At 41.3% G+C, this 262,019-nt stretch overlaps 5 protein-coding genes across 5 annotated transcripts; 2 read left to right on the forward strand and 3 right to left on the reverse strand.

Annotated features, from left to right (window-relative positions):
- The first annotated feature begins 5,610 nt into the window (after positions 1 to 5,610).
- On the forward strand, positions 5,611 to 72,975 carry SLC16A10 (solute carrier family 16 member 10). Its single transcript, XM_088522466.1, has 6 exons — positions 5,611 to 5,926; positions 48,957 to 49,101; positions 51,846 to 52,284; positions 68,751 to 68,894; positions 71,071 to 71,299; positions 72,189 to 72,975. Exons 1-6 carry the CDS (start codon positions 5,626 to 5,628, stop codon positions 72,404 to 72,406), a joined length of 1,476 nt encoding a protein of 491 aa, XP_088378592.1. The 5' UTR covers positions 5,611 to 5,625; the 3' UTR covers positions 72,407 to 72,975.
- A 6,090-nt stretch (positions 72,976 to 79,065) lies between these two features.
- SLC60A2 (solute carrier family 60 member 2) lies at positions 79,066 to 86,726 on the forward strand. Its single transcript, XM_088522335.1, has 4 exons — positions 79,066 to 79,284; positions 79,574 to 79,742; positions 82,379 to 82,495; positions 85,397 to 86,726. The coding sequence occupies exons 1-4, from the start codon at positions 79,066 to 79,068 to the stop codon at positions 86,623 to 86,625; spliced, it is 1,734 nt and encodes a 577-aa protein (XP_088378461.1). The 3' UTR covers positions 86,626 to 86,726.
- Positions 86,727 to 90,027: 3,301 nt separating this feature from the next.
- On the reverse strand, positions 90,028 to 199,901 carry REV3L (REV3 like, DNA directed polymerase zeta catalytic subunit). The gene is made up of 32 exons (XM_088522484.1): positions 199,709 to 199,901; positions 159,425 to 159,614; positions 155,912 to 155,986; positions 154,628 to 154,788; positions 151,505 to 151,601; positions 143,888 to 143,982; positions 143,159 to 143,263; positions 142,156 to 142,240; positions 141,923 to 142,071; positions 141,534 to 141,662; positions 139,460 to 139,697; positions 135,766 to 135,905; positions 128,697 to 132,888; positions 127,320 to 128,299; positions 126,666 to 126,748; positions 125,653 to 125,778; positions 124,319 to 124,511; positions 121,732 to 121,843; positions 112,450 to 112,565; positions 106,943 to 107,061; positions 105,899 to 106,017; positions 104,807 to 104,948; positions 102,441 to 102,685; positions 101,316 to 101,424; positions 100,266 to 100,472; positions 99,621 to 99,730; positions 97,785 to 97,899; positions 95,910 to 96,047; positions 94,851 to 95,041; positions 93,968 to 94,214; positions 92,941 to 93,150; positions 90,028 to 91,186 (listed from the first exon to the last, which is right to left on the reverse strand). The coding sequence occupies exons 1-32, from the start codon at positions 199,845 to 199,847 to the stop codon at positions 91,046 to 91,048; spliced, it is 9,498 nt and encodes a 3,165-aa protein (XP_088378610.1). The 5' UTR covers positions 199,848 to 199,901; the 3' UTR covers positions 90,028 to 91,045.
- A 27,871-nt stretch (positions 199,902 to 227,772) lies between these two features.
- TRAF3IP2 (TRAF3 interacting protein 2) lies at positions 227,773 to 237,516 on the reverse strand. The gene is made up of 6 exons (XM_088522345.1): positions 237,416 to 237,516; positions 236,257 to 236,345; positions 234,374 to 234,442; positions 232,728 to 232,841; positions 231,613 to 231,687; positions 227,773 to 227,919 (listed from the first exon to the last, which is right to left on the reverse strand). Exons 2-6 carry the CDS (start codon positions 236,299 to 236,301, stop codon positions 227,773 to 227,775), a joined length of 450 nt encoding a protein of 149 aa, XP_088378471.1. The 5' UTR covers positions 236,302 to 236,345; positions 237,416 to 237,516.
- LOC148596329 (E3 ubiquitin ligase TRAF3IP2-like) lies at positions 237,036 to 243,763 on the reverse strand. Its single transcript, XM_088522243.1, has 5 exons — positions 243,748 to 243,763; positions 242,742 to 243,506; positions 239,821 to 239,983; positions 237,416 to 237,591; positions 237,036 to 237,055 (listed from the first exon to the last, which is right to left on the reverse strand). Exons 1-5 carry the CDS (start codon positions 243,761 to 243,763, stop codon positions 237,036 to 237,038), a joined length of 1,140 nt encoding a protein of 379 aa, XP_088378369.1.
- Between the last annotated feature and the right edge of the window lie 18,256 nt (positions 243,764 to 262,019).

A 262,019-nucleotide genomic window follows, 5' to 3' on the forward strand; every position in this document is an offset into this window, starting at 1 on the left:
AATTAATTTAATTTAACATTCTTAAAAACAAGCAAATAGGATGTCACTTTTGGTGATTTCTTGTGTAGGATCAGTGGAGGTAGTAGGTCTTTGCTTGTCAGACTTTTTGCAGTTTGAAAAGTCAGTTGCAACTGAGCAGATGACCGAAATCTGTTTCTAGACAACAGTCAGATTGGGTTAATTTGATAAAACATTCTCTTGTCTGATGCTCTGAATTCTCATTCAAAACAAAATTGGGCTCTTGAGATTGCAAAGGTGGTCTGCAAGATACTCCATCTGTGTAAACAAAGGAAGCAACTTTGAGGTGCTTAGATCTTATGATAATAGATGCAATATAAAATGCTTGACCTGGATAATGGTATCAAACCAAGCCTGAAGGCAGCCTGAAACAATGGCTCAAAGCAGTTCCTGCTCATTTGAAAGATATGCTAACTTTGAAGCTCAAGTAGTTGCCAGCAGTGTTAGTTATTTCACTGCCAAGAGAGAGGTGAATGATCATGCCAGGACAATGTTTTCTCCCTATTTCCTTATTTTGCAATGGGATCAAAACAAATTCTGTGTTTTGTATCTGAATAAAAATTTGTTTAAGATGCCCTCCAACTTGATATGTAATGGTGGAATTCATTTTATCAAATTTTAAATGCCTGCAGATCTTGCATCTGCAGCTAGTTATGTAGGCTCCTTTAATATGACTTATCTAATTGTAAATGTTAATGTTTAAAGTAAATCTTACGAATTGTTCCATAACACTTCCCATTGCCTCCTGCCAAGATGTGTAGATTATCAGCTCTGATCAGATGTCCACAGTGAAGAGAGTTACACGGTAGTCTAGAGGAATCCTACCCTAAATGACTGCAATCAAAAATGTTGCTTTGGGCAACTAAAGATTTGCAAGGTTCAGAAGGCTTTTACAGCTAATGACTACCCCTTTCTTTCATTTACCTGCCTGTAATAATTGCAGTCAAATGTTAACTATTTCCCAGGGAACAGTATATTTCATCTATGCTTCACTAAAAAAAAAAAAAAAAAAAAACTATATTTAATCTGTAAAGGAGCTAGGTCTGAGCATAGCCTGTGCTCTAGGTGAAGCTGAAAGAGAAAAATGTGAAGAGAGGCATGGACTTAGTGTTTAAATAAGTGCAGAATTATGCCAGCTGCTTGCTCTCATGATCTGGTCTTTAGGCTATCCTTTTTTTCCTCTTTCTCTTTCTCTCCCTCTTTCTCCTGCTCTTTCTGCGTGGAAAGAACCTCAAAGAAAATACTCTCGCTATTTGAAAAACAGAAAGGGACCCTGTGTACATTTTTGTAAACACTAGCTTCTCAGGAAACTTTTATTGTAAGTAATTCAAAATGCTGGAACTAAGGTTAGATTTCCCCACAGTTCCCCACCAAAATCAAGCAAAATCTTTACTTTGTATCTCTGAAAATGTGACTCATTCAGTTCAGTAGTGCGATGCGATTCCTGTACTTCATGCTAGTTCTCTGCAGGAGTCCGATCCGAAACATCAGCTGAGCATCCTGTCTGGCTGAGAGATGCATAAACACTGCTTACTGAATGGGATTTAATCTGATGTTGATCTTCACACAGTCAGTGATACCATATGGGTTTGCGTTTTAATGGCTATCCTGTTTATCTCATCTCTGTGACTTAAGGCCAAATCCCTCTATTGAATGGATGCATTATTAACACTAGTTGGAAGTTAAACAATGAAAAGCTCAATCATTAAGAGCATGCACTCCTCTAAGTGGTCATATAATTTGGTGTTAGCCTCATGTTCCCTCTGTAGCGAGCTGGTCTTCCTTCATTTTGCATCTGTTGTAGCGATGGTTGCAAATCTTTGACAAAGTAAGCTTGTTTTTGACAGCAGCATGATAAGCACTTTGGAGAGGCCCCTTTTCCCCCAGCCCCTGGATGATGTAGATATGTATTTTTCATTGATTATAGCACAAATTTTAATTCAATCAACAGGAAAAGGAAGAACTGAACTCTTTGAATACACACTCTTCTGAGTTGGCATGTACTTCATATTTCCAAACGACTGCATAAATTTGAAATGCTCTACAAATAATAACAAAAACTTACAGAAAAGCTTTCCTGATGTATCACTAACACCATACTTGAGTTACACAACTTGACTTACTTTTATTTTTTAAAGCAGTTGCCCATTGAGGCTTTCCTTAAACTAGAAGAAAACGCTGCATGCAAGAGCTACTGAAATACTTTCTATTTTCAATAGCTTGTGAGAAAGTGAGTGAATATTTAATGCTGACCTGACTAGAATTTCCGATAAGGTTGTAGAAGATGCCATTTACTAGACTGCAGCCCTTGAGAGCCTGCAGAAGACAGGCCAAATTCCTATTTTGGCCCTGGCATACTATATAATGATCCTAAAATACACATCATCTAAGCGTCCACACAGCAGGTGCCTGTTGCAAACATTGTCTTTTGTATGGAGAATTTCTGTTAGTTTGTTGTATCAGCTGTAGCACATTAGTTAAACATGTAGAATAAGTAACTGACTATCAACAAGAACAAATCCTGGACAGAAACAAGGCATTTTTCACATCATAGGACCCTTGTCTCTCTATTTTGGTCTTGCTTTTCCGAAAAAATATTTTCCTACTCATAAATTATTTTTTTAGTTGTACATTTTTTGTCTTACTCGTAATTTATTCGTACTCAATTTAGTTAAAATTGATAGTTATCTGCAGACAAAACTGCTTTATTCTGTCAAAGAGACAGAATAAAGCAGTTTTAAAGTCTCTTTATTCTGCTTCTTTGGTGATTCTCTGATGTGTCTCCCTTCATTTCCTCCCTCATTGTAAACTATTTTTCTGAGACCATGCAGAGCTCAAATAACAGAACCACGATGGTGGCTGTTCCTCCAGATATCTGTTCCGAGTCAGCCTTTTTTCTCCCCTTTCAAATAGTCTTTTTAAAAGTTATTTTCTATGGGAAGTGGGGACTGAAGATCATCTAACTATGAAGAGTGACTCCTTATTGTTCTTGTTTTTGTGATCTGCTAGAGAAACAGCTCAGATCTCAAGAGACCTCTCTTGAAAAGGAAGAAAGTTTTTGATAAGAGCAGAGTACACCCAGGAGCAAAATAGTGCTGAGTTGCCCTACTTATTAAGGCAAGTTAAGACCAGAAAGCAACTGTACAGGAAGGCCCCACATACCTTGATTTTCAATAATATAAATTGGGTGTTTTTTGAGTTTAGACAAATAGCAATAGGTCAATAAGATATCTATATTTTAGATATTATAGGAATCTGCAAAACAATAATATAAAACAAATTTATAAAAGTTTTATGTGCCGGAGAATCATGTGTTGTGACACTCCCCTTCCTCCCCAAAAAATATGAGGGGCAAGAGAAAATAGTTTTTTTGTACCAGTTAGGGAAACAGCAACACTTAACAACTGGAAAATACAATCTTTTTTTAAAAAATGAGCTGAAGTACAAGTTGAGCACAGGGCATTCACAACGGTTAAAAACAACAACAACAAAGCCACACATCCCTTACTTTAAAAGGGAGGGGGGGCATTGACATTGTTTATGGGAAACAGGAAAATGAAACTGCAAGACATAAGTATCGTATTGAAAAACATATGCAAAATGAATTAGTTTTATATTTAATTGGACACTATCCAAGTAACAGAAAAATACATGGTTCTGGTTTCAAGGTAATTTGACTACATGCCATATAATTCATGCCCCCTGCTCCACCTCTCTCTGACAATAGTACTTGAAGTAATCTGAGGAGTTGAACAACAAAAAAATAGGTATATATTTAAGCGTTGGCAGAACGGGTATCTTACTCAAACTAAGACATGATCATGATTTTTGCTCTTGCTTATTTCTAAGCAAGTTTAATTAGATTAATCATTGCTGGCAAAAATAATGAAGATTCATTCCAATTCCAAAAAAGAGTTTGCTCTGTCCTAACTATTCAAAATTGTTACAATGGGGTAGGTGAGCTTATTTATTTTAAGAAAGCTGAATAAAATGTGGTCAACAGTCTTTGGACAAAGTTGATGGAGAAAGTTAACATTTAACTTTTTCATGGTTATGAACTATTCTGAGTACATTTAATCTTATGATAGGTTTTTCAGATATATTAAATATTGTTCCTTGGGGGGGAACAGATGTGGTAACAATGCTCAGCCAAAGCTCTGTTTGTTTTGGCAGTTGTAATTTATTTTACGCAGCTACATTATGTTTTGTTACGGGTTTTTAATTTTCCTGTGCTCTATTGCTGTTGTAAATACCTGTGCAATGTGTGTATTTACCTTAGATGGGCATGGTCAACAAGACAAAACGAGTATGTGGTAAGATTGGCACATCTACAAAATGCACTTCCTTATTATTCTTATTACTTTTTAAATAATTTATTTTAAAACAATTTGTTGGACTCTAAAGACACAAAATTAAAAGTCCTAAGGACAAATAATTCCAAAAGCCAAGCATTCCTGAAGGAGATCGCTATCCAATGAACATTATGTCATCATATGGTTTTCCTTCTTCAGCAGGAGCTAAAGAAAAGCCCCTTTTCATGTGGAGAGCAACCAATTAATTTATGCCTGCGAAGGCATGGTCTTATGAACCCATGCTTTATTTCGGAATAAATTCTGTTTCCTCTTGTGATCACTGGTGAGGGCAGCAGGAGGAAGAAAGAACTGCAGGGTCAGAAAAAAAAAAAAAGAAAAAAAGGAGGAAGAAGAGATTTTAAGAGGCCAGCACAAGGGTCAAATGGCGTAACAGCTGCGGCAGCAGCCAAGGTTTTGATGGAAGAGCCGAGAACGGCGTCTGAATGCAACTGCTTCAAGCTCTCGGGGTCTCAGGGGAAGGAGGAGTTACCGGGGTTTAATCTGATTTTTTCTTTCCAGAAGCGGCTCTTTCTCCCCAGGCCCAAGCTGCCGGGAAGGTGAGTGGCGGCCGCGCGGGCGAGGGGCAGGATGGCGGCTCGGGGAGCGCCTCCGGCCGCCGCTCCGCGCCACGAGACCGCGCTGCCTCCGCCAGAGGCACCGGGCGGGCAGCACCTCGCCTGGAGCCCCCAGGCGCTGCATTCCCCTTCCTTCAGGGAAGGAAAGAAGGAAAACGCGCTGGTGGTGGAGGCGGAGGTGGGAAGGCGGCTCTGGCGAGGGACATGGCGGTCACGCGGGCTCGCCGCGTCCCCCCGCCGCGGGCTCCGCGCCGGCAGCAGCAGCAGCCGCCCGCCCTGGCGCGGCGCGTTGCGCCGCGGGAGCGAAGCCAGCGCTTGTTTACGGCCCCGCGCCCGCGGCGGAGGCGGCGGCGGCCGCCAGGGGCAGCCCCCGGCCTCCCCCTCCCGCCCCGTTCCCGGCCGTTACCCGCCGGCCTCGCGCGCCGCCTCCTCTCCACCCCCCTCCGCCGAGGAGGCTGCGCCGCCCTCCCCCCCCGCCTCCCTCCGCTCAGCCAATGGGCGCGCGGGGAGCGCGCGAGCCGCTAACGCCCCCGCGGGCGCCCCCCTTTTAAATGGGAGCGGCGGCCGCGGGGCGCCCCTCGGCGCGGCGGAGCGCGGCGATGCCCGCGGCCCCCGCGTAACCCGGCGCGGGAGGAGGAGGAGGAAGGCGGCGAGAGGGGGAGGCTCCGCGGCCGCTCGGGATGGCGCCGGTGAGCGAGCAGCCGGCGCCGCAGGGCGCGGGGGGCCCCGCGGCCGCCGCCCCCCTGCCCTGCCCGGCGGAGCGGCGGCGGGAGAACGGCGAGGAGCGGTGCCCGGCCAAGGGCGGCCCGGCGGCGGCGGCCGCCGAGCCCCCCGACGGCGGCTGGGGCTGGGTGGTGATGCTGGCCGCCATGTGGTGCAACGGCTCCGTGTTCGGCATCCAGAACTCGTGCGGGGTGCTCTTCGTCTCCATGCTGCAGCTCTTCGGCAGCGCCGAGGACAAGCAGCTCGCGTTCAAAACAGGTGAGCGCGGCGCGGGGCGGCCCCGCCGCGCCTTGTGCCCGTCCCCGTCCCCGTCCCGATGCCGGCGCGAAGCCCGGGGGCGGGCAGGGGAGGAGGGAGTCGCGCCGCGCGCACGTGGCGCTGGCCGAGGGGCTCCGCGGGTGCGCTGGGCGCTCGGCATCGCCGTGCGCCGCGGGCAGCCGCCCGGCCCCCCGCGCCGGGTCCCGGCCGTGCCCCTGCCCCGTGGCGAGGGACGCGAGGAGCGCGCGGCGCGGGACCGGGGATGTGTCAGGAGCGGCCTTGACAGCTGCCCAAAGCCACGCGCCAGCGTCCTGGTGTGCGGGTTTGCTGATGGGACTGGTCTGCCGGAATGCACCGGCAAAGTTAGTGGTGCTTAGCAAAAGCTAAAGGCGTAGCAGGATTATCACAAGCAAATCTCCACCCTGCCATTAGTGGTATAAAGAATTCTAGACACGTAAATATACATTATTTCAGAGATAGGTGTATTCTCTTTTTTTTTTTTTTTTTAATGTATGTTCCCTCTGAAAAGCCTCATGGGCTTTTGACTTTGTAAGTTGAAGATAGATAGTTTCTGAGTCTCCATTAATGATGAATAATGATAGCAGCTTATTACACTGAATAGCAGTGAAGTTGACTTTTTAATAATGAAATTAAAAAAAAAATCAGAAGATGATTATAATATTTCTGGTACCTACTAAGCAAATGTTGTGGCTATGTAGCCCTACAAGGTGCAAGATTTTGGGAAGCTTTCACTATACAGAGAGTAATTATGTCTTCTTGGAAATTAGGACAAATTGAGCCCAAATTTAGGGATTAGGGAAAAATAAGCCTATTTTTCTTTCCAAAGTTAAACTTAATGGAAATGTTTTTGTCTCTAATAGGAAATCTAGGCAAGAGTAAGAATAAGAGTAATTTTTTGAGCTAAGAATAATAAGAATCGTGTGTGTCTACAAATTACATGTTGCAGTATCTGCTTCACTTAAGGGAAATGAGTAAATATAGTTAGATGCCTATGCTCCTTGTCCTGTACATGAGAAGGATGAGAGTTTTTCAGATGAAGTGTTGTAAAAATTTACATATTCATCTGGGAACCATTGACTGCACAGAAATGCTAAAAACACATATGTGGTTGCTATTCTATGCTTTCATGGTAAAGAAGTGTGCTTGCTTTTTTCTGAGTATTAGGGTCTCTAGTAACAATCTTCCAAAACTGGCTGGTTCTACTAGGAAAACATGACTTGTTTTGCCACTCGTGCCATAGTCAAAGTAATCATTTGGAAGTCGTTATCTTTCACCTTCCAGGAGAGTAATCGCGCTGTGACAGGGTTGGAGGCTGCGCTCAGCCAGATGGTAGCCGGGTTGTTTGTGCGTCCCCACTAGAAAAGCAGGGAGAATCCTGAGCTCTGGGGCCTGTGGGCAGCACCTCCTGCATAGTTCCTTTTATTTTTTTTTAAAAAAACCTCTCCTATATTAAAAAAAGTCAAAAATGGCAGGCAAGCAGTTTTTGTTGCTGAACCAAAAGTTAACTGAAGTAATTTTGATGGCAATATTCAGCTTGCTGTAAAGGAGAGTTGCGATCAGAAATGGCAAATTGCACTTAAGTTTTTACTCAATACCAATAAGCCAGCTGGCTTGTTCTATGCAATAAAAAAGATGACTAATGGCATCAAGACAGTGTGATTTTGTGTTAAGGAAATCCCTAGCTTGATCGTTCTATGGTACTGATTATAGTACTTAATCCGGTTAGATTTTGTGTTTGGCCCTGGCCCTGGAAATTGATCTTAGAGTCAGTTTTAATGAAATTGAAATCAGAATTTATAGTGAAAAGTTTCTTGCTACATTGATGTTCTTTAGGATGTCAAGCTTAATATTCTAACTCTTCTGAAACAAAATTGTTTTGTTAAAATCTGAATTGGTGATCTGTTTGAGGGGCATGTATGTACCAGACAGCCTTTCCTGGGACACTAGGTGTCTGGAGTCCTGCAGTTATCCAAATACCACAAAATTCTGACCATTGCCAGACGCATATGTTTCCCTAGACGCGTATGTTTCCCTTTTTTCCTGCTCTTTTGGGACACGTCAGCAGTTTTTTCTTGCCATTTATTGTCTTTGCAAAGAAGAATTAAGCATGTTATATACCACATGCTGCTTTTTCAATTAGATACATGTATGTATGTATGTCTGTCTCTGAGGGAAGTGGAAGGAGACAGGAGGGGACAAAGATGCAGTCGAGACAAAATTCCTCATCTGCAGGACAAGCGAAAGTGTGAGCAAGGCAGCTAGGCTGCCTCTAGACTGCAGCATCAGCACTGGGTAAATAACGAGTAGTTGCAAATACTGTTGCAGATTGGGGGGTTTTAATGGAAGAACTTGTGTGGGTTAGAGGATTCAAAAATGTATTCAAGGAGCATCTAATTAGAATTTGTATTTTTGATTAAAAATGTTGAGCATAACTAATATACGCTATTTTGGTAATCATATTAGTCAAAAACTCTTGCTGTGTACAATGCACTGTATAAGCAAATAAAGCATTTCTATAGTTTCCTTGCTTAACTATTAATTTTTTCTTTGGCCAAAAGCTAATTCATGCATGTTTACAGAAGAGAAAAAAAACACCCAACACTTTAAAATATAAAACTTAAAAGATGTGTCTGAAGTCTCAGGCAATTAATCTATTTACTGTTTTAAGCTCATATTATTTGAGAAACAAGTTGAGTAGACACAGTGGTAACAAAACATAGGTGACACCTGGTTCTTGATTACAGCATAGACCTGTACTAGACCTCTAATATGCAAAAGCAATTACAGTCAGAGTACTCGAGGGGAAAGGATTGGCAAGAAGGGCACTTAATTTCTCACCTTACTACTGTTTGCAGCAGAGGGGCAGGGAGCGCTGAACCAGCCTCACGTTATCTAGGTTAGAGAGACTTGCCCCGTTTAGCTCTGCGCTGCGCTTGTTTTGGTAGATGCTGCCAGTACGTGTGTGTTTGTGCATGCGTGTATGCACGCACACCTGTGTGCGAGAGGTCGACGCGGACCGAGAGCCCCCCGGCAGCAGAGATAGCAGTGTCCTGTGCGAGCTGCACGAGCGTGGCTGCTTCTTCGCTGCAGTTCTTGATGCCATGACACAGCTGCACCGCTTTCCATAGGTTCACGGGTGCTTGTGCAAACACCCTTCTCTGACTCTGTCCTGTTCCTAGTGCTCACCAGAGTCCTCACTGCTGGTTTGTGATAGCAAATGTAGGCAGAAGACAGCACCGTTCAGCTACCCGGAACGGGTTCTCCCTGTGCTTTTGTAACCTCTGCCTTGGTTTGACTCCTCAAGCTGCAACCTTGTCATGTATCTTGGTATGTGAATGATTGCTATTTTATTGACCTGGCTCAATGCTTAATAATGTCAATGCTGTTGAGACTATTGAAACTGGATTATTATGGGTTTGATAGGACAGGGAGGAGACCTCGAGTGCCTGGTAATCAGAAGATATCTACAGAGATCTGCAGGTGATGAGGACAGTGATGCTGAAATCCAGTGAACCACTACTACATATGATAACATAATTTACCACTACAGTATATGATAACATAATTTTATTGGTCAGCCCTGACCATTTAAATTAACAGGATGGTTTTATGAAGTTGAGAAGTTTATCCTGTATTTGAAACTTTTGGTATTTTCCTGCAGTTTGCTTCAGAGATTATTAAATGTTTTGTAGTTGTTCAAGAGCTTCTTCTACGTGACCCCTCTTTTCACTTATCATTCCATGGGATGTCCAGTGAAACAAAACATCTGGCAAGCTGTGTACAGTACATCATTTGCCTTTCTCATGTGGCCTGTAAAGGAATTGTTAGTCCCTCTCTGAGGAGATAAATCTGCTGTTGGAACGCAGAAGATACCCGAGCACAACAACCGTCACATGTGTGTAGGTCAAGAAAGTGTGCTACTGTTTAACAGCGTGGGCTCTAAGATCGAAGTGCAGCTAAAGATGAAGTTTTGTTGATGCAGTTGATGGATATTGACGTTTCTGTGTGCTTCCCTCCCATGTTTGTGTGACCGTTGGAACCCCAGCAATAAGTGGAGTTTTTGATTAAGTTAAGTTGGTATAAAATTGTAGTTAGTTGCAGTTTATTCAGCTGCAGTCTTAATTTTGTTCTCTTTTGACTAGCTGTATGAGTAAAAATATGTATGTAAGAATACAGGGATAGCTGAAGTTTATGACTGGGTCAAATAAGCAAATTTAAGGGAGCAGTTTCCTGACTGCTGATAGTTAATATCTGTGCTATTTTTGTAAACAAACACACCTCCCCCTTTCTGCCTCCAGCCCTGGAGCATTTCTCTTGCACTCCTGAAAACCAGCTAGCTTGCAGGCTGAGTAGCCTTGTTCCTACCAGTTGTGGTCTTCATGTTGTAATTTGCATTGTGTGGGCCTTCTCTTCTTGGTGCAGATTAACTTGCAGCAAGTTGCTTAATTAGGGAGAGATTCATCCTCCCTAATGTGTCTGAAAGGCAGCTGTTGAAGCTGGTTTCCTGAGGCTCCCTTTATTATTAATTGAGAGAAATCTGTAAAGGTTTCATTTTTAAGTTAAAATGCTTGGTTTAGGTAAATTGTTTTCTAAAAAAAGAAAAAAGCACTTTCTCTTTGACTATGTGGGAAGATGAGCTTAGACTTGGACTGTTAGAGACTTAGCTGCTAGATAATTTAAAGTTAGATTCTATTCTTAGTGTGTCTGAAGTCTGGAATCTCTACACTTTTCTATCTCCTTTAAGCCCCAGTTTTTGATGTGAAGCTCTAAAGACCACTGGATTTTGTTTTTACCCCCGGAGTACAAAACACTGTGTAATAAGAGCATCAACTTGAAGCTGATGAGTCAGTTCAGTCGACTCCCCCTGAACCAGCAATGTGGCCTCGTGGCTAAGATGCCAGCAGTGGTGTCCTGGGCTGCATGAGGTGGAGCACGGCATGCGCTTGCAGCAGGTTGAGGGAAGCGATCCTGCCCTCTGCCCGGCCCTGGGGCCCAGGCCTGGGCTCCACTGTGCGAGAAAGACGGAGCTACTGCAGAGTCCTGCGCAGGGCTACGGAGGTGGTGGACTGGAGCCCCTCTCCTGTGAGGAAAGGCTGAGAGTTGTGTGACTCTAGCCTGGAGAAGACTGAGCAGGAACTTTATCAATGTGTATAAGTATCCAAAGGGAGGGTGCCAAGGGGATGGGGCCAGACTCTTCTCAGTGATGACCAGCGATGGGGGAAAAAAGGCAACAGGCACAAATTGAAGCACAGGAAGGTCCTTCTGAACATAAGGACAAACTTCTTTACCGGGAGGTGACTGCACTGGGAGAGGTTGCCCAGTGATGTGGGCCTCCTTCCTTGGAGATACTCACAAGCTGTTTGAATGTGATCCTGGGCAGTGTGCTCCAGGTGACCTGTTTGAGCAGGGGGCTTGGACTAGGTGACTGATAAAGTTGCCTTCCAATCTCAACCATTCTGGGTGATTCTCTGAAATTTTATGAAAGGGAGAGTAATTCAAGGGGAAGGTGATCTATGTATAACTCCTTGGCCTCAGAGCCGTGAGAGGAAGGACAAATGAAATTTAGCTTTCCAGATGAAAAGCCGGTCAATATTTTTAGTTGAAAGGTATTTATTGTGAAGAAATAGGTGCACTCAGAATTGGTTCTCTCTTGTGCTTTCCTTTGAAAGGGATGAATTTTTTTTTATAAAATTCTAAAAATTCAATTGTTTCCTGTTAGTTTTGCATCTTGAATGTACATACGTCAAGCTGTGTGGTGTTTTCTTGCTGCCTTTCAGAACAAAATTTTATATCCTAAAATTTCCTTCAGTGAAAACTACATGAATACAAAGGTTTGGTTGTACCTTGTGAGATGAAAAGATGACCAAATCCAAAATGCTGCATAATGTTGTACAGTATAAAATTATTAGCTGTTAGTGTAACCCTCTGGATAAAAGCAAAGTTATGTTAAAAGATATTATTACCACTGCAACACTAAAAAGCTAAATTTGGCTTATGTCCTTGCTGCTAATCTAGTTACACTTACCCAGACAGTGAAAATGCTCTTAAACATTTTTGTTTTTTTGTGGGGTGGAGGGGTGGGAAGGGTGAGATTTATTGAACCAGAAGTAAAACTTTATTTTATATTCCTGGGGAAATGCATTGTTTGAGTATACTTAAAACAGAGTGAAAGGTGACCTTTTTCCAGTCTCATCCTTAAATGGCAATTTCTAAAGGGTGTATGTAAAATATGTATATTGGGCCCTCATTTCTAACTGAAGTAAGAACCAGTATCATGTGTCTAGACTGTTTAGCAGATAGAAAAATGGGATAAAGACCCAAACAAGATTTGATTTTGAAGTTACTGAAGAAAATGATCTCTCACTTTCTCTTGAATTGTAACAATAATCATACTGGATTAAAATTAAAGTCTATATAGCTGTATCTTTTTTTTAAATTCTTTTTCCCCACTCTTAGAAATGCTCTGAATGAGGCTCTTTTAATATTAAGAGGGTACAAGAACCTCACATATGGTAGATAGGGAGACAAGAATTAGCTAGAAAAAAGTCTAATGTTTAATAAAAGTTCAGAACTTAAAAAATGAAATTCATATATATATAAATGCCTGCAGGTTCATATATTTGCTTTTTTGTTAATTTGTATTCAGGCCTGGCTTTCCATTTAAGAACTTCAAAATTCTGTAAGTGAGAGAAGGGAAGAGAAAAGCTTTCCTTTTATTAGCTTTCCTTGAACGTCTGGAAACTCTTGTTCCAGAAAAAGTAAACAGAAGTGCCCATCTTTTGTGTGCTACTACCTTTATTTTTTTATTTATATATATATTTCATGATGTATTGTCTTATGCCTCATTTTTGGGTAAATCTTTTAACTTTTACCAGTCCAGTTCCACGTGGGACTCTTATCCATGTTCATTCTCAGTTATCATGTCTAATCCTTAATGGTGCAGGATTTCAGTAATGTAAGATTCTCAGCCCTGGAAGATGGAGAAAAAAGGTGCTGTGTGTTGTATTCCAAATGAGACTGTACTCTTTAATAGCATGATATGATGTGTTATGTTGGCAATATCTTTTCTATTGCTTTACAGGCATATTCTAAAGCTTTATTTGCTGCTTTTTATTATGCTGCCTTTTGTAAGTCTCTGGCAATATCTGCATTCTGTGGAGTCTAAATATGACTTTGAAGCTTTCCAATATGCATTGTTCCTTATTTTTCAACTTTATTTTGCCTGATTTTTCCCTGTAGCCTGCTTGGTTTCTTCCCATTCATCTACCTTGGCTAGCTTTCTTTGAGGTTCCTCAGAACCCTTCCTGATTTTGAGTTAGCCTAAATAACAGCTGTCTAAAGAGGAAGTCAGCAAAATGTGTTTATTAATAGTCTCTTAGGCTTAGTTGGTCTGAATTATGAATAAATAACTTATTAAAATCTCAGTCATAAAATCTCAATCACCTCAAAATCATATTTTGAAATAGGAGAAAGCTTGAGAAAAATGTGACTTGCACCAGTGTGCTTTAGTAAGGGAATATGAAGATTTTTCAATAAACACAGATCTATAATATTCAGTGAGTAATAATCTGATATAGATATAAATTATAAACTATAATAAACTATATAAATTACATGGAAGGAAGGAGATATACTGATTACTTGCATCCATGCTAATGCAGCACTGGTAATATAACTACTTTCTTTTTAATACATATTGTAGCAGGAGTCATATTAGGGTCTTTTCATATTTTTTTTTGCTACAGATTTTGTGTTCTTTCATGAACACAGTTACTGCAGCAGGATAAGAGTACTTTAACCTCCAGCAAATATGTGCAGAAAGGAAAATGCTACGAGGAAACATTCTGTCATGATCTTATATTATCCATTTTACCCCTAGAAATTTAATTTGTTATAACAACATCTCTGCTTTATATCCTGCCTCTAATTTCCATGGGAACTGGGAAGGAATGACTTTTTCCTAAGTTAGGATAACAGCCCCTTTGCAGAGATGGGACCAATTAAAAAATGATCACTGCCAGTTCCCACGCGCACAGGAAGGCACTGTTGGGATGTGGAGCCCGTCTCTTGTGTTACCAGCCATAGGTCTGTAATCCCGTGGAACGAGATTGGCCTCCCTTGGGGGGAGGGGAAGGTCTAGAAGTTGTGCAGCAACAAACTTGCCGATGCCTTTTTGGTGCCACGAGCAGAACTGGTGATCGCTTTATCTGTCCTCTGCTTCACTGCCCAGTAGAGCCCTGCCTAGGGAACTCTAAGCATGCAAAGCTACTCTAGTTTTGACTAAGCAAAGTAAGTATAAGAGTAAGTAGAGTAATAGAGTAAAATAGTGTAAAAATGGCATTAGATAGGTCCCTAAAATCACTCCCTCATGGTAAAGCTTTGTGTTAAAACAGGATGCCATATAGTGTATTTTTTTTAAGCAATCATTTTAACTGTTTATATTCTGTCAGTGCTGTAATTGTGGATAAAACACTGATTGGAGTAGGACATCTGAAATAAACTGTGATCCTTGAGTTTCCCATTTCTGCTGAAAGACATTACTACATCAAATACTATTTCAATTTACTTTAGAATATCAGAATAATTCCAGTGGATTATATACGTGAGAGTGAAGGCCCACTTGTTGTCATAGTTTGTTCTATCATTAGAAGGTACTACAGTGGATTCAGTTATTTGAATTGCTTAATGACATCATATAAATGCTGTTCATTATATATGCCGTGTACAAAATATAAATATGTTGTTCTTTCTTTCTGAAAGAGAAGTCACAGTACTGGTGCTTTCACTAGAGATTCTAGCTAGAGAACTGCCAGTGAGATGGAAATAGGAAACCTGAACTACAGTGCATAGTTTGGACGCATTACTCCAAGCCTTGGCACACGCCACTTACAACCTACTCTGAAGGTCAATGTAATGTTGCTGTAAAATATTTTCTTCAAGTCCAAAAGTAGAATTTATACAACAAGCTTTGGGTTCCTGTCCAATTCATTTGCTAAAATACTGGCTGTGGTTTCTTGCTTATTAGTGTTGAGGGGTTTCATATGTGTGTGATAAAACTAGAGATACGTAGTATAAAGAAAAGCCTTTGTTTGGCATATAAAAGCAAACATGAAATTTCTATTTATTCTTACACCTTCCTTTTCAACTTCTAAAATATTTATATAGTTTAAGTTCTCCAAACCTTTCAAATGGAAAACCCAACACTGTATTCTGGACATGAAAGAAATTAAAACTCTCAATTTACAATTTTTGACACTGCTGGGTGCAGGCAGTGATGTAGAAAATTAAATCACTAGGAAGTTTTCTAGAAGCTTAAGTAAAATGTGCAAGCTTAAGATATGTTTTTTAATCCCATCAGAGTAACCCTAATTTTTATAAATTGACATATGGTCTTTTGATGATAATGTGGCAGTTTAATGAACCTATTTAGTTTCATGCACTGAAATCTCTGACCCTTAAAAAAAAAAAAAAAATCTTGCGAGGAATAATGATTGGGTGACTTGGTGGGAAGGCTGGCGTAGAACTGCACAAAACTGGTACAAGCAGTTGGCTTCTGTACCTACAGTCATAAATGTAGTCTGTATGACTAAACTGTTGTTTTGTTGCTTCTTCTAGCATTAAGCAAAGAAAATGGCATATTGTGTGTTGTTTATGCTACCTCGAGAGCTGTAAAATTGTCTATATAAATGTTTTCCAAAAAAGTGACAAAATGCATCAGTAAGCTTTCAAAATAATGTTAATCCTACACTTACTGCTGCTCAGTGCGTTTCTTTTTCAGGCTATGGCTTCTAAACTGCCCTTCAGCAAAAATAGGATTAGAGAGAAATAAATACATTAAAGTAGGGTTGATTCTTTTAGAAAGTTTCATAACAATTTTTGCTTCTGTTTTGGGTCATTTCTCACTATTGGCTGTCTAGTGGGGAATATTTTATGAATATTCTGTTTTCTCCATTTTTATCTTAACGGACTTGGAAGTCTTTACATTTGCTTGGAGAATTGTTGGTTTTATTTTTTTTATTGCTGTCATTTTAAGAAAGAAGGAAGATGCATGTTAATATACTGTGTTCAAGTCTTCCAGCTGAATCTGTGGTAGCAATATATTGCGAGATCACCTTTCCAGTAGGTGATTGTTTGTTATTTGTTTTTCCTTTTATGTGTGATAATTGCACCAGGCATTATCTTGGGCCCTGTTGTATGCATATGTATTTACTGTAATGGATATTGTTTGGTAGAAATTCAGTTTTCACATCAAGCTTTGTGACAAAACAGCAGCAGGTTGTATTCTATTTTTAGCTGAACATGTATTACTCTAGCAAATCGTCTTTAAATATTTTGCAGTCTTCCTGTACCTTACATGGACAAAAGATAAAATATAACAAATCTTAAAAGAAAACAAATATATACTTCTGGGTAGTCCACTGAATTACTGATCTGTTACAATTGCATCAGCCACAGAGATGCACAAACTGGTCACCTTGTCAGCACCGCTGTTACCTCTGAAGCTAAATGTTAATGTGCATTGAGCTGTTGCCATTTCAGGTTTTAGGTCTTTGACATCCACAGAAGAAAGCTAGCTTGATTTTTGAGTCATCGGGACCAAATTGTAGTATCTGAATGACAGAATTTGGTGCACAGATCCTCAAGAGAATCCAAAGTTATGATTCTTCTTTATTTCCCAATAGAAGGATCATAATGGCACTAAAGCATCTGTTTTAATCTCAGCCTCCCAATGCCATTGCTACCAGAACTATTTTTTCCTCTGTGCCTCACAAACAGGTGGTCAGGAAGGGATGATCAATGTTTACACAAACATAGTGAGGGAAGGAGAATGAGACTGGTGTCAATGTAGAAGGAAAAAGGAGGAGGAGGTGCTTCTAACAATTGTCATCTTTCAAGGAGAGATCTTAAAAGGTAAAACAGTGCTAGGTGGCATATTTTGCTAAAATGCCACCTAGTGAGCTGCAGCCACATGTTTATTTGCCCAGTTTTATAATTTCAACTTCTAAACTGACTTGCATCACTTCAGATTGCTGTTACACCTTGCTGTTAGTGTTATTCATCTTTGTAGTTACTTTTGTTTTTAGCTGCCTGCTCTGTTTAATAAATAAAAAAACCCTAAAATTATCTTAAATGTAAAGCATTTTTCTTGCTGATTCATTTAGCTAGCCTGTTGATAGACTTATCTTCAAATAAGGACTGTAAGTGTTGGAGATACTGTGGTTGTGTTCCTGCCCTAAGTTACTTCTGGCTTGTGCTGAAATTGCAAACAAGTAGGTATGTAGCTATACATAGCTTCTCTTCCTCCCCTGCTTTTCACCTCTGTCTTTTTCCTGTTTTCATCTGGGTTGCTATAGGACTCCTGAAGCAAATGTCACAGTCTGAAGGCTTTTTGGTGTGTAAGAAAAGTGTGTCATGTACTGGATGAGATATAGCCTTCCTGAATTGCATAGGTGCCAGTCATTCAGTGATGACAGGTCTTTCCATGGAAGGGGTACTGTGTTTTGGTTTCATTAGGATTTTTGCTTTGCTCTGCTTGTGTGTTTGCTGAAACATTGGGTAGCACAGAGCTTTGCAGCCAGCACTGCCAAATGTGAAAGTGTGAGTCTTCTATGGGGAAAGAACTGGCAAAGGAGAGGGCTTCAACTTGTAGAGCAATCAGTAAAGGTCTAGACAGAACAGCCTGTGGAGTCTGGAGAGTTATTCTACTGGCCAGATCCTTATGTTTTCATTAGGGAGGGCTGCTTAACTTTCTAAATTACCCCACTGATTGCAGAGAACTTGGACAGCCAGCTCACGTGTAGCCAGCTCCATTGGGGTGCTTTATTATGCAAGTTGTCCTGCGTTGAGTCTGAGTGGTGCTTGATTCTTTCTCAAAGGTAATGGTAAATATATTTTTGTAGTCCAGTGCTTAAAGGAATGCTTGGATTAATTCCTACAGCTCTCAATAATTGGACTCTGTAGATGCAGCATTGTTTTCAGCCAGTTGTGGCAGAAGCCGTTGCAGGGAGTTTGTCCAAGAATGACTGTAGTTATTTTATTGATGTGTGAAGTCTAAGCTACACAGAAGAAAAAAATCATCTATGCAGGCACCTCAAGAAGGACAAAATAGTTTGTTTATCCAACAGCCCCCCTCTGGTAGAATTTTCTTGCATGCCATTGGAGGCAACATACAGGGTTCTTCCCTGTGACTTGCAGCTCTCTGAAGCAACATGTGGCTCCTGTGCAAGCTGCCATGGCAAGGCATGCTGCTCTGCCAAGGTATCTGGGAGGTGCCAGCTGGCACCTGCCACTCAGCTACCTTTTTAATTTTAACGTGTTGGCTGTGCTTCTGTGCTATTTGAGACTCCTGGTCACATGTTAATGATATCTCATGAAGATAGTCATAAATGAAATTTAGAGGCTCTTTAGAAGGAAACTGTATTTTAAATTAGCTGACTAGTTATAATGTAGACTTGTATAATTTGCAGATACTCTTGGATTATGTTAGTGTTGTAACAGATGGCAGTTGAAACACAGAATCTTCAACCAGGCATCATGTATTGATTGATGTGAAAAGTTCTGATGTTTCACATCAGTAGTCACATTTTACCTGTGCTGGATATATCTTGTGTATTACTGGATTTATTTTATCCTTTGTTTAGTTTGTATAAGTGTTCTTCTACTTTGTTTTGGAGTGCAGTTTCTATGAAAATGGGTCAATCAGTGGAACAACCTCTGGTTTTGGCTTAACTCACTGTAGGCAAACCCATGGGCAGGGTTCTGTGTGCAGCCACAAGGCCACTTGTAGCTTTTCTTAAAGCCTGGTGTTTGTAACTGGGCAAATACTGAGCAGCATCTAGAAAGATCAATTGCTGCTGGATTAAGCCCTATTAGAAAATGGTCTGAGGAGAATTTAACTTTTTCTTTCTGAATTTGTTCACTTTCCCCCTTTAGGATTGTTTAATAGTCAACCCATCTATATTTTCTCTCTCTTGTGGCTGTGTCATTCGTGCTGATCTTTAGCAGCCAAACCTAAGGCCTCTGACTTCCTGTGTGTATCGGCTCTTTTGATGCTTATTGTGAAGCACCAGTTTCCACAGTTCCTGTAGCTGAGTTTACAACTGTTTGCTTTTTGCTCTCCAGAGAAGTAGTGCAGGAAAATGAAAATGGAAGACTTTTTACCTTATTAAAAGGCATGTGAAAACAAATGTAGTAATGAACTAGTAAGATACCACAGGAGAAATTTCGGAGGGAAAGAAGGGTAAAAGTAACACTTAATCCAATTAACTTGTTTTCCTGCTTTGATTAATTGCAATGACTTTGAGCATCTGGTAGCAACTGAGCATGAACTGCTTAAGTCATAGAAACCCAATCCCCATTATTTCTGCTCATTGAGGAGAATAAATGAATTAGCAAATGCTAATCTTTGGATAATTACTCTAAGCAGGATATCTTAGCTCTTGAAGAAATTAGTTTTGTAAGTTTATAAAACTGTCAGAACTAGTGAACTATTTAAAAGGGTTAATAATAAATGAGTAGAAGCTGAGCTTTCAGGTTTTTATTCTTGGCTACTAAAATTCAGCTTTGTGGTGTAAGTAGCATGGAGATGGATGTTACCCCCTTCTCCTTACAAATTCTAGTGTAACTTATGAAGCACGCAAAGTTTAAAGATTGAAACTTTTGTGAATGCTTTCAGCAGAACAGAGCTCACATGTACAGAATACATGTGAAATAAGATACAATAGGTATTTTTTCCCCTGTATGCAAGTAGACTATTTTGGGGTTGGTCTTTCAATTCAAGTACTAAGGTAGTATAGGTTTTTTAAGCTCTAACCTGTTTCCCTTGTGACGGTTCATCATATGTTACTCTGATTCTCCATGACTTGACAGATTGATCAGGTTAGCTTTCAGAATCCTCATGCTCTTGCTGAGAATTGAGTGACTGAATTATGTCTGTAAGATGCTTCTGTTTGGCTGTGGTATTGCTGTTTGAGACATTCTCCTTACTGACTCTTGACTGTCTTGAGTCTTTTTGGGTTTTGGAGAGCAGCCTCAAAGCCGGTGTTACTGTGTGCCTGGCTTCTACTCAGGAGCCTTAGGCCTCCCTTACTGCTTTGACCTTCTGGAGTTTTTTCCTTTAGATGTCTAGGAGTAGATTTCTCCCCCTCAGAGAAGCCAATCTTACATCCTCCTAAATAGTTATTCTGTCACAATGCACTGCCATTCACTTAAGCTTTTTAAAAAATATTACTTTATAGGATTTCAGTGATTTACATGTTTTCAACCTGAAGAATATCTTCCGTCTCTGAAGATCACTGCTGTGGACAGTTCTTGCATTTTTCTGACTCTGTAAAATTGTATTTGTCAATTATTATTCTGCAACTACCTTTCTGATTCTCTTGCTTTGTGCATTAGAGTGCTTTAAATAATGTGTCTTTGATGAAAATTCCTCAGAGGTGCTGGCAAAAGGATAGCAATGCTCTCATTAATTCAGATTGTAAGTAGCTATTCCATACACTAAATTCCTGCCCATCAGTGAGAAGTGTCTACTTATGCAGATAGTCTTTTCATAGTGGGTTCTTTTCTTGAAACTTCCTCAATTTAAAGAAAGAGGCTTTACTTAATCTCTTTCCATTTATTTTAATTACTGTCAAAATGTCAGTGTAGCAGATTTGTCATATTCTGGCATTATTAATAAAGTTCTGTAAGGACAAAATGGTCTCAGTAAGTCATGATTGACTTCCATTTAAATCTGTCACAGGTTTTCATGTTAAAACCTCTATAAGCTAAGTGCTGTTACATAAATAATATTAATAAAAGGTTGAATCTTCACAGGACTCCATTCAAGGGAATTTCACTATGCATCAAGAAGTCAAATACTTTTTTCAAGTTTCTTCACCCTTAAGGACTGTAGCATCACATAACCTTAATTATATTCTAGTTACAGATATTCTAGTAGTGTTGGAGATCTAGCTATACTTAAAGCCTTACCTTGAAGAGCTTTTCCCAAGGCTTATCCATAAAATCATATTCTTTCATAGATTTTTTTCTTTTCTTTCTTTCTTTTTTTTATGGTAGCATATTAAGAAAGAGGTTGTGTGCATATGCATATTTTCCTCTGCTGAAACAGCTTATAGCAAGCAGTATATTTCCTCCTTTCCTCTGTCTCTGGAAAAGAAGAGGGGGATGGAGTGCTAAGGGCTCTGCACAACTCCCCAAGGCCACTGAGATGCTTGAGGTGGGACCTGGGGACAGCAGGGTGGGCTTGGGGAGCTCTTGAAGAACAAACCTTCAGAAGGCCCCCTAGTAGGAAACAGGCCAGATTTTTTTTTTTTTTTAAGTGCCAAATGTTGCAGATATGAGCTGTAGTTCTCATGCATTATTCTTCACACACATAAAGCTGTTCTTCTGCACACAGAAACTTCTGTTTGTGAATACGCAACACTTTCCTAGGAAAGCATAACAGTAGGATTGAACGCAGCCTCTGTGCGCAGATTCCTCTTTCTCCCATGACACTGCTTCAGTGTTCTGCTCATGAAACCTGGAAGCAGTGGGAATTGGCTCAGTAAGGCTAAAAGGACAATATTATCACTTCCAAATGCTATTAGGGATCTGAATTTTTGTATTAATATTGAGTAGAATAATTTGAAAAGATTTGGACAGACTGTGACGTACTAGTGCGTTTTGTCTTTTTTGTGATTTTGAATGTATGGGTCTCGTGCTGTCATATGTGTGTGCAGTTGTCATGTGGAAACTAGAAAACTGCTTATTCTTGGCATTTTTCAGTATTTCAAGTTGCTATAGTGTATGCAAAATAGCAGAAATGGAGGAAGTGGAATCATGTGTTTTTTCCAAAGTTGTTCTTCAGAAGTACCTAATCATCATTTTGCTTTTCTGAACTCCCTGTTAATAGAAACTTGCTTGATTTAGTATTTCTGAACATATCTTCATTACTGTTAGTAATATTTTGCTGCTGACCAAATGAACTCAGCGTTAAAATTGTTTTATACCTTTCTTGCATATTGGAAGGAGCATTTTTGGTGAGCATAAAACAAGATGACTGAACTTTTGAATTTTATCAAGAAAATGGTGCATGCATAAAAATTTATACATATGTATATGCAAGTGTCTTACATTGCTTATTTTGATAAACCAAAATGCTCGAGTGGTCAAAAAGAGCATTTCTCCTACAGCATCGTATAAATAAAGACACAGGTCCTGAAAAACATTTTTGTTATAAAACAACCACTTAAAGTTGTAAATTATCACATGATACCAAAGATTTCCAAATTAAACTATAAATGTGACATGCAGCCTAAATGACTGGTACTGTTGCTGATGCTGTTTACTTTACATTTTTTCCTTTATCTTAAAAAAAAAAAAAAAAAAAGTAAGATTTTTTTTTTTCAGCATCCATTTCAGTTTAGTTTTGTCTCCTGATTTGCCAGTGGCATTTGCTATGGTGGATGTTCTGTTGTTCCTAACATGTTCTAGATTATTTTTGGAAGGGGTGGTTAACTTTGTAGATAAGGAATCTTATTAGCATTTTAAATAAAGAATTACTTATACATAGTTGCTATCAGTTATGTAAGGGGTACTAATTTATTAATAACATTATCTAAGACAAGTAAGGTTTCTTATCAAAGAATATTGATTCACATTTCTTAGGGTTCCAAGGTTTTTCACTGCTTAAAATATTTGATTTACCTTTTGAATGCAATCAGAGAACAGAGTATAACAAGAAGCTTTGGGAACTTACGTTTTGGACACAAATATTCAAAAATATAAATATTCAAGAAAGTATGTAAAGAATATGGATTGCTGTTACTGCTAGAGTTTGCACTGCTTCAGTGTGCTAAGTGACAGGACTATGGCCCAGAAAGCTAGTCCTGGTGCCAAAGCTGGTCATAAAGTCTTTCTTATTTTTATTTTTGAATACCTGAGTTAAACTATTGTCCACTCTCTGTTAAATAGACATCTTCGGTGGAATGGTTATTTCATCCAAAAGAAGCTACTTGACAGCAATATGTAAATTGGCTGCATAATTTTCTGTCACAAATACTATGATTAAGATTGATGTTCTATCTGCAGTTATCAACTTGGGTCATTCAAGGACAGACTTTTAAGGTAATCCAGAAATGTTTCACTTAAAAGCAAGAAAACGAACTGTTTACTTTTTGTTATCTTATTTGTATTTGGTAGGTATGGAGAGGAGATCTTAACTGCATGAAACTCTTCCACTAAATCAATTTATAATGCTGGGCTTGCAGGGAGTGCCCTATTAATTGCCAGAAAGATCTATGACCCCTCCTTTCAAGTGTTCTGGCAGTAGGGTCAGATAAAGTAGCCTTTCTTGGCTTCCAGGGTGGTGTATTTGAGTGTTAACACTCTTCCAGCTGTGATGCATGTGTCCATTGAAGGGTTTGGGCTGGCTTTGTTCTCTGGAGTCCTCTAGCCCAACCCCTGCTCAAAGCAAACTCAGGCTGATCTGATTGCTTAGGTCCATACAATCTAGAATGCAGTTGGCCTTCGCTGCTGATTGAGTCAGCTTGTCCATCACGTCTCTTTGTGCAAAGCTTCTTTCCAGGCAGTTGACTCCCAGCCTATATGGTTTGTGGGATTTTTTTTTTTTTCTTCCCAATCTCAGGTGCGGGACTTTACACTTGCCTTCATGGAGCTGCAAGAGGTTCCTGTTGGTCCATTTCTCAGCCTGTTGAAGTCCCTGTGCTTGGCTTGCCCCAACCTCCAGGGTGTTGGTTGCTCTTTCCAGTGGTGTATTGTCCACAGGGCTTGAGGTGCAAAGCCCTCATCATCCATGTTACCTCTTACGAAACAAGCCATCTGCTTTAATGCCCAATGAACAAGCAAACATAATGCTGTATATTGCATGATTATGGATCATGCACAGGCAAATTACATAGAAATATTTGAAACATGCTTATTATTTTTAAGTAGTTCTATATCCAGTATTAATAAGAAATGAATGACAAAGATTAAAAGGGGTCCTTCCTTTTGCGTATCTTCTTCTGGCCTTGGTGAGCCAGAGAAGCCTGCCCTGTATGAGTTGCCTTTTGTGAAGTTGTTTCCCTCTTTTGAACTTCAGAGCACCCTATAGCAAAAGGGGCACAATTTAATTTGTTTTCTGCTTGCAACTTGTACTTCCTTGTGTCTTAAATGTGCTGTCTGATAACTTTGGGAGTATCCTACCCCTGTTTTTCTCTTGTTAAGATAAATAACAATCATTTCGTATTCAGTCTCTCATGTCATCCATGATGCAATAGCTGCTGGCCAGTTACTCGAGCTGTCTGTCCTAAGGTGAGAAATGTTGTCACTTTTGGTCCTCTTCCCTTTTCCAAATTATTTGTTAATATATCAGACAGCAGGGAACTCGGATTCTCTCTGAATGTTGCTGGTTACTGCTGCATGTATGTGAATCTGACCTCTGCCTGTTTCTTTGAGGAACTGGTTACTAGTACCTAAGAGGGCTTTTTCCCCTGGTCCTATGAAGACTTTGTTTTTTTAAGCATCTTTTGTGATGGATGAATGTTTTGTTGAAAGCTTTAACAAATTCCAGGCAATTAACATGAAATATATTTTGAATGGTATGTTTACTTTACCCTATCCAAATATACTCAGTGAGTGCTGACTCTTAATCATTGTTTTAAAATGTTTTCATTCAAAGGATGTTTAGCTGTATGATTCATGATGGTTTGATGAATGATAAGTATTTGGAAGGTTCTTTTGGTAACATAAATATCATGACCTTTTGCATATCTGGAGGAGGCCTTGCATCAGAGGAGACTATTTTATAGTGAACAAATCCTTCCATTTTGGTTTATTGCTTTCCTTAGTAAACTTCAGGAGGGAAGGATGAGAATTTTCAAAGTTTGTCTCTTAAAATAAAGAACAAGATAGTCTTTCTTCTAAATCTACTTCCTTAACAATGCATAAAATATATGTTTTAAAATATTATTTCTAAAGTCAAATATTGAAATGCCTTCACGTAGGAAGATTTGCGTTCTAAAATAATTTCTAATTGTCCCTGTCATTCAGAGATGCTACCTTTTCTACTTAAATAAGAATAAAAAGGTTTTTTCTTTTATCTTTTGTATTTTTATTATGCTCTGTTTTTTCTGCCTGTATCAAAGATATAACAAGGCAGAGGTACCTATGCAGAGGTAGTCTTTGATTGGGACAGGGAATAGCCTCGCTTTAGAAGAACCTTATTCCTTGCAGGCTTCATAGTAAGAGCAGGAATAATCCTGTTTGACAGTAACCCACCTGAGTACAAGTAACATCAGCACTGAATTTGGCCTCTGTCTTCTTTGAGGCTGCTCCTAGTTGCATTTACTAAAGGAAGTTAAATATTTGGAGAACTTTGCCTTTTTTTTCCCTTTTTTTTCTTTTTTCTTTTTTTTTTCTCCTGTTTCTTTTTATTCTTTTGCTTACTTCAAAGTTTCTGTGATTTCTTGTATGAAGTCTGTATTATCCTTGAAAGTACATTGGTGGTTGAACTACCAAAATCCTGTGTTTTCATTAGTGGATAGTGTTAGCAAGTAAAACTTTTTAGAAAGAATTTGAGTCAGCTCAGTGCTCCTGAAAGTAACAGCTTTGCCTCAAGCGAAGCATGGTGTTGGCAGGAGCTGTGCAAAAACTTCTGTGTAGTCTTTGCCAAAAAACTTCACTCTTGACCCGAAATATCCCTGTTTCCAGCTGTGAGCTTCATGAACGAAGATTATGAACTTCGACAAGCTGATCATTATTCATGGAGAATAATTTATTAGATATTTTTCCCTAATTAGTTTCCCTTTGCTTTCACGTGGTTTCTAACAAGTTTTACACTTCCAGCCAGTTTCATGGGGCTGTCGAGTAGCTCATGCTGGCAAGTCCTTCAGGATGCGAGTTCCCGGCATTGGTTTGCCTAAGTGGTTATAACCACCACGTAAGCTGCTGTCTATGAATGCGTTACAGTGCAACATTATCCTATATGCTTTGCTACGTGGAGTTGTTTGGATTTACTTTTGTGAGCCTTACATGCCAGGAATACTCAGGAAGTAAATTAAATTAGAGACTTGAAAGAATGCTGAATTTTGAGTGGTTTGATGTTTAAATTACTATACCAGTCGCTCCTCCCCTCAGATAAACTAGTATTATATATTATTTAGGAAAGCAGGGATATTTCCTGCAGCCCAGTCACCCCCAGAGTTGGAGTGAGATGTGCTGGGTCAGAACCATAACAGTCTGTGGAAGAGCAGTATATGTGGTCCCCAATGTCTGTGTTGGATATGGGCAAGGGTGTGGACCCTTTCTTTTGCTGTGGTGTCATTTCTCTTACCTGTCCCATTCTTCTCCCCTTCCCTCCCCCTCAATGGAATTAAAGGCAAGCAAAGTCTGCTGTCCAATCCTGATCATGTTTCCTTGGTCTTTCTTAGATTGGCAGCCACTTGTTGCACTTGGAAGTGACTTTTGAACCCTTTAGGAGATGCCAGTGGTTTAACTCCTGCTCTGAATCACCAAGAATTCGCTGTCTTTTGTCTCACTATCTTGACTGACCTACAGTTCCCCTCCCCTTCATCTTCTCACCTCTCCTAATGGCTTGAGTCTATTGTGTGTCATTTTGTTACCATAAATATAGGATAGTGCATGCTGCAGTCAGCTCCTTGTTTTCCTGATTTGGATGTTTTGAGGAGCTGGTCCAGTGATACATTGTGGTCTTTTGATTTGCTGATCATTAACCATTTGCTGTCATTAGCCATGAGGTGTGTTTTTTAAGGCCCTTCTGCTATTCTGTCTGGCGCTTCCACACCCATATATTCACATTCATCATCCAAACATACTAGTCTTAGTGTTTCTATCACATTTTTTTTTTTCCGCATTAGTTTAAAAAGCGGGAATGAGCAATTCTTCTACCCTCATTTGGCCCCTTAAATTGCCAAATGGTTCATCAGACCTGTTGTCTGTAGCATTATTAAATCTATTGCCTGCAATCCAGAAATTTCTAGTTGCCTGCCTTTTTCCTTGCTTTTTTACCTTGTCAGTGCCAAAGGAAACTCAGGACTTGGCTGATACCTGCTTTTAGCCACTGGAGCTTATCAGTTTAATCCTTTCCTTATTCTTGGTATCTCATGGTCCTGTCTTGTTCATGCATGCGGAATTCCCTGTTGCTAAATCCTCTTAACCTGCTCAAATTCACTGCAGTTTCCCTGTGCCTCCTAATCTGTTTTCTCCCATGGGCTCTGCCTTCTCATTCCTTGCCCAATCTTCTCTTGTTTGGCTCCAGGAACAACTTTGAAAACGGTTGCGGTCCTCTGATGATGGACTCCTACAGGATTGAATGGAGTCGTTAGTAGGTTTGAACTGCCAAGTTCCCCATTGCTTTTTACCAACTAAACCACACGCACAACCAACATGGCTTATCTGTGCTCCTGGCTACAGGGTGAACTGAAAGCAAGCAGATCTTGTCGCATTTTGTTTTTGCTTGAGCTGGCTCAGCTGCTCACTGTTAACATAGTTGTTCTTTCTGAAGCTTTTAAGCCAAAAGAGCACTGTTAATAAGCTTTAGTTTTGAATAGTTTCAGAATAATTAAAAATATTTTTGTTGCTGTCCATGCTTCCAATAGATAATTACTTGTATAGTCTATCATTCTACACTTATTTGCAAACTACCTTGAAAATCCTTCCAAACTGTGCTCATGGACTGACATGTTAATGCCTGTTTTATGGGGTTACTTTTCGATTGCACCTACTTGGACCTTTTTTGAGAGAAAGTTTCCTTTTTTTTTTTTTTTTTTTTTTTGCATAATGGCAATTTAAATATTTCTTGGTTTCTCACACCATACTATACCATTGAGGTAAAGTTCCAGCTACAAATTTTCTGTATTTCTGATTGTGTATCGCTCTAAGTCTCTTAATCTTGGAAAAAAAGACTTAATACTTTGGTCTTCATCTCTCCTATTTCTTTTTGGATGTCTTGGTTTATTAGTCAGTGTAGTTTAGAGCAGCTGCTGGTTTTCCTAATTTGTGTCTGGCTGCTGCAAGGAAGTGCACTCTGTGTCTTAACAACTATCCTTGCCCTCTGACAGTCTTTGGAAGGAAGGACAGTGCTTCCTGGTGCTTTTGTTTTTGCCAGGGCAGACAATACCAGTAACAATCATTTTATGGATATAAAAGAGCTGTTTGTGAATTTAACTGACAGGGAGGCCTCTGGTGCATCAGATTGACAGATGGAAAGTGCATTAATTTAGTGCAACTAAGAAGCCCTCTTTGCAGAAATACAGCTTAGCACTTCTGAGGCCACATAAGTTGGCTGGGTTTTAACTGGGAATTAGTGCTGCAGTAGCTCTTCAGGAGAATTGGTTTGCCTCTGAAAGAGCACTAGTAAATGAAAAGTCTATTAAGATGGTGGATTTAAAATTGAGCTTTTAAATTGAACTCCCTGTCTTTTCTAGGCAGGGAGCAGATAAGCTTTAGTGTGTTACTGGTCTTTTCCTGACTCCTGCTTCCTCAAAACAAGTGGGAAGGGCTAATTATTCTTGTATTTCAAGTGCATGTTCTTGAAAAAATAAGCTTGGTCCTCCACAGAAAGACTCATAGCTACAGTTCTATTTAAAAATACTTTCTTTTTTTTTTTTTTTTTTTTTTTTTTTTTTTTTTGCTTCAAGTTCCATGCACAAATGGGCCTTCATAGAAGACACTCTGATACCTGTTAAGCTCAATAATGATGTCCAACTTCAGCAAGTGCTAGACCAACCTTAAGAGTTTGGTGTGGGCAATAAAACTTAACGCTCCTGTTCAGGATCTTGTGTGGTGGATCTGTTTTTTTCATACATGTGACAAAGTTTTTCCTTCTTTTGTTGCCTTTTCTATATTTTCTTCCATCGATTATAATTTATTTGTCAGTGGAAAAAGCCCTGTGTGTTAAGTTTTTTGGGACTGCTCTAGAAACTCTTGTTCTGGAAGACCAAACAACCCTGCCTATGGTAGTATAGCAGTTTTCTGAGGAGTATTATATAAACAGTGTATGTGTATTCATAGAATCATAGAATGCTTAAGGTTGGAAGGGACCTCTAGAGGTCATCTAGTGCAACCCCCCTGCACATGCAGGGTCACCTAGAGCACGTGGCACAGGACTGCATCCAAGCAGGTTTGGAAGATCTCCAGAGAAGGAGACTCCACAACCTCTCTGGGCAGCCTGTTCCAGTGCTCTGTCACCCTCACTGTTAAGAAATTTTTCCTTAAGTTTCTGTGGAAGTTCTGGTGCTTCAGTTTGTGGCCATTACCTCTAGTTCTGTCGGTGGCCACCACTGAAAAGAGGCCAGCACCATCCTCCTCACTGCCTCCCTTGAGGTACTTATAGACACTGATCAGATCCCCTCTCAGCCTTCTCTTCTCCAGGCTGAACAGGCCCAGCTCCCTCAGCCTCTCCTCGTAGAGCAGATGTTCCAGGCCCCTGATCATCCTTGTGGCCCTGCGCTGGACTCTCTCCAGCAGCTCCACATCCGTCTTGTACTGTGGAGCCCAGAACTGGACACAGTACTCCAGATGCGGCCTCACCAGGGCTGAGTAGAGGGGCAGGATCACCTCCCTCAACCTGCTGGAGAGGCTCTTCTTAATGCACTCGAGGATCCCATTGGCCCTCTTGGCCACAAGAGCACACTGCTGCCTCATGGTCAGCTTGTCATCCACCATGACACCCAGGTCTCTCTCTGCAGAGCTGCTCTCCAGAAGGTCAGTCCCCAGCCTGTACTGGTGTCTGGGGTTATTCCTCCCCAGGTGCAGGACCTTGCACTTGGCCTTGTTGAATTTCTTGAGGTTTTTCACCGCCCAGTTGTCCAGTCTGTCCAGGTCCCTCTGGATTGTACCGCAGCCCTCTGGGGTATTGGCTGCTACTCCCAGTTTGGTATCATCAGCAAACTTGCTGAGGGAGCACTCTGTGCCTTCATCCAGGTCATTGATGAATAAATTGAACAGGACTGGACCAAGGACTGACCCCTGGGGGACCCCACTAGCTACAGGCCTCCAACTAGACTCTGCACCACTGATCACCACCCTCTGAGCTCTGCCATCCAGCCAGTTCCTAATCCACCTCACTGTGCACTCATCTATCCCACACTTCCAGAGCTTGCCCAGGAGGATGTTGTGAGGGACGGTGTCAAAAGCCTTGGTGAAGTCGAGATAGATGACATCCACCGCTCTCCCCTCATCTATCCAGCTGGTCATTCCATCATAGAAGGCATCAGATTAGTTAAGCAAGATTTCCCCTTGGTGAATCCATGCTGACTACTCTTGAGCACCTTCTTGTCCTCCATGTGCCTGGAGACAACGGCCAGTATGAGCCATTCCATCACTTTTCTGGGGACGGAGGTGAGGCTCGCTGGCCTGTAGTTGCCTGGGTCCTCCTTCTTGCCTTTTTTGAAGACTGGCGTGACATTGGCCTTCTTCCAGTCCTCTGGCACCTCCCTCATTCTCCAGGATCTTTCAAAGATGATGGAGAGCGGCTTAGCTATGGCATCTGCCAGCTCATGCAGCACTCTGGGGTGCATCCCATCAGGGCCCATGGATTTGTGGGTATCGAGGTTCCTTAGGTGCTCTCTGACCCAATCTTCCTCTACCCAAGGCGAGTCTTCCTCTCCACCGGCTTCTTCTCTTGTCCCTAGGGCCTGGGGCTCTAAAGGGCTGCCCTTGGCAAATACCGAAGCAAAGAAGGCATTGAGCAACTCTGCTTTTTCTGTGTTATTTGTAAGCAGGGTGCCTATCCTGTTTTCCAGTGGACCCATGTTTTTTGCCAGATCTTCCTTTTGCTGTTAATATATTTGAAGAAGTTTTTCTTATTTTTAACATCCCTTGCCAGATTGCGTTCCAACCGCGCCTTAGCTTTCCTTGTCGCATCTCTGCATTCCCTGACTATGTTCCTGTATTTCTCCCAGGGGCCTGTCCTTTTTTCCACATTCTATATAGCGTCACCTTCTGCTTGAGCATTGCCACAAGCTCCCTGCTCATCCACGCAGGTCTCCTGCCCCCTCTGCCTGACTTCTTACACACAGGGATGCACTGTTGCTGGGCGTAGAGGAAGTGCTGCTTGAAAACTAACCAGCTCTCTTGGGCCCCCCTTCCTTCTAGAGCTCTAGCCCATGGGATTCTTCCAAGGAGGTCTCTGAAGAGGCTAAAGTTGGCCCTCCTGAAGTCCATTGTTGCAAGGCTACTTACAGCCCTGCCTCCTCCTCGTTGGATCTTGAACTCCACCAACTCATGGTCACTGCAGCTGAGGCTACCCCCCACCTTAACATCTCCTACTAGGCCCTCCCTATTTGATAGCACAAGGTCCAGTAGCCTGCCTCTCCTCATCGGCTCCGCCACAACCTGCATCAAAAAGTTATTGTCGATGCTCTGCAGGAACCTCCAGGACTGTTTGTGTCTGGCTGTGTTGTCCTTCCAGTTGATGTCAGGGTAGTTGAAGTCCCCCATGAGAACCAGGGCCTGTGACCGTGAGGCAATATCCATCTGACTATAGAAGGCCTCATCAACCTCCTTGTCTTGGTCAGGTGGCCTGTAGCAGACACCCACCACAGTGTCTCCCACATTAGCCTGCTCTCTAATCCTTACCCACAAGCTCTCAACTCGCTCATCCTCCACTCCCAGGTTGAGCTCCATGCATTCCAGTTGCTCTCTCACATAGAGAGCAACTTCCCCACCTCGCCTTCCCAGCCTGTCCTTCCTAAAGAGCACATAGCCTTCCATGGCAGTGCTCCAGTCGTGTGAGCTATCCCACCATGTCTCTGTGATTCCAATGAGATCATGACACTGGGACCGCACACAGATCTCCAGTTTGTCCTGCTTATTCCCCATGCTTTGCACATTGGTGTACAGGCATTTCAGGGAAGTAACCGAGCCCGCAGGTTTCCCAGGAAGGGTGAAAGAGGACCCTCCGTGATCATTTCCTATCCTCCCACTGGACATACTCCCACTGGACACTGTCTGACCTAGGCTGCGTGGTACTGTTTGCTGTGTCTGTGTGACACTCCCCTTCCCCCTTCTTGCCTAGTTTAAAGCCCTCCTAACCAGTTTGGCCAGTCTTTTGGCAGAGACATGTGCCCCTCTTGCTGAGATGGTACCCATCATTCCGCACTAGCTGGTGGTCATAAAAAAGAGCCCCATGGTCATAGAAGCCAAAACCCTGTTGCCAAGCCCAGCGGCGCAGCCAGTTGTTAATCTGCCATATCCGCCTTCTCCTCCTTGAATCCATTCCCCTCGTTGACAGGATAGAGGAGAACACTACCCGGGCTCCTGTACCTTTGATGGCCATCCCTAAGGCTCTGAAGTCTCACTTGATATCCCTCAGTTTCCCCATGGCATTATTAGTGCCCACGTGAAACAGTACCAGGGGGTAATAGTCAGACTCCTGGACAAGCCTTGGGAGCCTTTCTGTGACGTCCTTTATTCGGGCCCCTGGCAGGCAGCAGACCTCTCTGGATGAGGGATCCGGTCTACATATTGGTGCCTCCGTGCCCTGCAGCAGGGAGTCACCCACGATGATCACCCGCCGCCTCTTCCGGGTGCTCCTTTTCACTTTAGGGAGAGCAGCCTCGCAGCATGGACCAGACTGCCTCTCTGTAGACAGCCCCCTAGATGGGCCTTGGTTCAAGGCCTCCTCTATCTGATCCCCAAGTTCCAGGGCCTCGTACCTGTTGGATGTGGTCATAGGTGGGGGTGAGGTGGGCCATGGAAGAGTTCTTCTGCCACCTCGAGTGGGGACCTGTTTCCATTGTTGATCGTCCCTCGATACTGTTAATTCTGCCCCCTCTGCCCTATGGCAAGAGGGTACTGGATTTTCAGACTGAATCAGGGTTTCTCTGAGTGTCTTTCCTATGTATTCTACACACAGTATTCACCAACATCACCTCGTGCCAATTACTATTTTATCGTCTGATACCATTTTTGTTAGGGTTCTTATTTTTATCTATTTCTTCTCTCATCTTGAAATTAAGTATGAATAATACTTTGTTAGCTTATAATTGAGTTTTATGACTGCAAAGTAGGCGAATTGGTGCATTTTGTTAATAATCTAGTGTGGATGCTGTTTTGGAGATGATATTGATATAAACATGGTAATATATACGCTGGTAGTCGAGGCACTTGGACCTTATATTGTAAAACACGATAAAAACATATTTAAAATGTGCAGACTCTTGAGGTATGAGAGTACAATGTTCATGATGATCGGTCCTTTAGTAGAAAAACCTCAGTGCTTTTCTTGATACTAACAGCTGCCATGCTGGTATAGCGTTCGGTAATGCAGTATTATGGAAGTATAGTAGGAGGGGAAAAAAAGCTCTTTCGTATACCAATTTTTGCCTTTGATACAACAAACACAGACGAGTCTCCAGAGGAAGGAATATTTCAGATTTGCTAAACTTGAGCAAGATTGCTGCAATCGGTTTGCTGTGTGGTGGGTTTAGGCTCCTTTTCAACAAGAACTGAGGTAAAGGTTGTGCACTCCCCAAGTGAGTGCTTGGGAAATAAACACGTCATTGATACTCCCTAAGTTCTTCTACCCATCCTGAGGCTGTCTAGGGAAAGGACTGACTCCAGCAGTTCAGCAGTTTTCTGGGCCAGAAAATATATATATATATATATATATATATATATTTATACTTAAAAATAATAAAAATCGTTCCAACATTTAGGAAGTAATAAACTGTCTTAATTCAGATTTTCAGAGAAAAAAAGTTTATACTAGGTAGTGTGTGCATATGTGTGTTTGCTGATGTTGGGTACAAAGAGGCTCTTTTTAATGCAGCCACCTGAGAAGCTAAAGGCATTGGTGCAAAATGGGGGAGGAAATGAAACAGCAGGATGATTGGCTCCGAGCTTTATGCTGTTGGATGGGCTTATATAATGAGCACTCTGGATGTCTGATAGTTCTCAGAATCCAGCATGATACTTAGTAAAACCATTCATTTTTTAAATATAGTGAGATCTTTATCAAGCAGTGTTGTAGTACAAGGATTCTTTCTTCAAAAGCATCTTTAAAAGTTATCTGCTAACTTGAACTTTTATTAGCTAAAGATGCATATTGTGGTTTTGGAAATGTACCAAAGTAAAAGAATATATAAGCTAGTGGAAATGCAGTTTGAAAGGAAAGATGTGTTTCCTGAGTTAAATAACAAGTTTATTCCAAATACCATTGCTTTATGTATGCATTTTATTTACATGCAACCTACTGATCTGTTTTTTTTCAACACTCAGTAAATCTTAATCTCAGTTGTAGATTATGAACTTAAAGTAATTATGTTTTCCTTAATGTTTAAAGAGGAAATGTTTGCTTTCATGTTTGTGACTGAATAGTGTTTCCTAAGAAAAAACACATTTAAAGAGTTCGGGGGAGAGAGAGGGGATCGTGATTCAGCGGATCAGCAAGATGATTTTGTTCAAAAAAAAATGCGTATTTTCTTTTGCTAAGTAAAAATAACATCTAAATAAGAGCTGTCAGCACTAGAAAGTATTTGCAGTGCCAACTAATAATTTGTGGTAAAGCAAGTGTCTGGAGCCTCTAGTCAGAATTGTGATAGCATAATTTAGGAACAAGCATATACACGATCTTTCGCTTTGATTTTTACAATCTAGATATTAGACTAGAGGGCACAGCTGTAAACTCCAAACCTGTGAACAGTCAACAAGCTGTAGTTAGTATATTGTCCTAGGTCTGTGTTAGACTTGGTTGCATCTGTGAAATACTGACTATGTGGCGAATCAAATACAACAGTAAAATGGACAAGCCCAAATGTACCTTGAGATGGAATTACTTTGTATGGGTATTGTATATGTAAAACAGAAGTTTGCCCAGGTTTTCCAGATGCCTGGGCATCTGGAGTTCCAGAAATCATGTGAATAACTGCCTAAGTAGTTGGACATTATTATTAAAAAAGCAACCATTTTATTATCTCAGTGAGTGATATTGGCAGCCTTGAAAATTTTGGAGGGAGATGAAGTAGCAAAACAACGTCAGGAGTTACAGTGGCTGCCTCGCTTGTTTGGGAGGGTTGCAGAGGGCACAAGCCGAGTCACGTGCTCATGTAACTGATATAAAGGGCATGGGCTGCCATAGTTGCCCTGTCATGGAGGCTTTTTGCTTGGATTTCCTTTCGTAAGCTTTCCATGCAAACATATTTCCTCTTCCAATTAATCCTCTGAAAATGAGCAAGCTTTGATATACTTTGTTATGCACAAACTTACTGTGTCCTTGTTACTCTGAGTTTTCTGTACTTGCAGTGAATGTCATATTGCTTTACCTTTAAAAGATTGCTTTTTTAAAGTCAAATACAACTGTCCACATAACTTTAATCACAAGGTTGTGTTTTAGTTGCAAAGTCAGGATTTTGCTGTGCAGTTAAATGTTTGTACTCTTGGTATGAAATAGTATGAATAGAAGCACATGCCTCTAAACACCTTGCTGTTCTTGGGATTGATGTGCCCTACTTCAGAATAAATATTTTGCTGCTTAGGTGAAGTGTTGTAACATCTAAAAGATTTGTCCTAAAAGCTCTTCGTTCTTCAGTTTTATTTGCTCTATAGAATGATTTTTTGGGTTTGGTTAGTATGTTTTTTTTTTCTCTTGACAGTAAATAATCTGTCCCCTGCTGCAAATAGGGACTAAATTATGTGATCTTTTGGATAACTGCATTTTGAACCTTTAGTACAGTCAAGATAAGGATTTAAGATTTGAATTAAGTTTGCTTATTCTGTAGAGACCTGCAGAAGACAGAGGAGAACATGGGTTGATGTATTTAGAGAATACATGCTGTTCTAATTGTGATTGAGGATGTTCACCAATGCGCTAAAATGTAATGGAGTCCTTTTGGGATCCTTTTTGGATTGAGAAGGATCCTTGTATGTGAAAAATTGGGGTTAGCTGGAGCTGCTTGGCTGCACACTGCTTTCCCAGTCTTCAAGTACTGAAATAAACTTGCGCATGAAATGTTTTTTTTCTTTTCTGTCTTAATCTTCATTGTGCCCTCAACAAGCACTTGTGATACTGCAGAAGTGAAAATGTGCGTTTGTGGTTTTTAAGTAGTGACCTTGATTAGCAGGTCCTATCCCAGGGCAAATACTTGGTGTTGTAGGAGGGAAGGAAGGATGTCAGGGTCTGGAAGTCCGGTTTGTGTTATGGCTTGTTATTAAAGTATGAGGCCACTGAATGATGTAACCAGCCACAGGTAGGGTTGGATGTAGGTGTGGCTGGGAGAGCAGTTAGGATTAGCCCTGCCTAGCAAATAAGGCTCTTGTCTTTGAAGTTAGCTACTTATGCAGAATGCAGTCGATTTAAAACAGAGCGTGATCCTTACTTTTCAACTATTTAGCTGCTCTGGCAGGGTGGAGAGGGAGGGGAGGAAGAAAACAAAGCCGGAAATCAGGTCTGCAATTCAATTTCTTTTTTCAAACCATTAGTTAAAAACATGATTATGTTGTGTTTTAAAAACTGCCTTGGGTTGTCAGCAGAAAACATTCTTTTATGCCTCCTAAAGGGAAAAACAAGTGATTACAGGCATTTCTTATCGATCTGTTCCTTATTTGTTCTTCCTACCGCAGCATTTTCAGGCTTTATTAAGTGTCAAAGGTCAAGCTCAGTTTGCCATGAAATCCAAATGCATGTGTGTTTCTGTTAATGATTGACTTCAGCCTTCCTTTAAAGGATCCTGGAGGTCTAGTACTTACAGTCTCTATCAAAAATGTTTTGTCTAACAGTGCATTTTTATTTTATCTCCTACTAAGTTGATCTTTAGTTTGCTTTCCTGTAGTTTTCTCAGTTTTACAGGTCTGCAGTCCACGAAGCTGCTAGCATAAAAGGAAATTTTCTTTAGCCATTTCCGATTCTTATTTTAAGTACTATAGTTTGAAGAAAATGGCATGATAAGTATCCTACGTTATTGCTTTCAGCTCACCAGTGCTGATATGTTTTGTTGATTTGTTAAAAAGGAGGCAGGAGAAGGTAGCTAGCAAAAAGCCCCTCAAACTCTGCCTAAGTTGTGACTGTTATTATAGTGAGGACAACTAGGTAACTTAAATAGTATTTAAGTAATCAGATGGTTACAGTGATATCAGATGTTGGGCATGAATTCCTATTCCTCTCTACTGCCCCTCCCCTCCCCTCCTTCTTGGGCTTATATGAACTTGAGTTGTCAGTAGAAATTCTGATCTTATATTTTTATTACTTACAAAGGTGGAGAGTAAAGCTAGTCTATGCCTGTCTGGGTAGATAACAAACTTGGGGAAAATGGTTGTATTCAGGATATCTGTGAAACACCAAACGCCAGTAGAGATTATGTATTTGTCAAGCATTGTAACGGAGAGCATAAAATTTGTGTAAAAGCCTTGCATGAAATCAGTATATTGTTTATTACTCACATGTTCTATTTTTTATAATTGTGCAATATACTGGCAGTATTCATAAAATTTTAGTTTCAACTTTTCAGCAGAAACTTTCAGACCTATGTTTCATAAAGAATTATGTTTATTAAAAACAGAGGCTACACATTCATGCCTGTGACAGCAAGGGGGTCGGACTAGATGACCTCTAGAGGTCCCTTCCAATCTTAAGCATTCTATGATTCAGTGATTATGCTAGTAGTGTGTCTGTTAGAAGATGTCTTTATTGAGATCCGGTTCTTGCTTTTCAACTAATTATATTTCCCAACATCTTTCAGTAATGAGGTTATTTAATAATAGACCTTCTTCCTTTGCTTGTCTCCTAGAAATGTCTTGTGCAGTTCCTGGGAGAAAATCGATGCCTTGTGTTCCTGTCAGATGGTTCTTGTCCCTCATTTATAAACCTTAGCAATGATTCCTTGGAGTGTGTTCTTGGAATTGGGACTAGATCCTTCCTGGATCATTCTGCTGCTTGTGGCATGTTCAGGATCGCTTTAGTGTGCAGAAGAGATGTTATTTCTTTGCTCTAAATCTTCCCTGTGTTGTTGCCCAAAATATTTTAAGTTTTTCACTTAAATGATCTGTTTTTTGGTCATATCACTTTAAGGGAGAATCTAATTTAGACTTTGCAACCCATACATTGGCATGTAAGTAAACTCAAGGTTATAGTCATATAACCCGAGTTCAGAATATGGGATATTTCAGTGGCAGCATGGCCATAAATTTATTTTTAGGCCCTACTCTTTCTTTAATGGAATCAATAGAACTTTATGACTATAGCAAGCAATGCACTTTTATGTTTATGACAATGAGAATTCTAACTTACCAAAAACAAGGAACTGCCAGGCAGTCCAGTGTTACTTCTTTTTTTTTTTTTTTTTTTCCCTGGACAATGGCTAAAGTTTATTAATGTAATGTTCAGCACTCTCTTTTTAAGAAGCAAGAGTTTAGATCAGAATTCCTCCATAACTTATGAAATCACAGAATAACTTAAATTGGAGAAGATTCTGGAGATCACCTGGTCTAACACCTATTCAGCCACACAGTAGCTCTAGCTCTGGCTATTGTAGCTCTGGCTACAATAATACTATAGATGATGTGGAAAATGATGCTATAGTTGAGTCAAATGATATCCACTGTTCTCCCTTGCACACATAGTTTGTGGACTATGGTATGCAGACAAAGCAGATGAAACATTATAGCTATGTTATCATAGAAACTTATAGTTTGTCCCCATATTGTCTGGCAAAATGTGCACTTTGTAAATCCAGTTTGGCAATTCCCTGTCACGTTCTTGTCCTTCATGTGTTTGGAAATGGCTTCCAGGAGGATTTTCTCCATCATTTTTCAAGGGAGTGAAGTCTGGCTGGTAAGCCAACTTTTTTTTTGGTTTGTTTGTTTCCAAATGCACCTTTGCTTGCTGTCAAGAAAACACTTGGAATATTCTTAAGTAGTGGCATGATAGAAAGTTAATAGTCCCTTCCCCAAACAGTTAGTGGATATGCCTTGTTGCGAGTGCTCTCAGATATGCCTGCTCTCAAGAGTGAAATGAATATCACTACATTACTTTTGAAGTACTCCTAAACGAGTAAATTTAGCGGTTAATAATATACAGTACTGAGCATGGAAGTTCTGAAAATGAAGCAAATTTGCCAATGAAAATAAAAATTTAAAGATTAAGGTTGATTGTTTTAATAGTTTTCAGATGATCATTCTTTATATAAAAGGAGTTGCATTTTGTTTAAAGGTTACAGTCCACCAGAAGTTTAAGTGAAAGGTGTGTATTTGTAATAGTTCCTCTGCTCTGCAGAGCTGCATAGTTTTACTGAGCAAGTTATTACTGGAGAGACTATTGCATACTGGAGTTGTTGCTGGGGCACAACCTATACCAGTAACCCCACTGCCCATGCAAATATTTTTTGATGAAAGATGGAAGGATTTAATAGAATGAGCTGATGATAAGTATTTGGGTTATAGAGTCCATTATAATATGGAATTAATAGATTGCAATTTGCTGCCTGCAGGGAGCTGCTAAAAGTTCTGATATTGATGAATAAGTGTGCATTGATATGACAGACTAAGTCAGTCTGCATGTATGCAAATCAATTCATATAGTGCATGGGGGAATTAATCCGAATACATGTTGAAAACCCAATAGCCTCTACATAGTTGTTAGTTTATGGCTGAGAGAAGCTGAATTTAGTCATTATGGATAGTTGTCTAAACACATTTTTACTGTAGAATAGTAGGAAAAGTTTTTCCAAAGCATAGAAATAGTTAGGAGACAGAACAAAAGAAAAGCATCCATAGCTATGTTTTCACATAATCTTACTGTTTGCCTCCCTGTTAAATACTCTGCATTTCTGACCAGACATCTCATAAATGGTATAGTACCCTTAGAAGGCTTACTAGGGAAGAAGAGCACAGCCAGTGGTGTATATAGTATCTTCTATACAAAGACAGACTAATTCAATGATGATTAATTTTAGAAAAGATAAGTGTGAACAACTCTGATGAAGTTGTATAAAATCATTGATAAGAAGAGAAAGCTGAGTAGGATGATCAGTTTGCATCTCTTAAAGCACACAAATTATTAGCGTATTAGCCGGTTCAAAACAAAGGAGAAATGTAGTTTATTTTTTACATGATGCATCTGCATGTCCTGGAAATGATTACCATAAAGGGATGTTAAGCCAGGATTCGTCATAAAACTAAATGTTTTTCAGGAACAAGTAGACGTAGCTTTCTGCTTATAAAGTTTCTAAGCTGCTTATGCTGAATCTTCGGGGGACTAAGGGAAAAAGTCGTTTGCAGTGCACTAGCCCTCTTTGTTATTTGCCTAAGCATTTTGTGGTGTCAGAAGCAGAACACCGGACTAAATTAGTCTTTGATCTACACTCTACTGCAGTTCTTTTACTGTTCAAATAAAAGTCATGTAAATGTGATTACGGAGGCAAGGAATTCTTAATATTAGCCAGAGATCAGCCAATTACCTAAGGAAATAACTTTGATCAACCACTTCTGTCTCCTACAAAACAGGACCTCTCAAATTCTCCAGCTATGCTCATAATTTCTTGAGGAAGCCATCCTTTTCCTTTGCTCCGTGAAGTCTGCTTGTGCATTAATCACCACGGTAGGGAAGGAAGCTCTTCACACAGCCTGCAGCTGAGTGACAGAATGGTGTGACCTGTGCACGTGTGCAAGTGTTCCAGAGGAGCATGGAAATTCAGGGGGGAGAAATCCCCTGGACATTAAAAATGTACTGAAATGTCCAAATTAGCTTAAAAATTGCTCAGAGTATGTACCAGCAAAACTGCTAGAATTTCACATTTTCTTTAGTGTTTTTTTTCCATCTTATAAATGAAAAAAAAAGGACTCTGAGCTGGTCTGAGTCATGCTCCTGATCCAGTGGTATCCGTTACGAGTTAACGCACTGATTTCTCATTATCTGGCGTCATTATAGTTTGTACTTTCAACACCTAGCAGTACAGTACAGCCTGAACTGCTCTACTTACCTAACAGCACAGCAGGAGAATAGATTTGGGGAAGGGATGTCTGACAGTGAGGGGAGGTACTGGTTTAGAGGATGAACATCCAGTTGTCTTTTGTGAACGTTTAAAGGTAGAGCACAAGGATAGATCTTTGTGCATGAGAATTGTATCAAATACCAAAAGTTTGCTTTCACTGGCAGTGTATGAGAGTGTGTGTGTGTATGTGTGTGTGGGGAGGGCTATAGCAGTTTGTTCTGCTGTCTGTGCGGCCAGCTGGAATTAGTGCTCCCTTTGCTCACTGCTTCACTTACAGGAAAGCATAAATCTGACTGTAATGCAGGGAAGCCAAATATTTTTCAAGTTGATTTTGAAACCTCACTGTGAATATTCTTCCTTCACTTGCTTCATATCGCTTCTGTTACAGACAATGTCTTTTTGTTTCCTGTCTCCAGCCAGGAAATTCCCAGGGGAAGAGCTTTTAAAAATCTGGTGAAGTTCATTAAAAAATAAAGGCTTTTGTTGCTGTTTTAAGCCAAACACTTGAAAGTGGTGAGGGTTCACACCACACCTCACATTTGTGAGGGTAAAACTGAGAGAAGATTCTTACTGTAATGCACAGAGAAAAAAATATATATATGGAGAAATATCATGGTTATGTAGCCCTCACTTTAGTCCTATATATAATGAAACATTCTAATGAGATATGTTATTTGTGCTCTTTTTGCTAAGTTGTCATATAGAAGTCCTACTGTGTGAATTCAGAGAATTAACTAAAATTTCATGCACTGGTTCATAGTAAAAAATGGTGTGTTACATAATCTATTTGTGACAAAAGGAGTGATTTCTAAAACTCGCAAATTGCCAAAGATTACAGGTATTATTTAAAATACGACTGAGTTTTAACAAACTTATGGTAAAATAGTAGCCAGTTTGTGGAGTATGTGGTATAGTTTTGCAGCCATAGATTTCCAAATAGAAGTAATCAAAGAAAAATAGAAGATACTCAGATGACAGCTGAATTAAATGCATTTGTGATGAATAAGTAAAGGAGAGAGCTGTGATTCTTAATTTGGTTACAATAATAAATTATTCTGTAACCTGTTACATGCTTGAATGTCATTGAAACAGATTTTTTGATACATATCCCATCAATAAATCATCTGGTTTGAAGTTTTATCATAGGTAATAACTAGTATTACATTTTCAAGGAAGGTCAAAAATAGATTATTGTGCGTTCACCTATTTTGAGGAGTTAACTTAAGTTCTTTTGCCAAAGGAAAGCTTAGTTCCTTAAAGGAGTAACTTTTCTTTTATGGCAATTAAAGTATTTTATGTGTAAATATGAATGCAGTTATATGCAGCAATTAGGTGCAATATTAGTATCTGAATTAGCAGCTCTGGAATATAGCCAGCATGTGGCCAGGAAAGTGGCCAGTAGCCTGAAGAAGTGTTTTAATTAATATGTAATAACCGCTGTGGAGTGGTTATTACCTCATTACTTTGGCAAGCTGCTAACATTTCATGTTACTTATTTGGGATGGTTATTGTAGTCTATACTTAAAAATGTGGAAGACGGTTCTGTGTACCTTTTATAGGGAATTAAAAAAAACTGTAAAGTGCATAAAAGTTTGTTTGGGGAAAGATAAATTTAAAATTACTTGAGTCTATGCCTTCGTGTGATCAAGGTATTGTAATAAGACTTACTTGCCTTAGGAATTAACAAGATCTGCAGCTGTGATGTTCTTAATTAAAATATCATAAATTTTAATGCTGAGTTACTTCACAAAGGATGAAGGCAGTAAATCTCAGAAAACATGCATTTTGTTAAGTTTAACTTAATGTTCTTTTGTTCAATAATGAAGTTGTTCATATATGATATATGCCAAAAATATCTCTCTAATTTACATTTCTTTAAGACCTAAGTTTCTCATATGAACTTAGTTGTAAGCAACTCATAAGGTGCCCAGGTAGCAGGTAAATGATACAGTATGGATGGGATAGGCAGTGTGCGTTTTTGGTTTTGGATTTTTTTAAATAGGGAAATGTGTTTTTCTGGTTCACAGTTCTGGTCTTTAATCACAGTGCTGTTCTGAAAAGCTTCAGCTGATATTGCTGTTGACCTTCCTCTTTTCTTTCTGTCCTGCTGAAAATCAGTGGCACTTTCCCTTGTTTCAGGCTTGGCCTGGCAATGGTGTAACAAGAGGAAAAGAAAATCAAGTGATAAGAAAGGCATATTTCCTTTTTTAATTCCTGGTAACATGAAAATACAACCTCAGCATGTTATTCAGTCCAAATTATATCCAATTAACGTTTTCCCCTTAGGCTTTTATGTTCTAATTATTTTATTAGCTCTATAAGACACGAAGGATTACCATAAACCACTTGATTAAACCAAGAAGATAGGTACTTGAATTGCAGCTTGTACTAATTGGAAATTAGAGCTGCTGGACTGCATTTATAGCTCTGAATTAATTTATTTTGTGTCTTTGTGCAAGTTATTTAAACTATCTTCCATCTGACCACTTTCTTTGTGCACCCGGATAGGGGTGCATGTATGTTTGGATTACTCTTAGCCCGTAACCTCTGCTGGGCTTCATTGGTGCCGCTGTCACTTTTGTGTCCTGTCGTGCTTGGGCAGAAAGGCTGCCAGGAGCTTCTCAGGACCTTCTCACCAAGGTGAAGGTGACTACAGAGCATCTGGGCAGCGTGAAGTGCCCAGGCGTGTTCAGCTTCCTTTGGATGGAAGCAGCTGAAGGCTCTGTGTTCACCATTCTGGGGAAGGTGAAGAAAGAGATGAGGGGTCCTGAGGGCTCTTAGCAGCTCTGCAGCTGGCGGGTCTCCAGTCTGGGAGAGTGCTGTAGTATCCTTGCTTTGCCCTCTGGCTGCCAGTTGCGCTTGGTACCCTGCTGTCTTGCAATGTCAGGAGCCATCTGTGCTGCAACGCAGGACAGGTCTGTCGCAGAGGAGAAAGGCCAGACTTCTTTATAAAGTCTCTTCTTGCTTTTTGGTTAATGTCCCTGCTGTTGCAGAGGTGCACACCTGCAGGACTATGTTACCTAGGTTTGCATGCCCAGGAACTGCAATAAATATCCATTTCCGCTGGCGGACGGGATTTCCGCTGGTGGACGGGATGGGCACCCTGGCTACAAATAACACAGAAAAAGCAGAGTTGCTCAATGCCTTCTTTGCTTCGGTGTTTACCAAGGGCAGCCCTTTAGAGCCCCAGGCCCTAGGGACAAGAGAAGAAGCCGGTGGAGAGGAAGACTCGCCCTGGGTAGAGGGAGATTGGGTCAGAGAGCACCTAAGGAACCTCGATACCCACAAATCCATGGGCCCTGATGGGATACACCCCAGAGTGCTGCGTGAGCTGGCAGAAGTCATAGCTAAGCCGCTCTCCATCATCTTTGAAAGATCCTGGAGAACGGGGGAGGTGCCGGAGAACTGGAAGAAGGCCAATGTCACGCCAGTCTTCAAAAAAGTCAAGAAGGAGGACCAGGCAACTACAGGCCAGTCAGCCTCACCTCTGTCCCCACAAAAGTGATGGAATGGCTCATGCTGGCCGTTGTCTCTGGGCACATGGAGGACAAGAAGGTGCTCAAGAGTAGTCAGCATGGATTCACCTGTAGGGAAATGCTGTGTTGAGAATCTGCACTGTGCTAAGAATCTGCACCACCTGCGCCTTGCTGATAATGTACTGGGGAGTGTTAGTGAGTTGTCCTTGGCCGGCTGGGAATGGGGAGCTATGTGGGAAAGAGTAGTTAGCCGTTTCGGGTAAACAACTTTGCAGAGCTGGGAAAGAGCCTATGCGGCCAGGACATAGCAACCTCCCTAGCAACCAATCGTGAGCTAAAGCTTTGCAATATGCATGAAGCTAATTAACGAATATATAAAAGGCAGCTTGGAAAGATTAATAAACGAGTCTTGTCGATGACCAACTGGTGTCGCAGTCTCCCTTTCTCCAACAAATGGTGACCCCGAACGTGATATAGCAAAGGGTTGAATCCTCCCGGACTGAAAAGAAAAAAGGAGGACGCACCACGGTGGAGAAAGTAGGAGTTGGGTTCTCGAGCAGCGGGAACGGTGCGGAATCCAACAGACAGCTGGAAACGGCTACTGTAAAGACGGCACCCCTGAAGATCACACAGGTGGTTTCAGGCCATACGTGCCACCGGAGCCTGGAGTTTGGAGAGCTGCAACGGCGCCGACGATATAATGAATAGGCAAGTGGCATATGAATTATTTACCCGTACCTTACAGCAATGTAATGTTCAGGGGATCGACTTAAAGAAAGAGTTACCAGGGTTGCTAGCCCATGGGCACGGCTGTGAAGACTTTGAAGGAATGTGCTGTATGGACCTGCAAGACCACTCTAAGGCAATCCACCAGCAAATCCAAAAGCTGATGGAACACACCCAGGAGATACAGAAAGACGTGGGCTTCTTTGGGCTGGATGGGTTAACTGATTTATTGGGTATTGGTGGGTGACTGAAATCCTCGCTTAAGACAGGACTGATGCTTTTGATTGTTATGCTTTTTGTCCTATGCTTATTCAGCTGTGCCTTCGCGTGCTTAAGGCGAATGCTATCCTTGCATACTCATAAAGCCTGGTTGTTGCAAAAGAAAAAAGGAGGACTTATAGAGGAATGGCTTGGAGATCGAGGACACCTTACAGCTCCAGGCGGTTGGTAAAACCTTGGCGTTGAAATGATCAAGAGTCCTTGAACTGCCCGTCAGCAGATCAATAGACAACGGAAGCTGCTCAGCAGGACGTCGGACTCTCGACTGGAAAGACCTTGCAGGCCAACACGGACTTGGGAATGGGTGCATGTATTAGTAAATCACGGCTAATATTACTAGTTGTTTTATTGTTTATGCCTTGTAGTTTTTGGCTGTGCTTTTGCATGTATTAGACATAAAGTATTCTCACTTACCAGCAAGGCTTGATTAGTGCAAAAGAAAAAAGGGGGAATTGTAGGGAAATGCTGTGCTGAGAATCTGCACTGTGCTAAGAATCTGCACCACCTGCGCCTTGCTGATAATGTACTGGGGAGTGTTAGTGAGTTGTCCTTGGCCGGCTGGGAATGGGGAGCTATGTGGGAAAGAGTAGTTAGCCGTTTCGGGTAAACAACTTTGCAGAGCTGGGAAAGAGCCTATGCGGCCAGGACATAGCAACCTCCCTAGCAACCAATCGTGAGCTAAAGCTTTGCAATATGCATGAAGCTAATTAACGAATATATAAAAGGCAGCTTGGAAAGATTAATAAACGAGTCTTGTCGATGACCAACTGGTGTCGCAGTCTCCCTTTCTCCAACATTCACCAAGGGGAAATCTTGCTTGACTAACCTGATAGCCTTCTATGATGAAATGACCAGCTGGATAGATGAGGGGAGAGCGGTGGATGTCGTCTATCTCGACTTCACCAAGGCTTTTGACACCGTCCCTCACAACATCCTCCTGGGCAAGCTCTGGAAGTGTGGGATAGATGAGAGGACAGTGAGGTGGATTAGAAACTGGCTGGATGGCAGAGCTCAGAGAGTGGTGATCAGCGGTGCAGAGTCTAGTTGGAGGCCTGTGGCTAGTGGGGTCCCCCAGGGGTCAGTCCTCAGCCCAGTCCTGTTCAATTTATTCATCAATGACCTGGATGAAGGCACAGACTGCTCCCTCAGCAAGTTTGCTGATGACACGAAACTGGGAGGAGTAGCCGATACCCCAGAGGGCTGCGCTGCCATCCAGAGGGACCTGGACAGACTGGACAACTGGGCGCTGAAAAACCTCATGCAATTCAACAAGGCCAAGTGCAAGGTCCTGCACCTGGGGAGGAATAACCCCAGACACCAGTACAGGCTGGGGACCAACCTTCTGGAGAGCAGCTCTGCGGAGAGAGACCTGGGTGTCATGGTGGATGATAAGTTGACCATGAGGCAGCAGTGTGCTCTTGTGGCCAAGAAGGCCAATGGGATCCTCGAGTGCATTAAGAGCAGCGTCTCCAGCAGGTTGAGGGAGGTGATCCTGCCCCTCTACTCAGCCCTGGTGAGGCCGCATCTGGAGTATTGTGTCTAGTTCTGGGATCCACAGTACAAGACAGATGTGGAGCTGGTGGAGAGAGTCCACAAGGATGATCAGGGGCCTGGAACATCTGCCCTGCGAGGAGAGGCTGAGGGAGCTGGGCCTGTTCAGCCTGGAGAAGAGAAGGCTGAGAGGGGATCTAATCAGTGTATATAAGTACCTCAAGGGAGGGAGTGCAGAGGATGGTGCTGGTCTCTTTTCAGTGGTGGCCACTGATAGGACTAGAGGAAATGGCTGGAAACTGAAGCACCAAAAGTTCCACATGAACTTAAGGAAAAATTTCTTAACAGTGAGGGTGACAGAGCACTGGAACAGGCTGCCCAGAGAGGTTGTGGAGTCTCCTTCTCTGGAGATCTTCAAAACCCGCTTGGATGCAGTCCTGTGCCACGTGCTCTAGGTGACCCTGCGTATGCAGGGGAGTTGGACTAGATGATCTCTAGAGGTCCCTTCCAACCCTAAGCATTCTATGATTCTATGATTTTATAAAAGTACCTCATTCTCCTAAGTTGCTCCTTGAAACTCTATAATGTTTATTAAGTGCACAAAAACTCCCCTAAACAATCCCCAACAAACAGTTAGGTTGTTTTTTACTGAGATAACTCTTCACCCTAACATAAAGGTTATTTCTTGTACTCTTGTTTTCTGTTTCTCTCAGCCATCTGTTCTCTTTTGGCTTACATTTATATTGTAAACTCCCTGGTGGAGGAACAATACTTTTTTGTGTGCTTGTTTTGTTCTGCTGTACAGTGCCTAGCACAATGGGTTCTCCATTATAGGCAGGGTTCTTCAGCCCCTTAATGATGCTGCTTCTATCTTGGTATATATCCTTCCAAATATTTTTTCCGTAGGTGTCTTAGTTATGTTTTTAAGATAACATTATGTGCCCTTCTCACTGAACCACAACTAAGTCTGTCTTTAGGAAATGGTTCTAAATGGAACTGTGATTACGCACATTTAAAACCTGTTAGTTTAGAGTTCTTTCATTTTCCAAGCAGTCCTGAAATTTTTTTCTAGTGCCTCTTTGCATTAAGAGCTTTTCTTACTACCCAGTTACACATGGATTATTTTTCTGAATAAAAGAATACCTAGGGGGAGATGTCTACTCACCTAAATATGCTTGTTATAAATATTGTTATAACGGTGTAACTTGCCCTGGCTGAAGAACTTTTGGATATAGTACAGCTAACCCAGTTTTGGGAGAAAAATGGTAGCTGGTAAATGATGTGGTTTTAAATAAATGCTCCTGTATAAAATGAAGTAGAAAGTGAATTTTAACTAAAAATGAATCAAACTTTTTTTTTTTTCCCAAGTAACTTGAAAATGTTTTAGCAGGTGAGTCTGTACATTTGGATTAAAAACAAACAAAAAACTTTCCATTGCTTTTGTGGCTGAAACTTCAGTGTACTCAGCTGAACTGATTCTTGGTGATCTAAAGACTTATTTATAAACAAAATATACAGCTTTTACAACATCTGTGGAGCTGAAGAGTAAGAGATACAGTGATACTTTCCAGCCATCTAAGGAAACCATTACATTAGAAGGTCTTTTGCTTTAAAATCATATTCCTTGCCTTTTTATTACAATATAAAAGATAAGTGAATTGATACTATTAGTTCACTCAATAGTGTGATCTAGTTCTGTATAATTCAGAATTTGTTTTCAGCTATCCTAGCTGCTAAAAGTCATTAAAATCTAGAAATAATCAAATGAAATGTGTGGTAATAGTTTTACAAGTGATTGTGGAGCCTCTGTGCCTAAACTAGTATTTATAGTGGGGGAGTAATTGTGTTTAAAAGGAAAAGCAGTAAGAATTTCTATCATATCAATTCCATCAATTTCTAGCATATCTGGAGTTGACAGTATCTAAATTAGTTGATCATATAAATTTGTTGGCACTTGATTTTTTTTTTTTTAACCCCATTAGTTATATATTTAAAATAATTACATTAATTTTCACTTTTGCACAGGATTTATAGGTACTATATGTTTAATTCAGCAACCTGAAATCTTTAATCACTCGTCTTCTAAAACGTTACCGTTCTCTTGTGCAGCATGGGTGAGCTCTCTGTCCATGGGGATGATCTTCTTCTGCTCTCCGATAGTCAGCGTGTTCACAGACCTCTTTGGGTGCCGAAAAGTAGCAGTTATTGGAGCAGCAGTGGGGTTTGTTGGACTCCTTTCAAGTTCCTTCGTAAGGTAAATATATATATATATATATATATATATAGGTTTTGTTTTGGTATGTATTTGGTGTATATATCCCTGTTTAAAAAGAGCCACTAAACATGTCAGGAACAAAACTAATGCTGAGATGAGCACTTAAACAAGGTTGTCCTAGATAATTTTTTTTTTGATCTTGATATATGCTGTATTTTAGTAGGTCCATAGGTATTATTATTGTTATTATTATTTACAGATTGCTTTTAAAATACTGTTTTAATATTGATTAAATATATGGCAACTTCCATGAAGCTGTTAATGTTCCAGTCAGATTAGATTGTTTTCACTATTCTCTCTTGTCAAATTGCCAAACACTGAGATGCTGAAAAATCTTGATGTAATCTTGATATACCTAGGGCCTATTGCCTTTATTAAGAGATGATTAGTTACTGAAGACTTGGTAGTTGTTTCCCCTTCTCCTCCCTTCCAGATAATGCTTCATCTTGTAACTCTTGTGGAGTAAATTCTGAGAAATGACATGTTGAACTTGGTTACTGGAAGATGAAGAAACAGGAATTTTAGTTATTTTTGTTATCAGAAATTGGCCAGGGAAGAGAGGAGAAGGTGTAGGAGAATAAACTTGCAAGTATCTCTCCTTCCTAACTCGGCCCCTTTCCACCCTTGCCAGAATAAGCAGGAGGAGAACCAGAAGCAAAATTCAGAAGGGGTTTTCTACATAGGTGAAAACATACACGCAGGCAGGTTCGCAAAAATGTGTGTTCTGTGCCTGTGCTCCACACGAGTTAGATTCACGTTGGCTGTGGTCTGGAAGATGGATATCCAGGCTGCATGGCATTGTGCCTGATCTGGTTACTTCTAGCTTGGGCATATCTGCCCTTCTGTGAAAACACATCCACAAATTTACAGAAAGAGAAGACAAATGCGAGTAGTTATCGTTTAGGTACTGAGATTACTGTGTTTGTATTCTTAGAATAACTCATGCTTCTGGGAAAAGAAAAGTTTTGCTTTCTTGTTAATTGAACAAGTTGCTGGTTTTCTTTTTGAAACTGTGGTTAATCGGCATGCAAATATTTAGCCTATATATTTTTTGAAAGAAGTTTCCTGATAAAAGTTTTCATAGGCTTGAGATAGCGAATTTACATGTGAGGTGAAGACTAAAAGAATGTGCCTTTGAAAATCCTTTCTTCCCCCACCCCACTTCTCAATACTGTGTTAACTGATACTCATTAAAAAAGCTTCTTTATTATAGATAAACCCTCTTGATAAATGAAAGCTGCTTCCTTCCCTTGAACCAAAATACTCGTTACTCGTGTGTGTTTCCTTGATATCCACTGGAACAACAAGATAGAAGAGGCATGTAAAGGGAAGTTATTTTGTAAAGCCAAAAAGCTGTTTAAAATTCTTATTTGAGTTTTGCTGAATTTGAGGAGCATTGTCTTTTGGGGAACTGAGTTTTTGTTAAATTGCATCCCAAGTTTGTTTTCTTGATGTTCTGATAGGTTACTTAAATTATAAAATGATTTATGTCAATGATATTATCAGTTAAGTGAATATAGGTCAGATGCAAAAAGGTCCATATTCTAAAAATTGAGTAAATTGGAGATAGGAGTTACTACTTTTGTTACATACTGATATCTTAATGGGAATTTTATCTCTTAGCAAGCTGAGATGTAAGAGCCTATATATAATATAGGAAAAATATTTTACTCTGTATTTCATGCTGCAAACTATTTGAATTAATCTGCAGATGGAAACTAAAGTTTTTACCTTTAGTATGTTGCTCTTATTTTGTAATGTCTGCTTTTGTTTTTCTTGAACATTTTCTAATGACAAAGGTAATCGCTCTTTCCGCTTATGTTGTTTCTGTTGGCTGCGCTTGATATGATCAATGTTATACGTTGATACGTAGTATCAGAAATTGGCACTGTTAGCTGTTAGATATTAACTGTTGTTCTTTCTCATAACACACAGAACAAGAGGTGTCAGATGTGAGTTAGCCAAATATTTATTTTCTAAAAATTTCTATGATTGCATAGGAAGCTTACAACAGAATTATGATCTAGAGAGAAGAATGCTGGCAGATAACATCCTAAGATGAAAAACTTTAGTTCTTTGGCAGAACCACCCTTTCAAACACTTTTAACTGATATATAATCAGCATAACTCAATCCAGTTTACTGTTTAAAATAATTTGTATTGTTTTGTGTATTCTCAGCAAAATTTCTGAAAGTTTCTTGTGACATTTTAATGTGAGAGGAAACTGAAACACAGAAGCTTAAGGACAGTGAAGTGTAGCAAAATTCTGAATTCCTCCAGTAGAACTTCTGATGTCAGAGTGTTCTTAAAATGTTGCTTCTGTGGAGCATTGCACCAATTGATAGCAGCCGTTTTCCTCTGCTTTCTCACAAGAAACTGCTTCAGCTTTTTTTTTTTTTTTTTTTTAAAAAAAACACAATTCAAAATTCCCAAATTGAGAGCTTAATGTATTTATTAATACAGTTTAACTTGCTTTCAAAAACTACTGTGAGAGTAGACATAACTTATTTTAATGAACCAAAGGTTCTTTTGTAGCATAACATTGAAAAAAAAAAAGTAACATATTTTTTCTGCTGAACAAAACGGCTGATCTAAGCTGATTTGAACCACAAGTGCCTACAAACTGTCAGTTAAGTTTTGTAATTTTTTCGTGCAAGAACTGGATGTGAACAGTGCTGTGCAAAATCCTAACGAGCTTTTTGGACCTTCCTCTTTCGCCATAGCACCATTGAACCTCTGTACTTCACCTACGGAGTGGTGTTTGCCTGCGGCTGCTCGTTCGCCTACCAGCCCTCCTTGGTCGTCCTCGGGTACTACTTCAAGAAGCGCCTTGGCCTGGTGAACGGCATCGTCACTGCGGGCAGCAGCCTGTTCACGGTGTCGCTGCCCTTCCTCTTGAGGGTTCTGATCGATTCCGTTGGCCTCTACAACACCTTACGGGTCCTGTGCGTCCTTATGTTCGTCCTCTTCCTGGCCGGCTTCACGTACAAGCCCGTCGTTTCCAATGCCAAAGACAAAGAAGAAGGGAAGAAGGGCAAGTTCCGGTTTCCTCCTGGGAAAAAGATTTTCAATTTCTCCGTTTTCAAAGTTACAAGTTACCGAATCTGGGCATTTGGGATCCCAGCTGCACTTTTTGGATACTTTGTGCCTTATGTTCACTTGGTAAGTGCATATCCTTTCCTCCATTCGATATGTTTTAAAAAAGCTATTTCTCTTTGTGTCCCAGGCTAAGAAAATAATGAATGATAGGATGAAATACTTGAAGTGGAGGTTGTGTTGGGAGGAATATGAAACTAATTCTGGTGTGATTTGTGATTAAAAGAGATTTCAGGGCTCTAGCTGGAGCTGTTAGAGACAGCTAAGATTATTAGTTCCTTATTCTCATCCTAAAGTTGCTTAGAAAAAAGCATTGTAAATACTTTAACTGTGCAAAGAGACATTTGAAAAATCTTCTACCAAACCAAACTTGATCACTGACAGAGATGGTAAGAAAACAAATGAATTAGAAATAAAAAATCATGCATATATTTAGAAAGGGTAAGAACCCATGTAGATGTTATCAGTGTCCAGATTTTTGTTTGCTTATGTATGTGGCCTGGTAGATAATTGTGCTCTAATCTTTCGGAAAGCTTGACATATGGGTAATTTAACAAAATAACCTCTGGCTCAACTGATCTTGAAACCAAAGAAAGTGCATGTTTAGAACGAAATCACCAGTAAAAACAATGAAATAGTCCTGTATTTCATAAAGAGCGGTATTTCAACTGTGAGAATACAAGTAACTAAGACTGTCTAGCCCTCAGTCTCTGATAAATGATAAGAAGGAAGGGTTTAATACCTGTAGATCATGTATTTGTTAAAAAAGACTTGAAAAATATTTTGTATGTATCAAGGACTTCTCTGTCCCCAGTAGCAGGAATCTTTTGGGTGGAATTCAGGAGCTGCATCACTGGGTTAGAGAAGGAGGCAGTATCGTGGGTTGTAATGCTCCGATTGCTGCTGGGATTAAATAATGAGCTGTTCTCACAGCTGGAAACACCATCTCTGAAATTTTTTCTCTACAAACCTAAGCTTTTTCCTCCGAGTTTACCTCTACTAAAACTTTGCTTTTGGAACCAAGCATACATACTTGCCTCTCTCTTAATCATTCCAAAAAGAAAGGAAAAAATTTAGTTGGTCAGTTGAAAGAGGAATTTATTTTTGAAATGAGTCTTCACTCAGATTAATATCAGTAGTTGGTAAGCAGTGATACGTGCTAGGAGAATTGCTTAAAACCTTAGATAATCGCAGTGGAACTGAATTTGAGAAAGCATGAATCTTCAGTGTTGGAGAATACCTTTATAAGAGTATAGGAAGAAGGTGGATTTGGCTCTTCTACACAGGTACTTAAACTTTAGTAGATACTTCTTGGACAGGAAGATCAAGATTTGTGTTTTTCGAGGGGGGAGTTTTTCTGTTTTAACCTATCCTTACCTGCTTTTGATTAAAAACATGTTCTATGTAGTTCCAAAAGCTCTGGATAAATAGAAGACTAAGAAATTCTAAAAAGATGCTGGTATTTCCCCTGAACTGGAGCTAACCTTTTTCTGTTTTATTGAAAATGAACATTTTTATTATTCCATTATGTACTGTGCTTTGAAAATAGTATGTGATACCAGAAAAGGGATTTGGCACTTGGGTGAACAACTGCTTTCCTTACGTAAACACTGCTGAATTTCTTCCATCATTAGGGATGGCCTGCAGTAGTTCTGAAGTCACTGTGCTAGACTGTTAGTAGCAAATGTCCTAAGGAAACAAATGTATATACAGCACTCCAGGAAAGATTTAGAGATGGAGTCTTAAATTAGTCTTTTGAAAGTAAAAATATGGGTTTCTGCTGCTGAGAATGGCTACCTTGGGCCTATGTAAATAGAAAGTTATACCCAGGCACCTTCTCTACCCGCACACCTCTCTAAGCCAGAACTTCAACTGTGTGTTCCTGTGGATCCCCAAACAACCCAGGGCCCTTTAGCTCTCCCAGAGTGCCATTAAAATGGCCAAGCCGGGGTGCTCGGCCTGGTTCTTTCTCCCCCAGTTGCCTTGTGCCCACATATTTCTCAGCCCAGTTTCTCTTACGAAACAAGTCCTGGTTCCTCTACGTAGAAAGGTGGTTCCTGCCACTGCGCTGGATGCTCCGGATGTGGTGAAACGGGCCCAGGTGGCCCAGGCTGTGCGAGGGGCAGGTTCTCCTGTGTCACTGCGATGGTGGTACCAGGTGAGGTGGTAGCAGAGCCTGAGGTCCACGCGGGACCTTGGAACGCTTCAGAGGCCAACCCCTATTTTCTTTGTCCTTTCTGAATTTTCTAAAGCATGTTGAAGGGGAGAATGCATATTGTGAAAGTTATACTAAAAAAAAAAAAGCTTATTTCAAGCTTTGGGATAATAGAAAATATACCATCCACACCCTATTTGCTAGATAGAGTAATAGCTGGTAAAACAAGAGAAAATAAACTCTCTGTGGATTAAGCCCTAACTAAAATTAAACAAATTATCTGGTCTGCAGGCTAGCTATTCATATCAGGGAGTTGATTCATGGGATTACTTATATCAAATAGTTGTTAATCCTCTCAGTTTTAAATCCAGTAATTGAGAACATTTTTTTTGATGCCTATATAGAGCCAAATAGAAACTACTTTAGCTCATTTGGTTTTAAATCTTCTGTCCACAATAGCAATCTGATTGACACACATCTTTGCAAGCAGTTCTTAATGCACACCATTTCATTAAGGAAATGATTAAGTGTATTTGAATATTAAGTAAATCTGAAAGAATTTGAGAGCACAGAGTCTCTGCATGCTTTCTTGTGCCATGCTTGTTCTGTTAATAAACAGGAGGCTTCTGTTTTCCAGGGATAAGTCCTTTCTAGTGAGCATGTCTGTGCTGTGCTTTGGTACCCTTCAAGAAAGCTGCAAGTACCTCCTTTTCCAGGATCAAAGATCCTTAGTTCGGATGAGCTTACTAGGCTGGCTTTGCTAAAACATCATTTAAGGCACAGGGTGTGCTAAATAGTTTAAAAGTGATGCTCCTTCTTGTGCTTTATTTAGCTTAATTAAAAAAAAAAAAAAAAAAAAAAAACTTAAAACGGGTGCTTACATTGCAGTCCTTTCTAAGGTAGGTTCAATGGGATTTTAGGATCAGCGTTGACATGTTCACACAAAGTATGGACCTGTACTGTGTTCTTATTAGGACTGATAATGTTTTTTATATTTTCTGTACAGTATTTTAGTACTTTAGTAATTTGCTCTGGAATTTTTACAATATCTGCATAAATTCAGATGATGCATTGTTTCAAACAAAGATGTGCAGTTCAGTTCAGATATTCAGTTCAGTACTGATATTAAATGCATCTTGTTGCTAATGGTAGGTCTTTTTCGGAGCACTTAAAATATATATAAAAATATATATTTAAATGTAGGATGAAAAGTTGGGCTGAATAATCAGGGCTTGAATTTGCAATGCTATGTAGTTAAAATTTAAGTATTTCTGTAACTATTTTCTGTATACTGCAGGCAAATATTTTGTCTTTCTCCAAAGGATGTTCAAGCATTCCAATTTCAAGTGGGCATTAGGCAAATCCCATTTATAGACTATTAAACGCAATACTTAGTGCAAATATTTATTATACATTTTACTTTTGAAAGTGGATGTTATGTAGTGCATGAAAATTGCATATTGATATGGTTTACCTTTCTATGTTAAGTTTGTCCTATACAAAGTCTAAGTACGTCATATAAAGAAAATATATGCTTGTTAAATATGGACTGAATTGCACTTGGAAAAAAAATAGGCTTATTGTTTAGATGTATTTATGGAGTTGTATACAAAGCTACTCCCCCTACCTTGTGCAGAATATAGTTGCTGTGCAATCTGAAAGTTGACTTAGCACTGACCATATAGATATTCATAGTCCATGATGGGTGCATCTTTGCATATGTAGAGATTTTTGGTTAGCAGTACGGAGTGTGTTCTGTCCTTTCATGTGTGTCATGTTTGGGAGCTTGTGTTTTTGTTGTGAATGTGAATTTTCCTAGACTGTAGTTGGTCAAAGCTATTAGCAGTGCAGAGTGGTGTTTGTTTGAATTATTGACAATTCTGAGGATTATAATCATGTTTTGGACATAACTGACTAGTACAACAGATCTCCTCTACAGAAAACGTTGAGTGGTGAAATATTTAGAGACCTGATCAAGATTCTTAAGGCTGAGTAGGATTTTAAATATCAAATCAAGCTTTTTTCCTTGAAGTTTATTGTGCCATCTTTGGTCTCCACATTTACCAGGAAGTACATCTCTTCCAGTAAGTTTCAGAGCCTGTTCAAACTTACAGGTCAAATCCATTGACATACAGCAGCACTACAGTAAAAATATAGATTGTGCCATGTGCTAGGCTGTATCTGACACGTGTATCCCATTGAAAATAGCCTTTGGCTATAGGAACGCATTATAGTGTATAATGCACATGCCTCCATCTTCCTTGAAATTCTGGAAGAGTTTAGTAAGTGTCTGTGAAGGCTTTCTTTGCGTTCAGGGCAACAGTGCTGCTGAGTTACCTTCTGGGAGATGCTCATAGGTGATTCTGGATTTTGGTGACAACGTCCACAAACTCAGAACTGTCCTGAGAACTCACCAGAGTTCTTTCTCTAGTGTGTCTCTGGGCTGAAAGAATTATGGGCAATGCTGGAATTGCTTTCTATTATTAAGAGGAGAAGATCAAGACTTTAAGGGCTTTAAAGTTCCAGATACGGAACTGAATCACTTGTATCTCATCAAAATAGCTGTCATGCACTTCCTATATACACTTTTTTTTTCCCCCAACATAGACAAATATTAAAATACATAAAGTTGATCAGTCTCAATTGGAGAAGATTGCCTAAGTGGAGTTTTAACTCTTCACTAGTCTGATGAGGACCAAGAGTTTCATTCCTGAGAGACACAGTTGGAAACTCTAAATACTTTGTTAGTCACAAGAAATCTTTTAATCCTTTTATATGAATGCTCCCATTTTCTAGAATGAGTCACAGTATTGGACAGTTCAGATATTTTTCTCTGCTCTGTGTGGCTTAGTCTGTTTCCAGATCCCTCTGGTTTTTTTTACCTTGAACTTGCAAGGCCTAGTTGGTATCCTCGGACAGAAGGAGAGCACTGCCTACTGCTCTCATTCCCCATCTTCTGGGGGAGCATCCATTTTGTTCCTCTGCTTTAGCAAGGGAAAGCTGTCATCTTCTTCATTTTAGACGCAACAGAGTGAACAGGAGGGCTTGCTCACGTGGGTAATAGGTGATGCAGGTTTCTGTTGCCAAGGAGATTAGATTTTTTTTTGTCTCTAGTGCAAGATTCTTGCCTTCCTGCAGGACTTTTGTTTTGCAACGTTGGAGTGCCTTAAACCAAACCAGCATGGATTTGTCCTTTAGCTCTGTTCTTCATCAAACATTTTGACACCTGAGCCACCTCTTTCTCACTACGGAGCACTGATGTGCTGTGTCTTTGCCAATAAGAGGTCCCATTCCGCTGTGCAGCATCAGTCTAGTCCTCCTACCTGTTTGAGTCAGTGTCCCCTAGAACATTTGTCAAAAATGTTTTCCTGTGCAATGAACTCCACTGGAGAGGAGCTAGAAGCCAAGCTCATTGAAAAGATTCTCTATAGCTGCAGTTTCCCTAGGAGCATTTTTGACGCTCTTACTATGTACTTAGACGACCATATTCACTGCAGTTTATTCAGTTTCTCAAAGTTTTATTTATTCAGGACCAAATAGTCTCTCCATTCTGTGCATTCAGAAAAAATGACCACTTATAAGCTTGCTTTTTTTCTCCCCTCTGCCCCCTCCCTTCCAATCAAAAGCTTTCAAGTCATTATAAGAAATAACAGCGATTCTGGAAAATGATGGGAACAGTGATCCCTCAAGGATCTCCAAGTAGATCTGGTCTGATGTAGGTATCTGGACAAGCTATAGTTGAGATACCCCTGCAAGAGATGGTGTTTTGCCCACTAGAGCTGAAGCATCATCCCTAACGCTGCTCACAGATGTTTTTGTAATCCTCGAGGCCAATCTGCAAATGCAACATTCCCTAATATTGTCAGGCTTGAAATCTCTAATGAGACTTTCCATTTGAGAAAACAGTGTTTCAGTTGCTGTCTGAAGAGTCGCTCCCTCTGCATGGATGGTGGCCTTTGCACTGCACCCTCTCCACTGCACCGTGTGCGTACGCTCAGGGAAGCAAAGCGCGGAGGAGTTAGGTACCCTGCAAAGACTGCAGCTCTTCAGTCTGTGCATTTGGCCTAATCTTGTCCTCCTTTCCTTTTAAATGCTGTACCCTCAGATTCCCATAGTGGAAATAAATGGAAACATATATATATATATGCACACACACACACACACATATATATATATATGCTCTGTTCTTCATGCCTGAGTGTAAAGTATGATGAAAAGTATGATGTGTACTATATGGACTCCAGTAACCAAAAATCTCTGAACATAAACATATAAAGCACATGCATATCCACAGTGGGATGCGTAAATAGCACATATTAAAGCAGTTTAGTTTTTGTAAGGTAAGTACTGTCCGTCCTTTGTGAATCACTTATTTGCTACTTTAAAGCATGGCATAAAATAATGCTTAATGTCTACTTAATAGGTATGTCTAGTTTGTTTTTTACTCTAAAACTGTATTGCCATGTTTACTTCAGCTTTTGTTCAGGAGGCTGTTCATTTCTTCATTTTTCCTCTGTCATTTCCTTTTCCTAAAGCCTACCATGTCTTTTATTTCCTAGAAGCTGCTGTTAGTCTGTTTTGTAAAGATAGGCTAAATCTTTTAAATAATGTTCAGCAGATAATCGTCAGACAGATATTTCTCCATGTGGTAGATAATCTGAAGAAGTTAAAATTACGTGCAATTGTAGCACTGTTGTCTTTCTCATTCACTCTACTGTGTTTCTGTCCCAATACAGGAGAGAGAGGAGGAAAAAACAAACAAACAAACAAACAAAACAAAAACAAAAACCAAACTTAACAAGGCCCTGGTTGTGTAAAGTTCAGATATAATTATTAAGCAGGTATTTCCTAGACCTCAGATCTTTGGTGGTTCCCCATGCTTTACTTGCCTTTCTAATCTTTGCATTTATCTCCCTTCAGATCTCAACATCTGCTGCAGTTTGACTGCCCAGGTTAGTGGAATTTTCCCCCTTTATCCACTCTGTAGTTTTCCACCCATTTTTTCCCCAGTATTCCTCAGCGTTGATATGGCAGTATCTATTCTTTACTAGATTGTCCATTTTTGGATAAGGGGTGGGGCAAAAAAGGAAAGAAAATTATTTTTGTACTTTATATTTGTAATTGTTATGAAAGTATATTTAAGCTATATCTTCCAAAGAAGTACTGGAGAAGCATTAAAAAATGTACAGAAAGAAGAGAAACTAAAAGGAAATCAAAGTATTTTACAGAAGCAGAAGAAAATAAAAGTTTACTAGAAAAAAAGTACTACTTTAGGTAGTAGGTGTACTCAGGTGTATGTAATAAGCAGCTGTTGAAGGGTAAGAGCAGAGCAGGCTCTTTTAGGTCTGTGCAATACTAGCGGACTGAAAAAAAAGTGTGAGTCATTTCATGATTTCCTTTGCAGACGTGTTAACATAATTTTAACACTTGTCCATATACTTTTGGTAATAATAAAATATTGTAGTAGGAAGCAAACTCCAGCAGTGAGTTCTCCTATGTTCTTAGAAAATGCTGTCTTAGTGGTAGAACTGAGCCTTACATTTTTAATGTTGAAATTCAGTCTTGTGTCTTTGGGTGCTTGAACTAAAATCTTCAAGCTCCACAGGTCTTCAGAAACCTGGAATCACAATTAACTTCCTCCTATTACCTTCATACAGAATTAAGTGAAGAACTTTCACTCATTTAGATTGGTTTTCACATGTTCAGTATCTCTTCCAAGAGCATTTTTCTTTGAGGAAATCCCAGGACCTAGCTCTTCTCTTCGCACTTGGTTGTTTTTGATCATCAAGCCATTGGTTATTGCTCGGATTCCTTTCTGCCTGTTGAGTCAATACTTCAGTCATTCCAACTGAACTATCCTGGGAATAGAGACATGTGCTTTGGGATCCATGCAGGTAGAAAAGGGAACTGAGCATAAATCTCTATCTTGAGTAAGGATTAGATCTCTGTACAAGAGGAGGAGGGGGCACTATCATTATCATATTTTGTTGTGTTTTAGAGGAAAATGCCATATGTCTATCAGACCAGGGCTTGGATAAAATGAAGCAGCAGTAGCATGTTTCCCCTGCTAGAAATGTTGTCTTATACTGAGATAATTGAGAGAAGGTTTTTTTGTGCGTCCTCAGTGGAATTGCACAGTCCTACCAAAGCAGAGGTGACTCTGAGCTTGTCCACAAGTAGATCTCTAAAGTTAGTGTTTTGGATGCCCCCGGAGCTGCTTGGCAGCTGAATAAATCTGTATCTTGAATTTACCTGTGGTCTACAGTCCTAAGACCTAATAAAGGTAGTACAAGCTCTGTTGTGGAGTAATGAAGTCATCCTGGCTCAGAAGATTTGACAGTAGTATTGCAACATTTTATGACTGAAATTATATAAGTAAATGAATAAATCCGTAATTTATTCACTAGTCAGTTCCCTCCATCAAGCCTTTTCCATACCATGTTGTTCCTGCAGATACATTAAAAACAAAACGTAAGTTTATTCATAGATTTTTAGGTTTAAAAACAAAAATTTATTGCTAATTGCTGCATCTGCTTTTTTTTCTGACGTAAGTGAATCATACAATTTAAGTGCACTGTTCTTTTGCTAATTCTACAGTTGATTTGAGAAATTGTTTTGAGGTACAGTATTTTTATCTAAAATGGGAACTAAATGTAAAATGGGAACTAAAAACTAAAAAAGCACTTATTTTCATTCTGATTTTTGTCCAGCTTTCAGTGTTTCTTTGTTGTCTTCCTGTCTGAGTATCTGCAGAACATGAACACTCTCTTGAAATAAAAATGACAAACATATTTAGTTTTTTGATAGGGCAGATGTTAGAGACCTTATCTTTTAGCTGCCCTTCAGAACATCATTCAGGCTGAAGGGCACTTGTGTTGCTTGACTTGAAGACCTTCCTTTGACTGACATAGCTTCTATGGTCTGAAGAGTGAGAAGCTCTTCCAGAGAGCACATCTTACGATAGGATCGAGATCACTCTAGAACTGACCTTGATATTGCTAGAATTCAAGTTTGTGATTGTTTCAGACTTTAATTTGTTCTTACTTTCTTGAGATCATAGACAAAAATACTGCATAGTATTGTGCCAAAAGTGTTTTTCTGTCTGTCTACTCTATATTGTGAAGATTGCTTAATGTGTGGATGTTTTTGATAAAAATGATCACCTGTGGTGGATGATAATGTGTAGATGGTTCTTCATCCTCATTTGTAATTAATGATGATTAAATTGGCATCAAGTTGATCTATGAAAAACTTTTAAAATTAAACTGAACTTTGAAGCTTACAAAAATACGCACAACAAAAGGCTTTATCTCCAGTCTTTGTAGGTGCTCTGAGTGATAAGACAGCACTCCAAGAAGCAGGTGATAAGTGATGCTATGTAAGCAAAAATGGTAGATTTGTGTTGATTTAACAGAAGTAAGCAAAAATGACGATGTGTTTCATTTAAAATAGATTCTTCTAGGTTGCCATGTATTTTGGCAGGGGAAGTCGTCTTTCCAGTCAGTTTCCTTTTTCACTTGAAGAGTGTGTGGGATTACTAGCAATCTTTTTGTGAACTATGACTACTACTGAAAAATAATCTTTTAAAACATAAGGAGGAAGAAGACAAGATGTTTTTGAGGATTATTGAATAAATAGGTAAAAAATCAACGCACAAACAAAAAAACTTATTAGCAGAGTAGCATCTGCAGGAATATATATTTCTGCAGCCTATCCATGCCTGAAAGTGTTTTGGTGTTATCACATTTGTGTTAAATAACTGACTTTATGTGAACTGGGAACAAAATATTCTGCTAATAAGCTACCTATGTTAGAAATGGAACCAAAGACCAGAAAAAGAATTTAGCTCCCAGTAAAGTTTGTATAATACACACATTTATTCTTTTTATTCTTGTGTAGAAAAAAAAATCAGAAGAGGAAATAAATTATTGTGTCTTAAAGGTTCACTTTATTTTTATGAATAAATTTAAAATTCAAATGAATCAGAGGTGTTCCCCTGCACATACTGATCCAACAATTCTGTGAAATTTTCTTCCTCTTTATATTCCTCTTTGTCAGGATTTTTTTGCTCTATTATTGTAGCAAGGCTGACAAGTTTGACCTTATATTTGTTTAGAAGTCAAGGCCAAAACATTATCATCAGGATACAGAAGAGCACCATGTGTGTGTGTTAGAGAAAGACTAAACTGGACATGTAGCAACAGATTCATGCTGCAACTTAAGTATGTTGAAAAAAAAATTGTTTAGGCTTTTAATTCAACATTGTAAAAAAAAATACTGTCTTTCAGTAGCTGTATTTTAGTGAGTAGCTTCCTGTTACTTTGCATATTTGTGCAAATATGCCCCCCCCAATTTACAGCAATCAGTTAAGATTGTGATTGTACCGTAGATGTGGATCAAATCACAGAATGATAGGAGGACAGCCTGTAGGTATCCCACTACCTCATTCATTTTAACTGTAGCTTAACTAGTATTAATAATCTCCACAACTAGCAGATAGTCACTGCTAGTCTGCAGTTGTCTTGCAATTCAGAAAACGCTTCCTAATGTCCAACTTAAAATTTCCTTTGTTTCAGCTTAAGCTGATTCTTTCTTGTTCTGACATTGCAAGAACAATTTACTACACATTCTCTGAATGCCTCAGTGCCTCTGAGACTTATTTTGGTGAAGGGCATCTTTTTGAATCTTTTATCAGAAATGATGCTTATCAAAATTCTGCTTATTGCCAAATATTTCTTTTGAATTCTGTGCAGCTGGTCTAGCCTGTAATGATTAATGTCCAAGATGAGGCATCATAATCTGTCGCAGGCCTTGCTGGTGCTGAGTGGATGGGAGTATCAGATCAAGTGTCTCATGAACTGATGTGTCCTGTTTCGGTTTTGCAAGGGGGTGGCACTGCTGGAATGTGTTCAACTTTGATCTGCTAAACTTGCTAAAACGTTGCTTCCTGAACCCTTTGGAAAGAGCTGTTGTCCATCATTCCCCAATTTTGTAATTTATGCATCCATTTTTATCTTTTTTTAATATTATTTACCTCATTTTTATGGAAAGGAATTTTATGTCTTGCTGCTCTTTGTATGTCTGTCTAGCCTTTTACCTCAAAAGGCTTGTAATATCCCCCTCATATGATGTCATTTTCAAATATAGGAAGTGTATTCTCTGTATCCTTAATGAAAATGGTACACAGTGATAGATCAGAGGCGTAATTTTACAGAGAATCACTAGTAGCTACTTTTGAAAAAGAGCTTTTCTTGCGAATCTTTATAGTTGTTTTATCTAGAGCATATATTAAACCCACTCATGAGATTTCAAAATGCTAGTTAAGGACAAGGTAAGTTACGTGTATCCTTCTCTCTGTTCCCAGGGTTTGCTACCCAACCCACAATAAAGAAAAGTTGTTTTGCGTGGTTTGACGTGTGTGTAACTCTGGAACTCACCAGTAGTTGTTAATTTTGAATACAGCGGCTAGTTTAGTTTTGAGAATAAGAGAAAAAAAAAGCGACACTATTTGCAGGCCACAAGGAACTGATTGAAACTGATTGAAATAATCTAATATGTGGACTGTTATCACAGATGATAATTAAATAGAAAGAATGGTTAAAAGCCAAGTTATGATGTAACTGTCTCCATTTGTGTGTATATGACACTTAAGCATCCCTGGCTTTAGTCCTCAACCTTCTTCCTGGTCCCTGTGATCTTCCCCTGGGAGATGTGCCCCCTTTCCTATATGTCCTGGTTCTGGTCAGTCCACCAGTATCCGTGTGCCCGTTTCTTTCCACTGTCTCTTTTGGCTCAATGAAATCTCTGTTGGCATCTTCAGGAGCTCCTAACTGTTATCCCAAGAGATAAAGTACAGTCGAGGAGGGAAGGAGAATAAGTCATGGACTGTCTCGTGCGTCTTTGTGGCCGTGCTGCCTGTTGCTGCCTCCTTTCAATCTCCAGCATGGTCCTTGCACCATTCCCTTATTATCTCTTGGGCTTCTCTCTTAGCAGGTGTCCTCTCCACACCTGAGAACTGGTTTAATTCTTTCAAAATGGATTGCCACTTCTGATTCTAATAGGTGGAAAAACTAGTTATTGGTTAACAGTCCTTGTCTGTTTTGTTCCCGTTTTTAGGTTTTGTGCTATTGCCTATTTTGATCTCTGGGATCATACTTGTTCTCCCCAAATTCTTAGTTTGTTCATGAATGACTATGTGAGGGCAAAAGGAGAAAAATCTACCTAGTTGTAAACCAGATTTTTCCCTAATCTAGCCTGAATTATTCTGTTTTATTATTTATTTATGTTAAAGGAACTTAACAGTTAACCTGGTAACTGTTATTTTCAGTTTTACTGAAGAATTTCAGATTATGTTTGTTCAGAATCTTAATGATGTAGCAATTGTGGTATTTTAAGCTGTTCCGGTTGGCGAAATAGAAAATTCCCTGATTCATAGAATCCTTAAGGTTGGATGGGACCTCCAGGGATCAGCTAGTCCAACCCCTGCACACGCAGGGTCACCCAGAGCACGTGGCACAGGGCTGCTGATTCTCATACAATAATCTTGTTTTTTTCAGTCTGTCCTTGTTCACTACCCTATTGGTCCTGGCAAGAAATCTTCCTATGTTTCATTCTCCTGAATAAACTTTTTCCCATAAATATGTCAACCAAAGAGATTTTATTGTGATAAATGTAAGAAAGTGTAAGATGAATGTAAGATTAAGACTGGCCAGAGATCGAAAGGGGAAGCGTCATTGTTATTTTGTGTCAGGTAGGTAAACAGGAATTATCTGGAAGATATATATATATGCATGTTTTTCCTTGTCATGCGGACAGCCTTAATTTTTTAAAAAATGCTACTTTATTTATATCAAAATGCTGGCAGGTTTCCCTTAAAATGGATCTATATTAGGTACAGGCAGTGTAATTTCATATAAAGATCAGATTGCTCCTGATGTTCAGGAGTCAAGATCATTAAAGGAGTTGCTGGTTCATTGCTAGTTTTGGGATCATCAGTAAAAGTTTCTCCAATGGAGTCTGGATTAGAAATATCTTTCCTTTAAATTTACATCACCCTTGTTCCAAATATTTATGTGATTCTCTGGCAACAAAGTTTTTTTCCACTGTTATTTTTTTCTTCATATTCTTATGTCCTTTTTTTCTACAGAGTAAGCAGTGATTTACCTGGAATTATTTTGTGCTCTGTTTTTCAGGATGTTCTGAAACTGTCAACCTTTCAGGACAGTTCTCTTCAAAGTTCGTGCTATGTCTTTATCAAGGCAAGAGATAGGATTTTTCTTCAGGCCTTTGAAGGAATCAGTTTGTTCAGGGATTTTAGATGACTTGTTTGTTGGAGCAAGGGTACTACTGTCTGATTAAAACCATGATGCTAACAAAGTAGAAGCACATGCACATCATTGGGAAGGCTGATGTTTCCTCAGGATGTGTGTGTGAAATAAACCCAGGCTTTTAGTTTTCTGAAATTATTGAAGATCTAATTTTCATCTTGTAGGTGATCACCTGTATGATTTTTCTACACGTAACCGTGCAGTTGTGTTCTGTCTGTTGTTAATATCTTTTTTGTAATGTGCTTAGTTTGTCCTTGGCTTTTCCCTTTCTTGCACTGTTTGCTTGAAAAGAAAACCATGTGTTTTAATCTGTGAGTGATGGATTTAGAGGATTGTTGTGTTTTGTGATAACGCTCTATGGTTTTGTGAAGGTCATAGTAGAAATAGACTGTAAATCAATAGATTGTCAGTACTGTCATACCTAGTTCAGCTAAATCTTATGCATAATTCAAGTGTAGAACTGTTTTGCATGTCTGGATTCAAAATTGCAGATTAAGATGATCAGTTAGGCATATAGAGAGTTGTATATTTATGGCTTGTGTAGTTCGATAATGAAAAAAAGAATGCTGATAAGAGACATTGGCTGAGGAAGTTCACAAGTCTTTACAGAACAGCTCTTTTAGAGTTAAAAATCTAGGGAAATCTGAATTCTGGAAACATTTCATTTAAGATACCTAATCCTAACTAAACTAACTTAAAACCTGTGGTTACAAGACATTTCTTCAAAGCTGTAATGAATTAGCACTGACAATTCTAAATTCTGAATTGATGTATTTTCAGATATTCAGTTAATGATGCTGTTACTACTTAGAGGTTGCTAGTGACTATATCCCTGAGGCTGCATATCACAGCATAGGATCAGGAGATAACTGAGGTTGGAGGGGAGCTCAGGAGATCTCTAGTCTAAGTTCTGCTCAAGCAAGGTCAGCCATGAGATCAGAGCAGGTTGTTCAGGACTTTGTCCAACTGTTCTTGGAAACTTTCAACTTCTCCAGTCAACCTGTTCCACGGCCTTCATGCTGGAAAAGCTTTTCCTTGAATCCAGCTGGAAGCTGTCTTGCAAGCTAAATAGTAATTTAGATATTTGCTCAAAATGAGTAATGGTTATTTTCATATTTGGAGTGAATTGAAACCAGGGTTTACCCCAGTGGTCTGAAAAAGGACAGCATTTCACCCTCCGAGTTTGCCTTGAGAAATCCAGTTACTCAGTTGTAAGTACAGCATTGAGAGTTACCTAGATGAGCTGTATCTTCCCCCTCAAAAAGCACGTGGGGAGTGGATGGACCATATCTACTACTTGACCAAAGATACTTATCTTGCTACTTGGGCAGCAGATATTGATAGAAACACAAGCATGGACATGGGAAAACCATGAGCTTTCCTTCTCCCATTTGCCAGAATGGGAAAAAAACAATCTGTCCTTTATGTCCAAATAAAGGGAAATCTAATCAAATTCTTTTCCCAAAGAAAAGAATTATTTCCCTTTTCCAAATGGAAATGATTTTTTTAAGTTTCAAATGATATCACATAATCAGAATTGTTATCAAAAATCAGTGTGCAGCCTTTGCTATACAAGTTGGTAAGCCTGTGCAGTTTTACAGCTGGAAGATAGAGATTGCAGAACAATGCAGATAATTTCTACTTCTCCTCGTGCTCACTTTGGCTTATTTGATATTGCCAGCAGTGTTTCAAAAAGTGCTTGCGTGAGAATCTTATGTATGTTCTTCATGGCTGAAAAGGAGAGGAGAAAAAAAAATGCAATGCTGCCACAACTCTGGAACCAGAACAAATTAAAAAATGCATCCAGCACTTTTTTCCTCTCTTCCCTTGAAGGTCATCTAGTCCAGCCTCCCATCTGAAGGACATTGCCCAGGATCACTTTCAAACAGCTTTTGAATATCTCCAAGGAAGGAGGCCCCACATTTCTGGGCAACCTCTTCCAGTGTGCAATCACCGCCCAGTAAAGAAGTTGGCCTTATGTTCAGAAGGGCCTTCCTGTGATTCAGTTTGTGCCCTTTGCCTCTTATCCTATTGCTGGGTACCACTGAGAAGAGTCTGGCCCTATCCCCTTGACACCCTCCCTTCAGATCTTGCACACACTGATAAGATCTCTCCTCAGGCTTCTCTTCTCTAGGCCGAACAGTCACAGCGCTCTCAGCCTCTGCTCATGAGAGATGCTCCACTCCTTTCTTCTTCAGAGCCTTCTTCTCATTTTGCTGCAGTAGCTCCGTGTCTCAGTGCTGGACACAGCACTGCCAGGGCTGAGGAGAGGAGGAGGAGGATCCATTGCCCTGCTGACAATGCTCTGCCTAAGGCAGTCCAGGATACCATTGGCCTCTTGGCCACGAGGGCGCTTTGCTAGCTCATGGTCAGCTTGTTCTCCAGGACCTCCAGGCTCATCTCTGCGGAGCTGCTCTCCAGCAGGTCGACCCCCAACCTGTGCTGGTGCCTGGGGCTTTTCCTCCCCAAATGCAGGACCCTGTACTTGCCTTTCTTGAACTTCACGAGGTTCTTCTCTCCCCAGATCTCCAGTCTGTCCATGTCTCTCCAAATGGCACCCAGTCCCTTCATCCAGGTCGTTGATGAATGGTAATAAACACTGATAATAATTTGGTAATCAACACTGATAATCATTAATCACTTTAGATGATTAGACCTCAGATTATGCCCTGGCCAGTGAAGCCAGCAGTTCTTCTGTGGATTCCACACTATCGACGCTAATCGTAATAGGTTGATGGTAAAAAAAAAATGTACTTGGGCAATCATTTCCATATTAGATGTAGCAATGTTGTTTTCTTGAACTAACCTCCTTAACAGCTCAGTAACTTAGAGTAACATATTTTCAGCTTCTTGTTGATACGACACTTGACACCGACACGCCAGTGCAAAAATACTCTAACATCCATAAATGCGGAATAAGCAAGTTTATTCTTTTCAGCCAAATTTTAAGTCTCAGAGATTTGTGGATTATTTGTGTTTTAATATTAAGTTTTCCAGGGTTTCTCCTATTTTTTCATTCTAAAGCAAATTTTTATTTTCTTTTTAAACAGATGAAACATGTAAAAGACAGATTTGGTGACAGCGTGCCAGAAGAGGTGCTTCTGCTGTGTCTGGGCATTACCTCAGGAATTGGACGATTGATCTTTGGCAGAGTTGCAGATTATATTCCTGGAGCAAAAAAGGTCTATTTACAGGTATGTCTTCATGCAATTGTGAAGGAATAGATAAATGATACTCTAAAAGTTTTGGTTGCAGATGCTGTGAGTAAACATAATTAACTTGCATGCTCAAATGTGAGGAATTTCAAACCTTTAGCAGCTGACTGTATAGCTTTTGGTACAAGGGGGCTTCTAACAAATTGTAGGTACTGACTGGCTGTTTACAGTTGCAAATGAAAGACCAATGTTTAACACAGCGTGACAAAACCTCTGAGGATTCTCTAGATTCTGCTTTGCCTTTTATCCTGTGATTTCATGTTTTTTTACAGAAAGATTTCTTCTTGTGCCTCTACTAAGGATTCTAGATCTCTTTTTTCCCTTGGTCTTTATTAGATGATAACTAATTAGGTGGCAAATACTCCCATGCCTATCACATGATAATTCAGCCATGGGAATATTAGAGATACTTGAGCAGGTTTTGCTGAATGGAATGGGTTACTTGGCATCTTCAATGAGTAGTAGGAAATCACATGGAGGAGATAAATCAGCATTCTTCCAGAAGTGCTGATGTTTGGGGATGGAAGGAGGCTATACATTTTGTCTTCCACAGCATTATTTTTTGAGAAAGTGCAGGTTATTGAAAAGATCTAGTTGTAATACCCTAGCATTTATTAACCACTATTGTGGTTCATTTGTTTAAAAAAAAAAAAAAAAAAAAAAACAAGGGAGACATCCAGCGGCTATTATTTGTACTGCATGATTGAAAACAAACCTGAAAAAGAAAACCTTTTTGAATGTGCAGCATTTGTTGCCATAGTTACATAAATCTAGACTCTCTAGTAAAAGGGACTGGAACCATCTCATTCGTTGGGATTCATTTCACTGCCTCTTGTTACATTTTTAGGATATTTCATTATTAGGACAAATGGTGGAGAGGCAGCATCTCACGTATCTTAAAAGGCACAAATGCCTTTGCTTCTGTGTGATGTATGTCACGCAACAACATTTTAAAGCTTTTTTGTTTTGTTTTGGCTAAAACTAAAAAGCAATGACTTTCCTTCTTAGGACATAAATTCTGACCCTTCTGTTGAGTATTGTTGGTAGGAAAACAATATATTCCTTGTAGATTAGCCCTGTAACACATCTACATCCTTAGCTCTTTTGTTTCAAATCAGCATTTTTATGTGAAAAAAGGACTCTTCACTGCATCTCATGAGTGTTCTTCATGTTTATCCAACAGTTCATACCATCAGTCTTCATTTGTATCTCTAAGCTGAGTGGTACTGGTGTTTGTAGACATGATGGTCATAGATGCAACCAAGACAGAATTTGTAGGGGACCTAGAGAAAGTGTATATGCCCCAAAACTTTTAGTTTCAGTGCTTTTTGGTTTTGAGAGATATATCGATCTTTAAATTGTAAATCTTTGTATAACTAAGAGTAATAAGAATACTTATATAGTCAGTTTTTGATCTCCAATCAGTCTTTCACAGCACTGTAGCGAGTATCATATTTCCTTGCAAATATTGATTCAGATTTGAATTTGACAAATGCAAATGAAACTATTTCCACCTGCAACTTGAGTCTTACAAGTGTGTTGTGCAAATTTAACCTTTATCCTTCCTTTTCTGAATTCTTTCTTAAGGAGCTCTTTTGTTGAATTCTGCTTGGTAAGTGATGGTTAGTAAGCAAATGATACTTTCTATCTTTTTGATCCAAAGCGTTTAGTGATTCCTATTTTAGTGCTGCTTCTGTCATGACAACAATGTCTTGTCTACAATTTGTCTGCAGATAACCACATTATTTCTTAGATATAGACTCACCTTAAATAGCTTTGTATATTTTATGTAATATAATTCCTAGAAGAACTAAAAAAAAAAAAAATCCTTCACCTGTATCCTTACATTTCTATGCAACCCAGTTCCTTGATCGTCTCTATTTCTGCATACCATACTGCAACTACTTCGCATCAGCTTTCTTTAGTGTTCTCAGTAGTATATATTATCTGAAAGAATTTTTTATGCTCTGTTGAAAATTAAGTCTTGTCCAGGTGTCTGCTTGCAGGCTTTTCCTAATGAGCTCATGATAATATTTATTTTAAAGGAAACCGGGGCGGGCAACTTAATTCCTTACAAATGCAGGAAGACCTATCCACTCCCTTATCTTTGCTGATTTAATGCATGACTTTTGTGTTTTTCCTTGATAATATTTAGGTAACCTCATTCTTCTTCATTGGCCTTATGTCTATGATGATTCCACTGTGCAACGTCTTTGGAGCCCTCATTGCTGTCTGTCTCTTCATGGGCCTCTTTGATGGCTGCTTCATTTGCATTATGGCTCCTATTGCCTTTGAGCTTGTTGGTGCTCAGGACGTCTCCCAGGCCATAGGATTTCTGCTGGGACTCATGTCAGTACCTATGACTGTTGGTCCACCGATTGCAGGTAAGTGTAGACCAAGTCTGTAGCTGTAAATATGTTTGGAGTTGTTACTGCCAGTTTTTCTGCTCCTACACATTATGCAGTTCATTCAAATTGGATGTCTTCCCGTTCCTTGCTCCATCATATACAATGAGTTTACCTGCTGCTCTTGGGTTGCTGATAAACTCTTACTGTTTACAGTTTGCTTCAGTCTTTTAATTTAAGTAATACAGAGGTAAACCATTTCTCTCAAAAGAAATATGGGCTTCCAGATTGGATGGAGGACCTGACATTTTCCCTACTGTTGAGTGAATAGCCTACATGCTGATTTTTACAGGACTCCCAAGATAGAATTTGAAGTTTAATGGGATTCCAAAACTCGCTCATGTGAAAACAATCTTGAGGATAAAAGCTCTAGTCACTTTAATCACTTTAATTGCTTCTTATAAACAAAAGGCACTGGCTTTTGTTTCATTTCTTAAGGGAAGACTGTTGGACAAAATACAGATTTTTAAAGGTAATAATTTAGGTTTCTTGGTAGGTGAAGGTTGCCTGAGCTAAAATCTTTTTTGACCGCAGTTTATCCTAATGTCTTGTGAGTGCTACTGACAGTTGAAATAAGCACCATTCAAATAGGAAATGTAATACATGTTTTCAACAACGGGTGGTAATTAAGCATTAAGTGGTAACATTCCCTCAATTCTCCTTGAATTCTACTACTAAAGGCTACTACTACTTGGAGACTTTAAATGAACTCTGCTAAAAGGATATGCTTATATTTGGCCTTCAATGGTCAGATTAGTGATTACAGTAATCTGTGTCAGTCTGCAATTTTCTGAGTTCAGAAGTTTAACACTCTTGATAGCTTCTCAAGGCCCCAGTGTGCATCAGTGATCGTCTTGTCCCTTTGCAGGTTTGCTGCGTGACCACCTGGGTACCTATGACGTTGCGTTCTACCTGGCTGGAGTTCCTCCCCTTATTGGCGGCGCTATATTGTGTTTTATCCCATGGGTCCATGAACGGCAGAAGTTAAAAGAAAGAGCAAAAACTGTCGATGGAGAAACTACTGAGAAAATGCTGGAAAATGAAAGCACTTTTGTGTCAGACACTGCAGAAAAGCCAGTCAAATAAGTGGAATCTGGTTTATGACACTGTCTCTCCTCTACTAGCTTACCCTTCTCCAAAAGCTAGATCAGATTTCTAGGTTTGGCTGAAAATATCATGATACTAAAGAAGTTTTGAACTATTGCTCAGATTACAAGAATCTTTTATACCATTGAACGCTTTTTTTGACAAGTCCTTGAGTTTGAGTTCAAGCCACGTTTTTAAGGTATTTGAAATTTTATAGCATTAGTGTGTACTTGCATAGTGAGATTCTGTGTGTGAAGAGAATATTTTTATAATTCCTCAGAACATATCTCTGGAAGCGTGAAAGTTTCTTCTGATTCAGTGACCCGGGACTCCTCAATAATTTTATGACCTATCCAAAGCAGGCAACACCACTGGGTGTTTATAGTCAAACATTTATATGACTGATTTAGTTTTTAAAGTTTCTTGTGCTGTTTTAAAATCTCTAAAAATTCTGTATCATGAATGTGAATATGCTACTTCTTGATTCCCTTAACTTTAACTTTTGCTGAAATCATTTTGTATTAGAAAGCTAAATTATTAAACAAAGCATATGTTTTATTTTCTCTTAATACTCTAGCATGCTCAGTTTGCTTAAACACTGACCCCTTCTTACATTGTTTCATATTTCTCACAATATCATGGACAAAGGACATTAAGGATAAAATTTGTGCTGGGTGCAAGTTTTGAGTAGTCACAAGTTAAAATCGGAAAGCAAATATGTCTGGAAGTAAAGCTGCTGAATGATAGATTGTTGTAATGTCTTTTTCTACCAAGGCAGTACTATTAACATTGGTGTTTTTTTCAGCCAAACTTCAAAATAGTTTTGAAATCATACTGACAGCAGTACTTTGAAGCAGTATTGTGAATCTGACTAAACTTAAAATTCTTTTGTTCTATCTTTAAGTTCTTATTGTTTTTAATTGTTACACATGACAGCTTTAAAGAATACATTTAAGTGCAATAATACTGAGTTCAACACAAATACACAGATGAGCTATTAAAATGACATTCAACAATTGAAAAGATTTTTGCACTAAGTGAACATGCAACTTTATAATGGGTCTTTACAGTTATGTTCAATTGCATGTAGGATACAGTGCCATGTTTTACTGAAACACAAAGAAATGCATTTCGATTACCCCATGACTTGCTTAGTATACTAAAATATTCGTGTTACTTAGTCCTAAGAATCACATAATGTTTGGCAAGCACATATTTTTGAAACACCTTTCTCTGAAAAAATATTTGAAAAAATACCTTGCTTGGGATGAGAAGGACACTGTGCTTTTCAGTTTATCATAAAACATTTCCAAATGCATTGTTTAATTGTGGATATTGAATCAGCAGTTAGTGGAATATTTAAACATGCTTTACTTCAGATCCATTCAACCCCAACAATTTTTGTTTTCATGTTAGCAAAGGACAAACTAAACATGATTTTAAGACTAAACGCACATTTTAGTGTGTTTTCTTAATTAGCAACAATACCTATTCCCTACATAAGTTAGAGGGTGTATTGTTTTAAAATTAGAACCTTTCATGTCTCTATTTTTGTAATTTTTCCTTCCTCCAGAATTGTATAAAATTTATCAAAAAGCCCATGTGCATCTGTAATATAAAACACTGTTAGCAATACTATTTCTTCAAAAGTTTACGTACATTAATTTTCAAAAATCCTTTCAACATAATGCAGACATCTATGACCTCATACCTTGCTTAAATTGCAGAATTTCAGTCACTGTCCCATGTGAGTGAGGCTTAAAAGAACTGAAATGATAATGAGGTGCATGAGAGTTTGGGGGCTTTGGGGGTGGCATTTGGAAAAAACCTTAAGCACAGAAATCTCTTTGTTTTACCAGGACTTGTTCTTTTAAATGTCATAAGTATTTCTGAAAAAAAAAATCCTTAAAATAGTAGTATTGTTAATTAAAATGACTACAAAATGCTGACTTCATTGCTGAAATGACACAGCCTACACTGTTCTTGTTTGGCGAATTTCTGTAGAATGTGTTATTCAGTATTCTATCTGGGCGATGCAAAAGATGTTGTGTTTGATGAAAGCATTTTTTATTTCATATTGCTTTGTTATACAAAAAAAAAGATATTTATCACAGTTATTTTCATGTGTTTTAGCTCTGAGTTTTGAGCCAAAAAAAAAGCTGCATTTTAGCAGTAATGCAATTTGAAATTGTTATCAACCACCTTGACCTTGTGGCGTCTTCTTGACCTGGTGCTCTATAATATCTGTGTGAATGATCTGGGATAGAATATATAAAATAATTGCTGTTAAGTTTTGATGAATAATACAGAAGTAGTGTAACAGTAGTAAGAACTAGTTCTTGCTGAACCTTTTTAAAATGTTTAGAAAATGCAGATTCTTACATTGGAGTGGCTAATGTAAGTTAATGTTTACTAGATAAGACACCTTATCATAAGTATGGAAGGGACAATGGAGTCATGTTGTCAAGAACAGCTAGTTGAGCCTGGGATGTTACAAGGAGAGTGATGCAGAGTGTTAGGAGTAAGGAACTCTGATAATGTTATTGGAATAACAAATCTCTTTCACATGTCACTGCTTGTTTTACAACAGTAAAATTGGTAAAACTGCAGAAAAAAACCCTCACAATTTCAGAACAGCTAGAAAACAAGTTATTTAAGAGATGAATCTGTTAGCATCAGTTCTGTTGGCTTCCAATAGGAAAATCTCTTCATTGGTCATAATAAGACTGTGCCCTAAAGTTAGATGAATTTAAAATGTTCAAATTGTTGGTATTAGTGGAACTGATCAGCTACTGAGGAGACTTTTACTGGCTTTTATATGCCCTGAAGTTTCTTTTCAGAAACAAAAAAGCCAATATAATAATATTTAGTCAACTTATACAAAAATAGAATTTTCTCTTATGCAGTGCTTATTCTGAAAACTGAACCGGAAGAGCACCAGACATCCAATTTTATTTTGGTTGAGTAAATGTAAATAAATGTCATAATTTTAGATGGGGAAACCCATTTGTATCAAGTGTACTAAACTCATATTTTGATTATCTAATTTATGCCAATTTTAGTCTTGTTGGAAATCGATTCTAAAATCAAAAACTAGTTCAAAAAGTAAAACCCTTAAAATAGAGATCCAAGGAAATTCTCTTTTGAACTGTTCATTAAGTGCTTTTCATATGCATTGCTCCTCCATCCTGTAAACAGAATAATTGTCCCCCTCCTTTTTTTTCCCCCCTATTACATATCTTTAGGGTAAGCTTCAGAAGAAAATGAGTAGAAAATGGTTAATTTAAAATGTCCTTTTGATGAAATTTATGGTCCTACTCTTTGTGCTGTAATTTAAGCAAAGGCATCTTTCTCCTTTGGCTCCTCATATGTGTAATGCCTGGGCATACACGTCCCCAAGCTCCCTTCAGAGACACTGGATTTTTTAAAAGCTGATTAAATAGCCTACCATGCCATGTTGAATAGAGATTGTACTTTTTCAGCCTTGCTTTCTCAAACCTCCTCCCTGCATTTACCCTTTGAATGCCCCTAGCCCAGGAGGGTGCTTTTTCATGAGGTGCGAGGCTGAAGTTGAACCCCGTTTTCATGCGTGCTGGGTGAATACTCGGGTCCCACCGGAGCAGGACACGACCACCCCGAAGCCAAGCGCCTTGTTCAGTTACTTGCACGAGGCAAGATGTGCCAAAGGGACAGGAGCCGCTTCCCAGCAGCCCCAAACGATGTGTCTTGGGATGCCGCCATCGCTGGGGTTATCCTTAGGGATCCGTCCCTGGGAGCCTGCGTGGAGCGGCCCAGCCGTCCTTGGGAGCGGAGAGCGGATCCCGCGCTGGAGAGCTGCGGTCCAGAGTGGCGTGTTCCTGGAGCTGGCTGCAAGGCACCTTCATTCTCCGATTGCAACTGACCCCCCGGTGTGACCAGGCTGTGCATGTGCGTGTGTGTGTGGGACCTGCAGTGCATCTTCACAAGGGCATCCAGGCGCTGCGCATTTACTAGAGAAGCTGCAGCACTGGCATGTGGGGGAGAGATTAATAGTTGAGGAAAAAAGTAACAATTTCCATCCATACGTTTAATTTTTGACAAATGGCGTCATTAAAATACCAGACAGCAAGTGGGGTTCCTATTAATGTAACCTTTGGCATATTTTTAATATGCCTTTTAGTCTTACATATTGTCAAGATTTTTAATATTTCAGAACTGTGTATGTTAATTAGACTGATATTTTATACTAAAATGTGTGCCAGTATTGATGACACTGACACATTTAAAGTATCTTTATGGACATCACACTTTGTATGTTGTTTTTGATATTAAAGGGATATACATTTTGCTAGCCTTAACTGCATTCTTTAAAATTCTGCTTTCTTACAATAAATGAATGTGTACAACTATTCATGGTGCTAAAGCAACTGTGATCCCTCAAATTATGCAGAATAAAGATGTAGTGCCCTATTTGGTATCACATGTATCATTTTTAGGTCTTGTTCTCTTGTTAAACTTGTGGTTTTTTGGAATTGTGTTATGATGTAGTATCCAAGAGTCACATAAAAGCCCTTACACTGTTTATTACAACTGTATTTGAACTAGAACATCTCTATTACATTAACCCCAAAGCTGATGCCTGGTGTAATGTTTTTTGTTCCAATTGTACTGAGTGTTCATTTTATACAATAGTTTTTATAAGCCAAACAACTGATTTCCAGAGTTAAATTTGGCAGAAGCTTGTAAATATCTACTATATTTTCCCTTCTGTGGTTTATTAAGATTGCTTTAAAATATATCTGCCTCCTGTAGAACAGCTGCATTCACAAAAGGCAGAAATAAAAAGGAGGGAGAAAGGGAACCAATGGTAGAATAAACCTCACTGCTCTTTTAAAAGAAATGAGCGTGTTGTGCTGAACAAACCGCCAGTGTAATTTGGCAGAACTTTGATCAGGGCCTGTCCTCTACTTCACTTTGAACTGTGAAACGTTTCCTCATTGACAACTTCAGTAAATCACCTTTAATTCACCTTTCCTTTTGTAGTAGGGCCAACTTAATAAACATACTTGATGGGAGTGTTCTTTCTATTAATCCTGCTGTTAACTGGACTGTTGATATTTTAAAGTAGAAATTGAAAAAAGTGCCTGAAACAGCTACACAAACCTGAGGGGTATTGCCTTTTGTACAGTCCTGGAGTAGAGAACCTCACTGCAAGAGAGAAATCCTAAAGTTGGGGGGAGGATTGCTCTCCAAATGAGGGATATACATTTTGTATACTTTTGTATACTTTTCAATGTTACTTGTATAGTAGAGTTTATCATGAAAGTTAATTAAAAATCCCAAATGCCACCCTCTGTGAATATGGTTTAAATTGCACATGATTTTCTGAAAAGAAATCCCTTAATCTGTGGTTTGTTTGTTTTTTTTTTTAGTCACTATGTCAGGGAGCAGCACCTCAGTGCTGAACAGTGACGATCATATGAAACTATTACAGGGCATTTTTTTAAAAAGCTTGTGAACTCCTTGGCAAGAAGAGTGTTTCTTGAGGCCTACCGCAAAACTTACTTTAACTCTGTTAAAGTGTTGATCAGCGTGGACTGCACATACTCTTCTTTTTTAATGGCTGTTTTAAGATGTTAGCGTGTGCGTCATTGAGGTCTTGCAACCCTTGCATTTGATCAATGGATAAATGTCAATCAGAAGTTTGAGGAACAGCTCAGTTTTACATAGCAAAATAGGAGGGTATCGCCCCTTCATCTCACTGAAGTATTCATAACTGAAGGAGCTGAACATACAAGATTTTAAACTAGGCAGGTTGATCATCCTGAGAAAGAGCTTTTATGTGTTCTGAAACACACTAAAAACAACCTCTGTGTGTGGTGGACTCCGACACAACGCAAGCGTAACCAGCGTTGAGGCAGTTGGCAACAGTCCCAGGAGCAGAAAAAGGTACTTGCATGGCTCCATAGGTACACTTAAAATTGTCTCCTAAAGATAAGGGAAATAGTACAGCATAGGGCTGTAACTGTTTGCTTTGTGCAAGCCTATGTATTAATCACCACGTAAAATAATTTCTTTAAATCAAATGTTAACTACTCGTAAAAAGAAAGCTAGGGGTTACAGATCCATCATCCATTAGAGGTTGATAGATATTGCTGTATAGTATCCTTGGAAAGGTTATATTTTTTTTCTCAGGTGCTAGTGTAGCCATTATAGGATGCAGTTACAGATGTGTTTAGAGTTAGTTGTAAGTCGAAGTTAGAAAAATTGCCACAAAGTCAGCAAAAGTGGCCCCTGGAAACCTGTTGAGAAAAAAAAAAAAGAAGTCGGGGGAGGAAGGAGGACTCAGGACATTAGCGGTCAGCTGCTGGGAGCAGGGAGGAGCTGCCGCACGGAGCAGTCAGCAGGGTAACGGCCATGCGAGGTGCTGCGTACAACGCGGTATTTGTGCGTCAACCCGCGCAGGGCCGCGGGCTGCGCCCCGGGCAGCGCGGAGCCGCCGAACCCCGCCCGAGGCTGCCGCCATCTTCCGCGCGCCGCCGCGACGGGGGTGGCCCGCGCGCATGCGCCGCAGGGCACGCCGGGAGCCGTAGTCCGCGCCGCGCCGCGGGGGCGGGGCCGGCGGTTCCGGGTTGCCCGCGGGCCAGCGCGGCCGTTGGTCGCGGCCGTTGGTCGGCGCCATGGCGGACGCGGAGCGCAAGAAGCACGTTCGGTTCGCCGGCCCGGCGGAGGCGGCCGATAGCTCCGGGACAGCGCTGCCGCCCCCGCGCCTCCTCCCCGCCTCCGTCGCTGAGGTGGCCGTGGTCGGCGGCGGGGGCTGGCGCAGAGGCGGCGGCGGGGCAGGAGCCGCGCTGCGCTGGTGCATCTCCGGGGCGCTGTGCGCCGCCTTCCTGGGGCTGGTGAGCGCGGCGGGCGGCGGGAGGGCCCCGAGGGGCGCTGCGACTTCACCCCCCCGTCCGCGCGAGGCGCCCGCGCTGGCTACTGTCCGGCGCCGCTGGCTCCCGGCCCCCTCGCCCTGCCCGTCACGCTCCCCGTGCCGGGGCTCCTCCGAGCGCGCGGCCCGGGCGTTTAACGCCCACGCCGGGCCGTTTAACTGCCATGTGAGCGCGCGTGCCTGGTGGTGAGGCTGCCTGTCAGGAGCGCCTGAGGGAACGCCCCAACTAACCCGCCTTTTAAAATATTTTGCAGGGTATGAGCATTGCTGTCCTAGGACCTACCTTTCCAAACCTGGCTGCCAATGTGCATAAAAACGTCAGTGATATTTACTATATCTTTGTGGGCCGCTCGCTGGGCTACCTTGGTGGGTCAGTGCTCGGAGGGGTGCTTGTTGACTGCATAAATGCACATCTTCTCCTGGGTAAGTGTGTGCAAACAGGTAGGAGTCCTGAACACCCTACCTCCAGCTGGGATTTTGATGCATTTTAAGGCACCGTTTTAAGTTCCGCTGCAGCAATTTGGTGGTACCACCACTGGCTGTGAAATGCTATTTAATGGGAAGCTTTTCAGGGAAACATCCCTTTGGCTTGTGTAGTACCTTGTGGAAGCTTGTTGCTTCTATACAGCAGTGTTGAGAAATGGCAATGCTGGCATGTGATTCGTTTCATAAAATATGCTTATGCATCAAGTCCTACAGAATTGTGTTTTGTTTGGTGTCTGGCTCCATGTGTGTCCAGCAATTCCTGCTGCATGGCATTATGTCCAAGGAGACAGGTTTCCTGGAAATACCAATAGTGGTGGCTGCTTGTGAGTTGACAGAAACTGGTTAGAATTGGTGCAAAAGTGCCTTTGGTTTGCACACACGAGAAAAAGAAAAAGGCTGCTTTTTTCCGCCTCTATATCAAATGATATGCTTTACATTAGATCCCGCTGGAGCAGGCAGTATCCTAAAATGTCACTCTGTGAAATGCATAAACAAAATGAGAGTGACTGTCGTTTTGTTTTGACCTGCACAGCTGAAAGCTGCTGTGGTCATGCTGAGGTGATGCTGGCCTGTGGGGAAAGCTGTACAGTAAAACTCTACTCTTTGTTGAAGCTCAGCAGAAATGTTCACCTTTGTGTACGTGGCAAAAGTATAGAGAATTTGATTGAATTGAATATTGAATCAAATTAGGACTTACTCAAAGTGAAAATTAAAAAAAAATGTGATTTTGAAAGCTTACTGCTCCACTGCTGCCTAGACATGCAAATATTTGTAGGAAGCATGGTTTATGAGCGTGTTTTTCAGGCCATGTGATTTTTTTGTTGTTGGGTTTTTTTTTAGTATAAAAGCATAGGACTGTTTCAGTGAAGTTAGACCAGTAAGCAGTTAAATTGCAGAATGACACACTTATAAACCAGAAACTAAATGCTCCTTTCACAGAGTTACATTAAGGGCCCCTTTTTTTTTTTTCAGATAGAGATTCTTAGAACTCACCTGAAATTCTGGAAGCCCATCTGTTTCCTTTCAAGGGCAGCTCTGGCAACCAGTGTCTTTTAAAATATACCTAGTATTTCTTCTAAAATACACCTAACAATAGCAGCATGTCTGTGTGTGCTGCAAGTTAGTGGTTGAAGAAGATTCCAGTGCTTTTCCTATTCCTTTTCCTGCCATACGTTTCCTTGGAGAGATTCAGACATAACTCTGCCCAGAACAGTAATCACAGGATTGATTTGGAGCATATGGAAAGGTTCATTTTTCATTGCTTGCGTTTAAACTTAAATCTCTTTTTGCCCTATATGCTTACTTTCTGTTACCATAAACCATGATATCATATAATGTCTGTCTCTTTTTTTTTTTCCCCTCTTCTTGTCTTCCTAGTTCTAAGATTTCAGTCTAATTATCTATCCATTTATTTATTTATTTGTTATTTATTGTTCTCCCACCTGTTTTTTATTCCCCTACTCCAGAACTCTTAAAAATGTTCCCTTCAGCATTTCAATGTTTTGTGCACATCTGACATGGTCAGAATGGTCTGTCTCTGACATTTTTTACCTTGAATAATAGCATTAATTTATCTGTGGAAATGAGTACTAACATGAAGTAGTTCAGTATTTTCTTGCCTTTTTTTTGGATCTATCACATAGGATAGCTGTTGATCAACAGTTCTTGGAGCTTGTATTCCATCTTTTCAGCCACGTCCAATTTGGTAGCAATTATGTCAAAAATAGTTTGAATGACTGAATCTTCTATTGCTGTCCCCTGAGGGCTACTCGCAGGGGATGCTCTTGCTCGTGCGGTTAACGTACTTTCCACCTTTCAGCCGTTGAAACTCTGTTACTGTACAGAAGCTGAAAATCCAATCTGTCTTTGTCAGGAAGTTTTTAAGTGCCGATCTTCAGGTGAAGACCAGAAGTGGACCCCTTACTGCAAAGTTGTTTTTCAGCTCTGTGAGAGAGCTTTCACCCCATCCTTAGCTTTTCTCTGTGCAGCCCAGTGTGCTAGGCTTGAAAATCGTCTCAGGGTTTGTATGAGTGCCTCCCCAGGGCTTGGCGCTGCCTTTTCTGGGCTGAGGGTGGATTAGTTAATTCTGAATTGCATCTATCCCCATTAAGGGGAGAGGAGATCATAAACACAGAAGTTAACTCTTGAACTTCTTCCCAAGTTTTCAATATTAATTTCCACCAGCTCTGAAATCTTTTTCAAATCGATATAGTCTATTTAGTAAATAAAGCAAAATTAATACAATTAATGAATTTTAGTTCATCTTATGGTCTGAAATACAGTAGTTCTATCTTTTGCTAATTTAGAAATCGTTTGGAATGCATCCTTTATGTGGGAACAAAATATCAAGGAGAACTAACTTTTATATGGAGGTTGCTTATTGACCGAGGATAATTGTCACTTTAGAGCATTTTAAGAGTTTAATAACTTGACTTTCTTTTAAGCGGAGTCACATTTAATTCATTTCATTTGCAAATTTAAGAATTACGGACATACTATGTTCTTTTTGTGATTTGCTGTATGTTTTGTATTTAAAATGGAAGCTGTAATATATTTATTTATTTATTTCATAGGAGTATCCATGCTTGGAACAACAATTGGTCTTTTTGCTATACCTTGGTGTAAGAAATCCCTGCTCTTAACTGTCTTGATGTCAGTTATTGGAGGTTCCATGGGAATTCTAGACACGGGTAAGTGACCTCTTAATCTGTCAGTTCCTTCAGTTCCAGTCCTGTTCAATTTATTCATCAATGACCTGGATGAAGGCACAGAGTGCTCCCTCAGCAAGTTTGCTGATGATACCAAACTGGGAGGAGTAGCTGGTACCCCAGAGAGCTGCACTGCCATCCGGAAGGACCTGGACAGACTGGACAACTGGGTGGTGAAAAACCTCATGCAATTCAACAAGGCCGCAAGGTCCTGCACCTGGGGAGGAATAACCCCAGACACCAGTACAGGCTGGGGACCGACCTTCTGGAGAGCAGCTCTGCGGAGAAAGACCTGGGTGTCATGGTGGATGACAAGTTGACCATGAGGCAGCAGTGTGCCCTCGTGGCCAAGAAGGCCAGTGGGATCCTGTGGTGCATTAAGAAGAGCGTCTCCAGCAGGTCGAGGGAGGTGATCCTGCCCCTCTACTCAGCCCTGGTGAGGCCACATCTGGAGTATTGTGTCCAGTTCTGGGCTCCACAGTACAAGAGGGATGTGGAGCTGCTGGAGAGAGTCCAGCGCAGGGCCACAAGGATGATCAGGGGCCTGGAACATCTGCTCTACGAGGAGAGACTGAGGGAGCTGGGCCTGTTCAGCCTGGAGAAGAGAAGGCTGAGAGGGGACCTGATCAGTGTCTATAAGTACCTCAAGGGAGGCAGTGAGGAGGATGGTGCTGGCCTCTTTTCAGTGGTGGCCACCGACAGAACTAGAGGAAGCTGCTGGAAACTGAAGCATCAAAGGTTCCACAGGAACTAAAGGAAAAATTTCTTAACAGTGAGGGTGACAGAGCACTGGAACAGGCTGCCCAGAGAGGTTGTGGAGTCTCCTTCTCTGGAGATCTTCCAAACCCGCTTGGACGCAGTCCTGTGCCACGTGCTCTTGGTGACCCTGCTTGTGCAAGGGGGTTGGACTAGATGACCTCTAGAGGTCCCTTCCAACCTTAAGCATTCTATGATTCTGTGATTCACTGAACAGAGTGAAAACTTGCCAGGAAAAATTTTGATGAGATTGAAACATTTAATTTGGCACATTGTGAATTAAAAGAGGGGAGCTGATGTATGAGGCCAGGATTCTTGGTGGTTTATCCTGCTCCTGAGACTTGCAGTTTGTGTCTCTGTAACAGACCTGCCTGGTTTTGGGGCAAGTTGTCTTGGGAATCTCTTGCTTCCTGTAGAAGACTAATATACACTTCAGGTGGCTGTTACAGGCTTAAGGGAAGTGCCATGTTCTGTTGGCTCTTTGGGAAGATCTTTTTTAGCTAACCGGGTTCTTGTTCCTTAGTGCTAGATGGAATAAAGTTTGCTTGGAGCGAGCCCCGATGGTTGCTTGGAGGAGCATGCTTCTAGCTGCTTGTGTTGGAGAGCTGGCTACCTCAAACCAGGCGAGGCAGCATTTTTGAGATTCCCACCAGATATTTGCTGCTATAATCACTGACAGCTCTTCACTGATCTCTTTGGACTAGAAGCGCAGGATGCCTTTGGCTAGCATCACATAGGTGTCTAGGAGTCCAAGTTTATTCTTTGACCCCAAAGTGCAAGTTAGTGGCATGTGCACACTGGAGACTGCCCAGAAAAAAACCGCCTTTGTTCAAAACAAATTTCTTAGTGAGGGTTTCTTATTGGAGGACCATGTATTGATGAAGCAAATGTCATAAAGGTGCAGTCAGGTGGTCAGTTAGTTATATTAGAGACACAAAAAAGCCTCACACAGGTGTTAGTTCATGGGGCAAGGCTGAGGGAAGATGCTTAGTGGTAGAGACATAAGCATGAACAGGAGATGCCTAGTAACACTGATACACTTGAGATGGGGCTCGTGATGCAACCAAAAATAGGCCACTGTCCTGCAATTGGAGCAGGAGGTGGTGGTAAAGTGGCAACAAGAGCCAATGCCTGGGCCCCCTGTGTGTGCCATGCCAGCACTGTGCCAGCTAGTGCCTCTACCTTGCTGAGGAAGCCCCCATTTGCTTCCTCCTGAGCATGATCCTTCGGCATCTGGCTCCCTGGCCTTGGGGAAGGCTGTTTTGGAGTAATGCCTGGCCAGCGTACTGGCCTTCCCATCCCAGTGCCTGTGGCTCGGCTGGGAAGCAGTATGGTGATATGATGGCCTTGTGGGTGAGCAGTCTCCTCATTCTGTGCCATCTGAGGGAGCTCTGTAACATTAAAGAGAGGGTGCCATCAGATCCAGTCACAAAAAAGATGGGGAGTTCCTGTCCTTCGGAAGCAAGTGGCTCTTGGTGTTTCCTCGAGCGCTGTTTAATGAGAGAAAATTCTCTGATTCTTGGGGTTCTGCATTGTTGACTCGAAAACTTACAGAAATGAGCAGCAGCTAGATTTGCTGTTTTGAAGGAAAAAAAAAAGGCTGAGCAGTGCTACAAATTACAGGTGAGTGTAGCTGATGATCTGGGAAGAAAGTATCAGTGATCCTAGAGACTGCTTGATGTGCCTCCAGTTTAAACACCTGGGAAGAGGAAGATGGAGAGAGATGGGGAACGGCTGGCCAGGCCAGACACAGCTGCAGTGGTAAATAAATAGAAGAATTGCCAGATGGGATAATTATGTGCAGCCCTTGTTGCTTGATTGTGCTACTTTCTGGCTCTTTTGACTGCTGCGAATCCCCTCCTAAAACAACTCAGCTATGCACACAGATTTAAGGTGCTTATATGCAGAATTTTAGTTCCCTGCAGTTTTTGTACCTTATATTTGTTAAAGGTGAGACTACTGCTAGCTGAATGCGTATAAACTCGGTCACAAAGGGTTGTGCTGGCAGGCTAATCAGCAACATAGTCAAATGGTGTTGTGGTGGTGGTGGTGCTTTTGGTTACGCTTTTTAAAGCAATGTGTGTTTTGGGACCCAAATGACCAGCTCCTCCTGTCTCCCATCCACAGGTGGCAACATCCTTGTACTGAGCACGTGGGGAGTGGAGGCTGGGCCACACATGCAGGCTCTGCACTTCAGCTTCGCAGTAGGAGCCTTTGTGGCTCCCATTCTGGCTAAAATGGCCTTAGGAGGCTCTGTCCCTAAGGACGTGGCAGGAGATGAGAAGACAAACCAGTCTGTCTTGAAGCTTGTGCCAACAGCATTGACCCCGTTGTCACTGAAACCTCATCTCGATGTGGATTTTTTGTGGTCCTACGTTGTTATAGGGACGTATCTTCTGTTTATTTCTTTCTTCTTTTTTATTTTGTATTCAAGGAGCAGTTCAGCTCGAGACAAATCCAAGGCTGCTTCGCAGAAACACGTAACTGCCAAGTACCACTATGCCCTCATTTTTCTCCTTTTCACATTCTTCTTCTGCTACGTGGGAGCGGAGGTCACTTACGGCTCGTACATATTCACCTACGCAAAGGTTTTTGCAGAGATGAAAGAAAACGAGGCGGCCGCGTTGAATTCCGTGTTCTGGGGCGCGTTTGCAGCTTGCAGAGGGGTGGCAATATGCTTTGCTGCGTGCCTGTACCCCGGCACACTCATCGTGCTGAGCATCGCGGGCTCTGTGCTCTCCTCCGCGTGCCTTGTGCTCTTCGCCACCCACCCGCTGTCGCTGTGGGCCGGAACTGCTGTCTACGGCGCTTCCATGGCCACCATCTTCCCCAGTGGCATTTCCTGGATAGAGCAGTACACGGTTATCCAAGGCAAATCCGCCTCCTTGTTTGTGGTGGGCGCTGCACTGGGCGAGATGTTCATCCCCGCGGCAGTCGGCTATCTGCAGGGCAGGTTCCACCACGTTCCCGTTGTCATGTACGCGGCGCTGGGCACCTCGGCCATGACGCTCGTGCTCTTCCCCATCATGTACAAACTGGCCAGGGCGCCCAGCCACAGGGACTTCAGAGAAGTGGGTGAGAGCGAGGACCGCAAAGCCCTGTTGTCAAACGCGGGCCTTAATGACGATGAGGAGGACGAGGAGGACGCGGGCGAGTGGAACGAAGCAGACTTTGAGGTAATAGAAATGAATGACACACTGAGAAACTCTGTGGTAGAGACCACCCGGAAGATACCCAGAGACTCTCCGGCCAAAGTCATGCACCAGCCACACTCTGATAATGGGCTGGGTGGTTCTCCAGCTCGTAGCTCCTCGGGGATTAAAAATGCGAGTGCTGACCGGGAGAAGAATGACTGAAGCTTTAAAAAAATCAAAAAAAGACTTTTTCTAAAAAGGGAAATGCAATTGAATTGTAGCTGTTCTTGTGAAGTGATTCAAGACTCTTTTTACAGTGGCACAGAAATGTTTGCACTCCTGTTTTGTCCAGTCCTTTCTCCTCTTTCATTTCCAGTCTGCAGGTGTGTAGCTTGGAGTGGGAAAGTCCATGATGATCTGGTTCAGGTAATGTGAGGAACTTTGTTGATGATACTGAAAATGTTGAAGCATACGAGATGTTTTCTGAATGTGAGGCCTGCAGTGAGGTAGGTGATGCTCTCGTGTTTGTTAACTAACTTGGAGAAAGGGCCCTGGTCAGAGCACCTGCTGCGGTGGCTGTGCGGAAGGGAGCAGGTCGGAGGTGCCACCCACAGGCTCGTCCTTCCCAGAGGAGGGGCAGCAGTTGGATCTGTGGAGAGACCTAGGCTGGAGGAGTGTGAAAGCCCCATGTGTCAGGGACCCCTCTCCAGCAAGAGTAAAAGGGGGTGCAGCTAATAGCAAAAGCTGAATAGGACACACGTCTTGCAAGTCCTCTACTCCAAAGGCAAAACTGTTAGGTTAGTGTTCTTAAAGATCAGATCATGCTAACATTTTGTTTTCTTTGCACTTTTTTTTTGGTTAAAAGAGCTTTAATTTACTAAAATAGTTTAAATGTAACAGCACTCCAGAATCTTAGCCATTTAATGTGTTTTCAGCTGTGTGTTTTTTTTTCTCTCTCTCCTCCTCTGTGTGTTCAATTTGTAACAACTTTTTGCTCTCTTCTAAGAACTTAATAGGCAGGAATCAATTTGTAATGAAAAATTTTGCACCTTCTTCTTTGCCTCTTGTAATGGTGCAGAGTGGTCCCCTTGCTTCCTGCTGTTGGTGTTTAAACACCCTGGGAGGACTCGCTTTTCTTAGCGGCCGTGTGCCTGTTTTTGCACCTGTTTGTGGCAGCTCTTAAGTGCCCCTGCACTTAAAAATAGTTTGTGTCACTTGCTCCATCAGGGTTCTTTAGCTTGAAGTAAGGCTTTTAAATATCAAACCAAATCTTTATTTGTGGGGCTGCATTTACCAACAGGAGTCAATGCACAGACTTAAATGTTGCTCTTGGATGGCAGTAAAGGAAAGGGCATGGCTGAGGTGCTGATGTAAATGAGTGCAGGTTAAGACTGCCTTGCTTGAAGTATTTCTTTTCTCCCTTCCCCACTCTGCACTATGCTTTACATTTAGATGAGAGGGGTGTTTGTTTGTGGTTATGTGGCCAAAACCTGCTGGGAAGGGGCCGGGGGCCGGGACAGGCACCTTCTTCTCTGCTTTGGGGGAATTCCGTCGACCCTGGGCACCTCCTAGCACTGACAGAAACGCACAGAGAGGCATTCTGAGGCAGCCCGTAACTGACCAGAGAGAGGCCTAAGGAGCATGTTCGAGAAGTTAGCACAAGACACCAAGGATGGTCTAGCTGGCATAATTACCAAAAATACTTCTAAAAGCTTCCTTCTGTAAAGCAGAAGGAAGTGGAGGTAGCAGTTTCAAAGAGCTGCAGTGACTTCTGCTGGAGAGGCTCTCAAGTAGTCCCCCTCCCCGCCTCCAGTTCCCTTACCATGTTGGTGATCATGTTGCCAAAGAAAATTATCCACCTGACAACAGGAGGATTTTTAAAAATCCCCCAGTTCCCCCTCTGCTTTTTTTTGACTTAAATGCTCTATGGGAGCATAGTGCAAGCAAGTAAGGATGCTCGGGGAGTGCTAGGAATTGGTGCATAATCCAGTGGAAAAATAGGAAACGAAACTAAAGCCCAGCAGAGAAAATGCGTTGTAACCTCCCTGAACCTGATCTACTGAATGTGCTGGTTAGTCCTTCACTAAAGTCTCCTCAGCCACTACAAAAATTCTGTGCAGAACAGATGTGGCAAATTCTGCTAAGCGCTGCATGAGGCACTGAATAGCAATTCCAGCTAGGAATTTTCCTTAAAATTACAAGGAGTAGAAATGAAGCATTTGTCTGGATTGCAAATGTGTTACAGCAACCAGAGGATCTATAACATAGTGACAGGAAGACACTGTAGAACTTAATTAGGTAGTTTTTTTATTATGATTATCTAAGTTACTTAACGATGTAGTTGTCTTGCACACTGTCATGGGGTCTCACAGCCGAACACCCCGTGGAAGCCTTTGAGTGACGAGCGCCTCTGAGGGTTCCGGCCCGTGTGCTTGAAGCAGCCCTGGCTTCAGCCTTCCTGGGATCCACTGCTGTCACTTGTTTTTCTTACCCTTAAAGAATGTTTTTAATGTCAGGGGGTTGTCCCTTCATTGAAATTATGCTCTTTAAGCAACTTAAAACAGGTCTGTATTTCCAATGAAGAGTCTACTCATAGCAGTCAGACAGTCCTGATGTTCAAAGAAAGAGTCTAAGTGCTAGAGTGACTGGCTTGGGGTGTTCCTCAAGGGCTCTTCTAGAAAATGAATGCTGGTGTTTAAATTTTAAAAGTAAATTGTTTCTTGGCATGCACAGTTACTGTGAGGATCTATTTACAGTGCCTTTTAAGTTAAAGATCTTCTAGGAAACTTGGTGTTTAATGTGCGAAGTACTCGAGGGAACATTCCTTCCCCTTGCCCTGGTTAGGCTAGAGCAAGACCAGCACCGAAAGCCACCTCTGTGTTGAGGACAAGGTTGATGATCAAGGGAGCCTGAATTGAGTAAGATGCAATTCTTGTCTTTAAGAACAGGAATGGGTTTAACATGCCCCTTTACTTGCCTACTCAAATGTTAAAGGTAACTTTTGCAGTCGTCATTTTATATTTCTATTTATTTCTTAATGCCCCAAGCACAGTCAAGCGCTCCATTGTGCTGCAAGCACTGAGGCCGTGGCATTTGCACTTTTACTCTCACCTGACCTTATGCTGCAAGATGCAGGAATTGGCAACGGTTGGTGCCTTGATGGTTTTTAATTAGTTTGCATAAAAGCTCAGAGCACTTGCTGCACATCCTGCTGCACAGTGACAGTTTTCATTCTGCTTGGTGTGGGTTTACATTGTACTGTATAATGTGAAATTCAATAGACACTTGTTTTTTTGAATGTAATAAATTCTTAATGGGAAAAGGTACTTCGGTTCCTTTTTCTAAATAAAGTTTCCTTTTATTTTTGAAGGCAATTCTGGATTTCTACATTTAATACCGGGGTTGCTTAGACTAAGGGCAGTCAAAATGGGTCCTGTCTGTGCCGGGCGGGAGGCCTCCAAGAATGGAGCACGAGGCTATAGATCATGAAGCACCAGTCGGACCCTGAACGACAAAATTCTGAAACCAAATTTGACCCCGGCTGTTTGTGCTGCTGATTTTCAGTGTGCCAAGGGAGGGAGACAAAGACCAACTGCTGCTGTGAGTCAAAAAAAAATTCATATATATTTTTACCATATCATTTTATTCAACTTTAATATGGTTTCCATTATTAACTTCTAAAACAAAATGATTTCCAGTTTAGAAAACAATGCACTGACCACATAATTCCTTTTCCATTTTATACAGTTATACAAATATTCTAAATACACATTTTGTCAAGATGGTGGCAAATAAGATTTAACTGTACAGTACATAAGGAAAGAAAATATTTTAAGCATATTTAGAAGCAATAGAAATGTCTATACAAAACAAGCAAAAATGGAATAAAATTTTATATTTAAAGTATTGCAACAGTCCCACAGGTTTGTAACAAAAAAATGTCTTTGCACAGTTCCTCACAATGCCCCATTAATAGCTAAAGCAAGACAGCAATTTTTAGAAAATGATGTTTCAAAATGCTACACATGATACTACTGTTTGCACAGTCTGATCAAAATAACAATCTACTTGGAATCAAGCAAAACTGAGGAGGAGATTTACCAACCAACTTTAAAATTATCTGTATAAAAGTCATTGCACATTATTTTACTCAGTTGTTTGAAAAGTAAAAAAGTGTATTTACAAAGTATTTCGCAGACAAAATTATAAAGTGAATGGATAATATATAAGTAACACGTCTTGATACTGACAGTCCAAAAACACACACTAATGGTTTTATCGTCTCGAGAGGTTTTCAGTGCTCCTTCCTCAGGGAAGTAAACTCGACTTCTACTTTGAAATGGATTTACAAGATGTTACACAGAGCTATTTCAACATCAGCATTATAAAACAGTATGTTAGAAACGAGAAAGAAAGAAGGAATTTGTACATCTTAAAAAGTGAGCTATTCATAGATCAACAAATGCATTTTTCTTTTTTAATTTAGTTAGGATAAATGTTCATATTCTTCAGATAATAAACCCAACAGTTAAAATGGAAATCCTGGCCTAGATGAGAATTGAGAAAGCACCATGCACAATCATCTTAGTGTGGTAAACACTGAAAAAAAAAATAGCACCTGGGATCCTGTGACACAGATCTCCTAAAACTGGTCAAGTAGCTGGCGGAGATAGGGCGCCTTGGAGAGCTCTCTGCTGACCCGGGACAGCTTGAACAGCACGGGGCAGTTCAGGGAGACGCACGGGATGTGCCGCTCAAAGCAGCCCGTGCAGTTCTTGCATATCTGCAGCACAAGGGAAAGAAAAGCAAAACGTGCTCTTTTTAACACAGAGCAGGTGAACCCTGACCAGCCGTGTGAACATCACTGAGTCCCTCCACGGTTCCCAGAGGGGCAGCCCCAGGGAGCCCCTCCATAGACAGGCGCCGGGGTTCCAGGCAGAGCTGCAGGCAGGGCTGGCGCCTCCCTCGTCACAGGCTCTGCAGTGGCCACACGCTCATTCACGAACCTGCTCACTTGGACTGCTTGCAAGGAGTTTTGATGAGAGACACCTGGGCAGGCGCAGGGTCTCCAAATGCAGCTGCACCGTCATTAACATTAGTTAAACAGAAGCCCCTGCCTTGCTCTTTTATTTTTAAAGTTTTCCAGTACCTGCTTGTCCCAACAGTCTTTCCAAAAGCTCATAACTCTACTTCCAACCACATTCCTGTTTTTTCTTTGCAACATCCAAGTTTTAACCTCTCCTGCTGCTCTCATTTGCCTGGTTTCAAGAACATCAAAATCATACCGATGTTCCCCTCATTCCTTCGGAATTAATTGTTTTCCTGGGTCAGAACTACCTGGGCACCTGCAACCCTCAGCCACTAGAAGAACCTCAGAAATCACAAGGCACCCTTGTTCTTTCTGAAGAGGTTGTAGCTGGTTTAAATGCAATGAAACCAAACTACAACTTGAGACTTTTTGTTGAAGTTCAATTTGTGTATAAAGAGGAAGCCTATGGCCTTAATACGGGGCAAACACTCTCTAAGCCAAGCTTTGAAACACTGGATGATTTAATGGCACTCAACTGGCTGATCAGTCTTGTGCTGCCTCTGGCATGTTTGAAATTTCAGAGAGCCACGAACTTAAGCTATGAAGGATCCGTAGACTGTCACACGCTCTCACAGAGGGGCTGAGTACTCATACACAGGCTAAAACTGAATCCCAGGCCTGGCCAAGCCGCTGCGTTTTTGGAGAGACAAGGGAATGCTGTGATCAAAGCCGCTAATCCTTTCGTGGCGCTGGACCAATCTGCCAGATATGGCCCAGTTCCAGAACAAAAACCACGTGCAGGGTTTTGAGCACCACAGGAAAACTGCAGAGTGTTCGTCACTTCCTCCTACTGCCAGTCACAGTGGAGGTGAGAGCAAGAAAATACAGTTCAAATCTCAGTAATAGAATATTTATGAATTGTGAATTATGGTGGTTTTCTAGCAACAGAGCCCCACGGGAGCACAGCTAATCAATGCCTGGGCGACACGAGCATTTATATTCCTGCAGCTCGGGCAAGTCTCTGAACTGTTGCAGTGCTAGTGCAAAAATCAATGCTCACAAAAAAACATTTATTAATTATAAAACACTAGAGAACCCGGACTCGGTGTGGCTGCGCATGCGCGTGGCGAGACTCTCTGCCTTGTGCAATGTCTTCACGAGCAGCTGCCTTCCCCGCTACCCTCTTAATTGACTCCTAGCTCAAGGGAGAAAAACAATTTGGAAAATTCCTATCAAGAGCAATTGGAACAAAAAACCAATTAATTTCCCGGGACAAACATGCTTTGTTGCTACTAAACTAGAACATCAGCAGTCATTTTAATACAACAAAGGTGGGGTTTTTCAGGGCATTTCTATAACTTTCCATCATCCCCATTATATAAAGGAACCTACAAAGCCAGCCAGATGCTTTCAAGGGAGGAAAAAAGAAAGAGAAAGGCTTCCTTTGTTGTGATTTTGTTCCTCCCTTTGGCTTCAACGTTTTGGCCTGGGGTGCCGGCTCTGCCTACCTTGCTGAGTTGCTCCTGCTTGCGCTCCAGCTCGCGGATCTCCTGCTGGAGGATGACGGCGACGTGCTGGGGCTGGCTGCGGCAGCGCGCGCACACGCCGAGCTGCGTCAGCTCCTCGCACACGGGGCACTGCAGCGTGGGGAAGTACTGCGAGATGGTGCCTTTGCGGCCCTCCCGCTCGCCGTGCGCAGCGCAGGCGGCTCTCTGAATCTGTGGGAAGAAGCGCAGAGGTGAGAGGAGCAGCCGGAGCGCGGCTCGCTCTATTCCTCCATCACAGGGCTGAGCTGTTCTCAGGAATGAGGAGGCCAAAGAGCCTGCAGGGCAGGGGCTTATTCAGGGATCACTGAATGAAACGCCAAACCCACCCACGAACTGCAGCCTGTTTCACAGCAAAGCTCGCAGGAGCGAGCAGCAAACGGAGACATTTTTCAATGTCTTTTTTGTCAGTGGCACTGTAAGCTAAAATCCAGTTAACGTTTCTCCTCCTGCACCTCATCACGGACTTTTCTTAACTTTTGGAAATAGCTACTTCAAAACCCCTGGTAATATTAATCAAAGTGCTCCTGTTGCTCAGGCACTGTTACCCGCTTTGTGAAGGTGAAGTATCTTTGGAACATCTTAGAAAAACAGGAATTCTGGCATCTACTACTAAAAAGAAATTTGAAAGGTGATATACTTAAAAGGTGATATAGCTAGAGGGACACACCTATGAGTACTGCTAAAAATGAAGAGTTACAACAAAATCCTCTTGGGAACTGTGGAAGGGGTCAGAAAACAGACACTGATAATGTGGCTAAGCCCAACCCCGACCAGACTGGTCAGCAGGGAAAAAAAGTATTTAGTAAACAAAGAAACCACCCAAAAGAACTAATGATTTAAGTCTGTGAGCTGAGGCAGGTGCCTTGTAAAATAAATAACCTGCGCTGCTCCCTCACATAAACCTCATTCTACTAAACAGCACGAGGCACCAGACCCCATAATACAGATGCAGGGGGTTGGCAGGTCGCTGGTCCTTAGGCTCACTCACCCTGGGCAATTCGTGGTACCAGCTGAAGACATCGATGCCGATGAGGGAGAATATCCTGGCGAGCGGTGGCAGGATCTGCTTGGTGATGTAGTAGGTGGCGTTGAGGCGCAGGTTGGGGTCCTGCAGCACCTCGACAGGCCGCCGCACCAGCTGGATGAGGGGCAGCCCGGGCAGCCCACACACGACGACGTAGGGCACGCGCTCGCCCACGCGCGGCTCGGAGCGCCGGTCGCGGGCCAGCAGCCTCCTGTGCGGAAAGAGCCGTCACGGCGCGTGCGGAGCCGCGGCACGGGAAGCGCCCGCGCGGCTCCCACTGCCACCTGTGCAGCAGGGAGGAGCGGGTCCCCCTCGCGACGCACAGGGCCGGGCTGTGCTAGCCCTGTGTCGCACCCTGGGACGAGCCCGAAAGCTGCATCCCACTGCAGGCCGCTCAGTTTTGCGGCATGGGCTGCTTTCTGGCTGCCTCTTCCTTACGGGAGCATCCTACTGTGGAGCAGCCACCCCGCTGGGGGGAACTCAGGTGCCCAGAAAGCAAAGGGCTCTGCTCAGTTAGAAGCAGAGCTCAATCTAGGACATCACTTTTCTTTTGGTGAAAATATGACAGGCACCACCAGCACTATTTCCTTCTTTGAAATGTCTAGTAGCCAGGAGCCCTTGTCCATAGCCCAAGCCGCAGAGAGCAGCAGCCAGCTCCCTGCCCTCGCTCTGCAGCATGGGTGGCTCTTGCCAGGGCCATGAAACCACCCCAGCACCATGCGATGTGCCCAGTTTATTTCCACTTGCTGCTGAGGTAGCTTGGAAGACAACCCTGCGCTGGTGCCTAATGGGGCAGCACAGAGGCCAAGGGACAAGCCCAGAGTTTTGCCCTTCCCACTGCCTGTACCTGGTGATTTCCAGGGCTGGCACGCAGGATCCCGGCTTGTACGCAGAGCTCCCTCGGTATTCCTTGGCAAAGATGAAGTCCTGCATGCTGGCTTTTCCCTCAAGTAACTTCATGCACTGATTCTGAACGTACTGCTTGATCTGACTTATGTCACGAGTTTCAAATAGCAGCTTGATTGAACACTCAAGTATCTTTAAAACCAAAGCAGGAAAGTGAGCAAAACATTTAACTCAAAATCAGTAATTCCATACAGTTCACTGAATATATTCATATGCATTTTATATAACCATATTCCATATAATTCACTGAAATATTTATATGCTGTTTACAAAAAACTATGAAATCTGAACTAGAATGTTCCTGTGACACAACTCAATTCACTTCACACGTTACTGGAACACCTTATTCTCAGTTTGACATAAACAGAGCTCTCCAGCTCACACATTTTCCTCTCATGGCAGATCTTTTTCTAAGGAAAGAGTTATGTGTTATTAAGAGTAACTTAAAAATATGAGAATTAAGAAAAATATTTCTGGGATAGTGGACAGTATCAAAGAAATCAATGTAATCCTAATTTCAATCAAGTCAGCTTTCTGATATTTCATATCTTACATTATCCACGCCCAAACTCAGAGATTGTTTCAATTTCTCTACAGAGTAAGAAAGAAAACAGCTTCTCCTGTCATTTGAAGTGTTTTGTCACGATTTTCTAGATATGTCCAAAAAAAAAAAAAAAAAAGGATTTACTTCCTTTTTAGACCCTATTTTTTCATTGAGATGGCTAGAAAAGGTTCTTGTTAGTCAGATTTATCTCAGTAACAAAAGTACCCGCTTAGGAGGATTTACTTCTTTTTTAAACCCTAAGTGGGTATTTTTGTTACTGGGATAAATCTGACTAACAAGAACCTTTTAAACAGGCCTCACCTGCTGCACATGCTACATGTAAGGTGGGCTTGATGAAGGACAGTCTTCTTGTGAAGCGACAGAGCTACAAGCACACCACGACCCAGCAGCAGCGCGCTGTATTCTTACTCAGGAAGAAACACACGAGTGTTTTACCTTGGAAACAGCAGGGCAGGAGTCTCTTCGGACTGTCTCTATGCCTTTTGCATCAAATACTGGGTCCTTTTGGTCCAGTGTTTCATACATGTAGCCCACATACCTCTTCTTAGTCTGCAGGACACACGGCAAGTAGACCTGGAATGTTTAAAAAGAAGATAACCCAAACTAACACGTGCTGGGAATATCAAGTGGCTCTGAACACAGAGGGTGTTTTTATAAATAATACTTTGTTTTCTAAAATCATTAAAGCCAATAAAATAGATCACAGTAATGTTAACGGGTAGCTGAAGAAGTGGGGATTCAGCAGTGTTCTGTTCTTAAATCACTTTATTTCACTTAGTTGTAATGGATAAGCAACTGAAAGCTCAGATTAAAAGTGACACAGAGGGTAATTCATTTTGAGCATCCTTACTCTTCTGGACTGCAACTGTCAGCATTTTCAATGTAACTGCACTCTCCCTCTCTTAAAAGAAAAGTTCATTTTAAGCATCAGAGAATAAAAAAACTTTCTCAGCAGAAATAGTGGCTTTTGAACCTCCTATTTTCAAACGACCTAATTATGGGGTGGCCTAAAATCAGCTGCCATCCTCCCCTGGAGAAAGCAGGTCCTTTGGATGGCTGTGCTTGGAGATCACCTCCCTCAGCGCCGCACGCTCTCTCTGCTGCTCTCTCCAACCTCTTCTTTCATTCATGGTCTCCCTGGCATTCCTTGACCAGCTTTCAAGGCAAGAACAGGAAACAGTCTTCCCAACACCAGTGGGATTATCCGCCTCTTCCCGCCCCCTCACAGGAAGGGGAAGCGGCAGGTTCGCACTGGAAGTGGGTGTCCCACTTCCTGAGTGGGGGCTCCGTTCTTGGAGCACAGGCAGGTGAGGGCTCTTGAAGGGAAGCGCTCGGACGTGCTGAAGCACATGTTGGTGCCTGGTGTTTTTCCCAACTAATTTTTCCTCCATCTTAACGACACAATTACCTTGGAGAAGCGGGAAGGGTCACAGAATCACAGAACGGCTGAGGCTGCAAGGGACGTCTAGAGATCACCTAGTCCAAACCCCCTTCTCCAGCAGGGACACCCAGAGCACGTGGCACAGGGTGGCATCCAGGTGGGTTTGGAAGATCTCCAGAGAAGGAGACTCCACAGCCTCTCTGGGCTGCCTGTTCCAGCGCTCTGTCACCCTCACAGCAAAGAGGTTCTTCCTCACATGGAGGTGGACCCTGTACGTCAGTCCATGAGGAAAGGCAGCTGTGTCTTCCACAAGCACCCTGCCTTCCCTTGCTGTTACTTTTCTGCTGTGTTCTCAGGGAAAACAGGCAGATTGCTCACCAACTGATTCCACACGCATGAATCGGGATGTGCTCTGCAATGCCGAGAGCACCTGAGCTGACTGCTAATCATCTTCCAGCGACAAACTTCCATCACCTGCCTCCTCTACCCAAGTCTCCATGTCATTCATATTCGTTTCAAGAACCTATCAGAGGGACGTCTTTTCATTTTATATGTATATGTATCCCCTGGACATGCAAAGCGTGCAACGCCAGGGTTGCAGGGACTTCCAGCACGCCAAAGCATGTTTGATTTGAACATATGCACAAGCCAAAACCGCGAGAGACGGATTCAGACCCCGATGAGCAGGGCAGTTCACGCTGTCTAGGGCTGCCAGCACTATGGCTCCGAGGGCATCCTGACACACATGCAAGTGACAACAGCCCCTTCTGTTCATCCCACAACGGCCCTCTGGCAAGGCTGGCCCTTACGGCGCTATGGAGGAGCCGCCTGCACGGCGGACAGGCTTCCTGACTCTTGCATCTTTCATCCTCACATTTGTTTGGGACATTTTCACTCGGCAAACTTCAAGTGAAATGTTTTCCTTTTACCTTCTCAAACTTCAGTTTTACAGGTTTAGGGTTTGTCGCTGTTACAGCTTCAGCAATTTCTTGACCAATCTTAAAAGACTGCTCCTTCGTTGCTCCTTTCAACAGTACAAACATGCTAAAAGAAATGAGACATAAGAAGTAAGAACAAATCTGTTCAGCACAGCTCCTGGAATTTTAAGGTACAGTTTCCTGATGACTAGGAAAAGATACATATCATTTTGTTTCCTTCCTATACAAAAGGCCCAAAACCTGAGAAACTACAACGTTCAACATGAGATCAGGAGTGACAAAGGCAAAGTGGACACGCTCTGGCAAGGCAGGAAACGTGACCCTTCTGGGCACTGAAAAATTTCAGGGTTTGCATCTTACTATAACAAGAACCTGCTCTTGCTCTGGTCAGTGCACTGCAACCTGGGGGCACTGCTTCATGCTTCCCCAGGGGCAGCCATTGGATTTGTCCGTGCTTTTCTTTTGATTTTTCTCTCATTGAACTGTAATGATTTTAGTATCTTTGAAACTTTATAGTGTCTCAGTGAATTTGTCTAAAATTGGCGACTGGATTCACAAGCTATTACAGAGGGACAAGCAGACGGAGAACTCGCGTTCCTTCACCGGCTTTGCTTCCCACAACCTAAAGTGAGGCAAGGCCAGGACCACAGACGGATATGCAGGATGGATATGAAGGGCTACTATTAAGATCAAGGATCGACTGGGAGATATAATGTATTTTAGGCATCCAAATCTCATCTTCAGATGGTGGCTGCTTGTGAATGGATCCACTTTTAAAGCTTAAAATAAAATTGGAAGCATTCCTTTAAGTATTAACATGCAATGTCTACTGAATTATATAAATATTCTACTTTCCAAAATAAAAATGGTATCAGAGACAGACACAAAAACTGTTGCTCAGTAAAGAAGCATTATATTACCTCACACATGAGAAGAATAAGTTTTTATCCTCTCTTCTTCCTATTTCTCATAATTTACAAAGAAAACCTCAAAAGCCTTTTTACTCTCAAAGCACTTTCTTAGCGTCCTAAAAGAAACTATGGGAGAATAAATGGGATTTACTCTGCAAGACAGTAAGCAGCACCCAAAAAGGGACATTATGCTCTGTTCTGTATCACTTGTCTGGTTTCAAAAACCCATGACTAACAATTCTGGGGTAATGAAAACCACACAACTCAATTCCTGACGATTCCTGCCTTTCCAGACAACTGACAAGCTGAAATCCATCTTACATGAGCAGCACAGAGTAGCAGAGTACCAAATGAGAAAATACATTATTAAAGAGACGGAAAGAACAGCAATCTGATTTCTTAGCAGAGGAAGTTGAAAAGCTAATGCTGCATTAGGCAAAGCAGCCTGGTGAATGTTACTGGGCTGATGCTCAGTACCCCACGAACAGGAGATTAATTGGATAAAAATGCTGAGCTGTCGAAGTTTCACATAAGGAAATTCTCCTTCCTACTTGCTCTGAATTATCACAGTGCTCCTGCCTGCTAAACTGGCCTGCAATATTCCAAGTAACACAGCAATATTCCAAGAAACACGGCAGTACTCCAAAAGGGAGCAGCATGAAGCGCAGCCGACAGCTCCGACCAGGGTCTTGGGGGGAGACTGGGACAGAGCTCAGAGCCTCCCAGCAGTGGTGGAGCTGGGAAAGGGCCCATCCCTGCACAAACCGCACAGAGGAAGTCTAGATCCAGCCTGGAAAACCAGGAGGAACTTTGTAATAGGTCCTAGCTATGCAAGAGGACGAGGACATCCCCGTCCCACCTAGAGAGACAACAGAAAAATGTACCTATGGGGACCTCCTATAGCTGTGCTGATTACCTGTCAGTGTCGCCGTACACAACGTGCGCGCCCCATTTCTTCGTGTCGTTCACCAGCTTTATGGCACGCTCCAAGGTTTCCCTGGCTTTGTGCACAATGCTGTCGCCCAGCTGCAAGAACCAACACAAACAGTGCATTTGTACTCTACTGCTAAAACCACTGCTAGCTCTTAGTAAGCATGGCTTGACCCTGCCTTCATCTATGAAAGATCACTGTTTTGAAAGTACTACCTTTTGAAGTCACCTACTTCATGGTTTAAAAGAATTACAGAAAAAAGTTTGCTTACATCACCCAAAAACTTAAGTCAAGGACTTAGGAAAGAGCAAACGAAAATCACAGAAATTAAAAAAATCAACAACTTCCTTTAGATTTCTTCAGATATATGAAAAATATAAGCAGCAAGAGAAGATTGCTTAGGAATGTTTTCACAAACTCTAAATATTTTTACAGGGGAAGAAGAAAAAAAAATATTTTTTAAGGATCACAAATCTCAAATGACTGATTTCCAGTACTACAAATAACACCCCTGTTTTTATGAGGGCATTTAGACTAAATGCATTTCACATAATCACGCGGCGTTATCTGATTATCCTTAATCACCTCCTTTCCACACGTTTCCCCTACCTGTTTAGCTGCACCTCTTACCTCAACGCATGGCATTCTCCCAGAAAAATTAGCAGCAGTGTAACCAAACGTGACGTTTGCGATGAATTTCAACCCCAGCTGGCGAGCCTCGAGCATGCGGGTTATGGCTTTGTCGTGCTTATACGCCTTCATGGACTGCTTCACCATGATCCTCGTCTTCAAGATTTCTTCTAGCATTCTTGGCAGCACACCCTTTCTTATTGAGGGCTGCCAAAGAAGAAAAAAAAGAAAGGAACAAAGGAAAAAATTATGGTAAAAAGACCAATCTAAACAGTTAAGAGAAGAAGCAAATCCAGAGCTGTTAGATAAGCACTGATAAGAACATAAATTAATCAGCAAGGTGCCTTAGGCACCAATGTTCTGGCTCGTCACAAAAATATTAAAAGCAATCAGGAATACAGACAAAGCTCTTAAGAAGAGGGTAATTTCTGTTGTTGTTGTTGTTGTTTTAATCATCCCTGCCAATGTAATATGTTTAGATAGCTGCATTAATTACAAGGGTACTTCAGCATTTAACACTTATTAATTCTTCACATGTTAAATACTAGAGGAATACTATCTTTTAAAAATTCTGCTGGCATTTTCTATCCAAAGCTTTTCCCTTGCATTAAATATGTGTGTGCTGGTGAGTGGCTAATTACTCATAAGAGCTCCAGGCCACGTTTATTATTTCACTATAAATCAGCCGCAGTTCACATAACATAAAATGAGCACAGCAGAAGGCAAGTTAGGGAGTTTCCTCTCCCAAACCATGGCCCTTTTCCTAGGAAAGCAGCCTGCTAAGCAGCTGCAGAAGAATGAAGTGTTACAGTCAGAGAATTACTGTGTGATCCCCAAACTGTGCAAGTAAAATACAGTTTAATTTTAGATGAAATGAGTCCTCAGTACAAGTAAAAGCAAAAGAAGACGTCCTACTTCCTGAACCGCCAGAATGTTCAGCATTCTGAAGAGTATCAACAAACATTGGGAAATGAGAGCTGAACCTCCCCCTTCAAGCCCTTTTGTCTGTTCTTGGCTCAGCAAAATATCACAGCACGTTAACCTCATTACCTTGACAAAGGCCACCCCGCTGGGTGACACGGTGATATCGTGCCTGATCTGGTACAGCAAGTCAGGGGGTACTCGAAGTGATGTACAGCCAAATTTGAACTCATCGTATCTAATAAAGAAAGGGATTAAACAGGCAGAGAATTCATTTGTCTACAGCCTGATCCCAGGCTTACAGCAAAAGCATCAGCTCACAATGAAACACTGGAAATGCCAACAAGAATGGTCTCAAAATTACTACCTGCAGGACAAATAAACCGACCGTCACTTATAATTTCTTTGCTCTACGCAAAATGCTCCAGTGATACATGGGTAAAATCAACAGAAAGTAAATTATCTGTTCTTCATTATTGATTACTAGCAAATGCAGAGCTAGTGATGCAGCACACGACCATTCCATAACCCAACACGGAAACCTGGCTCGTTCACTCAGTAACCTATTACAGAGAGTCTCTTGCCACATATTAAAATTTCAAGTCAAAAACTTGAAAATCTGATGGTGACACCTATCAATCTTTGCACATAGCTTCCAATTTTTCCATGTATTGTTTATAAATGTAATTATAATGAGCAGTGAGATTTTTGTTCTTTTGTTTTCAATTTTAAAAATATCATTATGCCTATTAAGATGTGCTATAAAGAATAATTCATTTCAGCTTTTCATTTTGAATAGAGAAGAGTGAACCAAAACTCTTAGAAGAAAATAATCAATTCATTGACATATAGAAGAATAATGCTAGTCCAGCTTGGAAAATGGGTAGCGGATTTATGCAACTTTTACCTCATTTTCAAACAGTATTAAAAATTAATGTCACTACAGTGATGGAAAATGCATGCACTCATCCAAGGCACACACAATGCACAGGCATACAGAGCTCAGCTTTTTAACAGAGCAGAACATGGGATTCCTAACTGTGTATTTAAAAATATACATACACTGGCATATATAAATACATATATGCGCAAGTGTGCACATGGCAAATCTTTAGCATGTATTTTCTAACAAAAAATTGGCACTATTTATCTATGTTCTTTGTTTCCACTGTCAGCTGAGAGCTGAGTATCTGCAGTTAAGACACTCAAGTCTCTACAGAATCGAAGTTTGCAAAAAAAAGAAAAATAACTTACTTTCCCAAGTTTTCAACATGTCCCAGGCAAGTTGAGAAGCAGTAGTTGTAGGCTATCACGATAGAAGGGTATAAGGACTGGAAATCTAGTACAAGAACAGCATTGCTGTAAAAACGGGATTCTGGCTCCATGATTAAGGGAACACATTGGGGACTTTTCATATGAGCTCGCTGCTGGATACTGGGTGTCACAGGAATAAAATTCATTGGCTTGGCAATACGCAGCATCATCGACTCCACACGATACTGCAAAACACAGTTGGGATACAGTCATTCTAATTAGCATTTTAAAATGCAGCATAAATGTTGGTGTATTAAAACTGAAGGAATATGCACTGTATTTTCTGAATTTAAAGCTCAGAGCACTAATCTTGCAAAACATATAGCCATTCCCTTACTTTTAATGAATACTCTCCATCACATACAACGGAAATGCTCCTCATCTTTCTGCGTCATTTAGTCCTAATTATTGAAAAATTAGTACTTCTGGTTTATATGTATGTGTAAAATAAATATGCAGGTCAGTATATAACGTGCACCAAGACGTACTACTATACTACAGCCAGTGAATAAGTATTTGCTGAACCAAGATTGTGCATTTTATAATTTTCCATATGAATTTGCAGTGTTTTTTATTTTTTTTTGTCAATATTTAAGAAAACCGAGGAACAGAGGACATAATAGTCACCTAAGTTATTGTGTCCTACAACATTTTGGTCAGGAGGGCACGGAGCTGCTCAGGGAGAAAAGCTGGGCAACATTCAGTTCTTAACCATACGACTAAGACACCAGGGGGCTACAAGTATCCCATGTTGGATTGGTTTAGGCTGCTCTGGAGGAGCATCCCAAGACAGCTTAGTCAAAACAAATAATTGAATATCACCTGGATAATTAGAAAATAGTAATAGAAAAGTTGCCTTAAAAAAATTAACAGAAAATATAAAAAAGGGAAAAAGGACAAGAAAATCAGTGAAAATATCTGAAATCTTCTCAGTACTATTCTATCTTAACATCTTTACCAGAAAAGGAGAGCAGGAACATCTTCAAAAATGCAGGAATCATTCTTCTGAGCGCAAAAATGAATTATCTGAGGCGACTGCGAATGGCTGCAGCTGCCGTGCTGGTGGTCTTTAGGAGTTTCAACGAAAGCAAAACATATGTGTGCAGGAAGGAAAAGAGCCGTCAGGCGAGAGATGCTCCGGCTGCTCCCTCCCACTCGCAGCCATCTGAGGAGGAGGCAGGAGGAGGCAGGCGGAGCTGAGCACAGCTGAGCACAGGGGCGCTGAGCACGTGGGGCCGCCCACGCTTTGGGCAGAGCGGCGCGGGGAGGACGCCAGGCCCAGCCTCATGCTGTCCCTCATGGAGAATTCCCCTCCTCCCTGCTTCCAACAGCGGGGCCTCTTCTGTAACACGTTGTGCCGGGCCAGGGAGCCAGCCTGGCCTAGAGCTACTCAGCTGCCTGTCGCACCACCCCCTGAAGGAAGGAAAGGGCTTCCATGAAGCCCCTTTATGCTATCCCCCATCAGAGATAAGAGTATATAGAGAATATATGCTGTCTACAAGAAGAGAGCATCCTCAAAGGTCTCTATTAAGAATCCACGCTGAGGGAGAAATACCACATTTTCTCACTGTCTTACCCAGCAAGGCTGCCTTACTGCTGGTGCTTTGGTTTTGGTCCGTTCTTTTGCTTCCCAAAAAGGTATTTTGGCACAGTCTTGTGGTGACATCAAGAAGTCTTTTTGTCTGTTTTTGCTGACTTTCACTCAAAAAAATACCATGCCACGCACCAACCCGAACAGCCTACAATGTGAGATGCAGAGTAGCCCCACAGACACATCTTGGCCTTAACGGCACCGTTAATGTGCACATGATGAAGCCAGCGTCCTTCCTGCTGCAGGCTAACATCTCGCCCAAATGTTTGCTTCACGGGAAATGTCAGTCAGAACAGACTCTATTCAGCTTTGCCTATCACTGAACAAAATAGTCTACTTTTTCCCCAAACACGTTTGACTATTTTTCTCAATGTCAAAATAAGTAATAAAGGTTAATTTTCAGACTCTGATTGAAGTGTGAAAAATATCAACCTGAAAGGAAAATTCAGTGCTTCTGAAGAGACTTAATGGAATGACTGAATTTAGGACACTCTTAATTATTTTTTGTCTGATATACTTCTATGACAATTTATTCAATCCATTATTACTGATTTTGGATTGTCTGACCTTATTTACATTTCAATTTCATGTTATGAAGCACTGTCCTCTGTGACCTTACAAAAATACATGTACTGGTTGAAAATATACTGAAGGACAAAAAGATTTTTTTAAGACTATTTTGCTTTTGGAAAGCGTAAGGAAAATGAAGTCTCACCTGGGAACCTCTTGTTAATACATGTAAGAACTGAATGCCAAAAAGTCTTGCCATTTCACTTGTTCTGCCAATCAAATCCAATGTTTCTAGCAACTGGAGATTCCCACGGACCCGGCTAATATAATGATCAACCATTTTCCATCTGTGAAAGCAAACACCTAGTTATAAACAGCCAGAAGAGTGTTGCTCTTTCTCCTAAGAAAAACGCATTTTTATGATAGCTTCTTACAGACCAGCAAATGTAATTTCCCATAGGACATTTTCATATGGTTCTTTCAAAAATGTGACATACATAAACATACACTTACATACGCTAAGACAGATACAAAATGTGACATACTATATGCTGTAAGTTTGCATTACTGCCCTATGGGATTAGTAAAACAGAAACTAGAGTTTTTCTTCATCTGATTAAATGTTTCTTTAACTGAGAGGATTTTTGGGGAAGCAATCGTTCACATTAAAAAAAGCAAAATGTAAATTCATGATCTCAGCACTAAATTACATTTCCATCCCTGCCAGAAGTATTTAAGTTTTAAAGAAATTACAGTTGTATGCCATGATCAGTAGTCTCATAGTGTTATGAGCTGATCATAATCACACAATACCAAAATGTTCTAAGGAAGACTAAAGCTCAGCATGATACATGCTGGGTGTGTGTATATAAGTGTAAGATTTTGCATATAGTTTTGCACTGTACTTAAAGCTTAACTTCGTTGCAAGGTAGGAAACAAAACAGAAACTAACACTTCATTAGAAGCCCTTCAGATGAATTATATACAAACTATCGACCTTACAGAACTCAATATAGTACTTCTATTCAAATACCTTGATACTGTAACTCAAAAATTGATTTGTGTTTGTGTATTTTAGATGGAAAAACAGAATTATATAATGTTGAGGGTGTAAATATGCAATAGAATACAGCAGAACAGATAAGATCATCTAAACTGCTGCATCCAGACTGTTTCAATGCCCAAGCTAAATTATTTCTATCTTGATGTTAGACTGTATCGATTCAATGTTAAGAATATTGCCTTAAAAAAAAAAAAAGAAAATCAGCCTCTTAAGAATGGATCAATAATTCATTACCTGTAGACATCTGTCTTGTTATCAAACCAATCAGACAGAACTCGAAAAGTAAACAAAGGAAAACGCTGATGAAGAACATGAAAGCCCACATTTTCAAAAGTATAGTTCATTAGGTCCACCTAGGAAAAAAAAAAAAAAAGAAAAAGGATGAGGTAAAAATCTGCATTATCTTTCACAGTCAAGGAAAGTTATGTTTCTAAAAAAATTAACATCTAATTTATGCCTTTTAAAACTTTTCTGTGTGCGTGTATGTGTGTTTGTGTACATATGCATGTATATATGCACATATATACATATATATATATATATGTGAAGTTTGTAAGCCATAACTATTTGCAAGCACGGAAAGAAACTCTGTCTTCAGTTGAAAACAATACATGGAATTAAGTAAGGAGCTGCTGCTTTACTGTGGGAGTGCTTGAACGCTGGAGCAGTTGTTCAGAGAGGTGGTGGAGCTTCCATCCTTGGAGCTCTTCAAAATCTGACTGGACATGGTCCTGGGCAACCTGCTCTAGCTGATCCTGCTTGGACCAGGGGATCTACAGAGGCTACTTTGTGATAAGTTGTCACAACCAAATCTGAATTTGGTCAAAACAAAGTTTGCAAAGGTTGAACCTTTGCTGAACCTGAAAATGTAAGATCCTTTTATTATTGGTACATTTTATTATTATGCTGTAAAGTGAACAGTAAACAATGAATAGGTCTGAGAGTTCACAACAAGTTCAAACATTTTATTAACAAAAGCACTGTACTAGCTGGCTTGCTGAACAGGTAAGCTGTTCTCAAGATCAACACAGAAGTCAGAAGGACTACTGTTAAGAAACATCACTGAAAGATAAGCATATAAGTAAGCTTTGGTATTTTACATTTTAGTGACATAGAATATTCATGCCTCACAAAGTAGCAGACAGCTCTGTTTGGGAAGTAAGAGTGCATGAATGAATAAAGAATAAAACCTACATAAGTTACATGAAAACATTGACCAAAAGTTTACAATAATTAAAGAAAAAATAGGAGGTACATTAAATTGTTTTAAAACTTTACCTCATTTCTCATCATTCGCCAAATATTTAGGACAATTCTCCCAACAATATTTATTTCACTCATTGTATCTGATCCGTATTCATCAAGCTCAGCTGCAAATCTGTTCTCTTTCTTATCATCTAAAGACATTAAAAGAGAGTATGTTTAGGAAAATTTTAGTGCAGTCAACATCAGATCAAGCAATCCATTTGAGAATTTGAGTCCTCTAAAAAAATGAGAATTTGCAAAGGCTAGTATTGATTGTACAGGATTATTTATTTACCAGTCCCCACGATATCTCTGAATAAAGCTGTCCTATGTTTTTACTTCCTTGGATATTCCCCTGCAGATAACTCTTACTCTGGCTTCACTGGTGTCCATGGCTCTACATTCTCTCACAGGGAATGTATTGGGCAAGCAATGCTGAATGTTACCAGAGAGGTAGCTGCACACATGGCAGTGTGTTAACACACAGGGGAAGGGGAAAGAAATTGGGGAAAGAAGTGATCTCCGCCCCACAGAGACTCTAAGTTTTACTTGTGATGATCTTAAACAATTAGAGCCAAATCATGGGAGAGAAAATTCAGCGCCTTTTGTACTGTGAACCCACCACACTGGGAACATGCAAAAGTATGGACAGCACAAAAGAAGAGAGAAGGAAATAGGAAGGAACAAGTGCACAGGCAGAAGTGGCAGTCTGATTCGCACTAGTGTCGCAAGACACTAGTGACTATGGTGCAGGAAAGACAGAAAACCCTCTTCAGCCTTTTTTTCTGTCTGTGTGTGTGCTTTGAAATACTACAAATACTACAACAGCAGAAGAGAAGACAGTCTTTTTGCTTCACGTTTCTTAAAACTGTCTTTTTTTTCCCCCCCTCCATGAGAATCTATAGCTTTGGACTCCTTTCCTGTGTTTGATAATTTTGAAGCACAGCACAGTTTAAAAATTAGTATCAAAAAAACCTCAGTGTGTTTCCAACTAGTTATCAAGGTGTTTTCAGGGCTACCTCCACAAGCTATCATCTCCAGTGTTGTTCCTTCTTATTAATTTAAGAGAAAACATTTTGAGACAACTTTCCCACAAATCTAAATTCATATTCATTTTTTTCAAATATTTGTTGTGTTATCTATCCAACATCCATTTACCAGATAACCCTGTATCGCATCCTGCTAACAACAAACAGATGATATTTGTGGCACAGGTTACAGAAGTGTGGATGCATAATACTGTGCAATAATGACCAGAGCTGGACAACTAGCTCCTCAGTTGGCTATGAAGCATATATACCGACCCTTGATGACAAAAGTGAAAATTCTCTGAAATTCAGCAAGGCTGCTAGTAAAAGCAGCGTAACAGAACAGCATCTTTATTTGGATCTTTCAAATGTGTGTCATACTGAAATACAGTTTAAAAAAAAAAAAAAAAAAACACTACTCCTTATTGACTGGCCTTATCAATAAATCACACAGCCATGACAAAATTTAGCAGGCCTTTCATACATTTTATCAAAATGCCTCCCATCTTTTTTAATCTTTCAGATTTTTAAGCAGAAAAAGAAAATCCTCTCTCCATGCATGAATGGAGAAGAATCCCAAAAGTGGCAACAGTCTTTCTTCTGCTCATTTGATACGCTTGATCTCCTGCAAAAATGAGGAGCTTTCATTCTGCCACCACCCCCTTTTTTTTTCTAGTGGTAGCAAAAACTGGCCTATTTCTTTCACATTCAGTTATTTTCACCAATGTCATCCTGGTTCTCCTCTTCTGACTTGTCTGGGAGATTCCTCACACTTCTTCAGTCTGCTTCATGTGTTGCTGGTAGAGAGAGATACTCAAGTGTACAGCAGTCGCGGAAGAGAACTGCTGCCCTGATGAGCACAAGACCTGGCAGAACACTGCAGGCTTTTGTAACTTCCTGAATGCAACCGGTGCAGAAGGCCCCTTCCAAGGCCTCTTTGGAAACAGAAAGTACTGAGTAACAGAACTGGAGATTCTTCCTATCTTTCTGGTGTGTGAGATGAAATTAAAAAAAAGTATCCTCTCATCCTCTATTACTCCCTCCCCTAGCACTGAGTTGTGATGCAAAGGAGAAAACAGGAGGCCACAGTGCACACACACAAAAATGCCACTACGCACAGGCACGGTACTCACTTCTCTTGTGCTGTGTCCTAAGGACTTATGAATATTTCACTTCTAAATGGCAGAGGCAGCATCAGACTCAGCCAATAAAGCAAAACCAGAGAGAAGTCCAGCTTTCCTTTGTTAAGCTGAAATCACAGGAAAGGGAAGGAAAAGTACCTTCCATCTTCATTTCAATAGGAGGAAAGAGCATGCTGCTTGAAGGAGCAGGAGTTTCTGTTCTAAAAATACAGCATGTGAAGAAGGAAGGGAAATATGAAGCGTAGGGGAAGGAAAAACGAGAGGAACATAGATGGGCCCAAAACCATGGACAAGGAAGCCACAAACCAACAGAGAACACAACACTTGTATGTTTATGGTCACACATACAAGACCACACTTAAGGCATGGCATTTTTGGAAGGGTCTCATCAGTGTGAACATCTCCTTATCTTTTCCCTGCTGTTCAGCCAAAAAAGAATACTTACCTTACAATAACACTAGTTCTTGGGAATATATTATGTATTCCACTTGTGGGTGTATATCTACCATCTGGCACAAGAACTTGGGTATTATGAATACCATGTGGAGACCATGCCTATGTTCCACAGGCCCTATTAAACTTTGTAGTCAAAGAAATTAAGGATTATAATCCTCCGTTCTTTCACTAAAACTGAATCCATCTTGCATGGAACTCTGTATTTGTATGGAAAGCAGGAACAGTGCCATAAAATTATGAAAGTACGAGAGAGAGGAGGGTTAACTTTTTGCTGGTCCTGCATCAACTGCAGTGCAGACATAGCTGTCCTGGAAGTCAAGGGCTGGGACTCAAGAGCCTTGGAAGTGAAAGCAGAAAGATATTAGTTACCTATCCTGAACTTGAGAGATTATCTGTTGAGTCAGACTTCTTCAGTAGGGCAGTACACTTTTGTGATCTTCACAGGTACAGGAAACCTGTCAGTATAATGCTTACCATTCCTCTAGCCAGTTATTGCACATCCTGAAGGGTAAGAGATCAGAAGTTTTTCTGATCCTTCTTAATCTCAAGACTATATGCAATGGTATATTGCAGCCAGTGCACCACCTCCAGATGAGCCATCAAGGGGATTATATGATAGAGTTCTCCCAATCAGCTATTTTTCCCACAGGACAAATTTGGGATCTTTGTACTGAAAAGGGAAACTTTGACCTTGACTGGACAATGCATAATTAAACTATAACATGTTCTTATTTTTATGAATTAAGCATTCAAAATTTCACTGACACCGAGCAGCTGACAACATTGAACTGAAGATTTATTTTTAATATGTTTTCTTGTCCCTGAGCATTGCTTTGGATGGTATCTGTTAGTCAGAACTTTTCAAAACAGGTTACAGGTATCAAAGGTATCAGAAGATTTTGAAAGTATCAAAAAATTGAACAAATATTAAAACCTCAAGAAAGGAGCAAGTAAATCAACACAATGTTTAAGCCATGAAGGTAAAGGTCCTGCCACAGCTCTAGATCAATCTAAAACTTTAATTTCAAACCTTGAAGCCACCAAAATTAATGAATGAGTGGAGAATTTTATGCACTTTATGAAAATACTTCTACTCTAACTTGAGAGGAATTTATCAAAATTATTAATAAGAGTTAGTAGAAGTCCAGTAATTTGTAAAATTTAATAAAAGGAAAAAAGCTGGAACAAGATGGAATCACTCACAGATCATATCCATCTTTTCTAAAACACCATGCTCTCCTAGGCAGACAGATAGGATGCAAACATAAAAGATGCTCTACTGGGTCAGCCCCCAAAGATGCATGTAGCCTCCTATCATGTTCTGTCAATACGCAAAACATGATGCCTTAAAGATATGGAAAACACTTATTTATAACCTCTTGAGACCTTTTCCCAGTACCTAACCATTTGCAGCTTCCTGGGACAGATATTATGCATCTCATACTTAGTCACTAACGACCTTTTGATTACGCTTCTCATCTTTCCCAGTTGTCTAATAAGTATTTTGAATGGGGAGAGGTGAGGAAGAGGCCACATCTGCAGAATTTAAGGTGCAAACACACTACAGACACAACCACATATATTATTTCTCTCTTCCTTTCTCCATAATTCCTAATATATCATTTGCTTTTTTAGTCATTACTGAAAAACATCATCAAGTCTTTGATAGGACAAACACAGGCAAGCACTTCTTATACCATGTACAGATTTTCACCAAAACAACTCTGCACTTTGTACCAAAGCCATGTTGACTCTGCTCAAGTGCATTGTATTTATACAGTAGATCACCAACTCCGCTCTTCAGAATTACTGCTTCTATTAATTTGCTAAGTACAGACATCAGCTTGCATTCACCTTGATAACTTTCCTCAATTTTGCAAGGAAAAACAGATCTTTTCCCGAATGCTGGGGAAAGTGTTCAACAACCTGGTATGAGCTGGGCCTGTTTAGCTTAGAGAAGAGAAGATTGAGAGGAGATCTGATCAATATATATAAGTAGGATGGGGCCAAACTCTTCTCTGTGGTGGCCAGTGACAGGACAAGGGGTAATGGGTGCAAGCTGAAACACAGAAAGTTCCATCTCCATGTGAGGAAGAACCTCTTTGCTGTGAGGGTGACAGAACCCTGGAACAGGCTGCCCAGAGAGGCTGTGGAGTCTCCTTTTCTGGAGATCTTCCAAAGCCACCTGGATGCCACCCCTGTGCCACGTGCTCTGGGTGTCCCTGCTGGAGCAGGGAGGTTGGGCTAGATGATCTCTAGAGATCCCTTCCAATCTTAACTATTCTGTGATTCTGTGTATGTTTCCCTCTAGCACTGGAACAGCTATTTAGGCAGAGTTTTATTACAGGGTTGCTGACCAAGATGAACATTGCTCAGGAACTTTTTTATGCCCTCATATCTCTGTCAAAGAAACTGTCTATCATGAGTATAGTAGGTACCTTGAATAACATATCTGCATATGACTGAAGCCAAAAAGATGGAAGAAAAGGCTATGTAGCAGGAGAACCTCCAGAAAGTCAAAACCTTCTGTTTTAGAACACCAAAAATACAAAATGCATAGGAAACAGGATAAATAGCACTGGGGAGCAGTTTCAGCAGCTCTACTCAAGCTTTCTCCTTTGTGAAGTTGGCATGCAAGATGAAGGCCTCGGAGAAAGACACACAGAGCTACTCAAAATGAATCTAGATTCATGGATACAGGACATACCCAGAAGTGGAATACATAAGGAATTCCAAATTTCAGAAAACAGTGAAAACCAGTACCACACTGGATTTTTTTGTAGTTATGCCTGTAACAATGTAACAATAAAAGCAGATTTCCATACCAAAAATTACCCTGCATTTATTTTAATTTACTTGCAGATTTCAACTCATTTCTGTTGGAAGTGAACTGAAGCCCTATGCAGTAACTTACCTGGCACACGAGAAATCATCTGGCATAAATCAACATTCAGCGCAGCAGCCCTCTGTAAGAGATAACCCCAAGAATGCATCTGGACTTCATAGCCTAGCAAAATGTCTGGGTCATATCTGGAGAGGGAAAAAAAGGAAAATGAGCTTCACATTATATAAGAGAACATTTTTCATGATCAGAGCATAAAACGGGATTTCATTCTAGTCATGGTGATTTTAACCAGAGAGAGAAAGAAAAAAAAAAAAAAAAAAAAAAAAAGCCCACAGTGGTTTTCTCTGAAAGCAGCATCTGGTCCTGGAAACAATATTTAAAGCACAGACAATCCTCCTACAAACACACAGGATTTTCTATAATGTACGACTGAAATATTCTTTAAAAAGAGTATTTTCACTGGAAAAGCAATCTTTTTTTATATATTGATATTTTTGTCTTTTGAAATAAAGAACACTACCTGGATCTAATCAGCATTTAGATATGCTACATAGATCGTAATTACAACCTCACTACTGACACAAGACAGGTTTGCATTAAAATATAGTCCAGTAACCTCAAACTTTGCTTTAGTATTTTTGCTTGTAAATAGAAAAGTTCACCTATGAGGAAAGTGTTTCCTTGCTTTTACTGTTTCTGCCTGAGCAATAGCCCCATGAGAAAAGATGCAATTTGCTACTAAGATAATTGAATGTTTTGCAAGCTCCAGTGCCATGCATACTGAAATGCAGTTTGTAACAAACACAGGACACTTCTGGTCCTAACGGTAACTCTTCATGTTGAGAAAGTTAAAATTCACAGTTGAGTAATCTGTCAAAAGTGACACAGGGAGAAAGCAACCACAATCACCAGTTCTATTTAAATCCCTCCATTTTTAAGATAAACAACTTCTTTCTGTAAGATGAACAAGAAAAACTCATTTTATGCTGTACTCTCATGCCAGGTGGAAAATTTAGTTGGCTCAAGTATCAGATACAGAAAAGGCTGAGTTTTCTGACACAATCACTAAGCTTCCAACTCGGGCCTCAGAGGACCAGACAGAAGGACAAGGTGACTTTGAAGTCAAGGCTCAAGTAGGAGCTAGCTCAGAGGAGCCTGAATCACCCATGCTTCAAGTAGGCAATATTAAAACCAGAAGCCTGGGAAGCAGGTCACTTGGAGGATAAGAGGGTAAAAATTTTCTTGGGCTGTGCAGACAGGGCTTGGCCAAAGCAACATTGTATTTCTATTATTTGTACACCGCAAAAGCAAGGTCCCTTTACTGGAAAGAGTATCTGCATCCTGCAGCGCAGCAGCAACTGTATAACCAAAGGGCAGCCCTCAGGAGGCAGAAGACAACAGCCTGAGGGTCCTGGCCACAGACCACCTCCAATCCTGCAACAAGGCTTGTAGACCTTCAGTTTTGGGAAGGCAAGACAAAGGCAAGATTGCTGTACCTTTCCCATCCTTGAACAGATCAAAACATGCCACCATTTGTTGACTGAGATATAAGAACATACCCTATCACCAACATATGATGCTTCAGCCCATTTCATTTAATGGGAAAGTGTTTTCCTTGCTTGTGTGTCCCTGACAAAAGTATATGACAACCTCCTTTGAAGTGGCAACTACTCTTAAGAATATTTTTAAAAGAGGTTCTCTGCAATTCTGCCATGGACATTATTTTTTTGTTAAAAATAAGACAAAAAGTATCATCTGACATTTTATTCATCAGGACTCTGTCTTTATTACAGTTTGGGATTTTGCACCAGGTAGAAAAAGATACAAAATCCCCATTACCACCTGTTTCCACTTGTGAAGGGTTGGATTTAAAACATTTTTTTAGCTAAAGACCATCAAGTAATTTCTAAATTTATAGCATTACAGATTTGTTACAAGACTAGACCTTTGAATTTGGGGGCTATTTTGCTATTTGCTGTTCACATCAAACGAACGGTTCTTTGCTTCTGGACACAGCAAACTGATCAGGGGTGAAGGAAACAGCATTACACATTTCTGAACTCTCCTCTACCCATAATAAGCAGTACAAAAGCAGCTACTTGGAACTTCTTAAGAGCAAATGAATAAAGCCAGCCTGCTACTCCTTCCAGCAGCAGAACCACAATGTCAAAAAGAGTTATCACCACTTGCTTCTCCGGAGAATACAAAATGACTGCCGATTAAGGCTCAAAAATTATGAACAGTCTCCATCTAAGCTTTGAAATAAAAAGGAATTATGTAATGGTTTAAATAGTCATAAAATAAACTTGAAAAATTAACACTTTTTCACATTAATTCTTGCAACTAGACTATTTTGGTACGAGCATATTGCAAAATGTTACTGATTATTCAAAAGGCATTAAAGAAGCAGTTATTTATATTCATATTTGAAAACGGGTTTCATATTGTCCAAAATGAAAAATGTTTGTAAATTTTATGCAGAGCAAGAAGACATTATGCAGACGGCTTCCATGACAGATGTGTACTTGAATGAGAAACTTGTGAATAACTGCTTACATGGTATAGAAAACTGCTCATTATGCTACGGGTGGCTTGCTCTTTTAAGTCACTACCAAATAGACCCCATCATACTGTTGGAAGCAGCAAGTTGCCAGAAGTACATTAGCAATTACCATCTGTGGTTTTGGTTGCTTCTTTTTTTCTTGCAGAAGAGGAGCATTACTGATCTCACTTCCTGCTTAACCAAATTTTAGTGGTCTACTGTATTATTCTTGCAAATATTTCTGCTTTGAAAACAAAGTTTCATCACTTCTCGAGATAATCTCAAGTTAATCTTTTTGTTTATTTTTAAGCTAATGGATAAGAATGACCTCTATATCGTCTATGCATTCTCATGTAATTTTAAGTCTTCTTCTCTGGTCTGCTTCAGACGGGAAGAAGTTCTGTAAGTCTAGACATGAAAACACTTTTAGTTTTTATGATGCTTTCAGATGCACAACTTTTTGTGAGAATTAACAGTTGAGCTTAATTACATATTTTAACTCTTATGTAAAACTACATTTGGCTTTAAAGCTTATAACTCAGAAAATGGACTGTGCTAGTTCTGAATCCTGTTTTTACAGGTCATAGGGCTGCCTATAATGGCAAGTTATTGAATCATACATCATCACGTTACAGTGCACTACTTGCTCTGCTTTTCCTTCCCAACTAGACACTGCATGCACCGTAACAGAAGGGTTTCATTTCAAGTAATTTCCATATGTTTTAGCCTCTTCTGCAGAAGGAGGTATTATTCTTTGTTTGACATAAATGGAGATCAGGGTTACTACTTGGACATAGAAAATGAAATGTAGATGCCTAAATTTCAGTCCAACAACTTTCAGAGTAGACGGTAAACACGGATAGTCAGACTGCAGTGCACTATCCATAACTTCTCTGTAAACACAGTTCCTTAGTTTCTGGGATTCAGTTTTCCATTTTGGAAATTTGGATCCAAGTGGTATCCTTCTGAAGGCACAAATCCTTATTCATCATAAAGACACCACCACCAACTGAGCTGCTCAGATATTGCAGTAAGTTACATGCATATGTGTTTTGACATGTGTATGTATTTTGTGTATCTATATGCATTCAAAATGTTTGCATGCATGTAGAATTAAAAACAAATTATATTATGTATGAGTAAAACATCTTTCTATCAAATATCTGCAATAACCAGGCCCCAAACTCAGTACTCAGGCCTGTTAATCCTGTTGCATGAGGTAGACCTATTAGGTCTCTTACACACAGTATGAGGCACAACTGTTTCCTGCTTCTCATTTCCTTGCACACCAACTTTGTCTTGATTTATGCAGCAGAAGTGTCCTCTCCCTCCAGCACGACCCCATGTACCAGGCTGCACAAGCCAGCCAGCAGGTCATCTCTTATGGTATATTTTTTGCTATTAGAGAAAATGAGATGTCTGGAGCAAAAAGACGACATAAGAACAGATAGGCCGAAGATTTAACTGGTGTAGGGAGAGTTCAGCCTAAGTCTCTTTCTCCCTTCTCTTCCATCAGGTGGTGGGAAGAACTCATTGCATATGGTACCACAAAGATGACAGGCTGTGAGCTAATGAGATGACAAGTTTTATATTCTTTATCCTCGCTTTTTCTAACTTTGTAATGAAGTATACTATCTGACTGGTCTTCATCATCAAGCTATTTACTAAAATAAATAGTGATGAGACCAGCTTTTTTATCTGCAAGAAACTAGTACAGCGTAACGCGGATATTCAGAAGCTCCTGGCGAGGAGTAAGAGGACAGGATAAGAGGTGTGCCTGCCAGCACAGGCTGCTCTTTTGTTGAAAGGATGGGCACTGATACTGCTTTGCATGCTGTTGCCTGTCTCTCTGCAAAGATCAAGAGCAGCATTTATACTGGCAGGATTTAAAGACGATAGCATTAAAAGACGACAGCATTAACATTCAACTCATACATGCTGCAGAGAGAAGAAATCCGATTATTTTCCTTTCTAGCTAAGTTGTATGTGCTGTTACACCATCTCCTCCTCTTTCTTGTTTGATTAGAAAGATTTCACTTTGTGAATGGACACTAAAGCTCACAACAAAGCCTTCCCTTCTATTATGTGTCTGCTCTTCCTGATTGTTATTTCTCTTCCAGCTAAAATTAAGAGAAATGGAGGGGAAAAAATAGGCTAAACCTATGATACAGATAAAAGCAGTAACTGTGTATGGTAGCAGAACACTTGGTGACTCAAGTGCATATCTGAAATCTCTGAAAACATTTTTGCCAGTTTTCTCTGAACCAAAGAAATACATGAAGTTGATACAAGACATTAAGTAGAGATTTCTACAGAAAAACTCCTCAGTAGATGATTCTAGCCTGAGAAAAGAAGGTTAGATTAAGACATTTCTATTTTAGATTGGAAATGTTTCTAGAGCATTTACAGAGGAACAAATACAACACACTGTATCTAATATAACAATTCAGTTAGCATCATGCTTTAAAAGAAAACCTTTACACAACATATTTAAATGTTAAGTATTTAAAAAGTTTATTTACAAATGATTTATCTCCAAAACTTTTAAGAAAAATCTTATTATAATATCTTTATATTGTGGTGTTATACTACTACCAGAAACTTTTTCCATGGGGACAAAGAACAGTGGGTGGCTGGTGAGTCTTCCGCAGTGGTGAATCTACTAGCCTTTTGCAAGTCTATTCTGTTTCCTAAACCTCTGCAGGTCACAGAGATGGGGAACTGTGAATCCCACATGAATTTCCCAAATCTCCTCTGATGCTTACAGGATCAGCTTTTTGCTGATGTCTGGTGGTATTTGCACTTACTGAAGAGGGGGAGAATTTGCCCTAAAACTGATGAAGAGGCCCAGACATTTAATTTCTCTTTCATGGGAATTCACTGCTCCATCAAGCTTGGGTAACTCTAGTTTTCCTGCTGCTTTTGAATCTCCAAGGCAAATGCTCTTCTGTAGCTGCTTTCCCTTCCCTCCTTCCCCAGAAGCCAGCTTTTCTGTGTTCAGTACTGACTGGCTGGTGGAGCTATGTGAATGTGTTTTTCCGTTATTCTGCCTTTATGTTCAGACAGAAAGGTAGTTCTGTTTTATTTTGTTTTCAGGTAGAGAGATTCTTCCAGCTTTTCTCCAGCTGACTGACTTCTCCTGGTAAAGAAAAGGTCTGTTCAGGGACCTAAACAGACTTCTGGCAGCAGAAAATAATCCTTCAGGGCAGCTCCATATCAAGAAAAACTGACTCTCCTCTGTGGCAACTCTGAAGAGTTTACGGTTTCTGTACTTGGCTCTCTGCTTGCAGTTCATCCTCACTGGCTGATGGTAAGGACGTTTTTTTTTCCAGCTGATTTACATGAGTTTTGAACTCAAGTCCTATTTCCCATTTATGGCCAAGTGGACAGCTCAGCAAAGAAGGGAAAATTGGACTTGTGTAGTGAAGCATCATCTCAAACTCCAAGACAGCTGTTCATATAGTACAGAAAACCTGAATAATTGTGTTTTTCTTTGTTCCAAGTCCAGGCTTCGGTTCCTCAGAATTCAGCTCTTTCCTATATCCTCCAAACTCACCTCAGGAGGGAATTCCAAAATGCCTTTAAACTGCAGTGCTTTCTTTTAGCTGCTTCTACACATTTTGGTACCCACGTTTATGAATGCTCCCATTTCACAGGTGAAATCACTCTAACAATCTCCTAGAAACAGAGGTGCTTATGGCCCTTACTATTTGCTCAAAACTAATAATTTTCAACATAAAGGAAATCATAGATCATGAACTAAAACATCAAGGTTTTCTGTTGTTCTACAGACCTCAAGATGACTTATTTTCATTTGCCACTTGCCTCAGGATTCAAGTAATTTTTAACAATGTCTATTAATTTCAAGAAGAACTTTACTACTTAATGGACATCTAGGAAACCATTTTGATCTCATCGTGGTAATTTATTAACACTGTCTGGACAACTTCACAGTGCAAGTATAACTGAATCCAACTTCAGCTCATCACTTCCACGGAACTTTCTGGAGCAACAGTATTTCAGGTAAGAGTAGCTCACCAAGAAGGAAAAGAGTAACCAACTCCACTATGAAAACTCTCTAAGATGGAAAAGAGTAACCAACTCCACTATGAAAACTCAGATTTGAAAAGCTCTTTTCATTGATACAAGACTAGTGGTACAGCCCATGAATAAAACACTAGAAAGCATTAAAGTCTATTGATTTAGGCACTGATTGCTCTTCTCTGCTTCAACATCTACATTCCTCAGTATCAAACAGTATATATGATTGTTTGTGTGGATACCCTGGATCATTTGTTCAAAGGCAAACCACTTGCAGATTTCTGACTGAAAAGAGATGGTCGAGCTAAGAATCTCATATCAACCTAAAAGCAATGCATTTCCCAAGAAACATCTTTTCCTCTTCTCACCTGCGCCCTGGGAACAAAGGGCAAGACTTCTCTAACACACTCCTCCAAAATTCACAACTATTGACAGAATTGACAGAAACAGGCATTTCTTGTTTTTTTACAGTCAGAACAGAATGAAAGCAAAAGCCTAGACAGATAAATGAAAGGTTGGAACTTCAAACAACTAATGTATTCTGTAATGCCAGTAAAAACTAGGCCAGGTGCTAAGAGAATGACTAGGAATCAAAACTGATAACAACGTATCTTCAACTGGACCCCATGAAACAGTATCCCACAGCTGACAGACTGTGTACCAAGACTTGGTCAGTGTACCAAGTTGAAGAAGTCTGTTCCCGCTGCTGACAAACGAGATTGAATATTCTGTCATTCACCTTGCAAGGCATCTGCAATCCCACTCTTCTACCCTTCCCAAAGGGCGGAGGCCAAAAACACTGACCAAAAGCAAGCTGTGGTCATGCTGAACATGCTGCATGGTCCCATGAACCCATTATCCTTCCAACATGATGGAGGATAATGATATCAACATACAGGACACTAATATAGTCTGCTACTGAAAAAGTGGCTTTTGAGTATTGTTGCATGGACCTGAGTAATAACACTTCTTAAAGGCCTGATTCTTTTCCTTCTCTAATCTGGCAGACCTGCTTTTAAGTGGATCTACCAGAACAATTAGAGTACCTAGTTTACGCTAGAAATCATAGTAACAGCCACACCTGTTAACCCTGACAACCCAATGCTAGAAACAACAACAGAAGTTTATTCTAGAAGGAACTCCTGATGCTGAAAGCTTTCACTGAAGTTCCTTGTTTACTCTGGGAAATATGAAGCACAGGAAACACAAAACAGCTTTCATTTAATCCAGAAAAAAATATTCTTCTCTTTGCCCTATATAAAATACAATGGAAAAAAAGCTGCAAACTCCAGATGTGGTCCCAGTTTTAAAAACATATTTGTAGAGAGTTCACCTGAAGACTGATCCCTTAAGTGATATTGCACAGTTGGGAGAAAGAAGTAGACTAGGAAAAATTGCAAGTAGCAGCAATTCCTCTCCCCGTAAGCAGATCAAATCTGTTATCTTCTAGGAATAAAAGTTGCCTAACTGAATCTTTGAAGATAATGTTGGGTCCAAAAGGCACAATAGCACATCGCTGAAAGAGAAGATCTCTTACGAGGAGACTTGTGAGGCAGTAGCCCAGTGGTTGGCACTTTCCATCTTGAAGTACTACAAAAACGGCAAGCCTTTTTTCATCCAGTAATGCCTTCAGATGTAAATTTCTGGTGTTCTTCAGTGACAAACACACACACTAATTGTTGAATGCTTTTCCTCGCACACTCTCTACATACAGTCTGTTTTGTTCATTTGTTTGTTTTTTAAAAAAGTTTCTTCCCAACTGCTGGAAGATTCTTAATTGGCAGCTTTTATTGACAGGAATTTTCCTAAGTTTGATGGAGCACTAGATTTCCACGAAAGAGAAAAACAAAATTAGTTTCCTTACCTGAATTTTGTCTTCTCTGAACAGGGATCTGCTGCTCTTTCAGGACCCCCCTGTGTTGGTTGCATTCAGCAACTCTTTTTGTATTCTGGCTTCATGAGGTTGGTCAATGTCTTTCTCATCAGAAGTTTTCTGGTTGGAGAGAGAAAGAATTGCGAATGTACTCTGCCTAGTACACACTCTTTTTTTTTTTCCTGAGCCTGTATTCCAGGAGGGTGATTCATAGTTTAAATCTGGTTATGTTTCCGTGCAATTTTATGGCTTCACACATCTGTCAGTAGGCCCTGGAGAGATGTCTGTGGTTTCACACACTCACCAGCAAAAAAGGCTACCAAACAGGTCTCCCAACCTTGGTGAAGATGGGGAAAACCAGTTTTCCAATTTGATGGAGCAGAGGGGGGTTCCATTCAGAGAAGACAAAACTAAGAAAAAGAACTAATTTTCATCTACTCTTTACTCTGTCCATACAAGCTTCAGTATGAAGTATTTTTTTTTCTGTGTTTTCTTGCAAAGTACCTAAAAAAACTTCTTCCCATTTGGAGGGGGTTCTAAAACTCTCAGCACTGTTAATATCTCCCATACGGAGGGTCTCATTAAAAGATGTCTAATGAATTCTAGGATTAACATAAAAGTTTATATGTTAAAGAAGATTACTTGTTTGGGTGATTAGTTTCAAGACTGTAATTCAGCTGCTTAAGAGAATCTGTATGTACTTGCTGTCAGAGAAAAGGAAAAGCAGAAAATATTTTTATTTAAGAGATCACCATGCATGTCCACTCTAGAAATAAGCCTTTGAGGAAAACAACAACAATAACAGAACAATATTTGAGAGAATGGCAAGGGTTGAAGGAACTAAATCTGCTGTACCAAGCCTGAAAAATAAAAGCAGAACGTACAGATATGCTACCTTTTTACAATATTCACTACTTCCTGGAAAAGAGTTCTTTCATCAGTAGCGTAAGTGACTTCTAGTCCTGTAACTCCAGATCTTGTGAGCAAGGGGGCTTGGTCTCTGCTCCCTGGAAAATAAGTAAAACAAATCATTAAATTTTAGAAGGAATTCTGTTATTTCAGTCAACACCATTGCTTTAGAATAAAATAATCATATGAAAAAATCATATAGAGTACATCCTATTTTTATCTTTAACATTAGTTAACACAATTAATCTCTTGGAATTTTTTTGCTGGGCAGAGGAATTACTTCCTTTCACTTTGTAAAACTATACCACAGTGGTGATCTTGCAGAAATTCCCATTGATCAAAAAAAATGTTACCATTTTATGTGTTAAAGAGTCCAGTCATGAGAGAATTAATTTTGAGGAAGAAATATTAAAGGACTATATTATATCTCATACAATGTTTTGAGGCAAAATATGTATTTTAATCTCTAGCTTAAATAGTGTTTTGCAAAATAACATAGAATTGTTTTTTTTTTTTTACAGCACACTTATTAAAAATATAGCTAAGCTACTATTAGAAAGGGAATATTAACCCAGCTAAATATAAAGACTTATTTAGACAGGAAGCTTAATGCACAGCTTTTAGCACACTAAGAACTCTGCACACTTAGTGTGCAGTAAGACTGCCTACACTGATAGTGTATAATAGCTAAATTCACATGCATTCAGGAACTGAGCCTTTCTGTATAAAGAAACCCTTTAGCCGAAGTGCAACACAAATACCTTGCCTATAATTTTCTTTATACAACAGATTGTAATATCTCTGATTAAGGCAATAATTTGTGGTTCTTAAAAGACAATCAACTTTCTTAAGTTCTTCACAATTAACATTCTCAAGATCTTCATACTTTAAAAAAGTGTCCTTTTAGAAAAAGATGTTAAAATGATTACCACATCTTACAAAGCAATAATAATACAAAAAGGGAAAAAGGTGTATCGCAATGCCAAGTCACTCCACACGGAACTCAACAAGTTCTAACCAAGAAAATATTAACAGCATATATCAATTAAAGCAAGAAATGTCACAACAGCATGTAAATAAACAATAAAATGCTAACAGAACCAGATTAGAACTTTATTTTTTTCTTCAATAGAGGTCACTGGACCTCTTTACAGAAAGCTTTCTTGATAGTTTATCAGTGGCACACACCTAAGGAGCCACAGCATTCTATACTGTAACAAATCTTACTTAGTAAGATAATGGAGGTACTTTTGCTTAAAAAAAAAAAAAAAAAAAAAAAAAAAAAAAAAAAAAAAAAAAAAAAAAGAAGAAGAAGATAGTAACAAGCATATACCAGAATAAATTTTATTGAGAATAATAGGGACTTAGCCTAACATCATAAAATATCTGCAATACTTTGAAAAAGAAACTGATAAAAGAAGGAGCTGTTGCCTTGATGCTAGATTTATTTTTGGTAGGTTTTTGTCCGTGTTTTTTAATTTTAGACAGTATTTTGTGGTTTAGTATGCATTTGCAACATCAAAGAAACCTTAAAAGACACACAACTTTTTTTTTTTTTTTTTTTTTTTTACTAGCCTAAACCAGTGGTACTCAACCTTTAACAGCTGGAGAGCCACTTCTTTGTTAAATGGAGTTGTAGAGCACCATAAAAAAATCAAGTATCAACAGTGTGATTTTTTTTTTTCCTCCATCATGACACTTCAATGTGTGATGATGCTGCCTCATCATCACATATTGATACATCACGACATGACACATTAGCATCCCCTCTCCCAGCAGCATTCTGTCTTCAACCCCTTCTGGCTGCTAGGAAGAAGGAGTAGGGAGGAGGGGTGGAAGGGCAAAAGGGCGAGTTTTTCCCCATTCTGCCCCACAGCTGCTGGGTTGGAGGTGATCTCTACTCTTACCTGTGGGGGGATCCCAGCAGCTCCTTTTCTTTCCCCCTATGGGAGGGGGAACTTCAGCGACTCCCACACTGCTGGTCCATTTGCTCAGTGCTCCCCGCGCTGCCTGATAGAGTGGAGCGCCGATCAGATGCCTACATTGCGAGAGCCGCCTGTAGGGCCACGAAGAGCCACATCCGGCTCTAGAGCCACAGGTTGAGTATCACTGGTCTAAACAAAGCCAAAAAGGTACAATAGAATAAGGGCCCCTGTTTAGATCCTGAAAGGATCAGATAAAACCACAAAAATAACCCTTAAGTAAAATATAAAACATACTGTCTTGCTTTAACATTCTCTACTTGTAGCTATCCAGCAACTTGACCAGGAAACTAAGACAGGTTTTCCTCTTTATGCTCTTAGAACACTGCAGGAGCTTGTCCACAAATACGCAAAAATAGATATTTTCCACATGTGTGTAATACTTGTGGTTTGCAGCTCATGCAATGGTTCTCAGGGAGATAAATCAGGAAAACTCTGTTTAATATGGCCATTCATCCAACAGTCAACAAGACAAAATTAAATGAGCTAAATAGTAATACAAACACTCGATTATATTTTGCTTGCTACTGTTCGATTATTATGAAATAAGCATTTTTGTAAAGTACATTAAGAAAAAAAAGAAATAGGAACCTTGGCTTGAGAGCGTCCAGTTTCTATCAATCACTATAGCACCAGTGATTTCTTTTTTGTCCGTATTTGGCAGTGCTGTGTCTGATGAGATGCAATAGAATAAAGCACAGATAGGATCAAACTCTGGGTCTGGCTCCAAATCTCGTCTGGTTCGAGCATGTAACTCCATACTGATGAGGGTAAGGTGTTGGACCTACCAATAAATAAATACCATAAATTAGCATGTTTTGGAGCTTCCTTTATACACATTTCAGAAGCGATTATTAATGCAAACAAACTCATTGAAGACAAGGGTCATCATATATGGTCGTCTTATAGTACAACTAACAAGTTACACCTGAAAAATTAACAGAAGGGATTAAACATGCTTTTTCCCCCTGCCACAAAAAGCACTTTCTTGCACCAAAAGATTAATCACTAAATGCTTTTTATACTCAGCTATTAAAATTGAGTATTGTCTCCAAGTACTATCTCCTTCTATTGAAAACAGAAAATACAAATAAACAGAAATACTAAGTTTTAGCAAATATTAAATTCTTACAGCATGTTCTAATAGCTTTGCGTACTGTGCTGAAAACAATTTCTACAGTGATAAAGAATGAAGTACCACTGTCAGTCTTTTTATTTTCCTTTTCTTCCCTCCCCCAAAGCATGGAAACACGCATGAAGAACCAAGTTACTTACAAGAAGATAACGAGGAAACTTTTCTCTCTACCGCCACAAATGAGCTTCCACATTACTGACATACATTTTACAGGATACCATGTGTAAGCAGGCCAGGAGCTAACCCCATGCCACGGATGCAATGCACATGGGAGCTGCTAGCCACTCTGCCTGCGGCCAAACATAACAGCACTGCATTCACACTGCATCCCCTCCTCCAGCACAGATATGTATTTCTTCTCAAATCAACTGCTGATCCACACGAAAGACGAAAAAATCCTCTTTCGGATCCCTACCATTCTGTTAAATGTGGTAGGAAGTAGCCAGAAGATTCAGAAGGCAACGTGTAGAGATACAGGCTGATGCAATGATGCCAGAATCCTCATTTCTTAAGGAGATGATCCTAAAAAGTTATGATCAACTAGGTTTCTCACCGTAATATATTTATACAAAAGTTATTTCTTCCTTCTGACTTCAACCTTTACCTTCACTCTATGTATTTTTGTAAAATGAGGTTGTCCAACTCACTAACTTGTGGTCACCAACTCATTTAAGCCAGGGAAGGACTGAGTAGGAAAGATTTTTTTAATTCTACAGTTACAAAACAGGTCAGATAAATTATCGTATAATAACATCTAACACTTATACAATAACACATAAGGGTAAGTTACCTCATGTAACGATTTTGCTTCTTGCAGGTTTTGCACGCTGACTTTAAAACCGTAAGTGTTATTTAAAGATGGTCCTTCAATTTGAGAGGATTCTTTCTTTGGAGCATTGAGGGCAGCAAACTGATTCTATTGAAGAAGAATACACACAGTAAAATATCCAAAAAATCAACAGGTTGCTAAATTCATATGTAATAATGTAAAAATTAAGTACAAATTTATCATCAAAAATGTATGCTACCATTACAAAAAGAAAGCTTTGTTGTGTCGTTTTAAAACAGGAAGACAACAGTTGTATCATTCTGCCTTGCAGAAAAAAATTTCATGAAACCTCAAGGTAAAGCAAGAGGCATTTTGAAATACTGATATTCATTTTTTTAATAAATTCACATTGGCTTTCTTAGAAGCCTGAGGACAGAGGAACCACTAAGTCTCCATTCCCTCTTGAGCAATGATTCCACAAAACAGCCTGTTTCAGACAGCACTTTTAAAAGGTACTTAATTAAGAGTATTGTAAGTACTAGCTGAACAGGGTGATCCAAGAATCTTTTTTGTTAAGAAAAAAAACAAGCAACTCAACCAACCAACCAACCCTCTCCCGAAGCCTACAGGTCAGATCAGTGATGCACCTAGAACAGTCTTCAGTAATAGGAGCAGAAACGCTATTTAAGAAAGTCACACAAATGTGCTATTTTTTGTGATCCATTCCCTTTGTGCTTTGTCATTATCACATCGCTGGCTATTCATTTTCCAGCAAATGCTTGAACAAGGTCTGAAAAGTAATACATATATCTATATGTATACATATACAGTTATGCACACATAAATACATACATATGTGCATATATAAAAAATATCACAGAAGAAAACTACCCATCTTTTAGATCTCTAAAATTGAAGTTCCAAAATAAGTACGTGTTCAAGGTACACAGTTAACCCAACAGAAAATTATTTATAAATAGAATGGAAACAAGTAATTTAACAAAAACGTATTTGTACACCGATTTTTTCTTTACCTTCATTTGTGTGGTTAGAAGCACTCTTCGAAGACCATCAGCATTATTTCCTCTCTTGTGACTCAACTTTTGTATTTTTGGTTCTGTAAAGACACGGTAGCGCAAAGCTACTTAGCTCCCCTAATATTGTCTAGGCATTAAACAATAATCTGGAAACAGTCAGAGCTTTTAGTTAACATTGTAACTGCAAACTGCTCTCTGCCCAATTCAAAGCACAACTATGATATTTAAACATGCTGTTTAGATACATTTTGGAATGTATAGGCCAGTAAAGATAAAAACCTCACATGATTACTTCGAGCACTGCAATACTATTTAGACTCTACATGTTTGTAAAAAAATTAAATTAGCCAACACAGTTAAAAATATATATATATTTTAAATTATGTTTTTAACCAACATGTCAGAATTCAGACACTACATGCCATCAGAAACACAAGCATGTTCTGCTTCTAAAGTTAAGTTTCATACTTAGTTACTTTAACAACAATTTGCAGGTCTTTTCCTTACCAAAACAACTTCTAAGCAAGCTTTTATGTGGATGTCTGCATATTCTCATTATGTCAAAAGAAACATAACATCCCTCCTTATCATTTTCAGGAATCAAGTTCAGGAAAACTTTCTGTGTATCATTAAGCTTATTAAGGCACCTACCTGTTGATAAAGGAGTAAACCCAAGTTCTACAGGTACTTCATCTTTATTTTTATTCTGCACGATGGGTGTACTATGCAGGCAAATGGATTCGGATTTTCCATGATCTTCACCAACTGCAAACGGAGAGGTGTCAAAGGGTGTCCTGATGTTCTCGTGGGTTGAAGGAGAGTTCTTTGCACTTCCAACGGGTGCTACATTGTTTTCTTCCACAGAAGACAAAATAACATCCTGACTTTTCCAGTCAGCTTCTTCTAAACTGGACTGCTTAGGATCTGGAGACGCGACTTGTTGCCAAGGAGGAAGCACTGGTGAATCTGGTGAACTGTAACTGACATAATAATCCTCCTCCTCTTCCTCCTTATCATGTTCTAGTGCTGAAGTAGTAAGTGTCTTGCTTTCAGACGGAGTTTTATTGGGTTCTGGGTCACTTCTATTACTTACAGAAGTTCCTACAGTGCTTATAGGTTTATCAGAGGTTTCCTTGGTTTGTGTCGTAGGAACTACCACTGAAGCAGAAGAATCTTTTGTAGGCACAGAAGGTTTTTCATCTTCCAGACTAGATATACATAAATTTTTAGCGGCTTTTACTACTTCTGTAGACTGCTCTTCAGACAACACTGTAGAGCTTAAATGCTCAGCTGCCTTTTCCAGCTCAGCAGGAGGATTCTTCGGCAGTTTCTTGAAATGCTCATACTCTTCTTTGGCATGAAGCCACATCTGAACCTGCTGTTGGCTTGGAGCACACTTGCATGGCATTATGACTATTTTTTTGTCTTCACTGGTTTTATGGCTATTAGTTTCTCTTTTGCTAGCAGTAGAGTGTCCGTAACGGGGAGGAGACAATGGCCTAGGATTTTCTGTCATTGCCGAAAACGCTGTCTTCCAGAGTCGCAGACCTTCTAATGAGAAGTCTCCCTCAAACTCTAGCAGGTCATGTGGAAGTCTAGTTTCTACTGTGAGAAGCCGTCCTCCAATCTCCCTGAAAAGAAAATAGTTTAAATAATTGCTTTGCTCCAAAGCGCATTGCAGGCAGTCCTCAAGATGATATAAGGAGTCCTGGTGACTAGCTTGCTCACAATGTAATTCATGGGGCCTCATTGGGTTTTTTTTTGTTTCTTTTTTAAATAAAGCAAGAAAGCAGACTCCCAGTTACCACAATAGTATCAATCAATTAAAATAAATGTAAAAGAAAACGGATAGTTGCATGAAAGTACAGTAATTCTGGACTTCAAGTCTGTGAGTATGAGATGGAATCTCTCATGCATATGTGCTACCTTATAGCAATAAATTGCTTAAAGAAATGAATTAAATTTAATATAATATAATCACAAGCATATGTAGGCAGAAATGCCTTTAATATATACTAATATATATACCTTGGCTTTTCTGGAGCATCGGAAGGATTGCTGCAAAATGGTTCCTGATAAACTGTTTCTGCAAGATCATGATCCAGCAAAGTTGCCATGATTTCTTCACGACTGGGCGGGGACATGAGAGGCTTAAGGATGTGAGCAGTACGAGGTGTAAAACTTCCATTCTTTGACTGTGAGGGAGAGCTGGTTGATCTTGGTGAACTATCTGGAGTTGGAGTTAATGCTTCATTATTTCTTGAAACATATAATTCTAAATCCTCAGAAACTGCATCTATAAGTTCACCATCAGGAGAAGACAATATGGATGTAGAAGAGGTATTAACTGAATCAAGTGGTTGACAGGCTTCAAAAGTGGTTTCTTTTCTAATGTGGCTTTGAATCCAGTCTGAATTAGTTGGTTGAGGAAGACTGAGAAATCTCTCCTTACTTACTGTATTTCTATTTAATTTGAATTTTTCATTTAAACAGACCTCTGCCTCTTGCATACAAGAAGCATCTACAGAGTTTGATCTGGAAGTTGAAGGATGAACATTTTTCCTCCACTGGCTATGACAGTGGTTCTCACCGTTATCCAGTGAGTTTTTCTCAAAAAGCTCAGGGCTCAGAGAACCAGACCTCATCCACTTACTTGAAGCATGCTGCTTTTCTTCTTCAGATTTTTGGTCACTGTGACACAGAAACTCATTTTCTGTTGTTTGCCCAGAACCAGGATCTTGAACAGCATCACTCAAGAACTTCTGGGGCAAATTTTGATCTGCTGGGACAAACTGACTTGCAGAATAAAAACTGCAAAATCCAGTTTGCCCGATAGTATTAATATCAAAGTTGTAATTGTGGTCTGGAGACAAGCTATCTTCGAGTGAGTAACAGCTTTCAAAACCAGGGTCTGAAAAAAAAACGGGGCTGTCATCAGACACAGCATGATCAACATGACTACTTGTCTGCTGACTTAAAGACTCCTTTTTGGAAAGTCTGGGTGTTTTTTCTTTAGGTTTTGTACTCCGAGGAGCACGAGCTTTCCTTGGTGATGTGACTGTCCGTGATCTTTTGATTGCTTTATTCTGTTCGAGAGGACAAGGTGTACTCTTACTCAGTGGCATTTTAACCGACACTGGTTCCTGTGAGGCATTTGCATTCTGAGCTTTCTGTTGCCTTTTCTGGAGCAGCTCCTTCAGAACAGCGAGGCCAGACTGGCCTTCACTGAAGGCTGATGGGGTCACTATAGTCCTGTTTTTATATTGGGAGATGGGCTTTGGTTGCATGGTTGTTTCTGACAGAGGCCTTTGTTTTACTGTTTCAGGTTTAAAATGTGACATATCCAAAACAAAACCTCTCTGTTTCTGGTCCCAACCTAACTGTTTCACTGGACTCTTCAAAGAGGTTACAAAACAGTTCTTAGGCAACTGAAGTGGCCCTGGGCTTTCCTCAGATGACTTAAGAATAGAAGAATAAGGATCAGAATGCTTGGATGCCTCTGGTAAACACAAAATCTGCTGTTGATTACTGTCTTTACAATGCAAATAGTTAGTGGCGTGCAATTGATCCATCTTTGTCGTGTCCAAAGAGTCACGAGTTTCATTTAATTTTCCAACTGCTGGTAAAAATTTGTTTTGCAAATTTTTAATCTCATCCACTTTTGCAGAGGTCTTATCTTTAGACATACGTACATTCTGTGTTACCTGAGTTGTGTGGCTTGATGGGTCAAATATATTTTGAATGAGAGCAGAATCCTTCATTCTAAATAAAGCACTTTGAGTCCTAGGCCTTTGAGAGCTCATTTTTGTTACTTCCCTTCCAGATGCTACAGGAGTAGACAGGAGAGATGAAAGAGGATCTTCTCGTGGAATGGATAAGCACTGTGTATCCACAGCCTTATCAATTTCCATTAACGAATGAAAACAGCCTGATGAATTGCCTTGGGTATCGGGAGCTGGAGGGAGCTGTGCTGATGGCAGATACCCTGTTGAATAGCCAGGAGGAGGAACATCTTTCCGATTATGAAGATGCTGTGGAGTGCCAGAGTTATAAGGAATCTCAGGCAGGTCTTGATGTTTGAGCACAAACTTAACCTCTGCAGTAGAGCGAGTAGTTCCTGTTTCATCTTTAAATATCATACGCTTTCTTGACACTTTTTCAGATGTTTTTTGTCTTTGTTTTGTTCTGGGTTTCTTCTTTCCATCATCTGGTGTTTTGTCAGCCTGATTCATCTTTTTCTTCTTCTTGGTAGACACAGTGGGGCTAGCAAATTTCTTTTTACATTTCTTAACCTGAGCTTTTGCACGACTATTTTTTCCAACACTAGAATTAACAGTCTTGCTGTTGTACATATTAGGGCCCTTACTAAGTAAAGCTTCTCTATCCAGGTTGGTCAAAATCTCTTCAGCTTTTGGATCAGTGGGGGACCAGCAGCGAGGTGGAGATGCATTTACCGGGCTTGTGCTTCTCTCGGAAAGAAAACCTAATTTAGACATAACATCACTATAGTTATAGTCACAGTCTTCAGCTTCAGCATTATAGGATGGAGAGGGAGGAGAAAGAATTGTATGAGTCCTTTTCCTAAAGGATAAAGTTCGTTTAATATTTTTATTACCTGTTTTTTGTGGTTTTCCAGCTTTTTTCTTGGCTGACTTATGCTTTGCTTTCCTTTTGTGACTTTTCTTTGGTGTTAGTGGATAAATAGGATATTTGGTTGCAGGAGAGTCAGGAACTTTTGGCCAAAAGTCCTTTAAAGGTGCAAGCTTTTTATATAAGTTCATCTTTTCCTCTGTGAGTACTACTCTTTCCTCACTAGAATCTACTTTCCCTAGTTTAACAAGCATATTTTTTCTCCCTCTAAATCTATTGATGATAATATATTTAATAATAACAGGTGGCAATTTTTTAGATAACTTTCTACGTTTTCGAGACTTCTGAGACCCATCCAAACTTTCAATACTTTCTATGGGCTGAGGTAGATTAATTTTTGAGTTGTGTGCTACAAAGCTTGATTCACTGTCTTCAGTCTCGTAAGTTACCTTCCGCTTAGTTCGTAGCGTGTATTTATTCCCACATAACCCAAATGACTGCTCAGCTTCAAGGGAGCCATCTCCAAACTGGCAGTCAGTACAATTAGCAGTACTTGTAGGCATTTTGTTTTCAAAAGCCTCAAGAGGAACTTGAACTAAGTCACTAGGTAAAACACCATCCTTATCAGGAATGTTACTACAAGCATTACCTTGTGTATAGCAGCTTTCCTTCATTGATGCAACGTCATTTACACCCGCAGGCTCCTGATGATTTGTAAAATTGAGTTTCTTTTTATTCAGCTTCAACCTGGACTGTTTGTTGCCTTGCTGTAATTTGTATGTCACGGGAGCTAATTTTTGAGGTCGACTGAGACAATTAGAAAGAACAACACTAGGAAAGAACATATAATGTGCTGCTTGTTGGCTGAGGCTTGGTTTTTCTGCCTTATGCTCCTGAAACTCTTCATATCTAATTTTAAGTTTATTAAGGCCACCTTCATCAGTGTTATTTTCAAGTGAATGTACCATAGTTCGACTGCCTCCTGAACAAGACACCAATTCACAGTTTTCTGTAACTGTTGCTGGATAAAAACTATTTATACTTGCACTGCTGGACTTTTCATTTACTTCAGAGGATCTTTTTCCTTTGGAGTGGCTCAGATCAGAAAAGTTAAATGAGTTTTTACTCAACATGCTGTCACCAATGTGGCGGCCCATATGCATAAAAGAGGCATCCTTTTCAACCTTTCTGATGCTAGTGTACTTCCTACTAGGTATCTGTCTGCTCACTGATGAAATATCATCTTCATACTCAAAAATATTATTTTCACATGAAGGAACCGGAAGAATATCTTTCTTGTTACTTTCTTTATGTGAATTTTCTGCATGGGTACTATTGCTGAATGACGTTGGGTACTTGGCTGTGTAAGTGCTTTCCTTTGTAAGAGAATGGACTGAAAGCTCAGGTCTTGCTTCTGTGTTTGGTGGCGAAAGCTCTTCTACTAAGTCTTCATTGTTCAACAGGTGGTTAGAAAGGGCACTTGTGTGTTTACACTGAAAAGTAATTTTAGCAGAAGATGGGGGTTCTAGCGTAGCAGCATCTTTGTGAAAGATTGAGGTCTTTACAGACATTTTGCTTGTTGCAATGACAGAGGAGTGAGTTCGAGAACTTTCATTATTCAAGGGATTGTCTGAAATGGAAGACAAACAATTTTACTTTAGTTTTCCTTCAAAAACTAATCTAAGTCATTAACCCTTCTAAAGACATTATCATGAAAGCCATCCCACACAAAAAAGAAACAAACCTCTCCTATATTACATTCCATTTATAATCACAACAAGTATATGAGTAGCCTTATCAAAATCACATCACTAGTATATTAATCTCACAGTCATTCAGTCAGTTACTCCTAAAGAGTAGACTTGCACATATTTGCTGAAGATTTCATGCCGGCTTTCTGAAAGAAATATAAACAGACTTTTTTTTATATATATATAAAAAAAAGCTATTAATCTGTATGCATACTCACTGGCTCTGAAAAACAAGCAACTTGTTCAGATGACTCCATCTCTCTGTGTTGAAAAAGGCATTGCACGTAACACAAAGTATGATCTTAAAACAACTACTGTGCATAAGGTAGTTTGCTACACTTTTAAAGCATAGCAAAATACCATCCATTCTGGTGTTTATGTGAGAAGCTACCACCATTTAATTACCCTAGCATAAATTCATACTCAGGTGTTGATATTCCCACACAGATATGCTGTGGTTTGCTGCCCGGTACAGACTCATCACATGATACACAGGATGCTTTTTTCTTTTTTACTGGTATTTTCCTCAAATTTACTTGAGGGGAAAGTTGTGCACACAGGTGATGGTTCACAAATTTACAACTGCTCTTCAGTAACTGTGTGCTTGTCCATAACCACAATAAACCCCAAGTAATTTGAAGGGGTTTTTTATTCTGCAGAGATCCAGTCACCACAATTTCTTGGAATACAGTAGCTTGCTCATGTGTCCACACCTTTGGCTGAAATGCTGAAGGAGGAGAGAAGCTACAAAACGAGATGTGCGATTTGGAACCATGTGCTGCACTTTGTTGTACTAGACGTGGTGTCTTTGGGGCTTTTCTTCTAACCTAATCCGATTTTGGGATTCACCTTAGATCCATGCTGCCTTCATCTTAGCAGATTTATTATTCCGTAGAGATAAAAATAAAGGGTTTTCTAACCATACTTCTTAACGCAAACGTGAGGTCCCTGAGCTGTGAAACACAACTGGGAGATATGGTTGTCCACACAACCAGTGTCCACACAAAGGAGGAGGATTAACTGAAGAGCAAGAAAATGGGAGTTCAATTAAACAACAAGAAACACGTGGAAAACACCTGACTATTCAGACAGGAAACCTAGAAAAGTAGTTATACTAAGTAGGACAGATGTTATGGATACAGAGATTTGTGTGTGGATGAGTGTCTATGATTCTATGAGCACTTCGGATTTAGATCAATCAGACTGATATCTACTACTTTGGAATTTACAGTACTTACAACCACAAAGCTTCAAGGAGTGCATGTTATTTCAGGTCTGATTTCAGGTCTAATCTTACTTTAAGCTGACATTATTTTTGTCTTGCATGTGAATATTTCAAACACTTAAAATATTTCAAAATATAAACAATACAGTTTCACTAGCCAAAAGCACCCAAGACACTCCAAAGCACTACAAATAAAGAAATTACAATTGTGTATTTTCCTAAATCAAATCATGCAAGTGGTAAATCAAGTCACATATCAACCCTATCATTACACCCATGAAAGTAAAGGAAAAAAGCACACAATATTATATAAAAATGGATGCGAAAGAATGGTTGTAGTTGTCTGTGTACGATTGTACATCTCACTTTCCCCTGTACAGAACTGCTTACAGATGCAATCAAATTATACATATTACTAATATTTGTTCGTTATTTATATTAAATAGCTGCAGGAGTTGTTAGATAATACACAGCTATCAAAGGATTACATTCCCACACATAAGAGCAAATACAGAAAAAAAGAAATCATGTGCTTGCAAAACACATGCAAGTTTTACACTACCCAGTGTCTACTGCAGATTAAAAAAGTTTCTATGCAAAGTGATGTCAACCATAAATTTCAAATTTTCCTGTCAATGAAGTTGGACTAATTTATTGTTTCAAAAACAAAGACGAATAATTACTGTTGACCAGACTAAGCACAAAAATAACTATAATACTGAGAAAACCCTGGATACAGATAATTTTTTCCCCCCCCAAGAGGTATATCTTTTTCATTATAAAGTTAAACAGAACTTTGTACAGGTGAAAAGAGGAAGCTTGTGTAATGGAACAGATAGCCTAAGAACAAATAAATACATAAATATTAGGTATTCTATTTACTACAGTTACTTCAAGAGAAGACAACAGGTTATAAAGAGAAGGCAAGAGATAGCTCAGACTACTTTTTAAATAGATACTGAATGACAATTTCCTCTGCATCAGCCTTGTCACTGCATAGTTTTAACGCACGCAATCCCAAGATGTGACCATGCAATCCACGGAATGAAACACATGCTTAAACAAAGGTTCACTGTATTTCTAGCACAGATGGCAAATACTTGCAGAGCAAAATTAATCATCTAGATTTATCACATTAATGCAATCACTACTTACAACTAAATCCTAGGAGAATAAATGATCTGACAGAATCATTAACTGCAACACCATATTTACAAAGCAAATATTTTAATATAGGAGGAAAAAATACTTCCAGCAAAAAGTTAAGTTTACCTTTTTCATAAAAGTAATTAAAGACTGCCATTTTTTTGGACTGCTACAATAGGAGAGGCAATTTTGGTAATCTGTAGAGGGCAATGAAATTAAAATACTGTTGGTTTATAAGGAAGATATCCTGGGCTTACAACTGCAATCTGCTGAGAGCACTTCCTTTCATTTAAGACAAGAATTGAAGGTGATTAGCCCTTTCCAAAATTAGCAAATTGATCTGAAAATTAACTGCAACACAAGTAATGTTTTACTATCCACTTACCACCATTTTCATCTGCAGTCCCATCTAACTGAGGTATAGAGAGATTAGTTAGGAGCATATTGCTACCACTCCACTCCATTTCTTCCTCTGAAGATGAATCCTCTTCTGTTGAGCTTCGATGCATAGTTTTGCCTGCTGACCTAGAGAAAACAGCAGAACTAATTAAAGCAGAAGACTTTATTGGACAATACCTATAGCACAGGGAACCTCAACATCAAAGAGGCCTGGTGCTATACGGTTGTGTACTTTGAGTTTCTCACCAAGAAACTCAAAATATTATTCAGGATTGCTGTTTTAAGAGGCAAAGATAGTTTTTATTTTATAAACTTGCAGAGAAGCATTGCACTACCCAATAGTTAAAGTTAGAAAGCATTTATATATAATTTCTGTTTACATTTTTTTGAAAATTAATTGCATTGCTTGAGAGTGCTTGAAAAAACCTTTACTATATTATACAAGTTCTCTCTTACCAGGCTTAACTAAAATACAATCACAGAAATTGAAGTTTCATGTCCATCCCTCCTTGATCACTCTGAAGAAGCTGCTATTACTAATTTCTAAGCCACCCTATGTTAACTGTTCTACTCTGCCATTTTTACAGTCAAATCTGCTACAAGATACAGAAGAAAAAAAGAAAATTTCAACAAACTTTAAGGTGGCATGGCTATATTGGGTGTAGGAGGAGAAATGGAAAAGCCAAAATCCTAAGTTCCTCACAAAAAGTAGAACTCCAGAAGTCATGGGGGCAATTTCTTGTTCTTTAAGTTCAAGATAAACATGATTCTTCACTTAAAAAAAAAAAAAAAGGCAAGCAAAAAACACAACAGCAACAAAAAAAAATTGTTCTGTGGCTTTAAGAGAGAAGTCCAGGATATTCAGGAATTTAACATTTTTTAAAGATAAAAAACCCTATACCAGTAAAGAAAATTTCAAACTATTTGTTAGTTCAGTGTATGAGTATGTTATTGCACAGTACCTTACAAAACATTAATATCAAGGATATGAAATCAGAGGAATGAAAAAAACAAAAGCCCAAAACTGGAGATCCTCTTATCTGTGGAGTTTAATTAGACACGGGTTACATGCATCATAACAAAACAGACATCTGAAGGTGCTCCACACAGATCTGTTTGGATCCAGCAATGCTTGGCAGTTAAACAACAAAAGGCCCAAATATGACTATGTTGTTTCTAGGCTAACCCAAGTCTGGAAGCAGCATGAAGAGCTAGTTGACTAGTATCTTCATGGAAAAGGATGCAGGAATCCTGGTGGGCAACCAGGCTGAATTTGAGTCAGTAGTGTGTCCTTGCAGAAAAAAAAAAGAAAAAAAAGAAAAAAAAAAAAAAAGCCAACTGCATTTTGGGTTGTACTAGCAAGACTGTAGCCAACTTGGCAGGTGTGAGGTATCATCTGGAGGAGTGTGTTAGTTTTGGACTCCCTACTACAAGACATACATTCACAAACTGGATCAAGTCCAACAGAGAGTCATTAAGATACCTGAGGAACGATGCATGTGATGTGTAAAGAGAGGCTAAAAGAAAGAGATTTGTTCATCCTTGAGAAGAAGCTAAGATGAGATCTTACTGATATCTTCAACTACCTAATCAGTGGGAATAAAGAAGACATATCTAGCTTCATGGGTGCACAGTAATGTGAGGAGAGGCAATGCACACAACTTGCAACAGAAGAAACTAGAATTTTTGTGGCAAAAATTCTTTGCCACAAAGGTGGTCACACACTGGAACAGGTGTCCCAGAGAAGCTGTGCAATCTCTGTCCTAGAGATATTCGAACCTGTCAACAGGGCCCTGGGCTATGCAAAGCTGCTATGACCATTGGACTAGATGACTTACAGACATCTCTTCCATCCTGAATTATGCTCTGATTCTGAACATGAAGCAAATCTTTGTCAACTCCAGTACGGCCAGTTACACTTGAGCTGTCTTCTGCAGACAGCAGCCTGGACCTCAAGCTCACCACTTCAGATTTTCAGGAAGACTTGTCTCTAAGGCAGCATGATACCTCCTTATTATTGGTTCTCCTTCAAGAACTAATTAAAGCCTAGCTGGGCTTTTAGCTCCAGTTCAGTGCCAGTCAAACTCAAGATGTTTACACCAGTCGCTACAGCTTATTACTTCAGCACCACCTTCTATTTGAGATGATGGAAGACTGGGAAATTCCCAGTAACTAAAATGTATGGATATTGTAGGATGCAGTAGGAAGCAATACAAATAGTGAGCCTGAGAAGAATCAGGCTGGATCTATTGTCAGTCTCAAATTGGCTCTTTATACATGATCAGCATTGGGTGGAGGTTAAAAATAACCATGCTCTCTTCTGAGGTTAGTCTGAATTCTGCAGAGATCAAAGGATGCAAAGCTTGTAATTCCCTCCAAACACGCACTCACTCCACGTGGAAGGACCTGGTAGGTACGATCTCCCCGGTGCTTTCTGGGTGCGACAAAATGTAGGCATACGTGAGCTAATTAAACTTGAACGAGCTCATCATGTCTGATGCGTTTTTAAATTGGATTCTCTATCGCATAAAAACTGTTAACTGCTTCAGAATCTTACTTGACTCCAGAAGTTGTACAGTCAGGCTCATGCAGAACTGTGCCTGAATGAATAAATTCTGCATTATATAAATTGTTTTTACACAGAAACTGCCATTTAACTGAAGCTTAAGGTTAAGTGTTTTAGCTGGAAATTTCCAACTTCTGCAGAAATGATATATTTTCAGAGCACTGTGAAGCGGAAAATAAGGAAATCAAGGGTTAGATAAGAAAAGGGTCTTGACAGACAGAGTATCTCTAAGCAGGTGGTCACCTGAAAGGAGACCTGAAGGTTCACCTTTCTGTACGGCTTCAGGAAAGAAAGAAAAAAAAAAAAAAAAAAAAAAGAGTATTTCTGTACTTTCGGAATCAAAAGTATAATTACAATGGCTGATCTAAAAAAATTAAAATTATTATGTGAAATTATTATGTGTGTTAAGTTCCTCACATCTCTGGACAGAATTCTAAATACTGGAAAGTCTACCCAAAGCCTGGGTGATAGAAAATTGGATACGACTTCTTTCAAGGCCTCTCAGAGCGGATTTGACAGAAGGTCATTACGACCTGAGAAGGTGTTCCAAGAATCTTAGCCTTTAAATATTCAAGCTGCTGACCTTTAGCAGCCCAGCACAGCAAGCAGTATTTACATTTTGATTTCAGCCTTGAACATGGACGCAAAGGAGGGCAGTGATCAGACTTCTGGGTCAGTCTTCATAAAAATATTTCTTAAGCATCCACTTCAGTGAAAATTATGGGATGTACAAGATATATCTTAAGTTTGTATCATAACCAGAGTATGACTTGACTTTAAAGGCAATTTACAACTAAAATTTTCCTATCGGGTCTTGAAGGGGAAAAAAAAAAAACCTCAATTTTTCTCAAACAGCAAACTAGAAGCTTAGGTCTAGTCAAATCTAAATATTTTGTCCATATTTGCATGGAATACTGATGATTCACAGCACTAGCTCAGCAGCTGCATTCTGTCCCGGACAGACAGGGATTTTTCCAGTGTTTTCAACAGCGATCCCTCTAAAGTTCACAGAGATCATAACTCACTTGAGGATGGGGGCAGGGAAGGGGCTGAGAGGGAAAATCTGAACAAATGAACAAAAAACACTTTATAAAACACAAACACACATATATACCTTCTTTTTGGCCCAGGCTCTTCAATGCTACTGTCCCACGGTTGGGACATTAACAAGCTAAGTTCCATTTCTTCTTTCTCACATTGTGGCTCATTTTCTTCATCATCACTGTTCTGAGAATTTCTACAGCTTCCAAGGGAACGATGGTGAGACCCCGTTCTGTGATTTCCCATCTGATACCCATCACTCTCCAGTCCAGCTAACAGATCAATCAGGGCCTCATCAGCACTACTGTCCGCTGCAGAGAAAGCCCAAACAAACAGAATCTGTATTTTGTTTCACTTGTAAATGACTATTTACAGTTGCTCATTAAAGTAAAACTCAGCATCTACTGGTTTGTTACTGTCCAAAGCTAAGAGGCTCCAGAAACACAGCTCTCTTCATACCTTATTTGTCCAGTTTTATGATTTATGTTCTTCTCCAGCTGCTTAACTAGAATCCCAATGACTTGTTTTTTTTCCATTTCTGCCCTCCTGCTCCATGTTAGCCTGAGTTCTTCTCTCTCTCTCTCTCTCTCTCTCCATCTTCCTACCTCCTCACACTCAGTAATGCCCCACTACTCTCCTCTGTTATTTCAGCATGAGTGCCAGTTTCTGAATCATCACTGTCTTCTTTTGCTTTCTACACTTTAAAGGCTGTATTAACTTTGCTGAACAATTGCCTCTATAAGACTTGGTGTTACTGCATCTCATGAAAGAAGATGCTGATTTTTACCAACTGGTTCTTCTTTCTTCCTGTCCTCTAGTTTAGTGCTTTATTTCTTCATCTCCCTTTTCTTGTCACTATAACCTATTCCCTTTCTGAATTCCTCTAATTTCCACACTGAAAGTTTATCTGATTTCACTGTTCCCTTAAACGCTTTCTTTTTTTAAATTTCCTTTATTTGACCCAAACCATAAGCTGACTCACACACTTGTCTTCTCAGTCCTCATCCAATTTCTGATCCTTCTATAAAAATCGCAGTGACTTCTTGCTATATTCCTGTTTACCTGCTCATCATCTGACCTGATAATCAACTTATGATCACCAATTTATCGGACACTTTCTACACCTCTCTCCTGCTCCTCTGGCTGAAGAACTGCAATCTCTACTTTCCTTCCTCAGGAAATATCATATAACTTAAAATGATCTTGATCAGCACTTTTAGCTGTCACATACCTTCTCTATCTATAGTTCTCTCTACACCCAAATCCTTGACTGCAACACTTTCATATCTACTTTTGCCAATAAACATATTTGCATTGTACATGTAGTAAAAGCTGGTGGCTAGAGTTTGCCAGGTTTCCCTCCCCATCCAAACTTTCCAGTGTCCATTTGAGAGCACCCTACTCATATGCTTTATTTTATTTACACAATGATGTATATATTAGGATGGTATGAATTATGTTCATTTCATCTTTTCTAAAGTATTTTAAGTATTCACTACCAAAAGCTAATTTTCAGGCTATCATGTTATTTTATTGTTTTTCTTTTTTTTCGTGGCATTCATATTTGTTTCCTGCCACGGTCTTTTGCCTGCTCTCATAGTTTCTTTCTTCTGGTTTCTTTCCCTTCAACCATTCTTTGGTATTCATACATTTTGGAAAATATTTCTGCTATTGCAATTTGCCTTTCATTATCAGCCCATAATTGTCTGGTATCTCCAGAGAGTTGGACATCTAAAGATAGTCTAAAAGTACATTCTCTATCACAACCTTGAGAAAGACATAGCAACTGCAAGAGCATCATGGAGGCAGCCAAAATGCTATTTATTCTGAGAGTTCCAGTTCTACATCCCTAGGAGCACAAGGAATAGCTGTATGCAGAAAACATCTGAACTAACCAAGCAAGATGTACCGGCTTAGTGGACTGATAAGGCATAGTTGCACCTACAAACACATTCTCCTGATGACATGATCAGAAAATATGGAAGTTTTTTTCAGTTTTTCTTTCCCGCAGGAAAGAAGTCTCAGTCTGCTTTACACACCCCCGAGGTGAAGTACTAATTTTAATGACTGGTAGCATAAGTGAACACAACAGCAGTGCAGAACAGTAAAATAGCCCAGAAGAAAAAACAAATCCCAGGCATACTCACTAAAAGCTGTAGTCTGATTCAGTCTTTGAGACAAAGGCTGAAAGCTCTGGCTATTCTCCATAATGTTTAAAATTGCTTCTTCGTTAATAAGTGCTTCTTCTTCCTTATCAGTATAGATCCTATTAGGTTCTTCAAAAGAAGACAAAAAGCAAAAAGATAGAACTTGCAAGAGTCACAGGCATCAATACATTATGAAAGCAAGCCACTGGAAAAGGATTTTTTTATTCAAGTATATTTCCATTATTTGCTACTGCGATTTTTAAAAGTCTTACTCTAACAATTATAAAAATAAAAGCAAATAATGGTTCAGTGTCTTTTGTAACAGACAGCTGAATCTTTCTTGGCTTACTGATTTATGCCTAAACAATTATACTGTTAAAAATACTCACCTTTATTCATCTTTTTATCTTTATGCACTTCAACCATATTAGCTGGCGTACATGGAAAGGCTTCAGGAGAAACTACCTCGGAATGTAGTGTTAGCTCAGCAGAGAACTCCTCTGATCCATTACTGTAGTCCACTGATCCTGACAACGTTCTAGTTAATTGAAAACAAATTTTAAAATGCTATGTAAGGCTAGCAGAGAATAGCACAGTTTATGGCAAGTTGCTAAAAACTTACACAGAGAAGTCATTTTGCTTGAGGATTTCCTTAAGCCGCTTCTGGAAAAATTTTTCACTTTCTGTTGCTGGCAAAAATCCACGATCTTTAAAGTTTTTAAAAAATATGTTATTCAGCTTTAATTAAATTATCAACATACAAAGAGAAAGATATGTGTGACAACTAAAATTACTAATTATGTTAACAAACAGTTCAAATTAGAAGCGTCACTTAATTTTAAGGGCCAAAATGGAAGGTCTATTTTTTCAAATGTATTTAAAACACCTTAAAAATACTTCACTGCAAGTATCAGGAGCATCCACAAATTACATTGCAATTACATCAATTTTAGCATCAAGGAAAATTCCACGAAAATTTATTTTGAAAATTGGCTCCGAATAGCATTACACAGAGACAGAAGAAAAAAGTACAGTCAGAACGCAGTGTGCCTGAACCACGAACCTGTCTCTTTCCTTTTTGCAATCCTCAGGTTTACCTGTCAAATACTGTCCACCTTTTAAAAAGAAGATGGCCTAGATTATACAGACAAGAGTCTTGTTTGTTATGCAGTTAATTCATAGAGCATAGTCCTTCCTTTGCAATGAATAATAATAAATAAAAACAGGGGGATTTGTTCATCTTTTTATAATTTTCACCTAAAATCATTTTAGTTAAAATTTCACAGAAATTCAAAGGAATTGTCCTCGTGCATAATCTACCATGGAAAGGTTTAAGATAGGTTTAAGATAGATGTTTAAGCATTGATATATTTTCTATTGTAAAACATGCAATCTTGACTCAGTATTATTCACTCTTCGTACAGTGCTTTGCATCTTGCTGAATCAAGACATTTTTAGGCAAGCTTTATGTTTTAAAATTTGCTGTGCACATAGTGGGCAATCAGTACATTTAGAACTGCAAAATAATACATCTAAAAACACTGAAACTTGATGCACTAGTTTCAATTCTGCCTCCTGTTTTTTGTTCAAAGCTTTTGATAAATAATTGTACAGTATTTTTTTACCTTGTGAATCAGGTGTCTTAATCTGAGAAGATTCGGCTTTCTCTCTCCGTCGCTGCTTTTCATCTTCCCATATAGCTTGCAAACCAGGGTTCCTGCCGATCTGGGCTGAAATACACAAAAATATACGAGGATAAGTTTGCCATTGTGACAAAATGTGTACTTTCCAAAAAAAAAAAAAAAAGGACATTTTTTCATCTAATACCATTTATAATTCTAACTTATTTTTTATTGCAATTCTTGCCTTACTTGAGGATTCGGTGGTGTTTTTTTTTTTTTTTTTTCCCTTCTCTGTATCTCTGGCTTTTACTGGTCTTACAAAGCAGAAGCACATGCATGTATATACACACACATTTACATAAACAAATGAATGTAAACAAAAATAGAAGTGGAGCAAGTGCAAAAAGAGCCAAAGTTATTTCAAAGATCAGTAAGCAACAGCTCATTATGCTGATATTTTACTTACTCCTCTTATAGGTCTAAAGCCTCTGTTGTGCATTAACAGGAGCCTTTTCTATCGCTCTGATAGCAGACTACTCTCCTAACCAGGTTTCTTCCAGTATTCACGTAATTCATTTTTGGCTTTTACAGCTTTGTAGATTAATAGGTCACATTTTTTCAGACTCACATCTGGACTGAGTCTTACTAAGTTGAGCCTTTAAAAAAGGTGTATAACAACATAGTTCCTGTCCTAAAGTGTTTTACGTGAAAAAAAAAAAATCAGTACTTCACCTTCAATATCCAGTTGATTCAAAATATCGGCAGCTACTGCATCCACCTCCAATTCACATGTACTCTGCGGCTCAACATCCTTCAATATTAGAGAGCTAGGACAACATAAGCACCGTAAGTTCCTTTATGAACACCATTATGTTCCTTTTGAAAAGGCGCAGATCATCACTGGTTTCTAACTAGACTAGCATCTAAAACACTGGGGGAGGGGAATATTCCATTAATTCAGAATTACCAGTCCTCACAATTACCTGCAAGTTCTTAAATTAATGGCCATATCCGAGTCTAAATAGATGAAAAAATTTTATCTTTGATTTAAGGGTGTTTTTGTAAGAGGAAAGAAATGGTAAATAACTCTAAATACTATGGTCACAATACTACTGTAATAAACTCCTCCTCATATACAATATGCACTCTTTGACAGATCTTTCTATCAACAGCACCATGAATCTAGCACCATGAAAAACAAGTCAGAAGGACTAGATTTACTCTAGAGATCCCTTCCAACCTTAACGATTCTATGATTCAATGTTCCAAGCCTCAGTTTGGAACCACAGTTTCAATCTCATAAATCTTGGGGCGGAATACAGTCCTCCTGGATTCTCCATGCTCTACATATGCTCTGAAGAGAAGTCCCTATAGCTCAAGGAAGTGAGATATGTTGTATTTAAGATTTAGCTAGCCCCAACGCCTTCTCTGGAAATTAATCTACAAATATGAAACTCAAAAGAAAGGTAGAATTAAACTGCTTAGACATGCAGTTTATAAGAGCAAAATTCTAATGACTTCTCAGAAAACATATGAGGAAAAAAAAATGGCGAAAAGTATCAAGAAGGAAAGTACACTAAAAATAAACAAAACAAAAAGTCCTAAACATATTCAGAATCTTTAACATTTCAGAAGTTAAAAATATTCACCTTCTCACTCCTTTTGCAGAGGTCTATGGTACTGACAATGAGCACCCCAGCAATCACAGGAAATCAGCCTTGAAGCTACTTCAGATACAAACTGCTCCTGAAGAGCCCCTAGCTCCTGCAATCCAGCTCTGAAACACTTGCTCTGATTTTGAAGTAACAAAAGACCCTCTGGGATCTTTTGAACTGCAGTAACTGAGCTGGTTTAAACCACCCGAGCCCAAAGGGAAGGTGAAGGGATCCTCTCCCAGAGCTTCAGCGGCCCCTCCATCACTCCTTTGCCCCCATGACAGAATCACCCCTTCCTCCACCAGCTCTGCTTTTACTGCTCTAAGGGCAAAGGCTGAGGAGAAAGCAAAAAATTACTCCCGTGATGGGGAGAAAAGGTGGTAGGGGGAGAGCTGACTCGCATTAAAAGGGTTAGTTTTCTAAAGAGGCAGCATGAAATGTGCTTTTATTGACTGCTATGGAGATCTAAAGCGCACCAATGTATCATGAGTTAAAGATACCTAATCCGTTCATACATGAAATATTACGCCCACGATACTAGAGGAACTTCATAAGAAAAGCACTGGTAAAAAGTGCTTTCTAACACTGCCAGATGACATTATCACCTACACAGGAAGCCAAAACTGTTAGGCTGCAACTACTTTATTACCTCTGTATTTTTTTCTGCGTCTGTGAAGAAATAATTTCAATTGAAATGTCAACTTTCTGCATTCTTGGAGAAAATGCTGAGACCTTACAAAAAATTAAAACCTATATTTAACCATAAATAGTAAAGTTTTGAAATTGTCCACCAGAGTAGCAGAGATTAAAATAAAAATCCACATTGCCATAAAGTTACAGCTCATCAGCTTAACAGTTTAGGCAAAGAACTGTATGACAAGGTAAGAGTGAACCTTCAGTCTACAATGTAAGCTTATGAAGCAAGTCCTAGTGTTTCTGTTCAGCACTTTAGGGAAAAGTCAGAGAGGACTGCAAAGGGAAGTAATTATTAGTTGATAATGATTAGCAGATCCCTCTATATATCATTTAATAAAAAGCTGTAGTTTGACTGCTCAGCTGGTACATAGCTTGCCTCTGTGGTAAGGAAGGACTATTCCTCTACGTTCGACTGATAGGATCAGATGAAAGATGCAGCAGAAACCACAGTAGAGCCATTTCTTCCTCTAACAGGTCATAAGACACTGGAAAGAAGACTCCACTTTACTGGAAAGTAAAATCTTATTTCACACCATATAAAACTGAGAAATGAAACAGCAGATGTCTCAGAAAACAGATTTTGAGTCAAGATAAGGAGAAAGTAGCACATACTGAAAGGTTATTTCATAAATTCCCAGGCACTTAACATTTCAAAAATAGAAAACAACATTTCCAGAATTGATGTAACATTCAACAATTTCTGGGCAGTCATACTTCCAAAATTTGCACTGTCAAGTTCTGGGGTTACACTAGTATAGTAACTGTAGTATTACAAGTTTACTACACATTTTTACTCTGTTATAGAAAAATAATGCAACGTAGGCCATTTCCTTATTCTAAGCATCAAAAAGCTGTCTAGCAGAGCCAAGAAGCACTTTTTCTATAGAATTCATTAAGAGTTGTAAGAACTCATGCATTAATATGTATCTAATCCCACCAGGCAGCAGGACTGTATTGGAGTTACTGAGAGAATTAAGCAGATCACACAACTCCTCCACCAAAGCAACTCAGCCTCTTAGCTGAAGTAGACTGCCCATACCCAGGGCACATTTTGAGGACTACCCATTGCTATCACTCCTCCTCCTTCCCCACCACAATATCAAACAAGATACAAGCCTCTAATACGATAAAAAACTCAGACTCAGACTATGGTTGAGGTTGGAAGGGACCTCTAGAGATCATCTAGTCCAACCTCCCTGCACATGCAGGGACACCTAGAGCACATGGCACAGGGTGGCATCCAGGCGGGTTTTGAAGACTCATACTTCTCCTGTGCTTTTCGTGTGCTTTTTTCAAGCTCGCATGCATCAAACTATTCCAACGGAGGTTGCTGGCACTGTAGGCGACAGGAACTGCTGAAACTTGCATTTTGATAAAAACAGACAAACAAACAAATAACCCTGCAAGATCTTGAGGAAAAAAGATTGCAGGAAAAGGCTACAAAAAGTTTGTCTGCTCCCTTCACACATCTCTGGAGACAAGTAAAAAGGGTGCAGAATGCACACGGGTCCCTGATATCAGAAAAGATTTATTTTAGTACTTCTCTTTACTAAATGACACAAGGAAACAACCTGAAATCTGGTCAAGATCTGGCTTTTTCTTGTGGGGGGTACTAGCATAGCAAAACTCGAGCATTTCACTTTCACGTATTTCCTCTTTAAAAAAGGATTCGATCCAACATAATGAGAAAGAACATTATCTCATTTTAAGAGAAAACATATTTTTAGCATTTATGACCTATTTCTGAAGATTTTTTTTTGATAACTAATATCATTAATCAAACATTTGCTTTTCCTCTGACAAAAGAAAACATTTCTTCAAAAAATCTTTTTTCCACAACCCCATCAAGAATATGCCACGGCCAGCAATTCATCTTGAGAACTGATTAATACCAGGGGCAGAATTAGCTAAGAGCTTTCCAAATAATCATAACTCTTAAAAATAAGGGACTCTAATCTGGATTTATTCTATAAAAATAACACTGAATTCAGCATTGCTGAATTCAGATGCTGTTTTCAAAGCAAACTGGTATTAGTCACCATAACTAAGTTCATTTTTCCACAATAATATTAATTTGAAACGTTTTGCCTGCAAGTCACTACAATTAATGTGATTCAGGCTTGTCTCTGTTTCATAAGTTTTTGCAAATGGATCTATAAGGTTTTAGAAGGAGGCAAGCTCATTTTGCCCAAGCTCTGAGCCAGGTAGCTTTAAGGAGTCTTTCAGTCAAAAATTATAGTATTGCAATTAACATAGCATATTATTCAAGCTAAAAAACACTGAAAACTAGGAGGAGCCCCTTTTTTTGAATAAACTTAGTCTTTGTCATTGTAATTCTCATTAATGTTTTCAGGATTATGGCAGAGCTGGCTGTCAAAACAGTATGCTCCAAAGACTGACGTGACAGTAAGAGGGACAAGTAGGGTTTCCCAAAGACTTCAGAAATACCTTATCAATACACGCAGGTAATTAACCTCTTGGGATTTAATGCCCTTGCCTAGGCAAGAGGCTGGACACTTGCATTAGCAGCAGACAGGCCACCAGCACGAGCTTCTGCAGCATCTAGATAGGTACCAGAGGCCATGCCACCAATCTTTCCCTCCTCATGAAAAGCTCCAAGGGAGCATATGAGAGCACAGTAGCTTTAATTTAGCCTGATTAGGACAAAAATGTCTGGAGAAAAAAGTCACAGTACAGGCTTGCTCCCTTTTTTGCTCTTTTTTTTTCTCATCTAGAGCAAACACACACAGTCTACCAAGGAAACGGATGAAGGAACTGCATCTCCTGCTCTTTCAAGCCATGCCACATTTCCTGAGCAGCTTCTTTGCAAAGAAGAAGATTGTTTCATATAATCTCAAACCAGGGTGATTTGAGAACAGCTTTATCAGAAAAAGCTTAGAAAATAAACCTTAAAAAGTATCAGCCAAAGCTTTCCACAGCATCTATCTTTCATTTGGCAGGGCAGAAGACAGGTAGGATTGATCTCAGGGCACATCTGGCTGTTGTACAGTTGTGTGAAAGGTTTAAGTGAGGTAGCAGAGGAAGCAACCGAAGTGCAAGACCATGTAGCTTATTTGGCTAAGAAACAGATTTCGTCAGGGTTGCACAACACTGTGCTGCCATGGCCGGGTTACCTGAAATGTGCAAATTGATTCATTTGAAATTACCTTATGTTTCTGCATACTAGACTAAAAGCATCACTGCAAACCCATCGTACCTTTGTAGAAAAAGCTCCAGATGAATTATTTTGAGAACAGGCACAGAAACTAGACAACAGACCTTACTTTCTGAAAGTTAAAAGCTTGCTACCACTATCCACTGGAGTAAGAACAGTGTAGGATGAAACCTGTGATCAAAGAATATATTGAGATTTAAATCTCCTCAGTCACTGAGGCTGAATCGAGACACCTGCAGACACACTGATAAAAAATTGCCCACTACAGCTAGCTAGTTCAAAGTGCTCACAAACCTTGAAAAATGGCATCACGGTCAGTATCTTAACCCATCATCGCCAATGACAGTCTTGGGAAACAGGAATTCTGTTGCCACTTCGTAGACATTAATAATGTTAAATTGAAGTTCATATGTATACAATGAACCCCAAATATCTAAAAGGTGTCACTCAACTACATTGATAAGGACTCCACCTTTTCACATAACACGTTTGTAATTCCATATTCCACTCTGGGGAGAAAAACTATATTCAAGTCACCGGAATATCCAGCAAACGTGCACATTTTATTGAGAGCTGAAAGGCTAGATAAAACATGCATATCCTGACAAGTGAGAAAAACAATTATAATAGCAGAAACCTTAATGTTACATAAAGACTCGAGTGTGCAATCGTGTTGTTTGTCAGATTTCTCTTCATTTCCATATCAACTAGAGTTCAGTAACAGATCTTGTTTTTGAGAAACACTTTGTTTTTTTTAAATCTATCCCACCAATCATTCTGCTTTTAACACACCGTGTCTGACTGGTAGACTCTACAGGCAGATTACTCCAAGCCTGATGTTTACCAGGCAGACTTCTCACTGGAACCCATAAAAGTGTTTCATCATTTATTATCAGCTACCTGAGGGATAACACCAATGCACCTCATGTGAAGAACTCATCTCATCAAAATTGTTGGATAGCACTGACAGGCCCAAGTGACTACAGCTTATTTTTAGTCAGGCTTTGTAGGTTCCAGTCTGATAGCACTGGCAAGCATTGTACCTACAAGTATTAAATCAAGGATTTCTTGGCACTAATGGCTTTGGCGTTTGCCCACTTCGCAACAGAATCACTTCAAATTAGATTAAAAGAGAACAAAAAAAAAAATCAGCCCCTGGCGTAATACAGTAAGCTAATTATAGCAGCAAGTTAATAATTCAGAGATATGCCAGGAGCCAGACAGGACACGGCTGGGGTAAACGCTGCTCTGGAGAGTGATACAGTAGTAAAGTGCAATCTAGGAGTGAAAAGTCAGTTCGATTACCAAGAGGCCTTGGCAAAGGTGTAAGAATTCACTCATCCGAAAAACGGCTTATGTTGCAAATGTAACTTTTGAATGATATATTGCATAGCACATCCCAGGCATTCAAAATCAGACTTGCATGATACAGCAAAGGGTCTTCTGAAGTCAAGAAAGACTGTATCAGTGGCCCTGACGTTGTCAAACATGAGATTTTTGTGTTTCTTGCAGCAAGAACTGACAGATACGTGTTAGAATCTTTCTTTAAAAGTGAATCTGGATCCACACAAAATGGGATAATGGGTCTAGACAGTTATCCTCATCATGAATAACAATATACTGTAAATAAGAATACAATTATCTCATTAATATGACTACATAGCAAACAAACAATTTTTGTGTTCTCAATGACTGTGCTGTCCTCTTTTCCTTTTTCTTCCAAAAGCAACCAAATTTTTTAGAACAAATTTTAAAGGAAATAAAGCAGGAAGGTATCTGTGGGATAAACTGTGAGATAAAGTTGGTACAAAATTTGTGTAGATTTTCAATAAAGAAGAGGTTGAGATTTTTGCTTTGCAGTGACACAGAGCTCCTACAGTTATGCTAGAACTAATAATTAATAATAAAATAATAAATAAATAATAAAATAGTTTTGTGTATAAAGGAACATTAAACATTACTGAATATAAAACAGAAATGATGTAAACAAGGATTTAATTTCTTAAAGCATGTAAAGAGCTGGCTAAAGGTGAAATACTCATAGGTAACACAAGACAGACAGACTGCAGGGTAGAACTGAAGACAGACTTAGAACTGAATACAGACCAGCTTTTGGGACTGAGTTTATTTCACATCTCATTAATATTGTTTGCAGTAAGTGCAGGAGTGTGCTAATGAAGAGTGCTGATAAAGCAAAGCTGGTAGCCAAGACTGGATACACAGCCAGATCATACTATCATACTATCATAAAATGAGAGTCAGATAACTGAGAAGTAGAATAACAGAGGCAATTTTACAATAGGATCCTATATGAACTGAATGAAAGATCATCACTTGGAGGGGGAAAAAAAAAAAAAAGGGAGAAATATCTTGACTGCAAAGCATACCAGAAAAAAAGTAGGTTTTTTTTTGTCAGAAAGGGAACTAAGTGAATTGCCAATATCACTATACCAGCTACTGGAAAGAACTTATTTGGCGCATTACACCCAATTCAGACATTATATTATATAAATTAGGTAGATCAAGGTAGAACCAGCTATTTTCTGTATCCCCTTCACTATTTTTTTGGGCAAGTACACACACACTCCTATTATAAATTACAGACTGGCAGTGGAGGGATATGAAAATTCTAAGTTGAGATTCTTGTGTAGCTGCTACTATTCAAAACACACAATCTGGAGGACTTTCATAGCACACCATTCATGTTAGTATTTTTTTTAATATAAAGGTCACACACCACCCTAAAAGAGACACTAGAATCCTGTAGTATATATAAGTTGCTCCTAATAAGAAAATATGGGACACAAAAAAAAGTATGCTGACCTTGGTATTTCATCTTCTTCCCACCGAATAAAAGACACGCTGTTTGAATTTTCTGGCAAATGATTTTTATGACATTCACTTATGTCTGATGTACCACCTAGGACAAAAAATAGTTTAAAAAAAAAAAGTAGAAGAATGAATTAGCTATGCTGCAATATTTTTTACATACATAATAACTGACCTTACTATTTAGCACTAGAAGTCCAAACACTTCTAAAGAAAAACAACACTGCATATCCTAGACTTCAAAAGTAATATAGTATTACTGAAGTGATTTTTCTTAAGAACAGGTACATATAAAAATATATTCCTAGTACACTAATAACATTAGAATAAAATTTGGTCTAGATTTGGTCTAATCATGGCTTAAGAAATTACTCAGTTTCCCACTTTCATACAAAAGACATCTTGAACTTTGAATATACTCCATTATTTTTGGTTTATCACATACCTTTTTTCAAAAATATATATATTAGATTTGCCTTTCAACAACAGCAAAAGCTTTTTTTTTTTTTTTTTTTTTTTTTTTTACAGCCATGGTGATTACTGAATTCAATTGTCAGAGACTGTTCATGAATATTTATGAAGAACATACATTTTTATTCTACACTTTTAAAAGCAAGTTGCACAATGGAGTGTTGTACTACAGAAGTCACTGGGAAATAAAATGACAAAATGCCTTGGAAGCACTTAGCAACAACCAAAATTCAGCCGCCTGAACCCAGACTAACTCCTGCAAATGCTGTCCCTGAATCAGTCTCCCAAGTGTGCTGACACTCAGCTACTAAACCATCATGGAAAATATCAAGTAAAGACATGCCCATGTTTATGCAGCAGCCAGCTCAAATTCAGGCAAAACTGTGCTAAAATGGTCTGTGCCCTGCAGTTCCTAAGCAGGAATTCCAGGAAGAGGCTACAAATTGCCTGATGTGACTTTGCAAAAACCCAGCTCAAACCTCACACAACTTAACGCCCATCATGTTCCGAGGTGACTACTTGCCCCTGGGCAGAGAAGCTCCAGGAGGAAATGCAGCCCTATTTTCTCCACGGGGCATCTCAGCTAATTCAGTACATGAAAATGAAAGCTGCCTCTATGCAGGAACACCTCTTATTCCTTCTCCATCTGCAACTTGGTTATTCTAAGAGTTGACTAACCAGGACTGAACAGTTGTATGTTTTAAAAGACACACCAAATAGGCAATATCAGAGGTCTAAGGGGAAAGTTCGCAAATCTGTAAATATATACCACTATATGTATTAAAAACAAACACTTCATTTCAAATGTCAGGGCAGTGTTAGTGCATTTTTTTTTCTTTTCTCTGAACTCTGCTTTCAAATACTTCCAGACGTGAGGCCCAGAGTCCTAGATTTTTTTTTTCTTTAATAACAAAGTTACTGAGAGGGATTTAAGAACACTTAATTCTCCTGTTTCTTTTCTTGACATCCAGATCTTGTAAGACAGTATCAATGATACACCTAGATCTTTTCGAGTCAAGTTATAGGAGATTCATCCACTGAAAATTTTGTAACAGTTTTAGTGGCATATGGTGTACAAATGAGTCTGCAGCCTTTCTTCTCACTATCCATAAGGAAAAGGATTTGTAAAGAAAATGGAACTCCTGCTTCTTCTGGATACATACTGGCAAAGGCAGAGTATTCCTGTTTCTATAAATTTGCCTGCTTACTTCTCTATCCTCAAAAAGGCCTGCTCACCTGAGTGAGAAAAATACCACTGGAAACAGGCTCCCGAGGTATGATCACTACACATTTAGTAACAGATCTACTTCTGGATTTTCTATTCCTTCCTAGACTGATTTTTGTATCATCATTTGCTATTGAAGAAAAATAGTATTTATGGCACTTATGTAGACAACAATTTATACTGATATCTCAAATGGCACCATTCCATTAGGTCTGCTAGGAGTGCAGTCTGCTCTTGCTAGGAGCCCTGCTGCTGTTACATGATCAAGCCAGGACAAGGTAGTTTGCCATTTCCTCGCTTTTATCCTATTGGATTTTACCCTGCAAGAACAGTTCAAGACCAACAGTCTCACCCCGTGCTCTTTTTCCATCTTTTGGAAAGATCCAAAGGCATCCCTTTTCCAAAGGGATTCTTTCCACTCAAGATCTACATCTCTTATATAAATGGCTCACATCTTGCTTTCCTATTTTTTTTTCAAATGATAGATTTAAAAAAAATAGAAAAAGAATGAGAACAACTATTCCTTACAATCAGATTATACTTCTCCAATTTGGGATATTTGGAAACCTACAGATATCTGACTACACTTCCTCAGGACTGAAGATCCTGAAGCCTGAGCTTCTTTCTTCCTACAGTGCTCACAGCAGCAACAAGTATGGCCTACCACTGAGTATGGAGAGCTTCCAAATGTCTTCTAGAGATTAGAATCGGATATGAAACCCCATGCACTAGTCTATCTCTGTCTAAAAAGACACACATAATAAATACAGGGAAAAATTAAAGACACTGTGATTTTTATTTTCTGTTTTACAGAAAGATATTTTATGAGTTATTTTGATATCTTTGTTTATTTATTAGAACAATAATGATTTAACTAAACAGTACTTTATTTGTTTTACATTTCAAATGCCAAATTAATTATTAAAATTAAATACCTCCTTTATTCAGACATTTATATTTCAAATTTCACCCTGGAGCACATAACAGTAGTACAAATGGAAGCATTTTAAATAAAATGTTATTTGTCAGAGGACCATAACATAATCTAGTTAAATTTTGTAAAGGCACTGCAGCAGCAAAAATAAGTTATAATTGATTTAGGGTTCAAAAACAAATGTCAAAAAATGTGAAAACACTATTTGTATATTATCTCTCAAGACAAAATTCCTCTGAGAGAGATGCATATGTCTTGTGAACAGAGTCAAAGCCACACCACTTTGTGGCAGAACACATAGTGTTTGATATGTGTCACGTCAGTTCATGAAGCAGGTTATTCCTCAGTCCCAACACGCAGACACAGAGAGGAACAACGACAGAAAGCCACACACCGGCTTTCACGTAAAAGGCAAACTGTAAGGAAACAGCACAGCTCTCACTCAGGCACAAAACAATTGCTTAGTCTTAAGAAATAAACACCTTACTTTTTCTCCTTGCCTTTCTGAATTTGACAGCAGCCAGGTTTATTAAATTCATTCCATATAAGTTGTAGTCTATAAAGAGCTGAAGGAGGTAGGGAATATGGGCTTCATGAGGCTGGTAAGATTTGTTCATGATGGCTCCACCTTGCAGAAGCTCACATACTCTAAGATTAAAGACAAATTAGAATATGAGACAATTTTTTTTTAATTGAAAAAAAGAACAAGTGTCTTAACTACTTCCTTAGTAGCATTTCCAACTCATTAAGAACTTTGTTTCCACAATACTGCATCTGCAAGAACAGGTCTTTGCTAATAAATAATTCAATATATTGATATTAATTACCAAGGAACTTAAAACCTCCAGCTTAAAAAAAAAGAAAAGAAGAAAGAAAGAAAAGAAAAATGGTACCATGTAATATTATTGCAACTCATTCAAAGCCGTTACGGTTCATAAAAATCTTTCTGTAGAACAACTGTGGTAGTTTTATGCCTGCAAACCAACAATAACTTTGCAAGCCATTCCATTTCTTTTTGACACATATGTAAAGAATTCATTCACAATTTTAAACGCACATACTATACAAACCGAAACAGTATTCAACAGCTTCATGGAAGCATGACAGATCTGATCTTTTAAATATTTGCAAATTAAAAAGAAACCCTGCAACTATTTGGGTAATTATAAATCCATGTGATAAATGTATTTGAAAGCAGTACAATATCTATAAGCCAGGGACACTAAGTGTGCCTAAACACAAGAAAATGTTTTTCAAAATAAGTTGCACAAAAAAAAAAAAAGAATAAAGTATATGAAATGCCATTCCTTGTTTGGATAGAAGTAATTCAAACATGAAAAGCTCCAAAGTGCAGTTTCAAATAACTGACCCTCAGTTATACATGCATATACCCTCCAGTAGCCATGCAGAATTTTACTAGCCTAGAACAAAAAACAGAAAATCCTATCTTATGACCATGTATTACCTTTTTTTTTTAAAAAAAAAAAAAAAGTTAGGATAGGCAATATTAAAATCTACAGAGATTTCAATCCATCTTTGACAAGTAATTCTTAATAATTCCTCCTTATTTATCCCTGGATTTACTGCAATTAATATTCCACTAAAATCAAAACCAATAGTGCTTTCCTTGAATACAACATTTCTTCATTGCATAATAATTTTGTTGCTTCTGTTGTTGAAATGGGGGAACAACCTTCCTTCCAAACTGACTTTTTCATTCAAGAAAATCATCCAGACTCTTGATCCAGAGTCAGTATCACTTTGTCCTTACCTTTTTACCATTGCAGGATTGTAAAGATAAATCTTCATAAAGTGTCTCTCCTTTTCATGGTAACCATAAAACGGCCTGGAGAGAAAAAAGTGAAAACAAGAAGCCAGTCAGTTATGCAGTGGAGTTTTTTCAACTTCAGCTTACCATAAAAGTTCTTAAAATTGAGGGGGAGCAGAGAAGCAGAGTGGAATTCTGGATTTCCAGGAGAAAGAAAATCCCCATGTGTCAGGCCACTGCAATGCATTATAATCCAAATGTTTTTCTTAAAAATAAACTTTCAAAACTGAAATGTCCCTTCTGCAAAGGCAATTCTTTAAAGACATATTCTGTGGAATCTTAACCCTTCATCTTTAGATATTATTAACATGTTTTCTGAACAGGGAATTCCTATGAGACAGTGACTGGGGGGAATCAGAAATGGTACCCGTACACGTATGTCCACCTGGGGAGAAAGGAAGGGGACTTAAAAGAGGCAGCAGATGCCTGGGAGGGTACTCGGAACCAGAGTGCACCCACGCAGCAGAAACTGCTGTCCAGCACTTCCACCTAGATGACTTCCACAACAGTCTAATACAAGGGAGCGACCACAAGCTTGCCAAAGATAGACAACGGTGAAATGAGAGATCGTAAAGATTATTTAGAAACTGCCACTCATTTTCAGCAGGACCAATCTGATCTTTTTTTCATTTTATTTGGAGACATGCCATGAAATCGAATCTGCGCTACATTGCTAAATAATACTGACTATATACAAGTACAGTATACATACCATGCAATACTAAATACAAAAATAAGCCCTGTACATGTCCAACTATTAAAAAGGCGGCCTATCATTCTGTTTCAGTTTTCCCACATGCAAACACATTGATGACATGTATCATAAAAAAGCACTTTCGATAAATTTACTAGTACTGGATTGCTTCAAAATAAAAATTAAAAAAGCAAAAAACAGCATTCAGCTCTTCTGAAAATTGTTATAAGAAATTCCATGAGGAAATTAATTTTGCCAATCAGCTGTAAAACAGCAAATATCAGTTGCATAATATAAGTGAACAAGCACAGTTTAAGACAGAATAGCTGCCCCCTTTCAAGGTTTACTAGTTGTCCCATGAATCAAATAAGGCATGAATCCTGAAGAAAATATTATTTCAGAATGCAGTTAAATATTACATCTAATAACAAAACACCAAGACTAAACTGCTTGTTGTACAAGCAACATTTGTTCCGGTATTATTCGCTGAATTGCTGACTTTTTAGCTTTAACAATATTATTTTAATATACTTACATTATTCCACGAACTTACTTATGCTCTAGCACGTTAAGGAAACAGACCATAATTCAGCATGCTGAATGAAGGTAAGAAGTCTACAGTTTGCAGTATGCATGCCTATGAAGTTAGCAAAAGTACAGGAAGGCATAGTTTTAAATGTTACCTTTATAAAACAAAATCTCTTTGTAAAAAATATTATCTCTTGTAAAATATATTATTAAAAATGCTACCATGAAGCTGGACTGCTAAAAGAAGTGCAGTAATGAGAGTGATTTCAGTCCTAAATTAAATGCAACTTTCAACAGAACTGCACAGCTACTGCATTAACACTGCTGCCCTCAGTATGTGCTTAAATGCACACAGTTGATTACCCTAAAAGCCTGACTGAACTCTTTTAAGCATAGTTAATGATGCTAAAACTAAGCAATGTTGCAATAACAAACAGCATAGCTGTTATAATGAAAAGGAAGAGTACAGATCTACCTCTATGGTGAGGCATTCTTTATTATCAACTTAATGACAGATTATACATTGAGCTGTAAGGACTCAATGTACAGCAGGTAGGCGAATTAAAAGTTAGTTTAAAATGTCAGCATTTGCATAGAAAATGATTCATATTCATGTTGATGTGGCAGCAATGGGAGTGAGATTTATAACACTCGAGTTAAACTCGAATGTCCACTTTAACATTGCAATGCAGAAGGACAGCATTTTTTATCTCCACTTCTTTGTTTGAAAGTTAATGCAACAGAAGTTTTATTCTGTTTAGCAAACATATTATTACATATCAAATTTCCTATTAATGTAGAAGGACAAGGATAAGATAATCTACAAGATTTACAGAAAAATCTACCTTTCTCACCACAGAGGCACATGGCACATATGACCAGCATGTGACTTGAAACTGAAGAGAGAAAGATTTCTGTCACTACACAATCCTGTCTATCCAGACAGGAAAAAAAAAATGAGGATGTAGTACAATTTCTGTTTGGGTGCCATCAGTGTTTTATGCAAACAAGCAGAATGTATGAAACTCTCTTTTCTAGGCTTCTTTGAAGCAGCGTGCACCAAATTTTCCGTAACCGCTATTTGCAGCTCTTGGGTAAGAGAGGTGAAACTGAGGCAGGTTCTCCTACTCTGTGTCTTGTTTTCTCACTGATTGCCTTTAACAGTTTACTCTGTCAAACTTTCATAGATGGATTACTCCTCCAAAATTCTCTTCTTCAGCTGCAGTTGAATGAGATGAATACTATACTACTACTCATATAATTCCCATAGACATAACAGAAATAGGAAATAACGTGCAAAAACAGAATGGCAAAATTCTTGCAAAAACAGAAAGTTCAGATTTAAAATAAAAAAAGAATATTGCAGCCACTTTGTTGGAAGTATCTGGAAGACCGCACTACAACTGCCTGCCTCAAAGCACATTTTATCTTCCTAAGCTCAGAAGCCAGAAAGAACAGTTTTTTCAAAAAACACATACAAAAATTATTTGAAGGTTATTGTTGCACACAGATGAAAATCCAATGCATGGACAGACTGTTTCCTCCACAACAGCCTTCCCTTATTCACCGTGATTTTATAAATCTTTTAGTCTTTAGTACACAAGTCAAATTGGATTGAGAGAATCCTTCAAGTGTCAATGTCCCACATTAATGCATAGTTCCAGGAGAAGCAGAAAGCTACACCAAACAGAAATACATCAGTCAGCTTAACAAATAAATAAATGAATGTTTAAAAGCCTCTACTTCATTGCCTGTGCTGCTGGGCAAAGCAGATGGATAAACACGACCTGACATACTCTGTAATGCACTTCCTAAAGGGGCCATCCTCAACAGGAAAGGGAGGGGAGAGGGGAAAAGAAGACCTAGAGGCTGGCTCCTGCACAACACAGGGAGCCTAGGATAAACCAGGCTTGTAGACAATGCTGCCTGGAGAGCATGACCTTAACAGAAGAGGCAGAAAAAGCTAATATGGAAAGAGTTGGAAAAAAAAAGTAGCAGGATGAAAGTTTAGAAGGAATGGTGGCCTCCAGCAATTCTGGAGAAAAAGGGTTAGTTACCTTAAGCCACAGTGAAGGAGAAAGGGTATTTAGCAGCTGCACAAACCTATACGAATTTATTGGGGCAGGGGGAGGAAGCACCACAGCCACTCAAATCTTAGCAGGTACTTCTCAACAGAGCAATCACAGAAACATTTCAAAGTGCATTAACTACGAATCTCAACAGGCTGTACTTACATTCCAGATACTAACGACACTTTGAATACATGCTGGACAGTAGAAGATGGGTTGCCTAAAGCCACATTAAGTGCTCTGTCAATGCTGAATGCCACTTGACGAAGATAGTGTTCTGGATGCTGTCCAAAACCATCGTACGGTACATAGAGGTAAGGAAAGATACCATGTAAGTGGAGACAAGTCTTCTGACCTAAAAAGAAAAGGTAAACATTTTATTAAAAGATGCAGTCATTAAAAATTAAAGTTTGTGGGGAAAAACAAACAAACCAACCAAAACAAAACCAAACCAAAACAAAAAACCCCACAACTAATCAAACAGAAAATTCAGTTCGATCAGGCAGAGGAAGCCTAATTTAAGGATGTAGATGTTTACTCGCTGGATGGCCACGTATGACTAACCATGTGTTTCCTTCATAGTCTAATCAATGAGACAATTCCCCGAGGCATCCAAAGCAGGTTAGATGGAGCACATGCTGCAAGAACTGACCTCTTCATTACATAAAAAGATGGTGAGGGGTGACTGATACAGCTGTAGCTCTCTGCAGTAAGGCGAGGTAACTCCTACCCTTAATAGCATAGAATAAAGGACAATAAAGCACTGCAAGTGTATAGTTATGCAATTTCTGCCTGCTAAACACTCGGCTTGTATCTGCCACTCCTGTAGTATTCATCATGAGGTTACGATTCCACAAAACAGCTCTGCAGGACAGGACATGACTCACGGTGCTGCTGCTGCTACCAGCCACTTGTTCCAACCACTTGGGAGCAAGAACTTTCCCATTTCAGTAGGATCCTGGTCACATCTTTCCTACCGGCTTCATTTCTTATACAAGTGAAAATTACCTATTGTAACAAAGCTCTAATCAAAATCACTGTGGCTTAGATTCTGCAAGACAAAAGAGCCCCAGTAATTCTATCAGTTGACTCGGCTCCTTCATCAGACGGACTATTTCACTGCTGCCCTCTACTATTTCATCTCTCTGATAATACACAGAAAATACAATAGATGACAACGTAGCTTGCGTACAGATGCTTGTCATTTAACAATAAAGAGACTGGTTTACATATAGAGCATGCAGGGAAGAAGTAAAAAAAGAATAGCAAAAAAGACATTTTCCCTCGGGGAAAAAACCACCTTTTCTCTCTCTCTTTTTTTTTTTTTTTTTTTAAAGCCCCACAGTGTGTAAAATGCTGATGAACATTCGCTGCTGCTTTCTCTAAATCTTAGATTTTTATCACCTTCTCTATAGATAAGAAAGAAGCTCCAAGGCAGTTGAAGCTGGCACAGGCACATGCCCTGCAAGGGCTCCGCACAGCCACTGTCCTCTATCCCATGCTGACTTTTCCAGCTCTGTCTCCCTGGCTCCTCCAAAGTGCTCCCACTTCCCCTGGAAGAAATTTGCACTTTTTTTCTTTATGCCCACTTTCCCACAGATTATGTCTTGCTTTAAATGAACAGCTTTTAAAAATATGGCAGCACCGAATTCCTATGGGCATTCGTTTAAAGCATGTTTTTTCTTTTCTGGCTTGTGTTGCCTGAATTGAGATTGATTTTTGGCAGCTGACACAGATGAAATATGACAGATGACTCTGCCAGTGGTTTAATGATTTCTTCCTTTTAATTGATACGTGCCCCATCAGTAATTACATCAAAAACTGATCCAGTGCATTTTTCACTGGCCCTTCCTCTTGCCTTTTACATGCATTAAATACTTAAAGAAGCTAAATTTCATGATTTAATTTTTAGATTTGTATGTGGTTATAGGACTTCATTGTTTGTCACTTCAGATTAATGCAATTCCAGTCTGTATGTGTCTTAGCAAGACTTTTTTACCTTAATCTTGTCTTCTTTAGAAAATAAGTCAGACCTATGAGCACGTGCATGACTGGAGGTGTGTGTATGGATTCAAGCAGATTTTCTTAATTTTGTTTTTAAATTGAAACAAGTAACCATTAAGCAAAAGAGAAAGACTGACTTACATTCTATTCAATTGAGGTAGCAAAGGCTTCTGTTAATATTTTAAAGTCCTTCACACAAGCAGGCTACATTTACAAGAATTTCAACATTTCATTCTACTACTGTAAAGGCAAACTTAGGCCCTGAGAGAAATCTCTAAACTTCTCTCCTCAGAGAAATATCTAAATCTCTCTCTTCAGAAGAATTTACTTTTGGGGGAGAAAAATAATTCCCATTTTCCCTGCAACCCTAGTTTGTTGTTCTGCCTTTCAGTTTCCTGCTGGTGATGACTACCTACGCTGCTCTTCTATGTTTGCTTAATTATAGATGTGTGATTGTCTGAGGTTAGTAAATAGACATAGTTCTGACGTGCTGAATTTTCACTCTCCTTAATTTTACAAAGATAATGAAATCTAACAGATCATCATCTTCAACCACCCTTTCGCCTACTCTTGCCATCATACTTGCCCTGTACCAGCACTTGACTGTTTAAAAGTTTCAGGGAGAGATGATCTCTTTCCTCAGCTGAATTAGATAGAAGAAAGTGGATAACATGCTGGGTGACAGGCTACATCCTGCAACTCTTTTATAGCTGTTTTTAGCAGAGTTGTGTATCAGCTATTGCCTTCTTGCATAGTGAAAACAAGGCCACGATTAATTTTTAAAACCTTTTTCTTTTTTCTTAAGTAGTAGCCAAAATTTTATTTTCTTTAAGCTCATTTTCAGGTGCTACAGATAGTACAAAATAGTAGCATGAGCTCAGGACTAATTCAAGCAAGTTCCCAGTTCAGGCCAGCTCTCACATCCAATTCTCTGGGCCCTTTTTTGGCATGTTCACTGTTCCCAAGGCTGCATCTGCTGCTCAAGCAAACATGAATTCCTGTCATGACTTCAAACCAGCCAATGATGAAGTTGCACAGAAGATTTCCTAGTTTTAAACACTATAAACACCTGCTGCTCATTAACTCCCCCTCCTCACAAGAGGCAAAGTGCAGCATCTTGTATTGTATTTGGGAAAGAGTTCATGTGCAAACACTTAAAGTCAGTGCTCTAATGAACCAGGCCATAAATAGTACAAAGAGGCAGTGCAACTTTACTGGTTCTCAAACTATTTCAGGACAAGAAGCTTCTTATATTAGTCATGCATTGCCTATTTCCAATAACAAAATAGGGAAAGTATGGATTAAAAGACAGATACATCAGGATGTTTTTTGTCCCCCATCGGGAGGGAAGTCATTTACAAGCAGCAGTACTTTCTGTACCCAGGTCACTCAGCAAGTTGAGTTTTTCCCATAGGTCTACTTAGGATTCACTTGGAAATAAAGACATTTCCTCCCTTCCCCTCAGATGTAATTAACAGAAAATTAATTATTGTCTAGACCTCTGTTCCTCTATTTAAATTTTTATGAATGTTCAGGGAGAAATTCAAGTTTTAGTGGGATCTATTATTTGATATTGTAACTACACACAGAAGATTTTCTAGCAAATACCTAGAACTCTTCATTTAACAGTTTTTGTTGTATTATTCTTCAATTAAAAAAGGACATACCAAAGAAAATGTGCTTTTATTTCCTTACTTCCCCGTCCCCCCCGCCCTACCTGAATACTCAAAAAACAGAGAAAAGCAAAACCCAATACAGTATTCAACTGAGCAGAGAGTCTCATTGCCACTTACCTGTGGGGAAATCTTAAGAGGTAACTCAGTGTGCTTTTTCTATATTTTTCTTTCTGGCAAGCAAGCAAGCAAGCCACTGCTACGCTAAGGCCCCCACTAAGCTCGCAGCTGTCAAATTACATGGGTTTATGCAGCCATTCACTTTGGTCCCTTCGTATTAACTCATTCACTATGATATTTGATTACGCTACAATTTTTATTTACAGCCCATATTACTAAACATCTCATCCTATTAGTACAAGACCAGAGTCACTTGTTTCCCTCATGTTAGCAGAAGCATCAAATCGCACCAAATGTTGTGGTGTTATGAGCCTGAAGCCCAGGCTACAGTAGGAGTGACTGCAGTTTGCACAAAGCCACTACAGGCTCGAGTGGATTCCTTCCACCAGAGCCACAAGAAGAAAACAGATCTGCCCATGAGGATCTTGGACCACACAGACTCACCAATTAACATAAATAAATTAAAAGCTCAGCTGGGGATAAGGTTAAGAAATGCCAAGTTTATGTTTCGGAGGTACAGACAGAAGCAAATTTGGACACTGGAACTACACCACCGTACAGTGACCAGCAAATGTTATTTTTATGTCTACCTACTGGTTTCTTTACATTTAAAGGAGCAATGAAAGCAGTGATCTGCAGCAGGTTCTGCAGAGATGGCATAAAGCTCATACCATCGCTTTCCTCAAAATGTCATGATGACAAACTGTAGGTTTGGTAGCAATTCCCGGAGGTTTCGGCTGGGACAGTCACCTTCCCTTACTAAGGAAGTGTTTCACAGATCTACTGTGCACATGCATCATAACTGCTCCATATGTGAGCAGCATATACGTGCCCCTGTTAACAGCGCAAATGCAGATCAAGCTGCATATGTGAATTGTAGGGTTTTTTAGCAAATGTAAAGAAACCCAGAAGTAAGGATGCAACTTATTTACAGGATGTTTTTAGGCCCAAGCAGCTGAAAACGAAAAGTATTGCTGAAACACAGAAAAAGCAGCAATGCACAAAGTCACAGATACTGCCTACTTGCAAGTTGACTAGTTCCTAAAGAAAGGAAAGAAGAAACAGACCAACAGCCAGACTAATGATGAATCGACACAATTATACAAAAATAACATATATAAAAACCCAATGCAACTAGAAGAGAATTGAAGCCAATAAGATAGAGGAACTGCAGACTTACTTAACTGCTTATTAAGAAAAGCAAGAACTAATGTTGGCTGAGCACTGTAGTTGATCAGAAATACAAGATGATCTGGTATTGATAAAATTAAGACAGCATCTATATGAACATATACAACAATACAACAAGATACAGAAGGCAAAAATTGTTATTCCAGTGCCCTCGGAGAATTTTTCTGTAATTTGAAAATAAATTTGATTTTTTTGCTCACAACTACTAAAAATATCTCTGAGCTGAGTACAATTTAGGTCATTTTTGGTCCAAAATAAAGATGTGAAATGGCACTATCCAGTTCAGGAACAGAGTTTGCAAGCACACGCCTGTACTTCAAACTACACAAACCTAAGGATTCACCACAGCTCTTACATGAAGCCTGGGTATGTGCTGCAGGAGGAGATGACAGAAGTCCGTGTGTTCTGGACTTAATTCCATGCATATGGGACTAACTGTTGGCTCATACAATAAGAATGGGAGTGTTGATGTACTTACTGCCTCCAGTTATCTCCTCCAAATGACTTCCACTCACACAGCAAGAACATCTGAACAGAAAGTGCAGATGATCCTAAATCACCACGGTTTATGCACGAGAAAATTAATGTAAACTGGAATCTACTGGGTCCATAAGTCAATGCTGAGGAATCTGTAAGCAAGAATTGACTCCTTCTCTAGGCATTTAAGAATTCTTTCAATACACAACTGGTTCATTCTTCTCCCTTTAGAATACGTCATGAGCAGAGAGGATGTCAAAATTTACACATCGGCCTGGTGGCTTCCAGAAGAAATTACACAGTAGGTCCTAGGGTCTATTCAGCCTCTGAATAACCAAACCCACAGCTAACCCTTTAGAGAGTGACTTAACCATAAGGCTCCAGGCAAAGCTGAATTGGTGCAACCACACAGAAAAGAATGAAAGACTCCACAGAAAGAATAAGAGCCCAAGTTGGCAACATAGGGGCATTTCAGCCTCCATTCTCAGTATTGTTCAGGCATTAGATAGGATCATTCAAAAATATTGAATTCCTGCACCCAAGATATCTAATAAGCCTATGTCTTAGCGTTGTGATACAACTTAATTTCTTATATATGTTACTCAAAGCCATATAGCTTCCAGCCTATAGTTCTTCATTTGTAAACTGACTAGGCAGCTCTCACAATTGAGGTTAAATATAAGAAATTGAAAATATTTCAAATGGACATTATTTTATTTCGTCTCTAGAAAACTAAGTCTAGATGAAATATGACTTTAAATAAAACCTTTAGTAATGGTCTAGACGCAAACATATTTCGCAGTGATATTTCTTCCGCAAAATGAGATGATGCCATTATAACAAGCAAAGCAGAGCCATAGCGGGGAAAACTGTAGGGAATACATGCTCCTATAGAAGCATTAAAAAAAATGTAATATTGGAGATGGAAAGCTTTTCCTAAGTTTGCGGTGTACTAAAAGTATATTTAAAACTGCAGTTTTGCAAAGTGGCAGGACTAACTAAACACAAATTATATTAGTGGCAGAATGTATTTGACTGTACCAAGCTTGCCATTGCAGGATGCAGAAAAATCTGGCCAGTAAGAAGGGATTTGCCTCCTTTAATGGTAAAGCAAAGTTGCACGAGAAACCAGAAGACACAGCACTTACATCTTTAAGATATTAGTAGGTATTTTCAAATAATTATTGAATTACCTTCATAACAACAATAATTAAAAAAATCAGGAAAATAAACTGATGATCCTGCAGAGTTGGGAAAAGTAACAATACAGATGGAAAAAAAAATCTAAAAAAAAAAGAAAATTAAGTATTAGAACCTAATTCTAAAGTATAGTTTCTTTCCCACAAAAAGTTGCCATATCGTACACAATTGCATGTAGTACTTCTCCAAGAAGAGTCTTCAAAGCGTAACCTGTAGTTATAACAGGAGTACTTCCTCTAACCTGACTGCTGGATAGACACAAATACAAGAATTTCTTGCCCAAATTAGACAGCTTTAAATTTCAGCCATCTCACTCACTGGAAGGGGCTTGTCAAGACACAGATCATGGAATATCACCCAAAACAGAGCTATTAAAACCAGCAGGATTCAAGTACTTCACACTGCTAACACAGTTTATGAAACGTAAGTCACCGTTCTTCGCCTGTCTCAGAAACAAATTAATTAGGAATCAGAACTCAGATAAACATACAGTAATACTATGATGAAAAATCCCTTCAGCAGCATAACTTGGAATTGTCTTACCCTCATAAAATGCTTGCTACAGTATTCAAAAACACATAGCCTCATCTTTTAATGTCAGAGAGTTTTCAAGTAGTATATTACTTTCCTGTAACTTCAGTGACAAGGGAAAAACTCTTAGCCTTTTCTTGAGGGGTGAGAGGAAAGAGCACCTATATGGTAGTCTTAAATATGAGATATAGAAGAAAAAAAGTAAAGGATCCTGAAAAAGCAAGATATCTTCAAAACAAAATTGAGAACAGAGCCTGAACATTGTGTTTCATAGAGTGGTACATATTTTTGTCAAGACTTGCAGTTTTTTCCCTAGCACATATGAAAACACTTATTTCAGTAACATTTGCAATAACAGGGACAGAAAAAAAAAGTTTTAATTAAATTTGTCTGAACTTAGATGAAGCATTTGGCTAGAGACTTGCCACACTATTTATAATTCTTCAATCAGTAACTACCCCTTGCAACATGTAATATCTCTACCCTCATGAAAAGAATGAGAAAATAAAAGAAAGCTTATCCTCTAAGAAAATGAGGATCTGTGATTCATTACAACTAGATTATTCCTCACTTTTCATGTAAAGATCCTTAGAGAGGGAGAAGAGCTGGGTTCTGTATTTGCAAATTAAAACTAGAAATCTCTCTATCGCTGAGCACACACTGAAGTAGCTGCTAGCCTAGAATCAACAGCAATGACTCCAATCCCTATCTAGGGAGATTTCATGTGTGGCCCAGGGCAAGTTACTTACCACAGATGATGCTCTCTGCCATTGCACATGAATATAACAGTACTTTCATACCTGAAAAAATCTTCTAAAATGACAAATATACCAGAAGACGACTCTAAGGCAAAAGGATGGCTTCTAGGAGCACACAAACTCCAGGAAGACAGCGTTTGAAGGAGCAGCAGTGACAGCTTCCTCAGCAAGCCATCACGAAAAGAAAGCAAACTCTTGTTAGCAATGCGTAGGCCCACACTCTCACTATTGAATATATAGAGTAGTGAGGTCAGGCTCCAGGGTCCCAAAGCCAGAGAGTCCCAAACAGATGTTTCTACAGTCAGAGGTTCAGGTACTAACAGGGGCAACAGTAATTTTACTCCGAGCATGCTCATTTTTACATTTTATAAACACATACACACAGTCACTGCAGGAAAATAAAATGACATTAATTATGATAAAGGCAAAGGTATTTTTGACTGTATTACCCTCTACAGGCATTTCTTTCTGAAGTACAGAATATTTATAAATTTAACACTTTCAGACTTGTGTAATCCCAAAGAAGTGACACACCATACAGACACTTTTAAGAATCAACTTAATTCACATTAAGATGAATAAAAGATGTCTCCTCGTGTTCGCTCTCTTCTCCCGTACTATTCTAACGGAAGTAACTAATCCTATGAGTATTTCTTGGAGATTGTTTTAATTGCATTTAATATTTTCCACTCTCAGGTAACTGCTTCAGGTCAGCTTCTTCCTTTAGCCAATGAGAGCTACATAACCTGCTCCACAAACATTGAATTTCTTGCTGCTAGGAACCTTCTACCTGCTGCAGAGCCATCCCCAACGTCACCTGAAAATTTCTAAGGCCATTAAAATTCAGAGTCTCCAATTTAAACCCTTACTGACTACAGCTTCAACAGATCTACATCAATAACGAATAAAACCCCACAACTCTTCAACGCCATGTGTAACCACAAACTTTGTGCAGGTTAGTAACAATGTATAAAATACATTATTATATTATTATATTAATTGGGCAATTTTACACCATAAAGGTATTTAATGTGGGTGAAACTATTATCCTTCAGGAGCAACTATTTAAAAAATATAATAAAAGATACGATTGTCCATGAGCTTTTCAAGAAAAACTGTATACCAAGGTGCAAAATATTCAATACATTTTCATCATGGGAAAAAAGCTACAGGGAGCTGAAAGGGTGACAGAATGGTCTTATCCTAAAGATGCTATAAAATGAGGCTGCACATCCCTCAAATCTCCATTCTTAAAAATAAATAAATAAAAATCCCTAAGCCTCCTGATTATACAACCCTACAACCACTGAGGAAATGACCGTCTGCAGAGGCTGCTGCATCACTTTGGTTTGCTATGAACCCCCCAACCACAATTCAATACCAAAGAGCTGCTGCAAGGGAAGCAGCTCCACACATCATATACAGAGCTGTCTTCCTGAAAGCTGTTGCACTCAATCTTGATTCCTCTGACAGAAGTGTAAATCCTGAGCAATTCAATAGTTTGTACCAGAAAAAAAAAAAAAAAAAAAAAAAAACACGTAATAAGATTCTTTCCTTCTTCCCCCTGTTCCTCAGGTCATTTTTAATCTCTTCACTCCAGTTTAACAGCTGCTCAATGACTGTTATGCTTATCTTCAACAGATATCCAGGATTAACTGTTGCAAAATATATTCTAAAGGTGAGAGGATTGCTCAAGTATAAAAGAAATAATCTTTTTAATGAGTAGAAATAAAAGCAGCATTTGAAAAAAAAAAAAAAACTTTTTTTCTCATTTTTTTTTGTTTTTCTCTCTCCTTTACACTACAGGAAGTGTAAGGAAATCACAATAAATTTCTACTTCATAAAAAAAAAAAAAAAGAGAGAGAGAGAGAGAGGGGGGCTCTTTTCAGACTCACTTTCTTCCCATGGATTTCTCCATATTTTGGAGTAGTCGCTGTCATCTCTATGCCTTCTGCTGTGGCTGAGCTGCCAGCACCCAGCACACCCCCAAGCCACGGTTTCCAACAAGCTGTTTGGTCATTCCAGGTAAATAAAAACCTTCCCAACCTCTGAAGTCCAGAGATGCTAAATGTAGGCACAGCATGTGTCCCTCTTCCAATGCGATCTATTTTATGCTTTCTTCTGTTCTTATACATATTACAAAATAAGTACATGAATGCTCTTTCAGTGATACAGCTGGCATTACTATTTTATTCTGCACATTTTGCAACAGTATTAAGCATCTTCCTGTTTTGGTTTCTGTTGTAATATGCTGCTTCACTTCCTCATCTTCCATCCCTCTCTTTTCACTGCCTGTAAAGTCTGCTGCCTCTTGGCAGCACTTGAAGGGGTTCATGGCTTTTTGCCTGCACTGGCCTTTCTCTCTACACAGAATACCCAGTCTATGTGGCGCTCTTATCTTGGGCTTCCTTCCCTCAGTAATTGGTAACACACACACAGAGCCCCAGTCTTCGCCTAGAAAAAGGCCCTGCAGTTCTAATTAGCTCAGTGCCATGGCAAAAATATTAAATGTTTTAGCACAGAGAGCACGTACCCAAAGCCTGCTTGCCTTATACAGACCATTGCACGTGGATGCGATGTATTTATTCAAGAACTACAGAGTTTCTGTGAAGACCAACTGCATATTTCATTTGCCAAGACAAGCTACCTACAGCAACACCTCTATTCTTCAGAAAATGTTAAGACACTGACACTTTTGAATAAGCCTTGATGAAAATGGCTTTGTCACATTTGATTTTAAAAATTTTAAGACCAAAACTAGAACATTATCAAAAGTTACAGAAGCATGACAGACTTCTCCCTGCACCAATATGTTGTTGCAAGGACATTTAATTTTCATTAACTGCCTGTAGCTTTTTATAAAACATAATTCTGTTAATGCCTTAAGAGGTGTCCCTTTCTTTTACGGGAAAGAAAACCATCCTCCTCCCTCTATTTGAATGGTCCACAAAAAAATGAAGGCAGAGGCTGAACTGAATAAACATATTTGGGGTATATCGTATTTGGGGTATATCCCCAAACTCCCCAGGAACCATTCAGGTTCCTGAAGGGCTTCTGTGGAATAAACCTGGCCACACACTTGGCCAGCTGACAAGAAAGTGCATTCACATCTCAATAGCCCAGACACATCTGCATCCACTGAAAAACTCTTGTTTTTGCTATAATCATTGGCAGCTTAACAGTCTGTACCCACACACTTACAACAGCAATTACACTGATATTAAGCTACTCTTAGGCACTACTATGCAAGGAAACTGTTCGTGTACTTAGCTTACCTATGTACAGCATCTTGTTTAGAGAAAAATAGAGAAAAGCCTGGCTACCCATAGGAACAGCTAAAAAAGAGAAGCTATTCTTTGCAACCAAGTGACACACCACAGATTATTAATAAAATTAGCCTTTGGAAAAGACTTAAACAAGCCAGTGTAAGAAATCTACTTGCCTTTCTAATTTTAAGACGTATGGCATGTTATATTTTAAGTCAAAGAAGCATTTGTGTGTTCTAGTTCTTAAAATCGCAAGTCATCACAATTACTAGGACAACTAGACTTATTTTTTTTTCTGAGCTGCATTTTCCTCATATCATCATTAGCGACTGAAACAACACAACAGATTCTAGGGCCACTGAATTACAAAGCACTAAAGTATCTTGATAATAAAGTAACATCAACTTCCCACACTTGATTTACCATTTCTTAAAATATGTGGTTATAGGACTCGAATACACTTCACGAATAACAAATAAAAGCACAAAACCACATAAAAGAGTTTTAACGTCTACCACTGTATGAAATCAGTTACAAAGACCTCTCCTTCCAGAGAAGGTTTCTGCTCCGTGAGCAGTCCCACAGGATCAATGACACAGAATGAGACAGACAGACACAGAACTTCTTTTCACAACTCGGGACATCCTGTTGCAATAGGATGATGTCAAATTTAGCCCCATGATTTTTACTCAAGAGTGTTTAAGTTAAACTTTCCACTCCTGATCTGCCATAGGTAAAATGACTATGTGTATGTAGCCACTCCAGTCCATAACAAATTTAATGAAGTCTAAAACTAAAAAAAAAGTCAAATATGGCCACCTTGCCAGTACATCCTTGAAGTAAAATTCTCCCTTTAAAAACAAAATCTGAGATACAAAGGGGATTTCTCCTGTGGTCTTGTCAACAAGCATTAATACAGCATATACAAAGAGCAGATAACTGCATCCAAATATCAAGAGCTGCCCCCTTTCCCTGCAAACAGCCCTACTACTGCTGATATCCAACTGCTGCAGAAAGTAAAATGTAAAAAAATTGCACATAGTTGGAGGGAAGAAAAAAAATCTGAGAGAGAGGAAACAAGAAACCGGAGTCCTAGTGTGATCACAAAATCAGACAAGCGCAGGCTGAATGCGTACACACACACACACGCACACACATATATATGTGCATGAGATACATCTCAATTGCTCAGCTGACTGACTTTGACAGAGCCTTTGCTTCGCAGGAGAGACCCTGCAAATCAGTGAAAAGCAGGTGCTGATGGAGTTACCTGCATAGTGCCTGTCTCCATTGCCTCGGGCACCAGGTATTCCAGCACACAAAGCAGGCACTAACAAGTAAAGTAAGACTCATTTCTACGATTGAGGCAGCTGAATACTATTCCAAAAGGCAGACAGTATTCCTAGTTTTCTTCTAGGCATTTTATTGTGATGTTGAAAAAATCGTAAATAAAAAGGCACAAGTAGTCTTTTTTACATTCTAAGATATTTAAAAATGATTTAGAAAATTAGGAACAGAAATGTTTGTATGATTAATTATTTAGCACGGTAATATCATAAAAAAAAAAAAAAGCTTCAGGCTTTAGTGCTGAGATTCTCACAAAAACCAAGAAATTTGAAATCTAGTATCTTCCTGTACAAGATGGAGATGATATTACTCTGACTGAGAGGTAACTTCACAAATACTTGTAAATGTGTCCTTACGGTAAAAAAGAAAAAAGAAAGAAAGAAAGAAAAAAAAAGCCCTCAAAGAGAATAGCATTTTACCTGGGATAAGTTTTGACTGTGGATAACAAATAAGATTAAGCCTACCAGCTGAGTAATTGGATAACAAGTCACTAAGCACCATGCACCATAATTGGTAGACAGAATGTGGAAAAAGAACATTTGAGCACATTATTGAAAACGTTCCTAATGCTTCTGCACTAGGGAAAAGATGTCTGGCATTCCTTCAACCCTGATGCTCTGCAAGCAAGGAATTTGCACACAACACACTGGCAAACAGCAACTGCAGGACTTCGAGACCTCCTGCAAAAGATGAGGAAGAGACAAGAGAGAAATATTTTAAACTAGTTTTTTCTATAATTTGTTAACACTGACAGTGAAAACTCAACTTGAATAGGGCAGTAGTGGCCATTGGACAAACCTTGCTGAGCTAGCTCAAGAGCAAAAGTAGTTTGTTCCTTTCCAAACATGTAGGAATAAAAGTTTTTATAATTAAAATTTCTCTTAGCAATTTCAAGGTCCATGCTTAGGTGCAGGTGATCTTTAAGAGAAAGTTACTAGGCTAATTTAGTTTAAGAGAAAAAAAAAAAACGCATAGAAAAAAAGTTTAAAGAAGCAAGGTGATTAATAGTAAACTGTTAAATAATGGAAGAGTTTGAAACATGCAAAAAGCTGAACGTGCTGAAGTTCAGAGTATCAATTTATTGAAGTTCAAGACTGCCGAAGTCACTGTGTTACCAGAACATACAAAAAGAAGTAACCATGGACGGCAACACGACAGCCCCATTCCGCTAGGGTGAGGGTGCACGTTCCACTGCTGAGAATAACCATGTACGTATCACAAAATGACCAACACTAAGCTCAGCTTCAGCACAACTGACACCCACTTAATCTTCTCAGCCACAGTTAGGGCAGGCCAAAAAGAAGGAACTGGGTGCATTACAAGCTGCACTGGCTTCAGCTGATCCTGTGTGTCACTCTTTCCTGCAAATCCACGTTTCCTGATGCGATTTCAGCTCTGTAAGGACAAGAGAACAGCAGGAATCACTTCCCTACTGGAACGGATAATACACTAGACTCCTGGATGAACTTTAATCTAAGCCCAGCAATATTTGGAGAAGCACTGCAATAGGCTTTTGCATCTGCATGCTCCAACTTCAGCAAATGCATCAGAAGGGGAAAACCATAATGTACTTGCTTACAAATACAGCTACATGGCTAAGGATGTACTGCTCACGCCAACACATCAAAAGGCACATTGCAAAGATATGTAGATTCAGTTAGATTAGAAAGGTAAAACACTTGCTCTTTGGTTACTTCTTCCAAACTGAAATGTCAATTTATTCAAAATATGGCCCCTGACCATATTTCTGAAATACTAAGCATACTCCAAGCTATTGAATTTTGAAGTAATTTTTGAAGAGATGTAATAAAGCATCATTTGAACCTAGAATACAGTAAAATGTTCAGTTAGATCTAAGATATTTCGAATGATAGAAAGATTTGACTGGAAAACACCAAAAAATGTCCTTTTAATGTTAACAACATTAAGGAAAAAATGGAATAACACAGTTATACAAGGCCAAGGTATTAAACCCGTTATCTCTCTCAGTATTTAATTATTTTATTATTATAAAAAAGCTTCTGAGCTCCAAGAATTTCAATAGAAAATATCTTGCAGTGTTTTATATATTGAAAAGACATGACATAAAAATATCAGTTGTTAGAAAAAGCAGTTTGGCTGCTTATTGCTGACTACAACACAATGAAAATTAAGCTGCCTGGGCTATTGGCTCTTCTCCTTCCCTCTTCTTTTGAGCATGTACAAGCATTTGGACATTCACACTATGAAATGAACTGGAGAAATGATCTGGCTGACAATTCATCCTAAAAAAAAATAAGATTATTTTTTTAACATATCAGCTCCGCAGTTCCAGCACACCAGGGCTGCACAATTTTTTTTTGCCAGCACAGAGAAAAAGCTGCACAGGGAGTGCAGGTGCAGCTGCAGACAGATCTTGCTTCATATGATATCAGTGCCAGCTGACAGACAGCTCAAGAAGCATCCAAACTACAACCGAACTGCTCATTACTTTAAAAGCAGAGGGAACACTCCTACACTGCCACAGTCATAGAATGGCCAGGAACAGCTAGAGCACAGGTACGTCCATATACCTCTTAGTCTGTGCCTCCCTCTGAATCCATCGAGACAGACGAAGAGTAGTATTTTCTGCAAATGCAAGGAACCACTAAATATCAGTTATCTAACTGCTATAAAATATTGCATCAAACCATCCTATTCAAAGACAGTCTTTCATTAGCAAGCCATTAAAAAAAAAGTTTAAATCTATTTTAAAAGCAGTAACAAGTTCTAGACATCCTTTGCTTTTCAAGCAAGCTGGTCAGCCAGTATCTTAGAACAGTTTTGGTAAAGAATCTCACAAAGTAAGGAACAGATATAATGAAAACACAGAGAATCCCTTTCCAAGCCATGAATCCTATTTTTTCTTATCGCTTAGAAACAGTTTAAGATGACTTGAAGTTCATGGACTAAAAAAGAGCTAAATAATGCAGAGTGTAAAAGAAAGTAATGTACAATTACAACACAGGTAATATAACTGAACTGGAATTAGTACATCACCTATGGAAAGGGAGACTCATGTTTTTACCTTAAACATGTCTGATATTGTTCATAATCAAGAATTATGCCAGTAAAGCTTTATATATTTTACAGCTATTTATCATAAAATACAAACAAAAAATACCAATGTGATTTTACATGTTCATATTTTAAGGCTAGAAAGTCAAAACACATAAGAAATGAACAAAATCTTGTACACTGTAAAGTACATTACATTAAAATGGATTTATTGAACAATAGGCGCAACTCCCAAACTGATTAAAAAAAAACAAAAGATGACAAAAAAATCATACCTCTAGAGTTTGGATTCCTCAAAAATCAAGCAGCTTTTGGAAAACTGCTGTATTTCTAACAAGCTACCCAAAGAAAACAAACACGCATTAAAGCTCTGAAGTAAATCACAGCAAAGAGACTGGCTCCAAATGGGAGATTCTGTGGCTCTAAACTGGAGAGTCTGTCGTCTTTGCACAGACAAAGAGATCCCCTTCTAGAAACAGCACAACACATCTTATTTCCTGGCTCCAGGATCCAAATCTAGTCACTTATAACCAATTTCTTTAGTCTCACTTTTTCCTTATAATATCTCCAACACCAGATCCAGAGCACACCCACCACACTCAATGGTACAGGCATGCACAAGAACGCTGGTTTACTCGAGCATTGAGAGAAGTAGTAAGCCTACTGTTAGAAGAAAAAAAACCTTTACAAAGTACTGATGATAGAAACCACCAGTGTGGCCTGCCATGTGACCAGGCTTACGTTTTTGCTCCAGAGAAATTTGAGGTTAACCGACTAATAATTAATATCTGCACTCAACTGGAAGACACGTAGCTCTAGGGATATGTATTACAAAACATGCTATTTTTCTTAAGTCTCTTTATTTAAAAAAATGCTTAGCAGGCTAATTTGCAGCTCATTGCTTATAAAAAAAAACTTGTACAGACAAGCCCCCAGCATACACGATAACCATGCATAAATATAACTTTCCCAATGGAAACCATCTTCAAAGGACTATCTAATTTCAAATGCAATTAATACAGTCAAAATAATTTCTAAAACTTGCCTGGTTTCAAGCCGGTTACTTCAGCAACAGTTCCACCCTTGCAGAAGTGAGCAGCCACAGAACAATATAATGATAAAATTACTCTTTGCACAGTTATGAATCACTTTGTGCATAAAGCAGATGATTTGTCTAGTTGCCTGCCTGCCCTTTTAGGTCATGTATGCAGTGTCTAGGTGCATGAGGCTCTTCACTGGAAAGTCCTTTTCTTGGCTCATTTTGCTAGGTATACTTGAACCTAAAATCTAATATCTATTTGCAAAGACAGCATTTTAAGAAGTAACTCTAGAAGCAGCAGAAACAGTGTCATCATTTCTAACACGTGGTGTGTAATGCCCGCTTTGCAGGGCGAGATGGATCTTTTCTTGCTCCTGAAGCCCATCTTTGCCTTGGGGCATGGCATCCAGCCCAGCTGGTGAGCTAAGCAGTCTGCTCCCCTTGCAGTCACAGGAGCCGAGGCCACTTCTCAGGGGCAATCTGTCCTGCTTCAAGGTAGTAGGTGCACCCTGTCACCTCTCCAGTGTCCCAGAGGTACCAGCAACTTATCAAGAGCAGCTAGAAAGCAGAACGGTAATAAAAAACACAAAAGCCCTCTCCCTCCCCAGCATAACCTTGGCACTTAGCAAGCATGCTACAAGCACAGAACAAGTTTGGGAAATGGGGAAATTTCTGTCAGGTTTTTGCCAAGAGCCACAGTTTCTAAGAAACTTCAGTGCCTTCTCCATGTTCTAGTATCACTTATCACTTCTATACTGTGGTTTTACCAGACACGATACGTTTAGCTTGATTATCACTCAAGCTAAAATTTTACAGTAAAATACATGAAGTAGTGTGTGTATATATGTATATATGTGCATATATACAGTGTACACACACACACATATATATACATATCAGGCCACCACATTTTTGAAGTTGAGGAAAAATAATGTTTTCATAACAAAGTGAATCACTCTGTGATTTTTAATTTGTGGAAAAAAAAACAAATTAAATTATAAATTCCAATGCCTTTATAAATTAAGGAGCTCTCAGCAGTCACTGCCTCCTGAAAGCTTTCTAGGGAGAACATTCTGCTGAGATAATCAAATTCCTGCAAGGTCTAACTACAAACCTCAAATGCAACTTACACTGTCAAGCAAACCATAAAGTGATTTTATGATATAAAGCTTGATGATGAATACAATTAATAGTGCTTGACAACTTGCTGTCAAAGAATACAATGTCCTTCCAACTAAGCCCAACTTTTGGATCTCTCCTTCGTTCATCCCAAAATAAAAATTTGGCCTAGCTGCCGGAAGTGCAACAACACACAGGTTATGAATAGCTATGCCAGCCAGAGAGCAATCATCATCCGGGAAATTTCTCCCTTATCCCACGGGTCACAACCAGAAATAGTATCTCAAGCAGTTTCTTCAGTGAAGGATACCTGACTTCACAGATGACAAATAAACTATCTGGAACAGGGTGGATCCTCCCATGCATTGTAGGGGTGTTGGAGTAAACAGGAGGCCATTGGCTGCTCCTTATAGGATCTGAATGATCTCCATTCCCCTTCAGGTTCCTGCAGGGACTCATTCTGAGTCATGTTTCTTCAAGAGAGGTGCTGTGAAGTACATCCGAGGAGCAAATCGCTGATGGCAAAGGGTATGCTTCTTTCAGGAGACAGCCCAAATATTTAGTAGTCTTTTTTTTCCTGGAACAACACTGATCCATATTTTACAATGAATTCTCACACTCCCAATGAGAGGCAACGACAGTGCCAGAAAGGTCTCTTGGTGCCATAAAGAATAACACCAGCCAGACACTTCTGATGCCAGAAATAGAGGCATTTATCCAGAAATAAAGACAACTGCTTGAAATCGTCTTGTGATGCTGTATTTCACACTTGATACCAAGAGGGTAAACACTAACAGGGACGATTATCTAATTGCTTAAAAAAAGAACAGCAAAAGTGCTCTATTTTCTATTTCATTCAACAGAATCAGACCAGCTCTGGCCTGATCCTCTACGACTTTTTGAAGTGTTACTTCCGTATGCAAGAAGCATGAATAAAAATAGACCAGGTATGCAAACTACCTTTCTGTTTACTAAAATATTGGTTTTATTAAACTGAAGCACACTTACATTTCTGGCAGCATATAGTCTGGTTAGATCTTTGGAAAATAATGTGTACCTTGTGTTTTTTTGCATCCTTGCAGAAAATGATTTGCTCACACCGTGGGAACAAGGAATTCGCATATGCCGAAGTGCAAAAAAGTATCAGAAATATTTATTGTTAATGGATCTGAAATATTTATTGTTAACGGATACATAACAAAGCCCAGTGATTCAACTCAAACATTTCTGCCTTTACGTATGGTCAAAAAGTTTACTCAAATTTTGCATCTAACAGCTACAGTTGAGAAAACAAAACATGCTTCCCTGCTCCATTATGTTCCCCTCTCCCAAAAATATGCAACCTCCCAAATAACAAGGACACATTTCATGGATGCTACACAGAGCTTCCAGTTTCTTCACAGCACTGTGACAGTGCACATGGTGACAGTAACACCAGGGAAAGACTTTGCAAACAATTGCTCAATGCTTTGAAAGCCTGGGCACGCTGTTTTGTACATCACCCCTGAAAGCACAGGCACAAACTACTTTAACAGGTCAAACTAGACTAGCACATACGTTTTCAGCGGCTTGCACGCTGGCGGTCTGCGTAGCTGTTACTACACGGTGACACATTGGGAGCAAGTGCAGCGCTGTCGAGCTCCCCCGCAGCTCTCGGATGGGAAGGGCGCAAGGCTGCTCGCGCCATGGGCAGACTGCCTGTAGCGTGGAGCTGCACCCCCCCACCCAGAGCCAGTTCTTTAGAGACAGCTCAGGTGAGTGACAGCCAGGAGGGTAGGAGCTAGTGCAAGGAGGCTCATCAGGAAATGTCATCTCCAAGCCCTTTCACAAGCCTCTGACTAATGAGCAGAAGCAGCACTTCCTATGCAGGGACATATCTAGACTGATATGCCACTGATAACATTAATACTGCATTGAGATTTAATATATATATTTTTAATCCACAGGGGAAAAATCGGTCCTTTAACTGCCTTCCAGGACATTACAGACCTAGAAGTTAACCCCCTCACACCTCTACTGAACCTGTAGCTTATGCAGCAAAAGCAGTCATTCCCAACAGACCAATGTTCAAGGGATGGGTCAGCTATTCCTCTCCTTGAACAGAGGGTTCCTAATCTAAACTCTCCTCTCAAAAAAAAAAACACCCTCTTCTTTATTCAAATATTTGCTTGATGTTTTGTTTGAATTTGTCTAGCTTAACTGCCAGATGTTTTCCACGGTTTTCTTCACTGCAGTAAAAACTTCCAACCACTTCTCTCCTGGTACAATCTAATGAATGTGTCTCCTTTAAGAGGAAGAAAAGAAATTTTGAGCCTACTTCTAAGCCTTCTATATTTTCTTTCAGCATCATTTAAAATAACACTGGCACACGAGTCAGATTCAGTGCTCACATCTGTTTCACAAAGGCTACTTGTGGCGCAAGTTCTTCCAGTACCACACTCAGCTCAGCCGCTCGTCTGCACTGTCTACATGTTGAAGCTCCTCTCAGGCTCACTACTTTCTGGACTGTAGACAGCGCTTGTACTTCTTGTTCTCATGTAAAACATCACACCTCGAATATCTAAACTTTACCAAGTGATTTATGTAACCACATATGACTGTTCTGCTATTTGCAGGAAGTTAAGCTTGCCATCCTCCAAAACTTCCAACAGCATTTTATGTTATCAGCAATATTAAATGTTATCAATACAAACTAATTCACACAGTAAATTTCCACTAAAATACTTACCTTAATTCTTAATTTAAAATAAACCCAACTAGTGGCTTCTCATGGGAAGCACAAAAAAATGCTCCTTAAGAGAGCTCCTTTGGAACCAAAGTTAAGCTTTCTCAAAAGAAAAACCCAGTGCTTATTCTCAAACCATGTATTTTTTTTTTAAATAAAATGCATATAATATCACATAATATGTGCTGAGTTATCAGAAAATTGCTACCTTGAATTGTACAGAGTATTTTTAAGGCTACCGAGCAGCTCCTTCTGTCTCTCCTGTACTTGATAAATTACTTTAAAAGGCGACCCATAAACCAAAAATGTATAAGGAATATCAATAATATACGTGCAAAAGATAGATCTTCCTTAGAGCTCAAAAGAACAGTTGACTTGAATGCACGATATACTAAAACAAGCAGAAAATTATTTTTCTGTCAAGCATACAATCAGGCCATTTTATGTACATGTGTGCATGAACATATCTGTAGAAACGTCTGTGTTCTAAAATTTTGCTACAGGACTCAAAGCATCAGCCAAGCCGGAGTTTGCACATTTGAATTGAAATAGTCCCAGTTTAAAATTCTTCAGTACTCACCATAATCACCAAACCTGACAAATGTAAATCTGCGGGAGGGATTCTCTGCATGTTAAGTGAGCTGTGAAATGCCAACGAGCAACTGCAAATTAATCCGAACTATGCAAATTCTATCCAGTGTTGGCTGTTTGCCTTTGTGCAGTGATTGAAGATTTAATCACTTACTGACTTAATACTATGTCTCTTGTCAAACTCTGCTAGTTCTTCGAAGTCTGCAGTGCTTGAGTGCAACAGCTGTAGCATGGCAGCACAAGCAGCTACAGTGCATCTGTACTGAAATTTTCCCTTAATTTCACCCCGTGGAAATCATGGTCCTTTACCAGCTAGTAAATTGTGTCCCATAGACTTACGAATTTATAGTCACATGTGACTCCATCACATTTCTGGGGAAAATATATATATATATATGAATTAATATATGATCAATATAGCCCCCAGTCTTAATTAAAGCAAGCGGTTCATAGTACCACTTGACTTTTTCCACAAAATAGGTAAGGGGGGAAAAAAAAAAAATACACATACACCCAAATACCACATAAACTATTAAATCTTTCCAATAGTGTCATATTGAGAGACAGCTGTAAAAATCCATGTTGTTTGCATCTAAGCAGATTTCAAACAAACTCCTTCCCTTTAAATTAAGCCTACTGAGGGTTAAATTTAAAGGCATAACAAGACCTAAATTTGCTGTAACTCATTAAATCAATTTCAATTAAATGCTTATAAAACTTAACATATCCATCCTTCAAAGCAAATATTTTTCAAGAAAATTAAAGCGGCCTAGACTTACAGGCTTTTCTGAACCCCGCTTCTGACAGTTAACAGTCTCTCTCAAACAGATGCAGAGCAAGCATCTTCACTTTAGTTTATTCAAATGACTTTTTAAAATTAAACACAATAACCCAACTAATTTCAGGTATTTCAACAAAAGAGCAAAGTATTTGAAATGCAAACTAGTTGACTAAACTTATTTTAACTTATACATATTTAACGCAATTCTACTAAATGACAGAATAACAAAACGTCTGAGGTTGAAAGGCACCTCTAGAGGTCACCCAGCCCCATCCCCCGCCTCAAAGCAGAGTCAGCTCAGGCAGCTTGTTTTCAAGGCTTTATCCAATCATCTCAAAAAATGGCAGTATAAGGTAAAATTTTATTAAATGTATTCAAGGTTTCTTTTAATTGGATTTACGCTTCTATTCAAAGGTATTTTGACAAGAGTTTGAGCCATCCAATGACAACTAAACTTAATGCCCACAACAAAGAGAAATGAGAGAAAGAAGCCTGAGGCAGTTTTTCTTCAAGGAAGTTAATGCCACTAAACCTCCCCAAGAGCTATGTCCCCCTAAAACTGAAGTGTTGTGATCTAACACTATCAGTACATCTAAACTTTGACAATACTTATTTCCGAAAAGCTGTGCCAATTCTAACAATTTGTCTTTGCTGAGCTTAATATTAATGTCCATATTCTTTAGTTTGTTTTATTGTGTCTCAGCCTGTCTAGGTTTTGTATTTTTCAAAATGCGAATAAATTGCATACAAATATGATAATACTTTCTAGAGCTTGATGGAAAGGGAAAAACTATTCTGACATTTTAAAACATCACTGTTGGCACTGAACTTGGCACAGTTTAGGACCAGGTTAGTTCGTACATCTGAGCTATTGCTTCTACCTCTCTGACAGTTCAAGTAGACAGCATTTTATTAGTTTGATTTGACTCAAGCATTGAATGCTTCCTTGCAATAACAGCTACAAAACTTGTTCTCATTTGAAAACAAAGTAAGATACAGGAGAAAACAAGTCGGAGGTCTACTTATGTTCCCAAGATACTCATGTCCACAAGGATTGCTGCTGATGTTCTAGAAAAATTGGCTTTACACAAAATTCTGCTTAAATCTAAAAAAAATAAGGAACAGCATACGCTATACAAACATGCATGCACGGTTATCAAGTCAGATTTTGAAAGATTTATGTCTACTGATCATCATGTTCAGAAAAGGAAGTCATACCCAAGTTTTACATTTTAAATATTACTGTGTTTAGTTTCAGAGTTGAATAAATCACCAAAAGCAACAAGAGTGCTTTAAAAAGAAGACAAGTGAACTTACATTTCCAGTGCACTAATAATAACAATATCTATAAGTGGAATCAAAGTCAGTCCTCAATTTTTATCTGAAATCTATTTAAAAGCTATACATTCTAGTAATAGGATATAGAACAACTCTCATATAAGGTACCTCTAAGACTTCATTAAGCTCTCACTACAACCTGGTAACTGAAATAACATCCAAACAAAACCCAGATGTCTCGCCACATTAATCAAAAGTCTATGTGAAGTAAATAGGCTCTAGTACAAAATGGATATAGAGTGGACCTGAGGGGTAGGAAGACTCAGTTTTAGAGCTAAGTGATAGGTAAAAGGAGGGTTAAAAGGAACAATGAGAGAAAAAAAAATCCCATTCAACTCTCAAGACATTGTACTTTCTTATTTTTATTCTCCCTCCTAAGTAAATTGGACAAAAATCTCCTTATCATTATAAGGGAGTTAAAACGTAGGACTAAAAATACAGGTTAGCTATGAGATGTAATTTTACATCTTTTGAATATAACTTTTTAAAAAAAAAAAAATGAAACTATTACAAAGCAAGTATTTGAAATCGATGTTTCACGTTAGTTTTCCTCAGTGGCTCTACTGCTTTTTACTCAAGGGCTTGCAAAAACAGAGGCATTAAGGGATTTTTCCTCTTCAGCTGATGGCAGAACACACACATGCTAATATTCCCAAACCATTGTATTCGCACTGCGCAGCTACTGGGAGAGTAGAAGCTAGCATGAAAGAAAACAGAGAGGACTAGAAGCCACTGAGCATCGTTTTTATTTTCAGAAAAGTGACTGCCTTCATGTCTTTAGAAATAGCTTTTGATTTATTCACATTTGTGTTTAGATATCCTTTCAGCTCTTTACCCCATGGAGAGCTCCAAGATTAGCAACTGAATCTGAAGACCCAGATTAACCTTGTAAGGCAACTCCGAGAGTTCCTGCATCCTCAATGCTTCTTCATTCATCCATTTACTCCTAGTATATACCAGATGTTCACAGAGACCCTCTAAGAACCTTTCACAGAGCCTAATATCTGCTTATCAGCCTTTCAAAAACAGCTGCAGTAAGAGGACTGGAAGACTACAGCCCCTGAACTAGTTTTTCTGTACCCTTGTGGCAAGCTTAAGTAGGAGATATGCCTCAGTTCTAACTGCGACTCTCCAAAAATGCAGTCAGCTTGACCAAATTTCAAAGCACATGCAAAGGGCCTCGTTCAAGCCTAGAAAGTGTCCAAAATGCCAATTTGGGATGCAGTGCCAGAACACAAATATACTGTCTTGCATATCAGATTGGAATGTGTCTGCGTTTCACTTCTGGTATTACTGTTATCTGTTTTATTCTGCAAGATGAAACCTGTTTTCCCATCCAGGCCCCTGCTCCTGCCGGGAACAGCGTCCCTGCTTGAGCAGGGGGGTTGGACTACAGGATCTCTAGAGGTCCCTTCCAACCTCAATCATCCTGTGATTCTGCGTAATTCAATACTGAGAAACTGTGGATGATGCCATTATTTGCAGTGAGTTTAGAAAACAAAATCCCAAACTTGTTTAAGCATCCCGAACAAAAAAAAAAAAAAAAAAAGCAATTATAGTGAAGAAATACAGGACAACTAAGGAAATCAATCAAGGATATCTATCTTTTTTTTTTTTAATTCAAAACTCCACATTACTGTATTTTCACCTTTTGGTCTAGGCTCAGACTATTACGATCAAGTCACCAGTTTACTGCACCAACTTACAAATTAGAACTTTTCTTCAGCTTTATTTTATATTTTTATAGGCACTAGAAGCACTTTTCTGAGTCTCACAGGAAATTGATGGAAAAGCCAAAAATCAAACTACCATCTTAACTATCAGATTGCTCTTCATAACCAGGAATAAACATTTGTGTTTTAAAAGAAGTAATTTTTGCAGGATTGAGATTGACAAGTAACTGCCAATTATTTAAATTAAATCAGGAATTCAGGGCTCCAGCTCTATAAGAAATAAGTACTGCTTTGTTTCTAGGAAAAGCAGAAAAGACTAACCATTAAAAGTACCAAAAGATTGAAATCTGAAAGTTAAGCACTTTATCTTTTCCTTGTTTTTGGCAAGAAAGTTATTCACCACTTCAACCAGGTTTAAATATCTTGTTCTAAAACGAAAGTTTCTGCATTAAAAAAAAATAAAAATCTACTTATCACTACATATCACTATTTTCTTCAGGAGGAGAAAAAAAAATCAAGAGGAAAAAAAACATGTTTCTAACTCTTTGATGACAAAGGCAGACTTCCAAATAAGAATCATTTCAATCCTACACTTGTAGAAAAATTGCTCCTCTGCCTCTACTGTTGCTATTCATAGATCTCTAAGCAGCTACTAGTCCAGACCAGATGACTGTAACAAATTCAAACACTTCTGGCAAAGGCGTGTTTATTATTTTCCAATCTGACTGTCTGCCAAGTTTTCCTGTCCAGGATTTTTTTTTTTTTAAAAAAGAAAGGAACTGCACAAGCTAAACCACATCAGGGACTATCCTTGAAACAAGTTATTTATAAAATGAAAGTGTACTAGCATGCATGCAGACTTATATAAGAAAATGATTAAAAAACATTAGAAGACAGTACAGTAAAAACTTAAACCATCAGAGAACAAAATGCTATACTGTGAGTTTTTGTTAAATCATTTAAAGAATATTCAGTTAAGCTTTATTAATGCACAGGATGAGAAAGCACGTACTTCTATGAAATAGGCTGAAATTGGCAAACATGGCCACTTTCACTTTAGTTCCCTATAAAATACAACTTTTATTTTGCTGTAAGACTTTTCAGTGCGTATTTCACAACATCTCTTTCCACTCTGCTGCTCATTAGTTCATCTTAAATGATGATCTTGCAATTAGAGAACAGTAGAATGATTTCTACCTCAAGGCCTCCTATGACCTTGTACAAGTCATCCAATCCCTATGCCTTGATGCTACATCAAAATTAAATAATTCCAAATTAAAAATTACCTAAACTTTTTTCAAGTACAAAATCATTCGTTAACTGTACATACAGCATTCAAACAGAAATGCACAGTCATACAGGAGGCTATTAAAATCTATATATGAGAAATGTACTCAAAATAATCATTGAAATGTAGCACAAAAAAAAGACAAAAGTCAGGTAGCCTTCAGTCTGAACATAACCCTTAAAAGGCCAGCTCTACAGCAAGATTTTAATCCAATTTATAGTAGCTGAAATTAGCAGCTGTAGGAAGTAATGACCAAACACCACATGCATTGCTTAAAAGGCCAGAGGTTGGATGTGGCAGGTCCTTTGATTTACTTTGCTGTAATAGGAAGGTTTTCAGGTCTTGATGCATAAAATTACATTTGGGACTTGAACTGGGAAAGGGGGGAGGACACAAACCCACAAATTGTGACTGCAAGAAAAGTAGAAATTATATACAATTTATATGTACTTTATATACACTTATATACAATGCACAAAAGTTTTCCCGCAGCAATGGATAATTAACAAAATTCATTAATTGTGATGTTTTTAAGTACATTAATCCTGTTTTTGTAGCTGCTGCTGTTCAATATCAAGGGATCAAGATCTCTGTCAACAACAGACAATTACAGAACAGAGATAGTTCTTTCCCCACTGGAAAAAAGACATCCTATTACTAAATAACTATTACTTTTAACTTTCTTTCAACCTTTATCAAGAACAAAATATTCTATTTTTAATGCATTTTCTTTTTCCCATCTTTCACTTACTAGCAATTACGCTTTTTAATTGCTTGCACAATTCCCTTCATATCAGCTTACTTCTCAATTTTAGAAATGGTAGAATTGTGCTTGTTGCTTGTGCTTGTTGTGCTTGCTCCATTTTAATCAGGTCTTCAACTAACAGCAGAAAATGTCTGATTTTTACAGGTTTCTTAATGGGCTGAGCAAGTTCCAACATATAACTGCAAAAATTCCAACCATTACAAACCTTCTTTACAGTAAAGCCTTTTGTCTGTGATTGGGCCTTTGTAGAAATACCACTAAGCCTCCCGAGAGAACATTTTCAGAAATCTTCTCAGAGTAAACAGTTAGACATACAGCTCGGCCCTGAGAAACAGTGATGTCCAGTCACAACTGAGCAGATTTTAAAATGCGCCTGCAGCTCCCGAAGGGAAAAAGAGCTCTTGACCTCACTGTGCAACTACAAAAAGAGCCCAACAGCCACAATTTCCACTACAGATGTGACTTGTGCATTACTAATTCAGAGCAACTCACAAAATCAGCAACTACCTCAGATCGGATTTACTTCTAAGTTAGAGAAGAGCGTACACAGAAGCTACTTGCCAGAAAAGCAGCATTTCACACATGTAGTTGGTGCCTTATCCCTTTACCTGGCTAGCCTCCAACATCAACTTGGATATTTCCTTGTTCTGAATGCTAGCAGCTACTAAAACATGAGTCAATGAACAAAACACTTTTCTCACTGTAAAATATGTAATGCACTATGGTGATGGTTGGTCAACTCAAAAACCATTAAAAACTAGAAAAGTGCATCAGGTTAAGCAGACTGTTTCCTTGCACACAAGGGAAACACATTCTTTCAATTCCAGTCCTAGCTTGCAAACAACAACACCAGAGAATACAATCTTCCTTTGTATTAATAAACCAAATACCTTATAAACACTCAAATTAGAGTGCTTAAAATACAGTGTATCAGAAAAACAACTGTTGTAATGAGAAGCTGCAAAGCAGCTGCTACACTTCAGAACATGCAATTCAATTTTCTTTCATAAAAGGAGTGTTAAGAACATTTAACAAAATCTTCCCCTCGCACATCTTTTAAAATAGAGAACAGTTCAAACACTATCAGAAAGAGAGAAAAAAAATCTTTTAAAAATAATTGATCGGTATTGTTGTGTAGTCATGGAGTCAACTACAAGTGGGGTTGCCAGTGCTCCAGTCAAAGGAAAAAAAAAACCAATGAACAAACTTCCGAAGTCGGAGCGAAGGTCCCCATGCTATCTCTACAACAACTTCCAAGGAGCACTGGAGGCTGGAAGAAAGCAAAAGAACAGCAATACGGCAGTTACAGAATTTTCCAGTTACATATTAATTGCAAAAAGAGGTGAAGCATTAAAATGGTGCTAGATTTTAATATTCGAAACCTTTGTCAAAAATCATGTTGCAGGACAGTGCAAGAGCTACATGACCATCTACTCTGTCACAAAGACTACAGTTCTTGTGGGTTATAGGTGAAATGTACAATTTACAAATCTTAAAAAGATGAGTTTATATTTGAATAGTAGAGTATATTTAACTCCATCATATCTAGATGCAGTAAGGAACAGCTGGTATCTGTAACAGATCCATTACGTGCATTTGAAAAAGTCTAGAAACTGCTTCTAACGACGGAGAAGGAAGACTGTTTAGATAAGCTTCGAGAATGCCAGATGGAATGGGCTTCTAACTCCTTGTGCTTTATTTTTCCCCATGGTCCTTTTCTCTTCATATATTTCTCTCCCTGTAAGGTACTACATCTAGTAGTAACATGTTTTACTGTTTTGTTAACCTGAAACAGAGCAATATTCTTCCGAAGAGCTTCTGCAGTTTGCAATATCTAAAAGCACACAATGTGTAAAACTCATTTACCTTTTTAATTACCCATTACAGCATGAAAAATAACAAAAGACTCAAAATACAAAGCAACATCTTATTTTCAGCTATAGAACAGTCAAAACTTCAACTACACTGTACTAATATGGAAAGCCAATTATTTGATGGCAACAGACTGAGAAATTCTCACCCCCCAGAATTCCTTAATTCATCAAATATACTACACCAGCATCCCTCTTCCCCCATCCTGACTGAATGGCTTCTAAGCTGAATGATTTCTAAATGATTTCTGAATCTAACTGTACTAACAAATAACTGCCCTCTGTACTTGTCCAAATGGAAGTCAAAATAAATTTGGATGACTTAAGAAAGCAAAATTTATGCAAAGTTATTGTTACTACATCAAACTCTTGGACTAAGAAACTCCAGTTCAATATAGCACATCATAAAACATTTAAAATTATTAACTAACTATAAAAGAAGAAATGCAAGCTACTAGATTTGAAAGCTTGTCAGAAATAATCTAGTTTAGAGTCACTCACACAGATTCAACTGTATGATCAAACCTGCAAACGTTTAACTGGTGGTTGCTGCACAGACAAAGCAGTTGTAGAAAAGAGTCAGTTCTGCACTAACATGCTCTAAACACTACCTGTGCTTCCTCTAAACCTCATAACAAATTGTGCATCTGCAGATATTAAATATATTACATAACAATTTTACTGATCTGATGTTCTCCAAAATTATCAAAGTCTCCAAAAGAACTAAAAGACAGTCATTGACAATTCTAACTATTTATCAATTTTTTGTTTAGCTTCAAGAAGAGAAGGTTCAGGTGAGATGTTACCAGTGAGTATAAAACCTGATGGCAGGGTGTAAGAAGAGCTGGAGGCCAGACTCTTCTCAGTGACGCCCACACTGAAACCCAGAAGATCCCACTTGAACACAAGAAAATCCTTCTCCACTGTGAGGATGGTTGAGTACTGAAACAGGTTACCCAGAGAGATGGTAGAGCCTCTGTTCTCGAAGATATTCAGAAGTCATCTGGAAAGGGGTCTGGACTAGCTGATCCTGCTGGACCAGGAAGCTGACCAGCTGATTCTTCAGAGAGGCCTTCAAAGCCCAACTATAGATTCTGAAACTTGTCTACTTTGAAACAGAGAACATAATGCACAATATGGAAATTCTTCATTCCAGACTAAGAAAATAAGAGGGTAACTTCTAAAAAACATTTTCTAGTATTTGGGAAAGCTATTGTCAAGTATTACAGTGCTGAATTAAATGACAATGTAATTACTGTAGTAGGTATTAGTATATGGGGGACTAGATTGTTCTAACTTCAAGAAAATATCTCAGTCACCCAAACTGTCTAATTTACTGTAAAGTGCAAGACACTCTTTTATTTTTCCATGAGCATTTTGTCTCACCAATGTTGTCTGAATGCATAAGCTTCAGCCACTCTCTATGAATGTTCTGCCATCATAATACCAAGTCTGAAGGTGCTATAGGTAAGAAATGCAATCACTCAATCTTTAGAAACCATGGAATTCAAACATTCAGAGAAATTAAATGGTCTACAAGTCAGCTACATAAGTTAGATTATTAATCAAATTAAATGTATCACTGCTAATGATTTGCATAAGAGAATTACATTCTTTAAAAACCAAAGACTAGGGTTGAATAGGCCAAGGTGTTATGAAGGGTTTTTTGAGTTTTATTTCTTCAGTGAAACAAGATTACACAAAACAAGCATGACGTAGGGAAGCAAGCGAAGAACATGACATGGGAACAAACTTCTGAAAGCCGATTTACACTAAAGGAAAGACGATTGCTTGAAAAAGATTTTCTTTTTTTTTCCTTTTTCCCCACCTGGCACATCTATTCCTACATTATATAGGCCTGCCTATCTTTCTCTTACCAAAAAGGATTTTCTTGAGCATTTATTACATTACAGTCAGACTGCCAGTCTGGCTCTTTCTGTTCAATTTTTACTGATATACTAGGAGGATGAACACAAGAAATTCATAATTTGTTTTATTTGCATTTTTACATTCCTTACTCTGAAAGCAACCAGATATTCAAGGAAACAAGCAACACATTGCAAAATGCTTATGAGAATATTGTAGCCCTCCACTAATTCTTCATGCTTTGAAGAGCTCTCTGTAGTGGGGACACTGTTTCTCTTCTCCCACTGCACAGAGCACCAAACCTTACATAACACCTCATCTACTTTCAGCCACGGGACTAGAGATAAGAAATTCCAAGGGATGAATCAGTCCCTAGAGCCAAAGCAACTAAAACCAAGAGGGAACAACCGCAGATAACTGGTCCCTGTTGTTCCAACTTCAACATCAATATTTTCTATGGCTGGAGCTCTCAGCATTCTCCTTCCTCCAACCCCCCACCTCCTTCAGTTCACATGCTCTACATATTCATTTCCTTCCACGGCCTTACTTTCAACACATCCTCGCCTTCTATTTTTCCATTCGGGCAATCCCTCCTACAAAATTCCACTTCAAAATAAGAAGCCTAACAATATCGCATGCCATCTGTTTTCATAACACATCACTCTTTCTACACCTTTTAACATTTCATTTATGGAGAACATAATTTCCTTGAAGTGAGGACTATTCACCATTATCTGCAAACCACTTAGAACAACTGGGTTCTGTTCTCAAGTCTTTTATCTTTATTATAGCAGTGGTTAAAAACAATGATTTATTTCCTTGTCTAGGTTTCCAACTGCTGGCACAAGAACACAAGTTTACCAAAACCTGACATGCTGGCACAATCTGTATATGCTTAATAGAACTTTATTCTGTGCTTCCCATCTATCCTAAGCCTTTTTTTTTTCCTGTTTAATATGCATCAGTTTTTAAACAAGAATCCAGACTGCAAATATATTAGGATCTTCTTTACACGGGAAAGACAGGTTTGACAACCAGTCTAGTGTACGTGACTGCACAAATTCTTTAAAAGTAAATATATAGAATAGCCTGAATTATCACGGCAAGTTATATTAGTTTATGCACAACACATACCATTTTCCTGAATAAAAAATAATAATAAAAACATATACACACAGAGGAAAATTTAAAACTACATTTCTGATATAGAAAAATACTTTCCAGTATAATGATAACTTGAACTACCATTCCCATGTTTTGTATTTAAGTAAAACATCCCAAAAACATGGAATTGAGTCACTAGCAATGTACCCAAAAGGTTGATCCTGGGGCCAATCTGTCTATCATCTTCACTGGTGACCTGATGTAGGGGCAGATGCACCCTCATCAAGTCTGCAGATAACTTGAAGATGTCAGAAGGGGTGACAGACCAGGCAGATGCACTGCCATTCAGAGGGACTTCTTGAGGCTGAACACACACACATGCAGCTCAGAGAGTCTGGGGAGGCTCCATTCTTTAAGATATTCAAAACTGCCTGGACGAGGTCCCAAGCTACCTGCTCTAGCGGGCTCTGGGGTGTTGGACTGGATGATCCCAGAGAACCCTTCTAGCCACAATGATTGTGCGGTTCTATGAACATAAACTTGAGTGAAAACAAAACACTTCCGCTGTAGGAAATGGAGAAAGAGCTAATGCCCAGAGGTTGTTTACTTCTCACTTACTACTACTCTTCAGGGTTAACACTAAAGATGGTGAAGGCTCAGTTCTATAAAGCTAATTCGAACAGTGTTGAGAAAAAAATATTTGATATTAAGCATTTATAAAAATATTTTCAGTTTATCTGAAGTCAGTAAGTGGCCTATAATCTCTTCTAATTCACTATGGATAATAAAATAGGCTTTACTGCTTATAAATGTGAACTTATAAGTTTTTGCTTAACAGACAGTAAATAAAAACAAAGCACAAAAGAACATGAAGGAAGATTAGATTGTAGCTAGGTTAAATAGGGAACTTCTTAAAGGGAAATGTAAAAGGTGCTATATATTCATAACTCCAGAAAATAACCTCCTTATCTGGTTACTAACCATAATAGGGGTGACAGTGAGAAAAACGTGTCCACCCACAATGGCTAGGAAGGTAGTGTCTTTGAAAAGGAGGGTTGAAACAGCTTCCAGTTCCCACTGCTTAACAGCACCTATGCTATTACAGAAACCCATTTAGGTAGTTTCAAATACAAAATGAAAGCCTCAAGATACAAAACTCTGAAAACTTGTAATGTACAGCGGCCCCGAGCAGTAATGCTGGGTATTATGGATTAGGTACAACGTTCCCCAGCCCTTGCAGTATCCACACCGAGTACTGAGTGCTGATACTGCATCTGAAATAGGGCATAGAGACTTATTGCAGCAAACACTGGTTTAGTCAGCAAACAGCACAGAGGTGCCTCTTGAATGAGAATTAGAAGCGGCTGCTCCTGCTTTCCTTGAATTTTTGGAGAAAAGCCTGTCCCTGGGGGACAAGCCCAAACTAGTACTGGTATCTGTAGAGTGTAACTCTTTCTTTCCTCTCCAAAGCTCCATCCGTTTTCACTGATGCTGTTAAAACCTTTCAGTTACTTTTGGAGCAGTAGGGTAAGCCAGTGATCTGGCACTCTTTCCACAGCCTCTGGGTGCAAGTTTGTTTACCTGGGCAGACAAACAGGCTGCACAGTGCACTTGGATATTCACTGCTGACAAGTGTCAGCAATTTGAAAAAGCACAAGCACCTACCTCAAGGTCAAGCACAAGCTCACAAGCACAGAACCAGGACGAGGGGCTGTACGACACACACAGGGAGGTGTCGTTGAAAGTGCTGTCTACTTGCTGACCACAGAATGGAGAAGGCCTGGGGCACAGAAGCATCATGTGATTCCCTAATGAGCCATACACTCTCCACCCTTGCCAGCAAGTGTGTCAGGGCACTAAAAAACACTTTTTGTATACCTTAAAAGTTTTCCATATTAAGACACAGTCCCTGAAAAACAAGAAGCTTAAACATAGACAAGTGGAGCTCATGCAGAAAAGCATCATCACTTTAGACATTTCGTATAAATAGTTTGTTTTTTTGTTTGTTTCTTTTTTTTTGGGGGGGGGGGGCACCGTAATTTTGACTCTTGCCTATTTTGGGCTCTGCCTTCATATTCACAAAGTTACTGTAGCACAAGCAGAGAAATACTGCCCATTTGCAAGTTCATATAGTTAATCCTTCCACTGTGTTCCTCAAAATTATTGTTTTCACCAAAATATATATATAGGCATCATGAATAACAGCATAATTATAGCCTAACTATATAGATTTCATGGTAGATATTTCCACCCAGTCCCTGTACTCAGTTAATCGAGTCTGGACCTTAATGTTTCACTATCACTACTCCAACCATAACTTTGCTTAATACATAAAGGAACAACTGTTTTATTTGCATTAATGTATTAGTGGGCAGAGTGGTATCACAGAAAATCTCTTACTGATTTGAGACAATATTATCTTCATTGTACTATCAGTTCTGCTACTGATAAGATGTGGGACCTTAAGCAAGCCCATTTGTTCCTTTATGCAGATGTACCTTGCTATCTGTCAAGGATGTGTTCCTGAAAGATGAAATAATTCACTAGCTAGTGAATCAATTTTTCCCAAAGAATTAAAGCAATACAGGGGAGATATGTATTACGTGTTTGAATTGTATGCATTTCTTAACTCCCTGTACACAAGACATGGTGGATGGAAAGAAAAAAGCAAATTCATCAACTGTCAAGTCAACATCCAATGACAGATGAGGTGAAGCAAAGGTTGAAAGAAAAAGACTGAGCTGCTTCCTGGCCTGAGATTTTCATCAGCAGCTCTCCTGTAACACGAGATTCAAATCTCCAAGGCTCTAGTGACCCTGTCTGACCATTGTGAAAGATTTCAGCTCTTCATCTCTAACGCTGGACATCCAAAGTAAATCTTTTACTGCAAGTGCTCTTCCTGCCTCTTTCCAAGAGATTATGTTTCCATCGTGGTCGGCATCCTTTTCAGGGGCCCACTGAGCACAGAGGTCAACCAAGCTAAATAAGGTTGAAGGGCAGAAACAGGGTAAGGACAGCAGTTACAGCAAAACAGTTAAATGGTCAAACCTGAAACTCTGAAACAAAGAGACTGAGGAGAAAGGAATAGCAAGGTGGTAAGGTACAGTCATTTTCTTCTTCCAGAAATTTATCTACTTAGACTTCAAAAATTACTATGCAGGCCCTGTTTCTCACTGCATGTTTACATATTGCTTAATCCTGCCAGGCTCAGTTACGATATCCATGTACTCCTCTCATAATAGTAATGGGGACAACTATTTTCAGACCGCTGCATTATTTTGAGGAGGTTCACTTTACAGACCGAAAACAAAAATATTTTAGCAAACAGCCAAAAAGACACAATAGGAAGTCTGCAACAGAACTGGAAATAATATCTCAGAGATAAGCTACTTGTCTACTGCCAGTTACACTGATCATAAAAGTTAGTTCCAAGTTATACGTTAGGCTCAATCAAGAGGCAGCTACTTTGTGAAACACTGAGGTCTACAGCTGATGGCGTTCGAAGCACATCACGTTTGTTGTACATATATATTTGCATAAAGTTTGAATTATGAAAGCAGACGCGAGTTCAAAGGATTGACCAAGCTACAGAAGCAAACACAATGTTATGAAACCAGTATGTCTGGATTCTAGTTAAAACATTTAAAATGTTGTGACAGATTGAGATTTACTAAAAATAAAAATAATAAATAAAAACCACACACACAGACATGAATTAAAGCAAGCATATATACAACTAATTTGCTTCTTAATGAATGAATGTTCTAACGCAGTGGACTAGCTATAGAAACCATGTAAAAATTGCCTCAAAAAATAGAAGACTCTCTCCCTCCCCCCACCCCACACCAAAAAAAGCTACCAGAAAATATTCCTTTAAAAATCAAGGAAAGTCACTGGCTAATGATTTCCAACCATATCACTGACAAAATCTGAACACCGAAAGTCATCGCAGAGTAAATACATTATCTTAAATCCCTTGTTCCCACTCCACTGACGTTCACATCTTGTAGGAGCTATAAACCTCTGGAGAATAGTGAGACAAATGGCTGTGAGGCTATTTTTCAAATACCTCTTCAGGAGCAGGAGAGTGCCAATAAAAGATGCAGAAATGGCAGTGCAGGATGTAGAGCTAAAAAATATAATGTAGAGAGTCTTCTACGCCACGCCGCAGTCCACAGAATAACGCCTATCAAGATTTGTACATTGGCTTCTTTTTTTTTGGAGGGAAGAGGCAAAAATAGGGAAGAGGAAGACATGAACCTCACTGCAGCAGCCTCATCAACCCTTTTGCATCCTCATACCCTTATTACGAAGCCACAGAAGAAATTGAAAGATTGCTAACAAGAAGCGCCTGCTTCTAGAAGGTGAGAAGTAGGGGCAACTGGAATGAAATTTGGATGTAAACACCAGAGCAACAAATTGAAAAGCCGATGGGGAATGATCATTGTGGGACAACGTGTCAAGAATGGCAGCGAGAATAAGAGCAAAGAAAAAGGGAATAAACACAAGCTGAGCGTAGGAAGCAGCAAATTCCTGTGATGAGCTCATTCCTTCTCAAGTGAGCAGCCAGGGAGGAGAGAGTAAGCAGCAGTGGCACTGGGATGGGAACAGATATACAGCCAGGTCAGTGAAGGGGGAAAAAGGGGAGGGAAGAACATTAGACAGAAGATAAGCAGGCCCCCTCACTGAGTCATACCAGAGCTACTGCCACTGGAAGGAAGCCAGATCCGAGCTGGAGCACTTGCCTCTGCTTTCCCTCCCCCTCCCTCAAAAAAGCAAGAAGTGAAGCCACCAAAACCAGCTCAACACCCACCTGAAGGGCATTCAGTCAGGTTTGGCCAACAGCCAGCCACTCCTCCAAAATAAGCTTAGTCTGGAAGAAAGCAGGGTCAAAAGCATGCAAAAGAACTTTAAAGCACTCTCTTCTCTGCCTGAATTCTGTCCTGCCCTGAAATCAAATTTATTCTTCAATCAGTATAATATAAAATACAAAAGCCCTCAATAGAGACAAATATAAATACTGGCAATTGAGGACAGCAGAGTTGAATTATTCCTCAAATTACACATTTCCTTCTCATAGGTAAATTCCTAATTTCCTTTCTCAAAAGATTCTTTTGCCAATGTAATTTTAAATGTGTCCTTGTTTTGGGATGTCAGCCTCAAGTCCTGCCCTAATCAGACTTCTGCATTTTTTTTATATTTTAAAATGGACAGTTGAAATATTTGTTATCATAAACCAACAGGTACATTGCATGTGATCTATGGTTTGACATGTCCTCACCTACTTGCAAGGCAAGTGACACCTGTACTAGCAGCAACCTGAGCTCATTTATTAGTGAGCTCATTTATTAGTGATTGCTTGTCATATTTCTCCTAACATGACAAGCAATCTCAGCCTAATTTCTTTCTGGATGGATTTAGAGTTTGGTTCTGTCTTCCTGCAGTTGAATGAACATCTGACAGCAATGTCCCACTGAGCATTCACACATTTTCTTTTGAAGATGTTAGGTTAAGTCTTGAGAAAAAACACCAAGACCTGGAACGGTCAAAAGCTAGTAGGAAGTAAATCACAACTTTGATACCTTCCTATACCACAATTCAATGACAAGAATGATGACGTAAGAGTAAGGAATTAAACCAAAGAACAATACATTAACAACAACAACAAAAAATCATTACGCTTTCATTGTAATAAACCAGTACTAGAATTTCTCAAAGGTTTTATAGGAAGCATTTACAAGTACTGCTATCTGGTAGGAAAGAAATATTGCCGGAGAAGATAATGAAATTTTGTTTCACAGTTCAGCCTTACCTAGAGAATTAAAACCTAATGTTTTTAAATATAATAAGCAATATTATGAGATTGCTTTAGAGATACAAAGACAGCTACACCAAATAACATCTTATACAACAAAGCATGAATTAATACCGCTTTCATCGTGTGGCAACCACGGCAGTGCCATAACACATCTGAAATCATATTTTTGTCCAAGTCGCTATACTAACCAACATGCAAGTTGGCTTCCAACACCAAACTACTAAAATGAAATGAAATAGCTAGATCAGCTAGGATACATTCAAACAGAAACCTTAGCAGTGTTTCACTCCACCTTTTGCTATCATAGTCAGATTTTGACTCTTGATATTTCACATAATAGAACAGAAAACAAGCTACTGCCTTTAGGCTTACACAAAATTTTGATTCCTTGCCTTTCAAGCGCTTACATAAGCAAAGATGTAGGACACCAAAAGATAAATTGTGTGGTCTTACCAAACATAACCAGATTTTCTTCTTTCAAAGACCTAGAATCATCAAACATGATCAACGACACAGTCTTATTCTCAGAGGAACTTGCTGGATTTCTTAAATGGGAATCTGTTTTTGCCTCCCCAAAACACAATACCAAAAGTCATCTTAATGTATATACAGCAATATCATTGGATTGTACTAAAACAGGACTATAAAACAAACACCCTTCCCCCCGCACTTCCCCCCCCCCCCAAAAAAAAAACCCTCAAATATAAAATGTTGGAAATCTCTGCTATTCACGGACCTCTCTGAAGACAATACTTCCTCAGGAGAGGAGGAGAGGCTGCCTTCCTTCAGAACCAACGTCCACAGCTGGTACTAGGCACAAGGCACGGTGCTGCTGGCGGCTTAACTTTCCAAATATCCCCACCCACAACTTTCATAGACAGATCAATCTTCTCTTGCTCAGCAGGTGGAATCTGGAGCCTGCTCCCGACCCAGCTGCCAATCAGCCGCCCAGCACAGACGCACAGCTTAATTTAAACACGCCAGGGCTCATGCCAAGTTCACCACCCCGACCATGCGAAGAGCGTACCCAGGCCTAGTAGGGGCTGGCTGCCACATGGACAGCAGGGCGACCCAACACCTTCCCTGCGGGCAAGACAAACACAGGGATCCCAATCAGAAGTGCTCATTCCCACCTAGGCCATCTCAGGCAAATACAAACACCACGCTGCCTGCAAGTCAATTCATAAATACATGCATGTCTTACGTGGTAGGTCAGAAGTTGGTTTTAATACTTCCTTTTCTGAAAGGAAATATCAATAAAGGTATAAATGGTTATACTTAATTTCCTTTTATATTTCAACTCTCATACAAGCAACTGGCAAGCCTCTCTCAGAAGTCACATACCTTACTTTTGACAGCAATTTTTTACTTCAAACACCTCTGGAAAGATAGGATTATGTAACTTTTTTAATGCACAGAGAGATGCAATATGAGGTTCTTGAAGCTCATTAGCAAACATTATTAGAAAGACTGAAAAAGAAAGGCTGTTAAAAAGTTTAACAAGGAAATAAACAGAAAACAACCAAGTCACACTTCCTGTTCAGACTGCAGTGAAGTATCTTGTCCAACCAAAATGAATTAGAAATGCTTCTACTATGCAAACTAACATTAAAGTTTATGGTTTGGGAAACCAAAGATTTCCTTCTGTGTTCCTAGTAGCTGGACAACTAAACTAGGTTATTGTTTACTTTATGATGCCACATTCATGATATTACATAGCCTAAACGTTTTCCTTAAGAAAATGAGCCCTAATGAGTTAACCACACACACATACACAAAGCCTACTACCTGCCAGACAACCTCAGGCCCTGCATTTTTTAATAATGAAATAGTTACCCATGCCATTGCATAAATATTATTACATAATATCCCCTTTGTATGCAAAATGAGAGCTACAACAAAATAGACCCTACTGTTTCAATATTGCATCTATCAAGCCTGCTTATCCACTTAATAACTTGGGAGCTGCAGACACATCGAGATCACGGCAGCTTTTACAGCTCACATTCCTCTGTGCCTACAGAGAGAGCAGACAGATAATCCTCACCGCACGTAAAAATAATAAGGAAAAAATAAATAAAGAAAAGCCTTCTTTCTGAGGCAACTGGGTGGAGGGAAAAGATAGTGTTACTAGGCTTTTATTATTATTACGTGGTTTCTGCCCTGGCTTACGTTTAACGTATAGAACCAGCACTTCTCTCTCGACGTGCGAGGCAACAAAACACGCAGAAAACACCCCCGTCCCCAAGGTCGGTGCCGCACGCGGGGCGCATAAAGGGCGCGCAGGCCGGGGCCCGAGCGCCTCCCGCCTCAAGGGAAGGCTTCGTCCTGCCCGCTCCCGTTAGCGCCCGAGCGGCCGCCACAGGCACCGGAGCGCCCGGAGGCTCCCGAGGCGGCGGCGAGGGAGGCCCCGGCAGGGAGTGCAGAGACGGGGCGGGGGGGCAACATGTGGCGGGTTGGGACGTCGCCTTGTGCACTGCAGCAGCGGCGAGGTGCGAGCCGCCAGACGGAAAATAAATACAGACACGTATAGATATATGAATAAAATACCCCCAAGCTCGGCAAGTCCTGCGGAAGTCTCACTAGTGATCCCCCCCCCCCACGCCCCGCTTCCCTCGGCGCTGCCGCCCCCGCCCGCCCCGCGCGCCGGCCCTGCACAAAAGCCGCCCACCCGCCCCGCACCTGTGCCCCCCCCCCCCCAAAAAAAAAAAAAAAAAAAAAACCACGAATCCCGCAACGGTAACGCTGGGGGGAGACGAGATGGGGGAGACTGGGGACACGCGACGCAGGGAGGGGGGGCGGCTACAAAGAACGCGCGCGGCGGCGGTTGGGGCGACGGCTGGAGCGACGGTTGGCGCGGCCGTTACCTGCAGGGGTGGCGCCGAAAACCCTGACGACGGGCACCCGCTTGGTGGGCGCCTCTCGGCAGCGGGACTGGCACGGGTCCAGGCCGGGCAGCGGGCTGCCCATGTAGTAGTCGGCGGTCACGATCCGCACTGAGAACATGTTGTTGTTGTCGCTCCGCCGCCGGGGCCGAGGCTGCGAGCGCGGAGCGAGCGCGGAGCGCGCCGCGCGCCTCCCCCCGCCCCACCGCAGCGCCCGAGCGAGCGCAGCCCCCGCCGGCCTCTCCCCGCGCGCACGCGCGCGCGTCCCCCCCACACACAGGGCGGGCGGGCGTGCGCACGCGCGCATCCGCTCCCCCCCCCCCCCCCGCAGCGGGAGCGCGCACGCCGCCCGCTGCCTCTAGAGCCCCGCGGGCCGCGAGCGCCGCAGGGGCAGCGCCGGCCCCGCCCCCCCGCGCGCCGCTGCGGACGCGGCCGCCCGGCCCCAGGCTGCAGCTGCTGTTGCCATGATGGTGACGTCACGGGCGCGACCACTGCGGCCCGGCGGGGGGAGAGGGAAGGGCCATGTTTGGGTGCGGGGGAGTCTCGCCTTCCCCCCCAGGCTCTAGTGCGGCTCCGTAGGCGTGCGCAGGAATTCGGAAGCTTTTTTTTTTTTTTTTTTAATCTTTATTGTTCTCCCTCCTATTCCTTTCCTCCCTGAGCGGCACAAAGCTCGGGGAAGCTCGATGATTTGGCGATCGTGCGCCGAGGCTGCGGAGCTCCGAGCCGCGGATTGGGCGGGCCGGGTTGCGGGTGGGGGGGGAGCGGGGTATGGGGGACACTCCCGGGGCCGCCGCCGGGCCAGGATTGGGTTAAGCGGCGCCGGGCGCCATCTTGGGCGCGGAGCGGTCCTCGCTGCGGGAAGGTGAGTGTCGCCGCGCCGCGGGAGCGGGGGGGGACGCGGGCAGGAAAGGGCAGGGACGGGGCGAGGAGGGGCGCGGGGAGCCGCCGTTGTGGGGGGAAAGGAGGGGGCGGCGGCTGTCAGGTAGTAACGGCCGCGCTGTCGCCTGCGCCCTCTTCAGTTGTAACGGTCGCTGCGCGCCGTTAGCGGTGGGGGGGCGAGGGGGGAGGACGAGGCGCGGCCTGCGCTAGGGCGGTGGCGGGGAGGGGCCGGGCGCGCTGCGGCGGAGCGGGGCGGTGGGGGCCGGGCCGGGCCGCGCCGCCTCTCTCCCTCCCTCCTTCCCCCTCCGGGCGGGCCGGCCCCGACAGCGGCCGCCGCTCTCCGCCTCTCCCGCCCTCCACGCCCGGAGGAGGAGAGGGGGCACCTCCAGCGTGGGGGCTAAGCGCCCTCCGATACCGTGGCGGGAGCGATAATTCCGGGGAAAACAGCTAGTGCTACTGCTGACATGTAGAAGTCATTCCCGCACCGCCGGCCCCCCCCTCCCCCAATTTGTTAAAAATCTCGAGGACTTGAGGGCTCGCTTGTTTGGTCCCTGAGCATTGAGGGTGAGCTTGCTCCACGTTTTCAAGCCTTTCTGTGCAGGTTTTTTGAAAGAAATATGACAAAAACCTTGCGCTGAGGATGCGCTTGCAGTCTCTTTGTCTCAGAACTGGGGTTTTAGGGGAGAATAAAAAAATAACCAATTATCGAAAGAGTTGGCAGTGTGGAAGATTTGCCTGTAAAAAGGCTGAGTGTACAAATACCTACTTGGGGGTTTTCTTAACGTATGCGTGCAAGGCTGCATGATATGAGACAAATCTATAAAATCTGACAAAAGTCCAATATGTAGAACATATGTTTCGTGTTTCACTTACATATGTTTTGGTTTTAGATTTAAACAAAAGACAGGTCAGGCAGTTGCTACCCTTTTTCTTTTTTTTCATTGTAACGAACAGGAAGCTTGCCTGTCTACTCGAGGGTAACTGCTTTTTCTCTACTCCTTTTCTCTGCAAGCTGTTTATTTTCTCTAGCTCTCTTCTGTTTCACTTAAACTTGTTTTTATGCAAACAGAAGAAAAGTCAAACCTCCTGCCTATCAAGAAAGTGTCCATTAGATAGTTGAAACTGGGTTGAAACCTAAAGTATTTTCATAGTATTGAATGAATAACTGAGCTGTTCTATTGGCAGATATTTACATTTGCAAGGCTAATATTTGGAACACCTTTGAAATTAAAAGAATGCTTTCTTAAAGGTACTTAAATTTCATAAAGGCTAATAAATTGCCAGGAGGTTACCAGTTTGGTTACTACATTACCAAATAGCATCTATAACTCTTGCCGAATACAAATGTATTCGTGAATACATTTTTTTTATTGCATTCTAATACATTTCCCTCAGAATCCCTGAGACTTAGGTATGGACCCTGTTCTGCTCATGTGTTGCTTCCTTTCCTGTTCTGCTGTCTTTCTGATCATTTGATTGCCTAAATTCGCATGGTTTTGTCTCCCCACCACTTATGTTACTTCATTTAGCATCTTTATGCGCTGGCAAATCTGCTCTTCTTCCTTTTATGCCCTTCCTGTGTGAATTTAAGACACTGCAACATGAGCAGTACACCCCTGTGCTAGGGGATACCAGTGTGCTACCCTTTCCTGTTGTGATGGTCATAGACAGCAGAATATAATGTGTGATTCCATCTCAGCTTCTGTTATGTAATCAAAGTTCCAATCAAGCAATCCAGGAGCCCACTACAGGATAGTGTAGATAGCTGGAATAGCTAACTTCTAGAAGCACAAAGCGAAATTCACTAGAGCAAGTGATTCATGGTCTTGTATTTCATTACAAAAACTAATTTATGGAAGCAGAGAGGAATGTGTTTTGAATTAGGAAGAACTGCGGTGAAGGAAGGCAGCAGGACTGAGACAAGAATAGTTCAAAGATGGACCCTGGATGCGACCCAGTGCCATGTGCTTTAGGTGTCCCTGCTTGGGCAGACGGGTTGGACTAGATGATCTCTAGAGGTCCCTTCCAACCTTAACCATTCTGTGATTGTGTGTGATACATAATGTAGAGACAGTTTCCTGTTCATATGAGCTTATTCATCCAAATCCTTAAAATGTTGAAAGGTACCTTCAGAAAAGTTAAGCTCTTTTCCTGTTTTATATAAATAGCTTAGTCCAAATTGAAGTCTTTTAGGTATGCAGACATCTCTAGACTAGTAATCTAGTTTGAGCAGCACCTTTTCAGTTTCCCTTCATTTTTTGCAAAGAGCACACTTCTACTTCTCATATTATTTTTTTTTTTTTTTTGCAATCAAGTGAGGAAGCTAGCCTCCAGGGTCACACCCAAGGTCAGAATATAATTTCAGATAAGATTTGAATTAGTGCTGATGCTGGAAGTCTCCTGCCCTTGTATTCATGTCAGTGGAAGCATTTGAATCTGCAATTGGTCTGGATAAAAGTGGCTGAGGTAAAAAATTGGGGTTGGTTTTAACCTAGATCGGGTCCCTGATCTTTCTCATCAAGTAGGTGTGTTTGCTTGTTAGTGCCTGTGCTTCCACAGAGGAGCAGGCAGCACAGGGAGGGACTTTGAGCAGCAGAAGGAAAAAAGAGAATGGTTCTTCCAGCAGTGTAGGTTTGTGGTGGCTTTGGTTACAAATTTAAGTTGCCAAGGTCTAAAAAGCACTGACAATATTGTCAGTTTGGCCCATAGAGTAGATGGCAGTCATAGTCTTTTTTCTGGATCTTTCTGCATTAAGCTTGTGCATTAGAGTTTGCCGTTAACATATATTTCTTGTGTACACACACATTTGTTTATGTGTCTATTAAATATAAAAATAATTGTAGTTTATCCCTCATTACCTGAAAATGCTGATATCCATGGGGAGTTAATTGCAAAATGAAACATCCCGGTTAGAGCACTAACACCTATTTTCCTCGGTGTCTCCAAACTCTCTATGTATTCTCTCTAAGGTTTTATCCAGTTTTCCGATCTAAAGCAAGGCACCCCCTTTCTCTGCTCCTCCAGTTGCTAAGCAGCAGCTGTTCTCCCCATTAGCCAGACATATATTTGCATGAAAATAATCAAGCTTGAATATATAACTGCATCTAATCATGCACAGTTAAACAGCTGTACAGTAACATTTTGAGTATTAATAGTATTAGCTATCACTGTGACTACTTTCCAACTTGAAAGTTAGAAATTTCCTATAGAGTAAAATCAATATAACTTTTTATTTTTAAGGCAGGCCTGGCTTTTCTTTCTCTTAATCCATTTTATGTACCTATTTCAACTGATCTCAAAATGCATACCCAGTTTCATCAAAATTATAAGTGCCAATCTGAGCAGACATAGGACCATCCAACAACTACACATGGTGAGGCATCAGAGAAGAGCCTACTTTTTAAAGTCTCTAATTATAGTAGGAAAAATCCAAAAGAATTCAGTGATAAAAGATCAGATTCTAGCACAGCAGGAACAGTTTCAGTATCTTACATTCAGAACTGACTTATATTCCCACTGATTTTTGGGATGTTCTGCATTTCTAAGGTCTGTATTGTGAAACTTCGGAGTGCTCTGGGTGTATCCCAACTGCAAGTCAGAATGAGAGCTGATGAGGACTATATATTCCTGTGTGTTGAAATTTTTACTATACAAAAACTTGGATCCTGTAAGGAGAAAACCTGGACACATGGATCAGGAATAGCATGTGGTACACGCAGTTGGTATCCCAGTCTGGACAGCCGTGCTGTCTGTCTTGTAGATTATGTGTATACTACAGCCTGCACAACAGACTAAGTGAGTAGTGGCAAATCTTCGTACTAGGTCTGTGGTGCCAATAGTGTTAGACTATCAAACCTGTACATACTTTACCACATACTAGAATTCATTGTCTCATGTCAGTCTGATAACCCTTAAAGACTCCATGTAAAAATGTAGTCCTCTATGCACAGAAGTAAATACATTGAATGGGGAGTTGCCCATGAAGTGCTTGGGAAGGAAGCACAGCCTAAATATTTCCCTGTTAAAGGGAGTAAGGCTTATGTCTTCTCTCAGATCTGTCAGTTTGGAGGCCTTTCCTACAGTTAGATATCTAAGCCAAGTAAGCCAAAGGGCTTATTTCCAAGTCCTATTTGGAAGATAAAAGAATAGGGGAAAATACCTGCTTCTTCCAAGTTAGGCAGATCTGAGATTTGAAAACATAAGCATTTCACATGTGAGCGGCTTAACAATGGTTAATGGTTAATGGACGTGCATACATATCCATGCAGAGTTTAATTTCTGCTTGTCTTTTATGTTATAAGAATGCTTATTTGTCTGGATGTCATATGCAAGGTAAACAGGAAAATTCATCATCTGGAAGTCCTGACCACTCTTGCTTATATACCCGATGGACCATTTATGCTGGAATTCAAGGTAGTATTGTGCATACCCATCATGCCAGTGGCAAATGAAGCACTGTAGGGATGTTATCAGTTAAAAATCTAGGCACAGAATATGAACAACAGAGAATTGAGCAATTCCAAAGACAGCACGCTGGCTTAAAGTGGCATTTAGGCCGCTGAACACATCTGTGGAACTAACTGTGCTCTGCAAATACCGCTTAAGATCCTAATTCTTGAGGTTGAGTTTATTTTTCTTTTTCCTCTTGCCTCCCTCCATGGATAGATGCAGGCCAGGCAGTTGTCTCTGAGGTTTGATGCAGTTGAGCTCAACTAGAGCTAAAGCAATAACACGTTTAAATCAATGGCCTTACACCAAGCATGTCTTGCCATTAGAAATCTAATAGAAAGACTAAACTAGGTCTCAATTATGAAAGTGTTAGAAATATCAAAACAATCCTAGGAAAGATTCTTAATAAAGCTATGGGGGCAAGAAGAGTGACACACAATTGGAAAACTTTAACTTGTACTTCAGAAAAGGATTCAGTATAGTGCCATATGACATTTGGGGTAAGATCATAAGTTGAAGAATTGTCAATGGGAAATTATAGTGGCTTGTGGGGAAAGGGGAGACTCTAAAGGTGAAGGGAGGCTACAGTAGAGTCCATTAGTTTTATTTAGTGTTTTTATGGTAGTCATGGTTAAGTATGTAAATTAAATTTGCTGGTAACGTTAAGTGTGCAGGCACTGTCTGACATAGGAAGAATTGTCTGCCTGGGATTGGAATACTAGCAATGTCATGCCATCTTATGTATGAAATGCAAGACTTTACATGTTAGAATTGTTAAGAATTTTCTGCTCTCAGATGGAATGTTGCTAGTCAGAAATGACAGGAGAAAGATTTGGGAGTCAGAGTACAGTGAATGTACCCCTCTAATGGGCTCTAAAAGCTAACTGCAATCCTAAAATGAATCCAGTGAGTGATTCCTATCAGAGCTAGTGAAATCCATGTGTGACTATACCAGACCTTAGTGGTATCTCATTTGGACAAGTTTCTAAGTCATCAAGAGGGATAATTTTAAACTAGAACAAGTGTGGAGTAGGATTATGAAAATAATCAGGCATACGAAGGAGCTAAAATTCACTTGGCTTCCTCTAGTGAAACAAAAGCTGGGACAGAAGTGATCTTTGTAAATATATTTTTAAGTATATTTGTATGCAAGAAAAAAAAGCCATTGAAATAAAAAACAATATTGTTATAAGAAATTTAAGCAGGAAATTAACTAGGCTTGGAAAAGAGGCTTCTAACCAATGGAGGAATGAATTTCTTCTTTTAACAAGAATAACAGAGCAAAACATCTTAGCAAGTTTTAATATAGAAGTTGATGGGATTACAGAAAAGGTTATATAATGATCTTCCTTCATCACTGCACATGAATGCATCCAGTGATCAGGATTTCCAGAAAAATGACCTGTAGTTCCCAGAACATTTCAGTAGTGGATTCCTCTAATTGATGCAGACAATTTAGCCATATAATAACGTAGGTTTCGTTATTGTACAAAACACAGCACACATTGTATGTCCTGGATATAATATGGTTTCTCATGTAAGAAAACCTTGACAGCAGCACAAAATACAATCGTGTTACAGCACATTATATTGTGACCTGATACATATATTCATATCTGTAAATGAGCTGTGCATACAAATTCACATTAATGATACAAAATGCATCTTTGAGCATTTTTATTTCCTGGATTGTGTTTGTACTTAGCAACTTAACTTTCAAATGAAAATTGTAATTGAAAGTGTAGATATTCGAGAGTAACAATTTCTTTTTCAACATTTTCAGGTCTTGCCTTTGCCTCCCATGAGAGAAAAAAAAAAAAAAAAACTACCAGTGAACATGCATGCAGAAAACGCTTAAGTATTCAACCAAAACAAAGTATCACCTCAAATGTAGAAAATGAATAAAGATTTACACATGTAAAAATGCAGAAACACACCACTTTAATTAAGAAACAATCTATTTAATTGAACAGCACACGAATGATACAGAAAAATGGAGAGTAAACCTTTCATGATAATTTGAGATGGAGTCGGTTTCCTGATCTACTCTTTGCTATAAGATTTCTACATGGCAAGAAGGGGTTTGAGCTTCCTATATGCTAGGAGAATGACTTATTACTGAGAGTGAAACATTTGTGTGATTGTATAACAGATTAATGAAATTTGCACTTAAGACTACATGCACAATTGGGAAATAGCTAACTGTATAGTGATAAGCAATGTGTAGTGCCTAGCTATATGGCAATGAGAAGTTGATAGATGAAATTTGATTAAGATGAACTGATTAAATCTTGGATAATTGAGTAGTGCTAGAGCAATATTATGAATGGCATTGTTGAGTCAGAGTGATAAAAAAAAAACTGTCTGATGCTTGGGTCTAATGACTGTGTAAAGTTGGATATGGACATAAAAGAAAATTGGGTGAACATTGTGGGAATGCAGTGAGAGTTACTAGCAAATAGGAGCATATAAAGAGAAAAATGGTTGAGTGCATAGTGTTTGTTGTAAAAAATAGTAGAAGTAATTAGTTTACTTTTACAAAAAAAAGGTGCCAGTTGAACCAGCATGTGATTGATCTTTCTATCCTCTTCTCAGGAGAAAGGCTGTGTTATTGGGTGGAGTTTTCCTAAGATAAAATATATATGCTTTATGTGTTAAGGTAGGTATATGTGTATGTATCCTTGACAAACTCTGAAATTGCTATTCCCTACAATGAAGCTCTAGTAAATGATTTTAACAATTATTTTTAAATAGGCAAATAGAGCTTTCTTTCATACTATTGTTTTTCAAAATAGCTGAAGCATTTGTTGAAACCCTCCATTGAGAAATCTCCACTGTGGAGAGAGGTCAAGTGGTACAAATAGTAAGTAATGGAAAAGAATTTAATAATGAAAAGATTTAATAATAAAAAGAAAAGATGTAATAATGTTTTTTTTTCTAGTACCTTGCCTACCAAGATCCCTATTAGCTTCCTATAATTGCAGAAAAATGTACATGTATGTGTTGTTATTAGTTGAATTTTTGCTATTTTAAAATTCAAAATATTTCTGTGAATGAATCACAGGAGTGATGAGGCTGGATGGTGCAGGTGAGATCCATTTAATTTTGAATACAATATTCCTCCTCCCCAAACATATAGGCTGACTTGTGAGAGGTAATCCCTACTCATGCATCAGACAGTGAAAGATGCCTCAGTCCAGTATATAGATTGCCAAAAGCCATCTGTTATCCACAAACAGACAGGAATCTGACCTTCAGAGTAAACTTAAAATGCTCTTAAGATTAAATTAGAGAAGGCAGATATCAGTTAAGGCCTTTTTTTTGTTTGTTTTTTGTTTTGTTTTTGCTTCTTGATGTCTTGGTGTTTTTTCCTTTAAAAGGTATATCCAGAACAGGCTCAATGTTATGAAAAATACTATCTTGGACTTCTTAGTTGCTTACCATAGGCTGCACTTGTTTTGGTTTGTAACCTTTCTTTTGAGTGAGTCTTTTTTCAGCTCCCAAGTAGTTTCTGTTATTTTTGTCTGAATTCCTTCCAATTTGCTGAGATCTTTCTGGTGATGTGCCCAGAACTCATGGTGACTTCCAGGTGTGGTTATAACAAGAGCGTGCATGAAGAATTTATGGTTTATGTCCAGATGGAGTCTTTTGTTTTAATCATCCATGTGACCTGCATGTGTAGGATGGAATGAATTACTTAAGGGTGTTAATGTTCAGTTCACCAAGAAGTTTGAAAGGCTTATTTGGTTGTCTACAAAGAAAATGTTCTCCAGGCTGCCCTAGAGCTGTGTACGGAGAAACTGTTACCTTCCTGTTCCAGGATACAGTATTTCCAAGTATGCAAGTCTAAACTGAATTAGGCTTTTTGCTAGTAGTCTGCTACAAATTTATTTGTAGCTTCGGCTTGCTTGTTATACTTAGATTCTTTGCAAGTATTGTGCCTTCTGTGTTTTCCCCTCCCTTTGAGTATATTCCAGATGTATTCCAGAATAGTTTTCAGTCCTTTCTGTAGGAGTACCTTGCTTTTTCCAGCACTCCATTTCATTTTACTATTTTCTGCCTGTATTTTAACCACACTGAGGTGCTTTGAGACATATCTGCATCCTCAAAGTTGTCCACACTGTGGCCTCAATCAATTAAGATATCCAATAAAACAAGTCTCATAACAATGCCCATGGTATCACATGTATATAGATACATTCCTGTTCACCCTTTATCCTATGGTTCATTAATATGTTGTCAGTTTATACAGTTTTATCTTGAGCCCTATAATAGTTGGTGTTTTTCTTAAATTTACACAGTCCTTGCTTGTCCTTTAATTTCTCAATTTCTGGGTATTTACTGAGTTTTAGTCAGAAATTGGTAATATTTTATTTTACTGTAACATCTATCCGTTAAACACAGTTGCACTTCTTATCCTTTCCAAGATCAAAACTATTTTATTAAATTGAAAGTTGCAAATATAAGTACGTATACTAATTAATAATACTGTAAATATTTCTATAAGGTCACTTTATAGAGTTTCAGTGCAATACAAAGAAAATCCTTCAGGCGTTACTGCACTAATGTACGTGAGGAGAAAGGCAGTGCAAACAGAGTAGCATACAGATCATCTCAAAAAGGTATGACTGGAGCTGAAGTGCATTCAGAATATGGTCTATCTAGATATTTATTGCCTTTGTAAATACTTTTTCCTGTGATTCATATACATATATGTGTGTGTGTGTATATGGGGACTATTCTGGTTTACCAATTCCAGTAGCATCTACTAAATGATGACTATGAAAATGCAAGCCCCATCAACACACAGATCTACCTCACCAATTTTGGAGTCATGCAGCTAATACTTACTTTCTTACCAGTGAATTGATGATTATGTATTTCAAGGCATGAGGCAGACTTGGAGATACAAACTTTCAGAGAATACAAATTTACTAATCTAGTGTGATCTGTTAATTAAATTTAAGAAAGATTAAAAGGAAAGATGATTGTGTTCAAGAATCTTGAGGGGAAAAAGTTTTGTGTTTTGGTTATAGACTTCTAATCAAGTTCAGAAATCAGATACTTTCAGTCTGAAAGCTGTGCAGTTAAGTGATGGAGACCTGATTCTGCTGTAGTATGGTCTGTGTTTCCTGCTGTCTCATGAGTAATCTTGCAGCTGCCTTAGTTACAAAATCAGTGATAGTTATTTTCCTCCAGATGCAGGCACATAATAATTTGGCTGAAAAGATTAAAGAACAGCCTGTGAAAAGATCCATGAGTAGCATACACTATGCCATATTCCGGTCTCCCCACCCTACACCGTCACCTTTTCTCTTCCTATTTTTAGGATATTCCATGCAAATGCTATTGCGAGTAGCTGTGCTTCTCGGGACAGAACTCTAGGCTTTTGACCCCCCCCCCCTTTCTTTTTTTTCCCCCCTCTACTGTACTAATACTCAGGAAAGGTAAGAAACGGTTATGCTGTTAAAATGGCTTAGAGATAGAGGTTGCTCACAGAGGGAAGAAAGCCTTCCAAGAAGTGATCACATTCTCACACCCAGCTTTAAACACATTCTTTATCTTTAAAAGGAAGTGGAACAGAATCAGACAGTAAATCAAATGTAGTTGTGGTCTTGTCTGCACAACCTTACCATTATAAAACAGGGCGTTACCGTTGGACATCTGAAACAAGAGTTGTCAGTGCTAAGGCCTCTTGTGCTTAGAGAAGAAGTTGATAGATTTTTTTTTTTTTATGAGACAAAGCTGTTCCTTTTGGGCATCCCTGAGTTATTCTCTTTATCATTCTCTGAAGATAGCAGTTATGGTGACTATTCTGGAACGATCTTTAGCTAGAAAACAAAGTCAGGCTGTATCTATTATGTACTCTCATGAGTACGCCCTTCAAAATCACCAGAAGTTTTATTTATTCTATTTGTTTAGAAAAGGAAGTTGAATTCTTACCCCAAAAAATCACCACCTTTTCTTTGATGTTGTTGGCAAAAAGCTATTTAAAGGATATATGTTCTAGCTGCCGCTTCTTAAAGATGCTCTGTGATCAAACAAACTATAAAAGCCTTGTGAGTAAATGCTTCATGCTTCAGAACATATATATATTAATGTTTAAAAGTTCCATTTAGAAATAGATTTTGCACAGGTGAGGAGAAAATACAGCAGTAGGTGCCACAAGGAATGAAGTGCTCTACCTGGAAACAGACCCTTTTTTCCTTGTCTTCTGACAGAAGAGAGGAATGAGTATGTCTATGTGAATATATTACAGATATGTAAATATGTGTCTTCTGTTCCTAACAAAGGCAAAGCATCTTTATTTTAACTGTCTATAAAAAGAAAACATTGTTAGTAAAAGGGTTAAAAATCAAAAAAAACCCCTTAGCATTAATTGTACTGTGACAGTAGAATTCATAATTTTTGCATACTGTATTTTACATCTGCACTGTAAAATAATACGAGAGATCACTGTGTGTCCTTGTGTCTAAATGCTGTCCCCAGAGCAGTGGGGGAAGCGTCGTTTCTGTCAGCACTGCTCATTGCCCGCAGACCCTGTGCCAGCAGTTTGGCAGCATGGGTGGTGACCAGTCCAGTATTAAAGCTTATTGCTTGCTACCATTTTAGTAAATAGTATAGGTAGAGCAACATTTTTTTTCTTTTGATGCCTATCTGACATAGAGAAAAGGAGGAGGAGGTCTCCCTAACATTTCAGATGCCTATCTGACATAGAGAAAAGGAGGAGGAGGTCTCCCTAACATTTCATTCTGGAAAAGCTCTTAACCAGCGGATGTAAACTGGAACCTGAAGACAGACCTGTATCTCACCAAGGCTGTCGCAGCAATAAATGGCCTTCGGTAGCGTAATTTATCAGCTATCGTAAGCCTGTTTCTGATTACAGTTTGTAAGAGTTCAGGACTTGGTGTGCATTTGTGTTGCTAGGGACAAATTCTGTTAGGAGAAACCTCTAGCTTCATACTGTGGTTGTTCTCCTGTCTCTGTTGTCCACATAGAATGCTGCAAAGTGAGAATTAGCAACATGCTGTCATGCATGGGCCTAAGTGAATATGCAGAGGATGAAGTTTTTTTAAAACAGGTCAGTAGGCGTTGCATTTAATTAGGCCTCTAATCCTGCACGCTACTAGTAGTTTTGCATTTTAATATGTTCATTTTGTCTTAAGTGAGACTGCTCATTTAAGTGAAGTTACAGATGTAATTACATGCAGGATCAGATCTGGGCAGTCACATTTCAGCTTATTATTCATCCTGTAGCACTGTGTTACAAATTAGATACATCTGATGTTACCTCTTGCACAGTCAGGGTAAAGGAGTATCTGAAACTGAGTATGTTTGTATTTAATGGCTTGTACTCCATTTCCATGACTGTCCAAGCTGAGCCCTTACAAAGACATGTCATACCGAGCATTTTCACTGTTAGATTGAGAGCCATAAGGCAGAGATTTTCCATGCACAAGGTCACGAGGCTGCAGCGTAACTGAGTATGTGCTGTATTTGCATAGACTGATATTCAGGCGGTTAATGGCAGTGCAGAATGCCTTAATGGTTTTCATTTGCATCAAGCTGTTCTCACCTCTTAGTAACATAATGGATAAATAAAAGAGTCTTTTTGTTTGCTCCTTATGAAAGTTGCAAATGATGATTAAGTGGTGCTGAGGGAACAGACTCCCGTTCTCATTGAGGGAGAGGGGAAAAAAAAAACCCACAGTCCAACAAAACTGATTTCAGAGTGACCTGCTTCATTTTGATTTGGAAAAGCACTTGGATCATTTTCTTTTTAATGTTATGCATGTTTCCTAACTCAAAACACAGAACTGGTCATTCCTAAGTCAAAATACAGAAATAATTGTTAATGTCAGACACAAAATGCTCATCATTCTTTACAGTGAATTGCAGAACACGTATGTTTAAACCAATAGTTCTTCCTAATAGATTCAGCAGTCACTTCTATATTATCAGAACTTTTGCCCAGGGTGTAGATGCCGGCAAACTGATACTTTTGCACTACACTGTGGTATTCTATGAGAAAGCCTGTGGCAGAGGTTTACTGGAGAAACCTTGTTGTGACTCTCCTTAAAAAGTTTCCAAACCTTGTTGTGACTCTCCTTAAAAAGTTTCCTCCGAGATTCATTCTTAGATGTAGAGTCTCCATGTGGATAGGTAGTTTCTTCAAACCCTACGTGGAACGTAGCATTTTCTTGTCTTTACAGGAGACTTCCAGACTATGTCTTGGTCCCTGTCTTGGCTCAGCATCAGTTTCTTGGGCTTCTCTGCCACACATGTGCTCAAAACCCGCTCTTGAAAGAGGCTCAAAGAAAGTTAGCACAATCTCTAGCTACAGTATATTTTTAGGCATTTTCTGCCTAAAGTTTGCTTCCATTTTGCCTTGACAAGAAGCTGAGTGTTCTCCACAACACTTGGAAAATAAATCTCTGTTCTTAGAAACATTTGTGTCAGAACGGTCATGTTTTTAAAATTTTATTCTTAATTTATAGGTGCACACAGTCCATCCTAATTCCATCGGTTTGTTTAAATTTGGCACCTCCCTGTGCTAATGTCAATATTTCTCAATTATATTTTCCTAAGTGCATTAAGACTTCAGCTTTGTGTGCCATATTGAGAAGCACAGCCAAGGCACTGCTGATCCTGAATACCCACATTTTAGTAGTAGTACCCACATTTAGAGTAGAAGGAATTTTAATATTCCTGACAGCAGCTAGGATAAACAGACCTTCGAGTACTTGCGTCTTTTATTTTCAGCTCACAGCTTCTAGTCCTTCCAGTTTCTATACTATTGCCTTCAAAATAGTTATCATGAGTACTTATTGTGACATTCATCTTCTCTCCTTCAAGCTTTACATTTTTTAAATCAAGATGCAGAATGGAACTTCATAATTTTTGAAAATTAATAGAGCATTTGGGAGCACAAAATAATATGCAGGTTCAGACGTGATGAATCCACAATTTTGTGGCCTTGCTGTTTTGCATGGCTTTATAATTTGTCCGGGGTTTGACTGGGGGCTAGTTAAATTACTGAATTTAGAATGAGAAACTAGTAGTTGGCCCTTGTTTTCGCTAATTTTGATTCCTGTGCTACTACCATTTATTTTCTTTCAACTCTCCCTGTTTGTTTTCAGTGTAGCATAAAGGACCAGTCACCAGCGTGCATATAGGGACAGTGAAGGGAAATTTCCACCTGCAGGCAGTATCCCCAGATGTGGGCAAAGTGCTGTGTTATTGTTACCCACACGACAAAGATGTCTGAATCCACTGACCATTACCTGACCCAGGAGTGTAACGATCCCCTGGCAATTTATTGTGAGCCGGAATGGGGAGGGCGTCGGGATTGCCCAAGAAGGGATCTGTGCACGTAAAGATGTGGCTCTTCATTTGGAGGTTATCACAGAATCACAGAATGGTTAAGGTTGGAAGACGTTATGATGCAAAATTTATTCACATGTGAAAATAAGGTTCATTACTGGCAGTCTACTGTAATACATGTGGATAAAAATGTATTCTAGATAGACCAGCAGTACAGGAGGGTGGATGTTAACCACCTCACAGTGACCATGATCATCTTAATCTTGTTTTTCAGTCATGCTTGTTTTTCAGGCTTCATTAAATGTTTACCACTAAAGAAATATGTCAGGAACAGACCCTAAAAGTGAAGCATTGTAGCTGGTTCTGATGTAGAGCTGCAGCAACTCTTAACTGGTCGTGCTATAGTAGGAAAACTGTGTTCAAAACCAAAATTGTTCTTATGTTTTTAATTGAGTGGCAGAAAATTACTTGTGTGGTCATTCCTGCTAAACAACATTTTCCATTTTTCCTTGTTTATTTCTTTTTTGGTTAGTAGTTGCCTTGAACTGGTTTTATAAACAGCAAATCTAAAGAGGATGAGATATTTTCTTGATAATTTGATCCAGATGTGTATTACTGTCTCGGTAAATATCTTTAAGTATTTGGTGTGAAGCTTTGGGGGTTTGTTCCTTTTTTTTTTTTTTCTTTTTTTCTTTTTTCTTTTTTTTTGTTAATGAACATCTTTCTTATAAGCAGTGGGCTTCATGCTGTTTAGAACTCCAGGAAGTCAATTGCGTTTCAGCAGGGATTCATGTGGCCCTTGGGTTTTGGACTGTATCGTATTGCAAGCTCCTAAAATAAGCCTATTTGGGAATCTACAGGCTTCCCTTCTTTTTGTCTGGAAAAGTTATAAAATAGAACAGACAGGCTTTTCACTGAGCTGCTGAGAACGCAATTCTGGCTATGCAATCAGGACTAAATAAGGAGCAAGACCAGCACTAAAAATAGAAACGGAGGTTGATCCAACTACTGCATGAATTATAATCCTTGCACAGCAAAGGGTTGGTAGGTTCAACTGAGGACACTCCGTTACGCAGAATCAAATAATCTTTCTTCAGCTCCTAAAAAGCCACTGTATCCTAGTTGCTCTCCCCAGATTGCCACCAGTCAGCAGAGCTGTGAACCGTTCCTGCAAATTATTTAACGTGTTTCTTCAGATACCGTTTTCTTTTTTAGGGGGAGGATTACATTTACCACGTAGTGAGAGGGAAATCCGGGTTTGCTTTAAGTTAACTGTGTTTGGGAACGGCGCAGTCAGATTCCCTGCGCTTTGGTTGCTGGCATAAATGCTGCATAAGCACGTTCCCATGGCTGCCACGAGCTCTGCACCCTGGTGCCCAGGGCCATCTCAGGGCGCCCAGGGCTCTGGCCAAGCTGGTTACCTTGCACCCCAGGTGGGTGCTGGTACGTGTTTCATGGGAGCTCACCCTGCTTTTCCCAGGAGCAAGGTATGGAGCAGTAGGGACCTCTCCTGCCTGCTCTCCTGCCCTTGCTGGCTCACGTAACTCAGAAAATATTTACCTGTCACTGGCCTGCCACCCTTCATGTACTGCACACCTCATAAGCATAAGCCCAGAACTTGTTGCTGCCTATTTATTGTTAAGAGCATTTAGGTATTAAATACTGAAATTTGGTGAGCATGGCCGCAGCGATGCACTGGGTGTTCTCTGCACCAGTTTGTTTATCTCTTCAGGCAGTGATTTAGCAAGCTGGGACAAGTATTTTTTCTCTGGCCTTAAAAATAGGAGATTATATAGCAGATTTAGATAATTCATGAGATATTTTTGACTTATTTAGAAACATTTATGTATTAATGTGAACAAAATTAGTATGCATGGAATTAGTCCTACCAATCTCTGCTACTACTTAAATAAAATGTTTAAATAATTTTAAATTTCTTTATCTCCCGTGTGTTGCAGAATTTGCTGCTGAAAGTGCAGTGTTCAGTTACTTACAGGAGCAGCTCAGGTGTGTTTGTAAACAGCTAATGAAGGAGAACTATTTGGACCGTTTGACACTGGGGACAGCATAGGTGGCCGTGGGAGTTTGTGGAATAGCACGAAAAGCCGGGGATCATCAAACTTACACAGGTCAAGGCCAAGGTAAACAAAATACATCATGTCAGAGGGTCACAAATCAGTTGTGTGGTTGCATTTTCCTTCCTTGGCTGCCTCACAGAAGAGCAGGCCCATCAACACCATCTTGCTGAGGGGCATTTTTATTTCTTTGGTGTATTATTTTCATCATTTTTGCTTGTATTTTGAAGGAGAGGCAGGAAGACAGCTGCATGTTGTCCAAGAGACACAGTCAAGGGGTGATGGTTGAGAAATGCGGGGAGTGTTGGGCAAAGAAATGTGCATCATTACCTTGCTTGCATTTAATCTTGCTATTCCATTTACGGATTTCAGCTACATTCTTACAGTACCGTACAGGGCTTTCCAGCAGTGAAACCATGGACTGCCCATCCCCAGCTTTTGCAGTGCTTCAGCTATAACTGTTTGGAGCAAACATTTGGTATAACGTAATATTAGTGGAGTCATCAAAATAAAAATTATATACTTACTTCAGCTTTATTCTTAAAAAAAGATCACACCAACAAAAAAATTTAAAATTATATATGCAAAGAGAAAAGTCATTTTAATAACATTTTACCTAACTGTGGGTTGTACGAAGAGGAAGCGGTGTAATGTGAACTGGTGGCTTATCTGAACACTGTATCCGTTTGCAAGTCCATATCTTATATTACATCCGTGTTGTCGATCATTGAAACCAGACATGCAGATTTTTTTTTTAATAAACACATCAATCTAGTCTATTTTAAAAGGGACTTCATTACTTTTAAACAGTGAGCAGTACGCTTCTAAGCTGCATTAGAATGGTACTCTCTTAAAAGGTACTGTTAAATGCCAGAATGATTTGTATTATTTCTGTACATCCAGTCTCAAAATATGCTTAAGCACGTATACTTTTAGCATTAAAAGAAGGGCTTAGTTGTGGAATGTATGGGGGATTTTTTTTTTTTTTGTGTCAAATCGTAATACCTCTGGATTACAGTCATTGTTGCAATTCTTTTATTCTTTTTCTGATTATTTATGGATTATGACAAGGAAGAACCACTAGGCAACGGCATTTATTATTTTTTTTCTCCTATTCTAAATCTTATTTACAAGATTCTTCCTTATATCTTTTTTTAACCCTATGAAAGTTATGGACAGCAGCTAAAGGTCTTTGACGAACAGCTTTTTTGTGTGTTTTTTAATGTGTAATTTTTATTAACTTTTATCATACAAGAATATTTAAAATTAGTACTAGATCATGAAGCAGTGGGAGTGAAGTTCACAGTGACACTGAAATATTTTACTATTACTTTACTATTTACTGTTCATTTTGAATGTAGTAGTAACCACTAATTCTGCAGGTTCTTACCCATGCAGCATGAATGAGTTCAGTTCAAATCCAAGAATTTCTTTCTTCAAGGGAAATTACTTGTTTCTTTCAGAGCCCTTTCTGTGTACGAGGGGAGGTCACAGCTGTTCTCTTCATTCACATGGAATCTAATAAAACAAACAACATATGTACAGGGCATAGGAGTTTAGCAGTCAGAACATAAGGATTTGTGTATGACTTTGAAAACTGTAAATAACAAGTCTCACCTCAGATTTGTCCCACTGCCCTTCAGCTGGAGCTGTGGGTAAAGATCTGTGTTGGAGCTGAGATTCCCATGCGCTACTTTGATTGGAAAAGAATACTTACCTCTCCCAAAGCAAGATAGCGAGGTCTGAGTTTGCATTCTTGGTCTTAGTTCTGATTTTCCTAAGTCTTCTAGATTTACATAATGGCCACATTTACATACTCTCTTAGGAGCTTTATGTGCGCTCTGTGTGAGGGTAGGCCTGAGGGCAGGCTGAAGATCCCACTTGCGCCGTTTCCCGCTGCAGAGTCCTCTGAGGGTCCTTGGTGCCCTGGTTTCTGTGCGGCACAGGGGCCTGGAGAGGGGCGGAGGAGCTGCCATGTGCGTCTGGTCCCGAGGGGTTCCCGTTCCGCCCTAGCCGAGAGCTGACTCTGTGCTCTCTGGTACCTGAGAGGTGGCTGTAAGGGTTTCCAAATACTGAGGAGTTAAAAAAAAAATCATCCCAAAATACATTGCTCGTTTTCTTACAAGTTAAACGGGAAAGGGGGAAAGATTAGCTGAATGGCTCACAAATACTAAACAATCTTTTTTTCTTGATGGATTTCTTTCTTGTGAGCCACAGAATCCATCAATTTGCACATTATTACAGGGAAATTTGCTTTGGAGACAGACATTGAATTTCCCTTTGACTTCCTCAAACCACAAGACTCTACCTCTCTTTTTTTTTTCTCTAAAAACGCCATCAATTCAGGGGAATTGCCCTGGCTAGACTAAAGCACTAGAAAGCATACAGATACTTTAGTGCAGAGTAGGTGGTTGCTGTTCTGTTAAACAATAGCAAAGATGAATTTCCTGTAGGAAATGAGCAGCTCACAAGATGTGGGTTTGATCTCGACACCACACAAGTCGTGATAGAAGGTTATCATCATCTGATAGTTGGATGACCTCTTTACAGTTAAGTGAGAGTTGTAAACTGTTTTCCAGTCAGCAAATATTTACAGGAACAGAAAAGCCATCGTGATTGCTAGCCGTCTCCTTGGGTGACTCGGTGTTAGCAGTGCAAAAGAAGCTTTGCTTTATTCTCTGTGCCAGGAAGAGATTAAATGATGGCACTGGCATACAATCGTTTCTTCTGTGTTGTACTTAGTCTGCGGAGTGGCTGGTAAAAGATTTCAGGAGACTCTTCTCTTGAAACACACAGACAGGAAATGAACAAAATTTGAAGGCATCCTCTCTAAATAGTTATCTCGGCGGATATTTCCCCAGGACAGGTTAACAAGAGGATGCTTTGCACATTCCAGGGATAGCTGTTTCCCTTCATGCTTCCTGACCAATCCTAATTCCCAGATTACTTGGTAGGATCAAGCGAGACTCAACAAAATTTTCTTTTAAATCTCTACCTGCCAGGAGAGTTCTGACGTATACATGTTGATGTCAAATCCTGTGACTGTCACAAGTAACTCTTCATTCAGTCTCCTTTCTGCAGGCTTTTTGTGTGGTTAAAGTCTAATATAAAGAAGCTCAATCATACAAAGGACAAAGTGATTTTAAAACCCACACATGAAGCGACAGTAAGAGCAAGTGGCCAAAGCACACTTGGAATACAGCAAGTTACCCCTTGAAGATATTATCCTTACATTGAAAATGTTAAAACCTCCTAACAAATGCAGCATCAGTAAGTAGTTTGTTTTAAACCTGCGTCTGCACAGGAAGCTGCATAATTCTACTGTCACATAAAACATCTAAGAACCCAAACAAAATTATCTACACACATTGCCAGGCAAACCATTACTGAAAGCAAAAATACAGATCAATCCACTTAGTAACAGATATTGGCAAGAACACATGACATCTGCACTCCAGGAATTCCATACGTTTCCACATGACAGCCAAGGAAAACACAGGTAAGCATCTGTCTACAATCTGCGTAGTTGCAGGGTGTCTCTTCTGCCAATTCATCCTTTAAACAATCGTCATCTGTGGGCTGCTGTATCCCTTACATACAGTGGCTTGAATTTGTTCATTGTCTCATAAATGATAAGGGTAAACAAAAAGGAGGACTAGATAATACAAAGCCTGGTAGGGAGAAAAAAATCATTCAAGAGACACAGATGGAAATGGGGGGATATGTTCATCTAAACCCGTTATAGGAAACCAAGCTGGTGGTTCCTCTGCTGTTCTTCATGGTGCCTGAACGCTACCTCTGTACACAAGTGTGTGTTGTCCTTGTCCAGAGAAGGGGACCTGGAGCCTGAGTAGCCTCTGAAAAACAAGCACGTGCTGCAGGAAGTGCAGAGGTCTCAGAGTGAGGAAATAAATGGTGCTGCTCATTTCTGAAGCGTTCACAACCCTTCTGAAAGTTATGGATCAAATTCAGGCTTGATCCTCCAATTTAGTTAAAGATGCTACAACTGTCATCAGAAAACTGGTCTTGTAAATCAAACTCCACTCTTACCTTTACCCTTCTGTTAATGGTGGAAGACCAGCATGGGCGTACGAACACAGAATTATTTTATTTTCTTTAATGATCAAAACCAAATGTTATTTTACCTTTGCCAGCATTGTGTAGGGTGAGGTGCCATCTTGCATATTTATTTTCCTGGAGTGATTCCCAGAAGTAAGCTATGCTTTTTTCCTGCTCATGTCTCACCAGCTTTATTTATTAGTTGCATGCACCAGATTTTCAGTCCCCAGGGATAGGCCTACACAGGAAATCTGTAGACAATATTTAGTACATATAAGTATGAGCATAACAAAAAAGCAGCTACTGAATGATAATCCAAACTGACCTAATTCAAGATTTCAGAGCAGAACCTGTCTAGGTTATTGTCCATGTTTTAAACCAAAAACAGCATTAAAAGTTTGTTAAATGAAAAGAAAAAACAAAGGTTGGTAAACTTGAAGGGAATTTTATTTAACACACACTGATGCTCTTCACCTGCTCAATATTTAAAGCCGCAAGTCCCACACTACACTCTCCAGAAAGAGTTATGTGGTCCCAGAGATGTGAAAAACTGAGTTTCTTAGCCTAATTTTCTGTTTGGAAAAACATGGTATCAATAAGCTTCCCATTTTCAGTCATCTCCCTCAGTCTTTGTGTCCCATTTGATGGATTCAGTTTCTAACAAATGGGCACATAGAACCTGGGACAGACTTAGAAAAAAATACACTTTTTTTTTTTCCTCTGTAGTGTTATATTAGAACTATAAATAAATGGTTTTTACTTGTATATTTTGCAGGGATGTTGAGCTATAGAAAATGCTTCCATTAGCAGTTTCAAGTGTAAAGTGATAGGAAAAATCCCTTCTGGTCCAGCATCAATACCTAACCTGAAATACCAGAGTAGCAAGTGGAATTGAAGGGAACTCTTTGAGGAAGATTATTCACTTCAAAATACCAAAATGTGATAAGGACAAGGAGCCAACATTTCTAGGAGGCCACCTTTTCAAGTGGAAATGAAGTGATTTAGAGGGCAGATTTTCACTAGGGTCTCAGAATGAAAATTAAATTCTTCTCTGATGACTGACTGACAGTACTCTCCTAATATTGCAATTATTGATTATTACTGATTACATAGAAAATATGTTTTTGAAGATATTTTTTTTCTCTCCTCACTGTTGGATGCGTGAATTCCCAGTGCCTGGGAAACGCATCAGGATTAAACTCTCTCTCACATGCCCTCACACTTGGAGCGGCGCTTTGCTGGTGAAAGCTGCCTGCCCTCGTGTTACCCCTTTGCCTGCACCTCAGCAATCCCTTTCACGGAGAAACAGCAGCACCTGAAGGAGCCTCGTGGCTCATAGCGTGCGCGGGAAGGCTGGCGCTCGAAACGTGACGGGGATGTTGAGACTGTACTTGCATTTGTAGGTTGATTGCCTGGAAGGAAAAAGGGGGGGTGGATTTTGAGCCATCCCCTAGGATTTCTGTGAGATGCCACAAACACCAGGCTATTCTTCGAGGAAGGACTGAGAGATAAAGCGCCCTGTGTTGGGCGTGCAGATGTGGTTGTCTTACCCCAATCTCTGGTCATGGGGCTGCGGGAAGCGCTCGTGGGAGCCGCGCGCTGACCCCTCGCAGCGGCACGGGCTTCACCCTACCATGACTTGGCCTGCGCTCGGGAACAAGCTTGTGTTGGGAACAAGCTGGGCGAGCTCGTGGGCTGCTCGGGTTTGCTTCATGGCTGTTGTTGTTGCTTTTTTTTCCTGTTTTGTTTTGTTTTTAGTAGGAAGGGAATCACTCGGGAGCACAAATGGGCTTGTTTGGAAGTGGTTACACTGAGCCGTGATCTGCCTGCTCTGCTGGAGCGCTCGGGGAGTCGCGGGAGGAGAATTGCACTAGTTTGAACTGGATTTGGTAACAAGGATATTTTGATTTGGGGCAGCAGGGGGGAAAAAAAAGACTTGTGTAACGCTGTTGTGTTGCCCTGGGTAGGGCAAGGAGCCAGTGAATTGCGTGATTTTTTCTGTCCCTGGAGTGGGCCTGCTGCACGCCCAGCAATGCCATGAGAGTCAGCACCTTGTGTGCCGGGTTTCCCTGGCAGCGCCTGAGGAAGCTCCATGTGCGTGTTCACCACACAACCCGCTCCATGCAACCGCTGAAACTGGCAGAATGAGTCGTCCCAACACAGCCCCTCGGAGCGGCTGCGTAACCTCCGGCTCCTGCTGCACGCCGCTCGCTGGCTCCCCTCGTGCCATCACTGCCCGCAGCGCGCACATGACCCTGCGCTCCTCGTTGGGAACCACTCGGGAGCGCCGCGACCGCCCACGAGCGGCAGCTGGGAGCGCCCGGGAAGCACCTGGGGCAGCCTTGGCCACTGCGCCGTGTGGGGCCAAGCCGCGAGCGGGTCCCCCGCGAGTGTCACCGCGTGCACGGACTGGCGGCTGCAGCAAGAACCACCACAGGGGAGGGGAGGGAAGGCCATGTGTGGGGAGCAGGGACGCGTGTGCCACGGGAAGGGGCAGCACGGAGAGGGGCAGGCGGGGGCCGAGCCCTGCTCCAGCGGCACCAACACCCCGCACAGTCAGACCCAGGATGCGAGTGATCCTGGGCACTGCCTGGAGCAGGAAAGCGGCCCCGACAGCTGTGATCAATAGATGTGCGGGTTCGAGATTTACCGTTTTCACTGTGCTACTGGAAAAGCGATGTGTCATCCCCTACCTTTGCTTCCATGTGCTTAACACTCGGGTCCTCGCAGAGCCGTCTCACGCTGCCGGTGCTCTCACGCAGCACCTTTGCACGGGAGCAGCTCTGTCCCTCGCAGGGCCGGGCGGCTCAGCTAGGTTGTTTTCCAGGTAATGCAGTTACAGCAGCACACAGAAGCCCGAAGGAAAATATCACTTGCTCTCCTTTTCCACTGCCTTTTAAAAATACTAAGTGCAAAATTGTTTTTTCTTTTTTAAAATAAAATGCAAAAAAGATGAATGTCTGCAAGCTGGATGTCTCCTTCATTCCATCTGATAACCTTGGGATACCCTGGCGCTTCCATCGTCCGCCCTGCCCTGTCTTTCCACTATTTCACTGTTCCTGTCTACAGAGCCGCCACCTCCTCATCTCCCTTTGGGATACTTTCACTATTGGATATCTGATGTTCTGGCTTCTGCACTGGGGCACTTCATGAAAAAGTGTTTCTGTTGTACTTGGATTGGGAGGAGAATGGACCCGTAAAAATAAAAGTTACTTGCATGGTGCTTTCCTTCACCCGGAGGTCTTGGGTTGCTTTGGCTCTGTGGTCGGTTTGCTCTCAGCTTCCCGGGCAAGGAAGTCAAAGCAGAGCGAGCTGGTAATATTCCTGCTGGCTCCAGCAACTGAGTAGTAGGGCTTTGACTTTCCAGATGACTTTTCAGATTTCCCGTGTGTGGGGAAAGCCAATATTGTCCATCCGGAAGCGTTATTGCGAGGGGCAGCGTTAGTCATCTTCAAAGCGAAGCGTCGCCTGCCTGGTCGCTCGTCACTGAGCAGATCCGCAGTGTTCGCGTCGCTGCTGGGGCCGGGGCTCTGTGTCTGCCCTCGGAGGGGCCGCGAGGGAGGAAGATGGCACCGGCTGTCGTGCTCAGACATGTGAGCCTGGTGCCCATGCGGGGAGCTGAAGCGGCACCTCCTGCTCGGGCCGGCGCCAGGCTGAGCTCCCCCTCCAGCCTGGGGCTGAGAGGCTCCCTCGTGCACGAGCTGCCCCGCGGCCGCTGCCCTCGCTCCAGCAGCGCTCCCTTCTTGCCCTCCTCCCTCCTTCCCAGGCTGCTCCCTTTGGAGCAGGCTGGTGCTCAGCAGCGCACCTGGCTCGCGGGGTGCCCCTCACGTCGTGGGGCTCCCACCGGGGCAGCTCCCAGGAATGGGGCAGACGCCTTGTATGGGCTGTGAGCGCGAGCCAAAGGAGGCAGCGCCCAAGGAGGCCCCGAGGTACTATTTCTGGGGCATGCTCCTTTTTTAAAAAAATAGTGGGAAAACACAGAAGAAGCAGGTGGCGGTGGTGATTTTTCTCCAGATTAATTGCTACCTCTTTTAATCATTGTTTCCTCCCAGTGCCTGTTACAAAACCGCTTTCTGCAGCTCTGTCAGGGCTCACTTGTGTGATACGCGGGGCTTTTGTGCTTGCCGGAGCCAGGCTCATCCGCAGGCGCCTCTGCACAGCGGCCGGAGGCAGCTGGCGCTGCCGTGGCCACTCGCAGCGCGCGGGGCGCCCTCGACCCCGCTCTGCCTGGAGGGTCCCGCCAGGCTGCGGTGTCAGCCCCAGCGCGGGCATCTCTGCTCGCAGCTCCTTCCTCGCCGCTTACACGTAAAATCAGCAACGGGCTGCAGAGGCATCGATAAATCTTGTCTTTAAGGCCCTCTCTTATTCCATTTTCCCCACTTGGCCACAAAGCTCAGACTTTCTGCAATTTCCTTCCTGCATTTTCCCATCACCCTCATTTGTTTTAACACCTAAGCATTAATTTTGAAACAACCTGCGTATTTGCAGCCACTTCTCCCTTTCCTGCTGATTACTCTTTTTTTCACTCTATCTTCTGTTTCTTTTTTTTTTTTTCTTCCAGAAAACTGTTTTCCTCCTCCCCTCTCCCTCTTCGCAGCTCCCACCATCTGTCTCTCTACAAACACAAAGCTTTAGGGGAAATGATTCACTAGGCTGCTAGCTCATTACTCACACGCTCAGCATTGCTGTTTCTGTCCTTGTAGGATGCTCTAACTAATGTAAAGATCAATGGATCCTGGGAATTGCTATTCAATTAAAAAAAAAATGCCCCAGCCGTTAAATAGATTGGGCTCTTTTGTACTTCCTAAACACCAGCGCTTAATTTTTCCTCCTCGCTCTGCTGCTGGCTTTCCAGAAAAGGATCATTGAAAGAGAAGAATAGGGATGATCACCAGACCATTTAACGCAACCTCCTGTATCACATGATGCAGGAATTACTTAGTGAAATTCCCTGGCCCAAACCAAGCAAATCCCTGGTAAAACCAGAGATTGTTTTTTCTTTTAGGATGACAGCCAAAACGCTGAAAGGAATTTGCTACCCAGGCTCGATGATCGTTCTGGCTGCTTAGCTGCGCTCTGCGCTGCTGTGAGAGCCTCTCCTTGGCCAGGCAGGTGTTTCCAGGAGGCTCGGAGCCTCTTGGCACTTTCGAGCTTCTGCCTATGGCGCCCGGTAGCCAGTGGCTAACAGGCTCTGAAGCCATTTGGGAGAGACTGGTTGAAGCTAAACTAGAAGTATCAGCAAGCAGCAAGGCGGTTAGAAAATCATTAGATCTCCTTCGTATTTCTAACCCGAAACCCTAACTCCTTTGGTACTCCCCAAATATATACGTGTCTAAAAGTTGTGTGTTACAATTCCTGAAATTATTTCGAGGTTGTAAAACACTTTAAATGGCTTAACCAGAGAGGAGCGTCCAGGGCAGAACTGGAAGCTGGAGGCCGGGCTGGACGTGGTTGGGAGCTCCCCGTGCCCCCAAATGCCTCTGTTTAGGCACCCAAATCCCACCCCTTCTGTCTTCACTTCATTGACCTTTTAAGAAGGATTTCTGTCATAATTTCAGACTTGTCACCATATACTGGAAAATTATTTTCTTAATTGGAAGCTTAGTTTTTCATTTTATCACATGGAAAAGGATCCCCCCTTCCCCCCATAAGTGAATAGTAGGGTTAATACAACTAATTTGATTTGGCAGTGCCTAACATAATTTGATTTGGCTTGTCAGGGACGCGCCAGCGTGGCAGGTATCAGTTCATTTCAGCTGTGATCTTCCCTCTCGGAAATAAGAGTTGGAAGAGGCACCACTAGGTATCACAGTCACAATAAAATTATGACAACTGGACACACTGTTCCCCCAGTGCTCTTAAGTAGCTGTAACTCTTTATACAAAAGCCTGTTAAGGAAAACCTGGCCTGGCTCTATTTGCAGCATGGACCTCATATTTCAGCTCCATTTTTAGTTGTTCTCAGGAGCACCACAAAGCATCCCCTGTATCAACACAGCACACGAGCACAGCCTTCTTGGAAAGCTAAATATTTTGAATAATGTCAAAGGAATACCAACCTTTGAGTTAGTTTATTATTTGGACCACTAAATACATTTTTTTTAAAAAACGAAGCAGTATTTGAGTCATTCCGTAACGAATAATAAAGTTGAAGAGGGTCTTGGATAGAGCCCGTGTTGAGCGTGCATCCAGTTCTCCAGGCCACAGTAGGATATTTTCATGTGACTACTCTAAGGGCTGCAGAATTTCAAGCCAGTAGGAACCAAGTGTTGTCTGGATAGGGTTAAAGCAGCAAGAGAACCTCAAACCTATCCCAAATAGTGTTTTGCGTGTAAAAAAAAAAATCCCAATTTTAGTTGAGCTGGTGCTTTTGAGCCTTCCTGGTTGCCAACACCCGTGGCTGCCCAACAGCTTTGCTTACTTTATTGTTCCCTGACACATGCAAGTTGTAGAAGCCGATGCCATTTCTCCGAACAACCGCTGTTCCCAAGTGGCAGTTGTCCTTTGGCACGTTCTGTGTTCAGTCAGGGATGGAGAGCAGCAGGGAAGCTGAGGGCCCGCCGTGAGCGCCGCAGCTCCCAGCCCCGCGGCGGGGCCCTTTGCAGACTGTGCCGTGAGCGCCGCAGCTCCCAGCCCCGCGGCGGGGCCCTTTGCAGACTGTGCTGCAGGGGCTGTGCCGCCGCGTTCCAGCTCGGGAGCATCCCCATCTGGGAGTCCCCGAATCCAGCACGGGGCCTTTGCGCGGGACACTCCGAGGAAAGCACATTACCTTCACTGCACCAGCAAAAACTGAAGCAATACCTAAAGCAGCCTTAGCAAGGGGGGATGTATTTAATAGTGCACACACAAGTTAGCTGTTTGGTAATGCTGTACAAGGCAGGAATGTCTGTAAAGAAACCCTGAGCAAAAAGGAGGATGCAATTTTTATTTTACGCTTATTGCAACATTATTTCTGGTATTTGTTTGCTATATTGACCAATAAAGGAATATGCTAAAAACAGATGTTAAAATAAAACTGGATATTCTTTCCAGTTGCAGCTTGTTTAAAAAAAATCTAGAGAAAGGAGTTGTGCCCACCAGCTCCAGCAAGAAACGTTTAACGTGGTAGAGAACAAGCTGAGCCTGAGTTACCCAGGACAGCTAATTCCTTTAGCAGAAAGAGTATCTTCTATCATCAGAAAGAGCCATCTGGAAGAGTGCTGGCTCCCCGCCAAGAACAACCCTTTAACAACTGCTCGTCATGTGCTTTAAGTAGTAATGTTCATAACGGCACAACCTGGAGCGTTGGTAAAGGTCCGATTGGAGGGGCGACGTATTCCTCCTCCCTCAGCAGCCGCAGGAGGATGTTCTTCTTATTCTTCGGCCAGTTGTAAATGTGCGTGTTCTGCAGCCAGGTGGGCACGTGCTCCTGAAAAATGAGGAAGAAAAGAAATGGGAAGCCCATAAATCCCACAGAATCTGTAGCAGAGCCCTGCAGATTCCATTAAACTCTGCCAAGCAAGCATTCATTTTGTCTGTTCGAGATGTTTCCTGTAACAACAACAAGAAATTTTAATTTGGCTTCAAAATTGTATTTGGGTTCCTAAAGAAATGAACTTGGTGTGATCTCACAGCTTGTCTGTCTCCCTTTCTCCTGCTGTCATCATGCTGGCTAATTTCAGCCGTGTTTCAGGGAATCTGGATCTCAAAGACAGGCATCTGAAGGCTTGTGAAAGTCAGTCCTGACGAGCGAAGGGAGACTGGTGCCCCTGCCAGGAAAGGTGCCCTCCCCTGAGCAGGAGGCTGGCGGCTGATGCACCTCCAGAGCGGCGCGCTGGGTCGGACACCCGGCACTGCCCACGTCCCGGAGGAGATGCAGCCACTCGAGAGCTTTGCTGTTGCCCTCAGCGTAACCAACCTGGGGCGCAGGGGGTGCGGGAGGAGCGCGGCCTCATGGCTCCTGCTGCTGCCACTGGTCGCGTTGCTGGCGGCTGCTGCTCTGTCAGACTTGCTGCGTTTCCCTACGAGTGCCCTATGTGCCTGGTGCCCCGGCTTCTCCCCTGGCCAAGGAGTCCAGGGCTTCGACAAAGGGTCTTCCCAAAGCAGAGGATTTAAAGTGCTGCTCCTGCAGCGTTTCCTTTGCTAAGGGTGTGAGTAGGATTTCTTGCCTCTGCCTGCAAGTCTGTCTTCACTAATCTTACAGGAATGGATTTTAATCTTTGTGAACTTTGCTCCTTTGACAACGTTGTTTGAAATTGGCCAAGAGATTCAAAAGTTTCTGAGAGAGAGAGAGGAGCAGACAAATATGTTTGCATGCACAGGCCCACACTTGCATGCACACATACCTCACTACATAAAAGTTGTCTGTCTGATAGATCTCGTTAAGAGCTACAGAAGGAAATGTGATAAAAGTACAGCATGGGTTTACCAAACCAACCCTCTATCTGTCTTTGATAAGAAAATACATTTTTTGGAGAAAGGAAGTGCAGTAGACTTGGCCTGTCTGGACATCAGCAAAGCATTTGACATGCGTCCACTTGGGAAATGATTAGGTAAGCTAAAAAAGATGGAAGTTAGTGTGAGAAACGTGCCATGAGCACGCGGGTGCCTCCTGGTAGCGGTACTGCCGACCCAAAACAAGGTGCTTGGGGGTTTCCTCCGGGACTGCTCCTGGGGCAAATTCTGTTTGGTATTTTCATTAGCCAAAAAAGTACCCGGATGCTAGTCGAGTCTGGTGATAATTCCAAACTGGGCAGGTGAGTAGGACAGGAGGTGAATGCAGGAGGCCTGTTCTGAACCCGAAGGGGAGCAGGAAGGTGAGAAGGGGACCTGGGGGAGCCGTGGCCTCCTCCTCACCACACGGGCAGGCTGCGGGTCAGGCAGGTGGGAGGGAGGGGGAAAATGGTTCCAGCCCCTTCAGTTCTTTTCAATCCAGCCCCATATGTGTCCGCAGGGAGGGAAAACGGGACGCGCGGCAGCTTGCAGGCCGGCAGCGCAGGAGGACGCGGCGGCTCTGTGCGGCTGCATGGGGGTACCCTGTGCCTCTCACCCGCGCTCAGGGTGAGGCTGGAAGTGCCAGGGCCTCTCTAACCGCTGGTCATGGGTTTTCCTCTCATTATTCAGTTTCCTGGTGAGCACTCGCCAGCTAGCACAGATCCTTTTTCCTTGGAGGTCAACTCTCTTTCAAGTACCCGCAGTGCTTTACCTTCCTTCTGATGGGATTAACTCGTCTAAGATCATGTCCCCAGATGAAACCTTCTGAACCTTTCCCTCAATCCCTGCATTTTTCCAGTGCAGATACTGTAGTACTTCAACACAGACAGAAAGGAGAGTGTAAAAAAGACCAAAACTTTATGTATACATACATACATATATATATATACCTCTATATCATATTTGCATCCCTAGGATAGTTGTGAGTTTTGGAGGCATTGATACCTCATCTCCTCTGAGATGCCTGCAGACTTCACTACTGCAGCCTGCCCGGGCTCTCCTTCCACCCAGGATATCCTCAGTTAAATTACCATTAACCAGCCTGATGAGGGTCGGTGATGTACCAGAGAAATGAGGAAACGGAGCAAATCGCAACAGTCACAGAAATGCTGAGCTGCGTAAGTGAGGCGAGGAAGGAGCCTCTTGAGAAACTGAAGGGAGACCAGGGCTGCCCAGCAATCAGCAGGGAGGCTGCTCGGAGACGGCTGCTTTGACAAGAGCAGCTGAATAAACCAGCCCTGGAAGTTCCTTATAGATCCCTGCCTGCGAGCTGCTGTATGCTAACCAGCCCTTTGATACACAGAGTCTAGCCTGAAATTGACCTAATTTTACTCTTCTTGTGCGTGCCACAAGGCCCAGAGCAGGCGCTGGTGCCCGCGGAGCCGTTTCCCTGCACGCTGCGCGTGCTGCGCAGGCTCCGAGCTCTGTTTGCACCGCAGGTGCTCGAGGGGCACCGCAGGGTGGGAGCAGCCCTGCCCTGTGCCCCTGCTCAAGCTTGAAGACCCCCGGAAAACACACAACAGGGCACTGCCCCGTTCCCAACCGCCCAGTTACTCAAGGCAGCTAACAGATCGTCCTCCTTCGTGCTAAGGTCATTCAGAAAGCTGAGTGATATAAAATACCAGAGGCACCACCATTCAGCCCTAGGAATCTTACATATTTTACAAAGCCAGGGACATGTTTTCAAGTTTCTGGACTGATACTAAATCAGTGCTTAAGTAAAGAATTTTGCACTAAAATCCACAAGTGCTATGGGACTTCACAGTCCTACAAAACATGGATAGAGTTGTTTAAATGTCGGCTTAGTTTCCAAACGCTGGGCACCCAAATAAATATAAATAATCTTTCCATCCTCTTCCAAAATGCGGCTGTCCCTTGGGGTAACATGACAGCTACCAAGCAGAGCACACAACCTTTAACGATGAAAAGTGAATGTGAATATAATACATCCATTCTAAGTTTGGGGGAAGTGAAAAATGAGGCCATTTAACTTTTCCAGCCATGTAAAAATCCAAGAGATTCTCCCAGCATGAGGAAGAAAGGTAAGGGATTCAGTCATCTTACTTATTCTCAAATGAATCCACAAAACCAATAAGGAGGGTAGATGAAATTGCAAGTCCTAAAAACCCTTAGAGTTTGCCTTTGATGAGCCCATCAAAGTTCAAGCAACAGCACGGTACTTCAGTATTTATTGTCCTCTTTATTTTTATATTCTCAAGCCACCCCCTTCCAGATCCTCACTTCACATCAGTCATAAATCTCCCCCATCACACTCATCAACATTACATCTGCACAAAATTATAAAGGGTTAATATAAAAAACATGCCTGCTGGGTAGATCATCTCTCTCCATTTAAATTCTTTCAGTGCTCAAGACAATATGAGTTTTAGTTATACCCTCGTCATGAAAAATACATCTATGTACTGATATTTACATGGTGGGTGTTTTTTCCTTATTTATTGTACATAAAACGGTAAACTTTTCACGTAAAATGCAGCTTGAAGTATTACTAGCGGGCTACTAAATGCTGAGAAATTGAGATTTTCATCTTCAAAATTTCATCAGGTGAACTCTAATCAAATCATACATGCTTAATTATGTAACAAATATATATATGTTTTTATGTTACCTTTTTCGCATTTGGAAAAAGCACAGGGATGAATCTGAAGTTCATACTTCCTTGTTGTATAAACTCAATCTGCATCTAGAATAGAACAAATCATCATGTTTATTGTGATTAATATCTTATTGCTTTTTCTGTACATGCATCTGAATCCTGAATACCTAAAAGCAGTCACTGCTGACTTAAACTGCTCTTCGGTTCAGTGCTTTGCTCTCTTGCTGGTGGGCTCTAGGTATCATTTTGTTGGGCCGTTTACCTGATTCCTCCTTCCTACTGAGCGGATATAGGCCAGGTTTGTCAGCGTTTCTGCAGCATTTGCGGTTCTTTAGGACTAACCGGTTGTGGGTGTCGCTGCAGTTGCAGTCCCATGAGAGCCATCTAGAAGCCGGACCCGACTAAGGGCCTGGGTCAGTCCCCAGGGATGCAACAAGTCCCAGGCGGAGGCTGGGAGCCGGTGCCAGGCCCGGCCGGTGCTGCGGGGCGGCTGGGCTGGCCGCGGCTTCACCAGGTTCAGCGGGAGGATAAGCCGGGGTTTGGCAGGAGACGGGGCGAGAAATGGGACAGAGCGAGAACTGGGGGAGAAGTGATGAGTTTCACAATCCCGGCAGCTCTTCCGGACTCCATGCCCAGCCTGGGGCTGGCGGCAGAGAACGGCCTCCGGGCCCCCAACGCCGCTGCCACCGCAGGGGCCCGTCCCGTGCAGCCCTCACGTGGGCTCTGCAGTGCCACCTTCCAGCTGCCTTTGCTGCTGCCCGTCCCTTGGCTGATGGGGACTGGTTTATAAGGAGCTAAGTCAGGCTGCTTTGGGTAAGGCCGTGCTGAGGGCTACGCGACAGGGCAGCAAGGGCTCAGGAAGGTGAGGGAGGGAAAAACATGGGATAAGAAAGAATACGGAGGAATAAGACGAGCGTGTTTAATAGGATTTTTCTTTCTTGAACCTCTTAGCAGATGTTAATGAGTGCACAGAGCTGATGAGAGGGAGGATTAATGAAATCCAAAGGGGAGTGTTTAACTATGGGGATTAGTGAAAACAAAGCTCAGAACCTGCCACTTGGAGACAGATTTGTCTTTGGAGAAGAGACAGAGCCTTTCTGAACCGGCGAGTGCATGTCCTTGCTTACCATCCTGTGGATGTATTTAGTATGTAAGCCATGTTCATCCCTGTCCAGCTGGGATTCAGCCCCTTCCACATCCTGTTTGTATTTTGGACTGATTGCTATGATTATCATCACGGTCTTCTGTTAGGGAGAAAAGCACTTTTATGAAATTGGGAAGTGCAGCATGTTTGGTAGAGGCAGATCGGAAATCTGCCAGTTTGTATTTTAAGTGATCTTTATGTTCTTGGCAAACATGAGAGGATCTCATTCATTCTGGCAGGAAATGCAGGAGAACTCGTACACTCATTTTCCTCTTTATTTCTCGAGATCTCACAGTATAGAATATCTAAATGTCAAGAGATATATTAACAGCTACCAGTTTGCAGTTGGAATCCCTCTAATAAAAAGCTACTTTTCATCAGTGGAGAGCGCATATGTACATACACAGAAAACTTACCCTCAAATTCCAACCTAAGTGTTTTCCAACGGCTCACGTGTAACCCTGTGGGGCGCCTGCAAGCCCCACAGTGTCTGTGTCTGTGGCAGCTGCAGGCAGGGCCAGCCCCAGGGCCAGGGCCATCACGGCTGCCCCCTCAGGCGGGAGCAGAGGGACCATGGGTTGGAACAGAACTGTGGGAGCCGGGGGCCTGGGGTCAGCTGCTGCCTCCCTCCTGCCTTGCCCAGGGCGCCGCCGCTCTCCCCACAGCTCAGCCACGATCCCGATCCCGCCGGCGGCCTCTTTAATCCCGGGCCCTGCCTGATCTCGGGTTTCCACCAAGGGGCCATCCTTCGTATCCGGGAAATCTCCCTCCTCCTTTATGGTGGCCCAGGGAAGAGGTTCCGCAGATTAAAGCCTCCTATTTGCGTTTTCTTAGGGCCTGTCTTTCATCTCTGCCACATCAGCCTGTGCAAGGTTTCCAAGTATGTGGCTTGTAGTCATCCTGGCACCTAATTAACTCTTTCCTTCTGTGCAATATCAAGGGAATTTGCCCCACTACAAGGTCAAAAACTGTAAGGAAGCACCATCCCCTGCACTGACTTAACATACTGCAGAGCTGCTGGTGCTCGCGCCTGACGCACACTAAGCACTTACAGATGTTGAGGGCTTGCAGAGCCGGGCTCAGCTGCGCCCGTCCCCCTGCTTGTGTGTGCGTAAAGGTTTGGAAATGAGAAACTGCTTCCACAGGCAGTCCATGGAGGCAGAAAAGCTTCTCCAGGGGTCAGTGAGAGAAGAACCCACCAGTATTTTAACCAGCAACACAGAAACTGCAGGTGAGAAGCAGGACAGACATTGCTGCTGTTTTGCAGCTTGGGATGAAACACAGATATCTCTCTATTTTACCATACAGGGGTAAAAACAGACACTATTGAAAAATGAGACGGATGAACCAATGGCAGCTTCAGGCTGAATATAACGGCAGCCACCACTGGAATTTGTCAGAAAGGGCCAGATTAGCACTTCATTTCTTAAAGAAAGATTTTTGGGATTGTACAAAGCAGAAGTGAGTGCGGTTTGGTTATACCTTCTACCACCGACCTCTGCTGTTTCAGTAGGGGCAGGGAAGGGCACATCTTGCATTTTGAGTCTGCTCCCGTTACTATTTGAATAATTTGACAATTTTCCCCAGGTCACCTCTGCCGGGGAGCAAGGTGAAATTGTCTTTACATACATCACCTAGGTAGCGCTCCATCCACTTAATGATGTCGATGCCTCGTACCGTGTCCTCGAATATATCAATCTGCAAGAGAGGGCCACTCTGTGGTTAGCAGCCCCTTGCCTTCTCCCCCCAGGCCATGGCTCCAAAAAGGCACTCGGATGCCAGCCCTTTTTCCTAACTCCTGACATCCATGCCTGTTTTCCTTAGGAAAGGGGCATCCCCACCCACATAGACGTGCACATGCACAATTCCACCCCACAATTCCACCCCATTTCCCTGTGCTCCATAACTGAGCAGGACGGCACCATGCGGAGCTGCAGGCGGCCGTCCCAGGAGCCCTCTGGGCTCCTGCAGCTGCAGGCAGCTGTTCCGGCCGTCCTGCCCGGGCAGCCCTGAAGCCCTCCCTCAGGGAATTTGCTGGTTGGAGACAATTGCTGCTGGTGAACACTGGATATTCCCCGCTTACAAACTGGCTTCCTTTGCTTCCATTAATGCCTCAAGAAGGCATTCTTGCCCACCTGCTCTATTTGCACAGCTGACCCCGAATGGCTGCATCAGAGAGCTTCCAGCTGCAAGAGCATATACTGCGTGTCGCATTTTAGCTTAATCTTGCACTAACTTTTCAGGGCGTGTGGTGGGAAGTCAGCCAGGTCGCTGATCCTGCAAGCAGCAAAGCAACCTTCAGCAAGAGGGGGAGGCGGAGGACCTCACGGGACCAAATATGACCAACACGGCTCTCCTCCTGCGCTGGCTGGAAGCCAGGAAAACGGCAGTCAGTGGCCGTGGCCAGTGGAGTAAGTATTAACTTCTCCAAGCTTTTGACAGAAGAGTCACGGTCCTTTTCCCCTCTCCAAAAATAAAGAACATGTTTGTTTTCCTGTTTTGGGGGCATTTTACTGTGTATATTGTTCTGCAGCAATCTCCAAGAGTTGCCTGTTAAGCAAGGATGCTCTTAAGGAGCCTTCTGGCAGTCTTCTACCCTTGCACCTCTGCGTGTTCATAGCTTTCTCAGGAATTGGTCAAATGTAGTAAAGAACTGCTAGAGAGGAGCATAACTCCAGGCTTTGGAAAAAAAAGAAAAGCCTTTGATTCAGGAAAATAAATAAGCATGTGCCAAACTCCCACTGAGTCCCCTTCAGTCTAACGATAGCCACTTGCTTAAATGTTCTCCTGAACTGAAGCCAGAGAATGAAGGTGGAGGGGTCACACAGCACATGTGCTTGAAATAGGGAAATATGAACCAAGCTGGTGATGGGCGCCGACTCCGAGGGCCTCTGTGGCTGGGTCCCCTTGAGAGTGCTGTGACGAAGCAAACTCAAAAGTTAAATGAAAACCTGGACAGCTTATGGGATTAGACAGTAGGACACAGACCTTTTCCAGGGATTTCTGAATCCTTTTAAAAAGTATAATCAACCAAATGAAACTACAAGACAGGCTGATTCATTAAGGTGTGTGAAATACATTGGGTTTAGATCTTTAGGTTTGGTCTTTAGTAGAAAGATATTCATACCTTTGAAGAACCAGCAATGTAACAGCATCTCAGAAAAGAAGCTAGGATGGGATGATCATGAAAACTGACCTTTTTTAATACTGTACATCAAATACGAAGCACCCTTAATGGAATAGCTCATAAAAACTCATACGATTGCCCATCTGGCACCTGGTGCCACTAAATAGAATTTCCAGGGTCACTATTAAATCCTATTTCAAAATATAAATTTCACTTAAAAAGCATGAATAGATGAAAAAGTCAAATCATTTAAGGTACAACTTTTACATCCAAAGCCCAGTTCACTCCACTTGTGTCTTATTTAATCTACAATGCAGCAATACAGAAAAATATTTGATAGACTGTGTGTCTCTTCTCTCCTGGTTTCCCGGGAGAGGATACTTACAGCAGTCTGAAATCCATTCACAAGCAGGAAGTTCACAAATTTCATGACCTCCACGGCTGTATCCACAGAGTAGGTTATGAAGACCTTGCCTAGGAGAGAGAGTCCAGGTGAATGAGAGGGGCACCAAAACAAGCAGCGCAGGGAGCGAGGCTGCCTGGGCTCTCCTTTCATCCCACGGTGGCTGCTGCCCTCGACTCCCCTCTGGTTTTGGGGGTGGCCGTGGGGCTGTGCAATGGCCAGGAAGCCCAGCTCCCCCTCCAGCCCTGCCTCTCGATGCGGGGGAAGGAGGTTTCGTGCCCGTTAAAGAATTAGACACTCATAGGTCAGAAGCAGCCAGATGGTTCATCTGCTGTGGCCGGGTGACTGTCACAAACCATGCAAATTTATCCAGTAATTCCTGCACCCAGCCCACGCTAACGGATAAAGCCGGGCGTGTTCAGGAGCGCGCTCAGGTGTCACAACTCACTCCTCAGGATGGAAACTGCAGTGCAGGACTTGGAAAGGGGATGCACAAAACAAAGATTAAAGGACAAATGAAAACCAGAGAGGAGACGTGGGGGGTATTTCCCTCACTAGCCAGTACAGCATTTAAAAGGAAGCCAGTTTTTCCAAGCCTCGTTTCCCATTCGGACCAAAGGGTGAGACTGGTTCAGCGGGGCTGCTGCCCCTAGCAGGAAGAGCCCTTTGCTGCAGCTGGTGCCACCAGCGGCGCCTGCGCTGCCCTCAGTGCTCCCTGCCCAAAATCCATCTCCTCTGACCAGCTCCAGGGCAAACTGAGGTCAAGGCTGGACATCTTTGTCTGGTTTAGGACAGGCAGAAACATTTTACCCCAAGGGCTTTGTTTGTTATTAGTCTTTTACTGTAAGCTTCAGTGCCCCCTGCCTCAAAGGGACACAAGGAGTCAGGAAAACAATCCTAGCAGTATTTGTTTTTTTGTAAACAACATAACAAGCAATTAATGACAATTATCTTTTCAGGATCGGAGGGAATAATTCCGTTCCGCCAAACACGAGCACCCACGCCCTGCAGATGGGATGACATTTTGCATTTTCTTTCCTTGTTGCCTTTGTGCCTTGCTGCCGGTGCAGCAAGGGGCCTTCCCCCCTGCCCGCGGCTGCTCTGCAGAGCCCTGCAGAGAGCACCTTTGCTACCCACTTACGCAGCTCCTCAGGAAGGTTGCTGGTTTTCAGCGTTCCCTTGGCCGCAGGGCTGCTGAAGGGCCTCGGGATGGCGGCTGGACAGGGCGTGTGGCCAGGAGGACGGCAGCGGGCGGCGTCTGCCCCGCACGCCGGCGCCGAGAGCTCGCCGCTGCGCGGCTCGTTGTAGAACTGGTTTCTAGAAAGAAAAGCAAGTAAGGATTTTAAAAATACTTGTTTTCAGCTAAAATTCCTTTCTTCTTCTTCTTCAGAGCATGTTAAGAACTTTATCTGTGAAGTAGCTAAGAAAAGTTCTTGAAAAAATTCTTGGCCTGGCATTTATTTTTGGCTACTGCAGCACCTTTTGACCGGAGCCCTCTGGCTGACTGGGTTAGAGCCCACCCCGAGGCATGCTCTGGGGCAGAGCAGCATTAGCCACGGGAAGTGAACGCCTGTCTGGGCTGGAAGCTGCTCACTTTGCAATTAGAGCAGGGAAAGACATTTCTGAGTGACAAATAACGCGGTGCCAAGGACATGGCTACACCTGGGCATCTGCTCCCCCATCCACAGGCCCCGCTGTGGCAACTCAGCCATTCAAGGCACCACCACTCTCAGGAGGCCACACAGGAGATGTGGCTCAAGGAGGGAAGACACCTTCTAGAGGAAAACGGGATGTGGGGACTCACAGCTCCCCGTGTGTGCTCTGGCACGACCTGAGGTGTCTCTTGTTTTGGGGAAAACCTTCAAGTTTTGCCAGAGGGATAAGCTCTGATTCCTGGCCCAGCAATAGAGGTCCAGTGCAGCTCTCTCATCGTAGGGATCTACATCCAGGACCTGCAGAAACCTTGCATAATATCTGTTCTCCCTTCAAGACAAACCCAGAGAAAGGGATGGTTTTAGGAAGCTCAGCAGTTCTGTTCTTAGCCTGTTTTGGCTTCACAGTGTGAGCCAATAAGAAGGGCAATTTATAGAGACTTTTCAATGAGGTGTGATCTGAATCTGTTGGGCTGAACCTCAGGCCAAGGGTTGGGTTTCCCTGGAAGCTTTTCCCCACAGAGCAGTGATGCTTAGTCAATGAAGCCCCCTCTCTTTTTTCCTTTGCCTTTCTTAAATGAATGATGACAGGCTGGTCACAGCATGTTTTCTGTTGTCACATTAAGATTTGGTTTCTTCATTTTGGTACAGATGTTTTTTGTTACAAAATACTCTATAGGCAAATATTACCAACATTTAACTGCTGTTCCTGGAAGCAGCATGCGAACACCAGTACCCCAGCTGCAGGACAGGCCCTGGTTACTGTGAAGGTCATTTAGAGGAGCAAAGTACCAAGAAAAGCAACCCACACCTCATCAAACACCCCAAAATTACCCTGTGGTTTGTTTACAGATCTTCCCAAAATGTCACCTGATGCAACAAATGTCAAAAATTAAGAGGCCTATTTTGAATTTTACTAATTCTTGGGATACCAATGGTTCCTCAGTGTTTCTACACCTTCAAACTAACTCCTCAGCATAACCAGCTCTGCTGCAGCTACTGCCTTATCTTCATCCTATTTTTCTGTTACAAACCATAAATTTTGGGGCCAGGGGAGCGCAATGTTGCTGTCAGCTGCCCCCTTATGTTGCTGGTTCTGCCTGTCGCCTCCGTTTGCTGCCAGGGCTGTGTCACTTGCGTGAACACTTGCAAACACAGATGCCTCTAGGTTTATCCCCTTTGCAAATATTTTGGCACTCCAGTAAAACAGCCACCTTTTCAGATGTGCTGAACACCTGCAGCTTCAGCCTGACTTGAGGCAGCCGAGTGCAGAGTGAGCCCTGCACAGGCAACACCTCCCATCTGTGAATGACCTGCCTTTATCGGGGAGCAGGTACGAGGCCTGGCCAATTAACCTGGGAAAAGCAGGGGCAGCCCCAGCCGAGCCGAGCGGGGCACGGGGCGCTCTGTCGCTCCGTGAGCGATCCCAGGGAGCGCCGCAGGCTGCAGCACAGAGATACAGCAGCCAAGGCGGGATCCTGGTGGGAGAGATGAGGAGGAAATCCCGGAGCGCTGGTAACAGAGCGGTGCGAGGAGGCTCGGCCGCGAGGCCAGGGACCGAGCGCAGCGCCCAGCCGGCCTGGGCTCTCCACAGGGCAGCTCTAAGGTTTCAGCTGAGATATTTTTCAACCCTCATCCCTTTAACCTTTGAGTATCTGTCTCTCTTAACGCGCGCGTTTCAGAGCGCGCTGCAACAACATATCAGGTAACCAGCTTTCAAGTTCCTTGGGGTAAGGTCAGGCGCCTGCTGCGTGTGAAACAGCAAATAAATAAAACAAGCCGGTATTTGGCATATCCCTCAGCAAGCCAGGTACAGTGACATTGCAAAAGCTTCAGAATTCCTGGGTAATCCCCCCGCAACATTACCTAGGAGCTTCCAGCGGGCCCAACTTACGGAAATGGCGGAGGAGCCGGGGAGGAGCAGGGCCGCGGGGCCCGGAGGCCGGAGTAATTGGGGACGAGCTGCTGGGCCGGGCGGATGACCCTCACACAGGGCCCCGGCACGGGAGGCAGCGGCTGGGACACGCGGGCACCGTGCGGGTAGGGGCTCCTGCCACCTGCGAGGGCGAGAGAAGCAGAGCAGCAGCCATCAGCTCGGCCAGTACGTTTTTGCCTCAGTTTAGGCTTAGCAGTTTCCAGGCATGTCCTCCTTTATTTCTAGGGAGGCTGCAGCAGTTCGGAGGCATGTGCAGGGTGCTCAGCTTGAAAGAAACAAGATTAAGGAAAGGTTTTACAGCCTGAAGTTTCCTATTTCCCTTTCGCAGATGATATGGTTCAGCTTCCCACTGTGGGTTGGGCTGCTGGGACAACTGACAGTTAAATACTGAGGGCTGCTTTGTCCCCGCACTTAGCATGCCTTGTTTTTTTTTTTTTTTTTTTTTTAATTTCTTTTTTGGCAATAACTCGAGAAAATGAATCATCCTAACATTCTCATGAAAGCAGATGAAAAAACCTGGAACGAATCAGTTTGCAACACCAAGGCTAAACAGACGGAGATTACTGCAAATGAAAAGAGAAAAAAAAAAAAAAACTTGGTTTGTGACTTCCCTCTGCTCGGATTTTCTGCCTAGGTGACCTTTTAAGGCCCTGCTGTTGGTGCTGGTGCCCAATGTGAGAGTTTAGCTGAAGCACCTCTGAAAAATCTCGCTGTCATCGGCATCGCCGTGCCGTTTATCAGCTAAGGCACGGAGGAATTCGCTGAAAGAGGAGGCAGCCTGGGCTGCTGCTTTCCCAGGGAGGGAAAACTCTTTTCCCCAGTCTTTCTGCTTGCAGTTTTCATCAGGCGGCAGCTCTGCTTGCTCGCAAGCTGTTGTGCAGAGATCAAAGTCCAGCCTGGCAGGGCTTTCCAGCCTGAACACTGCTGGTTATGGCGCTAGGAGCTGGCTCCAAATGCGGCAATACTCAAACACTCTTTTTTTTTTTCCCACAGTTTGCTTTTTAAAAATCATTTTAGCTACTTTGGGGGCATATTTTCCTTTTCCTAGCAGCCACGAGGACATTTTTTTTAAGTAAAAAGGTAAAAAGAAAAGCTTTAATGCAATCATGCAAATCCAGGAGGCAGAGGTTTAAAGGGTGTAGGCAGCCTCCTGTTTGTTGAGATTGTTGTAGGAGATTTTTCTTCCCCTCCCTATCAGCTATTTGTAACTGGACGGGTTGAACACAAAGATGGCCATTGATGGTGTTCCTCAGGCCCAGGCCTAGGAAAACTGCCAGGATGGGAGGATGCAGTTTGGCTTAAGGGTTTTTAGGCTGGCTGCTGCTTGGGGGTGTGTGTGATGCTGTAGCATTTAGTAGACGCAACCACCGTGACCAGGTACAAGGCCGGGTTATCTGCCCGGCCTTGCGCCAGCAGAGCAATGCGCTGAAACACAAGCTGCTGCCAGCAGGGGATCTGGGCAGCACCCGGCACGTGAGAAACAGGAGGGCAGCTGCCAGCTCCTTGGTCCTGGCCACATCTGCTCCAACCATCTGAGTTTCTGGCATTCTCTTTGCCCTCTGGATGTGCTTGGAACACTATGGACTTTTTCTAAAGAGAGCCCCTCAGAGCGTCCGCTTTAAAACAAAGCTCGTTCTGTGGGCGCCCCGTTCCCCCCGGCGCCTGCGTGCGGAGGAGGCGGATAGTGACGGGTGGCACCGCGCAGGCAGCTGCTCCTCTGCGCAGAGCTCGGCCCAGGCTGCCGCGCGGAGGCTGGTGCGGGAGCAGGGGGACCCTCCGTGCGCGCTCAGCACAAGGATCCCCTTCCCCAGCACAAGGATCCCCAAGGTCAGAGGCGACCGCCAAGGCTCTGATACTCTGACTGTCTTAAACCTACTCACAGCACACGGCGGGCACGGCGAAACCCTTTAAGCAGATGCAGTATAAATGCTGTGGTGCCCGCAGAAGGTTAGAAAAATAAAAGGCCTTCAGAACAGGCCTGCAGCTTTTTATTACAAAGCGAGCCCCAAACTGTCTGGGGGCCCCCTGAGTCTCATGTAATATGAATTTTATTAAAAACAATGATATTCCGCTGAATGTTCAAAGCTCACTTCATAACAGATAAAAATCTCTGCAACTGAAAAGGAATACTAATTAATAGCAGGCTGTAAACTGCTTCATGGGCTCCAAGAGCCAAAAACGCTCCTATTGACCGAGTCACATCAGCGCTCGGGGACACGGTCACCAGCAGCTGGGAGGTGTCCATTTTAAGCAAGGAGCTTTCAGCTAAGGCGAGAAAAAATGCGGGTGATAGATGTCATGCTTTCCTTTCTTCTTTTTTTTTTTCTCAAGTAGAAATAAAATACATGGATTAGTTCGGTCATAATGTGGGTAGATACTATTTACAGAGATCAAAGGTAGCTATCCATCCTGTTTTTGGCAGGAAATGCTCAACTTTCTTTGGAGATCCAAGTGGGAGCAAGAAAACCTATGAAAACAACAGGAATTCAATCAGTCTAGGAGGCTGCTGAATGACTGAGGCAAGGAGGAAGGAAATGACTAGAATATGAAATAACAGCAGGAGAAGGCTGCGTATGCTCAGTGTGGGACTGAAAATACAGAGTTTCTAGGCAAAAACATTAGCCTTCATCTGCTGAGTAACTGTGAGCTCTTTAACCTCTGATCTGGCTCTGAGGTTCTGCATCAGCAAGGCCCTTAATTCTGGAATTATAAAAAAAAATACTGGGAATTGCAATATCGCATTATATTTGCAAATAAATATTTTGAAATGCTAATAATTGCACACTGTGAAGGAGGTGCAGCAGGAAAATGCCAGCATGGTGAATGATGGCAGAGACATCCCAGGAAAACCCCGCGTGGGGGTAAGCAGTGTCACTTACATGGGTGCTGTGGGTGTTGCTCCATGGGGCAGTGGTGCCCGAAGCAGCCGTGAACTTGGGAAGAAACGTTGGGATGGGGCGAGTGCTGGCACAGAGGATACTGCTGGTGCTCAGGTCCGAAAAACTCTCTGGAGATCAGGGGTCCCGGGAGGTCCTGGGGGTTCAGCACAGACACCAGAGGTAAGGGCGGCTCCAAGTGCCTGATGCCCATGATGTCTCGTGCCTGGGAATTGCATCCCGTGTCCACAGGCGCCAGCTCTGCTGGCAGTCTGTTTTCGGAGGGTTGCTGGGGCTGTGAGCTCCCTTGGCTGCTGCCCTCGAGCGAGTCCTCCACAATGTCAGACAAGCTCTTGCTCAATGTACTGGAATTGTGCCCAGTGTCAGCTGAAAGCTGAGATCTCAGATGCGCACCTGCTTTTTCCACAGCTAAAAGATGCGCCCTGGAGGGAACTATCCCAGCGATTGACTCCCCAGGGGAAGAGAAGTGCCCGTCTTCATCGGGATCTGTGTATTTGGACCACAGCCTGCTGTCCAGCTCCAAGGCTCCTACATCAGGCAGTGCAGGGGGGTGACGTTGTGCTGATCCTTGGAGACACGACGGCCCGGTGTCGGGCTGCGGCACCCAGGCTCGAGGCTCCCGGCGCTCCTCGTTCTCCATGTGCTCTCCAGAAGAGTGTGAAGCCTCTTCCAAGGCACGTTCGACAAATGGGGACCACATCACCGATTCATCCACTTCAACTGGTATGCTCCGACTCGCAAAAGTGCCTGAAAAACACGGAAAGGAGAGGAAACACCATGGACTGACAGCCATGCAGACAAATCTGTCATCTTCAGCCACCACTCAACGACTGTGAGCCAGAATATTTGAAAGGAGAGCACCAAAAACCACTCACATTCTTGAAAAACACAGGTGGAAACGAAGACAGGTCTGGCTGGATTTTGGCAAAGCAAGAAAGCAGAGGGTTAGCCAGAGTGTTGCTGGCACAGAGTGACTGTGGGGACTCACCTGACACGGAGGCCATCTCCAAGGCGTGCAGTCTCGCTGGAAACAGGAGTCAGCTTTCTTAGCACAAGGACAGAATTTTCCAGCAAACTGGAAAACAAGGGAGAGCACTCTGGTAAGCATAGTACGGTTTCACACAGTCAATAATCCCAAAATAACTCTATGTCAGAGACTGAAAAAGAACACTGGTTAGAGTTCTGGAAATCACATTTCGCAGTACAGACACTTTTATGGGATTTCTGGTACTGACTGTTCCTGCTGAGACTGGGAGAAAAAGAGGATCACATGAACTGCCTCTTTTAGGTAATTTTCTGCACCTGACAAAAGAGCAGGCTCTTTAGGCCTGGAAATTTGGTTTAGAGATACTCCAGAGAATACAATCACAATGTTTTACTCCAGACTTTCTAATAATAGCTATGTATTAGATCTTCGGATCTAAAATTCACCTCACACCTAGCTGTATGGGGTGAGCAATTTTAATTCCAAAGATGTTTTCCAAACACTTGCTTATTTTATCAAACTGGTTCATCCATGCTTTCATTACAGGGTTGTTGTTACTTTAAAATGCTTAAAATTAAAGGATAATTTAGAAACTTGAGTGATTGCTTGGATTTTTTCTCATTTTCAGGCTCAGACAGCAAAATCAAAACTTCCTTTTGGGGACTGTTCAGTAAATTTGGTCCAGCCAAATTATTCTTGATGGATGATGCTTCTACACCACCTTCCCACAGAATTACAGAACCATCTAATGTGAATTATATGCTGTTGCTGCAGCATTTGGGGGGGATGCAAACCTGGTCAAGTCAGCTCCCGAGGCCACGCTCGCGAGCTGGGCACAGGCTGAGGACTCGCTGCCGAGCAGCGCTCCTGCCAGCGCCCCGGCTCGCGTGTCCCCAGCCTGTGCCAAAGAACAGCATCAGGACGTGTCTGCTGTTGGCTGGCTGATCTCTGTGCCTGGCTCCATCCTGCGGTGCAGATTTTGCTCTGAGCAGATTTTATCCCTTGCCTTGGGGTATGGAGCAAGAAAGCTTCTCCCCAGCTGTTCTCCATCTATCAGACCGGAGAAGGCAGAATCCCAGGCAGGAGAGTCTGAGAAGAAGGGCCGAAGAACTTGAGCAGTGGGAACGGCAACTTTCGACAACAGCAATTAAAAGCCTCATGAGGAAAGGCAAATTCACGAATTTGAAGAGCTTATGGAAGTCCAAGGATTTCACAGAATCACAGAATAGTTGAGGTTGGAAGGGGCCTCTAGAGATCATCTAGTCAAACCCTCCCTGCACACTCAGGGACACCCAGAGCACATGGCACAGGGTGGCGTCCAGGCAGGTTTGGAAGATCTCCAGAGAAGGAGACTCCACAACCTCTCTGGGCAGCCTGTTTCAGGGCTCTGTCACCCTCACAGGAAAGAAGTTCTTCCTCACATGGAGATGGAATTTCCTGTGTTTCAACTTATACCCATTACCCCTTGTCCTGTCACTGGCCACCACGGAGAAGAGCCTGGCCCCGTTCTCCCGACAATCACCCTTCAGGTACTTGTACATGTTGATCAAATCTCCTCTCAGTCTTCTCCAGGCTAAACAGGCCCAGCTCGCTTAGTTTTTCCTCATACGATAAATGCTCCAGTCCCTTAATCATCTTCATGACCCTACAGTGGACCCTCTCTAGAATCTCCATGTCCCTCTTGTACTGTGGAGCCCAGAACTGCACCCAATACTCCAGGTGCGGCCTCACCAGAGCTGAGTAGAGGGGCAGGATCCCCTCCCTCGCTCTGCTGGCAACGCTCCTCCTGATGCAGGCCAGGACCCCATTGGCCTTCTTGGCCACGAGGGCACATTGCTGCCTCATGGTTAACCTGTTGTCAACCAGTTTCCTTCAGCGTTAGCCACACTACCTTGAACAGAAAGACCAAATGAAGAAGAGCAGGTTCAAATGACCACAATTTTGAAAACCCTGGAGGGCAACCAGGGAGAGCTGTAAGGAGTGTCCTAACCCCTGCTTTGGCTCCCACAGCTCTTGTGAGGACAAAGACCAAGTCCCTTTTCCTTTAAAGGAGGCTCATGGCTTCTGGGTGAGCTTAAGCATGAGTTATTTCCATTTCAGCAGCTTTTCAACAGGTCTGCAAGCCATTTTGTAGCGGAGAAGAAGAAAATACTCCAGGGCAAGAAACCAGTCCAGGCCTGCGGCAAATCCGGCTCAACTCCCTCAAGGGGTGACTGCAAAGGGACACACGGGCCAAGGGCTCTGCTCCCCAAAGGGCCTAAGCTCTTGTGCCTGTCCTGCCCTGGGCCACGACTGTCTGAGAGTGTGGAGGTTCCCAGGTCTCAGCCGTCTAATGTGATAAAGAAGTCACCAAAATCTGCCCAAAGAAACCTCACAAAGACTCAAGGCCCTGTTTTCAGGGGCTCTGCAGCCAGGTTTCAAGGCCTTCCTACATGTCCCCTCCACCATCCCCGTGCTGCTCCCCTCGAGCCCGGCACCAGGGACGTCGGCACAGGATTCCTGACACATGGCCCCAGTAAGAGCTCACCAGGGTCTGCAACGCTCATTCCTTGCTATGCTTCTCCCTGGTGGAGAGGCACTTCTCAGTGGGGAAGCTCCCAGGCGCTTCCATGTTACACATACCTACTTTATCTGGGCTTTGCATTTTCCAGGCTCTTGCTGCTTCTGGGTATACTGAGAAATAAAGCAGAGCCAGTGCTTCGCTGCTGGTGAGCTGCAGTGTAGATATTCCTCCTCTGTGTAATTTAAAACCCACCTATGCAGAAGACTTCCCAGATACTCAAAAGCCTGCCCACAGGAAGAGTTCTGCTGGGGTAATCGCAGCAGCACAAATATGCTGGAAAAATCCTTTTTGGGATGCAAATCCTGACTGGCGGCTCGGGGCCATCACGCCTCCTCCCCTGGGTTTCTTTGTCGCCCTTTTCCTTTAAGCCGCTTCCCTAGGGCTGGCCCTGCTCGCTGAGTCACTGCTCTGTGCCGGGAATAACTGATGATATTCCTGCCGGGAAAGGCGAAACCTTTAACTCCCAGCAGCAGCAGCGGGTTATGACGGAGGCTCTTTGCAGCAACAGCAAAACGTTGCTGACCTGGGAACTTGGCCGAGCTCGCACTGGAATGATCCTTGCCGTGCAGTCAGGGCTGGCCCAGCCAGGGTCTCGGCTGCACAACCCAGGGGCAAAGACACCGAGCGGGGCCCTGCGAGAAGCACCTGAGGCGGCTGGGCACGAGCGCCCTGGAGCGCCCACCGCGCGGTATCATCCCTATCCAATATCTCACGGCCATCGCTCCGGAACAAACCTGCAGTGCCCGGCACATCCTGACCTTCTCCGACGGCCTCTGAGGCAGCCAGACCAAAATGCTCAAAAGCCCCTCGAGTCTGGGCGGCCTCTCCTCGGCGGGCCGCAGTTCGGCACCAGGACTCGCTCCCGGCACCGAGGAGGGGTCACTTCTGTGCAGAAACCCAAGGCTGCAGCCCGCTGAAATACATGGGAATCTTGCCATTGACTCTGGCAGATTTTGCCTCAGATGTCACATGGGATTTAAAGGTTACTCTGCTCCTTTGGAGGCTACAACCTCCAAAGGGTTTTTGTCCTTTTTTAGCCCCTATATTAACGCCTGGGGGAGTTTGGGAAATGTATCCTACGCAGACTACATGAACCTACAGGCATGACATAGGCAGAATAACACAGGCTTGTTTTCTCCAATTCTATTTAGTGTATTTACGCCTCATTTTGGACAAGGGATTTCTGTTGAGATTTCCACTGTTAAATGGTATTGCAAAGGACGAGCGACCAAGCTCTCCAAATGGTTTACATATGATACTGTAAAAATGTTCTTCCCTCTGTCTGGCCCTCTAAAAGCATAAATGCCTCTTTATCTCTTAAATCAGCTTCATATTTATGACTGCCTTATCTCCTTCCTGTGTAACCTGAGCTAAACATTATGCAAACTATTCCAAACATCTGAATAATAACTGGATCAGGCAGGAGAGAAATCTGATTCCATCGCCTATGTTTTTTCCTTCAAAAGCTTCTTTTTTTTTTTCTTTTTTTTTAAGGTATTAATTTGCTGCAGGCCAGTTGCTCTGATACAAACGCACAGCCCCTGCTCCCGTGCTGCTGCGGTGCAGGCTGGTTTTAGTGTTAAAACACTGAACACCTTGTAGAAAGGAGGAAGAGTAACCTCGCCCTCCTCCTCCTCCTCCTCGTCTCTCAGTGGCTCTGGTTGAGGAAGAAGCTGCTGGAGGAGCACAGCTCTGTCCACAGATGGGGCCCGGAGCATGAATTAACCCCCGGACGTGCTGAGTACTTTGAGCACTGCTGGCAGCCCCATCTGCATGGGAATGTCCCAGAGAAACATCCCTGTGCTGCTGGAAACGTTGCAGATGAGTCAGAAAAGGCAAAGGAAGCTGAACAAATATTTTACTCCATGAGGCCACATAAAATACTGGGATAATGGGCTCAGTGCTGGGTCTGTGGCCAAAAGCTGGGGATCTTCAGCAGAGCAGAAACAACATCCTGAAGCACTGGTTTAGGCGGAGAAATGTTTCTATTTAACTTATCCTGCTAGCATAGTTGGGCATAGACCAGAAAAATAAGTTGTTTAGGTCCCCAGTGCTGCAGAATTAGGATAAAGGAATGCTTCGGCATGTTGAAATGTCCTCAGAAACCCCATGTCTGGTCCTTTCTCTGGCACCAAGACCACTGGAGAACATAGTCTATGCCCAAACTCATTTCCCCAAACTCTTCAATATCAAGTCATACTATTGTATTGCCAGAAAGCTCCAAGAATTTAATATCCCCCCTGCACCCATGAAAAGGCAGGAGATTACTGATAACCAGCTCGAGCTTTGGCTTATATTTCTGCTTATAGGGTGAAGAGGCCCTTTCTAGAGGAGCAGAGCAACCAGGCCTGGACTGCTCTTGGACAGGCCGAGGGGGCCGTTATTTAAGGGGCTTTTTATTTATTTATGAAGCTCCTGGGAAGCTTCAGGAGAGACTAGATGCATGGGGAAGTGGGAACGAGCGTTTCTCCAGGCCAAGAGAGGTGCCTCGGGCAGCTGAGCTCACCGCAAGGGTCCAGCTCCCCCAGCCAACACCGGGGAGAGGCCGTGGCCGTGGGGAGAGGACGGGTGCTGGGCCCGGGCCCATCGCTGCCGTTCTCTTGCGGTCGGTTGTGAAACCCTCCAGGCATTCCATCTATTTCCCAACACGAAGACTCGTCAGGATTCAGTGTCCCAAAACGCACGCTATCTGCTTTTGATTAGAAAACTTCTGACAGGGAAGGAGAAGAAAAGAGAGGCTGCAGCACGAGCATGTCTGCACAGCCAGGCCCTTCCAGAGAGAGGGGGAAATATCTTTACTTTTTTATTAAAGACTTTCTTGTGCAGATTAAAAAGAGAGCACTAGGACGAGAAGAGCACCTCGGCTTCCTTGCTGAACAGCACCCAAGTGGAGTTTTTTTTTATTTTCAAATCATGGCATTATTTCTGAAAGAGCATGGTTACAGATGAAGGCAAAGTTGAGATCACAAGGGGTGGGGATGGACAGGAATTCCTTGATTTCCAAACAGTTCCTGTGTACTTTGGCTGAATCATTTAAGCTCCCTTGTACTGCAGATAGCCATCTGTAAGACAGGAATAATTGGATGCAGAGTGTGCAAGCTGTCGTGAGGACGTGCACACTGAGATGGCAACAAAATACTCTCGTGCTGGGGTCGAGTTGTTAAGTATAATTAAGTGCACACGTACACTTATGTAAGCACAGCTCTTCCTATGGAAACACCAGATACACCTTTCTTGGGAAAAAAAAAAAAAAAGAGCACAGATCCTTTTAGGAAGAGCAAGTGCAAATGTGGGGACAGTCTGGGGTCTGTAACCTGAATAAGCAACAGTGCAGGAAATGGAAGCTGAATAGTGTCACTTCCCCATGAAGGATTTTGGCTCCTGTCCTACTCTCTCTCTGCCTTGGGCACCTTCCACAGTGAAGACCAAGGCCCTGTGTCATGCTCCTACTCCCAAGGTTAAGCTTTCTGGGACAGATAATGTTTATTTTTACAACTGCTGGAAAAAAGCAGAAAGATAACACGAAGACAACTTTCCTCTTCAGCACTCACTCTATGTTAGCCCCTACATGTTTTCTGCAGCCATAGCACAGAAATCCACATATGCCAAGAAAAGAGCAGGACGTAACCGCTGCCCTCCCGGTGTGGCAAACATCACGCTCCCTTTCGCAGCTCCCACGGCACTTTGCAAAGGCTACAGAGGTTTTAACCTTCTCAGTGTAGACTTTTACATGCGCGTAACAGAAACTCGAAGCAATACAGGGGAAAAAATTAGAGGCATGATGCCCTGAGCCAGGATCAAACCTCAAATACAGGCAGAATTCCCGCCCAGTTTTCTAATATTCACCAAAAGTGAAAACATTTGCAGTGATTTTAGATACCTAGTCATAAGCACCTTAAAAATGTATTCATTTCCCAAAGAGTATTTCCCATCCAGCTTCGACGCTGATAAAACTTCCGTATTCTCTGAATTGCCCCCACATTGGGAAAAGGCCACATCCCCGGCACATCTGCAGAGATAACCCGGCCTGGCGGCGGCGCAGCCGCCCCGGTCCCGCCTCTGCTGGGAGGCCGCGTGCCGAGCGCGTCCGTCTCCGAGACGGGTGCCCGCCGCCGGCCCTCGAAACCCACTGGTGGCGGTGGGGCCTGGCAGACACCACGCACGCCGCCACTGCACATGCCTTGTTTCCTTCCTTTAAAAAGCAAAATCAAAACACAAGCAATAAAAAATAAAAGCGCTGTATGCCTCAAAACGCTGCTGGCATTCAGCAACGGCGAGCCCAAGCTGGGAGCCTGATGGCACCTGCCCGGCAGGAGGGCGAGGGGACGGGGTGCCCGCGCCCACCGTGTGCGTCAGCTTGCATGGGGAAAAATAAAACATTTTAAAAAACAGTGTGGTTTGGAAGGAATGACCCCCGCTCCCCCCCCCGCCCAGCGCACCAAGGACCCCAAAAATAATAGTTTAAAAAACTGAGGTGTTTTCTGCCACGGCAAAGGCGGCCCGGCGCTGTTCTAACCCGCACGCCGCCCCGCTCCCCCATTTCGCAGCCTGGCGCCTCGCGCCCCTGCCAGGGCAGCCGCCCCCACCTAAGATGGCGGCGCAGGCCGAGGCCTGCTGGGCCCGCAGCCACCAGGGCGCTGCCGGGCGCCGGCGCCCTCGGAGGGTCCCTGAGCCGGGACCTGGGGCCCACGGCGGCCCCCCGGGACCCACGGCCGCCCTGGGGATACCCCACGGTCTGGCCCGGCTGGGCCCGGCTCGCTGGCAGGCGTTTCCCTGCGGCTCTGCAAAGGCGCCGGCTGGTGTTTCCATGCCAGGTGTGTCTGCGCTCGGTGTTTACTCCTGAACCTGCCTGAAGATTTTTGGGGAAAAAAAAAAAAAAAGGCCTATAAACCTGCAGTGAAATGGCTGAAACATGTTGCAACCATGTGTGAGAGGCAGCCTATCATTACATGGTGCAAAGTTGTGGAGGGGGAAGGGGCGGGAGGGAAATGAAGAGCGAGAATTTCAAGATAAAATCCCCCCCAGCACACACAGAGCAAGAAATGAAAGTGGGTCACCCGCTCAGCACCGGCCGGCGCCCAGAAACGCGGCGTCTTCGGCAGCGAGAATGGCTCCGTGGCGGCTCCTCTTACCTCCCGCACAGAAGGAAGGGGCCCGCGCGGAGCCGCCCCGGGGCAGCCCAGGGGCTGCAGCGTCTCCCACCCGGCTCTGGCGCGACGCCTGCGTCCAGGGCGCTCTCCTCCGTCGGGATGTTTCCTTATTTTTCCCCCCCCTCCTTTATTTGCGACACCCTCTCCGCCTCTCCCAGGTGAGCAGCGGGACGGGCTCGGCAGCAGGAAGAGGAAGGCGCAAACCGCAGCGTCGGGAGCCGCCGGCCGTGCCCTGCGGCTCCCGGGAACGCGCCGCTCTCCCGGCTCCGTCCCGGAGAGAGGAGGCCGGGCGGCTCCGGAGAAATTAACACATGCCGGGGAAACCCAGCGTGGTTCCTGAACAGCCTCACTGGGAAATAACTCATCCCCCCTTGTTTTTTTTTTTTTTTTGGAATAACTTGTTATCCATCCTAAATGTTAAACTGTGATTCAGACTACCGAGAAGGGGAAAAGAGTATCCCGTGCTGAGTGTGAAAAGCTGTGTAAAGAACGTGAACAGTTTCCCCTCTGGTTTTGCTCCACGTTAGGCTTTGAAACGGTCTGCAGGTTTTCCTTCGGGACCTTGCTGACGAACAAGCCAACATTCCCACGCAGCCAACAGGGTTAAATTAAGGTCTTGGGTCCGGGCTGCCGCTGTGCGCAGCTCCTGGCGATCCCTCTGCGTCTTATCCCTGCATATTTATAGGCAGCCACCACCCGCTCCATTAACACCCGAGCGGCCAGACTGACCGCACTGAGCGCCTTTCATCACGGCCTTGAAGCCAGTTGCCTCAGTATCCCGTTTACTTCTCCCGTCTCGCTCTTAGTGCGGCCTCTCAACTAAGCCGGCCTCACGAGCCCCCCGGTTTCTCCTTGCACTGACCCAACACGGCAGCGTTGATCCATGCAAGCCCCTGGCTGCCGTGCCGGGTCGCAGTGCTGGCAGAAAAGGGGCTTTGCTCCCCAAACTGGTGTTAAAACCAGTTTGGAGTTTGGTCTGGCGTTAAAACTCGCACAGCTGGTAAACGTAGAGCCGTGGCGAGGGACATGCTGGCCAGGGACACGGAGCTTTCCGCTTCCCATCCGGGATGTGCTCAAGGGAGCTCGGCCCAGTGCACATCTACTGCCATAGAAAAGAGAAGCATTTGCTGTGAAACCTGTGGGAGGCTGGTTTGTGTCCTTGTCAGGGAAGGGAGAAACAGGAGGTGGGCGCTCCAGCTCCACAGGAGCCCTCCCTGATCCAGGCATGGGTGCCAGGACGGAGGGAGGGAAGTGGGGAGATGCAGGAGCAGGAAGATGGAGGAGCGGGAAGATGCAGGAGTGGAGAGATGGAGGAGCGAGAAGATGGAGGAACTGGGAGATGGAGGAGTGGGGAGATGGAGGAGCTGGGAGATGGAGGAGCGGGAAGAGGCAGGAGCGGGGCACTTTCCTGGAGCCGATAGTGGCGGGGAGGACGCGGTACTGAATGAGTGGGCGCGTTGGTAGCACGGACAGCAGAGCCAAGCTACGTGGATCGGCATCATCACTCAGCCGGCGCAACGGACTGCGCAGGCAGCCGACGGTCCCTGCGGCACGTGAAGCACCGCTGCTTCTCAAGGGTGCAAGCTGCAAAGTTGTGCCCACAAAGGGCACTTTTATTTTCACTTTAATCTTTGAGCAGCCTGTTCGCCCACCCTCCCCAAGCAGCTGCCCCGGCCCGGGCTCCCTGCTCTTGCGGCCACCTCGGGCAGCGCGCGCGCCGTGCTACTTACATGCCGCGAGCGGACTTGGCACCGACAGCATCGCGCCGGCGGCGCTCCCCAGCCTCGGCCGCCGCGTTCCCGCAGCGAAGGGGTCGCGCGGGCCGGGAGCCGCCGGAGCGCTCGGCCGCCAGCCAGCAGCGCGGGCGGCCGCGGAGACGTCTCGCGAGGAGCTGACAGCTGCCGGCCGGCCGCCCGCAGCCTCCCTGACCCCGCGCGAGGGGAAATGGCAGCCAGCAGATGAAAACGATTCGCAGCTTCTGGTGGCCCCTTCATGGTTTCCCTTCTGTTACTATGGAAATGCACGCGAGCTGGCAGCGCGAAAGGTGTAAGCACGCACACAGAAACAAAGTGCAATGCAGCTTTCTGTAAAAAAAAAAAAAAAATTAAGAGATTAAAGATTTTGAAGTTGCAAAGCCTCCCTACGCCTTCTCCAGCTTTTCCTTCCTTTTAGAAGGATCACTGAAAAAACTACTGCTGCTTTTACGAACACAGCTGTAGGTTAAGGCCCAGCATTGTGTATGACAGAGCTGCCTCTCAAGTTGGGGTGCTGCAGTGAAAACACAGCAATCCTGCTGCTTGTTTTTGCAGGTTTGGGCCAAAAATATGAGTTACTGATCTATGAAAAAAATACACCAGCCAAAAAAAAAAAAAAAAGCCTTTCGGTTTAGCTGTGGTTTGCTGTCTCTATTTCCCCCGCCCAGTAATATTTTATTCCTGCATAGGCTGCCATATCAGTACTTGTTCTTACAGTAAAACCAGATGCTTCAGTTCCTACTGAGGGGTGCAGAAAAGGTGACATTTTCTGCAAGCATCCTTACCATACAGCAGGATTTTATACTCTTGTAAATGAAAAACAAGCACCCCTCAGAAGGAAGAGATAGTAGTTTTCATTAAATTACTGTGATATTTGGAAAGAATGGGTAAGAAAGACAAGTAGGACACCAGCCTTTCTCACAGCCAAAGAAAGACACGTGTTCTTTCCTTGCCAATATATATCAGTTCCCACTGATATATATGATATATATCATGTCTCGCACCTTAAAGAGTAGTGAGATATAAAAAATCAAAGAGCCCAGGAGATGGGACTAGGGCAAGATTTGTTCTCATCTGCGCGTCAGCACTGGCTACAGGGTCAGGTGACCCTATACCCTGTGACTGAAGTAAGACTAGATCCCAAACTCCTGAACCCTTTAACCACAGATCCCACCGCCCTCTCCTAAGCAAACACAGATTCATGCTTGTGACGGCCACACGCCAGGCCTTTCCCAGGGGCTCGATTACGGCCCCCTCGGGAGGGGATGCAGCCCCTCTCAGGCAGGCAGAAAGTGCTTACAGGTTATTTTGGGAGCAGGACTTGGCTCACCCCCAGGCCCGCGGCGCTGCTCACCTGAGGCAACGGCCGCACCACTCCCGGCGGGAGGATCCCCCCGGCACTGACAGGGATCCAGCTCCTTCCCGCTCGCCGACCTCGCTGCCGGCGGGATGCTGGCGGCCTGCCCGGGAACGGTGCGGGGCGGCTGACGAACCGGCTGCCGTCCGTGAAGGCTAAAGGCTGTGAGGGGGCCCAAGGCCACAGAGGAGCGGAGAGTGGGAACTGAAGCGTGGGCCTTGCTGGGCAGACAAGTGCCTTTCATTAGTGCCTCCATCGGCTCCTGTCTCTAGGGAATTGCAGACAGCCCTGGTGGAGCCCTGGGATTCAGCAGGAGTTGCCCGGAGGAATTGCATCTAGAGCCTCGCTGGTGGGCTTGTTTGTGAAGGGCACAGCGACGCGTGGGCACCTCGAGCCTCTCAGCTTTGCACGGCGGTGGGGGCTCACTGTTTATTTGCCATTTATACTCCGGACTCCAGGCTAAGATCCCAGTAAATGACAGCAACCACTTGCCTCTCCCCCAGGTAGCCGCAAGCCTGTGGGAAGAAAGAGGCTATGGCTGTGATCCCAGCCCTGGGCCTTTGCTGGGCTCTCGGTGCTGGTGTGCGGTGGAGGCTCCATGGGACACAGCTGCTTAGAAGCCGCAGGCTTCACCTGGCTGCAAGGAAATGCCCCTCAAAATTAATGTTGCCTCATTCAGCGTTCAATCTCCCGGGATTACTTCCGTCTGGACCACACGTACACATCTTTATTTGAAGTGGTATTTGTGGTGCTAAGGAAGGAGCGCGGAGCAGCCCGGCTCCTCAGGACACGATGCCTGGGGAGCAGCATGTGAAATCTGGCCTTCATGTGCCTGCTCCCGCACCCATAAATCATGCCTACAGACCTAAGGATATCTGCAGCTGAAGGACCAGCCCCTGTCCCCGCTTTAACCTGCCAGGTCCCAGAAACCAGCAGCTACTTGGAGTATTTCATCTCACGTGAGCTTCACATCCTCAATGAGCCTGAGAGGCAGAAAAAAGCCTGCCCATAGCAAGACACTCTGCACAGCTGGCAGCGCTGCCTGCGAGCTGAGGGGCTTGGAAGCCGAGAAAACGTCCAGCCCGAGCACCCTGTCACAACTGCTCCCTGCAGCCAACTGCTGCCAGTTCATTCATCTGGGGTTAGGAAAGGCGGAGAACAGCAATCTGAGCTTATTTCAGCGTTTCAGATACCTCTGCCCTTCCCCAAAACCACAGCCAGAGTAATCGCTTTTTGGAGGTCTGTTTTGTGTTTCTGAAGTCTTCCTATCGACTTCACTGAAAGTAGGATCAAACTCTGAGCTCTTTAAAGTTCATATCTCATCTGTACGCTCTTTAGAAGCAGAATGTGGTGTGTCAGATTGGGGGCCCATCGCAGAAAGTACAGACTAACATTCAAGCGCAGCATGACTGTTTTCCTTGGCAAGGCAGATAACATGGAGTCTCTCTGTAGGAAGCATCTGATAGTCCTTCAGGGGTTGGAAAATTTCTTGTCTGTCAGGGAGTAAAAGTCAACGTTGAGTGCCGCTCCTTTTGTTTCCTATTGCATCTACTTATTCAGAGAACTATCATCTCAATCATAAATGTTTTGGCTTCCAAATGGCTGCTGGAAGAGAAGCTCCGTAATGTTGCTTGGCTTTGAACATCAGAGACGCGAGTTTATACAGACATGATACAGGGGCCACTTAATGGCTTCTCCTAATGTTCTGGCCTCTCTTTCCCGAGTTGCCAGCTCTCTACTGGCTCCTCTGCCTGAGGGGAACTGGCCCTTCCTGGCCGCTCTTGCTGTTTAAAGTGCTAAGCAGGTGTTAACATTTTTAGGCCTTTGCGATGGCATTTGTTAGTGACACCCCGGAGAGACACCTCAACGGAACGAATATGGTACCTATCCGTTAGCCTGCGCGGAGCTTCTAATTAAACCTCGCTTAATGACATGGCCCCCCTTGCCATTCGTTCAAGTTTTCCCCACAGCGTTACGCATGCTCTTAATTAAGAGCAGAAGCCAGAGGAATACCTGCTGTATCTCCCTTCGCTCGCAATCGGTCTCGCACTGATGGCGACCCGCTCACCGCGTGGCGGCCGGCAGCAAGGCCAGTGGCTCCCTCTGCAGCAGCGACACGTCTGACGTGACCCGAGCGGAGCGGCGCGGGCGCGAGGCAGGGGAGGCCACCCACGTGGAACAAAAGCCGGGTAACATACGCCAATGCTCAAGATGTGGCATGTGTTGTAGACGCGGGACGTATATGAGGTCATGTACAAAGCTCGGCTGGAGGCCTCGCTGCCTTTGGAAGGCTTGGGAATTTGTGGGGAAAAAGCAGTTCTCATATGATCAAAAGTACCTAGCCTGCTTTCTTGAGGACGTACATCAGTTCCTGTTGCGGCTCTTTGCTGCCCCACGTGCCTCTTGGCAGCCCCCCGGGCTGCGCTTTGAGGCTTGTGCTGCCTCTTCCAGGGCCTGCTGACCCCGACCGGCTCGCGGGGGTGTCCGGGCCGCTGACCTGCTCAGGAGCCTGCAAGGGCCCAGGGTGGGGTGGGCTCTCGGGTCTAAGGCTCCCACTGTGCTGAGGAAGCTTTTCCACAGCCTTTTCCTTTATTTCTTGCTGCCTGTGCACGCCTTGTGGGCCGGCGGTGCCCGGCGCAGAGGTGTCTGAGCAGGCTGCGCTGGGCTCCCTGCGTGGGCTGGGCAGCCAGCGCTGCTGTTGCGCCACGGAGCAGCGGAGAGACCCGGCGCCGCCGCTGCCGGCCATGAGGCCCATCTTGCTCCTGGGCTCCCTGCCCTTTTCGCTGTTCACAGGGCTTGATGTCGAATTGCTCCCTACGATGAGCAGCACAATCAGACTCCCATCTGGCTCAGTCAGTCAGACGCAACACTTTCCCTTCAGTCACGGACATGCCACCCTTGCAATTTCTTGACCTGCTTAAACACATACTCCATTTGCCCTCCCCCTGCCCTTCCCCCCTGCACCAGAGGAGATATTTACATTTAGTACCAGAAACTGCAGCGCAGCCTCGCCAGCCTGTCACAATCTGATCGCATAAATCCCCGTCCCCAGCGAAGCACAGATGCTGTAAGCACAGCTGGTGCCGCAACCTTTAGATCTCCCAGTGCGTGACATGACGGACAGCGGACAAGCCAACGACCTGTTTTTCCTGGAGGGCGCCCGTCTCCCCTTTCCTTCGGCGTGCTCACGCCCTGGGCCCCGTCGACAGCGGCGGCGGCAGCCGTTCCGTCTACAGGAACATTTTTCTTTTTCCTCCCCCACTTTGAAGTCAGCTGCAGGCTGCTCTCTGCATTCGCTGGAGAGACGCCCCATCGCAGGGCTGCAGCGGCTTCCGGCCCGGCAAGGACTGCGGCCCATCAAACAGTGGGAACCCTTGAAGGAAAGAAAGGGAGAACAATTTTTTTCGGTTGTTACAGCCCTGTCCCATTCCCCCCCTTAACCTGCTCCTGTCCTGGTCTTACGAACACGTGTTTGTTTAGCATTCAAGCCACGGGGAAGCAATAGAAAGATACAGATTGATGTTTATGTATATTTAGATGTTTTTGTGTCTGATATATATGCATACCCTGAATTGGGTTTTGATATATATATGCAAGCACACTGGTTTTATTAAAAGTCAAGAGGAAAATTCTCACAGCTTTAATTGAAGCTACAACTTCCCCTCTGACATTAAAAAGCAGCTCACTAACGTTTTAGCTGTCAGAGATTCTCCTGATAAAATCAGGAGCCCTGGGAGGGAGACGCCAACATCCTCTACTGGTGGGATCCTGGCAGAAGCCCCTGGCTCTTTTGCTGCAGAAAGGACAGGATTCTGTTTTAGTCTGTGCAGGAAAATCCTAAATTAAATTGCCCCCTTCATCCATTCAGATGGTAGGGAGTACTCTACCAATTAAAACTCCTTCAGCATTAAATTGCCCTGCATGAGTCACTGGAGATTGTACTGACTGCTTAGTGAAACAGCAGAATTTCTGAGCTACAAACACCCTTCAATTTTTCTTGAGAGACAGACAGACCCTCAAACTGACATGATTCGGGAAAATAGATATCTTTTTGTCTGCACTGCTGCTGGCAATTCCCAATTAAACAGGAAAAGCCTCCCCCTTCAATGAATGCAGTGACACATCAGAAGAGGAGCTGCTGTACATACCCTAATGGCTCTTGCACACTCAGGCGCTCTCTCACGTAAAGGCTCTTAAACCAGTATGGTACCATAGGGCAGCATTCATTAATGCACTGAATTCTTTAGTGCAGCATTTGAGGGAAGGATGGTGCATATTAAAATAAATCTGAGCACTGTGGTTTATTTATTTCAAGTTCCACTCACCTTGAGGTTATGCAGTAAGGTCAAATACATTTAGCAGCACGTTCTTGATCTGCAGTTAGTCCCTTCCACTCTGGAGCCTTCATGAGGAACCAAGTGCATTGGAGATAGATTTTCCATTTACAATTACATTGGTAATTTCAACAGTTAATCAGTTTTCCCTTTTGTATTTACATTGCTTTCCTACCATGGTAATTAAAAAAGTGTTAGAGAGCACTAGGATGATGGCCAAGTAATATCATGTTAGTGCCTTTATCAAACTTCGGATCTCTTGGAAGATGGACTATGTTTCATACCATTTCCTTTCCGTAAAGAGATATTAATAGGAATTAACTGTATTAACAATCCCTTTCATGGCAGTTCTGCATTTCTGCCTGTCATTTTTCCTGGGACTGGTGTTGGATTAATCAGGCCGTGGGTATCTGGGTCTTCTCACTGATCACATTTAGATGTTAGCGGAAACTTCATCACCAGACCAAAGATTGGTTAGGAGTGAGATGCATTGGTGTGGGGAACACTTTGGCCATTTGCTTCTAGATAACGGGGTATGATTTATTTAGCCTTAGATTGAAAAATTACGGGAGGGATCAGGAGTGTTTTAAGTCTGACAGTTCTGCCTTTACCTCACTGCACAGCTATGTGTAGTTTGTACACAGTGTCTATGAATAGCTTAATATTAATTTATAGCAAAGATGCTAACAACCTTTTGTATTTTTTGCTAATGTTTTTATTTGAGAGATTAAAAAAAAACAAACAACAAAACTCTCAACATAAAGAAGCAGAAGAGCTACTGATGAGGAACGGTTTGGGTTTGCCACTCAGCAGTGGCAAAGTCTGCACACAAGACAGCTGCAGAGGTGCAGATGCAGCAGAGTTACTCAGAGACTGAATGTGATACAAGAAACAACAAGCCCAAGAATCAGAAATAACGCCTGTAAAACCCTAGCAAGTCCCCATTGGAGTCTTACACATATGCAAAAGCAGTGCTATAGCCTCATCCCACATTATGGACGGGAGCTGTACTTAAAATTTGTCGCTCAGCAAACACTGCGTAGGAACCGGGCCGAGTTACAACACGTTGCTACCGAGCACTTGTCCGAGGATGGTGCATTTGGCTTCACAGCCAGGTATGTCCCTCTGAAGTGCTGGGATCAGTGGATTCCCTTTTAAGGCAGGGGGTACCATGGGAAAAAAGAGGACCACAACTTAGTTTGTAAGTACTAAGAAAAGGCTGATTTAAAAAAGTCCAAAAGGGTTCTGTCCTTTAAGTATTTCACAGCCATAGGAACAGTAATATTATATATATATGTATATATATATATATAATGTACATAACATTACATGTAGTCTCTGCAGGTAAATGTTAACCAATTTAGCGTGGAAATCTGGCAACAAACAACAACTTTGCCACATAAATTCATGCTTCAAGGAAGGTTAAGTTTGTGGGATCCTTCTTTGAAAGATGGTTTCAGTCAATGTTTTGTATAGAAAATATGAAAACAACTATGACAACTCATTCTCTCAATCACCATTCATTACTGTGTTAGACTTCAGAAACTGAAAGAGGTCCTCTTTATAAAAGGTGAGAATTTTCAGAAAATGAATTAACCACCTACGTGTTAAATGATTAGAAATAAGTTTTCAGTGTCGGAAGGTCTTACTTGGCTACAACACTTTAAAGCAGTAACAACAATAAAAGGCAAATAAACCATTCTCCTGTAACACTTGTAAATGCAAAAGTATTCACATTAAAAGCAAGGTAACTCTTAAAAGAATAAATTGCTCTTTAGAACAGAGAAATGGGAGACAATATATGCTTTCACCCATTGTCATTCAAGTTCAACTCCAGCTGTTGGAAAACATAACGGCTTCATAATTTGGAAAACGATGCCCCATAGGTACCTGGTCTGTGTACTCCGATTAAGTATGGTGCCTAAAATGGCAAGATACCCCTGCAGGTAAGGTTTTCATCTCTTCTCCACCATTACCTCTACCATTTAAACAAAAGAACAACTATCCAAATGTAAAATGCTCTTTTTTTAATTACTAAATTAGGAAAGTTAAACAGTTTTAAAATGTAAACTTGCAAATAAACCATAACAAAATGTAAATAAGACTTTAAAATTTGCAACTCAGTATTAAAAACTCAATAGAAAGGAAATTTTTTTTTTGGTTAAACGTAAGTAATTCAAGGCTGGTACAGACAACTGAAAAGGTAATACTTTGTTCTGTGCATCCCCCATGAAATGTAAAGAAGTGCATAGTAATTCCACTGGAGAACTTGCAGACATAGAGAAAGTAATTTCATTAGCAGTACAGGACATTTAACACACTTATTTTACAATGGAAAATGTTACACATAAAACAGAAAAATCCTAGTTGCATGATCAACAGTTTAGCAGGTGGACATGACTAAAATGCTATAATTTTAAGACCATTTGAATGTGGTTACGCTGTTTAATAAATCTTTTTGAAACATTTCAGTATACATGTTTGGATACAAGAAGTCCTTGCGATTTCAATTTTCCAGTTCAAACGGTGATGGTGTAGTTTTCTTGCTTTAAATATGTTCATTTTAATTTCAAGAACAAATCATCACACACTTGTCAAACATTGGAAACATTACTGTAAATACAGCACATGATTCCTGAAAGAGCAAAGTTACAACGATCTACAGGTACATAGTCATAAACAAAAAGTGCAATCCAATTTAAAAAAATCATGCTTGGCAAAAGCCAAAAATTAGATCACTGGCTTTCAGAATTCCACCAGTGTTTTCATGTCTGCAGTAAAATTATCACTTTCTGGGTACTGCTGCATCAGGATTCATTCCATTCAAAATGAATTTCCTCTGCAATAGCACCCATATACTGTATGTACAGGTATGTATATATATTATATATATTTTATATATAAAAAAGCAAAAAACCAAACACCTGTCCTGATTTTCTTTTTTTTTATTATTTGTTAAAACATGAAAAAAAATGTTTTAGACAAAGAGGCCACTTCTGGAAAATAACACTTTTAGTCGAATCAGGAGAAGACTAGTTAAAATCACATAGGTTTCGCGTTTTAAAAAAAGGAAAGCACTAGGATCCGTTATTGGCACTGAGTTACTATTTACAATGA

Source organism: Tinamus guttatus, unplaced genomic scaffold, assembly GCF_059628265.1.
Source record: "Tinamus guttatus ecotype Peru unplaced genomic scaffold, ASM5962826v1 Tinamus_guttatus_pri_ptg000010l, whole genome shotgun sequence".
Taxonomy (NCBI): domain Eukaryota; kingdom Metazoa; phylum Chordata; class Aves; order Tinamiformes; family Tinamidae; genus Tinamus; species Tinamus guttatus.

Excerpts from the sequence above, each read along its gene's own strand:
- SLC16A10 (XM_088522466.1), top strand. The coding sequence starts at position 5,626 with ATGGCGCCGGTGAGCGAGCAGCCGGCGCCGCAGGGCGCGGGGGGCCCC. Across the intron at positions 52,285-68,750 it reads TTGTGCCTTATGTTCACTTG|ATGAAACATGTAAAAGACAG; the intron begins GTAAGTGCATAT and ends CTTTTTAAACAG. Across the intron at positions 68,895-71,070 it reads CAAAAAAGGTCTATTTACAG|GTAACCTCATTCTTCTTCAT; the intron begins GTATGTCTTCAT and ends GATAATATTTAG.
- SLC60A2 (XM_088522335.1), top strand. The coding sequence starts at position 79,066 with ATGGCGGACGCGGAGCGCAAGAAGCACGTTCGGTTCGCCGGCCCGGCG. Across the intron at positions 79,743-82,378 it reads AAATGCACATCTTCTCCTGG|GAGTATCCATGCTTGGAACA; the intron begins GTAAGTGTGTGC and ends TTTATTTCATAG. Across the intron at positions 82,496-85,396 it reads CATGGGAATTCTAGACACGG|GTGGCAACATCCTTGTACTG; the intron begins GTAAGTGACCTC and ends TCCCATCCACAG.
- REV3L (XM_088522484.1), bottom strand. The coding sequence starts at position 199,847 with ATGTTCTCAGTGCGGATCGTGACCGCCGACTACTACATGGGCAGCCCG. Across the intron at positions 141,663-141,922 it reads AGATAAAAAGATGAATAAAG|AACCTAATAGGATCTATACT; the intron begins GTGAGTATTTTT and ends CTTCTTTTGAAG. Across the intron at positions 135,906-139,459 it reads GAGCCTGGGCCAAAAAGAAG|GTCAGCAGGCAAAACTATGC; the intron begins GTATATATGTGT and ends TGTTTTCTCTAG.
- TRAF3IP2 (XM_088522345.1), bottom strand. The coding sequence starts at position 236,301 with ATGAAATTTGTGAACTTCCTGCTTGTGAATGGATTTCAGACTGCT. Across the intron at positions 232,842-234,373 it reads TGGAGCGCTACCTAGGTGAT|ACCGTGATGATAATCATAGC; the intron begins GTATGTAAAGAC and ends CCCTAACAGAAG. Across the intron at positions 227,920-231,612 it reads TTTTTCCAAATGCGAAAAAG|GAGCACGTGCCCACCTGGCT; the intron begins GTAACATAAAAA and ends CTCATTTTTCAG.
- LOC148596329 (XM_088522243.1), bottom strand. Across the intron at positions 237,592-239,820 it reads CCGGCTCCTCCGCCATTTCC|AAACCAGTTCTACAACGAGC; the intron begins GTAAGTTGGGCC and ends TTTTCTTTCTAG. Across the intron at positions 237,056-237,415 it reads CAACCTTCCTGAGGAGCTGC|ACAAAGATGTCCAGCCTTGA; the intron begins GTAAGTGGGTAG and ends GTCCTAAACCAG.